The sequence below is a fragment of the Cervus elaphus genome, chromosome 3 (genome assembly GCF_910594005.1).
Source record: "Cervus elaphus chromosome 3, mCerEla1.1, whole genome shotgun sequence".
In the NCBI taxonomy this organism is placed as follows: Eukaryota; Metazoa; Chordata; class Mammalia; order Artiodactyla; family Cervidae; genus Cervus; species Cervus elaphus.
The window spans coordinates 37,314,222-37,528,177 of NC_057817.1; the positions used below are offsets into that span (position 1 = coordinate 37,314,222).

At 37.7% G+C, this 213,956-nt stretch overlaps 2 protein-coding genes, 2 non-coding genes and 1 pseudogene across 12 annotated transcripts; 3 read left to right on the forward strand and 2 right to left on the reverse strand.

The window, feature by feature from the left end:
• Window positions 1-2,613: 2,613 nt before the first annotated feature.
• PPHLN1 (periphilin 1) lies at window positions 2,614-147,837 on the reverse strand. Of its 8 annotated transcripts, none has more exons than XM_043886675.1 (11): window positions 147,718-147,823; window positions 136,668-136,710; window positions 133,572-133,663; window positions 111,865-112,029; window positions 109,030-109,091; window positions 84,181-84,392; window positions 76,454-76,510; window positions 73,878-73,957; window positions 59,824-59,943; window positions 51,667-51,807; window positions 2,614-3,442 (listed from the first exon to the last, which is right to left on the reverse strand). In XM_043886675.1, coding segments are annotated over exons 2-11 (1,125 nt in total). In that variant the 5' UTR covers window positions 136,669-136,710; window positions 147,718-147,823; the 3' UTR covers window positions 2,614-3,247. The 8 variants fall into 8 exon arrangements, with proteins under 8 accessions (XP_043742610.1, XP_043742620.1, XP_043742627.1 ...); XM_043886685.1 differs by having other exon boundaries at window positions 136,668-136,745; window positions 147,718-147,756; XM_043886692.1 differs by lacking the exon at window positions 136,668-136,710 and having other exon boundaries at window positions 147,718-147,837.
• LOC122683103 lies at window positions 62,380-64,714 on the reverse strand (annotated as a pseudogene).
• Window positions 124,330-124,436, forward strand: LOC122686541. The gene has a single exon (XR_006338816.1). It is a non-coding gene; the product is annotated as a U6 spliceosomal RNA (small nuclear RNA).
• Window positions 147,838-147,886: 49 nt separating the features above from the next.
• On the forward strand, window positions 147,887-165,100 carry ZCRB1 (zinc finger CCHC-type and RNA binding motif containing 1). 2 transcript variants are annotated; one of them, XM_043886739.1, is made up of 9 exons: window positions 147,887-148,028; window positions 149,590-149,675; window positions 155,226-155,254; window positions 160,506-160,640; window positions 161,373-161,484; window positions 161,802-161,909; window positions 163,323-163,435; window positions 163,526-163,601; window positions 164,329-165,100. In XM_043886739.1, the coding sequence occupies exons 2-9, from the start codon at window positions 149,592-149,594 to the stop codon at window positions 164,458-164,460; spliced, it is 789 nt and encodes a 262-aa protein (XP_043742674.1). In that variant the 5' UTR covers window positions 147,887-148,028; window positions 149,590-149,591; the 3' UTR covers window positions 164,461-165,100. The 2 variants fall into 2 exon arrangements, with proteins under 2 accessions (XP_043742674.1, XP_043742682.1); XM_043886747.1 differs by lacking the exon at window positions 160,506-160,640.
• On the forward strand, window positions 159,934-160,145 carry LOC122686480. Its single transcript, XR_006338791.1, has one exon. It is a non-coding gene; the product is annotated as a small nucleolar RNA U3 (small nucleolar RNA).
• Window positions 165,101-213,956: the final 48,856 nt, after the last annotated feature.

Genomic DNA, 213,956 nt, shown 5'->3' on the forward strand with positions numbered 1-213,956 from the left:
AGCACACTCTGGAGTACACGGAAGTAGGGATAGAAGCTTGTACACATGAAACGTATGTTATTCATCAGCTACCTCTAAAAAAATAATTTAACCCCCCGCCAAACGCTGAAACTACTACAGAATATTTAGGCAGTATAGCATGAGTCCTTTCTTCAGGGGATCTGGCCTGCCCTTCCTTCATGAGGTTCTGGGTCTATGAACTGCCTCAGGGCTGGCAAGCAGCAGAGGGGCTACTAGGAATCAATGTTTATGGCAAGAATAAATATTGATACAAAGGTAATTATTTAAAAATCTTAAGTAGCAGAGAAAGGATTCAAAGCCCTTCATGTTCCTGCTCTCAATCTACCATTTCTTACATTCATCCTCTATCGTCCTCCCCAACCTGAACTTCCAATACTTTCCCTTCTCTCCCTGAATAAGACCCAGAGATCAAATGTCACTTCCTTTGTGAAGCACAGAAAACAGGAGGACCTACAACTTTCCAAGCTATGCTAGGAACCAGGGTCACAGAGACAACACGTTTCCTGTACCTCAGAGGTTACTATAAAGATGTAGGATTTTATCCTGTAATTCTCTGAAACTCAGATTCATAATTACACAATGATTGCATTATGTATGCTCAATGGGGTTCCCAGGTGGCCCAGTGGTAAAGAACCCACTTGCCAATGCAGGAGATGGAAGAGACACAGATTTGACCCCTGGGTTGGGAAGATCCCCTGAAGGAGGGCGTGACAACCCATTCCAGTATTCTTGCCTGGAGAATCCTATGGACAGAGGAGCCTGGCGGGCTACAGTCCTTAGGGTCGCACAGAGTTGAACATGACTGAAGCGACTTCGCACACAGGCACGTGACTCCATGCTCAGTCTTACCTCATTAACCGCTTTCTCAGACACGGAGATTCCCCAAGTCACCAAAGTTAATATTGTAGTTCCTCAACCCTCAAACATCCTCCATCCTGCTGCTGAGTAGGTGAACTGGACACTCAGAAGCAATCTTGCCATAGAGAGCAATAAAAATCTACATTTAAGAAAAACATTTTAAGCCAGCTTTTTTTCTTTTTTAAAAAAGAAACAATCTAATTATTTAAAACCGGTTGCTTTATTTTGCACTTTTAAAGTTCACAAAAGCTTCACAATATCTGCTTTCTCCCTATTGATCATCAAGGCTTTATGGTAAGACAAAACTTTATCACATCAATTGGGCATACTCAAAAACAATGGATAATTTACAAACAGATTTCCTTAATCAAGAACATTTTGCAACATACAAACCCTGGCAGGTATCTGAATTCATCTATCCTAAAATAAAACTTTAAAAAGCTTTAAAAATAAAACAAACAGATTTAACACTGACAAGCCCACCAGGATAATGCTGATGGCAAGTTATAAACAGCTTGAAATGTTGAATGTAATTTGGGGAAAGGAGAAAAGAAACTATCTACTGAACCTATATTTAAATACATCTGTGAGTAAAATTTCTCTAGTTTAATGAATTTCTCAACAAAGTGAACAACTCCTCTGTCTCAAGGTAGTTGAGTCTTAAGTTTTATTTTTAAACTTGTGACATCTTGACTTGAGGAAATGAATCCTGGAATTAGAATATTTAAGAAGAAAAAATGGGCGTTAGAAACAAATCAGTACTTTCTTAGTCTTTCTAATGTGGGTAACAGATAAAATCACTTTTCACATTAGGGAAGAATACCAAAGATAATACACAGGGTTTAGTTTTGGCTCATGTACAGTATCTAAATTCAAGGTGATCTCATATAGGAAACTTAATAAATTGTTGCCTTCAATTCGTTTTTTAATCTGTGAAATTGCATAATGCATATTTTGAGGCACACATTACAGGATCCACTAGAATTATTTATACTGCTATTTCTACTTTTAAGAGAATTTTTATCTACTCTGGTATAGCTCTTTAGATATAGTCATAGAGGCCACTAAAAATAATGCCAAAATTCAACTGAGAAGAGAGTGGAATGGAAAAAGAATGGAAGGATAATGAAATTGGGTAGGAGTAACAAATATTTTTAAAAGTTTCCAAACACATGCCACGAAATTACATATTTTGGCTAAATGCCACCGGGCAGCTGGAAGTGATCAGGAAATGAGCGGAATACCCTAATTGTCCCAGTTAGATTCTTAACTAACCCGTGATCTGGATGGCTCGCTCATGAAGGACTGTTTACACAGGCGACTTGGTGAAGGGTAGATGTGCTAGGCTTACTGCCTACTCTTTGTTTCATTCAAAAACACTTTGAGAGGGCTATGAACCCCTAAAAAGGACAGCAGAACAAGAGTTTGTTGGATTACAAACAGAGATTAACAAAGGCATAATGTGTTTAATTATAGATATGTTATCAATCACGTTCTTTCTTGAGATGGGGAATATGGGCCTATAATTAAAATGAACTCCACTACTTCCCCATATTCTAAATTTTTCTCTTTTGGTTAGAAATTTTTAAAGAAATTGCAATTTTAAAATAGGCCTTATCTTTCATCTCCAACTTCCCCTTCTGTTAGTCTTCTATGTGGATAATATTTAGACTCACACATCAGTGAGACTAGTCAGACGTTTCAGGATTATTTTAACAGAAGACATTGAGTTCATTTACTTGGAAAAGAGGATTTTATTATGAGGTGTCTTTCAGAGATTTAAATGCTCTATTTTATCACAATGAGAATTATCCTCAAAGCAAATATTCCCCAAGATACCAAAGTATTCAGTTTATTTGAATATACTTAAACATACTGAAAGTTACAAAGTCTAAGGTAAGCAAGCAACAAGTCAGTAAAACACAACTCAGAATTCTAACATTTTCACATGGTATCACTGACTATGAAATGCAAAAAGATTACAAATGTTTAAGTGGAATGTATTCTAACCTATAAATTACACTAGTGTGACCAAACAAATGATCACGTAACAGTGGAAGACTACAGGACATGTCCTGTAAGTACAGAAATCTTGGACTGCATTTTCAAGAAAGCTTGAAAAATTAATCGACCCATCGTTTTAGGAGAGGGGGAAAAAAGATAAGTATGGATTAGAAGGCTCTACATGTAGATAAAAAAGATTCTAATTAAAATATCTTAAACAGACTATTTTAGATGTTTATTTGATATTGGAAATATGGTCAACTATCATAAAGTATTTCTCTTCACAAAAATTCTATATATTAAGGATTTACACAATCCAGGGGGGAAAAAAATCTAGAAATTTTTTTTTGCCTGAGAAAGCAATCTAAAACGGCTCTCCAAAATCTTGACTAGAAGTGTCATACTCTGCAATAAAATGCTTGAGTTCTTCAACACACCGCTCACCTATTTCATGTAAATTCTGTCTCAAGGCAAACTGTATAGACTTTTCTAATGAAGGATCTTTTTCAATCAGCATTTTCACAACCATCCCAAAAGTTTCACAGTCTTGTCGGTAAACCTAGAAAGATAAATACACTGTGGTTACTAAGAATAATTAGCCAAACATTGAGCTGATTCAGTCGACAGAATTATGATACTGAAATCTAAAAGGGAGACACAAAACCTCTCTTGCTCTGAGTGAACACTACTGCCAAAGGCCATTTAAACTACGATCTCTGAGGTTTGCTGGCAAGTTGAATGAGTAGAAAAGCACTGATATACCACATCACTGACTATAGAAGTTAGGCATAGCATTTGTCAAGCATGATGCAGTCTACTAATAGGACATAAGACTAGAAATGAGAAGAACTAAGAACAAATGCCAGCTAGGTAAGACATGCTGATAGCTTTATTCATTTACTTGTTTGGAAGAAATAAGATTACAAGCCCCTCCCTAACTTCATGGTTATTTGTTTGAATCATGACCAGATGATAGATTCAAAATTCTGTTTAGTATACAACAAACAACTATAAGAAAGCTGAAAGTATTTATTTGAAAAAAGCTTTTGAAGTTATAAATGTTTGACCATAGTTAAAATCACCAAGGCAGAGTTCAGATCAAAACAGTATGTTATACACACACATGTTCATGCATGTGTACACACAGATGTATATATAGTATATGCATGTATACATGTATATATATTTTCCACTTTAATGTATATATTTTAATATTTCAATGTGTATATATAATTTTTACCAATGGCAATCAAATATTATTTCCTGTTTAGAAACTGCTAAATTTTCTCCACACTAAAGGTCATTTGCTTAGTTTCAGTCACAAAATGCATTTTAGATTTCTATGCTATTTTTCATACTCTGTAATTCATGTATTTAAAGAAAATTAGTTAAGTCACCATGAAAATTAAATACCAATTATCTGATTTAAAAGTACTGTTTTAATTTTAATTTTTCCAAATTTAACAAAAACAATCAACATGTTCATTCTCTGAAAAAGGATTTTATTCACTTTTTAAAACCTTAGAAGTGATTTGAGACATTGCTTCATTCATGATAGTTCTCATTCCTCAAATGATCACTGCTAGTCATGGTGATTGCTGCTGTATTTTTAAATGTCTGCTATATTTTTTTATCCCTTAAAATAGCTATTTAAAGAAGAGTATTTGTTTTTGACTCTCAGTACTAGGTTGCCAAATTATAGTAAATTCACTTCCGTGCTCTTGAAAACAATTCATAAGCCCCAAAGAATAAGTTCTTCAAATGACCCAGAAATTAAAATATAAAATCCTGTTTGCCTTCTCCATCTCAACACTAAAACACACACACAGTTTTTCTAAATAGTGAACGAAATTTACCCCTAATAGCCATTAAATTTAATCCGACTATTTAAACCAAATATTTATTCCAGTTTATCTCAAGGTTTACATGACCCAGAATTAATATTACTGACTAATAAACCAACTTAGGAAACAGTATACCATCCACATGATACTACACAGGATGTCAATGCAATGGGGCACAGTAACTGGTCTAACAAACAGAGTATCTAACGTAAGTCAAGCCAGTGCAGTCCCCATGGGGGAAGTCAGAACCATGATGTTTTTTACAGTCTTAGTGGAGGTAAATTCCTTACCAAACCAGTCAACCCACATAATAACAGCATTCTAACACCAACCATTGGCCTCAGCAGACCACTTTGTGGGTGGCCTAAATTTTATAGACTTCTTTATAGCAGATGTACTAGATGAGGATAAGGTTACACTGTGAATTAACCTGCAAATTCTTTAATGTAAATCTGTTTTACCTAAACTGTAACTTTTCGTTTAGCATATTTACAGAACATAAATGTAGTACAGATTTGCATATCAAAAGTAAAACCGAATTTAAAATGTGTTCATGCATTTATTTAAACTGCAAACTATTCTCTGGAGACAAGATAATAAAAGCATTTAAAGGCTCTGTTTTATTTTTTAATTGTAAGTCCTTTTTGAATTATTCATTGAAAAGACAAATTTTTGTACATTAGCTGACAAGAACAATCAGAACTTCCCACAGCAATGTAATTCTGTATCACAGGGTAAATTTTCTACAAAGACTGCTTAAAATGCACTGGTTGGGCATTAGACAGGAAATCATTAGTTTTTTGTTAAAGGAAGGACCTCACCCTCCAAAGTTTTATAAATAAAATTCACAACGGTCAGAAACATATTTCCGAAATCTGTTCCACAGTAAACTCAATCCCAAACAGGAAGGGTGTAGTTATCTGTGGAAGAGTTTGTTTGCTTATGGTCCCAAGCTGGAAATGTATTAATAATCTTCAGACTTGATATCTACAGGCCACACAGGAAGATTTTTTGTTGTTGCTTTTTCTCTTGATTGGACCTCATCAAAATGAAAACAGGTTAAAGTTTGGGTGGGACTCACATACACTGCACAGAAATATAGTTAAATTTGCCAGCATAATGAAAACACTATCTAAATGTGGTTTCACACAGTATCTGACTATAGTTGTGTTAATGGCTAAAGGCTCATAAAGTGCTTCTAGGAATAAAAGGACATGATAAACTACCAAAATTTTTTTATCATTATTATGCTGTCCAGTGACTGAAGCAAGACTATCTGGCATAACAAACTATGATATAAAACTCCTCTAAAATGTACATCATTCTAGTCCTTACCTCTGTTCCCACAAAAAGAGAAACCAAAACTTAAGGCAAAATGAGTTGTTAGAATTTTCATTTCAGACAAACATCTTTAGGATATATATTACAGTTCCATAATAGTAGTTTAGTGGAATCATAGCAATTACACAGCCATTAGCCACAGAAACTACTTGAATTTAGGTAAATATGCATATACTTATCAATACTTAATTTATAATTTATATTAATATTAGGAAGTAAATGAATAAACTGTAGAAGTCAGACATACACACAGCCTTAAAAGACTGAGGAATCAAAAACAATTCTTTTCTCTGTTGTTGATACCTCAAGATTTCCACATAAGTTCCTTGATCTGAATTCCTTTGGCTTAAAAGGATGTGTCCTGTTTCAGGAGAGACACATCCTAATGGTAAACGCAGACAAGGAAAACACACCATAAAGGAGCTATTTAGATGTGGAAGTGACAGGGAAGCCAGAAAGAGCACAGAAGTGGCTCCAGGAGCAGGTGTACCAAGTTCAAATCCTGACTCTACTACCACGGTGAACTGAAGAACACCCTCCAACCCCACAGCTGAGATGTCCGCATCCTAATTCCTGGGACCTATGGACATGTTACCTCACGTAGTACAAGAGACCTTGCAGGCGTATTTGTATTAAGGATTTTGAGAAGGAGAGATTATCCTGTATTATCCAGGTAAATAAAATGTAATCACATACGTTCTTAAGAACAAAATGCAGAAAAAGAGAGGAAATGTGATCACAGAAACGGAAGTTGAGTGATGACTTTTAAAGATAGTTGTAGGGTAGGAGGAGGGAGCTACCCTACCAGCCAAAGAGTACAGGTAGCCTCTAGAAACTGGAAAAGGCCAGGAAAGAGAATCTCCCTTGAAGTGTCCACAGTAAGTTCAGCCCTTGCAGAAATCTTAATTTGGACCTGGTGAAACTTGTTTTGGACTTTACACATTCTTCTTAAGCTCACATGGAACATGCATAAAATAGACCACATTTCAGGCCATAAAACATGCCTTAGCAAATTTAAAAGAAGTATGCTCTCAGACCACAGTGGAAAATTAAGTTAAAATTCCAAAGAAAGATAGCTAGAAAAATCCCCAAATATTTGGAGATTAAACAACATACATGCGTGCATGTTAAGTCACTTCAGTTGTGTCTAGCTCTTTGCAAGCCTATGGACTGCAGCCTGTCAGGCTCATCTGTCCATGGGATTCTCCAAGGCAAGAACACTGGAGTGGGTTGCCATGTCCTCCTCCAGGGGATCTTCCCAACCCAGGGATTGAACTCGCATCTCTTACATCTCCTGCATTGGCAAACAGGTTCTTTACCACTAGCGCTACCTGGGAAGCTCCATTAAACAACATACTGCTATTGATAAATAACACCCAAATCAAAGAAGAAGTCTCAACAGAAATTTTAAAATATGTCAAAAATATAACATCAAAATTTGTGATATGCAGCAAATTCATGTGACTTGCTTTATTATAATATCTGCTTTATTACACTGGTTTGGAACTGAACCTGCGATATCTCCTATGTAAATGTTTGTAAATGGAGATATAGTCTACATTCATGGATAAGAAAACTCACTATTGTTAAGATATTGGTTCTTCCCAACTTAATCTATAAATTCAACAGTCACTACACCAAAATCGCAACAAGTAATCTTATGGATTACTGACCAACTGCTTCTAAAGTTTATATGGAAAGGCAAAAGACCCAGAATGGTCAACACAGTATTAAAGAAAAACAACAGTCATAGAACTGACACTCAACTTCCTATAAAGCCACAGTAATCAAGACTGTACAGTATTATCAAAAGAACAAAGAGATCAGCTGTACAGAATGAAGAGCCCAGAAACAGATTCATACAAATTGCAACTGTTCTTTGAGAAGGGAGCAAAGGCAATTCAAAAAGAAAGAGCAGACAACTAGGGTGCTGGAGGAACTGACCATTTATGTGCAAAATCCAGACAGAGACTAACTCACAATGGACTATAGACCTAAATGTAAAATACAGAACTATAATTCTTCTAGAAGATAAACAGAAGAAAAAATCTGGGTGATAACACCAAAAGTATATTCCAAGAAAGAAAAAATGGATTTCATTAAAAATATCTCTGGGACAGACAATGTTAAAAGAACAAACAGACAAGTTACACACTGGGAGAAAAATCACTGCAAGGCATATATCCGACAAAATACTGGTATCCAAAATATACAAAAAAATTCTTAAAACTCAGTAATAGAAACAAGCTCAATTTAAAAAATGGGCAAAAGAGCCGAACCTCACCAAAGAAGACACTTAGATAGTAAATAGCAAATGAGAAGATGTTCAAACATCGTATGTCATTAAGGGTACTGAAAATTAAAATAATGATGAAATGAGACACCACTACACACCTATTAGAATTGTTAAAATCCCAAACAATGACAACTCCAATTTCTGGTAGTAGGAACTCATTCATTGCTGGTGGGAATGAAAATGATACAAGCCACTTTGACAGACTAGTGAGAAGAATCACACAACTGAAAAACAAGCAATGGGAAGTCACGCACCTTCTGTGCCAGTTTCAGTACATACAGACCCAACTATGCTGTTGTAAGGACTGAGCTAATAAAGAGCACTCAGTATAGTGCCTGCTCTACAGAAGCGTTTAACGTATGTTAAAAATGCTGATGATGGAAAAAGAAAAACATTCTAGCTTTGTCTAGAGAAGGGAGTATTAGAAAATGGTATTATAATTTCTTTAATGTTTAACATCCAATTTATTTTTAACATCAATGACTATATTTAAAATTATATCATTAATGCTTTTATTTGGGTTTTAGTTTTATCTCGAGTCATCCTTCACTTTCTACTGACATTAACCATGTACACATTGAAAAAAAATCAATATGAAGACCACATTAACCATCTCAAGAACCAATTCTTTAAACATGAGGAGTTGGTGTTAGGAAAATACGGAGGAGGAAAATGAAACAGCATTTTGGAGAAATTCAGTTGTCTTGGCATAGTTTAAAGCATGCTCACTCTCAAAGTGGGCTATGAAAAGCTTTCTTTTAAGGAGCTTAGATCTCAACTTATAAACAATTAGCAAACAGATAAAAATCTACAAGCAGGAAAAAGTGAGAAGAAAGTGAAAGTCGCTCAGTCACATCTGACTCTTTGCGACCCCATGGACTATAAATATAAAGTCCATGGAATTCTCCAGGCCAGAATACTGGAGTGGGTAGCCTTTTCCTTCTCCAGCGAATCTTCCCAACCCAGGGATGGAACCCTAGTCTCCCAGATTGCAGGCGGATTTTTTACCAGCTGAGCCACAAGGGAAGCCCAAGAATACTGAAGTGGGTAGCCTATCTCTTCTCCAGTGGATCTTCCCAACCCAGGAATCAAACTGGGGTCTCCTGCATTTCAGGTGGATTCTTTGTCAACTGAGCTATGAGGGAAGCTGGAAGTGGATCTTTTTGATACATCAGGGAAAGAATGGTTAGGAATCAATGCTATGGGGTTCCTGAGAACTGGAACTATGAATGTCACATGATGTGTTAAAGAAAGATGAGATTAGGGGCTTAATTCAGAGTAATTAAGAAGCAATATGGAAAAAAAAAAGCAGCAATATGGATATAATAATATAAAAAATCATGGGTAGAAGGTTTTATTTCAACGGGGAGGGAACTGGGAATGGGAGATAAGGTCAGTACCTAATATGTAATTCAAGTGAAGTGAAACTCCTCATTTGCCTACAACAACTCTTTTCGACCCGTGGACTACAGAGTCCATGGACTCCTCCAGGCCAGAATACTAGAGTGGGTAGCCCTTCCCTTTTCCAGGGGATCTTCCTGACCCAGGAATTGAACAGGGATCTCCTGCATTACAGGTGGATTCTTTACCACCTGAGCTATCAGGGAAGCCCAATATGTAATTTGAAGCACCTGTCAAAAGGAAGTGGCGTACCGAGTCTAGTCCTTAGGAGAAGGAAACAGAGGAGGAAGAGAGATCTTATCTTCAGCACTAAAGTGAGCTGAGGCCAGGGGAGTCCCTAGAAGAAAGGGTAAGTTCTTTCCCGCTCCAGTATCTGATAGAGTAGATATTAGTAAATGTTGAATGAATAGCTAAAATCAGTTCTGAGAGAATGTATAATGCAACAATGAAAAGGCGGTCCAAAGTAGACATCTAAAAACATCAGTATCAGTCATAAAGTGACAATAAGGAAGACTATGAATCAGGAGAGAATGAAGGAAAAGATTTGTAAAATAAGGACAATCAATCAAATGTCAGAGAAAGATGACAGAGGCTAGCAGACAAAATGTATTGATGGGATTTGGAATCATGTGTGGAACTGGATAACTGCAAGAGCAGTTTACTGGGATGGTAGAGATTATAGATCTGTGCTGTCCAGTACAGTAGCCTCTAGCCATATGTGACTATTTAAATTTTAATTAGTTAAGTTAAAAATTCAGTTCCTCAGTTGCACTTTAATGGCGTTCATATCAGATAGTGCAAATATAAAACATTCCCATCATCACAGAAAATTCTATTAAGGAGTGTTATTACAGAGGATTGGGAAGTGAAAAAAGGGTAAGGTGACAAGTGTTGACCTGGTAAATTAATTAGTATATATTTGCAACTATTTTACCATTAAGGTGGAAATAAAAGTTTACCACTTTTAAAGAACTGTGAAATATAATTAGTACCTGTGAAATGTTGCATAATTTTTTATGAAATTCATATAAAAATGTAAATTAAAAAATAACTCCAATTGAGGCTTAATATACAAGGAAACATTCATAATGTCTAACATGTTGGTGAGATTGGGAAAAAATGTTGACAACATAATGATGTTAAATACTGGAGCAAATGTAAACCCTTTAATTTGGGTCTGTAGTAATGTAGAAAGTGTCAAAACTATTGTAATCTATGTTACTTCCTGTGCTATATTAATAGAAAAAGATATCTTTAAACATCCTCCTCAATGCTGCACTGGCTCTTAAAAACACAGCTCCAAAAAGAACACTGATGGTTGCTAAGAAATGCATTATGAACACATGGATTAGATCTCAACCACCTACATTCAATATGTGGGTACAATTATTATAGCCACATAAAAAAGTCAGTCCAAAATTAATGATAAAGTGGTTAAATGCTGAAAAACCTCAGCAATTAATGTTTGTTAATTCTCATCCATACATACAGATCAATTTATAAATTTACAGGGTTCAATCAAAGATTAATACTCAAGTGATTCTTGTTTTACCCTTTCCAACTTATTGGTTCTTCCAATCATAATAAACTCAACAGACAAAAGTAAGCAAAACAATTCCAGAGTCTACATCTTTCACTGATGCCAAATGCCAAAACCAGGCACCACTGAAAGTAAATACAGGAACTGGATAAATCTCAAATCAATATCGAGTAAAAATAAAGTTGCAAAGGAAATTAGAGATACCATTCATGTATGTTTTAAAAGTTTATTTAGTTTAGGAATATAAACAAATATACTAAAAATACGTAACAATGAACTCTGAGAAGGGAGGGAGACAGCAGGGATTTGAAAGGGGCTTTATCTATATCTTTAATATTTTAGTTTAAAAAAAAAACTGGAGGTGGGTCAGAAACATTAAACTCAAGTTAACAGCATACATGATGAAGTAAAGAGTACTGACAGTAAAGTGTACTGAGGACCCTTTATGAGTGAAGTGACTTGAGATTTGCAATGTAACTTGCCATGCATCAAAAAGTAAGATGGATTAATGGATGAACAGAAGCATGGATAGAAATGTCAAAGCAAACAAAACAAAATACTAATTAGAGAATCTAGGTGATTGGTATATGGGTTTGCACTGTATAATTACTAATATTTGAAAATTTTTATAATAAAATACTGAAGGGAAAGAGAGATCTAAAGCAAAATACGGCCTAATGATAGTAGGGGCTGATCATCTCAGCTTACAAATGAGGACGGGTCTCTGTTTTGCTTGGACCCTGGGTAATGAACTTTGCATCTTATCAATGTAGGTTGAGAATTACAGATATTAGTAAGTCTGTAAATTCAGATACAAATTTGAATGACAGACAGCTGTGCCTGTCAAACAACTAGAACTCACCGACTGTGTGCAAGGCACTGGATTTGGTAATATAGCAGACGCTGCTAAAGGAAATTAGACTCCAATTAAAAATATGTTTAAGACAACCATAAGGCAAGGCAAAATACAGGCACACCTCAGAGATACTGAGAGTTCAGTTTCAGACCATCATAATAAAACAAATACCACATGAATTTTCTGGCTTGCTTGTGCATATAAAAGTTATGTCAGATAACCTATGGACTAGGAGAAAATATCTGCAAACCAACAAGCGGTTAATTTCCAAAATATACAAACAGTTCACACAACTCAATGAAAGTGAAAGTCACTCAGTCGTGTTCTACATTTTGTAACCCCATGGACTATACAGTCCATGGAATTCTCCAGGCCAGAATACTGGAGTGCATAGCCTTTCCCTTCTCCAGGGGATTTCCCAACCCAGTGATCGAACCCAGGTATCCTGCATTGCAGGCAGATTCTTTATCAACTGAGCTATCAACTCAATATCAAAACCAAAAATAAACCCAATTAAGAAATGGACAGAAGACCTACAAAGACATTTCTCCAAAGAAAACATACAGATGGCCAAGAGGCACACAAAAAGATGCTCAACATCGCTAATTATTAGCGAAATGCAAATTGAAACTACAACAAAGAATCAGCTCACAGCAGTCAGAATGCCATCATCAAAAAGTGCAAATAATAAATGCTGAAGACAGTGCAGAGAAAAGGGAATCCTCTTACACTGTTGCTAGGAATGTAAACTGGTACAGCCAGTGATGGAAAACAGTGTGGCAGTTCCTTAAAAAACTAAAAACAGAGCCACCATATGATCCAGCAATCCCGCTCTTGGGCAAATACCTGGAAAAGATGAAAACGCTAATTCAAACAGATACATGCATCCCAGTGTTCACAGCAGCACTGTTTACAACAGCCAAGACACAGAAGCAATGTTCATTCAACAGATGAACGGATAAAGAAGATGTGCTAGATATCCACAATGGAATACTACTCAGCCATAAAAAATCATGAAATATTGCCATTTGCAGCAACATGGATGGACCTAGAGATTATCAATCATACTGAGAGAAGTAAATCAGACAAAGACAGACGTTATATTACTTATATGTGGAATCTAAAAAATAATACAAATGAAGTTACAAAACAGAAACAGACTCACAGACATAGAAACATTTATGGTTTCTAAACATGAAGGGGAAGCTGGTGAGGGATAAATTATTAGTTTGAGGTTAGCAGGTACATACCACTATATATAAAATAGATAAACAATAAGGATTTACTCTATGGCATAGGAAACTACATTCAATCTTGTAATAATCTATAATGAAAAAGAATCTGAAAAAAATGCATGTATATACCTGAATCACTTTGCTGTATATCTGAAATGGATTTAAAATACTATATTTTAAATCAATTATACTTCAGAAAAAGAGCTGGTTACACTGTACTATAGTCTATTAAGTGTGCAATAGCATTATGTCTTAAAAAATGTATATATTAACTTTAAAATGTTATTTCTAAAAAATGCTAACCCTCACCTGAGCTTTCAGTGAGTCATCTTTTTGCCACAGTTGACAGCAAAAATCACAAATCACCATAACAAATGCAATAATAATAAAAAGTTTGAAATACTGTGAGAATTACTAAAATGTGGCACAGAGATATAATGCGAGCAAATGCTGGGAAAATGGTGCCAGTGGCCTTGCTAGACGCAGGGTTGCCACAAACCTTTAATTCATAAAAAAATGCAGTATCTGCAAAATCCAATAAAGCAAAGCACAATAAAAAGGTACGTCTTTATAGTAAATGCCAGAAGACAAATACAAAATGTTATTTATAACAATTCTAAAGAAAAAAATCATAATGAGTGGAGAAGCAGTGGATTACTGGCACTTAGAATGCTGGCTATTTCAGGAATTTTGGAAGACTGCAAACAAAAAAGCATAGTGTGGTTGAAGAAGACTGAATCTTGGAAGATGGGAAAGATTTGGAAAAGATGGCTAATGGATAGGCTGGAATCAAATGAAGTTAGATATAAACAGATTGTACTACTGGCCAATGGTTTAGCTCCCCCTGGACTTAAAATAACTTATACTGGTGATATTTTTTCTTAATCAACAGACAACAAACCAACACCTGAAGACTGTTGATTAGAAAAAAACGATGTATTCATTACTAGTGTTCACTTCAAATCTGATTCAGTAGACCAGGAGAAGTCATTTGGTGCTCAATGTCAGTGACTGGTTTGAGAAAAATTCTAAGATTCAAAACATTTTATAAAAAGGTTAAATCTAAAGAAAATTAGTCATAATGAAGATAAAAGGCAATTAAATAAAATAGGTTTAAAAATTCCAGTTGCTGAGAAAATGGTTAACAATAAGCATTTTGCAAAATGACAAAACTTAACTGGTAGCTTTTAATATTTTCATGTCTAAAAACAATAAAAATACTTTATTAAAGGCAGGGAGAGATAGGTTCAATGTAGACATTTTCCCAAGTTGATGTTTAAAACATTCATCACAATGAAACAGATCACAGGTTAAAATGACAAGTCAGCTCCTTAAAAGATACTTGTCACTTATTATTTCCCTTGAATGAAAAAAGAAAAATCTAGTTAAAGTGTAAAATTTCTCATGTACATACTGAGCTAATTATTTTTAACACATAGCTATTTGTCATGAAAAATTATTATACTACTGAAAATTAAATGAAGCTAATGAGTATACAACCAAAAGAAAAATCTAACATATAGTTTAAGTTAGTGTTATCCAAAGATTTATTTTCATTAAGATTACTTCCAAATAAATCTTTTTAGAAATCAATAGATTTTAAATTTTTCATGAGATTAGTCTAACCTAAAATGATTTAACATTATCAATCAGGAAAGTATGAAGTCCTGCCCGACAAAAGGTCACGTTTAGATTTGAATAAGGCTATAAAGCAAGCTGAGTGCCAAAGAATTGATGCTTTTGAACTGTGGTGTTGGTGAAGACTCTTGAGAGTCCCTTGGACTACAAGGAGATCCAACCAGTCCATCTAAAGATCAGTCCTGGGTGTTCACTGGAAGGACTGATGCTGAGGCTGAAACTCCAAAACTTTGGCTACCTGATGCAAAGAACTGACTCAACTGGAAAAGACCCTGATGCTGGGAAAGATTGAAGGCAGGAGAAAAGGGGATGACAGAGGATGAGATGGTTGGATGGCATCACTGACTCAATGGACATAATTTTGAGTAGGCTCCAGGAGTTGATGATGGACTGGGAAGCCTGACATGCTGCAGTCCATGGCGTCACAAAGAGTCAGACACGACTGAGCTAATGAACTGAACTGAAAAGAAAGTAAACAGCAGCAGCCTGTTCCATAAATAAAAAATCTTACATTGGTTTGAGATATAAGAGGAGCACCTCCAACCACCCAATAACCCTCTGACAGGAGAAACTGTCAGGAGTGACTAAGCAGGAAGCAGCTTAGCTACGTCATGACCCGTCTTCCTCACTCCATTCCTCCCGATTCCTGTCTTATAAGGGAGGTTGGAGAGAATCCAAAAGTAAGGTTGTTTTAACCTTGTAAAAATATGGAAGAATGGCTCAGAACCTAAAAGTATTAAGTTACTGAGTCCAATCACTGAGTCATCAGGAAGGGCTCTCGCTATACTGCAGGAAGAATTTTAAGAAAATGAGGAGGAAATGTAAGTAAAGGCCTCCAAGGCTAGAAATAGTTATGGGTTACAATTCTAAAGGGTATTTTTGTTTATTTAAATGTAATAGCATTTAGAAATTACTGGCATATTAGAAACATTAAGTCACTAACATCTTCATATAGGCTTTTACATTATTTTATGTACCAGGACTATCCTCATATCCTCATTTTACAAAAATATTGAAGCAGAGAAACTGAAGTTCAGCTGCAAGATGTGTTACTAACATTCACAGCCTAGTTTTCTAACTTAACCCTTACAATACAGCTGCTATAACCGCCGAGAATTATTTAAATCCAAAAATAAAAATAAAGTCATGACTGAGACTAAATCTTTGGCAAAGACAAATTAATTCACTTGATTTTGAAGAGTGGTGTAAAGAAAGATGATCAGCCTTCCAGGTCATGATCCTAACTATGATACCTTAAGGAAGTGAGATGTTACTCCTATGTGTGTGCTTTATGTCTAATGCTCTAGAAGTCATTCCCCTAGTGCAATCGGAAACTTGGGTGATTTCTCCATACAGCTTCAGAGATGTCCCTAAGATAAACTTAGTAAAAATAAACAAGTCAGATCAGCCACCTTCCCCATGCTGAGAAAAAGCACTACTGTTCTGTTAACTACTTAGGCTATTGGTTTAAAGAGCACTTTATGGCTGAAATGGGACATTTTCAATGAAGTCTACACAGGAGGCTAGTTCTTCTCTAGCTTCTTTGCCAGGTGATTCAGTGGATCTTTTTTGCTAGATGATTCACTCTATCATTCCATTTCTTTCAACATTAAAATTCTATATTGTGAAATTAAGGGAAATTAATTTTTCCTACTATGAAACTTCCCCATGTCTCACACTGAAAAATTAAGTTATGCTTCAGTATACATGTGCTACTGTGCTACTTCCCTTTTCCTCTGCTTTCTGTGATATTAGTTTAAATATTTTGTATGTAATGCAGTTTAGAAAAGCTTTCATTTTTGCTACAATATCAAGGTTTTGTGAATTATCAACTCAAGACAAGAAGTCCTTGCTACTAATTTTGGGAGACTTAAAGTGCCAGTCGCTTTTTAGTGAAGATGATGGGAGTGGAGTTATTTAGAGGTCACCGTGCCAGAAAGTGCCAGTGAAAGGGCAGGAAACAACAAAGGCGGTCAGGATTAACTGTAACTCCAGTAAACAGGCAGCTTCAGCAGTTTCTGCTTAGCTGTACCTTCCCCACCCCCACTCTGAGAGAGGCCTCTGACAGCTACATTTATATTATATTCCAATGGAAAAGTACATATTTATAAAATAGAATTTAAGAGACTTTGGTGATAAAGACAAATGCCAGGGTTTACTAGATCATGAATCATGTTTAGGAGGCTGCACTGCCAAGGAATACAGGAAAAGTGGATAGCCAGTGGGGAGAAAGGCATGAGGAGAAAGAAGGGAAATTAAGGAAGAAGTTCAGAAACTGCCTGTGGCCTTCCAGTTCCAGGCTCTAAAACCTGGTGTTTGCTCTCTTTCATGAGAAATCCTCATAAGCCAATACGTCCCCTTTACTTGCTAAAGGTAGTCTGAGTGGGTTTCATATTGTAACCAAAAGGAACTTTCTCCAAGTATCTAGCATGATAGCCATTACATGTAGCGGATGCCAGCTGGCCTCAGGGCTGGGGTGACAAGCTGGGAGCAGCAAAGACCTGCAGTGCTTTCACACTGGCAAGAATGCCAAGGCGACGGCAGAAATCTATTTTTTCTTTAATGCAATCGCAAACCTCTCTAAGGTGCTTCACAAGGCTTTAACCAACATAGTTGAAAATAGGCTATACTGTTTCATGGTGAAAGTTAAAACAACTTTCGCCAATCATTGGAGTTTCCACTGAAAATGAAGCTTTTGTTACTCCTACTTTTCAGTATCTGCTTTCAACTCATCATATGCAAATGTAAGAAACAGAATATCATCAGTCTACTTAATTGTACTTCTACCAGAAAGTTTTTCAATTAGATAACATACAGTACCACTCTGAATACTTCTGTGGTGTGGGGCTTTTTTCCCTTTCTACTAGAAAGGAATTTTTCATAACTAACACAAACAGCACAGATTCATTTTAAAAATAGGAATTATAACATCAGGTATAGTAAAAACTAAGTTAAAATTATTGAGTGTTTAAAATAATTCATTATTTTACTATTATCTCTGAAGGTATCTATATTATGTACAGTGGGAAAAGTCCATAAATCTCATTACATATGGATGGAAATACATATTTAATGGTCTTTCTAAAAATATTTTATACTCCATACATGTAATAGCATAGTTTACATAATAATTGGTATATAATTCAAAATTAGTCTTGATGTGTCTACTTGATATTATAAATAAAACTACTAATGTCTTCTTAAATGATACTGAAATAGTTTCCAAGAATCAGAGACATACTTACAACAATACTGTGCACAAAAATGAACACATACACATTAGAATAATGAGGTGGTCATCATTATATCAACCAATTAGGCTGCTACTTCCATTTTATGCTGATAAGGACCATGTGTTAATCACTAAGTATGATGTTATTAAATTTTTTAAAATAAGATGTAAATCTGATCCTCAAAAAGCCTTTTTGAAGAAGGAACTTATCTTCTTCAAGAAGGAACAACCAAGGATTTGAGCTAGGAATCCATTCAAATGAATCTTCTAATTTTCACAGATACTTTGAGGTAAGTTGCTATTAAAGAGGCTTCCCTGGTAGCTTAGACAGTGAAGAATCTGCCGTAATGCAGGAGACCTGGGTTCGATCCCTGGGTTGGGAAGATCCCCTGGAGAAGGGAACAGCTACCCACTACAGTATTTTGGCCTGGAGAAGTCCATGGACTGTATAGTCCACGGGGTTGCACATATTTCTATTTATCTGAAACCATGAGGAGGTCATAACAAACACCCTCTTCCAACAACACAAGAGAAGACTCTATGGATGGATATCACCAGATGGTCAATACCAAACTCAGATTGATTATATTCTTTGCAGCCAAAGATGGAGAAGCTCTATATAGTCAGCAAAAATAAGACCAGGAGCTGACTGTGACTCACAGCATGAACTCCTTATTACAAAATTCAAACTAAATTGAAGAAAGTAGGAAAACCACTAGACCATTCAGGTATGACACAAATAAAATCCCTTATGATTGTACAGTAGAAGTGACAAATAGATTCAAGGGATTACATCTGATAGACAAAGTGCCTGAAGAAATATGGACGGAGGTTCATAATACTGTACAGGAGGTGGTGATCAAAACCATCCCTAAGAAGAAATGCAAAAAGGCAAAATGGTTGTCTGAGGAGGCCTTACAAATAGCTAGGAAAAGAAGAGAAGTGAAAGGCAAAGGAGAAAAGGAAAGTTATAGCCATCTGAATGCAGAGTTCCAAAGAACATCAAGGAGAGGTAAGAAAGCCTTCCTACATGATCAACGCAAAGAAATAGAGGAAAACAACAGAATGGAAAGACTCCAGATCTCGCCAAAAAAATCAGAGATACCAAGGTAATATTTCATGCCAAGATGGGCACAATTAAGGACAGAAACAGTATGGACCTAAAAGAACCAGAAGAGAAAGAGGTAGCAAGAATACACAGAAGAACTATACAAAAAAGATCTTCATGACCCAGATAACCACAATGATGTGATCACTCAACTAGAGCCAGATATCCTGGAATGAAAAATCAAGTGGGCCTTAGGAAGCATCACTACGAACAAAGCTAGTGGAGGTGATAGATATCCAGCTGAGTTATTCCAAATCCTAAAAGAAGATGCTGTGAAAGTGCTGAATTCAATATGCCAACAAATCCTCAGCAGTGGCCTCAGGACTGGAAAAGGTCAGTTTTCACTCCAATCCCAAAGAAAGGCAAAATTGTACTCATCTCACATACTAGCAAAGTAATGCTCAAAATTCCCCAAGTGAGGCTTCAATAGTACGTGAACCGAGAACTTCCAGATGTTCAAGCTGCCTTAGAAAAGGCAGAGGAACCAGAAATCAAATGGCCAACATTGGCTGGATCCTACAAAAAGCAAGAGAATTCCAGAAAAACATCTACTTCTACTTCATTGACTATGCCAAAGCCTTTGACTGTGCAGATCACAACAAACTGGAAAATTTTTCAAGAGATGGAAATACCAGACTACCTTACCTGCCTCCTGAGAAATCTGTATGCAGGTCAAGAAGCAATAGTTAGAACCGGACATGGAACAACAGACAGGTTCCAAATTGGGAAAGGAGTGCGTCAAATTTGTATACTGTCACCCTGCTTATTTAATCTATATGCAGAGTACATCATGAGAAATGCTGGGCTGGATGAAGCACAAGCTGGAATCAAGATTGCTGGGAGAAATATCAATAACCTCAGATATGCAGATGACACCACCTTTATAGCAGAGAGCAAAGAGGAACTAAAGAACCTCTTGATGAAAGTAAAAGAGGAGAGTGAATAAGCTGGCTTAAAACTCAACATTCAAAGAGAAAGATAATGGCATCTGGTCCCATCACTTCATGGCAAACAGATGGGAAAACAATAGAAACAGTGACAGACTTAATTTTCTTGGGCTCCAAAATCACTGCAGATGATGACTGCAGACATAAAATTAAAAGACACTTGCTCCTTGAAAGAAAAGCTATGACCAACCTAGACAGCATATTAAAAAGCAGAGATATTACTTTGCCAACAAAGGTCCATTTAGTCAAAGCTACTGTTTTTCCAGTAGTCATGTACGGATGTGAGAGTTAAGACCATAAAAAAAGCTGACTACCAAAGAACTCAAGCTTTAGAACTGTGGTTTGAAAAAGAACTGTGGTTTGAAAGTCTCTTAAACTGCAAGGAGATCAAACCAGTTAATCGTAAAGGAAATCAGTCCTGAATATTCATTGGGAGGATTGATGCTGAAGCTGAGTCTCCAATACTTTGGCCATCTGATGTGAAGAACTGACCTATTAGAAATGACCCTGATGCTGGAAAAGATCGAAGGCAGGAGGAGAAGTGGACAACAGAGGATGAGATGGTTGAATGGCATCACTGACTCAATGGACAGTAGTTTGAGCAAGCTCTGGGATGTGGCGATGGACAGGTAAGGCTGGCGTGCTGCAGTCTGTGGGGTTGCACAGAGTTGGATACGTCAGCAACTGAACTGAACTGATGAGGATAAAAATGAAAGCGCTGTAACTGTACTTTTAAATTAATAATTTTTTTAGCTGGAAAAATCAGTAAGACAGGAGTGATTAGTATATTTTAGGTAAGAATAACAGGAAAAACCAGACATTAAATCTTTGTTTGGATTAGCAGCATTGAATACTTAATTGCTTCAGATAAAATAATGGTCAAAAGGCTGGCCACCTTACCACAAGAGCCAAAAGAAACAGCAGGCTGCAGTTTCCCCTTTATCCTTACTTCATTCAAGATTATCATGTGCTCATGTAGATACAACATAGACAGAACATTTCATATAAACACATCCAGGAAAAATTCATTAAACCATTTCTTTCCTCACACGTATTTTCAGTGTCATAGGTCAATAAAAAGCATAAATATCAAAATGTGGCTTCACTCTCTGAGGGTTCAGTGTGCATACTTCATGTTATAGTAATTAATAGGCCAGAAATTATTTTTGATGGTTAAGACTTGATTTCCTGAGAAAACACAAAATCATCTGTGAAAAGTAATTGCTAAAATAGTCTACTGTTAGAAAGGACCGCTTATATGCTTTCAGAGGTACCATAATCCCAAAATCTAACTATGTTAATACACCTCCTTATTTCTAGGTTTTGCTGTTTCTATTTATTGTAAACTTTCTTGCTCACAGAAGTCATCATCCTATTGGCTTCCAGTATCTGACTTAAATAAATTCATTAATAAAATCTTAGCTACTAAAATATTCTTATCATCTACCAAAAATACCATCCACCATACATTTTTCAGGATTTTATCTGCTCTCATGTGCCACTTGCATTTCCTTAGCTGCTTTTCTACTTCAATTGATTCAAAATTTTGTTCAAGGTATATTTCACAAAACTTTTCCAGCTACTTGAAATATGTAAGAAGCATACATTTATTTCTGGCCATCCTACCTACATTATATTGAGGGCAAATACAATTTATTTTGCTTCTTCTATAACCATCTCCCATTAGGTATAAGGCTGGGAACAAAATGGATCTTTAAATTCTTTCTGATTGATTTAAAGACTTAACATCATATATTCTGGCCTTGGCTCAAATCTTTAATGAAACATTCTGTCCATCCTTCCAACTGAGCCTGCATGCACATTTTGAGATTAGTAAATGAATTTGTTCATAATTATTGTCAATGAATACTGTTCCTTGATCAAGTAAATATAATAATTAAATTTGTAGTTGACTGAACATTACAAGGAAGGTGTAAGCAAACCCTCTCACACCCTCCAGTCTGCAGGAATCAGTACTGTCAGGCCAAGCCACTAACTGGTCAGGGACACAGCCCCACTAACAGCAGATGGACTGACCCCAAGCCCACAGTCGCCCGTGGACACGGCTCTGCCCAGCAGAGGGCCCCAGAACTGGTCCCGTGCACCAGTGTGCAGGCACAAGACCCAAGATGCCCAGGACCTGCAGCCAGAGTACCCGGATGTGCTGAGAGGCAGGGACTAGGCCCAGAAATCACTGGGATCTGGCTCCACTCACTAGCAAGCCAGGTCTAGTCTTGGGAAAAGTCTCATTCACCATGAAGTAAGATACCAGATCCAGGACCACTGCAGCCCCACAGCCTATCTTCAGGCTAGTACCAGCCCTAGGATGGCATGGGCCATAGCCCTGCCAACCAGCAAGCCAAAACAAGCTTCAGAACACCCCACACCACAAAGTCGGCTGTGCCTGAACTGGTGATACACACCAGCAATCCAAAAATACCAGATCTGGGACCCCCTGGCCTTGCATCCAGACCCCAACACCCAGCACTGCCTATCAGTGGGCTGGCACTGGTCTAAGGACCCTGCTTCACCCAGCCACTGATGGGCAGGCACCAGTCATATGATCCTCTAGATCCCAACTCCACCCACCAGTGAACCAGCACTAACCCCAGGGCCCACAAGGGTCCTACAACTGGTCACCTCACGATATAGCCCCGCCAACCAGCAGAGGGCAATCTCTGGACAACAGAACCTGGCAAACAAACTGCTTACCAGACTGCCAAGAATAGTCAGCCCGCCACAGCCCACATAGAAGGTATCCCTAGAGCATATAACTCTGGTTACCTAGAGCATATAAAGAAGAGTGCACTGCCGGGACTCACAGGATGTCTCCTACAAAAGGTCATTTCTTTAAGGTCAGAAAATATAATCAACCTACCAGATACACAGAAACAAAAACACCAATTATACAAAATGAGGCAACAGAGGAACATGTTACAAATGAAGGAACAAGATAAAATCCCAGAAGAAGGACCAAGTGAAGTGGAGACAGGCAATCTACCTGAGAAAGAGTACAAGGTAACAGTTGTAAAAATGATCAAAAAACCAGGGAGAAGAATGAATGAACCAAGTGAGAAACTAGAAGTTTCTAACAAAGAGAAAATATAAAGAAGAACTAGACACAGATGAATACCACACCTGAAAGGAAAAATACACTAGAAGGAACAGAAGACTAAATGATACAGAAAACAGATTAGTGAGCTGGAAGACAGAGCAGTGGAAATCACTAAAGCTGACCAGAAACAAACAAAATAATAAAAAGAAATTAGGACAGTTTAAGACTCCACTGAAACAACATCAAATGTACTGATATTAACATTATAGGGGTCCCAGAAAGAGAAGAGACAGACAGCAAGAAGCAGGGAACATATTTGTAGACATAGCCTAGGAAAAGAAACAAACATCCAAGTCCAGGAAGCACACAGAATTCTAAACAGGATAAACCACAAAAGGACCACACCAAGACAGACTACAATTAAAATAGAAAAACAGAAAAGAGAATACTAAAAGCAACAAAGGGAAGGGTCAATACAGCTGTGGAGGAGTGGGAGACACAAACTTCTAGGTACAATACAGCTTTAAGAATGTATTGTACAACACAGAAAGAAAACTGAAGTGAAGTCGCTCAGTCATGTCCGACCCCAGGGACTGTAGCCTACCAGGCTCCTCCATCCATGGGATTTTCCAGGCAAGGGTACTGGAGTGGGCTGCCATTTCCTTCTCCAGGGGATCTTCCTGACCCAGGGATCAAACCCAGGTCTCCTGCATTGTGGGCAGACACTTTACCATCTGAGCCACCAGGGAAGCCCCGTACAACACAGGGAATATAGCAAATATTTTGTAATAACTGTAAATGGAAAGTAACCTTTAAAATGTCTTATAGAAGATTAAAAATATTTTTAGTAAATTAATTTTTAAAAAACAATAAAATAAAAGCAGCAAGTGAAAGAAACAAAAAACACACAAGGGAACTCCCATCAGGAGTTATAAAGGGAGTCCCATAAAAGTTAGCTGAAAAACTAACTTTTCAGCTGAAATTCTGCAGGCCAGAAGGGAGTGGCATCATGTATCTAAAGTAAGAAAGGGAAAAACATATAACAAAGAATATTCAACCTGAGGAGAGTTTCATTCAGATTTGAGGGAGAAATCAAATGTTTCACAGACAAGCAAAAGGGAAGAAAGAGTTCAGCACCATCAAACAAGCTTTACAAGAAATGTTAATGGGATTTCTGTAATCAAAAAAGAATATAGCACAACTAGGGGGAAAAAAACACATTTGAAATGAAAATTACAGAAGGAAAAAGCTCATCAATAAGGGCAAATATATACAATAAAGGTAGTAAATCAGTTGTGGACAGAGGAAGGAGGAAGGTTTAAAGACAAAAGTAACAATATCACCTATGTCCACAATAAACATTTAAGGGATTCACAAATCAAACGTGAAAAATATGGTGTCAAAAACAATAATCATGAGGGAAGGAAAGTAAAAATGAAGGGTTGTTAAAATGTGCTTGAAATTAAGATATCAACAAATTAAAATAATCACATATATATAGTCTGCTACAGAGAAACTTCTGCTACCCATAAACCAAAGATCTAATAGAGACACACACACAAAGAAAAGAAGTCAAACAGAACACTAAAGACAGTCATCAAATCACAAGAGAAAAGAATAAAAGGAACAGAAAAACTACAAAACAACCCCAAAATAGTGAACAAAATAGCAGAAAGTACATAGATATCAATAATTACTTTAAATGTAAGTGGATTAAATGCTCCAATCAAAAGACAGAGAGGCTGAATGGATACAAAAACAATACCTGTATATATGCTGTGTGTAAGAGATTTGTTTCAGACCTAAACATATGCAGCCTGAAAGTGAGGAGATGGAGAAAGGTACCCACACAAACGGAAAGCAAAACAAAGCTGGGGTAGCAACACCTGTATCAGACAAAACAGACTTTAAAACAAAGACCGAAAGAAGAGATAAAGAAGGAAAATAATAACAATCAAGGAAACAATCCAAGAGGATATATCAATTGTGTATGTATATGCAGCCAACAAAGGAATACCTCAATACATAAGGCAAATATTTACAAACATGAACGGAGAAATGGACAGTGACACAAGAGCAATAGGGTACTTTAGCACTCTATTTACATCAAGGGAAAGATCATACAGAGAAAATCAGTAAGGGAAACACTGACCATAAATGGCACTTTGCACTAGATGAACTTACTGGATATATATAGAGCATTTCATCCAAAGGAAACAGAATACATATGCATGTGCACAAGGAACATTCTCCAGGACAGATTAAATGCAAGACCACAAAAGAAACCTCAGTAAATTTTAAAAACCTGAAATCATATCAGGCATTCTTTTCTGACCCCCAACAATGAGACTAGAAATCAACTACAAGAAAAAAACTGCAAAAATACAAATATGTGGAGGCTAAAAAATATGCTACTGAAAACCCAACAGATCACTGAAGAAATCAAAGAGGAGATAAGAAAATACCTAAAGGCAAATGAAAACAAAAACACAATGATCTAAAACCTTTGGGATGCAGCAAAAACAGTTCTAAGAGGGAAGTCTATAGTGATACAAGCCTACCTCAAGAAACAAGAAAAATATCAAATAAACAACCTAACCTTAAAGCTAAACAAACTAGAGAAAGAACAAACAAACCCAAAAGTTAGTAGAAGGAACGTAATCATAAAAATCAGAGCAGAAATAAACAAAAAGACACTTAAAAAAAAGAGGCAAAGAATCAATCAAACCAAAACTTAGTTCTTTCAAAGGATAAACAAATTTGATAAGCCTTTATCCAGACTCCACAAGAAAAAAAAAAGGAAGCGGGCCCAAATCAGTAAAATCAGAAACGAAAAAGAAGTTACAAGTGACACCACCAACAAGGCAATGAAACATAAGTAACTACAATGAACAATTATATGCCTCAAATGGACAATCTAGAAGGGACAAACTCCTGGAAATGTGCAATTCCCTAAGACTGAACCAAGAGGAAACAGAAGATATGAACAGACCAACTATTACAAAATTTGAATCAGTAGTTTAAAAAAATTCCAGCAAACTATAAAGTCCAGGATCAAATGGCTTCAGAGAATTCTACTAAACATTCAGAGGGTGAGTTAACACCTGTCCTTCTCAACCTACATCAAAAGACCAAAGAGGAAGGAATGCTTCTAAATTCATTCTATGAGGTCAGCATTACCTAGATACCAAAACCAAAAATATCACAAACAAAAGAAAACTACAGATATTCCTGATGAACATGAGCGAGTTAAAGCTTAAGCAGGCAGTCCAAGGCGTTAAAGGAGGAGATGGCAGACATTCTTTTATACATTCTTTTGCCTTAGTCACTTAGCATGTGTTTCTTTTAAGCCCTGTACTGGTATTGCAACAATATATCTTGCCTGAGACAACTGGCTCCACAGCAGTAACACATCTTACTCATGGAAAATGCTTTTCTAAGACATCCTTATGCTTTTCTTAGGCTCTATGCTAATGATTATAATTGTAACAAATCTAGACTGGGAACCTGCTTCTCAAACCTTGTACCCCTGATCACACAGCAACAGTGTATCTTGACAAGAGGGGTTGCCCGGAACCTGTTCTCCCTGTCTAATCTTGTGCCCAAGTTATCTCAGGATGTATGCCTTGGGAAAGGGTCTGGTGGAGCTCTTAAAACCTTGAGGTATTCTTTCAATCTATTCTCAGCAGCCAGTTGAGAAGTATATAAGGCCCTGCTTAAACTAGTGGGGGTGGGTACTCTTTCTACCCCCTTCTGATGTCACATTCATTTTAAATAAAAATCTACACAAAGTTCTTAGTGACTGAGACTGTATCTGGTCCCAGAGTTAAATATTCTCCTTTGGAGATCAGGAAACTCATGGCACTGTACACCATAAGCTATCACATAGATGCAAAAATATTCAACCAAATATCAGCAAAATGAGTCCAACCGTACATTAAAAGGATCACACATCATGATCAAGTGAGGTTTATCCCAGGGATGCAAGGGATGGATCAATATCCACAAAATAATGTGATACACCTACCACATTAACAAACTGAAAAATAAAAACCATATGATCACCTCAGTAGATAAAGAAAAAGCTTTTGACAAAAGTTAACATCCATTTATGATTTTAAAATCTCTCCAGAAAGTGGGTTTATAGAAGAAAAATTTCTCAACATAATAAAAGTCATATATGAGAAGTCATACTCAATGGTGAAAAGTGAAATGCATTTCCTCTAAGATTAAGAACAAGACAAGAATGTTTCCTTCGCCACTTTTATTCATGGTACTGGCAGTCCTGGTTAAAGCAATTAGACAACAACCAGAAATAAGAGAATTCCAAATTGGAAAGAAAGATGCAAAACTAACACTATTGGCGAAGAACATGATACTATTCACAGAAATTCCTAAAGACACCACCAAAAAACTACGAGAGATTATGAATACAGTCAGTAAATCTGAAGGATACAAAATTAATATACAGAAATCTGTTGCATTTCTACCTACTAACAATGAACTGTAAGAAAGAAAGAAAGGAAATCAACCTACATTTACAATCACATCAAAAAGAATAAAATACCTAGGAATAAACCTAAGGAGATAAAAAACATGTATTTAAAAAACTAAAAGACAGTGATGAAAGAAATTGAAGATGACACAAGAAGAGGGAAAGATATATTATGTTCATGTGATAGTGAAATTGTTAGTTACTTGGTCATGTCCAACCCTTTACAACCCCATGGACTATAGCTTGCCAAGCTCCTCTGTCCCTGGAATTCTTCAGGCAAGAATATTGGAGTGGGTAGCCATTCACTTTCTCCAGGGCAATCTTCCAGACCCAGGGATCAAACCTGGGTCTTCTGCAATGTAGGCAGATTCTTTACCATCTGAGCCACCAGGGAAGCCCTATGTGTTCATCAATGATAAGAATTAATAATATAAAAATGACCAAACTATTCAAGGCAATCTAGACTCAATGCAGTCCCTATCAAAATACCAATGCATCTTTCACAGAACTAAAATAACTTAAAACTTTGTATGGAAACACAAAAGACCATGAAGAGCCAAAACAATCTTGAGAAAGAAGAACAGAGCTAGTAGGTATCATGCTCCCTGACTTCAGACTATATTGCAAAGCTACGGTAGTCAAAAAAGTTCAGTACTGCCACAAAAACAATAAATCAACACATTTACAGTCAGTTCACATATGACAGAGGCAAAGATATACAGTGGGGAAAGACAATCACTTTAATGTGGTGCTAGGAATACTAGACAACTACATAAAAAAGAATGAAGTTAGACCATTTTATCCCACCATATACAAAAACACTTAAAAATAAAGACCTAAAAGTAAAATTGTAAACTATAAAACTCCTAGAGAAAAACATGGGTAGAAGACTTTGTCTCTTTAGGCAAAGGCAACAAAAGCAAAAAACAAACACATGGCACCTAATTAAATTGAGCAGTTTTGCACAGCAAAGAAAACCACAGACAAAACAAAACGACAACCTAGAGAAAGGAAAAAATACTTGCAAATGATATGACCCAAAAGGGGTTAATATGCAAAATATAGAAACAGCTCCTACAAGTCAATATCAAAAAATAAACAAACCAATTTTTAAAAAGTTGGGCAAAATATATAAATAGACATTTTTCCAAAGAAGACATGCAAACGTTAAGAGGCACATGAAAAGTTGCTCTACATCACTAATCATCAGAGAGTGAGTGAGTGAGTGAAAGTCAGTCAGTCATGTCCAACTCTTTGCGACCCCATGGACAATACAGTCCATGGAATTCTCCAAGCCAGAATACTGGAGTGGGTAGCCTTTCCCTTCTCCAAGGGACCTTCCCAACCCAGGGGTCGAACCCAGGTCTCCCACACTGTAGGCAGATTCTTTACCAGCTGAGCCACAAGCGAAGCCCAATCATCAGAGAAATGCATATCAAAGCCAGAATGAGATACCTCATATCTCACCCCTGTCACATCTTTGGCTATCATCACAAAAACTATAAATAATAAATGTTGGCAAGGATGTGGAGAAAAGGGAGCTCTTGTACACTGTGGATAGGAATGTAAATTGGTACAGCCACTATGGAAAACAGTGGTGGTTGCTAAAAAATAAAAGGAAAATAGAACTACCAAATGATCCCTTTTCCACTCCTGGGTATATATCTGAAGGAAATAAAAACACTAATTCAAAAAGGTACATGCACCCCAATGTTCATAGCAGCCATTAATTATAACAGCCAGGATTTGGAAGTAACTTAAGTGTTCATCAATAGATGAAAAGATAAAGAAGATGTAGTGCATACATATGCAAGAGAATACTGCTGCTGCTGCTAAGTCGCTTCAGTCGTGTCCAACTCTGTGCGACCCCATAGACAGCAGCCCACCAGGCTCCCCCGTCCCTGGGATTCTCCAGGCAAGAACACTGGAGTGGGTTGCCATTTCCTTCTCCAATGCATGAAAGTGAAAAGCGAAAGGGAAGTCGCTTAGTTGTGTCTGACTCTTAGCAACCCCATGGACTGCAGCCTACCAGGCTCCTCTGTTCACGGGATTTTCCAGGCAAGAGTACTGGAGTGGGGTGCCATTGCCTTCTCCGGCAAGAGAATACTACTCAGCCATAAATAAGGAAATCCTGCCATCTGCAACAATGTGGATGGAGTTGGAGTGTATTGTGCTGAGTGAAAGTAGTCTGACAGAGAAAGACAAACACTATATGGTATTACTTATATGTGGAATCTGAAAGCTACACAAACTGGTGAGTATATATATATAAAAAAATAGACCCAGATACAGAAAACAAACTAGTGATTATCATGAGGAAAACTGAAGTGGGGAGGGGCATGATAAAAGTAGGGGATTAAGAGGTATACTACTATGTATAAAATAAATAAGCTACAGTATATACTGTACAACAGAGGGAATACAGATAATATTTTATAACTATAAATGGAATATAACCTTTAAAAATTGTGACTCCTTATTTGTACACCTGAAACTTAGCAATAATACTGTATATCAATTACACCTCTATTTAAAAAAATTCAGCCTAAAGTTTTTCCCTATAAGACAATCACTGTAGAAAGATAATAAAATTCAACTAGAAATAATGTGCTTCACTGTTCATTCATATACTTTTCATTACTAAAACTGAACACCAAAGGAGGAAAAGTTTTTAAAAAAGACAAGAATACAAAAAAAAAAAAAAAAGACAAGTATACAAAGAGACAAATTGTGAAATATCTAAAAATGCATTTATATTGTCTTTTACAAAACACACACACATAAAACAAAAAGAACCTCAAAATTTAAAGCAAAACTCATCCAGAAATGTTTCCATTCAGGATGACAATATTTAAGATGTCAAGAGGATTGCATATTAGTAAGATGAAGCAATAATTAAAATGTAAACATACTGTATGTAAAACAAAGGAAAAACTTCCAGTTCTGCCTCTATCTCTAGTGTGTAGGTGTGACAGGAAAGCACCAAATTTTTTCCTCAAACGCTGAATCATCTCCAGTGATTCAAGCCAGCATTTATCTCATATAACTCTTGTGTAACAGCTGCATTCTGTATTTTTCTTTAAATGCCACTTATTTCAGTTATAGAGACAAAAGAAATCACAATAAATTGGAAAAACCAAATACAACTTTAAAAGTCAAATTTTGAAGATAACATCCTGTATTTCTGTCCAAAAAAAAGAAAAGAACATACCATTCTCCTCACATACTGAAAACATTCTGAATTATCCATATGAAAATTAGATTAACTATGTTTTCTTAGCCTTCAAGTCATCATATGTGGATATAACTGCACAGGAAAAGCTTTAAATTGAAATCCTCTATACAATAAAAATTAACTTGTTACAACCTTAAAGAATGAGTCACAGATATTCCAAAAGAGAAAGGAAAAAAATGTACAAAATTACTATAGGTATCATTTCTTATCATTTTCTTTCCATAAAAAAAAGTTTTCATTCACACTGAACATAAATATAATTTAAACACAGTTCAGTATTCAAAACTAAAAAGAAATCTAAGTCTCCAACTCTTTAAAAAGTTCCCACAGATGCCACTATTATACAAAGCTAGGCCATTAGCATTTTATTTTATTTTTTTTTCATTTATTAGTTGGAGGCTAATTACTTTACAATATTGCAGTGGTTTTTGTCATACATTGACATGAATTAGCCATGGATTTACATGTATTTCCCATCCAGATCCCCCCTCCCACCTCCCTCTCCACCCGCTCCCTCTGGGTCTTCCCAGTGCACCAGGCCCGAGCAATTGTCTCATGCATCCCACCTGGGCTGGTGATCTGTTTCACCATAGATAATATACATGTTTCGATGCTGTTCTCTCGAAACATCCCACCCTCGCCTTCTCCCACAGAGTCCAAAAGTCTGTTCTGTACATCTGTGTCTCTTTTTCTGTTTTGCATATAGGGTTATCATTACCATCTTTCTAAATTCCATATATATGTGTTAGTATAATGTAATGGTCTTTATCTTTCTGGCTTACTTCACTCTGTATAATGGGCTCCAGTTTCATCCATCTCATTAGAACTGATTCTAATGAATTCTTTTTAATGGCTGAGTAATATTCCACGGTGTATATGTACCACAGCTTCCTTATTCATTCATCTGCTGATGGGCATCTAGGTTGCTTCCATGTCCTGGCTATTATAAACAGTGCTGCGATGAACACTGGGGTGCATGTGTCTCTTTCAGATCTGGTTTCCTCGGTGTGTATGCCCAGCAGTGGGATTGCTGGGTCATATGGCAGTTCTATTTCCAGTTTTTTAAGAAATCTCCACACTGTTTTCCATAGTGGTTGTACTAGTTTGCATTCCCACCAACAGTGTAAGAGGGTTTAAATGTCCATTTTTGCTTTGTCTTATAAAAATGTGTGTGAAAGAACTTAAATTGTTAATAGGATGGAAGGGCAATATGGCAGAGTGATGAAGATGATGGATTTTAAGGTCACGGAGTCCCTAGGTTTGGGTTGCTGTGTGTCTCTGGGTACATTACATAATTCTGTAAGCCCCACTTGCCTTATCTGTAATGTGGGAATTATAACAGGATCTTATGTCACAGGGCTTTTGTACAAGTATTAAAGAACAAACAAGATACTCAGTACTCAGAAACCATTCACGCAACAAATATTTGAGGCCTACTAGCCAACAAATTTTTGAGGACCTACTATATACAAGCCCCATACAAGTGGCAAACAAAAGAAACACATAGTCTTATCCTTAGAAAGCTTTCTTTTTAGTGGGAAAGATATACAGCAATATGTGTAAAAACATATAAACATATGTATACTTACAGGAAGTGTTATAAAGGTTCAGTGATGTAGGAACTATTTTAATTATTCAGGGGAATAAAGAAATGCTTTAGTTAAAGGGTAGTATTCAAGTGGGGTCCTGAAAGATGAAAAACCAGCAACAGCTTTCTAGGCAAACCTAACAGCATCAACAAAGGCCACCCAAGGTGGGGAAAGCATGTTCTATTAAGAGGTTAGTATGACTGTAGTTCCGGGCTTCACAGGTGGTGCAGTGGTAAAGAATCCACCTGCCGATGCAGGAGACACAAGAGATTCAGGTTCAGTCCCTGGGTTGGGAAGATCTCCTGGGGTAGGAATGGCAACCTGCTGCAGTATTCCTGCCTGGAAAATTCCATGAACAGAGAAGCCCAGTGGGCCGCAGTCCATGGGGTTGCAAAGAGTCAGACATGGCTGAAAACACACACACAAACACGCACACACACAGACATGACTGCGGTACAGTCATAAAGGTAACGTGCACAAAGGCAACACGAAAGAAACATGGAGAGAGAGGTAGCAGAAAGAACCAGCAGATCTCGACAGCCACAGTAAAGACTTCAGATTTTTATTTTGAAATACTATAATGGGAAGCCTCTGGAGGGTTTCAAATGGGAAATCATTATAATGAACAGGTTTATACATCAGGAAATAACCACAGCAATGTGTTATTTGGCTAAAAGATTGGAATTCAAAGCATTCTGGGACACTGAAATTCGTTTTTGTTTGAAATACTATTGTTTGTTCCTTTCAGGTGGAAAATTCTAAAATATATTAGCTGTTTCCTGCCTAAGGCTTATATATATATATTTAGGTCCTTAATCCAGAATGCTTTGATTTTCAACATTCCTAATTACCAGAGAAATGAAAATCAAAACGACACTAAGATAGTACCATAATTACACTAGTCAAAATGGCTATCAACAAAAAATCCATAAATAATAAATGGAGAGGGTGTGGCGTCCTGCACTGTTGGCTGGGATGTAAACTGGTAAACCACTATGGAGAACAGTATGGAGGTTCCTTTAAAAACTGTTATAAAAATATAGCTACCATATGATCCTGCAATCCTACTCCTGGGCATATATCTAGGAAAAAACATGGTTCAAAAGAATATATGCACACAAATGTTCACTACAGCACGACTTACAACAGCCAAGACATGGAAGCAGCCTACCTGTCCATCCGCAGAGGAATGGATAAGGACGGTGTGGCACAGATAGACAATGGAATACTATTAAGCCAGTAAAAAGAACGAAATGATGCCATTTCAGCAACATCAGTGGACCTAGAGATTGTCATACTGAGAAAAGTAAGTCAGACAGAGAAAGAGAAATATCTGATGATATCACTTATATATGCAAACTAACAGACTCACAGACTTAAGAGAATGAACTGATGGTTAGGGGTGGGGAGTGATACTTAGGGAGTTTGTACATGTACAACATGTACATGTACACACATGACATGTATTTAAAATGGATAACCGAGGACCTACTGTATGGCGTAGGAATCTCTGCTCAATATTATGTAAACCTTAAATGGGAAAATAAACTGAAAAAGAATAAATACATGTTTATGTATAACTGAATCACTTTGCTGTACTGCAGAAACTCTCATACAACACTGTTAATCAACTATATTCCAATATAAAATTAAAAGTTAAAAAAAAAAGACATCTCAAAAACACTAAAAACTAAGGTACTGTTGAAAAAGCAAGACAGTTCCAGAAAAGCATCTATTTCTGCTTTATTAACTACACCAAAGCCTTTGACTGTGTGGATCACAAAAAACTGTGGAAAGAAAGAGATGGGAATACCAGACCACCTGACCTGCCTCTTGAGAAACCTATATGCAGGTCAGGAAGCAACATTTAGAACTGGACATGGGCCAACAGACTGGTTCCAAATAGGGAAAGGAGTACATCAAGGCTGTATATTGTCACCCTGCTTACTTAACTTCTATGCAGAGTACATCATGAGAAATGCCAGGCTGGATGAAGCACAAGCTGGAATCAAGATTGCCCGGAGAAATATCAATCACCTCAGATACGCAGATGACACCACCCTCATGGCAGAAAGCAAAGAAGAACTAAAGAGCCTCTTGATGAAAGTGAAAGAGGAGAGTGAAAAAGTTGGCTTAAAACTCAACATTCAGAAAACTAAGATCATGGCATCTGGTCCCATCACTTCATGGCAAATAGATGGGGAAACAATGGAAACAGTGAGAGATTTTATTTTTGGGGGCTCCAAAATCATTGCAGATGGTGATTGCAGCCATGAAATCAAAAAACGCTTGCTCCTTGGAAGAAAAGCTATAACCAACCTAGACAGCATATTAAAAAGCAGAGACATTACTTTGCCAACAAAGGTCCATCTAGCCAAAGCCATGGTTTTCCCAGTAGTCATGTATGGATGTGACAGTTGGACTATAAAGAAAGTTGATTGCCGAAGAATTGATGCTTTTGAACTGTGGTATTGGAGAAGACTCTTGAGAGTCTCTTGGACAGCAAGGAGATCCAACCAGTTCATCCTAAAGGAAATCAGTCCTGAATATTCACTGGAAGGACTGATGCTGAAGCTGACACTCCAACACTTTGGCCACCTGATGTGAAGCACTGACTTGGAAAAGATCATGATGCTAGGAAAGATTGAAGGTGGGAGAAGAAGGGGACAACAGAGGATGAGATGGTTGGATGACATCACTGACTCAACAGACATGAATCTGAGTAAACTCCAGGTGTTGGTGATGGACAGGGAGGCCTCGTGTGCTGCAGTCCAAGGGGTCACAAAGAGTCGGACACGACTGAGTGACTGAACTGAACTGAAACTGATTTCCTTTCCACCTCGAAAATGCTGCCACTTTATTCTCCTTTGCCCTAGTCCCGGGAAAAAATGTTTCTCTAAATCTTAAAGGTTAAGTCCTTCTATCTCTGCTATTGATAGCCTCTCCTGCTGTATCAATTATTTCATCTGTTTTTTATCTCACTTTCTCTCCTATTACTTTTATCCTTTCACAAGGGGTCAAAAGTAAGTAAATAAATAGGGGACTAAGCTCTGTTTGTTCTCCTGCCACCTGCTTTGACACACTAGTTCTCCACTGCCGACTCCACCAATCTAATTCAGGCTCTCACCACCCCCTACCTAAAGAGTAGCCTAACAGCTGTCCACAACCAAACCCATCTTCAAAAAAAATCATGATCCTAATTCTCATGAATCTGAAATTCATCCAATAAACCATACTGCCTATCAATAGAATTCAAACTTTTTTTTCCTGGTCCTTAAATTTTTCAACAATCTGGCTAAATTTTTCAACCTGGTTGAAAATATTTTTCCTGGTTAAATTTTTCAACCATCTCTCCTCAGAAAACCATCTTGGGCTTGCTATCTACTATCTTTTCCCTACCAAGAAATTTCTATAAGAGATGGTCTATAAGACTGTCTATATAGGTCTTATATAGAAAGGTCTATATAGACCCTTTCTCATGCCACCTTAGTCTGTTGTCTTCTACTTGGAGACTGTGCCCTTTAAGTTGTGGGACCTACCCCAACTCTGAATGGTTAACTGCAGTACAGAATTGGATTGCAGTTCATCAGTACACCAACTGAAAAATACTTTTTTCATGATTTGTATCCTTTATAACAAAACTCTAATCAGAAGTTTAGCACTTTCCTGAGTTCCGTCAGTTGTTTTAGCATATAACTGATCTCAATGAGATCATGGAAACACCTAAATTTGCAGCCAATTTGTAATGAATTGACTGGGGGTCAGTTTGTTACCAGCCACCCAAAGTACAGCCAGCTGATATCTAAAGTAAGGACAGTCTTGTTGGAGCCTTTAACTCTTGGAGTCTGCACTAACGCTGGGTGGTGAGTGACAGAACTGAATTGCAGTACACCAGGTGGGACTGAAACAAAATACTTCCTTCCAAAGTCTTTCCATCAAATCAAGACAAAGTTCTTAAGCCCATTACTCAAGACTATTCAAGATACTTCCAATACACCACAGGAAATAAAATTTTGTCAATACTTATTCTATAAAATCATTGCAATAAATGCTGTGGCTTGGAAGTGAATAGGAAAATGAAGGGTATGGGGGAGAGATCAAAAAATATTCATGTAGAGATGGCCAACAGGCACATAAAAAAATGCTCATCATTGCTATTAGAGAAAAGCAAATCAAAACTATAATGAGGTACCACCTCACATTGGTCAGAATGGCCATCCTTCAAAAGTCTACAAATAATAAATGCTGGAGATAGTGTGGAGAGAAGGGAACCCTCTTAAACTGTTAGTGCAAATGTAAATTGGTCCAGTCACTTCAGAGAACTACACAGAGGTTCCTTAAAAAACTAAAAACAGAGCTACCATGTGACACTGCAATCCCACTCCTGGGCACATATCTAGAAAAAAACATGATCTGAAAGGATACATGCATCCCAATGTTCACTGCAGCACTGTTCACAACCAAGACATGGAAGCAACCTAAATGTCCAACAACAGAGGAATGGGTAAGGAAGATGTGGTACAGATGTAAATGGAATATTACTCAGCCATTAGAAAGAATGAAATACCATTTGCAACACAGATGCACTTAGAGGTTATCATACTAAGTGAAGTAAGTCAGAAAGAGACAAACACCATATGGTATTACTTATAAGTGGAATCTAAGATACGACACGAATAAACTTATCTACAAAACAGAAACACACTCACAGACACAGAACAGCCTTGTGGCTGCCAATGGGGGTGGGGTAGGAGGGAAAGACTGGGAGTTTGGGATAAGCAGATGCAAACTGTTCTATGAAAAAGAACACACGTGTGCGTGCGTGTGTGTGTGTGTGTGTGTGTGTGTGTGTGTAACTGAGTCAATCTGCTGTACAACAGAAATTAACACAACACTGTCAATAAATTCTTTTAAGAAATATATCAGCTATATGTCAACAGAAATTTTTTAAAAAGCAGAAACCTAAAAAATAAAAATTCATTTAAAAGCATAGCTAAACTCTTAAAATAAGTAAGAGGAATTGCCAGAAGTCATAAATGAAGAAAGAAAAGAAGCAAGAAACCAGAGTGCTGTATTACTATCATGAGTCATTGTTGCCCCGAAGAGTCAAGAACTCAAAAGCCTGGCAGGGAATGAGAAACACAACTTCTAGCTCATTCAAGACAGAACTGGATTTAAGCCCTCTGTATAAAGCTAAGATTTTTGTGAAAAGGTCAAACTAGAAAAAACAAAAATCACCCGTCAGTAAAAGAAAATGACAGGGCAACTTCCCTGCCCTGGGCTGGTCTCTTGAGGTGGATGCAGTTTCCTCTGAAAATTCGTTAAGTGCAGTCTACCTTCATATGCATTTGAAGTTCTAAATATAATCTCACAACTCCAAAATACATATTACATGAGAGAACATGCTACCATAAGCAAGAGTCAGCAGAAACAACAGCTGGATTAAAGACTTGAGACTTCAGATATTAAAACTACCAGTTATAGGAAACAAGACGTTTAAAGAAATGGGGGAATGAAAACATAGGCAATAAACAATCTAATTCTAGGCAAATATACAAAAAAAAAAAAAATGAAATTGAACTTCTAAAAGTAGAAAATATTAACTGAAATTAGTAACTCAATGGATAGGTTAAACGACAAATTAGATACAACTGAAGACTTAGAGGCTGTAAGTAATAACCCACATTATTAACTGAACAAAATACCCATAATATCTACTAGAAAAAGACAGATAAGATGAAGGAAAAATTTAAGAGAAATGAAAGATGGGATAAAAAAAGTCTACTTATGTCCAACTGGGGTACATAAAAATAGAAATAGAGGATACTCAAAATTCAAAGAGTTAACAATTTATAATTTTCTAGCTCTAATGAAAAATGTAAATTCTCAGAAAGCATAAGCTATCTTACACAGGACAAATTTAAAACATCCATATCTAGACACATTATAGTGAAACTGTACTTAAATAAATTTTAGGATAAAAATCTCTTCCTTGTCCCTTCACAGACTGTTGTAAAAGTCTATTTTTTTCACATCAATAATATTGTTTATATCAATCTTCTAATATATATATTTTAGTCACGAGTAATAAATTTATAAGAAATCTTCTCATAGAGGATTATAGTATATGAAAACCAATCAAATCTGTCTGTATTTTTTCAACAAAATGAATGAGGATGTTTTTCCTTCTTCCTTTAGCTCCCAATCTCTTGAAGGGAAAGATTCCTGAAGCTAAAATGGCAGAGAAAAACTATATGGCTTTGCTTCTAGTTTCATTCATTCAACTGTTAAACTACTGTGACTCTACTGTAGGGAAGGAACTCTGGATGTTACAAAGGTGGTTAATTGCTACCTATCCTTTTAGCCTATTAAAAAGATAAACAGCACCCTGGTTGAACATATGCTGTGAGTAAGAGGAAAAGATGTTACTTTCGGCTGTGTAACTTTCAGAGGCAAACAACAGTTGGCTGTGCAACTGATGAATTCATTGAATAAAGTTTTAGCATAAATAAAACAAAATTGACAAATATAAACATGCTGCAAACAACCTGCCCTCCCTTAACACCTGGTTTCAACTAAAAAGCCAATTAATTTAATATTTTTTACACTTTTGCTTTACACGAGGCCCCAACCTCTTTCACAATTACTATCATTAAAAAAATGGAATGGAAAATATTTTTATGTGAGAACAAATTCTAGTGAGAGAGACTCACTAGATGAAAGCAAAGGAGGGGTCATTTTTGTCCTCCTTGATTTCAATGCCATTAATTATAATTTCAACCCATCCACAAAGATTATAATTTAATATACAAGACTACCAAAGGAACAGATTATTTTTCAGTTTGATTTATAAGTTACCTGGTCAGAGTCTGGGTATGTATCCTCAATTTCTATTTTTATGTACTCCAATTGGACATAGGTAGACTTTCTTCATCTCTTTCATTTTCTTAATTTTTCCTTTCATCTTTTTCTATTTGAAATTATGGGTATTTTGTTCTTGTAAGCACACAAGATTTAACACTTTTCATTTACCATAAAGACTAGTACAAAGCAACAGCAGCAGTCATGCTGATACTGACAATACACTAAGCAACTTAAATAAATATGTTCATTTAATTCTACCTTTACTATGAAGTGGGTATATCACCATCCCCAAGAGAGTATTGAGGAAAAAGAGCTGACTTTTCCAAAGAAGCATAGCAATTGGATCGACTGGGATTCAAGCCAAATTCCCTAATTCACAGTTCCTACACTGCTCTGACTTCTAAAATACTTCAGCTGCACTGCAGTAACGCTCCACAAATCCTTCTACTAAGTATACAGAAGTCCACAGTGTGTGCACTAGAAACTATTGAGTCATTGTTCTTCAGGTAGAAGAAAATGATCCTTGATGGAAGCTGGAGATGTAAGAAGCAATGAAAGTAACAAAAGAGTAAATACTAAATGAACATTAACTGCATAAAATACTATTAAGTATCTGGTGGGATTTAAAATACATGCGGGAGTAAAATACAAACTAAATCAAATCAATCAAGAGGAAGTTCAATGGAGTTCAAGTGCTCTAAGATGCCTTCGCTGATCAAGAAGTAAAAAGTACTATATTAGACTTAATAAATCAAGGATGTATGGTGTAAAAGAATGTATAACTACAAAGAAAATGGGAGATGAATAATAAATTTAAACATTCCAAAGAAAGGAAAAAGGACTATGAAATAAGAGCTATTAAACATATCAGCAACTACAGTAAATGGAAACGATTCAAGTAAAAAATATGTATCAAAAAGGATTTTTTAAAACTTAACTATATGTTGCTTATAAGAGAAAGTTATTTCTCTTGAATACAAGAATAAAAGTAACATGACAAAAAAAGATTACATACCAAAATTAATGTACATGAGACATTAGAGATTAAGGGCACTACTTCATAAAGATATAAAATAATTCTAAACGCATATGCAATTTATATTACAGCCTTAATATATAAAAGTAATAGAAACATTTAAAAGAGATATGAGAATCCACAAACATATTTGAAGTTTTGACACAACTCTTTGAGAAACTGTTAAAGACAAGCAAAATCAATAAGGACATATGAGTTGACATAATTATAAACTTTAGCTAACTGACATACTAATAAAACAATGCACTCAACAAATAAAAAATACACCTTCTTTTCAAGTACATAGAACACTCAGAAAAACTGACCATGTGTATAGCCACAAGTAAGTTACAACAAATTTCACAGGACTAAAATCCTAAAGAATATGTTTTCTGACTACAGTGGTTTTGAATTCGAAATTTTTTTTTTAAACCCACAAAATTGCCATATGTTCAGAAATTAAGAAATAGTCTAAATAACTCTAAATAAGAAAACTCCACAGAACATTAGGAAAACATTCCAAACTGAATGACAATAAACATCAAACTTTGGAAGGTGAGTTAATGTTATGTTGAGAGGGAATTCATAGGATAAAAGAAAAGCTACAAATCAGTAAGTATCTAGTTCAAAATATTTTTCAATAACAACAATTTAACCAAAAAATACAGAAGAAAAAGAACAATAAAGGCAGAACATAATGAAACATAAAATCAAAACGAAAAAAAATGAACAAAACCAAAAGCTGTTTCTTTGAAAAAGACTAGTGACTCACTTCCAATCAACAGAACAAGGCAGAAGTGACAGACAATATGTGACTCAAGAGAACAGAACAAAAAAGGCGGCAGCAAGGTATTACTTTTTTTCTCTCACTCTTGGGTCACTAGCTCTAGGGGAGGCCATGATTCCACGTGAGGAACTGAAAACTCGTGCCAACACCTACATGAGTGAGCTTAGAACTGAATCTTCCAACTCCAGTCACATCTTGAGAAACTACACTGCTTGTTATCAGCTTGACTGCAACCTCTTGAGAAATGCTGAGCCTGGATCCCATCAGGCTTTGTCTGTTATACCTGAGAACTTAAACCAATTCTAAAGTTTCTATAGAAATTCTATACCCGTGAGGGGAAAAAAAAGCAAACAAACAAACGGGGAATTAGCTCTACTGGATATCAAGACTTACTATAATGCTCCAGTAATGACAGTGTGGTGCTGCTGCAAGCACCAACAGACCAATGGAATAGAAAAGAGACCATAGACAGATTCACACATATATGGACACCTGACTGACTACACAGGGGTCAGTGCAGAACAGTGAGGAACATACGGTCTTTCCAAGAGACACTTCAGGGTCAAATGGATATCCACGTAGAAAGCAATGAAACTCGATCCCAGCTACACTTAACATACACTATACATAAAATCACTTTCATATGGATTGTAACTCAATGTAAAAGACAAAACAGAAAAGCTTCTAGAAGACAATAAAAGAGAAAGATATCTTAAATAGGAGACAAAAGATATTGCTTTTATTTAGTCTTAGAAAAAGACTAAAAAGTCTGCGATTGAAAGTAAGAATTTTTATTCCTTCAAAGACATCGAAAGGATGAAAAAGCAAGCCACAAAATAGGAAAAGATATCTGCAACACATGTAACTAACAAAGGGCTTGAATTCAGAATTTAGTAGTCAAAGAACTTCCACAGAGTAGTCAAAAAAACAAAGACAAAAGAATTCAACAGGAAAACAGCAAGAATCTCCACAGGTACTTTCCAGAAGAGGACCTCTATGTGCCAATAACTATATGAAAAAATCCTCAGCATCATCTGTAATCAGGGAAATGCAAATTAAAACCAAAAGGAGCTATATTACATATAACAATATCAATGAAACTCATAAACACAATGTTGAACAAGACGCTAAGCACAAAATAACATATACTGTATAATTCTATTTATGTAAAGCTCAAAAACAGGTAAAACTATACTACAGTGTTAGGAATCAATATAGTAGTTACTTTGGGAAGGGGGGGTAGTGATTAGGGTGGATGTACGAAGGAACTCCTGGGGTGCTGGTAATCTCTATTTCTTTTCTTAAATGATAGTTTTCACTAGTGCCTGCTTTGTGAGAAGTCATTTAGGCTAACAATTATGTTTTGAACACTCTTTCTGTACATGTGTTACATCATTAAAGTAGAGCACATTAGGAATCATAGCAAGAGTTTAACATAAGTGAATATCAGCTAACCAGAAAATTGAATGATGCCAAACTACTCATTTCTTCCCCAGTTCAGATAACTGAGGGATTGATTCAGTTCTGAGGTAGACAAAACAAATCTCTAAATATTTGGAGAAACTCTCCTGGCAAATTCAAATAAATAAATATAAATAAAATAGAAATGATATATAATGTATTGTCCAATTTCCTGTACTATTTTCTTTAAAAGCAAAATTTTAAAAAGAGGAAGAATAAGGGGAAAACGAAGACAACAATGTAAGTGACTCCCAACATCAGCTCATTTCTAATGCTTAATTTCAAGTTACCTTTAAGAAGAAACATAAGATTATCTTAGTGCAACTTTTAAAACACCTTCTCTAAATGAATTGAAAATATCAGTTAACTAATATTGTACTCAGCAAATGAATGTGTAAAACAGACAAGTTTGTTATCTCCTTGCACAATACCTGAATTAAACAACAGTTAAGAGAAGACAGCAGATGTTATAGGAGGAATCACATCTTAAAAATAAGGGAAGACAAATGAAGGAGGAAATATAAAAACAATTTATGTTTTAGAAATGGGGAGGGAAAGCAGGGGATTCTAAGGAGAAGAAAACATTAATCTTTTATGGTACTTCTTACATCTAGAAAAATAGATAAGGTTCAGTGAGATTTAAAAAAGCAAGTCAAATGGAAAATGTGAAAGGAAAATTAAAAAGCCCTCCAAAATAAACAAAATATTTCATACTAAAATTTTCACATTTCATTTTTAACAAATAAAGGGGAAAGCTCCCCAAAACAAAAACAGAATAAAAGGACAAAAGGTAAACAGCCAAAATCCTCACACGGATGAGAAAACAGCCTTTCAGAGTTAAAGTTACACAGGAAACTTGCTATAAAATATTCCTAAGAGGTAATGTGAAAGTAGTCAGTATTTCACCAGGCCACAATACTGGAATGGGCAGCCCTTCCCTTTTCCAGGGGATCTTCCCAACCCAGGGATCGAACCCAGGTTTCTCACATTGCAGGCAGATTCTTTACCAGCTGAGCCACAAAATCTCATTAATTCAGCAGGAAAACAAGAAACTAATCTCATTTAACAAATGAGGAAAAGGCTCTAAGAGGTTAAAGCAGTAAATGGAAGCATCTAGCATTTTCTGTCACATTGGAAATGTGCTTAATGTGAAACACTCAGAGACTAAGTTAAATTGTCAACTTACAAGAGAGGAACTGAAGAGCAAGTGACAGTAATTTGGAACCACTAGCAAAAATCCTTATCTAACACTGGGTGACAGGAAACAAGGGAGGTAAGAGAAGGAAGCTCATGCATGGGCTTATGCCATGGGGAATACTTATATTGGGTACTTTTGTTTAAATGATGACAATCCAAGGGATAAGGTCCAGGATGGTCACATCTCCTCTGGTACTTACAACATTTCAAGTATGGGTTTTATAAGACTTGGTATCTGTGTTGTCCAAATTTTATATTTTATGTAAAAATAGTATCTTAATAGATCCCATCACCATATTTACGGATTTATATCAGATATAAATACCTCACTTTTCATTAAGCATAGAGGTGGAGACACTTGGCTTTGACATTTCAAACATGATACAAATTACCTTCTGAGACAGCTTGCAGATGAAACTCCCTCATGGCTCAGACGGTACGGTAAAGCATTTGCCTGCAATGCAGGAGACCTGGGTTCGATCCCTGGGTTGGGAAGATCCCGTGGAGACGGAAATGGCAACCCACTCCACTATTATTGCCTGGAGAATGCCATGGACAAAGGAGTCTGGCAGGCTACAGTCCATGGGGTCGCAGAGTCAGACACGACTGAGCAACTAACACACCTACACCCTTTAAGTGAAAACTTTACACTTAATGTTTCAGCAACAAGTGTCTACAGTAAGAACATAAACATAATCTGACTGATAAACTAACTTTCAAAAGCTCTGAAATTTAGCCAAAATAAACAATTTATTTTCAGTGTGTTTTGGGAATAAGAAATTTTTCAGAGGTAGATCTCAAATGAGTGTATTTTACTAAATCTATATATATGTAAAGTCCGAATAAGTGGTTGGTAATAACAGGCTGTTAAATACAGTAGGGTAGACTTGATGTCTAGACAAGATAGTGATGAGAGCTGCACTTTTACAAAGTTCGTTACTTGCTCTGGAAAAAAAAAACGAAGTGTTTCTATTATGCAGGGTATAAGTATAAAATGCTTAGATCATGCATACACAAGATATAGTTACCTCTGTGTTTGAAACAATTTAATTTTAACCCATCATCTGTTAAAAAGTGACTCTCTTCCATGTCTCCCAATCTAGTGAACCTTTTAGAAAGATGGTACATTTGATTAATTTTCAAGCCTTTTCACTTTAAAGGTGAAACAAAAATATCCTATTTTATCCTGAGAGCACAAGAGCAAGAGCTGGTGAGAGGATTGTGAAGAATCAGCTACACAGAGAGATGGTGACCGAAAATAGACACTCTAAGTAAAAAGAAGACAGCCATAGGCAGACAGTGATTAAATGGAATATCGTGTTTACTGAAGAAAACACTAACTGCACAATTCATTAGCTCAACAAGTACTAATTAATTCCTGACTGATGCACAGCCATGACAAATATTTGAGTTTTTAAAATGCATTTTAATTTAAGTACCCTATGTCCTCTGTCATCAAGAGGTTTAAAAAAGAATCAATACCTAAATTTTCTATAGTTAAATCTGAAATTAGCTTTTTTATGTACTCATGTAATAGTATGTATAAAAGAAGCACTATTTAGCCTTTAATTTTAATACAATTTAGATTAGGAAGAGATCTAAGATTATTCAGTCTAACTTCTTATTTTGAGGAAAAAAATGAAGAAAAGCTAGTGAGCTGCCCATACGTTCACAAAATGGTTGACATGTAAAATTAAAATTAAAATTAAAACCATATATTAAGTAGACTGATCTAGACTGAGAGTAAAATTATATTAACCTATAACACTAATGACCTACATAGGCAATAAAATGATTTCTAAAGTAACTTGATTTTTATTAAAGTGGCTCCTACATGGCTAAGAAATAACATTTCCTCCATATAACAAGGTTGGCATAGCTATGTCTGACTATAAAAAATAATGTTTTTACTAAAACAAGTGTTTTAAGTCTTTGAAAGTTAAAAGAAGGAAAGAAGAAAAATAAGCAATCCCCTCTATCTCTGAGTACTCTCTGCTTTAGAACATTAGATTGTACCCTCTCTGAATCTTAAATTATTCATGTGTACATTTTAACTGTAAGTTATCAAATAAATATATAATCAACCATTCTGTTAATAGAAAGACTTACTTACAGGTAGGAATAGTCAGCTTTTTCATAAAACACCTTTATATTATTAAGTAGTATCCTGAAATAGCCAGAGGTCTTAAAAATGAATTTGCCTTCATGGTACATGTTCTTTTTTTAAATTACCTAACAAACAAGAAGAAAGACAAGATAGACTTGCCCCCCCCTTACAAATGGTGATTTTCTGCTGAGGAATATCATGAATAATGCATTTAAAGAATATTATTAATATTCTTTATACATTCCCAGAATTAGACTGGCTTAGATATTATTAATTGCATCTACTAACATATTTTAAGAAAGGCTGACAAAGATTAGTACAAGGAAGAAGTTCAGATTCTCTGCAAACTCACATATTACAGTTATTCTCAAACTTGGCAAGCCATCAGAACCATGAGAACTAAACAGGTATGCTGCTGATCTCCTATGCAATTATTAAAACCTGGACAGCACTTCACAAGACCTAAACACAGCATCTGACACTCACAGTATTAAAGCAACTGTTCCACATCCCAAACTGTTCATTTTAAATACTGTTTATTTTAAACATACACATATATACTTCTTAATGTGGAGAAACCAGAAGATTTATACTTTGAAACATGGTTTCCAAGGGATTATAAATGTCTATTAATAGGGGACTAGTTATATATATATATATACTGAAATATAATGGTCACTAAAACACTGAACAGGACACACACCAATTTTTATCTCTACTCACCTGAATCAAACATGTTCCAGAGGTGTGTTTGTGTGTGTATACTATGTGCATACACACAGGGTATGTATACATGTACACACACATACATAAATACTGTATGTAAACTGTGTATACACATATACATATGTATCACTTATCAGTTTATCTATACACTGGGAAAAGAAACTAGGCAGCTAAAAATTATGGGTGAGAAGGAAACTTGTTTTTCACTGCATAATCTCTTGTGTCTTTTGAATTCTATCCTTGTGTATTTTATCAGTTAAAATACATTTTGGGTTGGACAATATTTAAGCCAAAGGACATGCTTTTGATATATAACCATAACTTTAGTTCCTAATTAAACCTTATTGCTGTCAATATAATCAACTGCATATCTGAATAGAAAATACTTTCATTAATATTTGTTTTGGGTGATATTTACAAAGTGTTACAACTTATCCAACTGAATACTTAAGGTCTAAACATTATATTGCATGTTAATTATACCACAATTAAAAAACAGTATAAAACGTCTTACATAAAAGGTGGTAATCAATCACTTTCAGCAAATTAGAAGCTATGTATGTGTGCTAAGTTGCTGCAGTCATGTCTGACTCTTTCCAACCCTAGGAACCGTAGCCCACCAGGCTCCTCTGTCCGTGGGACTTTCCAGGCAAGAAAATGAGATTGGGTGGTCATGACCTCCTGCAGGAGATCTTCCCAATCCAGGGATCAAACGTGCATCTCCTGAACTGCAGGGAGATTCTTTATCACTGAGCCATCAGGGAAGCCCAGAAACTATAGAAGAACTTATGAAAATACAGTTACTTGCTTTCAATTCCTTATTAGTAAAATCAGCATCACCTGAGAGAATGCCAGATATTCACATCTCAAGCCCCATTCCAGAACTACTGAATGAAAACCTGTATCTTAACAAGATCCCCCAGTGATTTACAATACACTGAAGTTTGAGAAGCTCTGACAACTTATTAACAAGAATATTTATGGCTGAAATCCAGGAAGTTCTTCTTTGTAAAAGCCCCCTAGATGTACAATAAAGGCAGAGAATCACAATATAAGTGCTGTGCCTTGAGAATGAAGAGATGAAAGGTTCTTTTTTTAAGACTAGTTGGCATGGCAAAAGAACTCAATAATCTTCAGCTGGTAAAGAATCTGCCTGCAATGCAGGAAACCTGGGTTCAATCCCTGGGTTGGGAAGATCCCCTGGAGAAGGGCAAGGCTACCCACTCCAGTATTGTGGCCTGGAGAAAAAGTCACCTGGAGAAAAAGTCTGACAAAGAGTCAGACACCACTGAGTGACTTTCACTTTCACTTCATACACCCACTATCCTTATACTGCTTCGTTAAGTACCTATTTCTCTACAACCTTCTGTGTCCTTAGGAGGATTTTAGCCACCCTGACACTCTTAGTCATATGATCGGCTAGGTCAACCACGTACATGCACATTTTTTGTCTGTATGCATGTATATACACACGTGTGTATACTCACTGGATTCCACCTGAAGAAAGAGGAAGATAGAAGAAACTAAGTCTGATCTTGCCAGTGGGATTACAGGTAGACTTAAATATTATATGCCAGGATCCCAAAACAGAGGATCTCACTGAGAGGCTATGTCTAAGCACAATTTTATCAAAATATGAGGGATTTTGTAAATCTAAAATAAGACAATTCCAAAGAGTTAATAGTAAATATTGTTTTATTCCTAAAGGTACAATAGAGCAAAGAAGTTATATAATAACACGGGATTTCAATTTGTGTGCTTCATTCAAAATAACAATTTGTTAAAAGACAAGATTCCTCACTAGTAATAAAGCAAGGAGTAGGATGGACTTTCAAACCAAATAGTTCAGTAACAGTAGGTATGTGAGGGCTTGTGGAATATATGACAATCAAGAAGTCAGTGAAATTGTAAACACCTGAACCAGAATATGAAGCACCTATAATTTTGTAAGTTAGATCTCTCTAGGAATTACCATAATGACAGAAGAAGTTCTGAAGTTTGCCCCTCAAAGCTCAGAAGCCAGGAAGCCTAGGAAAGTATTTCCATAATTGAATGTAAACTGTGGCCCAAATTGGATAAGAGGAGATATCAGGGGAAATAAAAATAAGGGGGAAAAGATATACCAGAGAATCCAAAGCATAAGGAGGATAAATGTGCTGGAACAAGAGAATGAATCATATTCACTAAAAGATATTCACGTGAAAGTGAGATGATTCAAATGATCTCTAGCAACACAATATTCAGAGATGCAATCCGATGTCTTCTGGCTCAGAGAGTTTAGATCAGTGATTCCCTGCCATATGATTACAAGCTGTAAGCTTTCTAAAAAGGCACCTGTACCTCTATCCTACCAAATTATTATATGCCCAAGAATGAGATGGCAATAAAATGGCAAAAACATAAATCCACTCTTATTGAAGTGATTCTGATCCAATCTATTTCCATATACATGACTTTGAACAGTAAATAAGCCACATTTGTAGGCCCTTTGAATTAAATTTTGGTCTGAAGATTTAGTTTATTATATATTGCAATACTGCCTCAAGTGAATGACTTTCTTGGAATTCAAGGGCTGAAGGACCTAATTTATAGCCTTTAAAAAATTATATGTGGATATTTATCTTTATATGTGAACATACTGTACTAGACATACAAGGAGAAAAAGCAACTTTGCTATAACACCAACATTTACATTCCTACATTATTCTAAGCTTGATTTGTTGGCCTCATCTATGCAGGCCCTTTTGGGGGAGGCTATTATTCATCTTTTAAATCATGCAGTATTTCAAGCATATGAAAAATATAAAACCTTTATAATATTCCTATCCATCTGGTCTTTAACCTCTAAAAATAAATGCACGAAAGTTGGAAATGGAGAAAATGGGAAGTAAACCCCCTTAAAACTAATTTTTTTTCATTTTCACTATAATGTTAAGACATGATTTGTAAAATAATTATGTATTATTATTTCCTAGTTTTGTGACATTTTTGAGGAACTTTGGATTGATTTTCTTGTCAATATATGAAAACTAAAGTACCTTAGCCAAAACATGGTAGCTACATTCCAACATTTAATATCATTAAGTTCTATATTTATAATGGTTTTACTTTTTTAATGCATCAGAATATAGTAATGACCTTTTAGATTTATTTTTCTTTCTTTAGGTCATCTCTCCTTGCACAATATGCTTCAGTATCAGATTTTTCATGTGTTTGAACAATGGGCAGATGAAAACAGAAATATAGTCATATTTACATGTCAAACATATATAGGTATCTATATAAAAACCTGGTTTCATACTAAATTTTGTGTACTGCTAAGCTAGGCTCTACCTCTGACTAGTCAAGATCAAACTATGATTAATAACAAGAGAAGGTAGTACTAAGATTAATAAACAACAACCCAATACTCCCTTCCAACAGGGAGGTCAGTCAAGTTTTTCTACCAGTTATGTTCTTAAAAACAAAGCCCTTGCTTTCATGAAGTTTCCATATGGTAAAGGAGACAAGCAAACATATGTCAAATGGCACAGGGGGGAAAAGCTAAAAAGGAAAGTGAGAGTAAAAAGACAATAATAATGATATACATATTCACGCTGGAAGATACACCTAGTGAGAAAACTGTTTTACTCTCATTTAATTGATATCTTTAAAGGTACTAATCTACCTTTCATACAGCCAAGTTAAACAGGATTTTCTGTCTCCATTTTCCTATACTCCTCCAAGCATCTGACATTGCTACCAATCCTGTTTTGAAACTCTGTTGGCTTACTGACAAATTTCCTATCTGGGTTCTTATCTTTTGCATTAGATTGGCATCAACATAAGTTGCACTATTATATCTAGGATTTAAATAAGATCTTCTATTTAACCAACAGAAATAGATTCTAATTGATGTGGAAATAGCACCTTGCAAAAAGGTTTAATTTTGTTCTTAATTTCCAATAGTTTTTAGAAGATTCTATAACAATATAATAACATTTACTCAAGGCATTAGAGAGTAACAACATCAAAAACAAACAGCTGTACATGTTACATTTTATAAAGTCCTTTTATATTTACTACATTTAATTCTCATAAAGTGATAATACCCTATAAGGTAGGTAATATTTCCATATTGAAACACTTTCAACTTTTCTATGCATAATGAGCATATGTGAGGAGGATTAAAGAGGAAAGGGCTACTACATTTTAAACCTTAGGAAAGACAAAGCCTCTAGGCTTATTCCATTCCAAAATTATACTTCACACTGTATTAAGACATAGATAGAAGGTTTTATCCTATAATGATTCCTTAAGCAATCTATTCAATCTATTAAAAATAAGATCCTGAGTTTTCAGAATGATATCATTAAAAATGAGATTTAAATACCTACCCTTTATTTTTTCTTTAATATTTGAAAAACGATTAAAGGTATAATGAAAACCATTAAGAAACATCTGTATTCCCAGTATTCAAAAATAACATTTGCTAACATTTTGGTATATTTAGTATTTCTTTCAACTCACCTCTATTAGTAGGTTAAAAACCTCTATTTAGTAGGTTTTTAATTGTTCCACACTAACTAGAATATTCTCTAAAATAGAAGCTTGCTTTTTATTAAAAGAAGAAAAGTAAGCAGGGGTGGGAGACAAAACTGATCACAATTACAGTGAAATCATATTGAACACTTTTTAGAATGTTTTAAATTGTAATTTCAGGGTCATAAATGAAAAAAGATAAAATGAAACATATTTATTCAATAAATATTTACTGTAACTATTATGTACAAAATGAACAAAAGTTTTTGTACTTTAGCAGACTGGATTCTCACCTGTTCAATCTCTTTGGTTTTTGTTGCTATTGCTTTAGAGCGACTGGTCAGCTGACTGTCTTCGAACAATTCTATGCCATCTGTTGCATTTGACTCAGGTTCTACTGGATGGTCAATGAACAATGGTGCTGTGGATCCCGCCTTTAGAAGAAATTAGAAATCCTTCGTTACTTTCTTAAAGGACATATAGCATTTTAGATGCCTACATATAAGCACTAACTGGCAGATTATCTCAAGAAAAAGCACTAAATTTGATGTGCTACAAGAAAAGAAACACTTTTAATTTTGTTATGCATAATGAACATAAAAGAGCTATCCAGGTGGTACAGAGGTAATAAAAATCCGCCTGCCAATGCTAAAGATGCAAGAGATGTGGGTTCAATCCCTGGCTCAGGAAGACTCCCTGGAGTAGGAAATGGTGACCCACACCAGTACTCTTGCTGGGAAAAGTCCATGGACAAGCAGCCTGACAGGCTACAGGCCATGGGGTCACAAAGAGTCGGGCCCGACTGAGCACACATATACATAATGAAGATATGTGAGGAGGATTAAAGAGGAAATTCTGGCTACTTTTTAAATTTTACATAGGACAAAGCCTCTAGGCTTACTCCATTCCAAAATTATATTTCATACTATATTAAAACAGAGCTAGAAGGTTTTGTCCTATAACTATTTCTTAAGCAACTTATTTAAGAAACACAGAAGAACAAAGTTCAACTGGAAGACAGAAGTGTGAACAAATAAACAAATAAAATAAACAGGAACATGGAAAAGGGCTCTACTTCCAGAAATTTGGCAGTATTTATCAGAATGTACCACATATCCTTTGCACTCAGCACCTTCACCTTTAAGAACTTAATTTATAGATAAAACATGTGCAATAAATGCTATGATATGGCTGCCATCAATAGCAAGTGGTTGAAAACAATCTAAATGTTCATCAAATAAAGTATGCACTGTCTAGAACCAAGGAATACTAAGAAATCATTATAAAAAAAAAAAAACAGTCTATATATATTACATAATGTATCCTAACTTTTCTCCTGGCAAGACCTAAAGGTCATTCCCCATAAATACATGGCCAATTGTGTCAAAAACAAAAGGGAAGAAAGAAATATGGGTGTCTATGCATTTATATGAACAAACTATTTCCATAGGATATTATCTCTGAGGAAAAAATGATACAAGAGACTGTCTCAATAGGAATAACTTAGAAGAAACTGTACCTATTCCAAAGCCATTTGAATTTCTGACACATGTATGCGTAATCTACTTTTTTTAAAAACCTGGTTTTTACAAGTCTGAGTTACATATCTTAAGGGATTTGAATTTGAAGTATATGAATCATTTAAGGGGCGAGGATTCTGGGAAGACAGCAGAGTAGAAAGCACTAGCAATCTGCCTCCGAACCTACACAAAAACTACAGTGGCAGAATTTGTCTGATTTAAGTACTATGCAACTCTACTCTGCTGAAGCCTTGTCCCATACAGAGGAAGATAAACTGAGATTACATTCAGCTCTCAGCACAGTAGCAGCTGGCCATGGCCCACTGAGCCACCTGGCAGGGAGCCGTGTACATGTCCTAGAGCAGCTTACACATAGCCTATGGGAGTCAGGTTGGGCAAAAAGCACCCCATCCTCCAAAGAGCAGGAAACTAACTGTGCTCCAATCACCGATTCCTGCTTCTGATCAAGAGGTGCAGACAAAGAGGTGAACAGACATTGTTATTGTACCTCCCCCATTGTTGCAAGCCCCACTTACTTTGGCTGAAGTGACTTCCAGGGTATATAAAGGCCAAGCACCCTACCACCCCACCTTCATTTTTCATGTTTCTTCTTTTGGGAGCAAGACATTAAAAATAAGGATGTTTATTTAAAAATAACTGTATACATGGGTGAAGACAAAAAGTAACTGGGTATACCAAGGGAAAAGCTCAGAAAGAACTAAGAAGACTTTAAAAGTTTTCACCTCAGGCTGATCCTCAGTACAGAAATAGTGGCCAATAATAAAAACCAGTAACAACAACAACTGAAAAAACCCCAGCAAGCCCCAGAAAAGAGGAAGAAGACGACTCTCAGAGTTACCACACTGTTAGAATCAAACATCCAAAGTGCACCAAAAAAATTATACAAAGAAACAACAAAGTATGGTTTATTCAAAGAATTAATCAACAGAAACTACCCAAGAAAAAGACCTGATGGAAGATATACTGGACAAAAACTTTTTTCAGAGCTAAGGAGATCAATGATTACAACAAAAATGTGCTGCTGCTGCTGCTAAGTCACTTCAGTCGTGTCCGACTCTGTGCGACCCCATAGATGGCAGCCCACCAGGTTCCCCCGTCCCTGGGATTCTCCAGGCAAGAACACTGGAGTGGGTTGCCATTTCCTTCTCCAATGCATGAAAGTGAAACGTGAAAGTGAAGTCGCTCAGTCGTGTCGGACTCTTAGCAGCCCCATGGACTGCAGCCTACCAGGCTCCTCCATCCATGGGATTTTCCAGGCAAGAACACTGGAGCGGGCTGCCATTGCCTTCTCTGAGCAAAGTGCTTATTAGTAATTAAATTTAGTTTAGTTCATTAGATATATATTTTGCAAGGTACTGGAGGGAAAACAAGACATGAGGTATATTCTACCTCTCTATTTAGATAACCAGACTGGTAAAATAAAAAAAAAAAATTTAATAAAGGCAGTATAAGGTCATCAGTGAAATAGTGGCAAAAATTTTTACAAAAGTAAGGGAAGAATGGGCTTCCCAGGTGCCACAGTGGTTTGAAAAAACCTACCTGCCAAAGCTTGAGACAGAAGAAACGTTACAGTCCACAGGGAGTCAGACACAACTAAGCACAGACAGCAGGGAAGAAAATCGGAATCAAGAAAGATATTGCATCTTATTATCTCAAGCCCTACTGATTTCACTGACTAGATCTGAGTTTAAAAGATAGCCATGGATGTTGGGCATACTTTACGGACAGGGTAAGTGGCGAATAACACCAGATATGTGGAAACAACATAATTCACACTTTCATATTTAAGTAAGAAACATGTTAAAATCTTCTTCTACAGCAAGAAGCAACTTGTTCTACTGTGACATTCTAATAACCTTTGAATAATTTTATTTTCATCTTGATAGCCAAAAGGAAACTCTCATGGCCACATGCTTATGGATAGTAAATTATATCTCTACCAAATTTGACTGAAAGCTCTTTGAAAGCCAGGATGGTGCCTCTAATGCACTGTTTGATACAAACAGATGCAGACAGACTACTTAGTGAATTTAAATAAACTATGAGAAAGCTAGTATAGTATTATTTTGTATATTTTGTATATATAGTGTCCCTGAACATACATGCCTTAAAACATAATCCTAAAATGTGCACTCTGCAAAAATTTAAAGTCAAAATTTTGATAAATTATGCAAACATTATCATTTATTCTTTTGTCACAGATAACCGATGAGCACATTAACATACTAAAATCTCTGAAAAGTGCTAAAATGCCAAAATCAACCTACATCTTTAAATCTAGCATTTCCTAAATGTAGTGGGGCTAACGGGCTTCCTTGGTAGCTCAGTGGTAAAGGATCCACTTGCCAATTTAGGAGACACAGGTTCGATCCCTGGGTCCGGAAGATCCACTGGAGAAGGAAACAGCAACCCACTCTAGTATCCTTGCCTGGAAGATACCATGGACAGAGGAGCCTGGTGGGCCATAGTCCATGGGGTGGCAAAGAGTCAGATATGACTTAGCAACTAAACAATGACAACACTGGCACTAAGAGAATCTTTTTTGTTCTTCCTCAGGTCACTGAGACTGTTCAGAACTATCATTCTATCAAATACTTTCAGAAATTCCCTATTAGAGTCCAAAAGGTAAAAGTAAAAATCTGAACAGAATAGTGAACTCTAATATTTCTGATATTTAAGCATAGCACTGAATTTATCTTCAACTTCACTGACTATCTAAATTACATGGTCTCCCAACCAACTTGTTTAAAACTATATTGATGACAGCAAGAGAAGACAACTGGAAACCTAAATATTTAATCCCCTCTCTTGACAATTATATAAAGACTGTCACTAAACACATGAACGAGAGGACTATGAAAAACTCTTCCCTATCATCAAGGTCTTTCCACCTCAAATCAGATAGGAGTTTATAGAACCAAGGCCAACATTCTTAAAAACTCTATATCTCAAAAAAAAAAAAAAAAAAAAAAAAACACATGGATCACTGAAATGAGCAACTATTTAACAACTGCCTAAAAACAAATGTGACTATCCTTGCCCAAACGACAGAGTATCCTAAGAATTTCCCAAATGCCTTTTCTCCAGTATGGAAGACTATCAACAAAACTTGAAGGACATTTCAGACAATGCTACAAGACTGATGCTGCTGCTCAACACTAATGACGTACACCAACTAACAAACATACTATAGTAATTTCAACAGTACTCTTACCTTGCCTTTGCTCCAACAGAAAATCATCTCTGACCTACGACTCCACACACAGATTTTAGGATTCCTGACTTCTCATTCATTCAAAATCTAGCAAATTCTGGGCACATTACAGAGAAAAAAACAAGAGTGCTGGAAAAACATCTTTCAAGACCCAATGTCACTGACTATTCAGAGTCGAGATCCAGTCAAGAAATGAAAAAAGACTATAAATAGAATAATAAAAAACTGGAAAAGATGGAGAGTAAGATTTTTTTTTAAATTTCAGTTCAGTTCAATTCAGTTGCTCGGTCGTGTCCAACTCTTTGCGACCCCATGGACTACAGCACGCCAGGCTTCTCCTGGAGCTTACTCAAACTCATGTCCATTGAGTCGGTGATGCCATTCAACCGTCTCATCCTCGGTCATCCCCTTCTTCCTGCCTTCAATCTTTCCCAGCATCAGGGTCTTTTCCAATGAGTCAGTTCTTCCCGTCAAGTGGCCAAAGTATTGGAGCTTCAGCTTCAGCATCAGTCCTTCCAATGAATATTTAGGACTGATTTCCTTTAGGATTGACTGGCTTGATCTCCTTGCAGTCCAAGGGACTCTCAAAAGTCTTCTCCAACACCACAGTTCAAAATCATCAATTCTTCGTTGTGCAGCCTTGTTTATGGTCCAACTCTCACAGCATACACGACTACTGGAAAAACCATAGCTTTGCCTGTATGGACTTTTGTCGGTAAAGTAATGTCTCTGCTTTTTAATATGCTGTCTAGTTTTGTCAAAGTTTTTCTTCCAAGGAGCAAATGTCTTTTAATTTCATGGCTGCAGTCACCATCTGCAGTGATTCTGGACTCCACAAGAGACTGAGCCAGACCTGCGTTTGTGTGTTTGGATGTCTCCTGCAGAGGCAGAGGTCAGCTGTGGCCTGCTGCGGGGCCAGGGGCTCCGGCTACAGCAGACCTGGGAGGTGCGGCATATGAACCCCACCACAGAGCCACCAAGCAGACAACCCACAAGCTGGAGAACAATTATGCCAAAGAGGTTTGCGCGCTGTTGTGAAAGTTCTAGGGCCCACAACAGATTTCCCAAACTGGGGATCCAGCAAAGGGACTGAGAACCCCCAGGGAATTTGACTCTGAAGGCCAGTGGGATTTGATTTTTTAAATTAAGAGATATCAAAATGACAAGGAGGGAGAATGAATAGTCTTAATAAAAGCTTTTCTAACTGAAGATACGTGGGCTTTCCTGGTGACTCAGTGCTAAAGAATCTGTTTGCCAATGCAGGAGATGTGGGTTTGTTCCCATTGAGATGATCCCACAGAGAAGAAAATGGCCATACACTCTTAGTATTTTGCCTGGAAAATGTCACACAGTGAGGAGCCTCGTAAGCTATAGTTCATGGGATCACAGAAGAGTCATATATGACTTAGTGACTAAACAACAAGAATAATTGAAGATACAATATTTAGCAAACAAAAAATTAAGTATTTTTTGGAAGCTTTTGGTTTAATTACTCTGAGAAAAATTATCAGACATCAAAATCAGCAACTTTAAAGTACATACTTCTATTATTAATATAAAAACTATTACTCTAAATTCTTAAGGAAAATAGTTAAATGACCCTATCAAATGTAATACTCTTCATGCTTTGAAACAGCACTAGACTGCTCATGCAGCTCAATTCCAGAAAAATAAACAACCCAATCAAAAAATTGGCCAAAGAACTAAACAGACATTTCTCCAAAGAAGACATACAGATGGCTAACAAACACACGAAAAAATGCTCAACATCACTCATTATCAGAGAAATGCAAATCAAAACCACAATGAGGTACCATCTCACGCTGGTCAGAATGGCTGCCATCAAAAAGTCTACAAACAATAAAAACTGGAGAGGGTGCGGAGAAAAGAGAACCGTCTTACACTGTTGGTGAGAATGCAAACTAGTACAACCACTATGGAGAACAGTGTGGATATTCCTTATAAAACTGGAAATAGAACTGCAATACGACCCAGAAATCCCACTACTGGGCATACACATAGAGGAAACCAGAATTCAAAGAAACACATGTTCCCCAATGTTCATCGCAGCACTGTTTACAATAGCTAGGACATGCAAGCAACCAAGACATCCTTCGGCAGACAAATGGATAAGAAAGCTGTGGTACATATACACAATGGACTATCACTCAGATATTAAAAAGAATGCATTTGAATCAATTCTAATGAGGTGGATGAAGCTGGAGCCTATTAAACAGAATGAAGTAAGTCAGAAAGAAAAACACCAATACAGTATATTAACACATATATATACGGAATTTAGAAAGATGGTAACGATGACTCTGTATCCAAGACAGCAAAAGAGACACAGATGTAAAGAACAGACTTTTGGACTCTGTGGGAGAAGGCGAGGGTGGGATGATTTGAGAGAATAGCATTGAAACATGTATATTACCATATGTGAAATAGATCGACAGTCCAGGTTTGATGGATAAGACAGGGCACTCAAGGCTGGGGCACTGGGATGACCCTGAGTGATGGGATGCGGAGGGAGGTGGGAGGGAGGTTCAGGATGGGGGACACATGTCAATGTATGGCAAAAACCACTACAATATTGTAAAGTAATTAGCTTCCAATTAAAAGGAAAAAAAAAAAGAAATAGCACTAGAGAGGTACCAAAGAGAAACAGCTTGATGTTTTTGATACCTTTACTTGAGAATATGCATAAATATCTATTACTATCTCTACAGTAATAAGGAAACTTTGGCCTATGTAAGAAAAGCTGATAGCTAAACGACAGGGACACATCAGCATTTTAATAGAGAAAGGCTCTATTTCTGTAAGCACTGACAGGGTTTGTACTGATCTGTACTTTCCATGAGCAGTGTGTATTAGTTCCTTTGGAAAGGTCTTTCCACAGTGTATTAAGATGCACGCAGGTATATAATTTACACACTGATCTCCAACGTTTCATCTCTTTCATCAGAGGACCTTTCTTAAAAGGCATTCAAAAATATAAAGTCAGAAATCTCTTCCAAATATAATCTATCACGGTACAGAGATTTTTATATTCTCTGCCATGTCAAAATAACTTCTCTAGTAACAAATCCTGAATCTAGAAGATTAACTTTGCCCACGAAATATTTGTATTTCTTTTACAGGTTACAGAAAAAATTTTCAGTGCATTTTCAAATATTTTAATGCAAACATTTTATAAAGCATATTCTGTGGACCCAAAAATGTTCCCATTTTTTGGTACTCAAGATTCATCAAAAATCACAGGTAGACCAAACAATGCATAATTGCATTTCTTGGGATATATATGAAAAACTTTGCATAGAGTATAGCATGCAATATAAATATAACCCAGATCCAAGGTTTAATTAGATTTTTGTTCTGAATTCACTGATTTATGACTGGTGGCTTAGCATTTCTAGAAATACTTTTAAAAGCTCATAAAAGCAGCATATATAAATACTGCATCTTCCTAATATTCCACATTTATACCATTCTTACACTTCTAAACTACAAGAGACATTCAGACATAGTAAAATTACTGAATTCAGAGTAATTTATATTCATTTTATTACTATGTGTGGTAAAATTTAGTAATTCATGAGGATATTTTCCCCAAATACATTTTAAAACACTAGAAGAAACCAAAATTTCATCTATAATTTAAAATCCAGACAAATAAAGAAGAAATTATGCCTTACCTCATACTCAGAAATTTCGGGTAAGTTACTCTCATCTGCCTTCTCTAGCTTTTCAGCGGCCCACTTGCTTGCAGCTTCAGCAAGTTCCTTTTCAGTTAGCCTACTGGGTTTGTCTAATACCTAGTAAAAACAAAAGAAAGGTTCTGTTACAATTCTCAAGGGTTTTTAAATTTCAAATACATTAGGAAGTATATCCCACTTAATGCTTAAAATCATATAAGCCTTCAAATTTACATAAAGAACAAGTACATTCTTTTTCAAAAATAAACAGAATTTCTTTAAGTTGCCTTTTGTTTGGGACATATAGACTAGATATGACTCATAATTTCATTTATATAAAGCTTTAGAAATTCATCTAATGAATGAAACAAAAGACACTGACAATTAACTAATACACTATATACAATTTACAAATTGTATATTGTATATATTTGTAAATATACAATTGTATATTTGTATATATTTGTAAATTTGTAAATTGTATATAGTGTATATAGGCATTATATAGAATGTCGACATTATATTGAGAATATATAGACATTACACTGAGTTCAACTTTTATCTTTAATTATATTCAATGAAATAAATAATGACAAAATTTTATAAAGGTAAATTCCTAATTAATACAACAGAAAAGTCCAGATATGCTATGGCTGGGTTTGAATAGCAGTTTCATCATTAGGGAGGGTAGGTGATTTTATATACATATCTTATGATACTGTGAGCCTTGGTTTCCTCATTTACAAAATAGGGGTTACTAATATTATATTCATGCTTAAATAAAGTGGTTGTGAGACTCAAGACAGGTAACAGACCTGAAAGCATCCAGTGTAATGCTTCGTAGCTCAATTTCATCTCTATGTCTTACTTCCGTACAGTCGTGTCCCTCTTCCTAAACACACCCCCCCTGGATGACAGTGGCAGTAAAAATCCCCACGTTGGCTAGCAGTGCCAAAAAGACACAGCCTGAAAGGTTTAACAGAGCTTTGGGTAAAGACACACCAGCTCAAGCTCTGGGAAAGGAAGTTGGAAACTGAGTTCAACCATATGGGCAACAATACAACAAATAATGTTCATGAAATGAAGCCTCAATAAAAATTCTAGAGACTGAAGCTCAGGCAAGCTACCGAGTTGGCAATATGTTTTGAGTATGTCGCCAGGGGAGGTGATGGGCCTGGACTCCACAGAGAAAGGACAACTAGAAGCTCTATCTATGGGACATCCAAGATTTTCCCCGTGTGTATCTTCCTTTTTTGGGTTCTAATCTGTATTCTTTTGCTATAGTAAAACTATAAGTAGAAAAAAAAAATTTAAAAACCCAAGTTATCGTATACTACTGTTTATAAAGTACATATACGCAAACCAAAAATAAGGTATTTTAATTAAATGGAATTCCATGAAAGTAGCTAGGTAGACTTTATCATCACAACCTTATAAACCAAAGAACTGAATGTCAATAGGTTACTTATTTATACACAGTTATCAATAAATGCTAAACTGGAACTTAAAACCAGGTCTCCTAGATGTGTAAGGCCCTGGCCTCCTTCAATACCTTATTCAATTCACCAAAAAACTGGATTGCCCTCTGTAATATTTACTGGAAAATAGTCACAATGTGTCTACACTGAGTGTCTCCACGGCCAACGAGTAAGACTAAACATCTCACTCCAAAGCCCTACCCATACCTAAAATTTAAAAGATATAAGCTATGCCTTTATTATAATATTACTTATTAATAACACTAAAAAGCTCTTTAAACAATTAGAAACACATTTATTTTTTTAATGTATACCTCTTTTGGGTACCTGTTTTGAAGAGAAAGTTAAAGAGCAAAAACAAAACAAAATAAAACATTATAAGCTATCTCTAGTGAAGAAAGAAGCAAAATCTTTTAAATGAATCCTTCTATTCAACCATTATTAAATCTATACACTTGAAAAACTCTCATTTGAAAGTAACTTAAAACAGCAGAAAATAAACGCTGAAGAATTATTCCTACATGACAGCAACCATAATGTTTAAAAGGAAAAGTCTTCCACCAATATCAGAAAATCTAGGTAATAAAGCTAGCATGTAAAAAATGAACAGAAAATAAAAAAACCCTGGGAAAAGGACACAGGAAGCTGTTCTTTTCCAATTCATAAAAAAAAAAAAAAAAAAACCACCTAAAATCCATTAGAGTTGGATTTTTTTTTAAAATCAACACAATAGTTCATTTATTTATTTCATAAGTTTGGCAAACAGCAAAAAAATTCAGCAACATTTCAAACGTAAAAAAGTCAAATGCTAAACTACTGAAAAAATTGTTTTACATAATTAGTAACAATGAGTACACACATAGGGTTCTGCAAAGCTAGCAACATACCAAGGATGCTTGGCTTCTGAATATATACCACAAAAACACACACACAAAAGCAATATAATTTATCTTTATAAAAATTACTGACAAGCAATAAAAAAGGATGTTCATAATAAAGACCTAACACATATGTTCACTACATATATCTTATACATTGAAATGCTACATCTTGTACCCTGAAATACCATGTGTAGAGGGCCAAGCAGAGTAAATCTAGGCTCATCAATGAGGCTAAGAATTATTTGAGAATTTAATGCTTATATTTAACATACTCAAAACTTTCTATATAGCAATCCCTAGATCCTAACAATGTATTACTCCATTATATGTCTAAAAAGTTGAGTCTTCTTTGTTGTGAGTATAAAATGTTTGACCAGTATCAAAATTCTGGTAAAATATACATTGAAAGCATTGTCTTAGTGCATGTAATGTTTGGAGGCATTAATGAATGTGGGAGAAATAACAAGATTTTACACTAAGTTTCAGCTGAGCTTTATCAAACCAAACAGCTCAACTATAAGGCAAGAAAAACTAACCCCTTATGAGAGATTAGTGGGTCTTACCAAATCAAGATAAGAATTCAATCTTAGGGAAAAAAACTCCCCACATGAGCAGATCTGAAGCAGCAGGCACTGAAACGAACATCTGGAAATGACCTAATACCTTGATATTCAGTCACTAGTTCAGAAGCGACAATCTGTTGGCTATTTTATCTAATTAACTTTTAGAATCAGCAACAGTCCCCCAAACCTCAAATTAGAATATTTAATCTTCACTAAAACACATCCTTTTGTGCTATGTTAATACAACTACAACCAAATCAAAGAAAGTTGAATTTCTCAACTTACTATGTATTTTTGTGTATGCTGGGTAACAACTTGAATTTTTTTTTATTTACTTGGGCTTCTGTTTTGGGGTACTTCAACTGAAGAGAAATTCATTTCACAGGACTACATCTTGCTAAAGCATTCTTTAGCATTGGTCCAAACATGAATTCCCTTTTTGCACATACTGATCTGCATGACTGCAAAGCTTAGGAAGGCCTCCTTTAAACCACAGTTCTTTTGTTCTTTGAAGCATTCAATATCAGTCCAAGCATTAAATATCAACCCAAGACAAATTCTCTCTTTCCAGATTTTTAGACTTAAGTTGTTGTTCTCCTTCACTTATTCGTTCTTCTAGCATCTTTATTCTGGCTTCTCTTTGCTCTGGAGTTTCTTGACCAAAGAGCTTGGTAGTCATTCCCTTCAAAGAAAATGTTCTCAAGGTCCCGGCAGCGAGTTCCTCATGTTGCTGCTTCTTGGATGCTAAGTCCTTAGCAGCCATCTCCAAGTCATACTATCCAGGTCAGGTTTCCTGCACACACCTGCAGTGCTTCTGTATGAAAAGGATACTCCTTTAACTGATCTGCATAATGTTCCTTATTTTCCAAAATAGCATCAACAGAAGATGCATGCACATCCATGTGATGACCAGCACTCTGCAGTCCGTCACCCATCACAGTCCATCACTGTGGCACGTCACTCACTGAAAACCTGCCCATAATTTCCATGCACTTTATATACACTATGCAGTCAGTCTACTACTCTAGCTCTGACTCAAAGAAGATATGAGATGACAGACTGTAGTTCATCACTGCAGTGCTTTAATTCAGTAAATCTCTTGTCTGGATTTTTCACTCTGAATGTTGCATTAAAGCATTTTCAACCTGAGTCTGCTTTCAGCTGAAATCCAGTTACATTTACAGTCTCCTTCCAGTTACAGCCCTCTGTTAAAAACAGAAGAGCCTGTCTCTACAAAGGATGGGATGTGAACCAATTCTGAAGAGGAAGTTTTCTAAATTGATTCCATGTCTGTCCACAAATTCAGGTCCATTTTGTCAGCAGAGAGTATACGCCAAACAAATTCTGCCCTTTTTTTCTGGTAGGGATGGGACAACAATATGTGAATAGTAAACTAAAAGATAGTTTCTCAACAACTCAGATTCACTATGCTGCCTCCACAGTGAGTCCGTTAGAACACTCTAATGATCACTATGTTCAACCAATTTTGTTTCAATGAGGTAAACAGTTGATGTTTCTTGCATGTTCATGGCATTTCTTCCAGCTCACTTTTCTGCTTCAGAAACACTAATTCCTATCTTCCTGAACCAAAATCAAATTTGTGTTACCCTGCCATCCCCAGGGCCCTCATTCCTTCCGCGTCCTCATCCACCACAGACTCTAGCCCAGTGTTGGTTGGGGTGGCCCATAGGCTTGAGGTGCGCACGTTGTAAAAGTTGCCCAGGGTCAGGAGCTGCTTGCTCCATGGCTACAGTTCAGCACAACAGACACAGTGTGACTAAGCTGCCATGCTAGGGTTGGATTTTATGGTTAAAAAATATTTCGTCACATACAAAGTCCTATGCTGTAACTTATATTCACATCACATTACTCAGCTCAGTTCAGTCGCTCAGTCGTGTCTGCCTGTTTGTGGCCCTGTGGCCTGCAGCACGCCATGCTTCTCTGTCCACCAACAACTCCCAGAGCTTGCTCAAACTCATGTCCATCGAGTCTGTGATGCCACCCAACCATCTCATCCTCTGTCGTCCCCTTCTCCTCCTGCCCCCAATCCCTCCCAGCATCAGGGTCTTTTCCAATGAATCAACTCTTCGCATCAGGCAGCCAAAGTATTGGAGTTTCAGCTTCAAAATCAGTCCTTCCAATGAACACCCATGACTGATTTGCTTTAGGAGGGACTGGCTGGATCTCCTTGCTGTCCAAGGGACTCTCAAGAGTCTTCTTCAACCCCACAGTTCAAAAGCATCTATTCTTTGGCACTCAGCTTTCTTTACGATCCAATTCTCACATCCATACATGACTACTAGAAAAACCACAGCTTTGACTAGACAGACCTTTGTCGTCAAGGTAATGTCTCTGCTTTTTAATATGCTATCTAGATTTGTCGAAGCTTTTCTTCCAAGGAGCAAGTGTCTTTTAATTTCATGTCTGCAGTCATCATCTGCAGTGATTTTGGAGCCCAAGTAAATAAAGTCTGTCAATGTTTCCATTGTTTCCCCATCTATTTGCCATGAAGTGATGAGACCAGATTTCATTATCTTCTGTTTTCTGAACACCGAGTTTTAAGCCAGCTTTTTGATTCTCCTCTTTAACTTTCATCAAGAGGCTCTTTAGTTCTTCATTTTCTGCCATAAAGGTGGTATCATTTGCATATCTGAGGTTACTGATATGCAGTTAATCTTTCTCCCAGCAATCTTGATTCCAGCTTGTGCTTCATCTAGCCTGGCATTTTGCATGATGTACTCTGCATATAAGTTAAATAAGCAGGGTGACAAGATACAACCTTGACTCCTTTTCCTATTTGGAACCAGTCCGTTGTTCCACATCTGGTTCTAACTGTTGCTTCTTGACCTGAATTTAGATTTCTCAGGAGGCAGGTAAGGTGGTCTGGTATTCCCAGCTCTTGAAGAATTTTATATAGTTTGTTGTGATCCACACAGTCAAAGGCTTTAACATAGTCAATGAAGCAGAAACAGATGCTTTCCCAGGATTTCTTGCTTTTTCTAGGATCCAAAAGATGTTGGCAATTTGATCTCTGGTTCCTCTGCCTTTTCTAAATCCAGCTTGAACATCTGGATGTTCTCGGTTCATGTACTGTTGAAGCCTGGCTTGGAGAATTTTGAGCACGACTTTGCTAGATCATGAGATGAGTGCAATTGTGTGGTAGTTTGAACATTCTTTGGCATTGCCTTTCTTTGGGATTGGAATGAAAACTGACCTTTTCTAGTCCTGTGGCCACTGCTGAGTTTTCCAAACTTGCTGACATACTGAGTGTAGCACTTTAATAGCATCATCTTTTAGGATTTGAAGCACCATATTATAGTTAAAGGAAAATAAGTATCTCAAATATCATAATATTTAAATTATGGGTAAGTACTATTTTTACTCTTCATTCTTTCCTATATAACCAAACACACAAAAAAACAAGCCAGTGTTTCAGATGGGTAAAGAACCCTTGATATGGTAAAAAAAAAAAAAAAAAAATCAATCTTTTCTATTCAAAATCCAGCATTCTAGCATCCTCAGACTTCTGGGAAAGCTCCAAAGACACAAGTCGCCAAAAAAAACACATTTTTCTTTTTTCATTTGAGGCAGAGAAGCAGATACCCTGTGAACACCAGCATGGCCCACCAGATGATATCTATTCTTACAGAAAAGCTAGACATACTAAAGACAGAAACCAAAAAGAAGTGGAGAAAAAAGAGAACCGAAGTAACAACAGTCATGGAAAGAGAAAGAATGTGGGAGGCTGGTGGAGAGAATCTCAGCAACACCACAAGTTTTAAATTTTGAGAATCAGAACTATGAATCATCTTTTCAACACATTTAGGAATGCTGGGAAGGAAGGCCTGTGAATAATGATGCAGTGAAGACTAGTTATGTCCTTGAGAAAATTATTTAACACCTAAGCCTTTCCATAAAATGTAGATATATACCTACTTGTTTCATTGCAAAATAATCACAGCCATAGTATTAGCTAACACTTGCATGATGACACATGATTGGTATCTCTTCTTTGTAGTTAGAACATTAAAGATCTATTAGCAAATTTCAATTATAACAAGAGTATTGTTAACTACAAAACTATGTTATACATTAGATACCCAGAACTGATACACATTGCAGCTTCAAGTTTATAATCTCTGACAACAGTTCCCCTTGCCTATCATCCTCCAGAAGCTGGTAAGCACCCTTCTTGTGAATTTGCCTTCTTTAGATTCCACATAGAAGTGAGATCATACAATACTCATGTTTCTCCGTCTGGCTTATTTTACTTAGCATAATGCCCTCAAAGTCCATCCATGTTGTTACAAATGGTAGGATGTCCTCCTTTCTCATGGTTGAACAATATTCATATATATATACATATATATATATATATATATATATATACACACAAATTATACACACACACACACCATACTTCCTTTATCCATTCATTCACTGAGGACCAGTTAGGCTGTTTCCACATTTTGGCTATAGTGAATAACACTACAATGAACACAGAAATGCAAGGGAGTTCCCTGGTGGCCTAGTGTTTAAGATTTCAGGCCTTCACTGTTGTGGCATGAATTCAATCCCTGGTCGGGGAACTGAGATCCTGCAAGCCATGTAGCACAGTCCAAAAAAAAAAAAAAATGCAGATCTCTACCTGAGATATTGTTTTCATTTCCTTTGATTTCTTCAATGATCCACTGGCTCTTCAGTGGCTTACTGTTTTGCCTCCAATGTGTCTGTTTTTTGTAGGTTTTTTCTTGTAGTTGATTCTACTCTCATATCCTTGCGGTCAGAAAAGATGCGTGATATGATTTCAATATTCCTAAATTTACTAAGGCTTGTTTTATCGCCTAGCTAGCAATCCATTCTGGAGAATGTGCCATTTACACTTGAAATGTGCATTCTGGTGCTTTCAGAAAGAATGCTCTATAAATATCAATCAAGTCCATTTTGTCTTACGTATTATATTTAAGGTCTGTGTTCCCTTACTGATTTTCTGTCTAGATGATCTGTCCACTAATGCATTAAACTTGGTGCAAAAGTAATTTCAGTTTTGCACTGTTGAACTCTGCAATTTGATACTGGAATACATTCTTAAATGTGGTTATGTTATACATCATTTTAATGTGCATTTCTTGCTTTATGCTTTATTGCTACTGACTTATTACTTGCTGCTTATTTTATATTTATTTTAGACTAGGGAAATGATGTTAGACACAAAGCAAATTCAAGCAATTTTCTTATTTGAGTTCAAAGGAAAGCATTGGAGACAACCTGCAATATCAACAACACATCTGGCCCAGGAACTGCTAATGAACATACAGTGCAGTGGTGGTTCCAGAAGTTCTGCAAAGGAGACAAGAGTTCTGAAGATGAGGAGTGCAGTGGCCAGTCACTGGAAGTTGACAACGACCAACTGAGAGGATCAGCAAAGTTGATCCTCTTACAACTACATGAGAAGTTGCCAAAGAACTTAACGTCAACTACTGTACGGTCATTCAGCATTTGAAGCAAATTGGAAAGGTGAAAAGGTTCAATAAGTGGGTGTCTCATGAGCTGACCGAAAAGCAAAAAATAAATGTCGTTTTGAAGTGTCATCTTCTCTTATTCTACAAAACAGCCATTAACTATTTCTAGATCAGATTGTGATGTGAAAAACAAAGTGGATTTCATACAACCGGTGATGACCAGCTCAGTGGTTAGACCAAGAAGAAGCTCCAAAGCTTCCAGAACAAACAGGAGGCAGAAAGTGTTTTCAAAGAATTTGTTGAATCCTGAAGCATGGATTTTTTGCTCCAGGAATTAACAAACTTATCTCTTGCTGGCAAAAATGTGTTGACTGTAATGGTTTCTATTTTGATTAATAAAAATGTGTTTGAGCCTAGTTATAACGATTTAAAATTCATTGTCCGAAATCACAATTACTTTTTCACCAACCTAATAAGTAGGGTGTTAAACTCCCCTACCATAATTGTCAATTTTTCCTTTTGTGTCTGTTAATATTTGCCTTATACACTGAGTTCCTCCAATGTTGGGTACATACATATTTACAATTGTTATATCTTCTTCTTGGATTGGCCCTTTGACCCCTATACAGTGTCCTTCTTTGTCTCCTGTTAGTCTTCATTAAAGTCTATTTTGTCTGATATAAGTATTTGCTACTCCAGCTTTCTTTTAATTTCCATTTGCATGGAATACCTTTCTCTATCCCTTATGTTTCAGTTGGTATATAACTCTATACCTGAAGTTGGTCTTTTGTACACAGCATATGTATGGGCCTTATTGTAGCTATGCAGCCACCTATGTCTTTGGGTGGAACATTTAGTTTATTTACATTTAAGATAGTTATCAATATGTATATTCTTACTGCAATTTTGCTGTTTTAGGTCTTTTTTTCCCCTTTCTTCTTTTGTTCTCTTGTGATTTGATGACTATCATTAGTATTATGTTTGGATTTTTCTTTTTTGTCTCTACATATTTGATAGTTTTTTAGTTTGTGGTTATAATGAGATTTCTTTATAGCAATATATCAAGTTGCTGATCTCTTAATTTGAAATGCATTTTTAAGGCCCTATGTTTGCACTCTCCTCACTTCATGATTACTGTCTTTAATTTGTATCCCTTAACTGCTTATTGTGGATACAGAAGATTTTACTGCTTTTGTCTTTTAACCACCCTACTAGCTTTGTGTGCAGATGATTTCCTACCTTTATAGTATGTTTGCCTTTACTGGTAAGCTTTTTCATTTCATAATTTTCTTGTTCCTGTGGTGGTCTTTTTTTTCCCACCTAGGGACATTCCTTTAACATTTGTTTTAAAGCTGGTTTAGTGGTGCTGAATCCCTTTAGTTCTGGCTTGCCTGTAAAGCTTCTGATTTCACCGTCAGATCTGAATGAGAGCCTTAATGGGTGAAGTATCCTTTTGTTGTTTAGTCACGAAGTCATGTCCAACTCTTTTGTGACCTCATCGACTGTAGCCCACCAGGCTCCTCTGTCCATGGAATTCCCCAGGCAAGAATACTCGAGTGGGTTGCAATTTCCTTCTCCAGGGAATCTTTCCAACCTAGGGATCGAAACCACGTCTCCTGAGTTGGCAGGTGGATTTTTTTTTTACCACTGAGCCACCAGGGATTCCCAAAGTATTCTTGGTTGCAGGTTTTTCCCTTCCCTTAATATCGTGCCACTCCCTTCTGGCCTGCAGAATTTCTGTTGAAAAATCAGCTCCCATAGTCTTATGGGAGGTACATTGTATGCTACTTGCTGTTATTTCCCTTGCTGCTTTTAATATTTTCACTTTAATCTTCTCAGGTCCTTTCTCTCTCTTTTCCTGCTGAGGCCCCTATAATGTGACTATTAATGTGCTTCATGTGGTCCCAGAGGTCTCTTTTTGTCTTTGTTCTATTCACTGGCAGTCATTTCCACTACTTTCTCTTCCAGCTCATTGATTTATTCTTCTGTATCATTTAATCTAATATTAATTCATTCTAGTGTATTTCATTTCAGTTATTGTATTCATCATCTCTGGTTGTTCTTTATATTTTCTGTTTGTTAAAAAAAAAAATTCTAACTTCTCACTCCATGCATCTATTCCTCTCCCAAGTTCTTCGATCATCTTTACGATCACAACTCTTTTTCAGGTAGACTGCCAATCTTCACTTAAATTCTTCTTCTGAGGTTATATCTTATTTGTCTAGAACATATTCCTGTGCTGCCTCATTCTGTCTAATCTGCTATCTGTATTTTTATCTATGTGAGAGGTCAGTGACGTTTCTCCACCTTGGAGAAGTGGCGTTCTCTAGGAGATAGCCTATGTGTCCTAGCAGTGTCATCACCTAAGCTATATGCTCTCAGCATTCCCCTTAAGAAGGCTGCATGCGTCCTTCAGTTATGGTGGGCTGGTTATGTGGGAAGTCTAGTAGACTTGGTTGGCCCCTAATCCAGTTGGTTGCCAGGCCCTGTCTTGTTCAGATGCTGCTGGCTACTATTTAGTGGTACCCGGTCACAAGGCGGCTGGCTGTAGAATCCTAGGGGGCCCTGGAGCTAGTGCTGGCTCACTACTGAGCAGGGTTACGGTTTTGAAGACTCTGGAGCTATTGCCCACCCACTGGCAGATGAGGTCAGATCCTGGGGTTAATGCCAGACTCCTGGCAGGCAGAACTAATTTCTGGAGTCTGGCTGCAGCATCCAGGGATCCCAGAGCTCATTTCTGGTCCTGAGGTGAGGGGAGGCCAGCTCCTAAAACAGCTGTGTATGGTGTCTGGGGCATCCAAAAGGCTGTGTTGGCCTGCTGTGGTCAAGGCGAGGGCACAAATGGTCCCAGAGTAGGCTGGCTTGCTTCTGCTGTCTCTCCCCCATTGGCTGGTCTAGAGGCTAGTACAGGTTTTCTGGTGGGAAGAGTTGGTGCCTGCCCACTGGTAGTTGGAGCTGGTTCTTGGCCCTTTGCTGGATAGGGACATGTCCAGGGGCATGTCTAGAGGTGGATATAGGGTCAAGAAGTCTTTAGAGAGCCTGTCTGTTGATGGGTGGGGTTGTGTTCCTGCCCAGTTTGTTGTCTGGCCTGAGGAATCCCAGCACTGACCCCTGCAGGCTGCGGAATGGGGCCAGATCTTGGTGCCAATGAGCCAAGATGGTAGCAGCCAGCAACAGTGTTCGTGTATTTGAATGCTCCCCAATATGTCTGCCACCAGTGTCCAGGTCTCCAGGGTGAGCCGCTGGCTCCCTGCCTCTCCAGGAGATTCTCCAGGACCAGCAGGTAGGTCTTGTACAGGCACCTATCAAACTATTTCTTTTGCTCTGTGTCCTGGTATGCATGCGGTTTTGTGTGCCTCCTTTAAGAGTGAAGTGTCTATTTCCCCCACTTCTGTGGGCCTTTTCTGCAATTAAGTGCTACTGGTCTTCAAAGCCAAATGCTCTAGGAGCTTGTCCTCCTGGTGCCAGAACCCCGGGCTTGGGAGCCTGACGTAGGACTCAGACTCTTACTCCTGTGGCCGGACTTCTGCAGTATTATCATCCTCCATGGGTTGCCGACCTGGCGGGTATGGGATTTTATTATATCGTGAGTCCATTCTTCCTACTTCTCTCGCTGTGGTTCCTTCTTTTTGTCTTTAGTTGCATAAGATCTTTTCTGGTAGATCCCACTCTTTCTCATCAATGACTGAAAATTACAGAAAATTGTTCTATAGAAAACTGTGATTTTGCTATGCTTATGAGGAGATGGGTTTAGGGTCTTTCTACTCTGCCATCTTGGCCTTTCCTTGGTATGAGCAAGTGGCCATATGGGCAAATGAAAGCATCCTGACAGACAGATGCTGCACTCTTTCCAGTGTTGACACATAGGATGAATTTTGTGGCTAATGGGAAGCAGTTTATGATAAAAAGATGCTTAAGCAAGGCTAAAGGGGTGCAGAGCTTCCTTGAACTCTTGAAGTTGCCATGTGTTCACCCTGTTTTCATTTACTTTGCTTATATACGTAGAAGTGGACTGCTAGATAATATGATAGCTATTGTTTTGTTTTGTTTTTTGTTTTGAGGAATCCCTATACTGTTTTCCAATTTACATTCTCACCAACTGCACACAAGCATTTCTTCTTCTCCATATACTCTCAAACATTTGTTATTTTTTGTTGACAGCTATTTTGACTGGTGTGAGGCAACAGCTCATTGTGGTTATGATTTGCATTTCTCTAATAATTAGCAATGTTGAGCATCTTTTCATGTACCTATTAGCCATCTGTATGTCTTCTTTGGAAAAATTCCTATTCAGGTCTTCTGCCTGTTTTTTGATATTGAGGTGTATGAACTATTTATATATTTTGTATATTAAGTCCTTGTTGGTCATACCATTTGCAAATATTTTCTCCCATTTTGTAGGTTGTCTTTTTATTTTCTTAATGGTTTCCTTTGTTTTGCAAAAGCTTTTAAGTTTAATTAGGTCCCACTTGTTTATGTTTGCTTTTATTTCTTTTTTAGTGTCTTCTACATGTAGTATCATGCAATCCAAAAAAGTGAGTTTTACTTCTTCCTTTCCAATTTGGATGCTTTTTATTTCTCTTCCTTGCCTAATTGCTCTGGCTAGGACTTCCAATATTATGTTGAATAAAACTGGTGAGACTGGGTATCCTTATCTTGTTCCTGATCTTAGAGTAAATGCTTTCAGCTCTCTGCCCTTGACAATGATGTTGGTTGTGGGCTTGACAAATATAGCCTTTATTTTGTTGAGGGATGTTCCCTCATGCCCCCTTTGTTGACTTTTTATCAAACTATATTAAAATTTGTCCAATGCTTTTTCTGCATCTAGTAAGATGAAGGGGCTACTATGATTTTTATCCTTCATTTTATTACTGTAGTGTATCACACTACACTACCAATCAGCATCACCGTGATTGATCTGCAGATACTGCACCATCCTAGCATGCCTAGAATAAATCCCACTTGATCATGTGCTGATGAATTTGATTTGATAAATTCTGACTAAGAGATTTTTCATCTATCTTCATCAGAGATACTGGCCTGTAATTTTCTTTTCTTATAATGTCCTTGCCTGGTTTTGGTATCAGGATAATGCTAGTCTCATAAAACAATATTGGAAGTGTTTGATCCTCTTATTTTTTGGAAGAGTTTGAGAAGTACAGGTATTCTTAAATGCTGGGGATAACTCATTAGTGAAATAATTTGAGAAAATTATTTAACTTCTGAGCCTTTTATATAGAATGGAAATATACTTACCTACATCATGGAATTTTTATATGAATTAATAACGGAAGAAAATATATAATATATTATCAAGAATCAAGTAATTATATAACAAATGTTAGGTCTCTGTTAGGTCACTTCCAAAATAAAAGCATATTCTCTCAAATACACACCATCTGAATATTCATTCCCACTCAGCTATTGTCAAGATGAGAAGGCATACAGTAAATACTAATTTTAGCATAACCTGTGGAAATAATTCTATGAGAAAACTGCTCATTTACTCTGCTGGCTACTTTCAAGTTATGGTTACTTAAAACTGAAGATTTTAATGCAGCAAATTACCCCCATTAGGTATGACAGTAAAGAATAAAAGCACTGTACTAGACAGTCTATCTCATCTACTTTGTAATTCCTCTTTAAATTAATTTTAGAAATACAACAAACCTTTGATGCAGCAACTGCTGAAGAACTTGAGGGTGAAGTGTCTCTCGATGTTTTCAAAGGCTGAACAGGTCGTTCTTTACCTATATAAGAAAATATAAAATGCAATTTTCTAGCTCATTTGTTTTCAACTAGACTGATTCTGTAAGAGAATAAATAAAGGACAGAGGTCATATATTTATTTTAGTACTGAAATCTTCATTACATTATTAAATTAAATTTGTTAATATCTAAATCTCTCTTAGAGGCTGGGCACCATTGAAAATTTCAAATAACCTAGAACCAAAGGACTGTACACATTATGGCAGTCTAGGTCATATCAGTGCCAGTAAGCAAACATGGAACAACAAAGAAGACTTGAGGAAAGGCAAAACCATTTTAAAATCATAAATGCTCCCTCTTGCAAATTCTGAAAAGCTAACTTTTAATGCATCACACACAATAAAAATCCAATGGAGGTTATTATATAAATACTACAAAAGAGAATTAGTTAACTATTAGCTAATAATGCAGAAGCTCAAGATAAAGACACGTAGGAATTTAGCAGGTATTCATGAAATGTTTAAAGAAATAAAAATAAAAACTAGAACACTGTAATACAGCACTAATCCACTACCTGATATAAGTGCTCAAATATATACTACATGATTAAAAATAAATCCATATGAAATAAAGTCACTAGCCTTTATCTTTAGACACTCCCAAATTGCTCTATGTATATATGATTGTTTTTATGGAAATTTAAGCCAGAAAATAAATTTAAACATTACTTTAGCCAGTTCAACGACAACAGCAAAAAAACAACAAAAAAGGTTTAGCTAAACATAATTTTTAAAATAACAGTGAGCTGTTACTAATAAAAAAACATTTCATTAAATTGACTATGTGTCAAATGTAATATATATCCTCTGCTTTCAAGGGCTAGGAAACTTTAACTATGGAGAGAAGAAAAAGCAACACCAAGTTTGGAGTGGCACAGAAATTGGTCAAGGCTGGATAGTAGTTTAAGGCCAGGAAAGCAGTCAAGAGCAAAAGCAGAGACAAATGACCTTCAAACTGAAGCAAAGCCAGCTTCAGTCAAAAAGCCTCCTAAGTTCTTCCTGCTATGGTCACGATAGCTAAGGACGGACCTGGAGGCTCAAGGGCTTCCAACCACCTGGAGAAGTAGTAAATAACATCTCTTCTCCAATGTCCTGAAGACCTGAAAAAGCTTTCTCAAGACACCCCTACACCTCTCCCCACCCACAACACGTGGCAGTGTGTGAAGATATTTTTGATCATCTCAAATGGGTGAGTGTCATTGGCACATGACAAAGAGAGGTAAGGGATGCTGCTAAACATCCTACAAATGCACAGAACAGACCTCCACAATAAAGAATGATCCAGCCTCAAATGTTAATAGTGCTGAGGTTGAAGACTCCCCTACTATAAGTACAGTACTCCAACTCTGAGGCTCCAATAGTCTTTATAAAGACAGAATTCTAGAATCTTTTAATTTGTGGTACCATTAAGAGACTTTCATACTAAGCAAGTTTAAAAGTTCTTACAGACCTTAAAAGTCAAAAGTAAAAGGATACCAATCATCACTGTATCCCCAAATGACTAAGAACATGGTTTATTTAGTCATTCCCTACTGAATTTCCACTGTACATGGCAAATCCCACATCATAATGTGACAGTGTCAGTCTATCCCATCACATCTAAAGCTCCTAGAGAAGCTTTTTTTTTTTTTTCTGAATACCCAAGGCCTGCCTTTAAGAAAAGAGTAGTTGCTCAAAAATTGGTGAAGAGATGAATTATTTTTCTACCCTTAGGACACAATGACCTCTTCAGTGTATTCAGATAAATATTTCCTTCAAAGATGAAGAACTGGACCAATCAGTACAGCACACTATGTTAATTAAAAGCATAATTACAGGCTCAATTCTGACACACAGCAGCTAAAAATAGCCACAAAAAACAAACAAAAAAAAAACCTTTCACAAGCAGCTGTTAACCTCTTATTTAGCATTTCCCTCACAAATAAAACATCAACACTACAGGTATGCCAAGTATGATGTCAAAGTGTTGTCTTAGGAGCTCTCATCATTTTAGCTGCATGAGGCTAATTTAAGCAGATTTCAACCAATCTCACTGTGCGGAAGCAAAGGATCACTGAAGGACAGAGCAGTGGTTGATCAAATGTCAACATATATTCACATATACCAGGTACATGAAGGGGAAGGACAGGCAAGAAGCAAAGGATAAAAGAAAAAGGATGATACAGATGGCAGCAGAGAAAGCACGAAAACAATAAATAGAAATGTCCTGACCCTACTGCTGTTAGATTCTACCTGCCAGTGTCTCTTCTACAGATCTCAACCTCCTCTGAGGCGGCTGTTTCTACCCAGGAAAAGGCAAGCTTAGACAACAAACCCACTTATCTACCCAAATCCTACTACGGGAGCCTGCTGTTTTTCAACTCTGGTTCCCATAGCAGACTAACGGAAGAATTTATACACTTACCCATTTCTATAACCACTATCAATTATAACCCCCACCCTTCACAATCCCAAATCAAAATCTAGCTCAAAACTCACCTCTTTCTGGCTTTCCTTCATTCTGCCGTTTGTAGCAGGCACCAGCACGCACGGGCTCTAGGGAAAGGTGGGCAGGGAGGAATTAACACGGGCACCTCTGTGCCCAGGAGGAACAAAAGGACCCAGAAGTAGGAATAACGAGAACAGGAACTTCTGAGCATTTGCTGGTAACCCTAACATCTTTCCTACCCTGTCTTCAAGTTGGGCTGCCTGAGCAAATACCACTAAAGAGAAATAAATAACAAAATAGGAGAAAAACTCTGTTAAGAATCGGTCCAACAATGGTGGATGAAAACGAGGCTAACCAAGGATAGCATGGCCAGAAAGTAACGAAAAAAGGACCATATAATAAGACACCAAAAGTTAAAGACAGGTATCACACATCTTACTCATCAGTATAAGCACCTAAACTAGTCTCCTCCATAAAGTAAATATATAAAGAATTAAAAAATGACACCAAAAAATCAAGAGCAAAAGATCAATCACCCCTAGAAATCAAAAAAGACACCTGAGAAAGTTTTCATGGTACATCATACCAGTTCCCTGGTCATATGATGACTATCTGCAAGGAGTTGTTCTGACTTGTTCTCAACAGGTAGCCTATTACAAGTTCTTAATATTTTGCCATTTGCTTTCATGCCTTTGTACTTCTCTGTCATCTGGTATCTTCTTACCTTTCTCTCTCTTCTTTGTTGGTTATTACTCCTTAAATATGAATGTTCCTCCTATCCTCAATCTTTTTTGTTCTGTTATTCTTATTTGGCTCCAATCAATACTAAGAAAACAAGACAAATGTCTCTCACTCTTTTCACTCATACTTCTGTATTTCTGACAGACAGAATGCTACTCTGTAGGTGCTTGGCCATTACCTCAAATTCATCTTACATGTGATCTTAGTAAGCAGAAACTAACCCCTACCTGACCATGTGGCAACAGGACTCAATACATTCCTGTCTTTGCTGTGACTTGCAAAAAAAAAATAATAAGTTTTAAAGTAGGATGAAGGAAAGAAACTAGGAAAGAAAATTCTCAAGTTGGCAATATGGAAATCAAAATCCCAGTTAATATATTGGTGAGTGAAAGAATAAATGGTGAGGAAGAAAATGAACAAGAGTTTCAAATACTGGTTCCACAGACTATAAAGTTCTTCCCATGCAGGTGAAATAAAAGTCTAAGAAGCAGCTCAGTGTTCCAACAAACACCTAAAAGTCTGTAAGAATTTAACAATATTCACTGTCTCTTTGAATATAGTAGCTGTAAATGTGATAATCTTTCAGAAACATACTTTCTTGCTCATGTGTTCTGATGAAAGCAATGATAAACTTAACCAGACTCATCCAATCAGGCATTATTAATTACTGATAACTCATATAGGAACAAAATACTTTGCTAGGGAAAAAAATTTTAAAGTATCGCTGGAGAGATAATAAAGTTAGGGCTATATCTTGCAAACTATTAAATGCTTGGTACAGTGCCTGATGTAAGAGTAAAATTAGATATTTCTTAAAGTCTTATCAATAAAAAATAAACAAGAGCACTGATAGTACATTAATCTCTCCTTTGATACCTGAAGCTTTAAAAGAGAAATTAAGATATGAACAAATGAAGATGTGATGATTACAAAGATGCTAAGGAAATCATTTCTCTGAATCATAAATGAAGATGTGCAAATTTGGGGCTCTCGGTTAGGAAGAACATGATTTCTCAGTGATCTACTTGTTTATTCAAGAAGTTATGAAACAAGGAATTCCTTGGCAGTTCAGTGGTTAGGACTCCGTGCTTTCACTGCAAGGGGCAAAGGAGTGATCCTTGGTTAGGATCCCGCATGCCACGTGGCATGGCCAAAAAAAAGCCATGAAACAGAAAAACGGAGGAAACACGAGAAAAATGATCCTTGTGGTAAAGACACCAAAAAACTACAGAAAAGACAACCAAACAACCACAGAGGTAGAAAAAGCTCTATACCACTACTGCTTCCCCCAAATAACCAACTTTTGGAGTAAGAGATCCAACCAGTTAAAATTAAGACATATTAACTATGAACACATGAAAGTGAATTTCTGAAAAGTACCGAAGTGTGCTACTGGTAGAACATACAAGCCCTAAAACAGGGATGCTATATATGTCTACACACATGAAAATGCCATTATTTGACTACTGCTTCAGAACCTCCATCATTCAGGTAGGTGCCAGGAAAGCTATAGTTGACCTCCTAGGATTCACCCAGAAAACTCACAGCCAAAGCTCTCTGTAATTAAACTACAGGTTCTCAGACAAAAAGAATGTACTGTAGAATCTAATTCAATAGCACATTCACAGCTTGGATCAGTTAAAGAGTCCAAGATTAAATTCCACGTGAAACAGCTCATCCCAACAATACTTTTCTACTTTCATCCTCCCAGCAACTTCTGCCCACTCTTCAGGTATCACCTAAAATGTCTATTCCCATGAAATGACCTGTCTCCTTCTCTAGCTATAAACTCAGAGGGCAAGGACTGGATCTGTCTTGCTTGGCAATCTTTTCTGTAAAGTACATTTTTGTTGAATGACTTTACGAATTTTGTTGTTCAGTTGCCAAGCGGGTCCGACCCTCTGTGACCCTGTGGACTCACAGCAGCACGCCAGGCTGCTCTGCCCCCACCATCTCTGACTTTACTCAGACTCATGTCCACTGAGTCAGTGACGCCATCCAACCAGCTCGTCCTCTGCTGCCCCCTTCTTTTGCCTTCAATCTTCTCCAGCATCAGGATATTTTCCAATGAGTCAGCTCTTCACATCAGGGGGCCAAAATATTTATGAGTATTGAACACAAATAAAGTAACTTTCAAGCTAAGAAACAACGGATAAGAAAATAGGTTCCTACTGTGTAATAAACATGATCTGAAGGTAAAGCCTACTTCCATGTTCCCATTATTACTCTACACCTGCACAGAAAAGCCTTCTTTCTAAAGGCAGAATTAAATCTCTAAATTTTATTGGAATTTCAACTATTATCCAAAAATTCACATGGACTTCCAAATTCATTCACAGCAAAAGGTCTTAAAATGTGTCTTCTTTCTTGTTAAACTGAAGTTTAATAATAGAGTCTAATTTCCAAACATACTCTTCTTGAAATAGTATTTTTAATTCCTGTAGATTTTCAGTTATCGTGGAAGGTGTGTTTTCAAAATTAAACACTGATTAATATTAAGTCTTTCTTTAAAATATCTTCCATTCTTAATAATGGCTGCTGATTTCAAGAAAATACGGGAAGACTGAACCCAAAGTCGGAGCTATTATAAAATCAGATACAGACCAATAAAAGCAATAAACCTGTAAATCTTCCACAGTAATGATATCAAAAATTCAACCAAAATATCACATGGTGGTAGTGGTTTAGTAGCTAACTCGTGTCCGACTCTTGCAACCCCATAGTCTGTAGCCCACCAGGCTCCTCTGTCCATGGGATTCTCCAGGCAAGAATACTAGAGTGGGGTGCCATTTCCTTCTCCAAGGGATCTTCCTGACCTAGGAATCGAACCCGGGTCTCCTGCATTGCAGGCAGATGATTTACCAACTGACCTAGGAGGGAAGCCTGATTTATATATGAGCATCACTGGTAAATTTGACATTAACCTGCAGCAAATGTTTAGAGTGAATTAACAAAGAGTTTGTTAAGTACATAGAGGATCATCCCTAGGAATCACAACAGATTTACACAACAAAGCAAAGCAATCTTTATGTCATTGTTTCCAAAGAGGAAATGCTTTGTGATTCTCAAGTGGAAAAGAAAAAAATATGGGGAATCACAACTGGTTAAGTAATAGCAAATCATTTAGATACATGTTCCACAGAGGGATGTGCCTAGAGGTTTCTGTATTAGGACTTATGCTACTCAAATTAATTATTAATGATTAATACAAAACATAAAGTATACTTCATTTATGGATAAAACAAAACTGCTTTTATCTGCTGCTATACATAGAGTCACTAAAGAGATTTTAAGACCTTTATGGAAGAGAATTGTAAGCCAAAGTTAATTAAATGAAATACAGCATTCCTAGACTATTTTTTAATGCATTAACAAAATGCATTATACAAAAAGTATAAGCTGCAGGTTTGTTTTTTTTTTTCTTCTTCATATTATTATACGTGAAAACGTCCTAGATTGGCAGTTGCCTGCAGTTTCAATAAGGGCCAGTAACACAATATGGTTGACAAAAGTTCACTTCTGGCATCACAACTTAAAAGGAATAGAAAGAAAATTAGGAAGTAAAAGGTATGAAAACCATGTCTAATAAAAGGAAGCACTGAAGGAAGTAAATATATTTAAATCTGGAAAAAAAAATCAAAGAGATTATGATGGTACTTTTCAAATTTGCAAAAGATTCCAACATAAAAAGAAATATCTTTATGGCTCTAAGAAAAATAACTAGTATTAAGTAGCTGTTACAAGAAAAGGTTTTAATTTTTTTTTTTAATGAGTTATATAAAAAAAGGAAAGACTGGCCTGTAATGTAGAAAGCTTCAAGGGAAGTACTTTAACAAAAAGTCTCCCATACTGATATGGGAGACTCTGGTGTTATTATTAACACTATTATCCTAAACAGAAGGTAAGTAGCAAAAGTATAAGATAGGAAAACAATGGGATTCATCAGAGAGAGGGGGAAAGAAAAAGGAAATAAATATCTAAGAGAGAGCTGACAAACAGGGAAAGTCTGGTCATATTACTCAGAATAAAAACAAACTTCAAGGAAAAATATAAATGGTATATACAACAAAACAATTTTAACTATAATCATATAATAAACAGGGAAAAGGAAATGAGGCTAACCAAGACAACCTATACTGTTAGCACGTAAATATGAACAATAATAAGGAAAAAAATATTGTCATATATCATAATCACAGCTATAATCAGGTTAGTTCACTTAAGTTATCGGCAGAAAATTCTTAAATGTGAACACAAGACGCAGACAGTTTGATTTACGAAGATAATCAGCCTATGGCAGTACAAAGTTCTATAGGATTTAACTCAAACAGTAAGAATAAATTTAATTAAATAACATATATGGACATGTGTGCACAAAACAGGAAATAAGCAACTGAGAGGAAAAAGTAGCAATCATTGTGACTTATAATTAAGCACATAAGAGATATAGTAGATGCACGGAATTATGAAAAATTAGTCCTAAAATGATTGCCATGGACAAACTATTAATGATCATTAAAATGAGTAAAATTTGTCTGAAAAGTATGAAAAGAAGCAAAACATTGTATGTTAAAAAAAATTAACAAAATGAGAGCATATGGAATAAGAAAATTATTTTTACCTGTTACTTACAGAAACATTTAAAATCTTTGTCAAAATTTCGATTTCCACTGGAAAACTAAATTAACCCACTACTGGTAGATTAGCCCAGTTTAAGTGACTGATAATTAAGGACCACATTTCTCAGCTCTCTTTTTTACTTTTTGAATAAACGCAAGGTACAATCAATATTTGGGAGATTTATATTGAAAGCAAAAACCAGTACCACAAATATGTAAAATAACAATTACTTTTTCCATTTATTGTTTAAAGTAAGACTTTGTTAACTTTTTGGAAGATTATCTCGTGTAACTGTCCTGAAAACTATTTAATGAAAGGAGTAAAGAAAAACACTGTAACAGTTCAGCCCCAATAGCTGAGGAATCAACCAAAGCAATCTGTTAAAAGAACATTCCCAGGAAAAAAAAAAAAACAACAACTTTTTTTCTTGACTGAAGAACTTCACTTTCAAAGTAAATGACTTAAGAAAATAAACATGAAGGCATTAACAAAGTTGTATACTCTATTTCATTCAATTCACACCAGATTTTAGTCTTCGAATTTTCTGTTATCTTTCCATCATTGCAAGATACTAAACCTATGAGACCTGAAAGGATGGGAAAAGCACATCAGAGACACACAGACTGCAGCATCACATTGTGGCTCCATATTGCATCTCAAGATTTTAGAGTTTTGGCCACTACCTACCAGACCAAATGCACATTGAGGATACCTCCCTAGAAATCTGTCTTAAAGGAAAAAAGGAAAAAACAAGGCTAATTCACCAATAATTTAAATAACTTAACAGCTTCACTACAAGATCTAAGGAAGGACCTCCAGCTTCCACTTTACTAGTTTTGTTTAAAAGGCTTCAAATCTGTTTCTAAAGACACTGTCTTCCTCTTAACCAAATTACTAATAGATCTGGATTTAAGTCATACACGTCTAAAAACATATGTCCCTAGAAGGTATCTGGCTAATTTTGGATATTTATGTCTGTGCATGTGAGCACACATTAGACTTAGAGGCTAAGTCTTGAAGGGTGAGGGGAGGAGGAAGGAAGTGAAGGAAAGGAGAAGTTACCAAACTTTTAACAGTGAACTCCACAGTAAAACTTTCAATTACCTGGAACTAGTCCAAGCATATTTTAAGCAATCAGGCATGTGCTAAGTGACTATAGTTGTTTTAAAACCTTCAAATGGGATTCTTACCTTCTGCAAGGCCATTCATACACATATATCCAAAATATGTTTTTTGGAAGCCCCACTCTACCTAGCTCTGGAAATAGCAGACAAGTGATAAATGTTTGTTAAATACAGGAATCCAGCAACAGCTACAATGGAGACAATCTAATGATCTTAATATTAAGTAAAGATTGTTAAACTAAAAATCTTATTATTTGGGAAAAAAAAAGTTAAAAGGAAGGAAAAGAAAGAATAAATTTCCGATTTCTGTATGTTGGCTTATAATTCCTTCCACCTAGAAGATACTTCTCCACTTGTACAAGTCTGAAATAAAAGATGAGCCTAAATGTCATTTCCTCCATGGCATGTTCTTCCATCCCCAGAGTGAGAATCTCTTACCTAGACTTGCTTATGTCATGTTAACTCATTTACAAAGTATCAAGTCTTACATCAAAGTTATACTTTACATGTCACATTTATATATTGATAAACCTGCTATTAGTTGCGGGAAAATACATATACATTCTAATTCCTTGGTGACAGGGACATTGTTCTAACATAACACCCTGAATATAGAAGGCATGAGGAACTGTTTTGTGAATGAGCGCAACTGCAGGTGGTAGGGTCTAGAATGGTAACACTGGAAAATTTTACCTAGGAAAGTGGCTTCATTTATTTATCCCAACCAATACTGAGCAACTGGGCCAGGGCGGCATGCACTGAATGCCATGCATGTCTGGGTACTTCAAATTTAAAACAAACAAACAAACTGGAGGTTGGCAAAGAATGAATCGAAGGTAGGTTTTAGCTCTAAATTCTGTAAGGCTATACCTTATATTTAGGGGAACCACTAATGTTTTTCATGAAAAATATAAATGATTTCCCATAGTGACAGAAGGTTAAAGGAGGTTGGATCAACCCAGGAATTAGCAGAACATATAGGAGTGTGTGACACGCCAACATGATTACAAACACACCTCCTCTACACTGAAGAATTAGAAGTGAAATATCATGCGGACTGCAACTTGAAATAGTTCCAAGACGTGTTATGACATTCATTATACTAGTCTACTTTTCTGTAAGTTTGAAAACTTTCAAATAAAGAGTTAAAAATAATATATATATATATATATATATATATATATATATATATATATATATCTAATAACACATATAAGGCTATCTGACTCAGTATATTCTGACCACTGGAGGCTGCGAAAAAAACAAAAAGGAGAACTCTTAAAAATACATACTTCTGTGTTGAGACTGATGGAAGGAGTAAGTTTTGCTTCTTTCTGGAGAGTAACTCCTACTGCTGACACTGGAGCCAGATCTGCTGTGTGGAGAATCCTTTCGGCCTACAGGCGATTCTCTGAAAAAAGGAGTGTCTCTTTTATGAGGAGACCGGTCTCTCACATAATGGGAGGAGTAGAAACCTTTTCTTCTAAAGCTGTCTCTCATGTCCCTTTGAAGTAAAAATAAATAAGTTAATTATATCTTGTACTCTCTATACATAAGAACAAACAGCAAAAGCTCTGGTTATAAGCCACTCTTTCTGTTGTAATTTTTGTTCCCTTCTACAACCACCTACCTTCTGAAATCAGTCAATAAAATGAAGCTTTATCAGTGACATATGATTTAGAATGCAGCATTTTTTTAGTTTGGTTAACCAGGTGGTTATGTGCAAAAGTTACTTATTTTAAGCAAGCACAAAAATTTATACATGTGAAAAACATAGTCATATAATTTCTACTTCTGTTTGAAACTAACAACACGCCACACAGCTACTACTCTCTCAAAGACTCCTAAAAAATGCCAAAGATCTCCCCAGTGAGACAGTTCTTGGCCTATTATCCTCATCTAAGCATAGCATTCAACACTTTTCAACTGGTGCGATTTCCCACTACCCTGCCCCATGGTAATCTGGCAGCGTTTACAGACACTTTTGTTGTTACAATCGCAAAGAAGGGAATGCAACTGGTAGCAGGATGCTACCAAAATGCTACTATGCCCAGAACAGCTCCCACACACACAGAGTAAAAAACGATGCAATCCAAAGTGTTAACAATGTCAAGGCTGAGAAACCATGGTATATACTTATTAAATCCTTGCTCTCTGAATTTATAACAGATTGTTGCCCATCTCTAAATACCAACTTTTTAATATCACCTTTACTTATACAAATTAAATTGCCTTATTAAGCAATATCATCAACTCAAAGCAGAAAGCAAGCCCAAGTAATAAAGACTTATAAAGCAAAACTATCATTAAAACATCAAAGCAAACTAAAATTAATAAAACTATTGAGACACAAGTTTCTATTTAAAAGAACACTTGGAGTCAAACAGGTTTTAACTGAAGATTTAGCAAATATACCTCCATACTGAAATTAAAGAACATTACACTCCAGACAGAAGAATGACAAAAAGATGAGCCAACTACCATGAAATTTCAAATGCTCAGAAAATAATTTCAGCATACTGACTGGTAGTCCTTAATATGTAACCAGATTGTTGTCATTAACTATTAATACTCAAACTATACTGTCTTTACAGATACAATGAAGCTCCTCTGTGTAGAAGTAGAAAACAATTAAAACTCATTGTGATAAATGAACTCAGACAAAATACTAATACTGAAATAAGCCACTAAAACTATAGGAGTCATAGCAAAATCACTGAAAGCTGAAGTAAGTAGCTATATATGTACTACACAGATTTTAGGAACTCCCAGGTGCTGGGGACCCAAAGGTGAACCACATGTATGTGGTGTGTGAGACGGTGGATGCCAAGATGATGTCAAATTCTGGCACAGGGGATCAATGAAATGAGAAAGCAGACCTGAGAAATAGCTAAGAGTGGGACAGCCACATTTAGATTCAATCATGCTATCTTTCAGATGCTCGTGTAACCATCTGGTAAGCAACTACAGATACTGGTGACAAGACCAGAACACATTTCTGGTTATAATTATAAATTTGTCTATAAACAGGCAGTATTTAAAACCTTCAGTATAGATGAAATCAAAGGATAAAAAGCAGAAGGCCTAGAATCTAGGGCTAGAAAACTACCACACTGAGAAGGAAATGGGCTGTCTGAGAAGAATGAGAGAGAGAGGCCACAAGAACATGAGGGACAGGAAAGTAAGTGATCAGGGAAGGAAATGAAAGGGTGCTCCAAGAAGGAAAATAAAGATTTCCTACACTGAAAGTCAACGAGCTCTTCCTGATAACTTACTCAGGAAACGGAGAAGAACAAGGCCACATTCAGAGAAAAAACAGCCTGTTTTCTCTGAAGGGAAAGGAAAGATGAAATGCTGAATTCCAGTTTCCTAATCCTGACACCAGATGGCAGTAAAATCACAACAGCACAATTCGGAGCCATCAGTGGCTTGGGATGGCTAAAGATACACATGGCGGAAGTACATGTCAGATTTTAAAATCACAGAGCAGAATAACATCTCTCCTCTCCCTCACACCAACCTCTCCTACTGACCATCAGATTAAACAAAAACATCACAGTAGGCATCATCTACCATACGTATATGGTACTACTTTATTCAAGTTATTTATTCACATGCATATTTATAAATATTTTTTCATATCTATATATCTATGTCCCAATATATAAAAGGCACTATAGAGAATTATTCTGGCTCTGAAGAAGCTTAGCATCTAACTGCGGGGATGGGGAGGAAATGTTCCAAAAGGTTGTACCATCATTCAGAAGAGAAGGATATATTAATAGATGAAAAACTGACCAAGAAGTCTTTAAGAAAAGTTAGAATTTAGATCAACACTGTCTAAGAGAAACATAATCAAGCCACAGATGATGTAGTCAGAGTTCAAAAGTAAAGAGAAACAGGTGAATTTTAGCAATATTTTACTTAACCCAATATACTCAAAATACTATCAACATGTAATCAATATTTTAAAATTTAGTGAGATATTTTATATTCTTTTTCATCTTACATCTTGAAAATCAAGTGTGTATTTTCTATTACACAATATCTCAGTCTGAACTGGCCACATTTCAAGTGCTCAATAGGCACATTTAGCTAGTGGCTCCAATACTAAACAGCACAAATTTACATGTTTGGGAAAAGCAGTCCAAGTTTCAAGAAAAAGCAGAGAAGGATTAAAGGATATGCAAAGAAGAACAGTGTAAAGTTTAAAAGGCTATAACTGAAAAACAAAGGAAGAAACTTTTAAAAAGAGAAAAGACAGTTAATATCAAATACTGCAGAAACTGGAAGAGACCTTTGTATTTAAAACCTAAGAGTCACATGACCAGTGAGTGGGCTGAACAGTGAACTCTAGAAACCAGTGAACTGTGGGCTGACCAGTGAACTCTGGAAACCAAATCAGACTGTAAGAAACCGTATCTATTAAAGGGATTAAACTATCACTTTTCTTCCAAAAAAAAAAAGTTTGGCAGAGGGAAGAAGGAAGAGAACTGGGACAATGCTCTGAGGAGGCTTATCTGGATGTATTTTGAAAGTGAAAGTCGTTCAGTCATGTCCGACTCTTTGTGACCCCATGGACTATACAGTCCAGTATAGACTATATACTATAGTCTATACTATACAGTCCACGGAATTCTCCAGGCCAGAAATACTGGAGTGGGTAGCCTTTCCCTTCTCGAGGGGATCTTCCCAACCCAGGGATCAAACAGGGGTCTCCCGCACTGTAGGCGTATTCTTAACCAGCTGAGCCACAGGGAAGCCAGAGAATACTGGAGAGGGTAGCCTATCCCTTCTCCAGCGGATCTTCCCAACCCAGGAATTGAACCCGGGTCTCCTGCATTGCAGGTGGATTCTTTACCCACTGAGCTATGAGGGAATCCTGGATATATTTGGAAGCTGAGGGGAAACCGCTAATTTCTTATAGAAGGAGAAACTGATAATCCAAGACCACTTTAGGCAACTGACAAAAAAGGAGCCAAAAATCACCAGGAGAAAATGGGACAAGGGAACTAAGTAGAAGAGAACAGCATAGAAGGAAAGAAGAGAGAACATGAAAGGACACAGAGGAAAATTCTCATTTCAAGAGAAAGCATGAGAAATCTCTCTTCAGAAGTTCTTTACCTCAGGAACATATCTCTGTTGTTTATGCCATAAAAGTGAAAGTCACTCAGTAGTGTTCGACTCTGCGACCCCATGGACTACACAATCCATGGAATTCTCCAGGCCAGAATACTGGAGTGGGTAGCCTTCCCCTTCTCCAGGGGATCTTCCCAACGCAGGGATCAAACTCATGTCTCCCACATTGCAGGTGGACTCTTTACCAGCTGAGTCAGGAGGGACAGCCCGAGAATACTAGAGTGGGTAGCCTATCCCTTCTCCAGCAGATCTTCCTGACCCAAGAATCGAACTGGGGTTTCCTGCACTGCAGGTGGAGTCTTTACCAACTGAGCTATCAGAGAAGCCCTAACATATTTCTAGAAGTCATCAATACAAAGTAAAGAAAGTAAGGCCGTGAACAGACGCTTATGGCAGAGTGGAAATTATTTGTCCTTTGGGGAAAAGTTAATTGAGCAGTGTTCCTCAAAGTGCAGGTCCCCAGACCTGCATTGCAATCTTGAGAAGGTGACAAGTGCCAATTTAGGGCATCAAACCACCTACTGAGTCAGAATCTCTGGAAGTGAGACCAAGCATTTAGGGCTTTAACAAGGCCCCGCAGATGATTATGAGGCACACAAAACTTTGAGAAGGACTGAACTAGACAAGCTCACTGACATATCCGAGTTGTTTACATACAACTATGGTATCTCTAAGTCAAGGAAGCACTACTACAAACAAAGCTAGTGGTGTGACGGAATTCCAGCTGAGCTATTTCAAATCCTAAATGATGACACTGTGAAAGTGCTGCACTCAATGTCAGCAAACCTGGAAAACTCAGCAGTGGCTACAGGACTGGAAAAGGTCAGTTTTCATTCCAATCCCAAGGAAGGGCAATGCCAAAGAATGCTCAATCTACTGTACAATGGCATCCATTTCACATGCTAGCAAGGTCACGCTCAAAATCCTTCAAGCTAGACTTCAGCAGTATGTGAACCGAGAACTGCCAGATGTACAAACTGGGTTAAGAAAAGGCAGAGTAACCAGAGATCAAACTGCCACCACCCGCTGGATCATGGAGAACGCAAAGGAATTCCAGAAACATCTACATCTACCTCTGCTTCACTGACTGTTCTAATGCCTATGACCGTTTGGATCACAAAATGGTGGGAAATTCTTGGGAAGAGATGGGAGCACCAGACCACCTTACCGGTCTCCTGAGAAACCTGTATGCAGCTCAAGAAGTAACAGTTAGACTGGGACATGGAAAAGAGGACAGGTTCAAAATTAGGCAAGGAGTACAACAAGGCTGTATATTGTCATCCTGACTATTTACCTTCTATGCAGAGTACATCATGTGAAATGCCAGGCTGGATGAATCATTAGCTGGGATGAAGACTGCTGGGAGAAATATCAACAACCTCAGATATGCAGATGATACCACTCTAATGGCAGAAAGTGAAGAGGAACTCAAGAGCCTCTTGATGAGGGTGAAAAGGAGAGTGAAAAAGCTGGCCTGAAACTCAAAATTAAAAGAAAGAAGATCATGGCATCCGATCCCATTACTTCATGGCAAATAGATGCAGGAAAAACTGGAAGCAGTGACAGAATTTATTTTCCTGGGTTCCAAAATCATGGGGGATGGTGACTGCAACCATGAATTAAAGGACATCAGCTCCTTGGAAGGAAAGTTATGACAAACCTAGGCAGCATATTAAAAAGCAGAGACATCAGTTTGCCAACCAAGGTCCATATAGTCAAATCTATGATATTTCCAGTAGTCATGTATATGGATATGAGAGTTGAACCATAAAGAAGGCTGAGCACCGAAGAACTGATGTTTTCAAATTGTGGTGCTGCAGAAGACTCTTGAGAGTCTCCTGGACTATAAGGAGATCCAACCAGTCAATCCTAAAGGGAATCAACCCTGAATATTCATTAGAAGGAGTGTTGCTGAAAATGAAGTTCTAATACTTTGTTTGGCCACCTGATGCGAAGAGCCGACTCATTGGAAAAGACCCTGATGCTCGGAAAGATTGAAGGCAGAAGGGGGCGGCAGATGAAATGGCTAGACAGCATCACCGAGTTAATGAACATGAATCTGAACAAACTCTGGGAGACAGCAAAGGACAGGGGAGCCGGGCGTGCTGCAGTCCATGGGGCCGCAAAGAGTCGGACACAACTTAGTGACTAAACAACAAGTCAAAAACAGTAACTCAGAGCTCATGACAGAGGCAGAACATGTTTCAGTGATGACGATTCTAGGGTTTTGACCACGCCAGTGGACAGCTAAACAGAACAGTTGAAAAACACAAGACTGATGTTAGTTAAAAGTATCACCAAATCAAAACAGAGAGGGATGGAGGAGAAGACTGTGTGCCAGAAACTATAATAATCCAGAAACAAGGAATCTGTTGGTGTTTAGTCACTAAGCTGTGTCCAACTGTTTTGCGACCCCATGGACTGTAGCCCACTAGGCCCCTCCCTCTGTCCATGGGATTTCCCAGACAAGAATACTGGAGTGGGTTGCCATTTCCTTCTCCAGGGGATCGTCCCAGCCTAAGGATTGAACCCATGTCTCCTGCACTGGCAGGCAGATTCTTTACCACTGAGCCACCAGGGAAGCCATGGGGTCCTGAAAATTCATCAAAGAGTACAGAGACGAGGACAGGGTGGTACACATGGAGAAGTTCACGGATGACATTGGAACTGTGGCTTGGAGGAGGTAATAAGCAAGAAGTATGCCCAGAACTCATCTCAAGAACCAATGAATTAGGAGGGAAGTGGTTTCACCTTGTGAAAGTTAGGTTCCTACTGCAGAAAACAGATGGAAAAAACAGTAGAAAATATATCAGTTATCTCATTTTTAACCTTTCCTCAAACACATGGACTATCAAGTTATAAAATATTTTACCAAACTTTGAGACAACATGGGGAAGGGAGTGACTGATTCCCTTTCTTTTAACATATGCCATGACAAATTCAGATTGATTAAAAAGCTAAATGTTTGGAAGGAAGGGATAGGAAGAAAAGACCTCTCTGTCTGTACCTGTCTGTCTGTCTGTCTCTCTATATATACATATATATAAAATAAATAATTATAAGTCTATAAGAAGAAATTACTGTGTATCAAAATAATAAGCTTATATCACACCCAAAAAAAGTGCCTAAAGTTGAAATTTAATTAGATTTAAAGTGACCTTCCAATTAAGTGTGACTTTCCAATTAACATCAGATGGCAGTATCTTAAACATTAGTCTTTAACAATTTAATGAATGCTGACAAACCATTGAAGAAGTTTTCTGAAGACACCAATAAGAAGTAGATGAAGGATATGAAGCTAAATCAATGGAAGACAAATAAATATGTCATCTAAGTAAATATTTAATGTAACTCCAGTTATTTTAATTTTTTCTATCAAATATGCAAATGATCCTGACCAGCTGTGAAAATTAGGGTAGTGCATATAAACCTCATCATGAATAAAATACAATTTGGGTTGGGCTGGAAATTACTAGGGACTTAATGGTCCTAAAAGAAAAATACTAATCCAGCCCACAAAATAGGGTTAGACTTCACGGTCCACACAGAGAGCAAATACTAGATAGAGCTGAAATAGCAAACTTTTCTGTCAGAATGCTTTTCTCATCTTTAACAATAAATTTCCTTTCTTTTCCTCTATTTATATGTCCATAAAAATCTCTTTGTCTAGGCTCAACCCAATGTGACCAAATGCTGCACAATTTCTTCTTTTTCTTGTCATAACACCTGGTTAATTTAGTTTGCACTTGGTTTCAAATGTCAGCCCAAAGAGTTTCTATCTGAGAGAAAAAAGCCATGACTATCAGAACAATCCAGTTATAATATGGGTGTCTTCACGTGTGTCACTAGTGCACGTGACATTAGTTTCATGAAACAACTGAGTCCTAATTTTCTTAAGTTTTTGTCACCCACTATAATTTATGACAAATTTATGAAGTTAAAAATGGATATACAAAGGCTTAGTTTGTTTGTTTTAATTATGATAATATGGCAAGGACAAATTGAGCAAACTTGTATCTTTTACCTTATACTGAAACAAAACCCTTTCATAGATTTATTTCTATTTCTTTAATGTGAGAATGTAATGAGTCTTTAAAGCATGTAAGTCAACAGAAAATCAACAATGCTTTCATCTATAAACCTATTCCTAATAAAATCAAGGAATTTTTCCTTTACAAATGATTTCTATAATGTGACTGTAGTATTTTCATATTAAAGTTTTAAATTTTGATTTTTAATTAGAAATTAGTTAAGCTTTTTTTTTCTTTCATTTCATTGATACTTCCTATTCACCATGTGGGAGAGCAAAATATTTCCCAATTATTTAGTAAATCACTTTACTATTAACAACTTACATAACTAAATATTTTCCAATGTCAATATTCTCTTAAGTTCCCTAGTTTAGATTTCTAAAACTGATCTTCCACTCCTTAATGCCATCTCCCTCCAACACCAACCTTTCCAATCCAAAAAGAAACTTTTAGCTAATCTTTTCCAGAGTAATTAAGTGGCTGTAACTATACTTTAGCGAGGAAAAGCAACCTATAGAAATAGCTTCCTAACGCTTAGCTTAATGTACGCACGTGACTAGTAACAGCTATCATTATCGCTCCGAGAATCCGATTCTGTAAATGCAGAAAAACCTATTTATATAGGTTATGAATATGAAAAATACTCAAATATATGCAAGAATAAAAAGAATTTTATTGGTGAGGCTCCTTAGTATACACTAATGGTTCTCAAGTGGTGGTGCTTTTGCTCCCACTAGGACAGGTGGCGACATCTGAAGACACGATATTTCTGACTCACGAGTGGGGACAGTACTAGCATCTACTAGGTAAAGCTCAGGACAGACCCCCTACAATGAAAAACTGCCCAGGATCAAACGCCAATAGCGTCAAAGTTCAGCAAGCCTGAGGCAGACAGACACATGTACAAATACACTCCCTCACAAATTTATCAGTCTAAGAAACAAGAAAAAATATTCAAGAGCTTTCTTGGAACCAATTAACAATTCTAAAATGTTGCTTTATGATACACATAACATCAAGCACTAAAGTTTCTTCAATTCTCCTAAACATTCAAATTATGTTACATTTTCAAGTAAAATATGTTCTACTCTATTTTCAACCTTTTAATTTATATACAGTCCCATAGTTAAGAGCACAGGCTCTGGAACAAGCCTGTCAGGATTCAATCCTGGTTCCATTATTTGGTTACCATGGGAGAGGTTTGCAGTTACTTAACCTCTCTGTGCCTGTTTCCTCATCTATAAAATGGAAATGATGGGACTAAGAGGAATAATGCCTACCAGCATACATAACAAGTGTCATGTATATTAACTCACTAACTCAAATTAAAGAAAAAACGAACACTGGCCACAGCGAGCACTGACAACGGTGTGAAAGGACTGGACCTCACATGCAGGAACATAAGTGGGTGCAAAGCCGCGCGCCCTCAGTGCACAATCACGTGACTGACAAACACACATCTTCATCAGTGACGGATCACACCGCAGTTTTCAAAGGCTTTTGGGTTAGTCACCATGTGTGTGTTATTCAGTTCACAGGCAAACAACAAAGATGTAGTTTGGTTGCCTTCTTGTGCCAAAAAACAGAAAAAGTGTAATGGTAGGAGTGGAATTCAAATTGAATATAAATGGAGTTATCGAAGAAATAAGTGACCAAGGGAATGCTGACAATGTTGCTTTCAAGACATGCACTGGTGTCTTCACAGCTACTGTATATATAACAGGTGATTGGTGGGAACATCCTGTGTAGCACGGGGAAACCTGCTGGGTGCTCTGTAATGACCTGGATAGGGAGGCAGTCTGGGAGTGAGTGGGTATGTGTATATGTACGGCCAATCCACTTTGCTATCCACCATAAACTAACACAACGCTGTAGATTAACTATACTCCATAAAATTAAGAAGAAAAAAGTAAAATGACTGACAACACCAAGCACTGACAAGGATGTGGAGCAACTGGAATTCTCACACACTGCTCGAAGTAATGCAAGATAGCCACTTCAGCACATGATATAACAACTTCCTACAATGTTCAACACACACATACCATACAACCCAGGAATCTCACTAGGGGTTACACAAGAGAAATAAAATTCTGTGATCACTCAAAAAAAAAAAAAAAAGATATGCAGCCTGAGGAAAAATGGTAAAGGCAAACTTACTGAAGGCAAACAAGCAAAGAGACTATGACAAAAAGGATAAAGGTGTCCCAGAGGAAGTGAGGCTAATAAAAAATCCACGGTAAAGGAACTCTCAAGAGATACTTCCAACAATGAAAATGCAAAGGATAAAATGTTGGAAACTGACTCAAACTCAGAACGCAGTGTAACAATTCATCAAGGCATAAAAAAGATGCTTGCTTCCAGGAGACAAACACTGTTCAAACTATTCCTGATAAGTTTTTGACAAAGGTTTCTAATGTTTTAAAAAATTACAGTGTATTAAATCAGTATTAGTTTTACTTTTACAAAAAGTTTTTACAAGTTACAACAACTGTAATTATTGTCACTGACTATTAAAATTGCTTTAGGTCAGAATAACAATCACCTTTGAAGAGGAAGAAGAAAGCAACCGAAGAGAAGCATGAAAAAGCTTCTGAGATGCAAGTAAAATTCTCTCTCTTAACATGGATTGTGGTAACACTTACGGTTCACACTGAGTTATATACCTTGATTTATGTACTTTGTATATGTTATATGCTCTATTGTCTTTTTCTTTTTTAAAAGATGTTTATTGTCCTCTAAAAATATGAAATATAAAAATATAGCTCTTTGTCACTTAAAATGGTATGAAAGGATTTTTTTAGAAAGCAAACAGAACTTTTATCTTTCAAAAAAGAATTTCCATTATTAAGATTTATTTTAAGGGAAAACAAATTGTAAGATGCAACTACTGTCTAAAAATCCTTATTACATCTTAAGGATTTCTTTTGAACACTCAGACAGCACAGCTTACTCGCCCAAGAGAAGAAAGCCCTGTCAACTACCACAACCAATGTGTCAGGTAATCATCTCAGAGCATCACCAAGAAATCCGTGCAACAAGATTAGCTTCCTCCACCTCACGATACTCTGCAAAGGCAAACCTTCCCATACATCGTAACCGAGAAATCATCCAACTTATATTTCACTGTGATCTACTTTTTCATCATTCAGAAAAATGCTGTACCTTAACAAAGCAACTCAACTTTTAACATTGTTTCCAAATACAACTCTCTTTACCTAACCTTCAGGAAAGTCAGTGAACAGATTGAAACAAAATCTCTTATAAATAAAACATTTTTAAAAATCGTTTGTAATAAAATGTAGGTTTTTTTCCTCCCACAGTTTTTCTTAAATCTTTAGTGCCTGTTATTATATATATGCAACCAAATGCTATCAAACAACTAGTGAATAAGCAAACACAAAATAATTATCATTAGGAAAATTTTAAGTGTTCCATTGCCCTTGGGTTAACAGCTTGTATTTAGGTAAACTCACTCCTGGCTTTAATTCTGTACCATATATTTAACAGATATTTTCTACTAGTAAAATCTTTGATGTATTTTTTAAAATATTTCTATTTCATAGAGTTTGACCTAAAGATAACATTACTTCGAGGCTTACCTCAGTTTTTGCTACTTCAACAAAATACCACTACTACTTTAAGAAACACTTCTTAAAAAAAAAAAAAAAAAAAAGAAACACTTTTAGGTCCAAAAATGAGGAACTAAATTCTAACTTGACTTTTGAAAAAAAATCTAGAAAAACTGAACAAAAAACTTGATTTTTAGCAACCTGCTCAGTCATCAGAGAGCTAAGAATGAAGTAGAATTATGCATCTACAAGAGAAGTAGGAAGCCCAGAGATCTGGGTCTGTCTCTTGGGGTTTGCTTTTGCTTTTATGTATCTGCCAATTTCAAAAGCATCAGTTGAAAGGATGAAAAGCTAAGAAATAATTTTGACTGCTTCATAGGATTAGGATAGCACATAAAAACAGAGTCCAGATCTTAGCAAAGAGGGCTGAAACTACACAATGAGCCCAGATGAACTGGAAACAGACTAGCCTGGCTTCATACAACCTAAACTCCCTAAGGTAACCCTGAATTGCTAACAACTAATGACCCTTCATCTGAAATATAAGATTTCTGTTCTCTTGAACATTACTTAAAATTCCTTAAAATCATTTCAGATGGGACTTTCAGGGTGGGACAGTAGATGGGAGTCCACCCACCAGCGCGAGGAACGCAGGTTCCACCCCTGGTCCGGGAGGATTCCACACACGGTGGAGTAGCTAGGCCCACGCACCACAACTGCTGAGCTCGGGCGCTGGAGGCAGCAGGCCACAACTGCTGAGTCTACATGCCGCAGCTCCTGAGGCCCATGTGCCTAGAGCCTCTGCTCCACAGCAGGAGAACCCACTACGATGAGAAGCCCTCGCACCACAGGCAGAGATTAGCCTCGGCTCAACCAACTGGACAACACCAATGTGCAGCAACAAAGACCCAAGGTAGCCAAAAAATAATAAATATTTTTTTAAATTATTTCAGATATAAAAATCCCATTTTAACAAGAAAATCTAAGTACTTAAAGTCACATGAGCAAAATAAATCTAAGATGGACATTCTTAAACACAGAACTTTTTCCTGAAGCACTGTATAAATTAAACTCACATATACAACTGTCATTTAGGACACAGAATGCAAAACAAAATCTCTATAGATTATCGTTAGTTTACCCCCAAAAAATTAAACAGAAAGAACAGACTGATTGATAGAAATATCACCATTCTATTTATACTTTTTCTATCAAAATGTGTTAGTTCCAGTACTCATTCATAAAATTCATCAATATGCAGCAGACGAATGGATAAGGAAGCTATGGTACATATACACTATGGAATATTACTCAGCCACTGAAAATAATTCATCTGAATCAGTTCTAATGAGATGGATGAAACTGGAGCCCATTATACAGAGTGAAGTAAGCCAGAAAGATAAAGAACATTACAGTATACTAACATATATGGAATTTAAAAAGATGGTAATGATAACTCTATATGCAAAACAGAAAAGGAGACACAGATGTACAGAACAGACTTTGGGACTCTGTGGGAGAAGGCGAGGGTGAGATATTCTGAGACAACAGCATTGAAACATGTATATTATCTCGGGTGAAACAGATCACCAGCCCAGGTTGGATGCATGAGACAAGTGCTCAGGGCTGGTGCACTGGGAAGACCCAGAGGGATGGCATGGAGAGGGAGGCGGGAGGGGGGATCGGGATAGGGAACACATGTAAATCCATGGCTGATTCATGTCAATGTATGGCAAAAACCACTACAATATTGTAAAGTAATTAGCCTCCAACTAATAAAAATAAATGGAAAAAAAAAAAGCAAAAAAAAAGAGATCAAACCAAGAAGAAAAAAAAAATCATCAATATGGGAGACTTTCCTGGTGGTCCAGTGGTTAAGACTCTATGTTTCCAATGCAGGGGGCACAGGTTTGACCTCTGGTCAAGGAACTAAGATCCCACATGCTGAGAAGCATAGCCAAACAAACTTTTTTAAATTACTCAATATCAGTACAGTATAATCATTTTAATGCAAGTATCATCCTGATTTTAAGAAAGAATTCTTAACAATTCTTTAACAATGACCCTGAAGCATGCTGAACACAAGATACTGGGAACTTGAGCATATTTTAATTGAGAGTCCATAATTCACAGGGTAAAACTCTGTACTTAAGACAAACTTCCATTTACTGCAGAAAGAAAACTTACATCAAAAGCTTTCAAACTATAAAGTTTCAGTGAAAGTGAAAATGTTAGTTGCTCAGTCCCATCTGACTCTTTGTGACCCCATGAACAGTAGTCCACCAGGCTCCTCTGTCCGTGGAATTCTCCAGGCAAAAACACTGGGGTGGGTAGCCATTCTCCTCTTCAGGGGATCTTTCTGACCCAGGGATCAAACCTGGGTCTCCTGCACTGCAGTTGGATTCCTTACTGTCTGAGCCATCAAGGAAGCCCTTATAAAGTTTCTAGTTACCCTGATATGAGGATATCAACAAATATAATGAGCACAATCAAAAAGAGCCCTTGAAGAAATGTAAGTACAGCTAGAATGCTTACTATGAAGTCTCCCCCTGCCCCAAATCATATATTTAAAGGAACTGATGCTTTTCATTATCAAAAAAGTATATAACTTGAGAGTTAGGAAAGATCTTCGGCTGCATCACAAACATCTCAGCTGCAGTGCTGGAAAAGTTCAGGAGGGAAAGTCACCCAGAGAATGTAAGACGGGAAGAACAAAGACCCCGTAACACTGCTACTCAAAATGGGAACCTGGGACCATCTGCCCTGTTTATTACTTTGAATGCTGGTTTCAAAAGCAGGTTTATAAAGTTTAGGATTCTCGTCTGGTAACATAATTCCAGCCCCTCACACCAAAACAGACAAACTGTGATCAACCTCTCAGTTTCAGCAGATGTACGTTTACCAATTAAGAGCAAAAATCAGGCAAAGCAAGAGGCAAAGATACAAGGGGAGGGGAGAAGAGGGAGAAAGAAAGCAAGTTACCTCTCATTCAGGACCTCACCTTTCCTTCCCACATTCAACAATCAAATATTTCACACAAAATACTGGCTATTTCTAGTGAACAGGATCTTCAAAAAGGAACTAAAAATTCAGGAATCATTTTGAGAAAGCATCTGGGTAACTGCTTAAGCAAAGTTAAGAAAAGTTAAGTGCAGACCTCAAATATCTGTTTTTAAATGTGGAACAAGAGAACAAGGGGGTACTGTGACTTGAGCATATTACTTTTTATTCAGAAAGCGAAGAGGAACTAAAGAGTCTCTTGATGAAGGTGAAAGAGGAGTGTGAAAAGCTGGCTTAAAACTCAACATTCAAAAAGCTAAGATCATGGCATCCAGTCCCATCACTTCACAGCAAACAGACAGGGGAAAGAAAATGGCACCAATGACAAAATTTATTTTCTTGGGCTCCAAAATCACTGCAGATGGTGACTGCAGCCACAAAATTAAAAGACACTTGCTCCTTGGAAGGAAAGCTATGACCAACCTAGACGGCATGTTAAAAAGCAGAGACATCACTTTGCCAACAGAGGTTCATCCAGTCAAAGCCATGGCTTTTCCAGCGGTTACGTACAGGTGTGAGAGTTGGACCATGAAGAAGGCTGAGCACTTAAGGACTGATGTGTTCCAACTGTGGTGCTAGAGAAGATTTTTGAGAGTCCCCTGGACAGCAAGGAGAGCAAACCAGTCAATTGTAAAGGAAATAAACCCTGAATATTCACTGGAAGGACTGATACTGAAGCTCTAATACTTTGGCCACCTGATGCAAAGAGCTGACTGACTGGAAAAGACCCTGATGCTGGGAAAGACTGAAGGCAGGAGGAGAAGCGGGCAAGAGAGGATGAGACGGTTGGATAGCATCACTGACTCAACGGACATGAGTTTGAGCAACCCCAAGAGACGGTAAAGGACAGGGAAGCCTGGTCTGCTACAGTACATGGGGTCATGGAGAGTTGGACACGACTGAGCGACTGAACAACAAAATCAAGTAACTGTCTTGCACCAGAGTTGAGATTAGATGTTTGAAGACCCAGTCTAGAGTTCCCTCCACAAAACCATATTTTTACAGCTAAAAAGTATTTGAAGCATGAGATATGGACAGAGATCTCCCAGTTAGAATATAGATTTTTTTTTTCTGTTTTAGTCATAATTTGATCTCTAATATCTAAAACAGTACCTAATGTTACTAATGGAGGAGGAAATGGCAACCCACTCCAGTATTCTTGGCTGGAGAAGCCCATGGATGGAGGTGCCTGGTGGGCTAGAGTCCACGGGGTCGTAGAGTCAGACACAACTGAGCGACTTAACTTCATGTTACTATGGAAAAAATGTGTCTAACTTGATGTAACAAAAATACCCAAAAATGTAATGTTGATTCATTACACACAAAAACGTCTGTCTAACCACCATCAATCTGTCTAGGGGAGGCATTCCAAGGTGAGAAATTCTGCTCCAAGAACCCCGGCTGACCACACTGCTATTTCAACTTGTGGCTTCCGAGTCACGTGCTTGCTACCACTGCCTTCCAGGGCCCACCCTGCAACACGGGAAAAGGTAAATGTGTGTGAAAGAATATGTGTAGGAACAGAACTCCTACTCACATTATACTGGAGACAGTCACAAGGCCGCACCTAGCTAGTAGGAAGGCTAGGAAAAGTAGTCCACCTATGTGCCTAAGGTATGTGACGAACAGGTAGAAGTCTTTGAAGAATGATGAAATGAAAAGTTTTCAATGAAAAGTTTTCCACATGAAAAAACATGTCTAATAGGCAGGTGGATGTAAAAGTGTAGAGCTCAGAAGAGAAGCCAAAGCCAGAGACACAGATCTGTTTGCCATCAGCAGCGAACACAGTACAGGCCAGAGTTTCTCAAACTCTGCATTACAATCAAATTCCAAGGTTCCACTTACTCAATCAGAATCTCTTGAGATAAAGCCTGGCAAACTTCATTTTTAATGAGCTTCTAAGCAATTCTTACCAACACAAGTTTTAGAAACATGGGCAAAGGGAATAACTGCCATCAAGAACAAAGGTTCAAGGGACTTCCCTGAGGGTCCTGTAGCTCAGAATTCACTTGCCAATGCAGGGGACATGGGTTCGATTCCTAGTACAGGAAGACCCCACATGCCATAGAGCAACTAAGCCTGCGCACCACACTTACCGTGCAAGCGCTCTGCAACAAAAGTGCTATGCTGGGCTAAGTGGCTTAAGTCATGTCAGACTCTGTGCAGCCCTATGGGCTGTATCCTACCCGGCCCCTCTGTCCATGGGATTCTCCAAGCAAGAGTACTGGAGTGGGTTGCCATGCCCTCCTCCAGGGGATCTTCCCGACACAGGGATCGAACCTGGGTTTCTTGCATTGCAAGCAGATTCTTTACCATCTGAGCCATGAGGGAAGCTTCCACAACAAGACAATCTACCACAATCAGAAAACCACACCCATGCACTGCAACAAAAAGTAGCCCCTGCTCGTCACAACTAAAGAAATCCCGCACACAGCAATAAAGACCCACTGCAGCCAAAAACATATAAATGAAAATTTTAAAAAAAGAATAAAGATTCAAGATGAAGTTACCACAAATGAGAGAAGGTACCAAGAAGTTAACACTGTGAGCATGATCCTGTGGTTTCCAGGCTGCTGTCACACTATACTACCTATTAGATCAATAGTTCTCAAGTCTAGCTTCACATCAGAACATCTGAAGAGCTTTTAAAAAATATTAATATTGAGGGTCCACCCACCAATTATTACATCATATCTCCGAGAGTGAGGACCAGGAATTACAGAGTACTCTTTCTTAAGCTTGACACCTAATTCAGAGTACAGCCAGGATTGAGAAACACCATTATGGGACAGCTGCTATCACATGTTCTTCATTTCAGAGTCCCAGGTTAATGTCCTACTTTAAAGATTGCAAATCTTCATTTTAATTAATTGTGAACACTGAAAAATCAAGAAATTAAACATTGTTTAAAAATCTGGATTTCTGAGTTCTTTCGAGGTCAGAAGTAAATAGATTCCTACACAGCAAGGATCAGCTGATATCAGGTAGCAGCTGATCCAATCTGACCCTCAGCATTTGTTTATATTCCCTAACTGGTCACTGTAAGCACATGAGTTATAGCCATTAGTAGACATGGACATTATTACTACAGATAAACATGTTAACTACTCACCTGTAAGTATTACAAGTATCTTTTATGTCTAATAGCTGTATTTGTATACACTCTTGTAACAAAATAAAGAAATCTGTGTCAATCGTGTAAATGTTTTCATATCAGCCTCTTCATAAACCGATCCCTTCAACTTCTTTAACCTGAAACCTGGAAGTGGAACACAAATACTAGCTCCCCTCAATCTGCTGAGTAATAAGTGCACACTGGTGACTTTACCTCAGAGTCCTGAGGTACATGGGGCACAGGATTATGTTCTAAATCCTCCATCCTCCAAGAAAAGACAGAAAGAGACGGACAAACTTCTTATTTAAATTCATGCATACCACCATAACCCCACACTGTCTGTATTTTCAACCTTTAGGAATGCTCCCACGTTTCCTAAAGCCTGCACTCAATGACACAGTCTGCACTGTAACATAACCTATCCACATCGTGAGTGACTTTCAGAATTCAGAGGATCATCTGTGCAGCTTGGGAGCAATTTCCTGGCCAGGTACCTCTTACCTCACCACAATACTTAGCCACTCCCCTAAATCCAAAACCTTGCCACTTATTACCCAGAGGTGCTCTTCATTAGAATCTAATACTGCCTTCTTATAACAATGTCTTATCCTTCAGTTTTCTCACTCCTATAATAACTCCACCTCCACTTTACAGAAACCTGTGAGTCTCCTATATTATCTAGCAACCCATGAACCCCATTCTCATTGTGCTTCCAGCCTAAATTACAGTATTTGAAATCCTCTATGAAAACTACTAACTTTCCTTCCTGGCAATTCTGATACAACATATAAGCCAAGACAAAGCCTGCATTAATTCCAGTATTTGTGATTTCCTCATTGATATAGCTCAGCTGCCATATCCTAGAGAGAAATTATAAGAGCCTACAGATTGATCCCCTACAGGTACAGTCTGATTTTACTGTGCCTTCAACCGCACTAATAAAGTTTTTACTTATCATTAGTGAGCTCAATCTCTCATTCATGTCAGCAAGTATTCTGTATCTTGATAATTCTTCCCAAGTCCTTTAAACTAGTACCAAATCTTTTACTCTCAATGAGTTACCTCCCACACTGAAAAATATAGCAATCACCAGACATGAACTACCTCCCTCAACTGCCAGCCCAGATTCCTCTCCCATAATGTGTCTTCATCTGCCTGTCCCTAATTCTGTCCTTCCTTTCTTGGCATATGATTACATCTCCTCCCAACCATTAAAAGTTAGCCCTTCTGTCAACAGTCTTCATCCTTGTCCTCATTTAACTACTTCATCAGTTAGCCCTTTTCTTTCTTATACCCTCAGCCTCTCTTTTCTCTTCAATCTGTAAGTATGCTCGTTACTGATCAGCTAAAAATGTTTTAGGTGATCTCCATTTAGCCAGTGCCCGTCTCCAGTTAACAACACTGCCTATTTTCTATCCCAATTATTTTTCTTTTAAAGTTATCCACCCAGGTTGAATCTATCCCCTTCACATGTCATTCATCCTAACACTGCCAAACCAGGAGATATTTTATCTTTTTATCACTGAAACACTCAACTGCAAGAGACATTGGTGACCCTTAATGCTGTTTAAAAACCTTTATCTTCCATCACTTCCATAAAAGTGTTTTAGGGGTTCTGACCTTAGTCCATTGCTCTTGTCTAAATATACCTTCTTGTTGGACAACCTCAATTCTGAATGTAGCTCCTCCCTTGAAACCACTGCTTCTGTACTGCTAATCTCAGATAATGACATTGTTATACACACAGTAAACAAAATGAAAAATCCAGGCATTTCCCTCTCCTTTCTTATCATATCCAACAACCACATTTTGCTAATTTTTCAGCATTTATCAAATTTAACCCTTTTCCTCCATCCCAATTCGCCTTTTCCAATTCAGATATTCATGGCTTCTTATTTTATCTCTAGTGCCATTTTTAAAAGTAATCCCCTACACTGAAGACCAACCACAATCTGAGTTACCATAGCCCCTCTCTTTCTACGAGGCTAAAAATTTTCAACAGTTTATCACAGTTAATAGAATAAAACCCAGACTTATTAGTTATAGTTTAATCCATAGTTGCCCAGCTCTTACATAATCACCTGTTAATAGCTCTACACATCATGCCTTTTTTTTTTTTTCCACATCATGCTTTTACACAGCTTTGTAAGATATGGTACCCATTACTCTTTTTCTGGTTAACTTTATTTTTCCTTCAGGTTCTATTCAAATGATCTGCTCCTACAGGAAACTTTTAATAAAATCTCAGTACAGGGTAAGTGCTTCTTTGTGTTTAACATTTGATGAAACTTGAGCGTGTATTATACTACACTTGTGCATCTATTTCACTAAGCAGACTGTAAGCAAGTGATAGAAGCACAGTGGTCTACACATAGCAAACACTCAATAAACAATTGTGCCCCTGAACAAAACCAAAAAAGGTATTATACAGTATTTTTCTCTGCCAAAGAGATTATCACCTAAGATTAAAAAGCTATAATAAAAATAAAAATTAAACTTACTCTTTTTAAAAACATCAGTATGCAGTATGAAATATTGAAGTACTAAATCAAGATTTTCCATATGTGAATACAGGGGGGAAAAACAGTGTTTAAAAATAAAGTATACTGGCCACTTGGTGACACTCTTGTTCCATATTTTTCAGTATTATTTAATACTTTATTCTAAGGTTTATTCTACAGGGGAAAAAATTACTTTAAAAAAACCTCATTCTGTCTAAATCAATAACTCTTGATAAAGTATAACATGTTCCTTAAATATAAAGTGAAATAAATCCTAACATATTTTGAATTTCACAAACAAATGTGTTTTGTACAAATAGATAATCACTGGGTAAAAACAGAACCAAGAGTGGTAGGTAACGATAAACTTGAAATGTAGACAAATTATCAGGTATGTGGCTCTATTAAATAAGAAAGTGGTAACTTTCAGAGCATGGGCAGGGATTGGGGGCTTATTGTATGAGGATGACAGAAAATTTGATACATTTTCTTTTCCTCTGTTGACTGTTTCCAGTGACTCCACACTCCCATTAATAAAACATACTTGAATAAGAACTACCATATATACACACACACACATATATATACACACATGCAGTGAATTTATAAAGTACATAATGTGTTACAATACGAAACATATAAAACAGATTGTTCCACTGCCAGTAATAGACCTGTGGAAGATGGTGTGAAAGCAAGGAAGCCCAGGAATGATGTCAATCTGCAAAAGGAAGTGCTGAGCTGTATAAGAAGAAAGACTGACAGGGTCAGAAGATCTACTATGTACTGGAATGTAAGCAAAATATCGAGGGTGCTAGTTTCAGGTCTGAGATCAGATTTTTACCCTGTTTACAAGCTAATGAGTTAGACTGTTACTACCTCACGGGTGCCTGCAGAAGACACAAAAGATTTTCTTATTTGAGTTCAGAATTGGTCAGAAAGCAGAGACAACTCACAACATTAACAACACATCTGGCCAGGATGATTTAAGAAATTTTGCAAATGAGATGAGAGCCTTGAAGATAACTAGTCCAGTGGCCGGCCATCAGAAGTCGACAAGGACCAACTAAGAGGATCATCAAAACTGATCCTCTAAAACTACACAAGATGTTGTCCAAGAATTCAGTGTCAGCCATTCTATGGTCATTTGGCATTGGAAGCATATGGTCATCAAAGCAAATTGGAACAGTGAAAAAGGTAGGTAAGTGGGTACCTTGTGAGCTGACCAAAAAAAAAAGAGTTTTGAAGTATCCTCTTCTCTTATTCGACACAACAACAACGAACCATTTTTGGATCGGGACATGTGACAAAAAGCGATTGTATACGACAACCAGTGATGACCAGCTCAGTGACTGGACCAACAAGAAGCTCCAAAGCACTTCCCAAAGCCAAACTTGCACCCAAAAAGGTCATCATCACTGTTTGGTGGTCTGCTGCCCATCTGATCCGCCACAGCTTTCTGAATCCTGGTGAAACCATTGTATCTGAGAAGTATGCTCAGCAAATCAATGAGATGCATTGAAAACTGCAGCCAGCACTGGTCAACAGTAAGGGCCCAATTCTTCTCCACAACACCTGACCACACATCACACAACCAACGCTTCAAAAGTTGAACAAATTGGGCTATGAGATTTTGTTTGCCTCATCTGCCACATTCTCCTGATCTCTCACCAACCAAGTACCACTTCTTCAAGCATCTCCACAACTTTTTGCAGGGAAAACACTTCCACAACCATCAGGAGGCAGAAAATGCTTTCCAAGAGTCTGCTGAATCCCAAAGTATGGATTTTTATGCTACAGGAATAAACAAACTTATTTCTCATTGACAATAATGTGTTGATTGTAATGGTTTCTATTTTCATTAACAAAGATGTATTTGAGCCTAGTTATAATGACTTAAAATTCACAGTACAAAACTGCAATTATATTTGCACCAACCTAACAACATATTGGAGAAGGCAATGGCACCCCACTCCAGTACTCTTGCCTGGAAAATCCCATGGATGGAGGAGCCTGGTAGGCTGCAGTCCATGGGGTTACTAAGAGTCAGACATGACTGAGCGACTTCACTTTCACTTTTCACTTTCATGCACGGGAGAAGGAAATGGCAACCCACTCCAGTGTTCTTGCCTGGAGAATCCCAGGGACGGCGGAGCCTGGTGGGCTGCTGTCTATGGGGTCGCACAGAGTCGGACACGACTGAAGCGACTTAGCAGCAGCAGCAGCAACAGAACATATACCAAGCTACTAACACTGCTATGAAGACTGAGGAGTCACATATACAATTTTATTTCATTTATGTAAAATTATCCACAGGTACAGGGGGGAAAATGCTTAAAAAAAAAAAAAGCAAAAAAGAAAGAATAAAGACAGAAATAGCTCAGGTGGTAAAGAATCTGCCTGCCATGCAGGAGATCCAGGTTAGATTCCTGGACTGGGAAGATCTCCTAGAGATGGAAATGGCAACCCACTCCAGTATTCTTGCCTGGGAAATCCCATGGTCAGAGGAGTCTGGTGGTCCACAGTCCATGGGGTCACAAAGAGTAGGACATGACTGAGCAACTAAGCATAGTACCATAGTGCACAGTAAAATAATCCAAGAGCTGGTTCTTTGGGGAGAAATAAACGATTATAAACCATTAGCTAATCTAATCAAAACTTGTATTTTTTTTAAATTTTTTTTTTTACATTTAGGTCTTTATTACATCAGATTATTTATGTTCACATGCCAGGATTCCAATTTTATGTTTTTCTCTCCTGAATGGAGAGCAATTTTCCCAGTACTATTTATTAAAAAGTTCATTCTTCCTGCATTCGATTTGTAATACTACTATTGCTATACCCTAAACTCCTAGACATATCTAGGTTTGCTTCCAGACTCCCTACTCTGTTTCATGTTCACATTACTACAGCTTTGTTCTGATACATGATCTGAGTCTTCAAATCTTTTCAATACTATTTTTGTTATTTGGCCTCTTCCTGTTAATGTTAGAATCAGTTTACCAACTCCTATGCAAACAAACAAATAAAAACAAAAACCTGGAATTTAGACTGGAACTACATATTCACACCTGAATTTGAAGAGAACTGATACATTTCTGATGTTTGTCTCTTCCCATCCAATGATGTTGCACTGCTCCTTTTATTCAGGACCTTAAAAATGTTCTTTAGAAATGAGTTGTAATTTCATCCAACTAAGTCTCACACTTTCATTAAATTTCATTTTTATTACTCCTTAATAGTTTTTATGCTATAGTGTTTTTAAATTACGTTGTCTAATTTTTCTGCTCATACTTGATTTTATTATATTGAACTTTGCTAATTTGCCAATAATTCTAATTGTTTATAGACTCTTGGATCTTCTGCATGGATAATTATATAATCTGTAAATAAATTATGTTTCTTTCAATTGTAAACCTTAACCTTTATTTTCCTTGTCTCAGCAGAAGGGCTGAAACCATTATTACCATAATGAATAGATGCAGTCAGAACAGGCATTATTGCTTTGCTCTGGTTTTAAGGCAAACGCTTCTAACTTTACCATTCAGTATAGCAAATGCCTGTTTATTAGACACAGGAAATTTTCTTCTCTTCCTGGCTGAAGTTATATACTAAGTGTTAAATTTTATCAAAGTATTTTTCAACATCTATTATCTCTGTTGCTTCTTTTGAGAGAAGCAGTCTGCCATGAACTCTGAATATCCTTGTGCAACCCTACCATAGGTATCAAACTGAAAGGCCTAACCATCCACTGATAGAGGAGTTTTTGTAACGGGTCAACTGGTCAACAGGTCAAGCTGACCACAGTTTATCTACCATGTGACTGCTTACTGCCCAGGAAAGGACTGGCTTGCTTCCTGACTGCAACAAAAGGTATCGAGCTTAACTCTGGGGGTCTCAGTCACAGAGCATCCCACTCTGTGCAGAGCCACCAGCTCCGCCCATCCTGTCACCTGTGGGACTTGGGGGCAGGGATCCAACAGCGCCATGCTGAGGCTTCTGCTGACTACTGGGCTGTAATAACCGCCCATAGAATCCAGCTGTCTACTTCTGGCACCTGTGAAGTTGTGGCAGTTACTCCTTGCCATTCTCCATGGGTTTGTGATTCTTCTCCGACAGGCTATAAAAAATCTTTAAAAGGATCCTTTACAACCTCCAACACTATCAGAGTCAAGTTATACAAGAAAGCAACTATCAACCCAGTTAAATCTATCTGTCTTTTTTTTCTAACTATTCTATCAAATGTCTCTATAAGTAACCAAAGCTAACAATGATCGAGGTCCTTCCAAACTGTGTTTTCCCAACAGAACTTAATTGATCAAAATAAAGCAACTAAGAGATGCTTTATAATAGAAGATAATTTGTAATGACTCAAATATTTTCAAGAAGGATACTTCTGGGACAAAAATGCCTTACTTTCTAATTAAGTAAATAGATAACATAATCCACATGACTCATTAAGAACAATTTAATAATCAGAAAAGAATAAATACTAGTTTAAATATTTTTATTACCTATTATGAAATGCCAAGAGATAAGAATGCTAGCTTACTAGTGCCATTAATATTATATTACACAGTCACAAAAAGATTATAATACTATCTGCTTCTGAAATTTTAAATTCTATTTAATATTTCACCTATGTGCCTTAAGGTGAGATTTCAACAGGAGACATTTCAATGAGGCAAACATCAAAGTAATTATATTATTATTTTTATCTCTTTACCTGTATTCAGGCTGTCGGCTTGCAGAATGATCATCTCTTGTCCACCTATAGCCAGATTCATCCTGTAAGAGAAAAATGTTACTTAAATATTCATTTACATTATTTTGGTCAAATAGAGTATCTATTTGTATCTAACAGCATTACTGGAAACTAGTCTCAAGACCAAAATAATATGAGGGAAAAAATACCTTTCTAAGTTTATCTGAGCTTCAAAGGCATGAAAAAGAAAACAAGATACAACAAGTCATCTATTTCAAACAACTAATTTGGTAGACTGAGAACCTATGGTACTTATTTATCTCTATTAAAATACTTAAAAATATTTCTTCAGTGGGCCCAAACAACTTTATTGCCAAAAACACATGCCATCATTCACAATACAGAAAGTCTGTTCAACAACAAAGGTTCAATTTAAATTAAATTCAAACACACATTTCTCAATCTTTCATTTTATTTTCTTCCACTGTCAAGTTTGCTCAGCAATTTTCATCTTCAAGCCTAATGAAGAAACCGTCACTTTCCCATTTCTCTTGTTGGTTTCCTTTTCTCATCCTACCTCCCATTAAAAATTACAATTGGAAACAATGTAATAAGAAAGCAACACTATATTAGATAAACTATATTAGGCCAAGATGTTTAAAATCTTGTTTAAAATTAAGCTAAGCTTAAAATTTTAAAAAGTAGCACACTTTGTCCTCTGAAACAAACAAGTTGGAAGAGGTACATATAATGAAACCACATAGTAATCCACGCTCCATTACTTTAAAATTATACATACGACAAGGGACATCAGTCCTCCATATCCACAGGTTCCACATTAGAGGATTCAACCAATCACATTTTAAAATATGGGGAAAGGGTGGAATTCAGAAAGTTTCAAAAAGCAAAGCTTGAATTTGCCACATGCAAGCAACTACTTACATAGCACAATGTTGTATTAAGTATCACAAATAATCTAGAGATGATTTAAAACATATGGAGGATGTGCATAGGTTATATGCAAATACTATGCTTTTTTATATATGAGATTTGAGCATCCCTGGGTTTTGGTATACTGGGGGTCCTGGAACCAATCCCCTGTTACCAATGGACAACTGTAACTTGTGCATGACCTACAATCAGAAACAATGATTCAGCTAAAATAAAGATTATCTTCATTTTCCTCTTTAGCATCACATACCATACTTACAGAAGTAAAATGTATTCATCATTTTTCTTCCTAACATTAAACTAAAGAAAAAAGTCAACAGCTATAATATCACATTGGATCTAGTAAGTAGTTTGCTTTAAATTAACTGAAGTCTAGGTAAGAATTAGTGTCATGAGAATCCTAAGGATCTCAAGTGGATTTATTTGTTTGAAGAATATTACATGAGAAAATGTGTAAAGAATGAACAATTCAATTTGTAACAATAACAGTAAAAAAATATTATCAAGGCACTATTATGTTTCACTAAACAGCCACAGGGTTTTCATAAGGTAACAACTGTTTATCCAAAGGCTAAACTGTTTCTCCTTCAGACTATCTGAAAGAATGACTCTGGTTGCAAAATTTAGTATTTCTAAAATAGAGATAATGCATAATGTTTACTTTTCAATATTGAACCCTTCCTCCTAAAGGAAAAGCATGATATTTAAAAGTGAACAAAATAAAAATCAATTCTACTGAGACGTAAGGAACAAAATGTCAAAACTTAAAAAGAAACACAAGAGAATACTGAATAGTCTCACTGTCACTTTAAAGTTGTCAAGGATCATGTAATGTAGCAGTAAGAGAACTGGACTCCCACGTATTAATCCTGGTAAATCACCTTCCCTCCATTTCCTCAGGCATAAAGTATGGAAACTAATTCCAAAGGCTACTGTGAGGTCAAATTTTATTGTAAGCAATGACTGAATATGTCATTAATTATGATATTAAATGGTAGGAAAGGGGAAAAAGGAGAAAATGTAGGAAAATGGTTTGGCAGAGGAATGATGTAAACATGCAAGTTATGTCAAGAAAGTGCATCAAGGAATTAGTTTAATCAAGTCCAATAACAGATTACTGCAACATTAAATATGTTTCTAAATTATTAAAGATGATTAAGAAAAAAACATAATAATAGCAATAGTAGCTAACATTTAAAAAATGCTTATTATAGGAAAGGCAATGTTTGGAGAGCTTTCTAATCCGAGTTAAGAAGCAGACTTTAATAATAACTATAACAAAATGAGACTGAGTCTCAACAACCTTAACCCAACCTCACCCACAGCATTTCATCATGATGAAAATAACATAATTTTAACTGGGCACATTCAGTAACAGAAGATAACTACCTGCTTATCATTTGAAAGTGAAAGTGAAAGTCGCTCAGTTGTTGAAAGCAGACTCTTTGTGACCCCATGGACTATACATTCCATGGAATTCTCCAGGCCAGAATACTGGAGTGGGTAGCCTTTCCCTTCTCCAGGGGATCGTCCCAACCCAGGAATTGATCCCAGGTCTCCCGCACTGCAGGCGAATTCTTACTGAATACAAAAGCAATAGGTAAGATTACCTTTATCTGGTTCTACAAACCCTCGCCAACTGAGGGGATAAAAAAGCAGGCGAGTTGGAATCAATATCATTAAACCTAAGACAGAGCAATCCAGAGCGCTTACCCACTTTGTCCAGCACCCCAAGATTTTTGACTACCAGTTCCCATTTGACTGCTCCAGCAGGCAATTCAACAGAGCATCAAGCAGGAAGTGTTTATTCAACTGCCTTCAAGGCCAGTCACATAAATTCCAAAAATCACATGATTCTTAAGTTTATAAAAAACAACAATTAGTACATGGGGGAAATTTACATACTCCTCTGTGAGGTGGACCACTTCTTCGATCATGAGAAAAACTGCGGCCCTCGTCATAGTCTCGGTAATCAACATGACTGTAATATCTATTGTAGCTTCCTTCACCAGGTCTGTCTAGCAGTGGTGGTTTCTTTGGCACAACATTAACTACTCTACGGTAGCCATCCTAAAACAGACAAAAAGAAATATATAAAAATCACTAACTTCTCTATTTGGTTTTGGAAAGGTTTTTTAAAAAGCATAGGAGTTATCCTTAATCAAATAGAGTAAATGTATAAACAAACAAAAACGCATTAATGAAATAACATGAATAACTAATAGTAAGGTCTTCACATGAATTAAAGGAAATGAAACTGTTCAATGAGAAAGCCAGGTGTTTAAAAGTAACATGCAGCAATGCAAAAATCCAATCATAAGTAAAAGAAAAAATATAATATTATTAATAAAAAATAAACTATGAAAGGGAAAATGTAATAGTAGCTCTAATCCCTAATTGTCCAGGTATTTTAGAAGTAAAACCATTTAAGATAGCACACATCTTTTGTTTACTGTGTCTGAAGTTTATTATCCAGAAAAAATAAAAAATTTTTACACATAACCAACAGCAAATAAGGAGATAATACTGAGCTAGAAAGATCTAGAAGATACATCTTGCTATTTCTAAAACAGCACTTAAGAGAAGAGCCTGTGACATAAGTTTGGAAGCAATATAAAACTCGATATAAAAGCTGAACTAATTCTCAAAGTAATATGTTAATGTTTTAAAGTTTAGCTGAACAGATTCTTAGTGGGAGTTGGAAAACTGAATAGAGGGAGCATAACACCTGTCTTAGACTAGAAGCTGCTGTAAAATGAAAATGACTATCACCAAGAAGAACCAGAGAGCTGCAGAACACGCATCTCTACATGATCTGGTCTTGAGCACTCACGCTGTCTATCAGTATCAGGTGAGGCCTGTGTGAAAGAAATTGGCAAGCTACCCAAGTATAAGATATGATCACTAATTTGACAAAATGAAAAACTAATAATGCCTAACATTCGGGAGTGGTAATTTTACTATTTAAGTCTCAGTTTCATTATCTGAACAATGATACCAATACTAGTAACTACATCATGAGGTTGTGAGGACTAAAGAAAAACCAAACTGTAAAACACTTAGGGCAGCAAGACACACCAAGTACTCAAAAATTGTTTGCTATTTTGATTACCCTTTTTGCAAGTCTAAGTGAAACACTAAATTCCTCAAAGTGGCTATTTTCTTAAATTGCTTCTTAGCATTAATAACTACAACTATTCAGTAGCTATTAAATAGCTATAAGATAGCTATTTAAATATATAAAACTATTTTAGTAGTTATTAAATAACTACATCCATGCCAAATTTCCCAAAGAGTAGGAAATTTGTTAATGTGCCACAAAAAAACAGTTCATATCCATCTGAGAGTTAAACTGACCTATGTAATTTTTTCCCATGGGGATATAGGGTGGTTTCCTTTAGTATGTAACATATTAAATTCTAATATATATTCTGCATGATCACATAAAATATAGTACACAAATGAATCTAGTGATTTTTTTCTTCTTAACACTATCTTTCACAGAGATTTCAATTAAATCTAAGCAAATACTGAGCTTCTTAAAAAAAACTGTCACTAAGCCAAAATTTACAGCATCTTCTAATTCAAAATTTGTTGCACATAAAATTAAAATCACTGATTTCTCCAATTGCGGGAAACCATAAAATTCAATTACACAATACCCATTTGTTCCTACCAAATAATAAATGAAAATAATCAATCCAAAGTTGTTAATGAGCAAAAGAAAAAATCTGCTAATGATAGTTCTTGTATCTAGCAATGAAGATGAAACTGCCATTTCCTTTATGTTTTGAGAAAGTGTACAAATATATACATTATACCATCCCTCTGGTGGTGCCGCACTGAGTAATTCTCACAAACACACAGGATTATGAGAGCCATAGGGAGAAAAAGCTGAGCGCTTATTTATTGGTAATCCTTAAGAGCAGTAAAGCAAGACAAGGACCAGAACTCTGAGATTAAGGAAGCTACCTCCTGGAGGTCTAGAGGAAGTCACATGAGAGTCCCAAAGAAAGGCCTTTGAAGATAAGGGGGATTGTTCTGCACGCAGAACAGTGTCTTGGTAATGCTGACATGTCAGCTAGACAGGTTAACACAAGAGCAGGAGAAAGACCAAGCAAGGAAGAGAGAAGGAGTAATATTAAATTCCAAGAGACATTTCTGAGAAAGCAGTAAAACATGGTTCCCACAAATCCCCTCTTCTTGTTTTAATGTTTCTTTGATCTTGTCAGAAGAACAGCGTTAGCATCGCCTCAGTGCAGGTGAGTCAAGAAAATAAAGCAATCAATGTTCTGAACATGAGAAAACATGCTATCACAGTCTAACTGTGATCAAGTTCAAAGAACATGCTGATTTTCACCAAGCCATAAAACTGCAGCTTCCAAAGCTACAAGTCAAGATAAAATCATGTGATCAATTTCCACTGTTCAGTAAAGTCAGAAGTTATATGAGTCATAAGAGTAAGTACTTATCAGCAGTTTTTAAGGAAGCAGAAAGGGCAGTGGCGGCAGCTGCTGCAATAGCACTGCCATGGCAACAGCTATGATGGAAACTATTAGAGCACCTAAAAAACGCTTTTTATCCCAAACTAGACTGGATAGTTTGAGCAATTTGAGCTAGATGAGAACCACCACACCAGGGTCAATTTAATAGAAAGGGTAAAATTATAAGCAAGGGCAAAGATGTATGGTCTGGTAGTGCAGATATTAACATGGGCATTCATGTCTGTAAAGTTCCAAACAAAATGATAACTGTTAAAGATTCCAGGGCTCCGTTGCAAAACCCATGAGAAAAAGCAAGCGCAAGATGACACCACATGAGGATCTTAGTAGGAGAGTATTGTAATGGTGCAAATTTTAAACGGGGTACAACTCCAGTAAATCCGGGATTCCATAAAGGATCAGATTTATTATAGAGAAAGAGAAAAAGACCAATTCCAAATCTGACCATGTCAAATTTTGTTACTGTCTTGAACCAATAATCCTTGGGGACCCCAATTTTCTATTGTATAATTATCGATCAGGAGGAGCTGTGTGGAAAAATTGTGAGATCCACAAACAGGCCAATTAAATCCATCAAACAGTCGCATATCAATCCACGCATGAATACATAATGGGATTGATGGTTTTGGGTGAGACATTGCAGATGCTAAGTTTCCTTGGAAACCAGAAGTAAACACAAAGGTCTAACATTTAATGGTAACAATTTGAGATCGTTTTGGGGGGTTTTATCATATTATTCATATGCCACCGAGTGCTGGTATAAGCACATATCTGTGCATTCGTTCAATTAGTTATGCAGAAGGGTGGATGTGAACCATTAATGGTCCAAGGTGTGCATAGGTAAAACAGATGAAGGAGAAAGCCACTCTCCCCCAGCAATGGTGGAATCATTGGTAGAAATAGGAAGCTCTGGATCTTCCCATGTGACAACAGACAACAGAGCAGGGTTCATTAAGTGAGCCCAGTATGTATAGTTATTGTTAAGTAGTATATGAGCAGGAACCCTAGTGAAAAACAGAAATAAAAAACTAACCCGAAACAGCCATACCTTATGGGCTAAGTTAACAGTTATAATGGCTAAAGGGGAAAGCAACATATTTGTAGGAGTAATAGGTGTGCCACTATTAGCAAGAGCTATTTCAGCTCTTAAAGTAAGACTTTAATATCACCCCACATAATGTCACCGGCTGGTGAATGATTGATTATTCCTCAGTCTTTTCGGAAGAGGCATGCCAGCCAGGAAGAGTCAGCTGGGTGGTCAACATATGAAACTCCAGTAATGGATCCTGAAGTCTTTGGTGCCAACACATGATAAAGTTTCACACAATGGGCAGGGATCCAAAGTGGACCTGATGGAGACAAAATAGCAGCAAATCCCCTTCCCAATGTTAGTAATTGAACAGGTCCTTGCCAAATAGGAGAGGGTGGTTGTTTAAAAAGGACCAGAGAGCATTCTTGTGAATGTGGAGTAGCAAAATATCTAGTAACAGCAGCCGATTGTGAAGAATTTTTGGAAACTGACAAGTGATTAGGAGTGAATAAGGCAATATATAATCATTCCCTAGGAGGGGTTAATTCTTTCCCTTTCAGTTTATTTAAAAATAATTGCAGTAGCCCATTTGCGCATTCAATAATGGATTGTCCAGTAAGGTTGTGCGGAATACCTGTGATGTGTTTAATATCCCATAGACGAAAGAAATCCCTAAGTTTGTGTGATGTATATGCTGCAGCATTATCAGTTTTAATGGTTTGAGGGTGTCCTAAAATAGCAAAACATTCAAGGTGAGCTTGCACATGATGTGCTTGTTCTCCATGTTGTGCGGTAGCCCATTAAAAGCCTGAAAAAATATCACAGTTACATGCACAAAGTGAAATGGTTTAAATGGAGGATAATGAGTAACATCCATCTGCCATAACTCATTAGAAGAAAGACCACGAGGGTTATAATGCCAGCTTCTGGGAGAGAAGGAGTTAAAAACTGACATGTGGGACAGGTACTAACAATCTTTTTGGCTTCCAGTAAGGTTAGAGCAAATTGTTTATGTAGTGCCTTGGCACCCTGGTGGAAGAATTGATGTGACTGAAAGGCAGCGGTAACCAATGATCCTATAAGGTGAAGAGAAGAGTCAGCTTGTTGATCTCCGAAAGTAAGAGGTCCAGGAAATTGTGTATGTCCTCCAATATGAGCTATGAAAAAAAGGATGTTGTCGTTTAGTTAAAAGAGTCTGAATAGAAACAAACGGAAAGTAATGGTTTATCGACTGAAGTATTTAAAATAGAATCGGGCAACTGTTGAACGATATTAACAACATAAAAGGAATCTGTTAAGAGAGTAAAGTTTGGAAGGTTTGCAATGCAAGCAAGACAGCAGCTAATTCAGAATGTTGTGGGGAAGTTTGGGGGCTGGTAAAGATCTTTAACCATTCTGATATTTCCTTCCAGGTCACTATTCCTCAATTTTGATTGCCATCTGTACAGTAGGTAAGCACGTTAGTTATAGGATGTCTAGAGATAATAGGATGTAAAGAAAAGGGCACTAATTGTAAAACAGAAATTCTTTTATCCATCAGCAAGTTGTAAATAAATTCCCCTGTAAAATCTGATATGATGATTTGAAATTGTTCATTAGTTTGATATAATGATTCTACATTTTCTTTAGATATTCCCACATAAATTGTTTGTGGATCTGAGCCAGTAAGGCAACAGAGACCTAAGTGTCCTTGCTGTAATAGATGTAGTCTCTCCGGTAAGCAGGAAGAAATGGTATTTTGGTTGATTAGGATAACGTAGCCATTCAATGCTTTTTATCTCTTTAGGTAAGATTTGGGCAAACATTGCTGTAGGAGTATGTTTGATAGAAGAAGAATCAGTGACAAAGGATGTGAAGGAACATACCTGTCAAGAAAATGTTTAACATAAGCAGTGCTCAATAATAAAGCATAACGTTGAGGAGAAAAACAGCAGGGTGAGGTAGGATCTTCATTTCCCTGTAATAATTGAAAGAAAGTGAAAGTGAAAGTTGTTCAGTTGTGTCCGACTCTTTGTGACCCCATGGACCATACAGTCCATGGAGTTCTCTAGGCCAGAATACTGGAGTGGGTAGCCTTTCGCTTCTCCAGGGGATCTTCCCAACTCAGGGATCGAACCCAGGTCTCCTGCACTGCAGGAGGACTTTTTACCAGCTGAGCCACAAGGGAAAGGAAGCTCTGTATATGTTGGGATGCCTAAGGTAGGTTGTATCCAATTTAAGTGACCCAAGAATTGATGTAAAGAAAGAAGTGTTAATGGTTCAGGAACCTTGAAGGAAAATTGTAAAGGAGTAATTGTTTTTTTGTAAAATGTGAAAGCCAAGATATTTCCATGGGGACATGTGTTGGATTTTCTCTGGAGCTATTATTAAACCCTGTGAATTCAAATATGTCTGTAAGGAAGAGAGAATTTCTGCTAATTTTTGTGGTGAAGAGTGTGCTAAAAGAATATCATCCATATAATGATAAATATTGGCATTGGGAAATTGTTGTCCTAACAGTTGCAGACTTAGATCTACAAATCTTTGACATGTGGTAGGGCTAGTCTTCACACCCTTAGGTAAGTATTTACACTGATATCATTGTAAAGGACGATGAATATTTATTTTAGGAACTAAAACTGCAAATCTCTGTTTATCTTCACAATGTAAAGTTATGGTAAAAAAGCAAATCTTAAGATCTATAATTATTAGTGTGATTGTCTGGAATTAGGGATTTGGAATAGCTGGTTGTAATGAACCCACTGGTTGCATTTGAGCATTAATTGCTCTTAAATCATGAATTAAATGCCATCTTCCTGATTTTGGGGGGATAATAAAGATGGGAGTATTCCACGGGCTTGAGGGAGATTCTCTATGTCCTGCATCTAATTATTCTTTAACCAATTGTTCTATATGCCCAATTTCTTCTTTAGTCATAGGTCACTGCTCTATCCAGACTGGGGCGGGGGGGGTGGGGGTGCAGTTCATCAATCCAGATGATTTGTAATGGTATATAATAGCAGTGGCCCTGAGGGTAAATTTGTGTGTAGTTTTAATTGATATTGTTTTAATATACCTCACCCCCATAAAGCTGTAGGAATATTCATGATGTAAGGACAGATAATAGCTACATGCCGTTCTGAATCTGTACAGATTTTTGGAAAGGTGCTCTGATATGATTCTTGGAATCCCCCAACAACTAACATCTGTCCATGGACTCTTTCTTTTTAAAGGCCAGATGGAAGGCCATTCTTGTTTTGTGATAATAGCTATATAAGTTCCTGATCTATTAAACCCTTGAAAGAAAGGTCTTAAATTTTTAGAGTTTATGTGGGGCGGTTAGTCAATTAGCATAGTCTAGTAAGCCACATGCGAAGAGTTGACTCGTTGGAAAAGACCCTGATGCTGGGAGGGATTAGGGGCAGGAGGAGAACGGGACGAGAGAGGATGAGATGGTTGGATGGCACCACCAACTCGATGGGCGTGAGTTTGAGTGAACTCCGGGAGTTGGTGATGGACAGGGAGGCCTGGCGTGCTGCGATTCATGGGGTCGCAAAGTCTGACACGACTGAGCGACTGAACTGAACTGAACTGAGTAAGCCCCATTCGTATATCCAAAGCCTCCTTTCCTAATTTCTTTCTCTGCTGAGGGCACAGACAAGGCAAGGGTGATAGCTGTGACAGTTGTCCTTTTCTCAACTGCATGGTGAGAAGGGGACAGCCGCAATTTGAATACTGCCTGAGTAATCAGAATCAATCACCCCTGGTAAATATGAATACCTTTCATAGTTACGCTGGATCAGCCTAAAATAATTCCAACTGTATCTTTAGATAAAGGACCATAAACTTCTGTAGGAATGTGTTTAACTTCATCAATACTATGAACAGAGGTTCGCAATATTGATAAAAACTATCCCCAAGAAAAAGAAATGCAAAAAGGCAAAACGGTTGTCAGAGGAGGCCTTATAAACAGCTGAGAAAGAAGAGAAGTAAAAGACAAAGGAGAAAAGGAAAGATATATACATCTGAGGGCAGAGTTCCAAAGAATAGCAAGGAGAGATAAGAAAGTCTGCCTAAGTGACCAATGCAAAGAAATAGAGGAAAACAATAGACTGGAAAAGACTAGAGATCTCTTCAAGAAAATTAGAGATACCAAGGGAACATTTCATGCAAAGATGGGCACAATTAAAGACAGAAACAATATGGACCTAACAGAAACAGAAAATATTAAGAAGAGGTGGCAAAAATACACAAAAGAACTATACAAAAAAGATCATAATGAAACATATAACCACGATGGTGTGATCACTCACCTAGAGCCAGATATCCTGGAGTCCGAAGTCAAGTGGGCTTTAGGAATCATCATTACGAACAAAGCTAGTGGAGATGATGGAATCCCAGTAGAGCAATTTAAAATCCTAAACAATGATGCTATTAAAGTGCTGCACTCAATATGCTAATAAATTTGGAAAACTCAGCAGTGGCCACAGGGCCGGAAAACGTCAGTTTTCATTCCAATCCCAAAGAAAGGTGATGCCAAAGAATGTTCAAACTACCGCACAATTGCACTCATCTCACACGCTAGCAAACTCATGCTCAAAATTATCCAAGTTAGGCTTCAACAGTACGTGAACCGAAAACTTCCATATGTTTAAGCTGGATTTAGAAAAGGCAGAGGAACCAGAGATCAAATTGCCAATATCCACTGGATCATAGAAAAAGCAAGAGAGTTCCAGAAAAACATCTGCTTCACTGACTACTCTAAAGCCTTTGACTGTGTGAATCACAACAAACTGTGGGAAATTCTTAAAGACAAGAACACGAGACCACCTCACTTGCCTCCTGTACGTAGGTACAGAAGCAACAGCTAGAACCAGACAAGGAACAACGAACTGGTTACAAATTGGGAAAGGAGTACGTCAAGGCTGTATATTGTCATCCTGCTTATTTAACTTACATGCAGAATACATCATGCAAAATGCTGGGCAGGATGAACCATAAGCTGGAATGCAGGGAAAATTATTAATTATCTCAGATATACAGATGACACTACCCTTATGGCAGAAAGCGAAGAGGAAAAAAAAAAAAAAGAAGAAAAAAAAAAGAAAGCGAAGAGGAACTAAAGAGCCTCTTGATGAAAGTGAAAGAGGAGAGTGAAAAAAATGGCTTAAAATTCAACATTCAAAAAACTAAGATCATGTCATCCGTTCCCATTACTTCATGGCAAATAGATGGGGGGGGGAAATGATCACTGCAGATGATGACTACAGCCATGAAATTAAAAGATGCTTGCTCCTCAGAAGAAAAGCTATGACAAACCTAGACAGCATATTAAAAAGCAGACATTACTTTGCCAACAAAGGTCCATCTAGTCAAAGCTATGGTTTTTTCAGTAGTCATGTATGGATGGAAGAGCTGGACCATAAAGATAGCTGAGCACCGAAGAACTGACGTTTTTGATCTGTGGGGCTGAAGACTTTTGAGAGTCCCTTGGACTGCAAGGAGATCAAACCAGTCAATCCTAAAGGAAATCAGTCCTGAATATTCATTGGAAGGACTGATGCTGAAGTGGAAGCTCCAATATTTTGGCCACCTGATGTGAAGAACTGACTCATTGGAAAAGACCCTGAAGGTAGGAAAGATTGAAGGTAGGAGGAGAAGGGGACGACAGAAGATGAGATGGTTGGATGGCATCACCAACTCCATGGACATGAGTCTGAGTGAGCTCCAGGAGTTGGTGATGGACAGGGAAGCCTGGCGTGCTGCAGGCATGCAGTCACAAAGAGTGGGACACGACTGAGCAACTGAACTGCCTGAACTGAACTGAAGGGATTCCTCACTCTTCTATGGCAAAAACTGCACTATGACATAAATTCCAAGTATTTAGATGCTGTATATTAACAACACCTACACCATTTTTTAACCAATGACCTACTGGTTCCCAATCAAGACACTTTCAAAGAACCTTCTTGTGGAAACCAAGGACAACAAGTATAAATCACCATAAGAAGTTTAGTTAAGTCTGAATCAGAAACCTACAACCAGCAGTGGCAAGCAGAAAAGAAAGCTGACGCTTATGAGCAAGCTGTCAAGGACAGAGTTACCTACAGCGGAAAGCTAAGTACCGCACACCTAGAAGGCTTCGTTCCATTACTAGTCTTAAAGGCCATAGTTCCTACCTGGGAGAGCAGATGTCCTTTTCCCTCGCTCGGGTTTGAGCAAGCAAACCTTCACACAGTCCCTGTTCGGCCACCAAATGTGGCAGTCACACTGAGCTAATTCTCACAAACACACAGGATTATGAGAGCGCAGGGACAGTTCACAAAAGAGCCACACAGAGAAAAAGCTGAGCGCTTATTTATTGGTAACTTATCTCATAATCTTTAACTAAGAGCAGTAAAGCAAGACAAAGACCAGAACTCTGGGATTAAGGAAGCCACCTCCCAGAGGCCTGCAGGAAATCACAGGAGAGTCCTAAAGAAAGGTCTTTGAAGATAAGGGGGATTGTTCCACAAGGAGAACAGCGTCTTGCTAATGCTGACATGTCAGCCAGACCATCTAACTTAACAGCAGGGAAAGACCAAGCAAAGAAGGGAGAATGAGTAAGATTAAATTCCAGGAGACATTTCTGAGAAAGCAGTAAAACATGGTTCCCAAATAAACTTAACTGCTTCTTTTAAGTATAGTGTTATGCTTTTTTACACTTTCACATTTGTCATTATCTTAGAGACAAGAAAATTTCTTCCACATGGCTCTCTGCATTTCTGGAACAAGGACTATTCACAGTTTGCATGTGCTAACAGAAATCTGACCAAGATACATATCAAATGATTTTTGCAATTTTGAAATCTGAAATGGTGATTGTGCTTTATTAGAAAACCAATTATTCCTTCATTTTCTATAAATTCCAATTTACTATAAATACCTATTATGAAAAACACTTTCATTTTAGTTTAAGTAAAAGCACCAAGTTTGATGTTTTGTTTGATTCAATATATAAATGTATATCAAATTCTCCACATTAATGTTCAGTCTTATTACTAACTGGGTACAAATTATCAGGATTACACTTCTTTAAAAACATTTCTTTTCCATTGTCATTAAAATATACTTTGCAGTCATTTTAACACAAGAACATTTGATTTTAATATATAAGCACCCCTTCTTAAGCATCTTTCTTTTTTGAGACATACTGAAATATTTCCATTTGAAATAAAGTATCTTGAATTTACTTGAAACTAATCTAAGAAAGAGCAAAGTGGTAAAAGCATAGACAAAACAAGATTGACCATGAGTCGATAAATACCATTTGAATGATTTGTTCGTGGGGAGTTCATTATGCCATTTTGTCTACTTTTATATATACTTAAATTTCACCATTATAAATAAAAAGTCAAAAACAACTAAAACACATTAACCCACCACCAAAGTAACTAAGTACAATGGTATATGTAACTATTCAACTGCCAGATTTCCTAACACAATCAACTTAGTATGAATGGAAGTTTCATGGGCACAGAAACCTTGATCTTATTAACTGCCCTATTCCCAGCACTTGGAATATTACTTGGCACATGGCAAGTAGCACATACATAAATTCAGTCTGCATCTCAGTTTTATACTACTGTTGGCATTACATGCTTTTTACCAGAAAAGTACAACACCTAACTAAAAAATTTGATTACCCACAAGTCTGGAGGACTTCTGCTTTCAAAAGCTTGAGCTTTCCTCACTCCAATCCTTCATGCTTTAGACACATATCCGTATTGTAGGGCTTCCCTGGTGGCTCAGTGGTAAAGAATCTGCCTGTCAAAGCAGGAGACACAGGTTTGATTCCTCTGTCAGGAAAATCCCCTGGAGAAGGAAACAGCAACCCACTCCAGAATTCCTGCCTGTGAAATCCCATGAACAGAAGAGCCTGGTGAGATACAGTCCATGGAGTAGCAAAGAGTCAGACATGACTTAGTGACTAAGCAACACAATATCTGCACTGTAGCACTTACTGGTTTAATTCACTCACTGAATTTTCAATGGAATATTGATATCTCCAGGTCATTTCAATGGCTTTGGGGAATAATATGTCAAATATCTGAAGCCGGAACTGTCCCCAGAAAACCAGAACATATTACAGAATGTAGCTGAGAACTGATCCTGTCTCTCTGGAAATAGTAACAACAAAATGAAAGTCCATGCAATTTTGTCCGCCAAGAGATTAGACACCTCCTAGAGTCGGACACAACTGAGCGGCTTCACTTTCACTTCACTTTCATGCACTGGAGAAGGAAATGACAACCCACTCCAGTGCTCTTGCCTGGAGAATCCCAGGGACAGAGGAGCCTGGTGGGCGGCCGTCTGTGGGGTCGCACAGAGTCGGACACGACTGAAGCGACTCAGCAGCAGCAGCAGCAGGGCAGCTCTACACAGCAACATTACTAAATCAAAACTCAGCAAATGAACACTTAAGACTTCGCATCTAATGTATGTAATTCTCACAGTTATACTTAAAAAAAACTGCACTTTAGCTAATGATATGCATGTTTAAGTAGCTAATGGAAAGTGTAGTGTTGTCCAGTTTCCTCTGAAATGCATCCCTAAAATCTGATGGACTAGGTGTACTTATAAAGGACAGACAGATGGATGAAAACATTTTAATAAAATGTTAATAGTTGAATCTAAATGATGAATAAATGGATGTTCACTATAAAATTCAACTTTGCTGTAGGTCTGAAAATTTTCATAAGATAATGAAAAAAGTTATATTTACATGAACATTAATAGATGATAAAATGTGAGGTATGCAAAGAATTAAAAGTATGCAAGTGCACACTTTAAAAGTGTTTCATAAGATAAGAGTGGGAAGTGCTTGCTTCAGCAGCACATACACTAAAATTGGAATGATACAGAGAAGATTAGCATGGCCCCTGTGCAAGGATGACACGCAAATCTGTGAAGCATTCCATATTTTTTAAAACTCCTAGAGGAGAACATAGGCAAAACACTCTCCGACATGAATCACAGCAGGATCCTCTATGACCCACCTCCCAGAATATTGGAAATAAAAGCAAAACTAAACAAATGGGACCTAATGAAAACTTAAAAGCTTTTGCACAACAAAGGAAACTATAAGTAAGGTGAAAAGACAGCCCTCAGATTGGGAGAAAATAATAGCAAATGAAGAAACAGACAAAGGATTAATCTCAAAAATATACAAGCAACTCCTACAGCTCAATTCCAGAAAAATAAATGACCCAATCAAAAAATGGGCCAAAGAACTAAACAGACATTTCTCCAAAGAAGACATACAGATGGCTAACAAACACATGAAAAGATGCTCAACATCACTCATTATTAGAGAAATGCAAATCAAAACCACAATGAGGTACCATTACACGCCAGTCAGGATGGCTGCTATCCAAAAGTCTACAAGCAATAAATGCTGGAGAGGGTGTGGAGAAAAGGGAACCCTCTTACACTGTTGGTGGGAATGCAAACTAGTACAGCCGCTATGGAAAACAGTGTGGAGATTTCTTAAAAAACTGGAAATAGAACTGCCATATGACCCAGCAATCCCACTTCTGGGCATACACACTGAGGAAACCAGATCTGAAAGAGACACATGCACCCCAATGTTCATCGCAGCACTGTTTATAATAGCCAGGACATGGAAGCAACCTAGATGCCCATCAGCAGATGAATAGATAAGGAAGCTGTGGTACATATACACCATGGAATATTACTCAGCTGTTAAAAAGAATTCATTAGAATCAGTTCTAATGAGATGGATGAAACTGGAGCCCATTATACAGAGTGAAGTAAGCCAGAAAGATAAAGAACATTACAGCATACTAACACATATATATGGAATTTAGAAAGATGGTAACGATAACCCTATATGCAAAACAGAAAAAGAGACACAGATGTACAGAACAGACTTTTGGACTCTGTGGGAGAAGGCGAGGGTGGGATGTTTCGAGAGAACAGCATGTATATTATCTGTAGTGAAACAGATCACCAGCCCAGGTGGGATGCATGAGACAAGTGCTCGGGCCTGGTGCACTGGGAAGACCCAGAGGGAGTGGGTGGAGAGGGAGGTGGGAGGGGGGATCGGGATGGGGAATACATGTAACTCCATGGCTGATTCATGTCAGTGTATGACAAAACCCACTGCAATGTTGTGAAGTAATTAGCCTCCAACTAATAAAAATAAATGAAAAAAAAAAAAAGATAAGAGTGGGAAAAAAAGGACTATTTCTACATTAACATACTTTGAGCAATATTATCTAGAATATGTAAATAACTGAACTGCTAAGTTTAGTAGACTTGATTACTTATTTCAAGTTGGATAAAAGAAAGATCTCTTAATGTTATTTGGGGTACATTTAAATTTGAGAATATATGGAACAAATATATGGACCATATATTATCTACAAGATGTTAGAAATTAACAAACTCATGTAAGAATTCACTAAAAAATTTATTTCCAACTCCCTATAGTCTCCAGGAGAGAAATAACCAATGAAATGAACAGTACAAACATTCAACTAACTCAAGGAAAGAAATATTGTTATGTAAATATTTAATTATAAAATCTAATTATATAACTCAAAACTAACTGTGATAGAAAAAAATCTTTTTAATTTCCTCTCCCCCTTGGCTGTACCCTTCAGTACGTGGGATCTTAGCCTCCCGACCAAGGTTTGACCCCAGTCATGGCAGTGAAAGCACTGGACTGTCAGGGAACTCCCCCAAAATAAAAATTTTTTTCAGTGTTGCTGCTCATCACTACCCTCAATCTTTATAATGTTCACTGCCACCAAGATTGAAAATCTTTTACTTGACATACATTTGTTAACCGAAGAAGACATGTAGAAATAGACAGGACTACTTCAGTTCCAGTTATATTACAGTGCCCAGAATATAAACCATTAAGTGTTTTGATCCTAGTTTCCAAACTTTATAACCCCTAAAAATCTGAAATAAGCCAACAGAAAATGGACACTTTATGCTGCAACTTCATTACAATGTTCCACATTTTCTATCTGTTCCCTATCAGGCTAACAAGGTAGACTTCCACAACTGAAAACTTACTGGTGTCTAAAAGCCACTGTCACAAAACTTTTATCAAGGCTACAAAGTCAGATAAGCTCATAGAAATTACAGATTAAACAGAAAGCATATTTTAAAAAATAAAGGTCTTATGGACATCTAAAAGTTAAATGTGGATGTTCTATCATAATCAATGTCCTTCCAATAAAAGAATGTGCATGTTTACACGCAGATTCTGTATAATATACTTCTTTGGGCTTAAGTCTCCTATTTATCTACTCAAGTTTAAAACCAAATAAAAATTTATGTGAAGTACCTTACAAGTAACTTATTATCAAAACAGTGGAATTTTTAAGTGCTCTAAAGTACTAAATAATAACTGGTATATTTGGCAAGTTACAACTAAGGATAAGCTTTCCGATACTCAAATAAAGTGTAATTTAACATTAGCACCAAAATATATGTCCAGTTGCTTTCAAGGTTAATCAAACTCAGAAGTTCACAAAATAGATACTTTACAACTGAGGACATACTAGTGTAGTAGGTACCATCTAAAGTCCCTATTTGATGTCACACTTTATGTCACAGCAATAGTTTTTCAAACATATTTCTGGCGTATCAGACTTGAGAATGAATGGGACAATGGGACAAAGTAAAGTAATAAAAAAGAGAGACAGAGAAATGCAATAAAATCATCTGTTTTTGTTTTGTTAGAGCAGAGAACCCAAACATACAAATAAAATAGAACATTAACTTTCTCTATCTCAGACACTAGTGAGAGTGGGTTCTCAATTTTTGAAGGATCTGCTAAAGTTTTATATTTAGGGAAAAAATATATCCTATCCTTTCAACCACAACTGGGTGTCATTTCTGCTGTGGCTCAGCCTCTTCGTTCTTTCTGTAGCTATTACTCTGCTCTTTCCCAGTAGTATATTGGACGCCTACCGATCTGGGGGTGCTCATCTTTCAAATTTTTACATGAAGTTTTATTGAGGTATGACATTCATCTAAAAAAGTATACTAACTGTAAATGTTATTTTTGGATAAATTTTCACAAGGTTATCACACTGTGTAACTACCACCCAGATCAAGAAACAACATTCCTAGCATGGCAAAAGCCTTTCTGTGCCCTCTCCCAGTCACTACCTCTGTCTTCCAAAAGCAACCTCTTTCCTGGCTAGTTCTGCCTATCTTGAAACTTTATATAAAAGGAAACATATAAGATATACACTTTTGTTTCAGTATTGTTTGGGAGGTTCACACATGTTGCTGCATTTGACAGCAGTCCATTCTTTCTCATTGCTGTATAACTGCGCAATTAATTTATCCACACTGTTGGATATCTGGATTGTTGCCAGTTTGGAGCTTTTATGCACAATGCAGCTAAGGAACGATCTTGTATAATGCCAATATTACACAACAATACAGTTTTTAAAATATTACTAAATGATCTCGTTTTGTAAGCAAATATTTCATTTTACTTTTTTCGTTTTGTAAGCAAATATTTAAAAATTTTTAATTATGATTTTATTAGGTCCAAGTAATAATTACAACTTTATGTATATTTCCAGTTTGTATCATTTAAACATTTTCACCTAAGAATTCTGCCAGTCCATGAAATGAGATGTGAATAGAAAATTACTTTTCCACCTAAAAGCAAGCAACAAACAACACAACAGCAGCAGGACTATCTGTGGCTTTGCCACTAACAGAAATCACAGGTATTTTTATATTACGTTACAGCTGTTGCAGATACCTCAAGAGTATCATTTACACTCATCACTCCTTTGAAACCATTGCAATGAAATCCCTACCATTACTTCTTGCTTGACATCTAACAATCTACTTAAAGAAGTATATACCACTATATCACAAATATGATTTTTAATAGTTTTAGGCTATAATAATAACTGTAAGTAATAGGCTTCACCAGACTGCTAAAGAGTTCCACGTCACAGACAAAGTTAAAAACCTCCATTTTTTTTAAAAACTGAAATGCAGGTGTAACATAAAAGGCAAAGGGATAATTTTCCAAGAGCCATCAAAGGAGTATAACATATTGAGGGGAAAGGAAACGAAGGCTTTAAATTAATAACCATAATAAGTGTTCACCAGAAAATCTGTAGTGTCTGATTCTTATGGAGAGAGGATATGAGAATACAGACTTTATAGAGTAAGACAAACTGATTGGGGGAATGGAGAGGTATTTCTAACGGAATTAAAATAGGAGAGGAATGAACTTGGACAAGGTCTGGGCATGTGCCGTGCTCCAAAAGGAGAAAAGCTGTCTGGATTCTTCCCCATCTAGGAGGAGCCTAGAAGCCAGAGAACTTAACGAAGTAAGATTTACCTTCAGACTTACAGTTGAATACATCTAATCTGATTTCACAGACACTTGTGTAAAAACATATCTCCCTATCTGCTTACAGCTGATGAAATTATTTTAAAAGGAAAAAATGCCTCTGTTTCACTTTGACACACACAAAAATGGCATAAAATGAAAACATTGTTTAGGTTTTACTACAACATCCTCATTCACTGAGGACTTCCCTCTCCTGCAACGCAGGAAACCCCAGTTTGATTCCTGGGTCGGGAAGATCCGTTGGAGAAGGGATAGACTACCCACTTCAGTATTCTTGGGCTTCCCTTGTGGCTCAGCTGGTAAAGAATCTGCCTGCAATGTGGGAGATCAGGGTTCGATCCCTGGGTTGGGAAGATCCCCTGGAGAAGGCAAAGGCTACCCGCTCCAGTATTCTGGCCTGGAGAATTCCATGGACTGTATAGTCCATGGGGTCACAAAGAGTTGGACACGCCTGAGCGACTTTCACTTTCCCTTTCCCTCACCTGACATCTTGAACTCAACTGTCATCATCAGTGACTTCAGTGCTCAGTCACAATCTGACTTTAACTCTGCAAATAGGAATTACCTGATGAACTTTTAAACAACACTGACATCCAGATTCTAGCCACAAAGATCATGACTTCATTAGCTAGGGAGGACCCATTCACTGGTATTTAAGAGTCCTCTAGGTGAATCTAATGTACAGTGAGGACTGAGAGCCCTAATTTATATCACTGATCCAAAATCCAACCTCAAAGTTCTGTTAATCTCAACTCCAATAACCTTCACCCACCCTCATTCCTACCACATACACTGAATTTCAGTACCCAGAACTGCTCCATTTTGGAAACTCTACATTCCAAGATATTGACTACTTATCTTTCCGCCATACCTCGTCTTCAGCCTCACAGAGACTTTCCTGTCCTTCAACCTCTCACTGCTTTCAATTCACTGTCTGTCTCACAGCCTTATTCCCTTTCCTAATCAGTCCATTCCACATAACACATTACCTCAATAATTCTTACCTCCCTGGGTCCATCACTCATCTTGCAATCTTAAATCAATACAACTTGCTTTCGCTACTCCCAAATTGGTGCCCCTACAAAATTTAAGCTTATAGACCTTCAGCAACAGTGTTTTTAAACATCTCTGGTCAGGAGATCCCTATAACCTGGCCTCAAGTCTCCCTCTACCTCCTCTGCTTTCAACAGATGATCTTGCCACCTCTTACTTCAGATAAAAATAAAGGCCTTGAGATATGAACTTTCTCAAATTCATTCTCACACAGACAATGAGATTAGAGGGTTCTACCCATTGGTCTTTTGTTGTTGTTCAGTCACCATGTCTGACTCCCTGCAACCCCAAAGCCGCAGCACGCCAGGCCTCCCTGTCCCACACCATCTCCCAGAGTTCGCCCAAGTTCATGTCCATCCAGCCATCTCATCCTCTGATGCCCTCTTCTCCTTTTGCCCTCAATCTTTCCCAGCAACAGGGACTTTTCCAAAGAGTCATCTGTTCACATCAGGTGACCAAAATACTGGAGCTTCAGCATCAGTCCTTCCAATGAGTATTCAGGGTTGATTTCCTTTAAAATTGACTGCTTTGATCTCCATGATGTCCAAAGGACTTTTAGGAATCTTCTCCAGCACCACAGTTCAAAGGCATCAATTTTTTGGTGTTCTGCCTTCTTTATGATCCAGCTCTCACAACCGTACAAGACCACTGGGAAGGCTATAGACTTGACTATATGAACCTTTGTCGGCAAAATGATGGCTCTGCTTTTCAACATACTGTCTAGGTTTGTCATAGCTTTCCTGCCAAGAAGCAATTGTCGTCTGATTTCATGGCTGCAGTCACCATCCGCAGTGATTTTAGAGCCCAGGAAGAGGAAATGTGTCACTGCTTCCACCTTTTCCCCTTCTATTTGCCATGAAGCAATGGGTCTGGATGCCATGATCTTAGTTTTTTTTAAATTTGGTTTTAAGCCAACTTTCTCACTCCCCTCCTTTACCTTCACCAGGAGGTTCTTTAGTTCCTCTTTGCTTTCTGCCAGTAGAGGGGTATCATCTGCACATCTGAGGTTGTTGATATTTCTCCTGCCTATCTTGATTTCAGCTTGTGACTCATCCAGCCCGACATTTCTCCTGATGCGCTGGGCATACAGGTTTTTTGTTTGTTTGTTTGTTTGTTTTTCGGCATACAGGTTAAACAAACATGGTGACAACAGACAGCCCTGCTGTGCTCCTTTCTAAACCCTAAACCTCAGTTGTTCCATACCAGGCAGCTAAATGTCGCTTCTTGACTCGGGTGCAGGTTTCTCAGCAGACAGCTAAGATCATCCGGTATTTCCATCTCCTTAAGAGCTTTCTACAATTTGTTATGATCCACAAGTCAAAGGCTTTAGTGTAGTCAATGAAGCAGAGGCAGATGTTTTTCTTGAATTCCCTTGCTTTCTCCATGATCCAGCAAATAAGTTGGCAATTCGATCTCTGGTTCCTCTGCCTTTTCCTTTGTGGCTCAGCTGGGAAGGAATCCGCTTGCAATGCGAGAAACCTGGTTTAGATCCCTGGGTTGGGAAGATCCCCTGGAGAAGGGAAAAGCTACCCACTCCAGTATTTTGGCCTGGAGAACTCCATGGACTGTATAGTCCATGGGGTCGCAAAGAGCAGGACACGACTGAGCGACTTTCACTTTCACTTACCTCTGACTTTTCTAAACACAACTTGGACGTCTGGAAGTTCGTGGTTTGTGTAACACTGAAGCCTAGCATGCAAGATATTAATGATGAACTTACTAGCATGGGAGATGAGTGCAGCTGTCTGATGGTTTGAACATTCTTTAGTACTGCCCTTCTTGGGAACTGAAATGAAGATTGACCTTTTCCAGTCCTGTGGCCACTGCTGGGTCTTCCAGATTTGCTGACATATTTGAGTTATGACACTGATAAACTGATTCCTATCTTAAAATTCACTCCTCCCCATCTTATTTAAACCAGCTTCTTTGCTTAGCAATAGTCTCTGGGCAGGTCTCCTGGCTTTCAATTTTAACAGCTCTTTAAGCCAACTCCCACTGCAGTATGTTCTACATTATCATATTCGTAGCATGTACACACAGTGCAGAATAGTGTCATAAAGGTTTTATGTTGTAACTTTCTCCATGATTTTATCATGAGTATTTCCCATTGTTATCTGAAACTGTATTGCCACATATAAATTTCTGTCTACATTTTAAGGCTCTACTAAGCTCTATAAATGTTATACTATTCAACACTCAAAATTGTTTTGAAGATTAGGAAGTTTATACCTCACTTACAGTAAGCAGGCACTAGCTAAATAGATAATCACAATAAATTATCATTTAAAGGAAGTCATCTTCTCTCTAAATATACCTTATTTTATAATCTGAAGCCATGCAAATGTGTTACAGAAACTTTCATAGTGGCTCAGCAGTAGAGACTCCAGTATTTCTGCCTGGCAAATCCCACAGACTAAGAAGCCTGGTGGGCTATAGTCCATAGGGTCACAAAGAGTCGCACATGACTCAGTGGCTAAACAACAACAACAAATGTGTTACATGAAAAAAAACCTAACTAGAAAAGAAAAAAAACAAAGTAAAACAAACCCAATGATATATATTCTGTTAATGGCATAACCACACAGAAAATCCTTTTAAGTATCCCAAATTTCTAATAGGATATAGCCATACAAGAGTAAGGGACCTAAAAAAAAATTGTTTTAAAAAAAATAATCCGTACCTTTTCTCATTGCTGCATTAGTCCTACATTTTCTTTATCACTTGTTTGTTCTAGGTAAACTAAAAAATAATCCTATCAAGCTGAAAATATTTTTAAATTGAGATATTTATTAGAAACATCAAGTCTATAAATCAACCTGGAAAAAATGACATTTGGTAATAATTAAATCTGCCCCTTCTGAAATATGGTAGGCCTCTTCGTTTTTTCCACCTTAAATCACTTGAGACCAACCCCAACGTAAGCTGTAACCTAGCAGAAATGACAATCATGAAGGTGATTATCACCCATCTAAGAGGGTTAGAGGATTTACTTACAGAAGTAAAAAACAACTAACATATAAACAAATATTTGTGCCTTCTGATGCTGTACAATGAATCCATAATATACTCATATACCATCACCATGAGCCCAATCGCCCTAAGCAAAAGTTTGACAGCTTCTTGACCTTCTCCAGATCCTCCCTTGGATCTCTACAGAGGATTTTGAGAGACAGAGAGAGAGAACATACACCCATTCAATAAACATCAGTGCCTACTATGTGCCAGGTTATAAACACAGTGCTGGGAATAAAAAGCAAAACAGCAAGCTCCTTGAGCAAAGAAAAGGACTGGCTCAAATTACTAACTCCCAGAGAAACAAAGAGAAAAGCAGCAGAACAGCATACCAGAAACTGCCTACCTGCCCGAGCTGCCCCTTGCTTAAATACTTCTTTGTTAACAGATGGTCTGAGTTTTATCAAACCTTGAATTTTCTTCACAAATTACATTCAATACAAACCCTCCCTTTTAGAAATTTAAATAAGAAATATAAACTATAGATTTTCTACATAAACAAAATGTTATCTTTTATTTTCAAACTTTTGACTTTTAAAAGCTTGATCTATCCCTATTAAAACTAGTTTTGACAGAAAATTCACTTGGACACCAGGTTTTGAATTATTCTAATGTAAGAACAACTTACACTGGGGTGACTTCGAGGAGGTACTCTTTCTCTTGGAAGTCTTTCATAGTCATATCGTCCCTCAGACCACATTTCATCTCCTCTGTAAGCCACTAAAGAATAAAAAAAGAAACCAGAGAATAATGGGTTTTAGGTTACTAGGAAGTAAGTAAGAAAAGGAAACGGTAAGTTATTACATTCTGATACAAATATTTTCTAGAGACATTTAAGGAGGAATAAATTTAAGTGATCAAAAGGAAAAAAGAATAATTAAAACAATTCTTCAAAAATAATTTTGAAATTTTCTTTAAAAAAAATGTAATAAAAAGTCCCACCTTTCTTCAATTTCCAAGGCTATGAAAAGCTTCAAAGACCATATTCCCATTAACTATGGGAAGATTCATACTACCACCAGTTTTCCATTCTCATAGAGTGAAAATTAGAAAAGATTCATTTTAATGAGTAGTATCAGAGACTTATCAGCAAAGCTGAATGATGTGTACAACAGCAGCTTCATCTTTGATACATCCTTAAAAGCTTACTGTCTCTGTACATCCAAAGAAGTGGTTTCACCTGGAAAAAACACTAAGTAAACAATCCTGTGAAAACATACTCAACAAACCCTGAAAGAAACCGCTCTTGATTTTTTTTTTCAATTCTATAATCTCATTTTAATGCCAAGGCACCTTTGTAAAATTTGAAATTAAAAGTTCTGCCAGCATTCTTCACATGTGGGAGGCAAAGAGAGACTCCTACTTTGACAGAGAGCTGACACATTCTGGGTAGAGAGCTAATGCAGCGTGATACAGAGTCCTGATGAAAAAGCATCTGTGAACAAGATGTAAGTTATTTACATAAAACGCTGACGCCACGGTTGAGTAGCTGGCAAATGTCTTTGTAAAGGACCAGACAAATACTTCTGGCACTGCAGGTCACAGGTCTCTGCTACAGCTGCTCAATTCTGCTATTTTATAACATGAAAGCAGTCACAGGCAACATATATCAATGTATGGGTGTGGCCACGCTCCCAAAACATTCTATCTACAAAAACAGGCAGGTAGCCCCAGAGTAGATGACAAATATTTAACAGGATAGAACTGGAAGAGGGTAAAGTACTCATGGATCAGTATAGATCTGTGAACCATCCTGATGAGTAGACAGATGATCTTGAGCAAGAAGCAAAATGGGACAGGTACCAAGTTCAGGTCTTTTAGTACACAGAAAACAAGGCAACAAGTCCACATGCACAGTCCACAGATCCGTGAAGAAGAAAAATATTTCAAAGACATACATCAAGAGATTTCTGGTGGTTCTTTATGATGAAATACTAAGGAGGAGAAAAAAGAATGGACATCCCGTTTTGGCAGCACAGGACTGTAATATTTTAGGTTAGTTTAAGCTAAGGGAAAAATAAAGTCTGGAAGATGAGGGCAATATTTTTTAACACTACCATAGTACAATCAACCTTAATTCTCTCTGTAAAAAAAATATATATATATATATAATGTGTTCTAATACAAATAGACCAAATAAAATTAACTAACCAAAGTGCCAGGGGAAATCTTAAGTTATAAATTAGCTTTTACTATTATGCATAAATTAACCTGAATTCCAACTCAATAATCATTAACAATATAATTATTAACAATGTTATTTCAAAGTAAACAGTCTTTCAGGTGGAAGAATTGATGGAAGCTTAAAAGGAACTGTCAACATTACTTCTTCTCTCCTACCTTTACTGAATCCAGGTTTCAGTAAAAAAGTTTCAATCTAAACAATGAGCTAGGTTTTATCCTACTTAAGATAATAGTACACAGAAACAGTAACAGCAACAAACTGAAATCAAATCACAGGGGAAAAAAAAAAAAAAACCCCGCTACCCTAAAGAAAAACAGATATATGACAGTTCACAAAAAAAAAGGAATGCAATTGCTTAATCTTTTGAAAAGATGCTCACCTTTCTTCAAAATAAAGATGAAAACTAAAACTATAATGGTGTACCCAAAGCTCTGCAAAATCAAACTGTTTTGATGAAAGTAAGAAAAGTGAAAGTGAAAGTCACTCAGTGGTGTCCAACTCTTTGTGACGCCAAGTTCTATACGGTCCATGGAATTCTCCAGGTCAGAATACTGGAATGGGTAGCCATTCCCTTCTCCCGGGCATCAAACCCAGGTCTCTTGCATTGCAGGTGGATTCTTTACCAGCTGAGCCACCCGGAAAACCCAAGAATACTGGAGGGGGTAGCCATCCCCTTCTCCAGCAGATCTTTTGGACCCAGGAATCAAACCAGGGTCTCTTGCACTGCAGGCAGATTCCTTACCAATTGAGCAACCAGGGAAGCCCAGGGTAAGGAAAGCAACATTCATGCATTAATGAAATATAATTTGGAACAGACTGGAAACAATTTGACAGCATCTATTAAAAATGTTAAATACACATACGCTTTGACTTGGCAATTCCCATCTACATATACTTGTCCGTGTGCATGGCAAAGACTGAAAGCCACCTAAAATGTCCCTCAGGAGGGTACAGATTAAATGAAATATTATACATTCATATAAAGTAATTCTATGCAAACCATGTCAAGGAAAAGTAATATCATATATAACAACATAGAAAGACTGTCAAGATACACTGTTAAGTAAAAAAGAGCAAAGGGGAGACTAACATGTAGAGTATGCAGACACCTTGGAAGTGAAAAAGCAGGATGTGAATACACACGTGCTTGTGCACAGAGTGCTCCTGGGAGTCTAAGCAAGAGAACATAACCGTGCCTGCCTCTGGGGAAACGAGACGGCTGAAGTATAGGAGGGCAAATGTTTTCACTGCAGGTTTTACACACTTTAATATTATAAAAACAGATCATTGTTTTTAAAGGTCCTGAAAATCACTCAGTAAATAAAATATGTCAAGTGATGGCAAAAATTCTAACTATAAATTAATGAACTAAAGGAGAACATAAGGAAAAGTAAGATTTTGTAATTAATGAGAAAGAAAAACTACAAGAGCTCTAAAGAAATACTATATAGTTTCTTAACAAGATGCAATACTAAATTACCGAAATCTACTGGCTTCCCACACCAACAAAAATGTATGAATAATTACTATTCTACTTACTTGAGTCCTTTCGGGAATCAAATTTAAAGTTGTCAACAATCTCCTGTAGGTGAGGGGGAATACGGTAAGGATTTGCGTCTGTACATACCAATAGAGAAATATAATTAAACTTTTATTCATTTGTACAAGCTCTCAAAATAAAAAATTATGTGCCTTAATAAGCAAAACTCCCTTCAAACACACCTTTGAAAATAGAATATATTATTTTGAAAACCAGAGGCCACTCAAGTTTCATAAGAACAACAAAATTTTGTTGTCAAGAAGATTTCTAGTCCTAATTTCGCCAACTGAGGGGTGGACAAGGTATCTCTCTTATCCTTTCTCTGAAAGGACTGCACTAGATGCTGAAGGCCATTTTCCCCCAGAACACTAGCTTTAAAGCATCTCACATATTGAAAGAAAATCTGACATCCTTTTAGTCTGGAAAACCCTACATTTTTATATTGGTAATAAATGGTCCCATGTTCAAAAGTAATCCCAGTATCAAACCAATAATCATCAGCTCATCAAAGAACACTCAGTTTATTAGGTGTAAGTTTGAAGGAAAACTTTTAATGACTTTCCCTCAAAATATACAAAGTACATTGAGCAACCTTACATAAAAATGAAAAAAGAAGGAAAAAGGCATGTATGACTTATGATGAAATTTGCAAATATCTCAAATATTCTTAACTTTTAAAAACAGTAACTAACTCTACTCAAGGCTCTAGCTCTAGCTACCACTTTGCATGAAATTCAAAGGACAGAGGAGTGGGTCTACTAGAAAGATTAGGCTCACCTAATTTCTGTACAGAAATTTTGAGAAGTGCCTCACTAGCTAAGTGAAGAAATAAGACTGTATTTATAGTCTTAAATTTATAGGTCACTCTTGATCTCTTGATCTAGTTCCCTTTTATTGCCTGGCAGTTTGGAAGACGAAAAACAAAAATTTTATTGCAATTACCTCACAGTATTGCTACTTTAATTAATCAATCCACAAGTTACAGAAGCTAAAGAAAAAAAGCAGCAAACAAAGTGAAAGTAATTAACTTTGATGAAGCCCAGCAACTGGAAATAAAGCAGCTAGAACAAAGCAAAAATTAAGAAACACAATCATACAGAAAGTCAAAATAGTACTATCTAGAATATACATCATCAAGAGACAAGAGACCAATTAAATTCCTTTGTGGAAGAGCTGAGTGTAAAGAAATGAATCACGGAGTTAAAATCCAGAGACAGGAAACAAACTTAAATAAAAGCAAATTTATTAGATAGATAGTTACTGTTTAATAGGCATGCTATTTCAGTTTGGGGAGATGAAAAGCACTGGGTGGTGGTGATGGTTGTGCAACAATGTGATGTACCTGATACCACTGAATCCTATGCTCTAATGACTAAAAAGGAAATTTTTGTGTTCATTTTATTACAATTTTGTAAAAAAATTTAACATGAATTTATCCAGCATCAAACTCTCAACTGAATTTGCTGACTATATCTCCTGTAAGGCATCAAACTGTATTCTGAACTTAATTTCTACTAGAAACAAACAGCATCCCCAAACAGCTGGATGTTACACTACTATCACCAAACTTCAACTCCTACAGTGAAATCTATGACAGTGCTGCATATTTGACTTCATACCTAATGTCGCCTCAATATTCACCTTATTAGGAGCTATAAAACAGTTTCAAGTAAAACTGGTAAATAAATTCTCTTTACTTTAAAAAGTTGACAATTTTTTAAAGATCTTAATTTAAAATTTCAATTACTGTAATTATAGGAATAATTTTATAAAAGGAAATTAGTTTCCTTTACAAATAAAAATACATATTTAATTGTCTCTATCACTGTGAATAAATACAAACATTAGCCTATAAAGCATTCTCTTATAATCAATTATTTCACTTTTTTAACTTATTTCTTACTAGTGAATACACGAAAATATTAATATTTTTAGTGAATATGCAGGTATTTAGCTTTTAAACATTCTCTTCCCATACCTATTGCTTTCATAAAACAGCAATAACAAAATATAATCTTTATTATCTAAATTACTACGTATTTTCAGAATAAGTATATAAAATAGTAGAGCACAAAACAGTGGTGAAATTAAACAGCGCTCTGGTGTAGCCAAATAATTAGCTTCCACTAGTAGCAAACACCCCTCTCACTCTTAAGAAACCTATGTAAGCGGGAAACACAGAAACATAAACAGACAACTCCGTATGCAACAATGTACTGTTAGTAAAACAAAACAGCAGCCATAGTTTGATGATTACCTGCAAAAGAAAGGAAAAAACAATGGGCTGTAAAGAAGATGGACTTTAAGCTGGATTTTAAAAAACAGGAAAGGAAAAAAAAAAGAAAGAAAAAAAAAACAGGAAAGGGAAAAGGTATCAGAGGAGGAGGATATGATGAAGGTCGTGTAGGGCAATGAGGGAAGAATGCTCTTATCACCTTGAATTCAAAGAGTTTGCGTGTAATTTTTGAAGCATTTAAGAATAAGTGATGAGCACAGCAATCTTCAAAACAGAGGCACATGTTTATGACATTACCCAGATTTAGCCTGTGGACCCATTCTGGAATTGAAGCTCATCAGCTAAATTTAAAGGAAGGCACTCAGACTCCCAGCAAACTGAAGTGATGATGTTTACTTACCTGTCGTCACTTCACCAACCTCCACCCATCAGAGGAGTATCAGAAGTACTCTAGTAAAGTCCTCCAACCCAACACCCCATGAAAACTGAAGAATACAACAGAAAAATGGAAGGACCCTCTACATCACAATCAGGCAGAGAAAAGAATTAGAATTCAGTGTGGGGAATATAGGCTTCAGAAGTTTGCTAATAACCGATACTCCCTTTCATGGATCACAGCCTTGTCATGGGGAAGGGGCTTCTGTAACTCAACAAAGATATGAGCCACGCCATGCAGGGCCACCCAAGATGGACGGGTCAAGTGAAGAGTTCTGATAAAACATGGCCCACTGGAGGAGGGAATGGCAAATCACTCCAGTAATCTTGTTGCAAGAACCATATCAACAGCACAAAAAGGCAAAAAGATATGACACCGAACAAGAGTCCCCCCAGAAAGGAAGGTGTCCAACACAGAGACGAGCAGAGGGCAATTACCAACAGCTCCAGAAAGAACGAAGCTGCTGGGCCAAAGTGGAAACAACGCTCAGTTGGGATGTGTTTGGTGGTGAAAATAATGTCCAATGCTGTAAAGAAGAATACTGCATGGGAACTTGGAATGTTGGGTCCATGAGCCAAAGTGAATTGGATGTGGTCAAGAAGGAGGTAGCAAGGAAATGGCAAGTGTGAACATCAACATCCTGTGGAATCAGTGAACTAAAATGGACAGGAATGGGTGAATTTAATTCAGATGACCATTATATCTACTACTGTGGGCAAGAATCCCTTTAGAAGAAATGGAGTAGCCCTCATGGTCCACAAGAGAGTCAGGAATGCAGTACTTCGGTACAATTTCAAAAATGACCAAATGAGTTCAGTTCATTTCCAAGGCAAACCATTCAACATCACAGTAATCAAAGCTTATGCCCCAAATAGTAATGCTGAAGAAGCTGAAGTTGAACAGTTCTATGAAGACCTACAGGACCTTCTAGAACTAACACCAAAAAAAGATGTTAGTTCTTTTCATTATAGGGGATGGAATGCAAAAGTAGGAAGTCAAGAGATCCCTGGAGTAACAGGCAAATTTGACCTTGTATACAAAACAGAGCAGGGCAAAGGCTACCAGAATTTTCCAAGAGGACACACTGATCAAGCAAGCACCCTTTTCCAACAACATGAGACAACTTTACACGTGGGTGTCACTAATGGTCAATATCAAAATCACACTGATTAGATTCTTTGCAGCTGAAGATGGAGAAGCTCTATATAGTCAGCAAAAACAAGATCTGGAGCTGACTGTGGCTCTGATCATCAGCTCCTTACTGCAAAAATTCAGGCTTAAATTGAAAAAAGTAGGGAAAACCACAAGGCCATTCAGGTATGACCTAAATCAAATCCCTTATGATTACACAGTGGAAGTGACGAATATATTCAAGGGATTAGATCAGCTAGACAGAGTGCCTGAAGAATCGTGGACAGAGGTTCGTAACACTGTATAGGAGGCGGTGACCAAAACCATCCCAAAGAAAAAGAAATGCAAGAAGGCAATGTGGTTGTCTGAGGAGGCTTTACAAAATAGCTGAGGAAAGAAAAGAAGCGAAAGCAGGGAGAAAGGGAAAGATATACCCAACTGAATTGATAGTTCCAGAGAATACTAAGGAGAGATGAGGACTTCTTCAATGAACAATGCAAAAAAACAGAGGAAAACAGGAGAATGGCAAAGACTAGAGATCTCTTCAAGAAAATTGGAGATATCAAGGGACTGTTTCATGTAAGGATGGGCACGATACACAACAGAAATGGTAAGGATCTAAACAGAGGCAGAAGAGCTTAAGAGGTGGCAAGAATACACAGAAGAACTATGCAAAAAAGATCTTAATGAAACATATAACCATGATGGTGTGCTCACTGACCTAGAGCCAGACATCCTGGAGTGTGAAGTCAAGGGGCCCCTAGGAAGTACTACCATGAACAAAGCTAGTGGAGATGATGGAATCCCAGCAGAGCAATTTAAAATCCTAAATGATAATGCTGTTAAAGTGCTGCACTCAATATGTCAGCAAATTTGGAAAACTCAGCAGTGACCACAGGACTGGAAAAGGTCAGTTTTCGTTCCAATCTCAAAGTAGGGCAAGCCCGAAGTGTTCAAACTACTGCACGACTGCTCTCATTTTCCATGCCAGTATGGTGATGGTCGAAGTCCTTCAAGCTAGGCTTTAACAGTATGTGTACCAAGAACTTCCAGATGTACAAGGTGGGTTTAGAAAAGGCAGAGGGACCAGAGATCAAATTGCCTATATCCACTGAATCATAGGAAAAGCAAGAGAATTCCAGAAAAACATCTACCTTTGTTTCACTGACTATACTAAAGCCTCTGACTGTGTGGACCACAATTTTCCACAAATTGTGGAAAATTCTTAAAGAGACGGGAATACCTGACCATCTTACCTGTCTCCTGAGAAACCTACAAGTGGGTCAGAAGCAACAGTAGAGCCTTACATGGAATAACTGATTGGTTCAAAACTGGGAAAAGAGTATTCCAAGATTGTGTACTGTCACCCAGCTTATTTAACATAATTCATGCAAAGTACATCATGCGAAATGCCAGGCTGGATGAGTCACAAGCTGGAATCAACATTGCCAGGAGAATTAACAACCTCAGATATGTAGATGATACCACTCTGATGGTAGAAAGCAAAGAGGAACTAATGAGCCTCTTGATGAAAATGAAAGAGAAGAGTGAAAAAGTTGGCTTAAAACTCAACATTCAAAAAATGAAGATTATGGCATCCATTCCCATCACTTCATGGCAAATAGATGGGCAAACAATGGAAACAGTGGCAGATTTATTTTCCTGGATTTGAAGATCACTGCAGATGGTGACTGCAGCCATGAAATTAGAAGACGTTTGCTCCTTGGAAGGAAACCTATGACAAACCTAGACAGTGTATTAAAAAGCAAAGACATCAATTCATTGACAAAGGTCCGTACAGTTAAAGCTATGGTTTTTCCAGTAGCCATGTATGGATATGAGAGCTGGACCATAAAGAATGCTGAGCGTAATATCCTCCTGTCAAACTATTTATGCTTTGATTCCACAGGTAAGGCATTAGAGAAAGACCGCTCTAGTTAACTTCCAGTATTAAATACACTCAGGATAAATAGCTTTCCCCTCCTTCCCAAATGCATTCACTCTTTATATTCATTCAATAACTGATTTGATAGCAAACCACGGTGAACAATTAGGTCACATTTCAGGCCTTTGCACTGGCGATTCCCCACCCAGAATGCTTTTCTCCAGGTATTTGCATGGTTAACCCTCAATGTCACTTCCAAAGTCATCTTAATGTCACTTTTCTACCAGATCCCCCTATTTTTGCTATTTTTTTTCATAGCACTAATCATCTAAGATACTAGATAACTCTGATGCATATTACTGGTCCCTTACTACTAGGAATGTGAGTTATAAGAACTATATTGTTAATTTATTAAGCACCTAGAACAATCCATACAATGTACGTGTTCAGTATCCATGGAAAATATCTGTTAATGCTGGTAACATGCCCTCTTTAGATAAATGATTCCCACATCTCCACTTCCTTTCAAGAGGATATCTCACAGCACCTCCAATTCAGGATGCCTTCACACTACTCAGAAACCTGCTTCATCTCCTGTCTTCCCCATTTTGGTCAGTGACACCATATCGGATAAACAAACGCCCAAATCAGAAACCTGAGTCACACAAGAACCAAAACTTATCATATCTCAGTTAACTAAAGCCAATTATTTCTATCACCTCAATATATAAGGCACGTGTCCTTCCCTATCCCAGCTATCGGTATCTTTGTTCATATCCTTTTAGTCTGGTCATTGGACCCCCCAACAGTAAAACACTGGTCTCCTTGCTTCTGATGTCACCTCCTACATCCAGCAACTATAGCAAAAGTGTTCCCATAAGACAACTAGTTTAAAAATCTCTCAGTGACTCCCCATTTCTTAAGAATGAAGTCTCCACCTAAACTTGAAAATGGCTTATTTTTGACTTTTCTCCTATCTCTCCAGCTTCACCTCCTACCAATTCCCAGGCAGTCTCCTGAACCTCCAGACATATCAAACTACATTTTGTTCTGCAAGTATGGCACTATTTCTCATCACCCTATCATGGCAAGCCTTTCTCCTGCCTAGAATATCTTTCCTCAACTTATCTGCCTTCACTCTCTTTCTCTTCTCTCTTTCTTCAAGATTCAGCCAAAGTGTAAGATTTTCTTATATTCTCCAGAAAGAGTGAAGAGTTTCTTCTTCAGGCCTCCTAAAGCACCCTGCTATATTAGTACTATATAACCTAATATTCAATTTACTTTCCTTCCTCTCCTCCCTCCCAAACTAAACACCACAGCAAAGGCAATGACTGTGTACCTCTCTTACTTCTGTTGTTTAGCAGAATAAAGAGAAAGTGAAGTCGCTCAGTCGTGTCCGACTCTTTGCAACCCCATTGACTGTAGCCTACCAGGGTCCTCTATCCATGGGATTTTCCAGGCAAGAGGTACTTATTAAATATAGGCCAAATAAACATATTATTCATATAACCACTACATGAGCTATTCTGGAGAACCTAATTATTGGCTTTTACCTTTTGGTTATTCAGGAAACTTCCAATGAGCACTATTAGATTATGAGTCTTATCACACATCTCATGACACTAATGCCACCTCATTTTGAGCAAATGGTACCAATGAGAATCCTTTAGCTCCAGCACCTAAAGTAGTGATTCTCAACCCTGTCTTCATAAGAGGATCATCTAGAGAGCTTCAAAAAATACTTATATCTTATTCTCTAAAATCCGTATATAATTGGCTGGGACTTTTTTTTAAATCTTAAACTTGTTTCACCTTAGGATCTGATCCATTTACGTTAAAGCAAGGTAAACATATTCCTGATATTCTAAATTAAAATAAGTTTTTAAGTGTCAACCTGAGCCTAAAAATTACATAATACTATTTCTACTTGAAAATGTTTAAAATTCCAGACATCTAGAACAAAAATAAATTTTAGAATATAAACTGTATGAGGAAAATAAAAACACTGGATGTCAACTAAAATGGTCAAAATAAAGAATCCACAGAAATTAATCACTGTTCAGTGCTCAGAGACAGATAAATACAGGCAATGGCCATTATAAAGAGCCAAGAAAATTCAAATATAATCAAATATAAGATCACTTAAACGTGGATGAACAACAACAGTAAGTGGCAGAATCCGAGAAAACAGAATGGAAATGTGCCTAAGAAAGATACAAATGATGAGGGCAGAAGATTCGCTTTGCAAAGGAGCAGAAAAATGAGCCTGCATAGGTACTTAACAAGCTTTCATTTCCTCCCCTGAAGTAGATATTATCCCTCCCATTCCAGAAAAAAACACAGAGGCTCTGAAAAGCTCAAATCTCAGAGGCTTAGGGAGCCTCGAATCAGACTCAGGCCTGTATGACTTTAAAAGCAAAGCCTTTCCCACCATACCACACTGCTTCACAGAGCAAACAGGCAAGAGCAGAGAGAACAAATCCAAAGGCATTAAAAGGCACAACAAAGCCAGAAACTAGACGAGGAGCTCCCTGTAGGCTTTTAAACCTAGAAACAAAGTGAGAGGAAAATGTCATTCCAGAAGATTAACCTGAAACTACGCAGGATGGATTGAAGGCGAAGAAGCTAGAGGAAAGAAGATCGCTGCTTGCGTCATAATGAACGCGATAACTCAGTACTGTTAAAGTGCTGCATTCTCTACTAGTGCCACATGTCACTTGACTTTCACTGTTTTAAGAAAACTTCTTTAAGTATTAAATACTAAGTAGTAGCTTCTTGACTGTTCCTTGTAAGTGAACAAGTAACGGAAATTAATAGGCAAAATTATCAGATGTTTGACTTGAGTATAATATTGTCAAATCTAAACCTCATTTCACATATGGACAAATGTTACAGTCTTAACTGGTCAGCCTCCTTCCTGTCTTTTACCCTCCATTCCACACTTATGACAGACACTCAATTAACCATGCTAAAATTCATAGCTGAAGTGTCCCTGAACAAGAAGCCTAATAGTCTATTAATTAACTGTAACAAATCCAAACGTCTCTACCCTTCATGCCCCCTTCTGTTATTTCACCTAGCCCCCTGTTCTCTCCACGCCTTCCTCCTCACCGTGTCACAAAGTAATGAACACTACCCTAGAGTCAGAACACTTACTTCTCCAACTGGAATACTTCTTTTCGTTCTCCCACTCAATTTCCAAATATCCATCAAGGCCCAGTTCAAAATCTATTATTCTCCAGAAAGCCCACTTCTGAACCGTACAACACTTAAAACAGATTCCAAACCAATGACTAAGAAGCCACATGTGACTTGTTTGGCCCAGGTTTCTTTTTTCTTAATAAAACATTACCCCATTGACCACATTTACAAAGTAGGAGATAGCGTCTTAAGAAAACGTCTCTCCAACTTTCCTTGAAAAGAACTGGATGTTCTGGCACCATGGGAGCACACAGTCACATAGCCAAAGCAGCTGTAGCCGAGTAGCAGCTGATGCCTTTTGAAAGATTTTTTACATTTTAAAATCAGAAGATGACATCAACTACCTGAATTCTGAGACTGTATCTGCAGCAACTGCAATGACTCAAGAAATTTTTGACTGCCTATTAGGCACTGGAGTTATGGAAGTAAACAAGACAAACACAGTTCCTCCTCAAAAGCCTACCTTAGTAGCAAAGACAAAGAGATAAGCAATCAGGATACATCTGATAAATGCTACTAAAAGCCAAGTAGAGAGCACTTCGCTCATGGCAAGGGTACTTAACTCTGTCTATAGGAGATGAGGAATACCATGCAGAGAAACTGACTAAAACTGAGATTTTTAGCAGATGTAGGAATCAACCAGAAAGGGGTAGGCGTGGGATAAGGAAAATCAAATGTCCCAGAGAAAAAAGAACTTTGCAAAGACATTGACAGAAGAAAAAAGCATTAGAAATTGAAGTAAGTTGAATATGTCTAGAGCCATGAAAGAAAGTGTTAATTGCTCAGTCGTGTCCGACTGTTTGTGACCCCATGGACTGCAGCCCTCCAGGCTCCTCTGTCCATGGGATTTTCCAGGCAAGAATACTGGAGTGAATTGCCATTTCCTTCTCCAGTGTATCTTCCCAACCCAGGGATCAAACCCGGTTCTCCCACATTGCAGGCAAGATTTTTTACCGCCTAAGCCAGGGAAGCAGGAGCCATGATCCACCCATAAATGCAGGGGTCAGAGAAAGGGCTCAACTGACAGGACTGGAGGGAAAAAACAAGTATTAGTGTCAGGAGATGTAAGAAAATTTCCATAAAGAGGTTGAATATGCTTGAAGCAGACAAGAAAGTTTTCAGAGAGCACAGTTCCTGTGTTGAGGGGTGAAATGTGGGAAGAAAAGGAGGGAGAAGCAGTGATAGCCTAAATAAAGGGAGAGGGAGCGAGCATAGCGCAGCAGGGGTATGAGGGTGTAGAATAGAAGACCAAAGGGCTTACATCTAGGGCGGTAACCAAGGATAACAGGAATGTGAAGCATGGCAGTTTTGGCTGGTCACAAGTTTGCCAAAAGAATTAGTCCCAGCGGTCCGCTGGCGGACGCGGAGGCCTTCCGGCCTCTCAAAATTCTGCTGCGCCCTGGCTGGATTGCACTTCCGTCTCTCTAGAAGACATCAGCTTCGGTCTGGATTGATCGTCCAGGCTCCACGAGAGGCTCTGAGTTCCAGGCTGCTGGCACGCAAGCTCCCAGGGAGTGGTTGTGGGTAGAAGCGTGTGCTGGTGGGTAGAAGTTAAGTATAAACTACCCTGCATTATTTTCTGGTGTTTCTGTAGGAATGATGGGCCTGGTTTACTGCCACTTAGAGAAAAAAAGTGTTTGCCCATTACAGATTTATAGGGAGAAAAAAGGTGCCAGGAAGTTTTACAGTTGTCCATACCAATACCCAGGATGAGTCTTTGTGTGAATTCGAGTGTCCCCAAGTTGACCTTGCCTCCCCAACGAGACTGAGGGATCCTCCAGAAAAAGGCTGCTTTACACTTTTTTGTAACTCCCGAAGTGCCTATGACCGAACTGGGCACGTCGAACACATTCTGTAAATTTATCGACTTACTGACCTCGGGTCACCGATGCCACCTAGTTCAGCCCTCTTTTTGCCTATTATGGTGCTAAAAAGAAGCGAACCTATTATACCACAGACTCAACACTTTCCTTTATGCCAAACTCCGCTGCGTCTCTCCCCCTCAACCGCAGGAGCAGAATCCCTGCACAGTTCAAATTCAGCGGGAGACTCCAGGTCCCACCGCGGAAACGCCCGCCCGCCCGCTCGCTCCCCGTTCCCGGGTGCAGGAGCCCGCGTGCCCGTCCCCATCCACCTCTCGTAAAGGTAAAAAGCGCTCACCGACTCTGGGCCGCCTGGAGATCCCGTAAATGTAGTCGTCCGCTCGTCGCCGCGCTCCTGGGAAGGCACTTCCGGCGCACACTAAGACGTCAGCAAAAGCGCCCGCCCCTGAGCCCACCTCCGGGGTTTGGGTCAAAGGAAAGCCGGGAGGAGGCACGGTATCTACTTTCTCGTCTCTTGCGCCTGACCCTTCCCGGGACCCGTGATGCCGAGGCAGCTGCAAGGAGCGACGAACGGTCGGGGTTGAGCCCCAAGTGAGCTGAGGGCTCGCGCTCTTCTGGCCCTATCCCCCGGGCCCGCCCCACTTGAAGGTAAACGCCTCTCCCGTTGCGGCCTTGCTCCTTGCGGGCTGCTTTCCAGAACAAGGTTCCGGAAACGTTTGCCCCTTTCTTCTGCCACCCTTTTTATCTCAGGACCTTTACCTGCCCTCACCGTTCTCAGCAGAACGGCTAACGTGTGAAAGGTTTCAGTTGGAAGCTTTGAAAAAGCGACCTATCGTGCTAGGTTCCTGAAGTTGTCCCCCAGAACATTCCAATCATCAAGCGATTTTCCTATCGCATCGCGAATAAGGATGCCTTAGAATCATTATTTTGCAATTTGTGATCTTTAGTACACACCACACACGCTTTTTAAATCGAAAATATAAACTTGGTTGAATCTGGTATAATTCTCACAGGTGACTTGCTGTCTTTGCAATATACGATATGAAAATGAGTTACAGGTATTACTTGTAAACTTAAAAATACATGTACAGGCCAGTACCCTTCAGGACACTGAAAATTATTCAAATGATAAAATGTATCATTTCATAATTTAGCGATAATATGCGAAATTAGTGATTTGAGAGAACTTTAATTACATCATAATGTAAGGGTAAAATTTCTTCTTAGCACTGCTCCAGAGAAAAATATTAAGACAATCAAAAAGGCACCCAGCCAAATCAGTGAAAATCAGTGGCTAAGGTTCTTCCTGCCCTCCCAGGCTTTTTCTCACGTGGCTGGGCAAGGTATTAGGTGTATCTGAAAGCACTGTCTTGCTCTTAGCCTGATGAGAGATTAAGAAGAGCCTCAGAGTTTTTATCTCATTTGTTTGAAACTCACCTCTTCATTCACACCATATGCCATCACTGAAAGGGTTAGTGTAAAGAATCTTTTAAGTGGTGTCTGGAGCAAAGCAATTCCTTAATTCACCCAGCCAGAGTCATTGTTCCTGAGCCAATTCTTAGGTAGGTTAAGGAGTCTCAGGGCTCTTGAAGAGGAGAAAAGGACAAAGTCTTTTTTCTACATTGCTTTGTCTTAGTCATATAAAACTTTTTTTCCTTAAACTCTGAGTTTTTATGACAACGGTCTTTAACTTGTTTTAAGCCCAAAGCTAATGCTTACACAACAAAACAATTCATTTGTATGCTTTTCCTTAAACTCTGTACTAATGATTATGTAACAACAATGTATCTTGCTCGAGGACATGTTTCTCCTTAACAAGAACCTTCTGACTAATCTTGTCATCTTAAGACAGGTTGTGGAAGTGGGTCTGGTAAAAGTATATGAGGCTTTAATAAAACTAGCAAGGGGAGCATTCTTCTTCCCCCATCTGATGTCTATGTCAGAAGCTTTCTCTGTACTTTTTCCACTGTAATAAAACTTCTGTGACACAAAGGCTCTAAGTGATCAACCCTTGTCCCTGATCCCGAAGCTAAATCTTTGGAGATCATGAATCTGACATCGTTCACCATAAGCTATCACTGACTATTACTAAGAAGTAAGAAAAATTGTGTAAATTTGTCGTTTGCCTATACTATTGGCTTTATTTGGAAGGGAGAATACCTGTTTTAGATTGCTTCTGGGTTAGTTTGTTTCTTTGTTTGTTTTTTAGAAATGAGTGGTGGATTGGCCCCAAGTAAAAGCACAGTGTATGTATCCAATCTGCCCTTTTCCCTGACCAACAATGACTTATATCGGGTAAGTTGCTATATTAGTACTATTATCTACTGAATTCTGTATTAGAGATACAAATATGGCTTAAGCAAGCAGTTCTCTTAGACAGTATTCTTACTAAATACATTAAAATGTACTTTTAATGATTAATACCAAAGACCTCTATTGCAAACATAAGTGAAAAAAATTAGACACTTGTTATTTCCAAAGAAAATCTCCAGTGCTTTATAGAGAATAACAAGTTTGTTGTTTTCTTTTTTTGGTTTTGTTTTAAAAAGCACAAAAGACACTACTAGCATAATGAAGCTGATTTTTCCTGCTTGCTTACTTGACTTTTGAAGCTGGTAGTAGGGTGGAGGTTTTGGAAGAAAGAGCTGATGGAAGCAAAACAGATCCTTTTCCTAACCCTCCAATTCTGAAAGTATATCTTAATTTAATATGTAGCAAGAACTTAACAGTTTAATAAAGTTTGTTTTCAATTCACAATAGGGTGATGAAAAGAGAAAAAGAAATCTTTTCCAACATATTCTTTATCCTCCTTAACTTACAGAGAACAAAATTTCCTGCTTTGTCTATTCTGCAGATTGATGGTTGAGAGGGATTTCCAGGGATGACATGAGTCCTATCTTCCAAGTGTGCCCTCTTTTCTCTGCTACTTAGGGTAGATGTTAACTACAGTAGAGAGATGCTGCATAGGTGATACATCAGTTCAGTTCAGTTGCTCAGTTGTGTCTGATTCTTTGCGACCCCATGGACTGCAGCACACCAGGCCTCCCTATTCATCACCAACACCTGGAGTTTACTCAAACTCACATCCGTTCAGTCAGTGTAGCCATCCAACCATCTCATTCTCTGTCGTCCCCTTCTCCCACCTTCAGTCTTTCCTAGCATCAGAGTCTTTTCAAATGAGTCAGTTCTTTGAATCAGGTGGCCAAAGTATTGGAGCTTCAGCATTAGTCCTTCCAATGAATATTCAGAACTGATCTACTTTAGGATGGACTGGTTGGATCTCCTTGCAGTCCAAGGGACTCTCAAGAGTCTTCTCCAACACCACAGTTCAAAAGCATCAATTCTTCAGTGCTCAGCTTTCTTTATAGTCCAACTCTTACATCCATACATGACTACTGGAAAAACCATAACCTTGACTAGACGGACCCTTGTTGACAAAGTAGTGTCTCTGCTTTTTAATATGCTATCTTAAGTCTGCCACTGTTTCCACTGTTTCCTCATCTATTTGCCTTGAAGTGATGGGACTGGACTGGATGCCATGATCTTAGTTTTCTGAATGTTGAACTTTAAGCCAACTTTTTCACTCTCCTCTTCACTTTCATCAAGAAATAGAGGAAAACAATAGAATGGGAAAGACTAAAGATCTCTTCAAGAAAATTAGAGATACCAAGGGAACATTTAATGCAAAGTTGGGCTCAGTAAAGGACAGAAATGGTATGGACCTAACAGAAGCAGAAGATATTAAGAAGAGGTGGCAAGAATACACAGAAGAGCTGTACAAAAAAGATCTTCATGACCCAGATAATCACGATGGTGTGATCACTCAGCTAGAGCCAGACATCCTGGAGTCCGAAGTCAAGTGGACCTTAAGAAGCATCACTATGGACTAAGCTAGTGGACGTGATGGAATTCCAGTTGAGCTCTTTAAAATCCTAAAAGATGATGCTGTGTAAGAGCTTCACTCAATATGCCAACAAATCTGGAAAACTCAGCAGTGGCCACAGGACTGGAAAAGGTCAGTTTTCATTCCAGTCCCAAAGAAAGACAATGCCAAAGAATGCTCAAACTACTGCACAATTGCACTCATCTCATAAACTAGTAAAGTAATGCTCAAAATTCTCCAAGCCAGGCTTCAGTAATAAGTGAACCGTGAACTTCCAGATGTTCAAGCTGGTTTTAGAAAAGGCAGAAGAGCCAGAGATCAAATTGCCAACATCCGCTGGATCATCGAAAAAGCAAGAGAATTCCAGAAACACGCCTATTTCTGCTTTATTGACTATGGCAAAGCGTTTTGACTGTGTGGATCACAATAAAGTGTGGAAAATTCTGAAAGAGATGGGAATGCCAGACCACCTGACCTGCCTCTTGAGAAATCCATATGCAGATCAGGAAGCAACAGTTAAAACTGGACATGGGACAACAGACTGATTCCAAATAGGAAAAGGAATACGTCAAGGCTGTATATTGTCACCCTGCTTGTTTAACTTATGTGCAGAGTACATCATGAGAAACACTAGGCTAGATGAAGCACAAGCTGGAATCAAGATTGTTGGGAGAAATATCAGTAACCTCAGATATGCAGATGACACCACCCTTATGGCAGAAAGTGAAGAACTAAAGAGCCTCTTGATGAAAGTGAAAGATTTGATACATAGTACTTGATTAGTTAATTAAGACAGCTTGAGTCTGGAAGAACAGAGAAAACAAACTTTAGTTTCCTTCCTTGTATCAAATAGAGACATCTCTCTCTTTATTGAATACTTACTGTGTGCCACAGAACATTGTTCCAGGTACTAGGAACACATGAGTGAACAAAAAGATGAAAATCTCTTCTGGCACTCAAAGTACAGCAAGATAGAGAAACAATTTGAAATATAAAAAATTCAAATGATATTTGTCAAAAATAGATAACTAAATTAATGCTAAGGTGTTAGGTGCTAAGGGGAAAAATAAAGCAGGAAAGGGTTACTAAATGTTAGTTTAGGGGTGAAATTTTACTTTAGGAAGGTGACTTCTGATTAAGACATGAAGGAAATAAGAGGCAGCTGTGCAGATGTCTCAGGAGGACAAGAATTTCAGTCAGACAGTAAATAAAGTGGAGAGAAGAGGGCAGTCAGAGGCAAGCACATTCAGGACTTATAGGACTTACAGTACCTTATAGGACTTGCATAATGGTAAGATAATGAATAATGATAAGGACTCTGAGTGAAGTGAGATGCCATTAGAAAATATTATATAGAAAACGGTCCTTCATACAGGTGGCCAATAGGCACATGAATGAAAAGATCTAAACATTGATGATTATTAGAGAAATGAAAATAACTACATGAAATACCACCTCACACCAGTCAGAATGACCATCATTAAAAAGTCTACTGTGGTGTTGGAGAAGACTCTTGAGAGTCCCTTGGACTGCAAGGAGATCCAACCAGTCCATCCCAAAGGAGATCAGTCCTGGGTGTTCATTGGAAGGACTGATGCTGAAGCTGAAACTCCAATACTTTGGCCACCTCATGCAAAGAGTTGACTCACTGGAAAAGACCCTGCTGCTGGGAGGGATTGGGGGCAGGAGGAGACGGGGTCGACAGAGGATGAGATGGCTGGATGACATCACCAACTCGATGGACATGAGTTTGAGTAAACTCCGGGAGTTGGTGATGGACAGGGAGGCCTGGTGTGCTGCGATTCATGAGGTCACAAATAGTCGGACACAACTGAGCGACTGAACTGAACTGAAAAAGTCTACAAACAGTAAATGCTAGAGAGAGTGTAGAACAAAAGGAACCCTCCTACATCATTGGTGGGAATGTAAATTGGTGTAGCTACTATGGAAAACAATATGGACATATCCCAGCGGTGCCTGGGGCAGTTGACTATAGTATATTATTGGGCTTCCCTGCTGGCTCAGAGGTTAAAGCGTCTGCCTGCAATGCGGGAGACCTGGGTTCGATCCCTGGGTCAAGAAGAACTCTTGGAGAAGAAAATGGCAACCCACTCCAGTATTCTTGCCTGGAGAATCCCATGGACGGAGGAGCCTGGCGGGCTACAGTCCACGGGGTCTCAAAGAGTTGGATGCGACTGAGCGACTTCACTTTCACTTTCAAAAAACTGAAAATAAGAGTTACCATAGGGATCCCACAATCCCAGTCCTGGGTATATATCCAGACAAGACTATAGTTTGAAAAAATACATGCACCTCTATGTTCATAGCAGTACTATTACCTATAGCCAAGACATGGAAACAATCTACATGTCTATCAACAGATAAATAGATGAAGATGTGAGGTGTGTGTGTGTGGAATACTACTCAACCATGAAAAGAATAAAACAGTGCCATTTGCAGCAACATGGATGACCCTAGAGATGCTACTAAGTGAAGTAAATCAGGAAGAGAAAGACATATACCATAAAATTTCACTTACATTTAGAATCTAAATATGACACAAATGAACTTGACCTACAAAACAAAAGCAGACTCACAGACATAGAGAACAAACTTAATGGTTGCCAAAGGGAAGAAGGGATTGATTGGTAATTTGAGACTAGCAGATACAAACCACTATGTATAGAATGGATAAACAACAAGGTCTTAACTGTACAGCACAGGAAACTATATTCAATATCCTGTAATAGACCTAAATGGAGAAGAATGTGTGTGTGTATGCATACATACGTATATATGTATGTATATATATACACACACACATCACTTTGCTGCACACCAGAAACTTAACACAACATTGTAAATCAGCTATCCTTTAATAAAGTAGTTTTTTAAAGAAAGAAATGAAAAGCAAACCAAAAAAAAGAAAACTCTTTATTGATCTCCAGTATTACTAACACTGCAATCTAGTTATACTGTGTTCCAGGGTTGAAGTGAAAGTTTTAGTCACTCAGTCTTGTCCAACTCTTTGCAACCCATGGACTATAGCCCACTGGGTTCCTTTGTCCATGGAATTCTCCAGGCAGGCAAGAATACTAGAATAGGTAGCCAGCCATTCCTTTCTTCAGGGGATCTTCCAGACCCAGAGATCAAACCTGGGTCTCCTGTATTGCAAGCAGCTTCTTCACCTGAGCCGCTCGGGAAGGCCCAGGGTTACACAAGTTAATTATAGAACTCAAATATTTATTATTGTTATTTCTTACAGATATTAATGTATCATAAAAGACTCTTCTACAAAGTGTTATATAATAAACAGGAGCTATCAGTATATGGGTACTGGCTGAAGCAGTAGAAATAGATGAGATTGCCTAGAGTGAAGAGATAGATGTAAAAGGGAAGGAAGGGCCAACGGTAAAGTGCCACCAATATATTAGGGTGGGCAGAAGAAGTAGGCTGATGGGAATCGATTTTTTCAATATAGAAACTTTTTATTTTATAAGCAGTCTAAGGAAGGATCTGTCTTCTGACATAGTGATTGCTTGATGGGGTGGCGGGGTAAGTTGGGAACAGTGCTATTCTACAACATTGGTCATGAAAGCCCAGGGTTTCTCTGGAGCTGTGGAGGGGCTGACAGTTGTCAGGGATACACCGTAGGAACTGTAGCTGTGCGGTGTGTGCCTTCAACCTACCACACAGGAAGAGTGTTGGTTTTTTTTCCCTTATACTGTTTGGTCAGAAATTTAAGAATTAAGGTAACTAAATACCTGTGATGCCAATAGACAAAAAGAGTATTATTCGAGTACTAAAAAATATATCTTCTACGGCCTGCCTTACTTACTAGAGGCTAAAGGTTTTCGTAAACTACAATAAAGGATGTGGTCAGTATATACAGCCTGAAAACTTAATGTGTTTTTTATGATTTTAAATCAAATTGCAAATCATTATGTGGTCTTTTGTTTCAGATATTTTCCAAGTATGGCAAAGTTGTAAAGTAAGTATATAAGATTCTAAAACTTCATTTAAGTCTATCTTAATTTTCTTCTCCATTATTTTCTTAATGAAAGTAGATTTACTATATTTTTATAAAACATATTTGATATAAAAAAGAATAAAAATACTACTGTTAACATTTTATGTGTATTTAATTTTTTAATATATATAAATATCTATAGACAAATTTTAAAAGACTCAATTCTATGCATGCAACTTTGTTTCCTTTTTTTAACTTGACATATTGTAAATAGCTTTCCATGTACTATATAGATACATGCCTGTAGTTAATGATTTCATGGTAGTCCTTTATGTTATTATTTAGTTATTAGTTATTATTATTTATGTTATTATTATTAATGTAATTTTATACCATATTATTAAGAACTAAAACTGATTCTGTTATCCAATATAAGACATAAAAGCTCAGATTAAATATAAATATCAGGTAGTAGAAGGTATGTTAGCAAGTATACTATAAGTGGATTATTATTTGTCAAACAATGTAAAAACAAACACCACTGACTCTTGAACTAGGCAGGGTTAATGAGAGTATAAAGTAAAAACAAGATAGTGTTAATCTATCTTATAACTAATATATGTTTTAGCATAAATTTAAAGTCATATTTAAAATGCCATGAATTTAGAGCATATTTATCTTGACTGCTTGTTTTTGTTTAGTTTTTGATAAATGTATGTTAAACAGTTGAAGTTCATCTGCATCCTGAAGTTAACATCTTTTAAAATTACTTCCCCGTTAAAAAAAAAAAATCATCAGAAATATTACTAGGTCAGTTTTGAGGTCTTCAGAATTTCAAACAGTGATCATTATCAATCAGAACACTAATAATAATGATATGAAACAATGAGCACATGCTAGGCATTGTTCTAATTGTGTGTGTCTGTGTGTGCATGCGTGTGTGTGCGTGCGCACGCATGCGCATACACTCAATCATGTCTGACTCTTATTGCGACCCCATGGACTAACCCGCCAGACTCTTCTGTCCATGGAATTTTCCAGGCAAATATAATGGAGTGGGTTGCCATTTCCCATTCCAAGGGATCTTGCCAACCCAGGGATTGAACCTACGTCTCCTACATCTCCTGCATTGGCAGGTGAATTTTTTACCACTGTGCCACCTGGGAAGCCTTATTGTTCTAATATCTTTACATAAATTATCTCATTAAAGTCTCACAACTATCTTTTAAGGTAAACACTGCTATTATCCTGATATTACAATTGACAAAACTGAAGCCTGTAAACCTAAAATCATATTGCCAGTTAGCAGTGAAGACAAGGCTTGATTCCAGCCTGTTCCTTTACCTTTCCATTACCTTTTCTTGATTTTTCCCTGTCAGAATCACTGAATAAATTTCCATATCAATACATAATTGTTAGCCATGAGAATGCTATGAAGTTAGACACAGAGTTAGTGAAGTCATGCAGTCGTGTACGACTTTTTGCGACCCCATGGACTGTAGCCCACCAGGCTCCTCGGTCCATGGGATTTTCCAGGCATGAATACTGGAATGGGTTGCCATTTCCTTCTCCAGGGGATCTTCCCAACTCAGGGATCGAATCTGGGTCTCCTGCATTGTAGACAGATGCTTTACCATCTGAGCCACCAGGGAAGTCCTAGACACAGAGTTATAAGCACCTATAAGCAGGGAAGACATGATCTAGTCTAGAGAATCAGAGTAGTTTTACAAACAGTATCCTTTGAGTTGAAACCTAGAGGCTGAGTATAAGTAGGTAAAAAGAATGAGAAGAACATTTCAGGTAGAGGGAATGCTTGTGCAAAGGCCCTCAAAGACCCTCTGGCAAGAAAAAATAAACTGAGATCATGAAACAGCCAGTGTGACTTGAGATGAGCGAGCAAGAGGGAGAAAGCATAAGCTGGGTCCGGAAGCAGGTTCCTTGAAGAACCCCAAGAGTCTCTTAAATAATTTTAATTGGAGGAGTGACGTGATTTGAAGTTTTAGAAGCTTGTTCAATCCAACTTCAGTGTGCAGACTGGATTGGAGGGGAACATGAGCAGATGCAGGGAAACCAGTCAAAAGATATAACAGTAGCCCTGGGAAGAAATCTAGACTAAAAGGACACAGGTGCAGAGGTAGAAACTGGTCAGACTTGAGAGATCATTAGGCAGAAGAATGGGTGATGCTTAGTGATATACTTATTTTGTATATAATGGTTGGGTGAATGAGAAGGAGGTGTTACAGATGACACCCAGGTTTCCCAGAATAGTGTCTACTTCACTGTATGTGCTTAAATGAGTACATCCTCTACCTTATATCAGGAAATGGTGCTACCATCTACCTTTTCTCCCATGCCAGGGACATGGGAATAAATCCTAGGTTTGTCCTTTCAATTCCTTGATATAATTACTTTTCTGTTATCATAGAAGGTAATTCTGTCAAAATAATGTATTTTAGTTGGTTTATAGGTCTCTCTCCACCTCTAGGCTGTCAGTTTTTTCCTGAGGGTAAAAACCTTGTCCTGCTGCCAGTGCTTACTACTTGTGCTTGAGGCTAATGGAAGGACTGGGTGGCCTCATGAACAAACAAATGGATACATGCTTTTGAGAAGCTAGTTTCTCAATCAAAATAGGTGAGCTGAAAGGAGCATTTTATAGATAAAGCTTAAAGAGGTAGCTGGCAAATTAATAAAGTGAAAAATCCATCACATGTATCCAAACATAAAGACTTGTCATTACTGCAAAAGAAAAAACTCTTTTAATAGGGAAGGTGAGGCAGTGTTTATACAGATTTCAGCAGAGACAGGCAATTAAAGAATTTTAAGAACTGATACATTCTGAACCCTGACAAATTAGTAAAATTTTAGGGGCAAAGATTGAGAATTTAAAGAGGGTAGAAGCCACGTGAACAGAGGCACCAGTTTAGGGGGAAGTTCAGGCCATGCTCCGTAAACACTGAGTGCCTTCCTGTGGCTCAGCCTTACAGTGGGCAGGTGAGGAGCGGTGAAAGATGAGGGAGGTGGGAGCCGTAGTCATAAAGGTTATTGGTTGCTGGACCAAAGAATAGGCAGTTTGAAGAAGCAAAAACATTTAAGCGCGGGAATAAGTGATTTTATTTATTCCTTAAGTAGAATACTCTTCCACTAGCATAGGAGCAGGAATTAACATCAAGGGAACCAGTAAGAATAGACAGTGGAAACAGTAATGCCACTATGGACAAGAAAAAGAGCAGTAGGAATAGAAGAGAGGATGGAGGAGAGAGATTATTAATAGAGGATGATTTAGAAAGCTAACGCTTCCAAAATAGTACTTTCAAAAAATTAGTTTATGACTTTAACTGACCTCCAGAAACATTATGAATTTTTTAAAAGTTAAAGCAACGTCTTACTTCACACTTTTTTTAAAAATGGGTTAAAAAGTTTGTTATGTTCAATAACTGGTGTGTCTTTGCAGAAAATTAGTCTAAACTTGAGCTTCGTCGAATACTTGACTTCTTTCCTTCTAAACCCAATGAATAAACACATGCTGCCTTTGAGAAAGTAAACCATTTTAGTTGCCCATTTTTCCCTAAGTTATTGTAAGTTATTTTTTTAATGAAATAAGACATCGCTTTTCTTAATATAGAGGTATCTTTTTACCAATTTCATTCCAGAGACTATAGGTACCTAAAAACCCAAACCTAAATAAAATAAAATTTAATATGTGAAATGTAATATTAAATAAAATTTCTGTTTGTTTATTCATTCATATCCTCTTGTCTGTTTTCCTGTTAATTTAGTTTTTAGAAAATTATTAAGCTTTGTCTTAAATATTGTCTCTTTTTTGCTATTTGGAAATAATCTCAAATTTATAAGTTACAAAAATAGTACAAAAAACACCAAAATATCCCTTACCCAGATTCACTTATTGTTAACATTTTACCCCGTTTATTTTATCATTTGTATTCTCTCCCCAATGTGTGTTCATGTATGGGTATGTATATGAGTGTGTGTACATGTATATATATATATGTGTGTGTGTATATGTATATATATGTGTGTGTGTATATGTATATATATGTGTGTGTGTATATGTGTATATATGTGTGTGTGTATATGTATGGCTTCCCAGGTTGGAGCAGTGGTAAAGAACCCACCTACCCGTGCAGGAGATGCAAGGAACTCGGGTTTGATCCCTGGGTCAGAAAGATCCCCTGAAATAGGAAATGACAACCCACTCCAGTATTCTTGCCTGCAAAATTCCATGGAGAGAGGAGCCTGGCATGCTACAGTCCATGGGGTCACAAAGCGTCAGACACAACCAAACACACATGTATATATGCCTATATGCGTGTGTGTTTATGTGTATATGTGTATACATACACACAAACACAGTTTGTTTTTGTGAGTCATTTTAGGGTGTTATAAACATCATCACCCTTTACTCCTAGATATAGTACTTCATTGTGTATTTCCTAAAAATACATTAGGGTTATATATTATATAGCCGCAGTACAGTTAACCAAACTCATAAATTTATCCTGATGCAGTACTTTTGTTGAATCAATTGTCCATGTTCCAGTTTTGTCAATTGACCTAATAATATCCCACATAGAATTTTTCACCTATAGTGCAGAATCCAGTCTAGAGTTAGGTGTTGATTTTTACTGTCATATCTTTTTAGCCTCCTTTAGTCTGAAACATTTATAAATAATACAGCTCTAAAGACTATACTTTCAGGGATCATTTCTATAGTTTATTACTAGAGAAGTTTCTCTGATTGTGTAGAGCACCTGAAACCATGAGGAGGAGGTGCAGTGTTCTCTCCTGAGCGTGAAGCCGGTCTTTGGTGTTGCTTTTGCAGCTGCTATTGGCCATTGATGATCGTTCTTCTCTTCCTTTGGGAGAGTAAGAGGGAGAGGACACCATCTGAGTGAAAAAAAAAAAAAATAATAATACAGCTCTAACCCATGTGTTTTCTTGATGTTGCCTCATGATTATATGGGGGTTATGTAGTCTTGGCAGGTATACTCTATAGATGATGTACTCTGAAGGTGTCACTCTGGATTCATAACAGCATCCATCTACCTCATCAGTGATACTAATTTTGATCACTCAGTCAAGGTTTAACGAACTTCTCCGCTGTATAATTATTTTTCCGTTTTGCAACTAATAAGCAATCAATGGGAGACACTTCAGACAATGCAAACATCTTGTTTCATATAAAAATTTCATTTGAGACCTAGCATTTGTTGATGATTCTTGCCTGACCCGGTCTTCACTGTGATCGTTTCAAGTGGTGCTTTTCTAGCGCTGGCCCTCCGTGCAGTCAGCAGTCATCCCCTGGCACTGTGCTAGAAGCGGGAGCCCTGCTTTCTCCCCGTTTATTTATTTATTATCAGCGTGGACTTAAAACTCCCTTCCTTAGGTGGTGTGTAATTCCTTACTGTATTTAATTATTTTGGTACTCAGATTGTCCTAGATTTGGCCAGGGGACTCTCCCTTCAGCTGGCTTCTCTGTTCTTGTGCCTTGACCCATCATCACTTTTATTTTCAAGTGCTTCCTTTCTGGCGTAACAAGATGTTCCAAGTTCATCTTGTACATAGCCTCTCCCAGCCTTCAAATCAGCCATTTCTCCAAAGGGCCCTGTTGAATATTGTTGCTTAAACTGTATTTAATGATATATGATGAGCAGGGGCCAACAGGACTAGGGATGGATGAAGGACGAGGAGAAAGAGCAGGCTCTGAGCTCTTGTCACTATCCATACCATTTAGATACTTTGGGTAGAATGGCTGAGAAGCACAGAACTGGAGATTCTTTTAAATAATATTAAGAATATAGTTTTATTCTAAAACCAGAAAAAATTTTTGAGTAAATCACTTTACTTTTTGTGCAGAAAAGAATACCTCAGTTTTGTTTTTTTCCTGCAGAGTGAGGGAGTCAGTAGAGAAGAGGAATTATGCTTAAGCTTCAAGATTCCATTGTCTCTGTAATCTCTTTACTTCATTCGCAACTTCCGATTAATGTTTGATTTATCAGATACTCCTAATCATAGCTGTGTTCACTTGTGTTAGTATCACAGTTTCTCATTTCAAGAATTTATTCGTATGTTTTATCTATTGCTGCCTCATTTTTAACTGGCTATTTGTTTATGCTTTAAGGGTTACTATAATGAAAGATAAAGATACCAGGAGGAGTAAAGGGGTTGCATTTATTTTATTTTTGGATAAAGACTCTGCACAAAACTGTACCAGGGCAATAAACAACAAACAGGTAAGCCATTCATTCCCAGGAAGGTTTTTAATCAAAAGTCTGTGTTCAAACCAGGCTAAAAATGTGGGGATGCAGTGGATGATAGAGTCTGATGAATATCAGTAGGTCCTGTACTGGGTTCCCAAAACACTGGTAGAATATAAGGAATAAAAATCTATTCTACAGGAAAGAATTTGCCATGCCCACCTGGGCATTTGCTAAAATAATATAAAAAAATAAAATAGAATTGAAAACTTCAGGAAATGAAATCCAATAACTGTAGTTTTAGGTTTCAATGAGATAACATCCTTCTGCATTTACATTTTTCTCTGGTCCAGTTATTTGGTAGAGTGATAAAAGCAAGCATTGCTATTGACAATGGAAGAGCAGCTGAGTTCATCCGAAGACGAAACTACTTTGATAAATCTAAGTGTTATGAATGTGGGGTGAGTATACCTAAAGCAATATAATTTTCCATTATTTACTTGAAGGTGTTTTTCACATCGATGTTTTATTTGTGTTCTCCAGAACTTCTGGATGGCTAAAATCGAGTTATAAAAGTTTCACTTTGGGAATGTAGACTCATATAAGTAAATTCAGTTGAAATATAGTATGATGTAAAGACCATCTGAGTTGGGTAATCTAGAGTGGTATTTTCTCCAGTTTCTAAATCTTTGGAAGTTGTTAGATTAAAAAGTGTTAAGGCTAATTACTTACATTATTGTCTGAAAGATTTTAGTGATCCATAAGTTTTTGCATTTCTATAGTAGTTTGACAATGCAGTGCCTTAATAATAACACCTTTTGGGTTTAGCCATGTCCCCAGGTATAAAAAGTACACAGTTGGTTTGATGCTTTATAAAATGTACTTGAAAAGCATGATTAATTTGCTCTTCTGCTGTTTTAATCCTGGCTCAGTCTCTCCCCACACCCTCATTCTCACATAAATCTTCTTAAAGTTATTTTGGTAAGCTAATATACAGATTCATTGTCTTCTTTTACAACTCAGACAATGTTATGTCTCATTTTAATGTTATAGCTAGTTCAGCACTGTCAAATACAAATATATGCAAGCTACAAATGTAATTTTAAATGTTCTAATAGCCACATTAAAAAAACAATAAACAGGGTAAAAGTTAAATATATTTTATTTAATTCAAAATATTATCATTTGAATTATATAATTAATATTTTTAAAAGTATAATATTTTATATTATTTTTTCCTGCTGTCTTCACAATCCAGTGTGTATCAATTCAAACAGCTGATTCACAATCCAGTGTGTATCAGTTCAAATAAATCTCAATAACCACAAGAGAATTATAACAAATGGCTACCATAAGTGGGCAATGCTAGTGTAGTCTAGGTATGAACTAAACAAAATGAAATTAGTTGAGAGGAAAAGTGAGGAAGACTTTAAATTTTCCATTTGTTTTTAAAAGAGATTGTTAACATCATTGAAGTTAGGAGTAGTTTTGTCCCCATTTTATCATACTAACTTAAAATTTTTACATTTAAGGTAGATGGTCCATTTAAATTTTGAATTTTTATATCCTGAATCTTGACATTTAAAAATGTTTGAGGGAAGAACACTTCTTTTACTCTTAGGAAAAAGATTTAAATACTTCTTTATTGGGAGTTACAATATCATAATCTCTTCCATTTAAACATTAAAGTAATGGATTTTAATTTTTTTGTGTATATTCCCTGTGCAACAATTTCTTTCTTAAGTTCTAAAATATTTTAATCCTAAGGAACCACCAAGTTTCTGTTAATAATACATAATGTATATCTTTTCTTATTTTGTGTTACTAACATAAATGCACTATTTCTTCCTTTCCTTCTTAACGGGAAACAAAAGGAAAGTGGACACTTAAGTTATGCCTGTCCTAAAAATATGCTTGGAGAACGTGAACCTCCAAAGAAGAAAGAGAAAAAGAAAAAAAAGAAAACTCCTGAGCCAGAAGAAGAAATGTATGTATATCCACTCTCACCAAATACATTAAGTGTATTCACTTCTGTCTTTTTACTATTGACTGCATTTTGATTTTTTTAATAATTTAGTGAAGAAGTAGAAGAAAGTGAAGATGAAGGGGAAGATCCTGCTCTTGACAGCCTCAGTCAGGCTATAGCTTTCCAGGTATTCAGTAGTTCTTTTTCAAAGGCACCTGCCATAGCTCCTTTGAGTTAATAGTTTTATATTCCTTGCTTGCTTTATTAATCATCTCCTCATGACATCCTCTGTCTTTCCCCTTTGCCCCTAAACTTTAGGAGATAGGCTCTTTCTTTAAGATCTTTAGAATAGTGTGATGGAAAAGTTCCTATTGGTTCTTTATAGATTTTAAGGGCCCCACAACACTTTTATTATCATAATCTGTTTTCAGTATAGAACTGAATAGAACTATTTGATTAAAATGAGTTTAGCCCCCAACAGAAAAGATTTTATTAAATCAAAGATATTGTTTTAAAAGAAGCTTCATTTTAAAACAAAACCAAAATCATTTTTGATCATTAAAGGTTCTAATACAAGTATATGAAATATTTTTTGAAGAAAATGTATAACTTCATGATTTTATATAACTATTTTGTTTTAATGTAGTTTATAAATTATAAATGCATACATCAATTCATTTTTCCTTTTAGTTAATTAGTTCAGTATTTTATGTGATGTACCCACATCCAACAGCAATGGCAAGTAAGCTTCATTTCATATGCCTGTTAATAGAAATTGCCCAGATTAATTCTGAGTAACATGGTAAGACTGGGAGAAAACTTGGGGGTAGGAGAAATAATATTATTTTAATATTATTAAATATTAAGCAGATTCCTGATTTTTGTTTTGTTTGTTTTCCAAATAACCTTTACAGCAAGCCAAAATTGAAGAAGAACAGAAAAAATGGAAACCCAGTTCAGGAGGTCCTTCAACATCAGATGATTCAAGACGCCCAAGGATAAAGAAAAGCACATACTTCAGTGATGAGGAGGAACTTAGTGATTAAAAATATATATATTATGTAAATATCATTAAAAAGTTTTTTTTAAGTCTTGGAGTACCAAGTTCCCTTGGGATTAAAAATTACTTTTAGAATTTGAACATAAGAACACTTAGTACCAAATACTTTTTTACTTTAGATAGTTGATAGGAAGTGGTAATTTTATAGTATCATGTTTATCTTGCATCAAGATTTGCTAATAATCATTAATCTTTAAAATAGTTCATTTGAATAAAAAAGAAAATGTAATACTATCATAACAATGCTATCCCAAGAAGAAAGTGAAAGTCGCTCAGTGGTGTCCGACTCTTTGTGACCCCGTGGACTACACAGCTCATGGAATTCTCCAGGCCAGAAATACTGGAGTGGGTAGCTTTTCCCTTCTCCAAGGGATCTTCCAAACCCAGGGATCGAACCCAGGTCTCCCGCATTGCAGGCGTATTCTTTACCAGCTGAGCCAGAAAGGTAGATAGTAAAAAGATTTGAGAAGTTCATTGTAAAAGTTTATTCATGATTGGTTTATATAAGAACTTTTGAAATAAATTTCATCTTTAAAACAAAAACTTCATAAAGACTGTGGAAAGTTTGGAGTGATTTATTGTTACTCATGTTAATAAAGTTTTCTCAAGAGACCTTTATTTTTAAATGTAGGTATTCTGTTATCTTACTTCTTTTAGCTTTATCCCTATCTGGATACATTGCAGTCACCCATAAAATATAAAGTAGCTCTCAGAAGCTTGTAGCCAAACAGCAGTAATTTGTCCTGTCTTTGGCATCAAGTTCCATTCCCCAGAAGCAGCCAGCCAGCTTCTTTATTTCTTTTCACGTGTACATACATCTTGCTAAATAAAATATATATATTTCTGCCACTTAATCCATAAAGGAATGTAGGAGGACTTTTCAATCTATACTCCCCTCTGCCCTCCTCCACTTTCACAATATGACTGTTAAAATTTTTGGTTAAATGCATATCTTACTGCTTTTGTCTTACGATCTTCTTGAAATACTGTTCACTTCAGAGCTAATGAATATACTATGATTACATTTTTCCTAGAGTCAATAGCTGTCTTATTTTTTTCATGTTTTATCTTTCTTTGTATTTATGACTAAATCTTCCCATACCCTTTGCAGGTAGTTATATGGGAATGGCATTATGAATGAAGCCTTTAATTTTCTATTTTCTCTATTTCTCTACTATTGCAGTTAGTCACTCAATCGTGTTCGACTCTTTGTGACCCCATGGACTGTAGCCCACCAGGCTACTCCGTCCATGGAGTTCTCCAGGTAAGAATCCTGGAGTGGGTTGCCATTTTCATCTTCTCAACCCGGGGATCAAATCCAGGTCTCCCACATAGCAGGCAGACTCTTCACCAACTGAGCCATCAGGGAAGCCATATTTCTCTACCATTGAGTGCTTTTAAAAAGAATATCTATTGATTAGTTTTTAGTTACTAAAAGCAATAAAAACATTTCCACTTTGAAAACTATAAAGGCAGGTGTTAACGCCTCTCCAGCAAAACATGTTCTAGATCTTAGTGAGGAAACCAGACAAAACGACTGAATGCTAGACTAGTGACAGAAACAATATATAGAAAATTTAAATAGTAAATGAAAGTATTTTATCAAAACATCTATTACCAACAGTACAACATTAGTTTTTACCTAACTAAAAAAAAAGTTAGTGGTGATGAAGATGTCATAAGAATATTTATATACTGGCTAATTTCTAAAGGGTAATTTAACAAGTATCAACTATTAAAGTTCTACTGTTTGAACCAAAAATAACATCACATTTTATCCTAGGGTTCTAGTCAGAAATACAAATATTTATGTACAAAGGTATGTATTATTTAAAATTCAAAACATATATACAAAATGATTATCAGAAAGCATTAAAATGTTTCAGAGAATTCCTAATGGGATGAAAAAACATTCTGGATTTAATGGCAAGTACAAAATACCTCCTGTGTATGGATACGTATAGACAAGGTAGTAATGGCACAGTAAGGACTATAATCTCTTGACAGACAGACCTAGATTTCTGTGGCCTTGTTCCCGCTTGGAGCATTTGGCCTTGGACCACTTACTTAACCTGAGTTAATTTGAAAAATAAAAAGATACAAACAACACCAACGGAAAAATATTATATGATTCTGCCTATATGAAGTACCTGAAATAGGTAGATTCATAGAGATAGTAGAATCTAGGTTACCAGGGACTGAGAGGAAGGGGGAAGTGAGTGTTGCTGAGTAATGGGTACAGAATTTTTGTTGGGGATGATGAAAAAGTTTTAGGTATCGATACAGGTGATGGTTTCACAACATTGTGAATGTACTTAATGCCACTGAATTGTATACTTAAAACTATTTAAAATGGTAAATTTTATGTATATTTTATCCCACAAACAAATGGACAAGCATAACTTAAAGTTTTTGTGTAAAGAACAGTTAGGCCACCAAGACCCTCCCTGCCACTCCCCAGTCATGCTGAACCATGATACCTGTAGTCTCCTTCACCTGTCAATGTCCAGAACACTCCCCAGGGAGCTGAAGCTGGAGGTTGCCGGGCAGGGAAGGGAGTTCTTCCTTCCTGGGATAAAAAGACAGACACTGGAAATTTGGGCTCTAAAAAAAAAAGAAACCTTCAACAAAGTCCCTCAAGCTGATACAAGGTGGTGGTAGTGTTGCTGGTACGTGCTTCTGATTAGCTTTTAAGTGCTTCACATGCAAATATGAACAGACACATAAGCATCAACAAATGTTTGAGGAAAGCGTCAAACACAGCAGAATCCAAATGATGAGCAAAAAAAATGGAGCTTACAGGAGCTGAGGAATTCTGGCTTTAAAACTTTCTGACTCCTGGGTTTCAGAGAAAAGGACTGAGCCCTGTAATAGACTGATTATTTCTAATGAGAAAGCATTCAATCAGAGAATGCCTGTCTTACCAGATATGTTTTCTTTCTATCTGCAATCACTTATTTACTCATTTGTTATTTGAAGTTTTTTTTTGTTTTTTGGGTTTTTTTTTTTTTTGTTTTTTTTTTTTTTTTTTGACTAGGTGACTGTTTTGGAACTGCTGTTTACAATTTTCAGATTATCATAAAGTCACTCAGTCATGTCCGACTCTTTGTGACTCCATGAACTGTAACCCACCAGGCTTCTCCATCCATGGGGTTTTCCAGGCAAGAATACTGGAGTGGGTTGCCATTTCCTTCTCCAGGGGATCTTCCCCACCCAAGGATCTAACCGAGGTCTCCTGCATTGAAGGCAGACGCTTTACCCTCTGAGCCACCAGGGAAGTCCCTATCATAAAGATGGCCACATATAATAGGACAGATTTATGAGTGCATACATGAATGCATGCTTCAGTTGTGTCCAACTCTGCAACCCCATGGACTATAACCCATCAGGCTCCTCTGTCCATGGGATTCTCCAGGTAAGAATGCTGGAGTGGGTTGCCATGCCTTCCTCCAAGGGAACTTTCCAACCCAGGGATCGAACTGGTATCTCTTATACCTCCTGCATTGGTAGGCAGGTTCTTTAGCGTCACGTGGGAAGCCCATATTTATAAGTATTAAATGTTAATTCATTTCTTTGTTTCATATTCCATAGGTGTAATATGTGGTACACAACAATGATCATGAAGTATTTAGGCATTAACATGTAATAGTAAAACCCTTGCTGGAGAAGTACTTGAAAGTTTTACACAGAATATAACACAGCTAGATCAGTAATTTAGATGCAATTATTTATAGAGGAGCAAAACGTGATTATAAAAGGTGGGATGAAGAGTCACTGGATCACATAACTGGGACAGTTCAGCTTCAGAAACAGGTGAAGGGGTTAAAATGTAATTAGAAATCTTCTCCTTGTCTCTTAACTACTGCTTTCCTCCATACTACCTTTGTTTTCCAATAACCTTTCTTTATGAGATAGCAGAAATGACCACCAGGATCTCTAAAGCTAGGAATCCTAATGATGAGAACTCCTCTCCACGGATGGTTCCAGCAAAAGTCCCAAGAAAAGCCCTGAGGGGGAAGGCCTGTGTCACAGGCCCCACTTCTGAAGATGAGTAGATTAGTCCCACCCAACTCACATACACTAAGTGTGTTCATATGCAATGTAGTAGTTTAAGTTTGGAATCAATGTGTATCTCATCAAGACTCTTAAGCTCTCCTTTTCATCAAAACAGAATACTGAGGCAGCTGAGCAGGATGCCCAAAGGAAACAGAGATGCAGCCCCAAACAAAAAGAAGCCATTTCCCATAGTAAGCATTTTTCAGAGTATTTGCAAAACATATAGGAGGGTAAAGCTCTTTGGAAAGCAGTTTGACAAGGCCTGTCACTTATGGTAACAATGGAAGCAACTGTGTGTGTTGTGTGAGCACGCACGTGTTCAGTTGTGTCTGACTCTTTGCAGCCCCATGGACTGTAGCCCTCCAGGCTCCTCTGCCCATGGAATTTTCTGGGCAAGAATACGGGAGGGTGGTGCCATATCCTACACCAGGGGATCTTCCCCATCCAGGGATTGGACTCACGTCTCTTGGGTCTCCTGCATTGGCAGGCAGATCACTAGTGCCTCCTGGGAAGCCCATAAGCAATTGCAGTCACAGACTAAACCCAAGTCCACCAGATGGGTTTAGTCATCATTATTATTATTATTTATTATTTATTTATTATTATATATTATTATTACAAAATTGCTTTTGTAAAATCCAAATTTTAAGAATCCTCAGGTACTGTTACAGATAGAACCGATTAATAATTTTTATAAGATCTGGTACCTAGAGGGCTCAGTGGTAAAGAATCTGCCCACCAATGTGGGAGACACAGGTTCAATCCCTGATCCAGGATTTCCCGCATGCCGCTGAGCAACCAAGCCTCTGTGCCCTGGACCACAACACTGGAGCATGTGCTCCTGAGCCCAGGAACCACAACTCCTGAGCCCACGTGCCGCAACTACTGAGCCCGGGAACTGCAACTGCTGACCCCAGGAGCCACAACTAATGAACCCTGGAACCACAGCTCCTGAGTGCACATGCCGCAACTCCTGAGCCCAGAAATAGCAACTACTGGGCTCAGGAACCACAACTCCTGAGCCAGTGTGCCGCAACTACTGAGCCCACGCCACAACTGCCACGCCTGCTTGCCGAGACCCCAAGACCCACGGCAAGAGAAGCCACCCACCACAATGAGAAGCCTGCACACCACAACTAGAGAAGAGGCCCCACTTGCCAAAACTAGAGAAAAGCCCACACAGTGACAAAGACCCAACACAGCCAAAAATAAATTAATCAAAAAGATCTGGTACTTAGAATAAGCAGATCAGAAATACAACACCTTTCATAGAATGCCGTCTTAAGCAGATTCCTTCCTGGGAGTATTGCATCTTTTATCACCACATCTTTCCAAATGCATGGCTCTTTTCTTTTTTTCTCATTTTCTCAGATTGTATTTTTTTCCATTATGGTTTTTTACTAGATATTGAATACAGTTCCCTATGCTATGCAATAGGATCTTGTTGTTTATCCAGCCTACATATTACGTGCTAGTTACAAATTCCCAATCCAACCCTCCCTTACTCCCTCATGGCAACCACAGATCTGTTCTCTATGTCTGTGAGTTTGTTTCTGTTTCATAGATAATTTTGTGTCATATTTTATATCCATACATAAGTGATATCTTTCTGACTTCACTTAGCATGATAATTTCTAGGTCCAACTACATAGCTGCAAATGGCATTATTTCATTCTTTTTTATAGCTGAGTAATATTCCACATCTTCTCTATCCATTCTTCTGTCAATAGGTATTCAGGTTGTTTTCATGTCTTGACTATTGTAAATAGTGCTGCTGTGAAGACAGCAGCTGCATTTGTCTTTTTGAATTATAGTTTTGTCCATATATGTTCCCAGATGTAGGATTCTTGGATCACATGGCAATTCTAATTTAGTTTTTTAAGGAGCCACCATACTGTTACTCATAGAGGCTACACCAATTTACATTCCCACCAACAGTGTAGGAGGATTCTCCACACCCTCTCCAGCACCAAATGCATGGCTTTATGTGAAACACATAATCTTTTATAAGGATATGGCATACTTTGGTGGGAATTATTCCAGGATAACTCAATAGCCACAAATCAGAACACCACATCTAACAAAACAGAAGGATAAAAATCATATGATCATGTCAATAGATGTAGAAAAAGCACTTGACAATATCTGGTATCTAGTTATGATAAGAACTCTCAAAAAAATGTGGTTTAAGGAGAACATATTTCAACATAATAAAGGCTACATGAGACAAATCCACAACTAATATAACTCAAAGGTAAAAAGCTGAAAGCCTTACGTCTAAGATAAAGAACAAGACAGAAGTGCCCATTATCACCACTTTTATTCAATATAATATTAGAATTTCTATCCACGGCAATAAGAGAAAGAAAGAAATGAAAATTGGAAAGGAAGAAGTAAAACTCACTGATAGTGTATATAGAAAACATGATATGATGACAGATGACATGATATACAGATGACATGATAGTATACCAGTAAAGTTTCAGGATACAAAATTAATATATAGAAATCGGTTGCATTTCTATATACTAATAATGAACTATAAGAGAAATTTAGAAAGCTATCCTATTTACAAATGCATCAAAAAGAAAAAATCCATAGGAGTAAAATAACCAAGAAGGTAAAAGTCCTGTACTCTGAAAACTAAACACCACTGAAGAAAGAAATTGAAGAAAACACAAATAAATGTAAAGGTATGCCATGCTCACAGATTGGAAGAACTAATATTGTTAAAATCTCCATACTTCCTAGAGCATCTCTCCCAATCAAAATATCCAAGGCATTTTTCACAGAACTGGAAAAAATAACTAAAATTTGTGTGGGACCCAAAAGACCCAAATAGAACAATCTGAAGAAAGAACAGAACTGAAGCATCATGCTCCCTGACTTCAAACTATACCACAAAGCTACAGTAGTCAAAAGTGTATGCTGGGTTCAATCCCTGGTTGGGGAACTAAAGTCCCAGAAGCTGTGTGGCAAAAAAGAAAAAAAAAAGTGTATGGTACTGGCACAGAAACATATACATAGATAAATGGAATAAAACCAGAAATAAAACCATGCTTATGTGGTGAGTTAATTTGCAACCAAGCATCCAAGGATATACAATGGAGAAAAGACAGTCTTTTCAAAAAATAGTGTTGGGAACACTGGAGAACTACATGCAAAAGAAACACAATCCCTTTCTTATATCACATATAAAAATAAAAATGGATTAAAGACTTAAATGCAGATCTGAAACCATAAAACTCCTAGAAGGAAACACAGGCAGTATGCTCTTTGATATGAGACTTAGCAATATTTCTTCAGATATGTCTCCTCAGACAAGGGAAACAAAAACAAAATTTTAAAAAATGGGACTACAAAAATAAATAAATAAATAAATAAAAATAAAAAATGGGACTACATTAAAACACTTCTGCACAGCAGATATTAATGAAGTAATCAATAAAAGGTAAAGGCAACCTACTCAATGAAGAAGATATTTGTCAATGATACATCCAATAAGGGGTTAATATCCAAAATATATAAAGAGCTCATACAATTTATTATTTTTAAAAATCTAATTAAAAAATGGTCAGAATATCTGAACAGTTTTCCAAAGGAGACATACAGATGGCCAAGAGACAAATGAAAAGATGTTCAGCATCACTGAGCATTAGGGAAATGCAAGTCAAAGTCACAATAAGACCACCTTACACCTGTCAGAATGGCAATTATTAAAAAGACAACAAAACCCAAGTGCTGGCAACAATCTAGAAAAAAGGGGACTCTTGTGCACTGTTGGTGGGAGTGCAAACTGATGCCACCACCATTGAAAACAGTATGAAGATTCTTCCAAAAGTTAAAGTAGAACTACCATTGTTGTTGTTGTTGTTGAGTCACTCAGTCGTGTCCAACTCTTTGCCACCCCACGGACTGCAGTATACCAGGCTTCCCTGTCCTTCATCATTTCTCGGAGCTTGCTCAAACTCATGTCCATTGATTCGGTGATGCCATCCAGCCATCTTGTCCTCTGTCATCCCCTTCTCCTCCTGCCTTAAATGTTTCCCAACATCAGGGTCTTTTCTAATGAGTCGGCTCTTTGCATCAGGAGGCCAAAGTGCTGGAGCTTCAGTTTCAGCATCAGTCCTTCCAGTGAATATTCAGAGTTGATTTCTGATCCAGCAATTTTACTTCTGGGTATTTATCTGAAAAAAAATGAAAACATTTATTTAAAAAGAAATATGCACCCCTACATTCATTACAGCATTATTTACAATAACCAGGGTACAAAAGCAACCTGAATATCCATAATAGATAAATGGACAAAGAAGGTATTGTGTGTGTGTATAACATTATGTATGCCCACAATGGAATATTAAAAATGTTTTATATACATACCCATAATGGAATAATGGAAGATTACTCAGCCAATCTTGTCATTTACAATAACATAGATGAACTTACAGGGTCCATCTATGGTGTTATGCTAGGTGAAATAAGTCACATAGAAAACAAATACTATATTATTTCACTTACTGTTTTTGTTGTTCAGTCACTAAGTCATGTCCAACTCTTTGTGACCCAATAGACTGCAGTATGCCAGACTTCTCTGTGCTTCACTATCTCCTGGAGTTTGCTCAAACTCATGTCCATTGAGCCCACTGAGGATGGTGATACTATCCAACCATCTCATCCTCTGTCACCACATTCTTCTCCTCTTTCCCTCAATCTTTCCCAGCATCAGGGTCTTTTCCAATGAGTTGGCTCTTTGTATCAGGTGGCCAAAGTACTGGGACTTCAGCTTCCACATGAGTCCTTCCAATGAATATTCAGGGTTGATTTCCTTTAGGATTGACAGGTTTGATCTTCTTGCTGTTCAAGGGACTCTTCTCCAGCAACACAATTTGAAAATATCAGTTCTTTGACAACCAACCTTCTTTATGGTCTAACTCACATCTGTAAGCATGACTACAAGAAAAACATTAGCTTTGACTGTACAAACTTTGTCAGCAAAGTGATGTCTTTGCTTTTTAATATGCTGTCTAGGTTTGTTATAGCTTTCCTTCCAAGGAGCAAGCATCTTTTAATTTCATAGCTGCAGTAACCATTCAGTGATTTTGGAGCCCAAGAAAATAAAATCCATCACTGTTTCTGAGTTCACTAATATGTGAATCTAAAGAACTCCTTCCTCATTGCCAAATTCAGACTGAAATTGAAGAAAGTGGAGAAAACCACTACACCATTCAGGCATGACCTAAATCAAATCTCTCATGACTATACACTGGAAGTGAGAAATAGATTTAAGGGACTAGATCTGATAGACAGAGTGCCTGATGAACTATGGACGGAGGTTCATGACATTGTACAGGAGACAGGAATCAAGATCACCCCCAAGAAAAAGAAATGCAAAAAAGCAAAATGGCTGTCTGAGGAGGCCTTACAAATAGCTTTGAAAAGAAGGGAAGCGAAAAGCAAAGGAGAAAAGGAAAGATATACCCATTTGAATGCAGAGTTCCAAAGAATAGCAAGGAGAGATAAGAAAGCCTTCCTCAGTGATCAGTGCAAAGAAATAGAGGAAAACAGTAGAATGAGAAAGACTAGAGATCTCTTCAAGATAATTAGAGATACCAAAGGAACATTTCATGCAAAGATGGGCTCAATAATGGACAGAAATGGTAGGGACCTAACAGAAGCAGAAGATACTAAGAAGAGGTGGCAAGAATACACAGAAGTACTGTACAAAAAAGATCTTCATGACCCAGATAATCATGTTGGTGTGATCACTCAGGTAGAGCCAGATATCCTGGAATGTGAAGTCAAGTGGGCCTTAGGAAGCATCACTACAAACAAAGCTAGTGGAGGTGATGGAATTCCAGTTGAGCTATTTCAAGTCCTGGAAGATGATGCTGTGAAAGTGCTGCACTCAATATGCCAGCAAATCCGGAAAACGCAGCAGTGGCCACAGGACTGGAAAAGGTCAGTTTTCATTCCAGTCCAAAGAAAGGCAATGCCAAAGAATCCTCAAACTACTGCACAATTGCACTCATCTCACACGCTAATAAAGTAATGCTCAAAATTCTCCAAGCCAGGCTTCAGGAATACATGAACCATGAACTTCCAGATGTACAAGCTGGTTTTAGAAAAGGCAGAGGAACCAGAGATCAAATTGCCAACATCCACTGGATCATCAAGAAAGCAAGAGAGTTCGAGAGAAACATCTATTTCTGCTTTATTGTCTATGCCAAAGCCTTTGACTGTGTGGACCACAATAAACTGTGGAAAATTCTGAAAGAGATGGGAATACCAGACCACCTGACCTGCCTCTTGAGAAACCTGTATGCAGGTCAGGAAGCAACAGTTAGAACTGGACAAGGAACAACAGACTGGTTCCAAACAGGAAAAGGAGTATGTCAAGGCTGTATATTATCACCCTGCTTGTTTAACTTATATGCAGAGTACATCATGAGAAACGCTGGGCTGAAGGAAGCACAAGCTGGAATCAAGATTGCTGGGAGAAATATCAATAACCTCAGATATGCAGATGACACCACCCTTATGGCAGAAAGTGAAGAGGAACTAAAAAGCCTCTTGATGAAAGTGAAAGAGGAGAGTGAAAAAGTTGGCTTAAAGCTCAACATTCAGAAAACTAAGATCATGGCATCTGGTCCCATCACTCCATGGCAAATAGATGGGGAAACAGTGGAAACAGTGTCAGACTTCATTTGGGGGGCTCCCAAATCACTGCAGATGGTGATTGTAGCCATGAAATTAAAAGACGCTTACTTCTTGGAAGGAAAGTTATGACCAACCTAGACAGCATATTAAAAGGCAAAGACATTACTTTGCCAACAAAGGTCCGTCTAGTCAAGGCTATGGGTTTTTCCATGGGTCATGTATGGATGTGAGAATTGGACTATAAAGAAAGCTGAGAAAAAAAAAAAAAGAAAGCTGAGTGCGGAAGAATTGATGCCTTTGCACTGTGGTGTTGGAGAAGACTCTTGAGAGTCCCTTGGACTGCAAGGAGATCCAACCAGTCCATCCTAAAGGAGATCAGTCCTAGGTGTTCACTTGAAGGACTGATGTTGAAGTTGAAACTCCAATACTTTGGCCCCCTGATGTGAAGAGCTGACTCATTGGAAAAGACCCTGATGCTGGGAAAGATTGAGGGCAGGAGGAATAGGGGATGCCAGAGGATGAGATGGTTGGATGGCATCACCGACTGAATGGAACTGGGTTTGAGTGGACTCTGGGAGTTGGTGATGGACAGGGATGCCTGGCGTGCTGCAGTTCATGAGGTCTCAAAGAGTCAGACACGACTGAGCAACTGAACTGAACTGAAAGAAAGAAACCAGAAAAATAAGAGCAAACTAAACCCAAAGCAAGTAGAGAAAAGCAATAATAAAGATCAGAGTCAGTCAATGAAAAGGAAAATGGAAAGTGAGTAGGAAAAAAATCAGTGGAACATACATTGGTTCTTTGAATAGGTCAACAACACTGAGGAGCCTTTAGACATACAGACCAAGGCAGAGGCAGAGAGAGATAAAGATAAAGACAGAGGTAAAAATAGAGAGACATGGAGAGAGGGAAGGAAGGAGGGAGGGAAGGATATGGGGAGGGAGAGAGAAAGAAAGGAGAGAGAGAGAGAGAAAGTTTTTCCAGTTTCTAGAGGAGAGAAAGAGGATATGAGAGAGAAAGTACAAATTACTAAAATCATGAACAAAAGAAAGGATTTCTCTACCTACGTTAAAGAGACTAGATAGATTGTTATGAAATACCGTGAACAACTTTGTGTCAACTAATTAGACAAATTAGTTGAAATAGACAAACTCCTTGAAAGACACAAGTTAACAAAACTAACTCAAAAAGAAATAGAAAATATGAATAGTCTAGATATTTTCATTTTCTATTGCTGCTGTAATAAATCACCTCAAATTCAGTGACTTAAAAACCCACAGATTTTTACAGGTTAGAAGTTCAACTCCTGGTGTTAGTTGCTCAACCGTGTCCAACTCTTCGAGACCCTATTGACTGGAGCCCGCTAGGCTCCTCTGTCCCTGGGATTGTCCAGGCAAGAATATTGGAGTGGGTAGCCATTCAACTCCCCAAGGAAAGGTTATAAACCTCACTGAGCTAAAATCCAAGTAGCAACAGGACTACATTCCCTTCTGGAGGTTCTAGGGGACAGTCTGTTTCTTTGAATTTTCCAGTTCCTAGAGGACACCTATATTCCCTGGCTCATGGACACCTTCCTCTATCTTCAAAGCAAGCAACCTTCAAAGCAAGCAACGTCAGGTGTGCTTTGCACATCACATCATTCTGAGTCTTCTCCATTTCTCTTTCACTTTTAAAAACCCTTATCATCACATTGAGTTCAACTGAACAATCGAAGCTATTTCTCTCCATCTCAAAGTCCTTAACTTAATCACATTTGCAAAGTTTCTTTGGCCATGTAAAATAATATATTTACATGGGATTAGGAGATTAATATCTTTGGGAGATCCTATAAAAAGAAACTGAAGTAGTGCTTAAAAATCTTCCTACAAAGAAAATTCAATGCTCAGATTGCTTCACTGGTAAATTCTTCCAAAAGTTTAATGAAGAAATACTAGCAATCCTTCATAAATCCTTTTATTGGATGGCAAACCAAGTCCAATAAAATATAAAAAAGATTATGCACAATGACCAAATATTCTAGTCTGTAAAGTTAGTTTAACATGCAAAAATCAATTCATATAATACAACATTTTAAAAGGGCAAAAAAAATAAGGTTATCTTAACACATTCAGAAAAAATATTTAACAATATCCAAGATCCATCTATGATAAAATCTCTCTGCAAACGTAGAATTTGGAATGGAAAGTAACTTTCTCAACCTGATAAAGGCCATCTACAAAAACCTTATAACCAGCATATACTTAATGGAGTAATGCTGAAGGCTTTCCTTGCAATATTGGGAATAAGGCAGAGATCTCTGCTCTCACCTCTCCAGTGTTGTACTAGATATTCAAGCCAGTGTGATTTAATAAGAAAAGTCTCCAGATTGGAAAGAAAAAAATAAAATTAGCTTGTTTGTAGACAATATAATCCTACATGTAGAAAACCCCAAGAAATTCACCAAAAAAATTATTAAAAAAAAAATTTCTCAATCAGATTGTGACATTTGACGAAAGTGGACTTTAAATGACAATTCAGTGATGGACCAGCTCAGTGGTTGGACCAAGAAGCTCCAAAGCACTTTCTAAAGCCAAACTTGCACCAAAAAAAGGTCATGGTCGCTGTTTGGTGGTCTGCTGCCAGTCTAATCCACTGCAGCTTTCTGAATCCCAGAGAAACCATTGCATCTGAGAAGTATGATCAGGAAATTGATGAGATGCACTGAAAACTGCAATGCCCGCAGAAGGCATTGGTCAAAGAAAGGGCCTGTTTCTTTCTCAGGACAATGCCCGACCACACTTCACACAACCAACGCTTCAAAAGTTGAATGAATAGGGCTAGGAAGTTTTGCCTCATTCACTATATCCACCTGACCTCTGGCCAACTGACTACCACTTCTTCAAGTATCTCGACAACTTTTTGCAGTGAAAACGCTTCTGCAACAGCAGGATGCAGAAAATGCTTTCCAAGAGTTCGTGCTTTCCAAGAGTTTGTGCTTTCCAAGAGTTTGTCGAATCCCAAAGCACAGATTTTTATGCTACAGAAATAAACATTTCTGATCACCAAAAATGTGTTGATTGTAAAACGAAACAAAACAAAACAAAAATGTGTTGATTGTAATGGTTCCTGTTTTGATTAATAAAGATGTGTTTGAGCTGTTATAATGATTGAAAACCCAGTTTCCAAAACTGCAATTACTTTTGTACCAACCTAATAATTCAAGGTACATAGGCAGAAATGTGGTCAGGGTATACCTGAAAGAGCATGGTCACAATTCTGCATTCAGACCAGAGTTTTATGAACATTCAGAGTTCATACATGCAGAGTGACTTCTCTGGTGGTCCAGTGGTTAAGAATCCATCTGCCAACGCAGGGGACTCAGGCTTGATTCCTGGGCTGAGAAGATCCCACGTGCCAAGGACAACTGAACTCACATACCACATCAACTGAGCCTGCACTCTAGAGCCCAAGAGCTGCAACTACTGACTGTGTGCTACGACCACTGAATCCCGTGCCGCCGGAGACTGTGCTCCACAAGAGAAGCCACCACAGTGAGAAGCCCATGCACTAGAACTAGAGAGAAGCCCCCACTTGCTGCAAATAGAGAAAACCTGGGGCATCAATGAAGACTCAGCCCAGCCAAAAAGAAACAAAGCTCATATATGGAGAAAAGATAAAATCAGAAGCAAAATATTAACTTCACAGACAGAAGCTGAGGTTTGGGATCCAAGCCCATTGCAAAGAAATAGTTCAAACCCAGGCAGGAAGCATCTCTGGGAACAAAGCAGAGAAATGAGGTCACACAGTAGTGCAAGCCATGGCTCTCTCAGTGATGAAACAGACCGAACAGATTAGTCCCAACAAGAGCAAATTATTCCACAGAGCAAAATATGTTTCAGGAGATTGCAGCTGATGTGTCTTTGTGTAATTTCAAAAGAAGTAATGACAGATATAGAAGATAAACTTTTGATTATGAAAGGGGAAGGCAGAGAGAGGGATAAATTAGGAAGTTGGGATGAACATATGCACACTATATAAAATAGATAACCAACAGAACTGTATCTCACAGGCAACTTTACTCAATATTTTGTAATAATCTATAAGGGAAAAGAATCTGAAAAAGAACACACACACATATATATAGAAGATAAACTTATGATTATGAAAGGGGAAGCAGGGGAGGGATAAATTAGGCATATATATATGGGCTTCTCTGGTGGCTCAGTGATAAAGAATTTGCCTGCAATGTAGGAGACCCAGGTTCGATCCTGGGTTGGGAAGATCCCCTGGAGGAGGATATGGCAACCCACTCCAGTACTCTTGCCTAGAGAATCCCATGGACAGAGGAGCCTGCTAAGCTGCAGTCCATAGAGTCATAAAGAGTCAGACATGACTGAAGCAACTAAGCAATACACACACACACACACATATACAGTCCATCCTAAAGGAAATCAGTCCTGAATATTCATTGAAAGGACTGATGCTTAGGCTGAAACTTCAATACTTTGTACACCTGATGCAAAAATCTGACTCATTTGAAAAGACCCTGATGTTGGGAAAGATCGAAGGCAGGAGGAAAAGGGGATGACAGAGGATGAGATAGTTAGATGGGATCACCGACTCAGTGGACATGAATTTGAGCAAGCTCTGGGAGACGGTGATGGACAGGGAAGCCTGGCATGCTGTGGTCCATGGGGTCTCAAAGAGTTGGACTGGACCAAGCGACTGGATAACAACAAATAATGAGTGATGTTGAGCATCTTTTCACATGTTTATTCAGTTCAGTTCAGTTCAGTTCAGTCGCTCAGTCATGACTGACTCTTCGCAACCCCATGAACCGCAGCACGCCAGGCCTCTCTGTCCATCACAAATTCTCAGAGTTCACCCAAACCCATGTCCACTGAGTCGATGATGCCATCCAACCATCTCATCCTCTGTCATCCCCTTCTCCTTCTGCCCTCAATCTTTCCCAGCATCAGGGTCTTTTCAAATGAGTCAGCTCTTCGCATCAGGTGGCCAAAGTATTGGAGTCTCAGCTTCAACATCAGTCCTTCCAATGAACTCCCAGGACTGATCTCCTTTAGGATGGAGATTTATATTTTGGATATTTTGCCTTAATAGCTATGTCACTTTCCCTTTGGCCAGTTATTTTGCAGTATATGTTTTTTGCCATATTTTTATTTTCAATCTTTTTTCTCTATGCTAAATTTTTATTTCTATGTTATGCATTAGCTGCTGCTGCTTAGTTGCTGCAGGGGCCTCTGCCTCTGTGTGAACCTGTGGACTGCAGCCCGCCAGGCTCCTCTGACCGTGGGATTCTCCAGGCAGGGGTACTGGAGTGGGTTGCCATGCCCTCCTCCAAGGGATCTTCCCAACACAGGGATAAACCCAGTTCTCCTTCATTGCAGGCAGATTTTCTTTTTACCACTGAGCCACCAGGGAAACCCATGTTATGCAACTGCATTAAGTATAAACATTTGTTCAATATTTACTTTCAACCTTTTGTGTGTATTCCTAAATTTTAATAAAATGTATTTTGGTGTTTTTTAATTTCAAAATTTTGTCTTTTAATTAGAGAATTTAGTCCATATATCTGTCTAGATCCACTCAGAAGAGAGAAACCACATGATAATTTGAAGGGAAAATGTAATATAAAGAGTTATTAACTATATCAGAGAGTTGGATAATGGATTAACTAGTATTAATTAAAAACAGAGCATTCTAATAAATACAGCAGATATAAGAAAGAGCTGCTACTCTAAGGCTGAGACCTAGTGTCCAAGTAAAAGTACTCCTTCCCCCACTTCCATCCCCATGTCAGGGCTGATAGATCACAGCTAGGCCTCAGGATGGCAGAGAACTCTTTGGTGCCACATGGGTGAAACTTTTTGGAAGTTTGCCGACTGGAACTTAGTAGAAATACAAACTCCAGGAGGCTGGGGAAAGCTGTTCATGGAGAAGCATCTCACAACGCCACCAGAGAAATGGAAATGTGCTGGCTACTGGGGGCTTCTCACCACGCATGCAGGAACTCTGTTCTGCTGAAGACTCAAGTGCCATGAAAGCCGTGTGCCCTGCAGAAGCTGGGTGCCGGAAAGCTGTGGATGCTGCAGGAGGCTGAAGAATGAGTGCAGTGGAACCAGGAAGTAAAAACCCTTTCTTTCTGTAATGTCTTTGGAGCACCTTCTACTGACAAAGCATCAGTGCTATCTAGCAAAGGAAAAATATTTAAGAGGCCCAGAACCATGTTCCTAAACTAGGAAACAAGGGTGAATTTGGAGCTGAGGCAATAAATCAAAGCAGGGCACACAGCCCAATGATATTTTAATGTTATTACTTATACATCTGAGTTTAAATCTACCATCTCACAATGTGCTTGTTATTTGTCCACCTGTTATTTTATTTATTTTTTAACATGTCATTTTACATAACAGTTAACAGTTTTATTGAGGTAAATTACATAAGATTCATTTGTTTCAAGTATACAATCAAATTATTTTTTAGTAATTTTATGGAATTGTGAAATCATCACCACAGTTTAATTTTAGGACATTTCTTCTCCCCCGCAAAGGAAACTTGTGGCCAATTAGCAATTAGCCAATTTTAATTCTAGGCAAGCACTGATCTAGCTCTATAATTTTGCCTTTTCTAGAAATTTCTTATAAATTAAAGCATACAAAATATTGTCTTTGTGTCTGACTTCTGGAGGTTCATTCATATTGTGGTATGTATTATTACTTCATTTCTTTTTTATTGACAAACAGTAGTCTACTTTATGTCTGCACTAAATTTTGTTCACCCATTCACCAGTTGATGGACATTTGAATTATTTCCACATTTTTGGCAATTATGAATAATGCCTGTATGATCATTTGTATACAAGTTGTGTAGGTTTACATTTTCATTTTGAGGAGGTAAATAATTAACAGAAGAATTGCTTGGGTTATGTGGTAAATTTATGTTTAACATTTTAAGAGACAGTCAAAATATTTTCCAGAGTGACTATCATCTTACATTCCTGTGAACAACACATGAAGGTTCCAGTTTCTCTATATCCTTACCAACAATTGTTATTGTTGCTTTTATTACAGTCATTTTTGTGGGTGCAAAGTGTCATCTCATTATAATTTTAATTTGCATTTTCTTAATAACTAATGATATTGGGCATATTTTCATGTCTTATTGGTCATTCACTTATTCTTTTAGCTGAAGTCTCTATTCAAAAATTTTCCCCAATATTTGTCTTATCATTGGTTGTAACAGCTCTACATGTATCATGACACAAATCCCTTATCAGATAAATGATTTACAATAGTTTACATTCTGTGACTTGCCTTTTTAAAATATTTATTTATTTATTTGGCTGTGCCAGGTCTTAGTCGAAGCCCTCGGGTCTTTGATCTTTGTTGCAGTATGTGGAATCCTTAGTTGTGGCACACACGATCTTTATTTGAGGCATGCAGAATCTTAGTTGTGGCATGTGACATCCCTGATCAGGGATGGAATCTGGACCCTCTGTCCTGGGAGCTCCAAGTCTTAGCCATTGGACCACCAGGCAAGTCCCTAGCACTTGTCTTTTCACTTTCTTATTATGTTTTCTGAAAGACAAAAGTCTTTAATTTTAATGAAGTCTATCAATGTTTTTCTTTCATTGTGCTTGTGTTTTTCATGTTATTTCTAAGAAACCTTTGCTTAACCAACAACCATGAAGATTTACTCCTGTGTGTTCTTTCAGGATTTTCATAGTTCTAGCTGTTACATTTATATCTGTGATCCATTTTGAGTTTATTTTTGTGTATGATATGAGGCAAGAGTCTAAATTCATCATTTTATAGATATCTAATTATTCCTGTGCTATTTGTTGAAGAAAAAAATCATCCTTCCCCTCACTGAATTGCCTTGGCATTTTCGTTGCAAATTAACTTATAATAAATACAAGGATTTATGTCTGGATTCAAAAATGTGTTCATGATTTGTCAAACTCTAGTAATAATTAGTTTACTTTTTCCCCAGTGTACATTTATTCTACTTAATGTCTCTATTGGTTTATATGCTAGCATTATCATATTTCAGTTTTCTATATATATTTTTGAACCCCACAAATCCTAGTTCAATTATCTGATAGTCTTTGCTTATTCAAATTTACCCATAACTTTACTATTTTTGTATTCTTCATTCCTTCTAGTATCTGGGAACTTCTACCTAGGACCATTCCCATTTTTTTGCCAACAAACTCTCACTAGTATTTCCTTTAATACAACTGTGCTGGTGATGGATTATCTTAGCTTTTATTAGTATAAAACATTCCTGAAGTATATTTTCACTCGGTACAGAATTTTAGGTTGGCAGTTATTTTCTTTCAGCTTATTGAAAAGTGTGTTTCATGATCTTCTGGCTTACATTGTGTTTCAAAAATATATTTTCAGGGGACTTTCCTGGTATTTCAGTAGCTAAGCCTCCAAGCTTCCGCTGCAGGAGACATGGGTTCCATTCTTGGTCAGGGAACAAAGATCCCATATGTCATGCAGTGCAGTCAAAATTACAATTTAAATAATTATTATCTCTGAAGTTTTTTATCCTGAATATTCTCTTCCAGTTTTATCATTCATATTACTAATTATTTCTTAAACTTTGTAAAAACTTCTGTAAAACCTATATACTACATTCTTAATTTTGTTCATAAAGATTTTCATTTCTAGAATTATTTTTCAAATTGGCAGTTGTTTAAGGATAGCCACAAATTCTTTGTTATACTTTCTATTGAGATGTGAAGTGAAATTCCTCTGTCTGAATCTGAGCTGACTTTAATGATTTGCTTGGTCAATAGATGCTTTAGAAGTGATGTCCTGGGACTTCCAAGATTAGATCACAAGAAGTTCTGCAGCCACCACCTGAAATGCTTAGTCTCGTGACCCTTAGCATTCATGATGCCCCCTTTGGGAGCCCAGCTGTCATGCTGGAAAAATAAGCCTCATGGAGAATGTGTCAGCACTGGTCAGAAGTTCTAGCTGAAACCCCAGCAGACAGCATCAATTTGTCTGCTGATATTCACTCAAATGAGTTGTCTTGGAAAGTTGTCCAATAACTGTAGCTCCAAAATACAATTTCTGAGTTTACAGTTAGACCTGGGCACAGATCAGGATAGGTACTAGACTAGCCTCAGTGCTTCTCTTTCACCTCTCATTTCATGCCATTCCTTCTCCACCTTTTTCTTATTAATCTTAAGAGTTTTGGAAACTCTGTTTTTCTATTCCTTTTCCTGCCCCTCTCATTCTTCTTTCTCTGGACATCCATTTTCAACCACAAAGACTATAAAGAGGTGATGGAAAATGGAGCTATAACAATACAACTGGAATGCAGAATATTGAAAAGGTTTTATTTTTTAAGACGAAATTTTATGAAGTTATTCTATAAGCTTAGTAATTAATGAGTCAGAACTTGTACAAATTTGGGGAAACAATTACACCAATTACACTGTCATGGTATGTTGGGAATTACTTGCCTTACTAAACACAAATATACAGAAATCACAGTGTTGGTGAGGAAAATTAATGTCTTTTTTAGCCTAATATTATAATATTTCTTTTTCAGGAAAACATTATTTGACCCACCACTTTAAATAATAAATTAATGAGATTTTGTTTTAGGACAATGTATACTTTTAGTGGAAATGATTTGACACAGCACACAAATCTAGGTACTAACAAGCTAGGTTATAAAGGGATTTTAACGTAGTGATAATCTACAATGGAAGATTTTTCTAGGGAACATCTAAATTCAGGAAAATTTTTTTAAACCATAAAGTGTATGATGATAACAAGTCCTATTTTATGTATTATGTATAACATTTTATTTTGTTTCTTTTGCTTAAGGAGTGGTAATTATATATTACTGAATGTTCATAAATATTAATTGTGCATTAGGTATTTTTAAGAAGTTTTTCATTGATTAGGAAACATAAAACATTTTGTCCAAATTTTAGGCAGATAAATTCTAAAACAATATATCCTTTATTTATTTTCATATTACAATATATTAAGCCATCATTTTCCTTATGCAGCTGCTGCTACTGATAACATATATCCTATGTTGAATGCTTACTATGTGCCAAGAACTATTTTAAGCTCTTGAAATGGATTTTCTAATTTAATCCTCCTAAGAATGGAAGGAGAAATGCCCATTTTACAGAGGAAGAAACCAAGCCACAGAGAAATTAAGTAATTTGCACATTTTATGGCTGTAACACCAGGTGACACTTAAGTTTATGCAGAATCAGCCTGAATAACACATCTTACTTAAATTACATAATTTTCAAATACCTTTTTTAAAAAAATGATTGTTAAGGACAACTACAGTTAACTTCAATAGAATGCTGGATGCTAATACCTAAAGGTTATGATGAAGTTAAAGGATAAAGATTAAATTGACTTGTGAAAGCTTAGCCAACCAAAAATTCCAGCATAAATGAGAAAATACATCTTACTGAGCTAGTCTTTTAAAACCCACATTTTCATCTCCATAGCAAATGTCGAGAATCCTAAGGTTGGGCTTAAATGTTTTATGGCGGCAGTGTTAGATAATGGTGATCTCCGTGTGGGCTCTTCCAACATTCCGCATTTCTCTTATACTATCAAAACGATGATAATTGGTCTTTAAAATTCTTGCTTAGAAAGATATCTGTATTTTTATAAAAGTTCTAAGTTCTATAACAATAATTTAGCCTGGAAAATGTCGATTCTTTTTAAACAGAACCTCTAGCTCCTTTTAAAAAATGTCCTCGCATTTCTTCATTTAGTTCTCATCTGTTAAATCCATACATAAATCCTTTAGATAATGTATGCCTTTCACCATACCATTTGAAATTAAAGAATCAAATTGTAGAAACACATATACATTAGATTATGAACTGTGTCTTTAAAATATCCTATGAAAAAAAATATCTTTACTTGAATAAGCTGGAGAGATGATGATTCACGCCATAATTTTATCTCATGAAACTATAGCAAATCTCTTTTGGCTAACATCCCAGCCAAACTCCAAATGTGACTTAAATCTAGATGGAACGTAGCTGTCAGATTCTGTACTCATTTTAAGTTTCTTAACTCTATACCCCAAAACTACATTTGACCACCTGTAGCCACTAATTACAAAGACTGAAAATAAAGCTACACTACAGATTTTAAGCCCTAAGTATAGCTCTGGGAGATGCAACAGTTGTATTAAGCACTGCATAATTTTACATTTTCATTCAGTTTTGTGTGTTTCTGTCTCTATCATAGTGTATTGTCTTAAATAATTATAATAGCAAAATGAAGCAAAAGAGCTACAATTTGTGGATCTACTATGCACCATGTACATTACATATGTTATTGCCAACTAGCATTACAATCCTGAAGATAGGTAGTGCTCATAGGCAAAGGTGGTGCTCATTGCTCTAGTCTTGTTCTCTGACTCAGTCTACAAAGAGGAGTTCCTGTGGTTTGATTGGTTTGGTTTAAGGAATGCTGCATTGGCTATGGTTAGAGGCCATTTTTCAAATGCCCTACCAAGATTGGGATAGCAGTAAGAGGTAAGAACTAGTACCACACCTTTAAAAAGGAACCAGCTTGTTCTCTTTTGATTTTATCCTCAAAAGAAACACATTACATTGGAAATAAAATCATCCCTTTGGAGTTGGAAGCTCCTTTATTCTGCATGCTGGTAGTAAGGAGTTAAAATACAAGAAATGGCAACTTGTGGGAGTATAACCCTCTTTAGTGCCGGTATGAGCAGTTTCAGCTCATAACTGAGACCTGATCTAAAAATTACAAAAATCACTTAGATTCACATATGGTGTCATTAATTACTCAAGGGAAAAACACTGAGATCTTTCTTCCCTAGATTTCTATTAATTAATGGGGCTATTAATCTGCATTCCTTTGTGGGCATAATAGCTCCAAGTTATTTCTAAAGGCAAGTGAAACACTTTCTCCTAAGGAGGCTCAGCATTCCTGTTATAAACAAAAGGAGGGGAATTGAGAGAAGAAACATTACTTTCTATCCATCCTCGTCATAAGATTCTTACTTACAGGTCATAAAACAAGATTGTACACCAGCTTTAACTAAAAAGCCTACAAATAAAATCATTTTAGAAGATGGGAGGTCATAGCAGCTGATAACAACTTTTACACTGTTCTAATGCAGCTCTCCAGGGCATCCCAAGTGGCTCTAGGTAAAGAACCTGCCTGCCAATGGAGGAGATGTAAGAGATGGGGATTCGATTCCAGGGTCAGGAAGAACCCCTAGGAGGACAGCAGGGCAGCCCACTCCAGTATTCTTGTCTGGAGAATCCCATGGACAGAGGAGCCTGGCAGGCTACAGTCCATGGGGTCATAAAGAGTCAGACAGGATTGAAGTAACTTAGCACACATGCACAGGGTAGCTCTTCATGTCTTGTGTGGCAAGATAGACCAAAGTCTCTGCAGGCTGTTAGAGAAAAACCAAAGTAGCCAGAGGTTGAAACCAGATACAGGGGAGGGCAAAAGCAGGTCAATGATTCATAGCGAAATAAAGGAAAAGCAGAATCGGATATTGGCCAAGGACAGAAAGCAAGCTGCCCAAACAAAACAATGAAAACTAGTAGAGACAGAAAGAGGAGAGATCCAGGGCATCCCTGGCTCAGTGGTAAAAAAAAATCTGCCTGCTAATGCAAGAGACACGGGTTCGATCCCTGGTCTGGGAAGATCCCACACGCCTCAGAGAAACCAAGTCCATGTGCCACAGCTATTGAGCCTGTCTCTAGAACTCAGGAGCCACAACTACTGAGCCCACACGCTTCAGAGCCTGTGCTCTATAACAGGAGAAGCCATTGCAATGAGAAATATGTGCACCGCAACTGGAGAGTAGCCCCCCGCTCGCCACAACTAGAGAAAAGCCCGAGCAGCAACAAAGACTCAGCACAGCCAAAAATAAACAAATAAGATTTCTTTAAAAGAAAGAGCAAAGATCGAAAAGATACTTAAGATTTAGACTGCTGGGCTAAAAGAATCAAATCAAAGGAGCCACACACACAAAGAAAATTGTCTTTGTGGAATCCATCAAAGATGAACTGTAACAGCCGGAGCCAGAAAACACGAGAGTGAGTGTGAATCTCTCTGCTTATAACAAACAACGCAAGGCACCTGATCCACCAGAATGAAATCAGAAGAGCCCTGTCTGTATCATGTTACTAAAGAAGTGGCACATTTGCAAAGGGTCTGCCAATTGGCTCGTTCTAAATGTGGAAAAACACTTATTGCCATTCTTGGGATCATTGGGATTATTGGCACTGACTTCAGAGAAGTAGGATAAACAAACCTCAGCTCAAATGAAAGCTTCTTCTCTTGCATTCCTTCACTCCAGGCTCTTATAGCTAATTCTAATTGAGAACTGCCAAAGGAATACCCATATTTGTTTATTTGCTCCTCTCATTTATCTGCATCTTCACATATACCTGGTCTAATGGACAGCTTGTGAGAGTGTTGTCATTTCATGCATTTCCTGATGACTAAATATTCACCCTGTTTTGGCAGAACTAATCAGCTCACCTGCGGATAGGGTTGTCCAGTGGATTTAGTTTTTAAAAGCATCAGTAATATGTTAATTTAAATAATAATTTTCAATTAAGCTACCTTATATGGGGACAGGAGGGTAGAGTGGATAGAGTGATTTCTCATGATCTCTCCACCAAAAATTATGAAATAGGAGATGAAAAGCATTAAGATTTTTCTAGAATTCTCTTTTATGGTCATGTACATTGCCCTACACCTACCATTTTATGCTTGAGATTGCTATGAGAGAAAAGTAGGATGGTAAAAAAGAACTGAGCATAAAGTGCAAGAAAATGGAGTGAATGAACCACTTATAGTTCAGATTTAAGTACTGGATTATTGATTTGCTAATAGAATGGTTCCCCCACATGGAAAACACATGCAGAACTGACATATAATTTTTTAAATTGCTATATATTACTATGCCTTACTTATCTAAAAGACATTCAGTCAACAATCTCTTGTCTCTGTAATACAACCAAGAAGTAGGAAATAGGGGGAAAGCTGTGATAAGCCAAATGAGAAATTATAATTTTTGTTCACAAGTGCTCATGAACTTCACAAAAAGACAACCCTTTGGATTTTCAGACAGTCTCTATTTTCCCTGCCTATGGCTGCATAGAAGCAACCGATTGGAAAGGAAGATAAGACAGTTAACAGCAAGCATAATAATAGCATAAGATGTAACAGAAGTGGACAGCTGAATGAGGGAAGTGACAGGAAAAAAATGCAAAAGTAGATTAAAAAACCTTAAAACAGGCATCTGAATGTACCTATTAAATGTGTAAACAAATCTATACATCTGAATAGGGGAATATCTTTTATATGATATTAAGGAATTTAGATAAGTAATTATAAGTCATTAGAGACTTATAAATATTAGAATAGCACAGTCAGATTTAAATTTTAGTTTTAATCAACCAGACAAGGAATATTTAGCAAGAGCAATACTCCCTGGACTGTGGTAACATCATGGAGGTGAGCAAGCTACACTCCCTATCTATCCTCATGGGGTTTAAAATGTGGAGAAGAAGTTAGAGGAGTCAAAGATGCTAGACCCAGTAGATGAATGGCTAGAACACAGAAGATGATAAAAGCAACAAGACTTAGATGTGGATGTGAAAGGTGACAGAGAGCCAAGTTTCCAAGATGAGCCCAGATTTCCAATATGGGCCATCAGGTAGATGGTCATGACATTGCGGAGGACATGAGAAACAAGAGGATAAGCGTATCTGGGGGAAAGGATGAGTTCATGACTGTGATGTTTGTGGGACGATCAGAAGTCAGAAATACTGTTCTGGCGTTCTAAAGAAAATTCTTTGGCATTATCACTGATGGTTAATTTTACATGTTCAACTTGACTGAGCTCAGATTGCTGGTGAAACATTATTTCTGGGTGTGTCTATGAAGATGTTTTTGGGTGAGATTAGCATTTGAATCAGTAGATGGAGTAAAGCTCAGGGTGGACAGGCATCTTCCAATCCATCAAGTGCCAGGCAGTATGTGCTAAGTCGCTTCAGTCGTGTCTGACTCTTTGCAACGCCATGGACTGTAGCCCACCAGTTTCCTCTGTCCATGGGATTCTACAAGCAAGAATACTGGAGAGGGTTGCCATGCGCTCTTCCAGGAGACCTTCCCCACCCAGGGATTGAAACCATGCATTGGCAAACAGGTTCTTTACTGCTAACGTCACCTGTGAATCCCACAAAAAGGCAGAGAGAGAAAGCAAATTCTCTCTTTCTCTTCCGGAGCTGTAATATCCACCTCATTCTGCCCTCAGGTGTCAGAACTCCTGTTTCTCGGGCCGCTGGGCTCTGGCATTTGCACCAGTGACCTCCAGGTTCTCAGGCGGGGAGTTACACCATTGTCTCTCTTGGTTCTCAGTCCTTCCAACTCAGTCTGAGTTATACCATTGGCTTTGCTAGTTGCTAGCTTGCAGATGGCACGCTATGGCTTATCTCAGCCTCTATGGTCACATGAGCCAATTCCCATAGTAAATCTCACATACATGGCTCCTACTGGTTCTGTTTCGCTGGAGAACCCTAACACTATCATGAATATGTGATGAAGAAAGCTGGAGGTGAAAATGAGAGCACAGTATACAAAGTGAAAAGAAAATAAAGCACAGGAACTTGAAACATCTACATTTAAAATATGCATAGGGGCTTTCCTCGTGGTCCAGTGGTTAAGACTCCACACTTCCAATGCAGACGGTGTGGGCTCAATCCCTGGTCAGGAAACTAAGATTCCACATGCCAAGCAGTGCAGCCAAAGGATAAAAAATTAAAACATAAAAATATATGCATCAATGAAGAGTATTTAGGAAAGATATTGAGAAGGATTTGGTTCAAGGAATAGTAAGAGAATTAGGAGAGAATAGTGTTATGGAAGCTGAGTAAAAGATCAAGTTAGGTGGGTGCTGAGAAATAATTTTTGGATTTGACAACTAGGAGTTTTCTCTAGTAAGCAGTGAAAGGGGGAACCAAAATCTAAAGGTCTGAAAAGTGAATTAAAGTGTGGTGGTCCAGGTGTGGTCTGTGGACCAGCAGCATCAGCATCACCTGGAAGGTGGTGGTTGTTGTATGGTTGCTCAGTCATGTCTGACTCTTTGCAACCCCATGGACTGTAGCCCGCCAAGCTCCTCTGTCCATGGAAATTCCCAGGCAAGAATAATGGAGTGGGTTGCCACTCCCTTCTCTAAGGGATCTTTCTGACCCAGGGAATCAAACCCATATCTCCTGCACTGGTAGACTGATTCTTTATCTCTGAGCCACCAGTTAGAATCCCACAGTTTCTGGTCTCATCCCAGACCTGCTGAATCATTTTAACAAGATCCCCTGACTGTTCATGTGCACTGACCCAGAACACAAGGAAACAAAATAAATGAAGTCAGTAGGAAGGTAATCTCCACCTGACACTAGAGGGACTAGAGAAAGACGGAAATATAATTAAATTTTTAGGTGGAGTTGAGAAAACGAGAACTTGACCATAAACACTGCTTTGGTATTTTATATAAAATATGAATTTATTCAGAGCACAGAGCTTGAAATGAATGACAAAGAATTATAAAAACTACAAAAATGGGTGGAAAAGGAAACTGGCCCAGAGAAATACATAAATATTTTGCAAAGTAGTACTAGGAACCCAGCTGAGTTGGGAGAATAGGAATTGGCTGAATGTGGGTTTAAATGATTTCTGCAGTATTGCTCAGCAGCCTGTGTATGGAACCAGAAAAGTCAGATAGCAGGATCAGTGCAAAGATGAGGTGGACGATGGGAATTCCCTGGCGGTCCAGAGGTCAGGACTCCATGCTTTCACTGCAGGAGGCATGGGTTTGACCCCTGGTTGGGGAACTAAGATCCTGCATACCACACAGCATGACCATATAAAGAAAAAAAGATGAAGTAGTAGAAGTGGGATGGCAAGTTGAAATAATGCACTAGAACATCTTGGCTGGAAAGGAAGTCGAGTCCAAGCTGGGAAACACAAGGTTTAATTGACTATTGCCTAGAACTAATATGAAGAAACAATAAGAATACTGGGAAAATAGATAGTTATATTTGGAAAACAATCGTAAAAGAATACAAAACTTCAGAGGTTAAAAAAAACATTGGACTATGAAAGCACTTCAACTTCCCCCACCACTCTAAGTCCATTACACAGACATAAAAATTGTAACCATATTGTTGAGTAAACCCAATGAAAGGTTATAATCGATGAGCTAACTATGTGGTTGAATATCATCCCTTTAAAACTTAATAAGTGAGGGAAGTAGCTCTGCTGCCACGTTGAAATCTCCAGAAGGCCCCCATGGCTTTCTTAATCTCTCTTTGGAAATAGACTCTTATGTTCACTTTAAGCACAAAACATAATTTGAATTTGAAAATTAGTATGGTCAATTCTTTGCAGGAATCACAATTCTAAAATTGATTTGGAATGAAATTATCTTCTCTTGCAGTTAGGACCAAGTTCAGGCAGGCCTCCTGACCCCTGGAAGAGGAGATGTCATGACTTTTTTCTCTCTTATGTGTCCTCCCTCAGCATGCTACTCATAACTTAAGGTCCCTTGAGGGTTGGGCCACAAAGAGAGAGGAAAAGAAAGGAACATAGAAAGTTCCCATTTGACTAATACTGTTGTAAATGATCTTCTCTCTAGGCCTTGCAGGTGTTCAAGTGGACTGTCTCACAGTGTTCTGTAGGTTCTTTGCTGTGTTCACCCAGTTGCAAGCGCTGTAATGAATTCACGTCCCTTAGTGACCCTGCTCCTTCTCCTCTAGAGTCTCAGCCCACTAGCACAGACCCCCCTTGCGGTCTCCTTTTCCTTTGGCAGAAGCACTGGAACAGTTTTAAAGTGACTCCTGGCGGATATTCCTCCCAAGAGCTCCACACGTCATCCCTGATGGTCACGCACCTTTGGCTTGAGTCAGAAAGGAATGCAGTTCTTTCTCAAGGCAGAAACGTCTCTGTGTGTCTCTTCCCTGACTTCTCAGCCCAATGGCAGACATCAGACCAATGTGCTCCCCAAACTCCAGGGAACAGATATCAAGCTCCTTGATGTCTACTCTGGACTGGGGAGGGGTAAGGAGGAAATGGAGGTTCTAGGACAGGAGTGAATTACCGTAATGGCAGCAGGTCTCCACACATTTTCTTCCTCCTCCACTTTCCTAACCTGTTTTATCTTCACTGTAGGTCAGTTTTCTAACTGCTTTCCAATCTCCTGCTTTGAAAACCTGTCTATCACTTCACTTTGAGACCTGATTATCTACTATCTTTTGGTTTTGGTCAGAACTTCCAATTTCACAACCAATCACACTATAGATAAATTTATGACAGTGTTGAAAAGCAAGTAAAGGTGTTCCTCTTGGGCCAACAATTATGAGGCATCCCTCAAGGCAAAAAGCAGATGGACTCAGTCTGAGCAAAGAACTAAAACTCAAAACAAAGGAAAAAAGAGGATGGTTAAAAATATGGGAAGGGTTTTGGGGAAGCTGAAGGTTCAGAAGCACTGTACAAAGGGAGCAAGGAAGAGCCCAGGGAAAGTGTCAGAAACACTGGTTAGCGCACAAGTAGCCAGAGGCTTAGGCCCTTCCCCTTCTCCGTTTATGCCAAGCAGCGAATAGCGGAAACACAGAGTTCTCATATAGCCTAGCATTCTACTCCTAGATATTTACCCAAGAGAACTGAAAACAAATGTCTATATGACGACTTGTATGTGAGTATTAATAGCAACATTATTGATAAAGGCCAAAAACTGGAAACAATACAAACATTCATCAACTCATTGATGAACAGATAAATAAAAAATGGTATATCCATACAAAGAATATTGTTCAGTTCAATTCAGTTGCTCAGTCGTGTCCGACTCTTTGTGGCCCCATAGGCTGCAGCACACCAAGCCTCCCTGTCCATCACCAATGCTCAGAGTTTTCTCAGACTCATGTCCATTGAGTCAGTGATGCCATCCAACCATCTCATCCTCTGTCATCCCCTTCTCCCCCTGCCTTCAATCTTTCCCAGCATCAGGGTCTTTTCAAATGAGTCAGTTCTTTGCATCAGGTGGCTAAAGTATTCGAATTTCAGCTTCAACATCAGTCCTTCCAATGAACACCCAGGACTGATCTCCTTTAGGATGGACTAGTTGAATCTCCTTGCAGTCCGAAAGAAAGTTATAACCAACCTATACAACATATTAAAAAGCAGAGAGACATTACTTTGCCAATAAAAGTCCATCTAGTCAAGCCTATGGTTTTTCCAGTAGTCATGTATGGATGTGAGAGTTGGACTATAAAGAAAGCTGAGCACTGAAGAATTGATGCTTTTGAATTGTGGTGTTGGAGAAAACTTTTGAGAGTTCCAGTTACTCAGCAATTGACAGGAATTAGCAACTGATACATGCAACAACACGTATGAACCTAAAATTATTATGCAAAGTGAAGGAAGTCAGACACAAAGATTACATACTGTATGATTGCATTTATATGACATTATGGAGCTAGAAAACCAATGTGTGCCTGAAGCTGATTGAGAGAGGGGATTGACTGCAAAAGGACATAATGAAATTTTATAGGATGATGAAAAAGTTCTAAAACTGAATTATATTGATGGCTGCACAGTTGCATAAATTTGTAAAAAATCATTGAAAAATCATCTGCTTACAAAGGGTTTATTGGGCTTCCCTGGTGGCTCAGGCAGTAAAGTATCTGCCTGCACTGGAGGAGACCTGGGTTCGATTTCTGGGTTGGGAAGATCCCCTGGAGAATGAAATGGCTACCCATACTAGTATTCTTGACTGGAGAATTCCATGGACAGAGAAGCCTGGCGGGCTATAGTCCATTGGGTTCCAAAGGGTTGGACACAACTGAACAACTAACACTTTCATTTTATTGTATAGCATATAAATTATATACCTCGATACAACTGTGAAACAATACCTTTTGGTACTACCAAAATAGAGTGTATAACTCCTAAACAGTTAAAATAAAAATAAAATTAATGAAATCTAATTGCTCTAATAAGAAGCAAAATAGGGGAAAAGGTAAAGGCAATCCACTCTAGGATTCTTGCCTGGGAAATCCAATGAACAGAGGAGCGTGGTGGACCACAGTCCAGGGGGGTCACAAAAGAGTTGGACGTGACATAGTGACTACGTCTGCACAGTCAGTTCAGTCTCTCAGTCGTGTCCAACTCTTTGAGACCCCATGAACTGCAGCACGCCAGGCCTCCCTGTCCATCACCAACTCCCAGAGCTTACTCAAACTCATGTCCATCGGGTGATGCCATCCAACCATCTCATCCTCTGTCGTCCCTTTCTCTTCCCACCTTCAGTCTTTCCTAGCAACAGAGTCTTTTCAAATGAGTCAGTTATTTGCATCAGGTGGCCAAAGTACTGGAGTTTCAGCTTCAGCATCAGTCGTTCTAATGAATACTCAAGACTTATTTCCTTTAGGATGGACTGGTTGGATCTCCTTGCAGTCCAAGGGACTCTCAAGAGTCTTCTCCAACACCACAGTTCAAAAGAATCAGTTCTTCAGCACTCAGCTTTCTTTATAGTCCAACTCTCACATCCATTCATGACTACTGGGAAAACCATAGCTTTGTCCAGACGGACCTTTGTTGGCAAAGTGATGTCTCTGCTCTTTGATGTGCTGTCTAGGTTGGTCATAACTTTCCTTCCAAGGAGCAAGTGTCTTTTAATTTCATGGCTGCAGTCACCATCTGTAGGGATATTGGAGCCCCCCAAAATAAAGTCTGTCACTGCTTCCACTGTTTCCCCATCTATTTCCCATGAAGTGATTGGACCTGACGCCATGATCTTAGTTTTCTGAATGTTGAGTTTTAAGCCAACTTTTTCACTTTCCTCTTTCACTTTCATCAAGAGGCTTTTTAGTTCTTCTTCACTTTCTGCCATAAAGGTGGTGTCATCTGCATATCTGAGGTTATTGATACTTCTCCCAGCAATCTTGATTCTAGCTTGTGTTTTACCCAGCTCAGCATTTCTCATGATGTACTCTGCATATAAGTTAAATAAGCAGGGAGACAATATACAGCCTTGACATACTCCTTTCCCTATTTGGAACCAATCTGTTGTTCCATGTGCAGTTCTAACTGTTGCTTCCTGACCTGCATACAGATTTCTCAGGAGGCAGGTAAGGTGCTCTTGTACTCCCATCTTGTGAAGAATTTCCCACAGTTTGTTGTGATCCACACAGTTGAAGGCTTTGGCATAGTCAGTAAAGCAGAAATAGATGTTTTTCTGGAACTCTTGCTTTTTCGATGATCCAGCGGATGTTGGCAATTTGATCTCTGGTTCCTCTGCCTTTTCTAAATCCAGCTTGAACATCTGGAAATTCACGGTTCACATACTGTTGAAACCTGTCTTCGAAAATTTTGAGCATTACTTTACTAGCATGTGTTTTCCTCTATTGTGTTGCACTGATCACTGAGGAAGGCTTTCTTATCTCTCCTTGCTATTCTTTGGAACTCTCCATTCAGATGGGTATATCTTTGCTTTTCTATTTTGCCTTTTGCTTCTCTTCTTTTCACTATTTGTAAGGCCTCCTCAGACAGCCATTTTGCTTTTTTGCATTTCTTTTTCTTGGGGATGGTCTTGATCCCTGTCTCCTATACAATGTCATGAACCTCTGTCCATAGTTCTTCAGGCACTCTATCAGATCTATTCCCTTGAATCTATTTGTCACTTCCACTGTATAATTGTAAGGGATTTGATTTAGGTCATACATGAATGGTGTAGTGGCTTTCTCTACTTTCTTCAATTTAAATCTGAATTTGGCAATAAGGATTTCATGATCTGAGCCACAGTCAGTTCCCAGTCTTGTTTTTGCTGACTGTATAGAGCTTCTCCATCTTCATCTGCAAAGAATATAATCAATCTGATTTCAGTATTGACCATCCGGTGATGTCCATGTGTAGAGTCTTCTCTTGTGTTGTTGGAAGTGGGTGTTTGCTATGACCATTGAATTCTCTTGGCAAAACTCTATTAGCCTGTGCCCTGGTTCATTTTGTACTCCAAGGCCAAATTTGCCTGTTATTCCAGGTGTTTCTTGACTTCCTACTTATGCATTCCAGTCCCCTATATTGAAAAGGACATCTTTTTTGGGTGTTAGTTCTAGAAGGTCTTGTAGGCCTTCATAGAACCGTTCAACTTCAGCTTCTTCAGCATTACTAGTTGGGGCATAGACTTGGATTACTGTGATATTGCATGGTTTGCCTTGGAAATGAACAGAGATCATTCTGTCATTTTTGAGATTGCATCCAAGTACTGCATTTTGGACTCTTTTGTTGACTATGATGGCTACTCCATTTCTTCTAAGGGATTCTTGCCCACAGTAGAAGATATATTGGTCATCTGAGTTAAATTCACCCATTCCAGTCCACTTTAGCTCACTGATTCCTAAAATGTCAATGTTCACTCTTGCCATCTCCTGTTTGACCACTTCCAATTTGTCTTGATTCACAGACCTAACATTCCAGGTTCCTATGCTCTTTACAGCATCGGACTTTGCTTCTATCACTGGTCACACCCACAACCTGGTAGTGTTTTTGCTTTCGCTTCATCTCTTCATTCTTTCTGGAGTTATTTCTCCACTGATCTCCAGTAGCATATTGGGTACCTACCGATCTGGGGAGTTCATCTTTCAGTGTCATATCTTTTTGCCTTTTCATACTGTTCATGGGGTTCTCAAGGCAAGAATACTGAAGTGGTTTGCCATTCCCTTCTCCAGTGGACCACATTTTGTCAGAACTCTCCACCATGATCCATCTGTCTTGGGTGGCCCTACATGGCATGGCTCATAGTTTCATTGAGTTAGACAAGACATGTGGTCCATGTGATTTGATCAGATTGGTTAGTTTTCTGTGATTGTGGTTTTCAGTCTGTCTGCCCACTGATGGAGAAGGATAAGAGGCTTATGGACGCTTCCTGATGGGAGAAACTGACTGAGGGAGAAACTGAGTCTTGTTCTGATGGGCAGGGCCATGCTCAGTAAATCTTTAATCCAATTTTTTGTTGATGGGTGGAGCTGTGTTCCCTCCTGGTTATTTATCTGGGGCCATACTACGGTGGAGGTAACGAAGATAATGGCAACCTCCTTCAAAAGGTCCCAAGCATGTTCTGCTACACTCAGCGCCCCCAACCCTGCAGCAGGCCACCACCGACCCACGCCTCCACTAGAGCCTCCTGGACACTCATAGGAAAGTCTGGGTCAGTCTCTTGTGGGGTCACTGCTCCTTTCTCCTGGGTCCTGGTGCACACAAGATTCTTTTGTGCCCTCCAAGATTCTATTTCCTAGTCCTGTGTACATTCTGGCGGCTCTATGGTGGGGTTAATGGCGACCACCTCCAAGAGGGCTTATGCCACACCCAGGTCTGCTGCACCCAGGGCCCCCGCCCCTGAGGCAGGCCACTGCTGACCCGGACCTCCTCAGGAGACGCTCAAACACAGTTCTGTCTCAGTCTCCGTGGGGGCTCTGAGTCCTGGTGCACACAAGGTTTGTTTGAGCCCTCTGAGCGTCTCTGGTGGGAATGGGGTTTGATTCTAAACGCAAATTCGCCCCTCCTCCCGTCTTGCTGGGACTTTTTTTTTTTTCCTTTGCCCTTGGATGTGGGGTATCTCCTCACAGTCGCTCCAGCGCCTACCATCTTGCTGGGGCTTCTCTGACCTTGGACATGGGGAATCTCCTTATCGCCGCTCTGGCGCCGTGCAGCCGCCGCACATACCCAATGTATAGTACATAATTTTTTACCGCTGTGTAAAGCAAATAAAGATCTTTCTCAAAAAAAAAAAAAAAGCAAAATAAGGATAAAATGAAACAAGAGAACATTTACATGATAAATATAAGATGGTAAAATTTAAAAAAAAAAAAAAAAGATGGTAAAATTTGTCCAAACTTGTAGTAACTGTGAACTTGGAAAATGGATTAATTTGCTAATTAAAAAACAGACTATCTTTTAAAAAATTAAGTATATATTAAAATTCTTAGAGATAACTCTATACAAAACAACACATAGAGGAGCTCAAGGAGATAACATAGTCTGACTGTGGCCTTGGGAATGGACTGTTGGAATGGTTGAAAGAAGTCAAGAAACTTCAAGATCAGGATGTTGAGTAGTGATACAGGCATACTTCAGAGATAATACAGGTTTAGTTCCAGATCACTGTAATAAAGTAAATATCACAATAAAGTGAGTCTCACAAATCTTTTGGTTTTCCAATGCATATAAAAGTTATGCTTACCCTATAATGTAGTCTATTAATACTTCACAACTGAAAAATGCTAACCATCATCTGAGCCTTCAGTGAGTCCTAATCTTTTTGCTGGTAAAGGATCTTGCATTAATTTTGATGGCTGCTGACTGATCAGGATGGTGGTCATTGTTCAAGCTTGGAGTGACTGTGCAACTTCTTAAAACAACAATGAAGTTTGCTGCATCAATTGACTCTTCCTTTCATGAACAATTCCTCTGTATATGTAACACTGTTTGATAGCATTTTACCTACAGTAGAAAGAAAGAAAGAAAGAAAGAAAGTGAAGTTGCTCAGTCGTGTCCGACTCTTTGCGACCCCATGGACTGTAGCCTACCGGGTTCCTCCGTCCATGGGGTTTTCCAGGCAAGAATACTGGAGTAGGTTGCCATTTCCTTCTCCACTTCTTTTAAAATTAGAGTCAGTCCTCTCAAGCTCAGCTGCTGCTTTATCAACCAAGTTTATGTAATCGTCTAAGTATTTTGTTTTCACGTCAACAGTTTTCACAGCATCTTCACCAGGAGTAGATTTTATCTCAAAAAACCACTTTCTTTGCTTATCCATAAGAAGCAACTCTTCATCCACTAAACTTTTACCATGAGATTGCTGCAATTCAGTCATATCTTCAGGCCTCACTTCTAATTCCTGTTCTCTTGTTATTTTCACATAGCTGCAGTTACTTCCTCCACTGACATCTTGAACCCCTCCAAACCATCCGTTAGGGTTGGAAGAAACTTCTTCCAAACTCCTGTTAATGTTCATATTTGGACCTCTTCCCACGAGTCATGAATGTTCTGAATGGCATCTAGAATGGTGAATTCTTTCCAGAAGTTTTCAATTAACTTTGTCTAGATTCAACAGATAAATTGCTATCCATGGCAGCTATAGTCTTATGAAATGTATTTCTTGAAAGTCTAAATTACTCCTTAATCTGTGGGTTGCAGAATGGATTTTGTGTTAACAGGCATGAAAACAACATTAACCTTATTGCACATTTCCATCAGAGCTCTTGGGTGACCAGGTGTATTGTTAACAAACAGTACTGTTTTGAAAGGAACCTTTTTTCCTGAGTGGTAGGTCTCAACAATGGATTTAAAACATTTAGTAAACATGTTTTAAACAGAAGTGCAGGCATCCAACATTTATTGTTCCATTTATATAGCATAGGCAGAATAGATTTAGAATGCTTAAAAGTCTAGGATTTTCAGAATAGTAGATGAGCACTGGTTTCAACTTGAAGTCACCAGCTGCATTAGCCCTTAATGAGAGAGTCAGCCTGTCCTTTGAAGCTATGAAGCCAGGTGTTGATTTCTTCTCTCTAGTCATGAAAGTCCTAGATGACATCTTCTTCCAATAAAAAGTTGTTTCATTTATATTGAAAAATCTGTTGTGTCATGTAGCCACCTTCTTTAATTATCTTAGCTAGATCTTGACAACTGCAGAAGCAACAGTTTCTATATTAGCACTTGCTCTTCATCTGTACTTTTATGTTATGGACAACTCCTTTGCTTAAACTTCATCAATCAACCTCTTTTAGCTTAAGATTTTTCTTCCACAGCTTCCTCACCTGTCTCAGACTTCAAAGAATTGAAGAGAGTCAGGGCCTTTGTCTGGATTAGACTTTGGCTTATGTGAATGTCATCTGGTTTGACCCTTTACCAAGGCCACCAAAACTCTCTCCATGTGAGTAATAAGGCTGTGTTGCTTTTTTTTATCATTCCTATATTCACTGAAGTAGCACTAATGTGTATATTTGGTGCAAGAAGCCTAGGCTTCAGTCTATCTTGGCTATCCACATGCCTACTGCACTAAGCTTAATTATTTCTACTTTTTGATATAAAGTGAGAAATAAAAAACTTCCTTTCACTCAAATACTTAGAGGCCATTGTAGGGTTATTAATTGGTCTTATTTGAATATTGCTGTTTCTAAGGGAATAGGGAAGCCCAAGGAAAGGGTGAGAAATGAGGGAATGGCTAATCAGTATATTTATCAATTATGTTTACTGTCTTTATGTGGGCATAGTTTGTGGTACTTCAGAACAACTACAATAGTAAAATGAAAGCTCATTGATCACAGATCACCATAACAAATATAACAATAATGACAAAGTCAGAAATATTGTGAGAATTACCAAAATGTGTCACAGAGACACAAAGTGAGGAAATGCTATTGGAAAAATGGGGCTGATAGACTTGGGTTGCCACAAACTTTCAAGTTGTGAAAAATACAGTATCTGCAAAGTGCAAACAAAGCAAAGTGCAACAAAATGAGGTATGTTTGCACTGAAACTGTCTACAATGGTTATGTAATTCTGGTTGGAGAGTGTGACTGAGGGGGAGTCTCTGGGAGGTAGGATAATGATAGCAATGTGGCGTGTTAAAGGGTGAAATCAGTGGTGTGTCCCTGGAGGAAGGAAGTGTTTTTACATTAGAGTGGAAAAATAATGGTTAAAATTGGGAAAGAGAGAGGCAGAAAAAGATGACCTTTTTCAAAAGGCCTTTGCTTTGTGGGGTATGAAAGGATGGATAGCCTCTTCTCAATGGAGTTCTAGTGAAAATGGTATGATAAGAAGGCAACTCATGAAAGTAGATGGTACCACTCTAATGGCAGAACGTGAAATAGAACTAAAGAGCCTCTTGATGAAGATGAAAGAAGAGAGTGAAAAAGCTTGGTTAAAACTCAACAGTCAAAAAATTAAGATAATGGCATCTGGTCGCACCACTTCATGGCAAATAGAAGGGGAAAAAGTGGAAGCAGTGACAGACTTTATTTTCTTGGGCTCCAAAATTACCGTGGATGGTGACTGCAGCCATGAAATTAAAAGGCACTTGCTCCTTGGAAGGAAAGCTATGACAAAACTAGATAGCATATTAAAAAGCAGAGACATTACTTTGCTGACAAAGGTCCATACAGTCAAAGCTATGATTTTCCCAGTAGTCACATATGGATGTCAGAGCTAGACCATAAATAAGGCTGAGTGCTGAAGAATTGATGCATTTGAACTGTGGTGCTGGAAAAACTCTTGAGAGTCAGTCAATCCTAAAGGAATTCAACCCTGAATATTCATTGGAAGGACTGATGCTGAAGCCCCAATACTTTGACCACCTGATGTGAAGAGCTGACACATTGGAAAAGACCCTGATGCTGGGAAAGATTGAAAGCAAGAGGGCAGCAGAGGATGAGATGGTTAGATAGCATCACCGACTCAGTGGACGTGAGTTGGAACAAACTCCCGGGAGATAGTGAAGGACTGCGGAGCCTGGCAGGCTACAGCCCACGGGATCACAAAGAGTCAGACATGACTTAGCAACTGAACAACAACAACGAAAGTGATCGCAGAGGTTGGGAGAAGCAACATCCACTGGAGGAAACAGAAATAGAGAGGGTCTATAGAGCTAGGTTTGGATTTGGTAGTTATGTAATAGAATCTTGAGCTACTTTAGTCAAATAAGGAATTTCTTGATCTTATGAAATAAAAAGTCTAAGAAAAAGCTTTCCAGGTTGGTAAGGTAGTTTTATGAGATCATTAGGAAAGAATCATATTTCCTTCTTGAGACATCATTCTTCGAATGTGGCTTTTGAACTTATGGTACTAAGATGTCTTCTGTAATGCCAGACATCATGTTCTAGTTACAGAAGGACGAAAAGAAGAAAGGCAAAAGTTGTGCCAGCCTAAGTCACTCTCTTTTAATAGCAAAACAATAGTTTTTCTGGAAATTCTGAAGTAAAATTGTTACTTGAAATAAACATCTTATTAGCTAAAATTATGTAAAATGACCACTCCTAGCTTTATAAGAAGACTGAAAAAATCAAAATTGTTTGATCTGGAGGCACATTGATATTCCAAGTAAAATTGGTATTCTGTTAATAAGGAATGAGAGGTAACAGAATTTTGAATATGTGAATGCCAGAGTATTCATGTATTACTGTCTCATGTTCTGCTGCTACTGCTGCTAAGTCACTTCAGTCATGTCTGACTCTGTGCGACCCCATAGACGGCAGCCCACCAGGCTCCCCCGTCCCTGGGATTCTCCAGGCAAGAATACTGGAGTGGGTTGCCATTTCCTTCTCCAATGCATGAAAGTGAAAAATGAAAGTGAAGTCGCTCAGTCGTGTCCAACTCTTAGTGACCCCATGGACTGCAGCCCACCAGGCTCCTCCGTCCATGGGATTCTCCAGGCAAGAGTACTGGAATGGGGTGCCACTACCTTCTCCGTCTCATGTTCTAAAAGGTACTAAATGAGGTTTTACAAAGATGTTAAAACCTTAGCAAAGTTTTTAAAAAGCAAAGGAGAAATAAAAATAAGATCATATGATGGAGATGTAAGTGGGGTCCATTCACAAAATTGACTTCAAGTGTTCTAGCAGTCAGTTCAAAAAGGAAAGCATTTTAAAAAGAAAAATCTTTAGAAAAGGATTTGTTTGGTTGGTTGGTGGGGGGAGCACTTCAAAAGACATGGTCAAAGGGCCTGGATGAGTGGGCAACCTCCAGAGGGAGAGTGATTTATTTGCAAAGAAAGTAATAAGCAGTAGCAGGAGAGCAATACTTTAAAAGACAGGGTGTAAATATTGGTGGAGGAGGGAGACTGTAGCTTGCAATTGTGAGACAGATAAAAAATGACAAGATAAGAAACACTCTAGGATTAATAAGCTTTGAGGTTCAGAACTGCCCCAGGCTAAGTCCTCTAATGGTGTCAGACTTGATGAGGCCAAAGTCTATACCCTTTCAAGTCAGCGGTCTTTGCTCATGTTCTCATTAGAACAGGGCATGGTCTGTGTTGTGAGCTCCTCAGGGAATATTCGGCTGGATGAGAGTGACGGGGTTCCTAAAGTGTTCTCTTGGTAAGTCAGATGGAGGTAGAAAGCTGTGTCACTTCCAACGATCTCACCATATAGTTTGGGCCCAGTCTGACTTGAAAGCTATTGTTTGCATTTAAAGAAATTAGAAACTCTCTTCAATGTGCAAGTAGTACTCACATCCCTAAAGCTGCTTCTCTACAAAGTGGATCCTCAGCATCACTTCCATATGTGGTAATAACAGAGGAATGATTGATGCTAAGACATGATTATGGTTAGTTCATTTATGTGTGTGTATTTTTTCAACATCTGCAGTATATTCTAAATGAATAAGGATCTTGTTTTTCAAATTCCTAGCATCTAAGACAATACCTAGTTAAAAAAACAATAAACACAACTTAACAAATAAAACATTTAGTTCTTTGTAACTTTTGTATCTTTTATTTGCTTCTCATAGTATTTTAAAAACATCATTATGGGAAATTCTGGATGAAGCCATAAAATAGCTTATTATAGAAATTAATTTTCAAAACACCTGGTACAAAAGCTGTTTCCATAGCTAACTAACTTGGATTGTCAGATTTTCTTTTTGCAAACAAATAAAATTTAAAAATCTGTATTTTGTGTATACCTCTGATATTAGGATTTTAGAAAACAAATAATTCTGTGAACGTACTGCTGATCCAGTTGTTATGTAAGTACAGGGAGACATTAGAAATTCTTTGTTGAAGTGTCTTTCTTTTCAGAAGGTCTTTCCTGACTGTCCATACTAGCCATGCTATTGTCCATTGCATCTGAAATCCATTTTATTTTCTAAATATTCCTCATAAATTCAGCAATAATATATGAAAAACAATGTTAATTAAGTATGTGCTATGCTTAGTCAGTCATGTCCAACTCTTTGCAACCCCATGGCCCGTAGCCCACGAGGCTCCTCTGTCCATGGGGATTCTCCAGGCAAGACTTGCCTGGAATGGGTTTCCATGCTCTCCTCTAATTAAGTATATCATTCTTTTAAGACTTTAGCTCAATGGTGTGGGGGTTCCTCAAAAAATTAAACATAGAATTACCATGATTCAACAATTTCACTTCTGGGGATATTCCCAAATAACTGAAAGTAGCGATTTGAACAGATATTTGTACATTCAGGTTCACAGCCGAGTTATCCACAATGGCCAAAAGGAGGAAGTAATCTGAGTGTCTGTCAACAGATGAATGGAACTTTAAAATGTAATATATATGTGTGCGTGTGTGTGTGCTCAGTTGTCTGACTCTGCGACCCTATGGACTGTAGCCCACCACGTTCCTCTATCCTTGGGATTTTCCAGGCAAGAATGCTAGAGTGGGTTGCCATTCTCTCCTCCAGGGGCTCTTTCCAACCCAGGGATCAAACCCATGTCTCCTGCATTGGCAAGCAGATTCTTTACCACTGAGCCACCTGGGAAGCCAGTAATATATATATTTCAGTCTTAAGAAGGACTTCCCTGGTGGTCTGGTGATTAAGAATCTGCGTGCTAAGGAAGGGGTCATGGAGGCAATCCCCGGTCCAGGAAGATTCCATGGGGCTACTAAGCCCATGAGCCTCAACTGCTGAAGCCCAGCTCTAGAGCCCATGCTCCGCAAGAAGAGAAGCCAGCACGGTGAGAAGCCTGCGCACCACAACAAAGGGCGGCTTCTGCCAGTCCCCAGTAGAGAAAAGCCGGCGAGAAGAAAGGAAGCCCCAGCACAGCCAAAAATAAACACACTGATTAATTTAAGGGGGAAAAAAGGAAGGACATTCTGACATATGTTACAACATGGATGAGCCTTGAAAACATTACACTAGGTAAAATAAGCCAGTCACAAAAGGGCAGTTAGAGAGTGTGATTCCACTTACATGAGGTACCTAGAGTAGTCAAATGCAGAGACAGAAAGTGGAACGGTGGTTGCCAGAGGCTGGGTGGGAGGCGGGGGGAATGGGGAGTTATTATTTAATGGTACAGAGTTTCAGTCTAGGAAAATGATAAAGTTCTGGAGGTGGATGGTAGTGATGGTTGCACAAGATTGTGAATGTACCTAATGTTACTGAACTTAAAAATGATTAAAATGGTAAATTTTATGTTATGTATATTTTACCACAATAAATCTATAAGACTTTACCTGATGTAAAAATTTTAATGGTCACAAAAATCAAAGAAAAAAAATCACCATTTTAATAATAATAGGATAACTAAAACAATAAATAAAAAGTGACCGTAGCTTTCTGTCACTAGAGCTTAATAGCTGAGAGTAATCTATTACAACATAAAATCACCTGGAAACAATTGCTACAGAAAAAGCTTCATTTTAAATATCTGTATTAGCTAAGATAAGACAAAGTCAGATTTTATTCAAAAGACATGAAAGATTTGTTGCAGAAATTTAGAATCAGATAGTTGCATCCCAAAGTAACCATACATGTTAAGATGTTAGGGCTTGCCAATTAATCTGTAGACTCACTCTCATCCCAATAAAAATCTCAGCAGATTTCTTGTAGATATGAGCAAATTGATTCCAGAATTTTTATATAAAGGCAAAGGAGCCAGGATAGCCAAAACAATTTTGAAAAAGACATTGGAGGACTCACACTACCTGATTTCAAGATTTACTATAAAATCTATAGTAATCAAGATAGCATGGTTTTGGCCAAAGGATAGACATATAGATCAATGGAATATAAAGAGTACAGAATTAAATCCTCAAAAATATGGTCAATTAATTTTTGAAAGTGCTACAAAGGCAATTCAATGGAGAAAGGTTAATTTTTTCTACCAATTGTGCTAGAAAAGTTGAATCCACATGTAAAATATAAATTTGATTCATACCTCACACTTTATATAAAATTTTGCTTAAAATGGATCATAGTCCAAAAGTAAAAATTTAAACCGTTAGAGGAATGCATAGGAGGAAATCTTTGTGACACTGGGTTAGACAAACAGTTTTTAGGTATAACATTCAAATCATAGTCCTTAAAAAATTTATATATTGGATTTCAACAAAATTAAAAATTTTTTTCCTCTGAAAAAGCTCAAAGAAAATGAAAGACAAGCAACAGACTGGAAGAAAATATTTGCAATTTACTTATCTGACAAAGAACTTCTAAACAGAACATAAGAAGAACTCTTTAAACGCAATGTACATGCGTGCTCAGTTGTGTCTGACTCTGTGACCTCATGGACTGTGTCAGTCAGGCTCCTCTGTCCATAGAATTTTTCAGGCAAGAACACTGGAGCGGGTTGCCATGTCCTTTTCCAGGGGATTTTCCCGACCCAGGGATCAAACCCGCACTTTTGTGTCTCCTGCATTGGCAGGTGGATTCTTTACCACTGCCAATCTTTAGATTGCCCCCTGGGAAATCTAAAAAATACATATCTGTTTATATATTGTATGTATACCCATACTTTACACATAGAATAAGATTTTTGCCACCAAGGACAAATTTTCACCAAAAAAAACCCCCCAAAAACAACAGTCTATGCCATGAAAGGTTTACAGTATTAAAACTTTTAAAAAAAGAATAAGTGGGGAGAAGAAATAATATACTTAGCACTTCTTTATGGAGATTATTTCCAAAATAGCTCAACTACTCCACTCTATCAAAATTAATTTTTCCTGAAGTAGGTACTAGTCTCACTTATAGGCAGTCTTTGCCTTGCATGGGTCATAGTGTCAATAAAATAACCTTAATAATTAATGGAGAAAATTATTATTGTTCTGTGACCCTGGAAAAAATTTGTCAAAATATTAAAATGTGTCTGTTATAAATGTTAAAGGAAATGAAAAAAATTGTACCTTAGCACATTGTAGTTTAAAACATTACAAACACTGAAAGTTAAAGTGTTATTTCACTGTAAAAAAATTATCAAAAGTAATAGCACTTGCCTTTCTGTCAAGTAACTTGCAACACTGGGTAAGCACTTTTTATATCCCATTGCAATTTGTCATACATTAAGTTTAGATTAGCTTCCACTTAAAGACAATAATTACATACAACAGAATATTATTCAGTTATAAAAAGGAATGAAATTTTGATATATGGTACAACATGGATGGACTTTAAAACACTATGCTTAGAAAAATAAGCCAGACATGGAAGGACAAACGTTCATTTATATGAAGCCCTTAGAATAAGAAAATTAACAGAGACAAAAAGAATAAAAATTACTAGGGACTAGGGGGAGGAAGGAGAACAGGGGTGTTAATGTTTAATGGATACACAGCTTTTGTTGGGGATGTCAGGTTGGTTTGTTTCTCTTCCTTGGTTCTTGTCTCAACACTACAAAAATTTGGAATGACAGACGACAAGGTTTAAAACAATACAAGTTTTATTTAAACTTTTATTTAAAACAATAAAAGTTACAGTTCAGTTCAGTTCAAGCAGATAGATCTTTTCTTAGACAGGCATTCCCAAGACATGGGAGCAGGCTGACCCCAAAGAAGTTGTCCTCCTCCCAATCCCTCTTGGCTTTCACCCTTTTACACTTTCCATCTCCATTTTTTGGTTGTGCCCTGTGCACAATAGGGCTTGTACCCACCACCAGTCAAGAAAGGGGATGCACATGGGCATATGCTCAAGGCCAACTGACAATTGCAAGTTATATAACAGGCTCTGTGTGTATGTCTTCCCATGACTCAGTCTGTTATAATCAGATCTACATATGTGTGGAATATTTATGAACATTTAATGTATGCAGGTCAGGAAGCAACAGTTAGAACTGGACATGGAACAACAGACTGGTTCCAAATAGGAAAAGGAGTACGTCCAGGCTGTATATTGTCACCCTGCTTATTTAACTTATATGCAGAGTACATCATGAGAAACGCTGGGCTGGGTGAAGCACAAGCTGGAATCAAGATTGCTGGGAGAAATGTCAATAACCTCAGATATGCAGATGACACCACCTTTATGGCAGAAAGTGAAGAAGAACTAAAGAAACTCTTAATGAAAGTGAGACTGAAGAAAGGAGACTGAAAAAATTGGCTTAAAGCTCAACATTCAGAAAACTAAGATCATGGTGTTAGGTCCCATCACTTCATGGCAAATAGATGCGGAAACAGTGGCTGACTTTATTTTTGGGGGCTCCAAAATCACTGCAGATGGTGATTGCAGCCATGAAATTAAAAGACGCTTACTCCTTGGAAGGAAAGTTAGGACCAACCTAGACAGCACATTAAAAAGCAGAGACATTACTTCGCCAACAGAGGTCTGTCTAGTCAAGCCTATGGTTTTTCCAGTAGTCATGTATGGATGTGAGAGTTGGACTGTGAAGAAAGCTGAGCACAGAAGAATTAATGCTTTTGAACTGTGGTGTTAGAGAAGACTCTTGAGAGTCCCTTGGACTGCAAGGAGATCCAACCAGTCCATCCTAAAGGAGATCAGTTCTGGTTGTTCATTGGAAGGACTGATGTTGAAGCTGAAACTTCAATACTTTGGCCACCTGATGTGAAGAGCTGACTCACTGGAAAAGACCCTGATGCCAGGAAAGATTGAGGGCAGGAGAAGGGGACGACAGAGGATGAGGTGGTTCGATGGCATCACTGACTCAATGGACATGAGTTTGGGTAAACTCTGGGAGTTGGTGATGGACAGGGAGGCCTGGCGTGCTGCAGTCCATGGGGTCACAGAATCAGGAAAGGACTGAGGGACTGAATTGAACTGAATTGGCTCCTAGCTGCCTAAGATACTTGATGAAACCCCTGTGGTTAGTTTGTATCCACTGTGTGCTTAGAATGTGTGTGCTATAGTTAGAGAAGACATTGTGGTTACCCTGGTGGCTCAGAGGGTAAAGAATCTGCCTACAATATGGGAGATCCAGGTTCAGTCCCTGGGTTGGGAAGATCTCCTGCAGAAGGAAATGGCAACCCACTCTAGTATTCTTGCCTGGAAAATCCCACAGATGGAGGAGCCTGGTAGGCTACATGGGGTCACAAAGAGTTGGACACGACTGAGCGACTTCACTTGCAGTTAGTTTGTTAGCATATCTGTGAGCTCTCCTGGGTATGTCTTGGGCTTTTAGAGATCAGCTTGCATCCCTTTCAGCTAGACCACAATTCCTTGGTCATGCCTAACTTCCTACCTAACAGGGACAATGAAAAACTTCTGGATATAGATAATGGTGATGGTTATACAACATTGTGATTATATTTTATACCAGTAAATTATGTAATTATGAATGGCTTAAAAAGTTAAATATTATATATATTTAACTAAAAATTTGAAAAACTTAATAATAAGAAACAACTACATTTAAAAAATGAGCAAAAGTTTTGAATAGACACTTCACCAAAGAAGTGCAAATGCCTAATAAGTCCATGGAAAAAGTGTTCAACATTGTTCATCATAAAGGAAATACAAATTGAAAACAATGAGATGCTGCTGTATACTCAAAAGAATGGCTGTAGCTAAAAAAAAAAAAAAAAGACTGATAATACCAAGCGCTGATGTATATTTGGAGCACCTAGAACTCTCATACACAGCTGGTGAGGATATAAAATGGTACAGAACTTTGAGAAGATGTTTGGCAGTTTCTTATAAATTTGAACATAAAATGCCATGTGACCCAGCAATCCTAGCCTTAAGTATTTACCCAAGAGAAATAAAAATTTATACTCACATTAAACCTTGTATGCAAATGTTTATAGCAGGCTTATTCATAATCACCAGACTTGGAAATAACTCAATGTCCTTATACTGGAGAATGGGTAAACAACCCGGGAATTCTACTCAGCAAAAACAAAGAGCAAAAACTATTGACACAAGGAACAGCACTGATGAATCTCAAACTCATTATTCTAAGTGAAAGAAGCTGGACTGAAAAAGCTACATACATCTGTCTGTATGATTCCATCTCTATAACATGCTAGAAAAGGCTAGAAAAGGTGGAGAACAGATCAGTAATTGCCAGGAGTTAGAGGATGAAGATAAGTTTGACTATACAGGGACTGAATGAAGGAAAGTTTTTGGGCAATGAAACTGTTCCACATTTTGCCTACTAGGGGAGTTATGTGACTCTATGTATTAGTCAAAACTCAAAATAGAGTGAATTTTATTGTATAAAACTGAAATACAATTTTTTTAGGAAAAAAACACATATTTAATAATGAAAAGGGTAGTTAATAATCCTGGAGGGGAGACAGTGGCCAAGACGGCAGAGTCCTGATCTCAGGTCTTCCCACAGCACACCCAAATTACATCTATTTCCAGAGCAACTATGGCTCATAAAAATCAGAAGACTATCAGAAAAAGTCTTCTACAACTAAACATATAAAGAAGGAACAAAAGCGAGATGAATGGGAGGAGTAGAGATACAGTACCATCAAATTCATACCCCCAGGTACACAACCCACAAATTGGAGGATAATTACAATTTCAGGGGTTCTCCCCAAGGAGAAAGAGGTCAGAGCCCTACATCAATCTCCCTAGCCTGGGGCTCTGCACCATGAAGACAAGCCCCTAGAACCTTGAAAGCCAGCAGGACTTACATTCAAGAGAGATAGAGGGTTGTGGGAAATAGAGACTCCACTCTTCAAGGGTGCGCACAAATTCACATGATCTGAGATGTAGAGCAGAGGCAGTAGTTTGAAAGGAACCTTGGTCAGATAAACTTGTTGATACTGTAGATATTGATATTGATACCGGAGAGTACCAGAGAGAGTAAGGAGATAACTGGGACTCACCCTGGGGACACAGATGCTGGCAGCAGCCATGGAGAGAAACTCATCCTAACACTGGGCTTCCCAGGTGGTGCAGTGGTAAAGAAACCATCTGCCGGAGCAGGACACTCAGGAGATGTGGGTTCAATCCCTAGGTCAGGAAGATGCCCTAGAGAAGGAATAGTTACCCACTCCAGTATTCCTGCCTGGAAAATTCCACAGACAGAGGACTCTGGCAGATTATAGTCCAGCGGACTGCAAAGAGCCAGACACAACTGACCATACACACACATCCTACCATCAGGACACTGGTGGTGGGAAGAGCCATTTTGGAATTTCCTCTCTAGCTTATTAGTGCTGGAACCTGGCCCCAGCTAGTCAGGACTAGTTTTGGAACACCCGCAAGCCAAGCAGCTAGTTGGGGAGGGACACAGCCATACTCACCAGCAGGCCAGCTGCCTTAGGACTTCCTGAGTCCCCAGTTGCCCTGGGGACTGGCTATGCCTACAAGCATGCCCACAGTAGTCAGCTCACAACAGAAGGTACATGCAGTCCACATAGAGGGCAGCCATCAGATCTGGTTACCAATGGGGAGTAGACTTCTGGGCACCATAAGACATCTCCTACATATGACCACTTCTCCAAGACTGGGAAATATAACCAACCTGCCAAAAATATAAGAATAAAATTAGGCAAAACGAGGTGACAAAGGAAGACGTTCAAATGAAGGAACAAGATAAAACTCCAGAATAACTAAGGAAAGTGGAAGTAAGGTGTCTACCCACAAAAGAGTTCAAGGTAATGATCATAAAGATGCTCAAAGAACTCAGGAGAAGAATGGATAAAGACACTGAGAAATTAAAAGTTTCTAACAGATAAGACAAAAAAGGACCAAACAGAGCTGAAGAATATAATAACTGAACTAAAGATACACTAAGAGTTGTCAGCAGTAGATTAAAATGAAACAGAGGAATGGATCAGTGACCTGGAAGATAGAACAGTGGAAGCCACTCAAGATGAACAGGAAAAATAATTTAAAAAATGAGGACAGTTTAAGAAACCTTTCAGACAACATCAAGCATAACATTCATATGATAGGGGTCCCAGAAAGAGAAGAGAGGGAGAAAGAAACAGAGAACATATTTGAGAACATAACCGCTGAAAATTCCTCTAACCTAGGAAAGGTATTAGACATCCAGGTCCAGGAAACACAGAGAGTCCCAAAGAGGATACAGCTAAAGAGGACCATACCAAGACATGTTGCAATTAAAATGGCAAAAATGAAAATAAAGAGAGAATTAAAATTTGCAAGGGAAAAGCAGGTACTTCCTAGGTGGTGCAGCAGTAAAGAATCCACCTGTCAATAAATGAAAGAGACTTGGGTTCCATCCTTAGGTCAAGAAGATCTCCTGAAGTAGGAATAGTCTGCCTATTCCAGTATATGCCTGGAAAATTCCATGCAGAGTGGAGTCTGGCGGGATACAGTCCATGTGGTCACAAAGTGTCGGACATGATTGCACATGGATGCAAACAAGGGAAAAGCAACAAGTTATGTACAAGGAAATCCCCATAAAGTATGGGATTTTTTCCAGCAAAAAATCTGCAGGCCAGAAGGGAGTGGCATAATATATTTAAAGTGATGAAAGGTAAAAATCTACAACCAAAAACACTCTACCCAGCAAGGTTATGATTCAGATTTGAAGCAGAGATGAGAAGTTTTACAAACAAGCAAAAGCTAAAACAGTTTGGCACCACAAATCTGGCTTTATGAGAAATGTCAAAGGAACTTCTCTAAGTGGAAAATAAAAGTCCACACTAGAAATATGAAAATCAGGAAAGGAAAAAACCTCACTGGTAAAGGCAAATACACAGTATAGGTAGTAAATCAACCATACATAAAACTAGAAGGAAGGTAAAAAGACAAAATTAGTAAAAATCATCTACTATAAGTAGTTAAGAGATACACAAGCCAAAAAGATGTAAAATGTTAA

What these genes read in the sequence shown, in the direction of transcription:
- PPHLN1 (XM_043886675.1), bottom strand. An exon ending in AGCCGACAGCCTGAATACAG is followed by an intron (nt 84,393 to 109,029) that starts GTAAAGAGATAA and finishes TTTACTTCAAAG; the next exon opens with GGACATGAGAGACAGCTTTA. An exon ending in CCATCAGTCTCAACACAGAA is followed by an intron (nt 76,511 to 84,180) that starts GTATGTATTTTT and finishes ACCTTTCCCTAG; the next exon opens with AGCCCGTGCGTGCTGGTGCC.
- ZCRB1 (XM_043886739.1), top strand. Translation starts at nt 149,592, where the DNA reads ATGAGTGGTGGATTGGCCCCAAGTAAAAGCACAGTGTATGTATCCAAT. An exon ending in AAAACTCCCTTCCTTAGGTG is followed by an intron (nt 160,641 to 161,372) that starts GTGTGTAATTCC and finishes TTATGCTTTAAG; the next exon opens with GGTTACTATAATGAAAGATA. An exon ending in CCTGAGCCAGAAGAAGAAAT is followed by an intron (nt 163,436 to 163,525) that starts GTATGTATATCC and finishes TTAATAATTTAG; the next exon opens with TGAAGAAGTAGAAGAAAGTG.